This window comes from Chelonoidis abingdonii, chromosome 15, assembly GCF_003597395.2.
Source record: "Chelonoidis abingdonii isolate Lonesome George chromosome 15, CheloAbing_2.0, whole genome shotgun sequence".
NCBI lineage: Eukaryota > Metazoa > Chordata > Testudines > Testudinidae > Chelonoidis > Chelonoidis abingdonii.
The window spans coordinates 12,061,812-12,267,739 of record NC_133783.1 but is presented as its reverse complement, the minus strand read 5'-3'; the positions used below and the strand labels follow the sequence as shown (position 1 = coordinate 12,267,739).

The 205,928-nt window shown below is 41.1% G+C and overlaps 3 protein-coding genes across 4 annotated transcripts in view; 1 reads left to right on the top strand and 2 right to left on the bottom strand.

Moving 5' to 3' along the window:
• Positions 1-28,349: 28,349 nt before the first annotated feature.
• OGDHL (oxoglutarate dehydrogenase L) lies at positions 28,350-143,894 on the top strand. Of its 2 annotated transcripts, none has more exons than XM_032804728.2 (23): positions 28,350-28,400; positions 45,508-45,742; positions 56,654-56,845; positions 67,797-67,899; positions 77,030-77,145; positions 79,114-79,268; positions 85,626-85,772; positions 87,190-87,280; positions 87,807-87,986; positions 88,439-88,567; positions 88,937-89,116; positions 89,839-89,991; positions 91,684-91,786; positions 92,480-92,608; positions 96,298-96,448; positions 107,810-107,937; positions 124,382-124,560; positions 128,010-128,081; positions 133,917-134,042; positions 135,346-135,418; positions 138,681-138,844; positions 139,622-139,776; positions 140,824-143,894. In XM_032804728.2, exons 2-23 carry the CDS (start codon positions 45,536-45,538, stop codon positions 140,945-140,947), a joined length of 3,057 nt encoding a protein of 1,018 aa, XP_032660619.1. In that variant the 5' UTR covers positions 28,350-28,400; positions 45,508-45,535; the 3' UTR covers positions 140,948-143,894. The 2 variants fall into 2 exon arrangements, with proteins under 2 accessions (XP_032660619.1, XP_032660626.1); XM_032804735.2 differs by lacking the exon at positions 28,350-28,400 and adding an exon at positions 28,501-28,671.
• A 22,062-nt stretch (positions 143,895-165,956) lies between these two features.
• On the bottom strand, positions 165,957-172,330 carry C15H10orf53 (chromosome 15 C10orf53 homolog). The gene is made up of 3 exons (XM_032804750.2): positions 172,177-172,330; positions 167,824-167,943; positions 165,957-166,289 (listed from the first exon to the last, which is right to left on the bottom strand). The coding sequence occupies exons 1-3, from the start codon at positions 172,268-172,270 to the stop codon at positions 166,225-166,227; spliced, it is 279 nt and encodes a 92-aa protein (XP_032660641.1). The 5' UTR covers positions 172,271-172,330; the 3' UTR covers positions 165,957-166,224.
• A 7,397-nt stretch (positions 172,331-179,727) lies between these two features.
• CHAT (choline O-acetyltransferase) overlaps positions 179,728-205,928 on the bottom strand; it is a 48,164-nt gene continuing 21,963 nt past the window's right edge. Inside the window, exons 6-14 of the mRNA XM_032804811.1 lie at positions 205,370-205,547; positions 196,073-196,242; positions 195,200-195,300; positions 194,374-194,502; positions 192,833-192,955; positions 190,381-190,522; positions 186,604-186,666; positions 182,061-182,198; positions 179,728-179,997 (exon numbers count right to left, since the gene is read on the bottom strand). Of these exons, the coding sequence (XP_032660702.1) occupies positions 179,728-179,997; positions 182,061-182,198; positions 186,604-186,666; positions 190,381-190,522; positions 192,833-192,955; positions 194,374-194,502; positions 195,200-195,300; positions 196,073-196,242; positions 205,370-205,547 (1,314 nt within the window). The remainder of the gene's footprint in view (positions 179,998-182,060; positions 182,199-186,603; positions 186,667-190,380; positions 190,523-192,832; positions 192,956-194,373; positions 194,503-195,199; positions 195,301-196,072; positions 196,243-205,369; positions 205,548-205,928) is intronic.

Here is a 205,928-nt window from a genome sequence, read left to right as displayed (position 1 = left end):
TGGAAGCTGGAGGCATGAAGGTAGGCATAGCGGTCGGTAGGTTTTCGATATAGGGTGGTGTTAATGTGACCATCACTTATTTGCACCATGGTGTCTAGAAAGTGGAGCTCCCCTGTAGATTGGTCCAGGCTGAGGTTGATGGTGGAGTGGAAGCTGTTGAAATCCTGGTGGAATTTTTCCAGAGTCTCCTTTCCATGGGTCCAGAAGATGAAGATGTCATCAATGTAGCGTAGGTAGAGAAGGGGCGTGAGTGGACGATATCTGAGGAAGCGTTGTTCCAGGTCAGCCATAAAAATATTGGCATATTGTGGGGCCACGCGGGTGCACATTTCCCAAGAGTCAGCACACAGCAGCATCTGAGATACTGCCATTTTTCACTGTATTTAAAATAGACAAACGGAGGGTGGGAATCATTAGCTCGGCACTGCCGTTTTAAAGACTTTTTAGTAGGTAGGGTGTTATAACTAATTACTTTTTCTTAATATTTCCTTAAAGTGTTACCTTTTTTATGTCTTGCCTGAATGTAGCAGGGAAAATTTTGTCTAAGGGTATGTCTACACAACAGCTGGGGGGTGTAATTCCCAGCTTGGGTAGACATATATGCAGTAGCTCTTCTGGAGCTAGCATGCTAAAAAGAGCAGTGTGCTCACAGCAGCACAGACAGTGGCTCAGGCTAAGTGCTTAAGTAAATACCCAAAGAGCTGGGCAGGATTGTACTCAGGGTGCTAGCTGACCTGCCTGAGTACAGCTGTGTTGCTGTGGCCGGATTGCCTGTTTTAGCACAGTGGCTTGAGCAGAGTTAATGTGTGTATGTCTACTGGAGCTGGGAATTACACTTCCAAGCGAAGGTGTGGACATACCATAAAAGTCCGATACCTGCTATCCATTAACCTTTAAGGCCACCAGGAATTCTAATTCACACAAGGAACAACTGTTTTACATCAGAATTAGAGGTGAGAAATTGAAACCACCTCCAACTCAAGGATGTGTCCTTGTATAAGAGAAGGAGCATCTGGCCATCCAGCCACAGTTGTCCACCCAGAATCGTTATCTCCAAGACAGGGCCATACCAAGGAAGTGGAAAAGGGAAAGCTTGAATCTTCTCCACAGGTTCCACATACATCCTCACCTTTCTTTTCCTCTCCTTTCCTGGGCCTGGAACATTTAGATTTCTTGTCTTTTTTTAAAAAAGTTTGTCAATTATTAGTAATACAATAAAATGGTTTTCATGTGTTGCTGTAATGAAGTGAGTATAGAGTTAGGAACCAGAGTGACACCATCAATATGTCTAGATTTTAGCATGGGAATATACTGTAGCTGTATTCTCTGTGTGAGTGTGTTTAGATTTCTCTCATCTGTCTTCCATTTTTTGGTTTATTTCCAGAGCACCCTCTCCTTTATTATCTAACATTCAGATCTTTCAGAATTAAGTTGATGTGTGGCTGGTCTGTCTCCACTCCAGGAAGGATTAAATGCAAAGCCCAAAATCTATTCAGACCTTTCTTTCAAGGCACAGTTTATTCTTCAAACACAAAACTCAAAAAGTAACACAAACAAAGGTATTTCCCTGACTAAAATCAGCAGCAGGGGCTTAAAGGCCTTTCCTCCTACATCTCGCCCCACTGCTCCACAGTCTGCCTATCACAGGATGCTTCCCACAGCTCCCCCTTTAACTGAGTTCTTTCAGCTCTTTATAGAAATCACCCAATCCCTTCCCGGATGGGTTTTATAATCCCCTCTAGCAAGCCCAAATACCTGTTCTTAAAGGGAGTCTGTCTCTGAATGGGAGGATTGGGCTTCTGGCCCTTAAAGGGGCAGACCACCCTGTTAGTGGGGATACACTTTAGACAAGCTTTTTTTGCATTGTTGCCCATTTGCTAAGCTATCCCTTCTCCACAAGGTGGTCTTAAATGTTAAAGAACAATACAGAAAAGTTTATATCCAACATATAGTGGCCTCCTTTGTAGGCCTCTTGAAGTGTTTGTATGAGCACTCTTGAGATTAACAGGCATATTTCTACTCTACCGTGGCATTATCAGTTCTTGAATCAAAATGGCTCAGTTTACAGTTAAAAAATATGGCCTTTTTTTCATTGTTAGGTCTACAAACACAAACCTGAGTTCTGGCCTGGAGATGCTCATTTTAGGACCCATGGGGCAAAGGTAGTTGCAAGCCATCTTAATGCTTCCTTACTCCCGAAACTACTGAGGGAGGGTTTGGCCCCCACCACAAGTGAGAGGCGTCTCTGCCAACTATGTCTACTTTAATCCACACTAGGATTCCTCCATGGTGTCCTTATTAGGGCTGCTTTGTTTGCTTGGCCTTACTTAAGAGGCACAGGCTGTTACTGAAACAGAGTTCTTTTACCTTGAATGTTTTCACCTGTAATAAACATTCCTCAGACTGAATTAGGCCCTTAGTGACATCTGTCTCGCTCTCACTGTCTGTAATAGCTTTGCAGAGGCGTAAGAAAACAATTCTACTGATATACTAACTAGATGAGAAATCAGATCGTTCCCTCTTACCTGTATTGGCTCTGTATGGCTAATAAGAGTAAAAAGCAGCATAAACTTCTTTTTCCCTCTGGAGTCAGCTGGCCAGATTCTAATCTGTTGAGTAAAATTGTGTTGTTTTCACATAGTTTCTTTTCAGGTTAAAACTGCACTTGAACCAGAAATACAATAAATTTATTTGAATCATCAGGACATCCTGGCACACCAGATACAAGTACAAGTTTACTATAAATCCCAGTTTGACCAATTCTAATTCTGCTAATACTCAAGTATCAGAGGGGTAGCCGTGTTAGTCTGGATCTGTAGAAGCAGCAAAGAGTCCTGTGGCACCTTATAGACTAACAGATGTATTGGAGCATGAGCTTTCGTGGGTGAATACCCACCTCGTCGGATGCAAGCTTTTGTGGGTGAATACCCACTTCGTCGGATGCATGCATCTGACGAAGTGGGTATTCACCCACAAAAGCTCATGCTACAATGTGTCTGTTAGTCTATAAGGTGTCACAGGACTTTTTACTGCTTCTGCTAATACTGTTCAGGGAAAAATTTGAGACTTACATTTCCAAAATTAAATGGTGAGAAAACTGCTTTGGAAGGCTGCATTCTGTAATTAAATGACACAATTTTCCTTATTGTACTAGAAATTGATTGAGTTTAAACCAAAATGTCATTGAAATAAATTAGGGTAATTGTGTATGTTTCACATTTTTTCTAAAAAAAAAAAAGACAAGGCCCTGAACAAATTGTATTTTCAAATCCTGTGCTAACTCTATCTTAGAAATGCCTACATTGTAAGTAATTATCCTGTTAAAGTTTTAAGTCATTATTTCCACAGTTGCCTGAGGAACTTTACAAAGGAACAGTATTAATAAGATGCCAGGAGTAAGAGTTTCTTAACTTCATCTCTGTCATGAAACAGAAGTTGTATGAAAATGCCATTTTGTTTATTCGTAATTACTTGACCTTCTGCAGATCCGGGTCAAGAATGAGAGAGAGTTTGATTTTATGTTCAACTTAAATGGAAAACTTTAAATTCAAGGTGGAAAGGCAAAAATCCAACATCCACTGTGAATCGAGCATTCCAAACTCTGTAATAAAAAAGGGCATCTACTTATAGTTTTCCCACTGAGCAGGTCTCAGCAGAGAAGTCTTCAAAGCTTACAATGGAAATTTCTCATGAAAATGTCAGATTGCAACTTATTTTAATGAGAGGGAAGGAAGTGTGGTCCAGAGGTTAGAGACGGGGACGAGGAATAAATATTTTGCATTCTTTTCCTGTACATTTCTGCTTCTAACTTACAATGCTACTTTGGGCATTTTGTATTTAATCTTTCTGTATCTGTTTCTCTATGTATAAAATTGGGTTAATCACACTTATCTGCCCCCAATAAAGTGTTTAGAGCTGAGGCTTTATTCATGAATGTTTACATACTTTGCAGTTTTAAAGAAAAGCATTACTATTATTTATTAGTAAATGGAGTGAATCCTCATGCTTGGGTGAGAAGAGTGCTACAACCACTCATTTTCCCTCCTCGCTACCTTCTTAGCTGGAATGTCCAATGTAGAGCAGCAGTATTTTTTGCATCTCTTTCTCCCCCTCAGTTGTGTTGGAAGTGGGTTTCTCTAACAAGGAAATTGGAAAGACTCTCAACTCTGCTAGTTCAGAAGAACAAACAGACTGCGCTGGTCTCTTCCATGTAGCTGGCAAGTTGTGAAACAAAACTGAAGTGCAAGGAGGTGCTGTGAATTTGGCGGTTCTCTCTCTATTCTTTGCAATATCCTACTGGGAGTTTGAAAAAAAATTCTCTAATGAAGGGTTCTTTTGAGATTTTGTATACACTGTATTTTGCTGTGTTTCTATTGTAGTCAACCTTACAGGCTTATGTTTGTCCTCCAATTTCACAAGGTTACTACTTTGTCCATGTGACAGTCTGTACCCTCATGTTCATCCTTTTTAACAAAAGGTATGATAAATCTTGTACAAAGTATGCCTTGTGAGGTATCATGTGAAAACTCATAATTTTCTGATCATTATTGTCATTGCAAAATATGTGTACCAGCGTATGTAAAGTTATGAAATTCTACTGTATAAGGCATGTTCCACATCTGGGGAAACGGTTTCAGACCAGTTCCCCAGAGACAAAAGGCTAGCTAATACCTCAGCCAGGTGTCAACATCACAAAATAAATTATCAGCTAGTTAAGCGGTGATTCTTTGGCAGGAAGAAAGATATGAGCAAAAAAAATTTACATCTTGACAAAGGAACAGACTTGATGTTGCTGAACCCCAGCTTGAGATGGTTCTCAAAGATGAGGAAAAGATATAAAAATAAGGAACAGAGGCCCCCTAGCACTTCTCTTCCCTCATCTCTACTCACAGCATCAACAATGTTGGAAAGACAAAGGAAGCATCACTGAACAGGAGTTGTCCTGACTGAAGGAATCCTGCCAAACTGCTGTGAACATACAGTGAGAGAAATCCTTTTGGTTTAAGTTCACATAGCCCTGGTCTACACTACGAGTTTAGATCAAATTTAGCAGCGTTAGATCGATTTAACCCTGCACCCGTCCACATAACAAAGCCATTTTTGTCAACTTAAAGGGCTCTTAAAATCGATTTCTGTACTCCTCCCAGACAAGGGGATTAGCGATGAAATCGACCTTGCTAGGTCAAATTTTGGGGTAGTGTGGATGCAATTCGATGGTATTGGCCTCCGGGAGCTATCCCAGAGTGCTCCATTGTGACTGCTCTGGACATCATTCACAACTCAGATGCACTGGCCAGGTAGACAGGAAAAGCCCCGCAAACTCTTTAATTTCATTTCCCGTTTGGTCAGCGTGGTGCGCTGATCAGCACAGGTGACTATGCAGAGCTCATCAGCACAGGTAACCAGCCAGAATCGCAAAAGAGTTCCAGCATGGACCGAAGAGGACGTACTGGATCTGATCGCTGTATAGGGAGAGGAATCCATGCTAGCTGAACTCCATTCCAAAAGACGAAATGCCAAAACTTTTGAAAAAGTCTCCAAGGGCATGATGGAGAGAGGCCACAATAGGGACTCACCACAGTGCCATGTGAAAGTTAAGGAGCTCAGACAAGCCTACCAAAGAAGCAAACTGAGGGCCCGGGGCAGGGCCGCAGACATGCCACTTCTACACTGAACTGCATGCAATTCTAGGGGGTGCCCCTACAACTACCCCACCCCTGTGCGTGGACTCCGTCAATGGATTCTCATGCAATAGGGATGTAGATTTTGGGGACAAGGAAGCTAGTGCAGAGCAAGCAAGCGGAGAAACTGTTTTCCCCGACAGCCAGGAACTGTTTATCACCCTGAAGCCAGTACCCTCCCAACTCACCCACGGCATGCTCCCGGACCTTGAAGGTGGAGAAGGTGTTTAATGATTAATTTGGCCTGAAGACTTGGGATGCATTCATGGCCAGTACAGCTGCTGGAAAAGTCCATTAACGTGTATGGGGATGGAGCAGAAATTCTCTAGGGACATCTTAATGAAGCTCTCCTGTACTCCCAAAGCCTTTGTAAAAGGTTTCCGGGGAAGGCAGCCTTATTCCGTTCTCCATGATAGGACACTTTACCACGCCAGGCCAGTAGCACGTAGTCTGGAATCACTGCATAACAAATCATGGCAGCGTATGGTCCTGGTGTTTGCTGGCATTCAAGCAACATCCGTTCTTTATCTCTCAATCCCTCAGGAGATTGATATAATTCATGATCACCTAGTTGAAATAGGGGAATTTCATTAAGGGGACATTCAGAGGTGGGTGTTCCTGCTGGGCTATTTGCCTGTGGCTGAACAGAAATCATCCCCGCTGTTAGCCATGCAGTGGGGAGATGGAGGGAAGTGATCATCCCAGAGAATTGGGTGTGTGTGAAGGTGCTTTAGTTGGGTTTGTGCTGCATGTTAACCCGAAAACTGCAGCCCCTCCTTTTAAATGGCCAACCCAACGGGTACTTGATATTCCCATGTTATGAAGGTTAAAGAAGCCAAAAGATTGTCGTTTACCATGTCTGCCTGCAAGCCGAATTCTGTTGCCCGCTGGCCCTGCGTGTGTAATCTTGCACACCAAACTGGCAGGCCCTCAATGTAAGAGGCAAAATGCGACACATGCTATGTAATGTTAACAGCTTGGTTCACCATGAAAGAGTCTACCCATTGTTCTCTAAAATGTGTTTTTTAAATACTAGTTGCCCTTTTTCCCTCCTACAGCTGCAAATATTTCAATGTTCCCTGTACCATGTCCATCCCAGAGGCTAGCAAAGATTAGAAGGCAAAAACACCGCACTCTCAATTAAATGTTCTGAGCTCATGCTGTCCTCCCACACTGAAAGAGCCCAGCAGAATGCATGGAGGCAAACACTGTCAGAGTGCAGGAAAGTACAAAATGAACGCGAGGACAGGTGGCGGGATCAAGATGATAGGTGGCATCAGCATGATGAGAGGAGGCAGGAAGCAATGCTCAGGCTACTGGAGGATCAAACTGATATTCTCCGGCATATTGTTGAGATGCAGGAAAGGCAGCAGGAGCACAGACCGCCCTCTTCCCCAAGTTCCATATCCTCCTCACCCAGACACCCATGAATGCGGTGGGGGGGCCTCTGGGCACCCAACCACTCCACCCCAGAGGACTGCCCAAGCAACAGAAAGCTGGCATTCAATAAGTTTTGAAGAGCAGTGTGACCTTGTCCTTCCCTCCTTCCCTCCTCCACCACCCCTCCCGGGCTACCTTTGCAGTTATCCCCCCCATTTGTGTGACGAATTAATAAAGAATCCATGAATTTGAAACAACACTGACTTTATTGCCTCTGCAAGTGGTGATCAACAGTGGGAAAGGAGGGCGGTTGGATTACAGGGAAGTAGAGTGAACCAAGGAGGTGGGTTTTCATCAAGGAGAAACAAACAGAACTTTCACACTCTAGCCTGGCCAGTCATGAAACTGGTTTTCAAAGCTTCTCTGATGCACAGCACGGCCCTGCTGTGCTCTTCTAACCGCTCTGGTGTCTGGCTGCATGTAATCAGTGGCCAGGCGTTTTGCATCAACCTCCCACCCCGTCATAAGCATATCCCCCTTACTCTCACAGATATTGTGGAGTACATAGCAAGCAGTAATAACAATGGGAATATTGGTTTTGCCCATAGGCAGCACGTGAGCTAATTTTCAGTGGCACTCACACTGCCCAGGTCCTGGCCACCCGTCCGGGGGCTATGCATTTTAATTTAATTTTAAAGGAAGCTTCTTAAATATTTTAAAATCCATATTTTATTTATTATAGACTTATAGAAAGAGACCATCTAGAAACATTAAAATGTATTACTGGCACACGAAACCTTAAATTAGCGTGAATAAATGAAGACTTAGCACACCACTTTTGAAAGGCTGCCAACTCCTGGTCTCTTTGCCGCTTTTTCAGATTCAGACTAACATGGCTACCCCTCTGATATAAGGGCATATTAGTAATTAATAATTATGATATTACGCTGTGAGCTTTTTTAAACCAGTCTGAATCCAGAAATATCTATTTCTGAGTTACCTCTAATGTATATCAGTGTACATGACCCTATAGGTGAGGACGAGAGCACTACTTCTGACTAACACTTCCCATTATTAAGACCATGTTTTCATTTGCTTATAACTTTACTAAATTTTTAAATGCCAGATGTCTAGCCTCAAGCTGTATTTTTTTTAATTTTCAGCCAAAATGATTTATGCATTTCCAGTAAAACGAGGGTAGAGAGAGGCACATCGCTTTGCCCATGTTAAAAAAAATCTGGTAACCTTTTTGTTGAGTTGGTGCCCACAGGCTGTGGCTCAAGAATTTGAAATGTGTCAGGGCTTTGATTCAGGAATGTGCCTTTTATATTCCTTATGAAAATCTGCCCAAATTTGGCCGAGTTATAAGCCTTTGACAAATTGCAGTTTACAGACATGCTTAGTAGAAACCTGCTAGAGTTCCACAACAAAAATTTCACAAAGTGTCCTTTGGAAAAATGGTGAGTGATCAGGAAATTAAGTCCCCGTATCATGATGCATACAAACAGAGGGCTGAATCTTAGTTGGAAAGCTACCTTGATTTAGCAAACTCAGTTATATTCTTGTAATAATAGTGTTTTGTGCCTGTGTGTGTATATATAATTACATGCTTGCGTTTCTTGTTTCCTTGTTTAAATTTCTGATTACACACATCCCATGGCAAATACAGAATTCATCCTTCTGGAATCTGGGGATCTGGATTTCCAGAAACTGCAGTTTCCTCTCTTCCTGCTCTTTGTAGTGATCTACACTTTGCCCATGGCTGGGAACCTTCACACCCCCATGTACTTCTTCCTGGGGAACTTGTCCTGCTTTTGGAGACCTGCTACAGTTCCACCATCCTGTCCAGGATGCCAGTGAGTCTCTGGCCTGAGGACAGAACTGTTTCCATTAGCAGCTGCATCTTGCTGTTTCACTTCTTTGGTTGCCTTGGCAGCTGGTACCAAGTGTTTCTTTTGATTCATGGTGTCTTATGACTGGAATTTACACCAGGTCTTTTATTTAAATGGCCGCAGGGTGCTGGATAAGCAGCTTTGCCATCAACAGTATCGTCTATTTGATTTTCCAGTTAATGTTCTGTGGTCCTAAGGAAATTGACAATTTCTTCTGTGATTTCACCCCATCAGGACCGGCTCTAGGCACCAGCAAAGCGGCACATTTCGAGGGGCTTCATTCTGGCCATCCTTTTTTTTTTTCAGAAAAATCCACCAATGTATGAAAAAAATAATACATGAAGATCAAAAAAATCTCCAGTCGTGTGATAGGAGCATGATGTGAAAAATATTGTGTCACGTTGTGACACGGTCACTCATAATGTGAATGTGCGTAAATGTGTAAATGGTGTAATGGTTATTGATTACTTAAATCAGGAATCATGATTACTTGTGTGTACTGTGCCGCCCTATCGGTGCCATTCATACCAATTTCCGTGTCGCGTCAGTGCCAGTGGTTATAGGGCTAATATGCTGGGACAAAAACAAATATGACTTTCCGGTGCTGCCTACCATTAACAAAGAGAGAAACGGCAAAAAGGATTAGAAAAAATGTATCTCGTACTTCAAGTAAGTATTTTTAAAAATCGACAATCAAGGAAAAAGCTCTAAGCAATGCACTGAAAGTGATTATTCATCAACTGATGAAGACCAGTCGAGCCAAAGATTACCTTTATCAACTAATAAAGATGAACAACAATCCAACCAAAGATTATCTTCGCTAACTGATAAAGATGAACAATCACAATCTATCCAAAGATTTACTTCTTCAGCTGAAGAATCCAGAAATGAAGAATTGTTATCCAAATCTAAAACTGAAGAACAACTATTGGAAGGTGGAGAGATTGACATAGGATCAGATCCAAGTACATGGCCAACAATAATTACTGATGCAATGCTAATTATTATTATGAAAAAAAATCCTTCAAAACTAGATTCTACATTTGAATATCCATTTAATGAGTCGAATCATCGATTTATGCCATCCAGTATGAAGAAAAAAATGGAAAATGTGGATGTAGCAGGGTGGTTACCCGCTCCAGCCCTGGACAGGGTTAAAATCAGCCCTGAGAGGGGGCTGGAGGACTGGGAGAACAGCTGAGTGGGAAGCAGGCTCAGCTGGGGGCACGCCCCAGTTAGGGCCTGGCTGACCCTATAAAGGCTTGAGCCAGGAGCTCAAGCAAACAGTAACTCTGGCTGTAGAGGGAGATGGGCCTGGCTTCAGGGAGCTAGAGAGAGGGTACCTGAGTGGAGCAGGTCTGGGGAAAGGCAGAGGAGCTGGGGAGCTCCAGCCTGGAAAGCCCCAGGCTGCGGCCTAGCATTGGGCTAATAGGTACTAGGGGTTACAGAGGGCAGCCCAGGGACAGGCAAAGGCAGCAGGTCCAAACCCAACCTTGCCAGTGACGAATAGACTGATACTGTAGCTTGCCCCAGGATGTGGGGACTGGACAATGACTGGCAGAAGCCTTATACTGAGGTGAGGTGGGTATAGTGTGTGTGTGTGGGGGGTTCCCCCAGGGTGCGGAGACCCTAAGACTGAGGGGTTACTGCCAGGGGGCAGTGCCCCAGATAACAGGGCACCAGGTCTCTGAGGGAACCGGGGGCCAAGCTGTAGCAGATCACCAGCCTGCAGGGGGCGCTCCAGGATACTGGAAGAGCTAATTCCCCAAGACCACCAGCAGTAGGCGCCGCAGGGGTGAGTCCGCACGCTTATAGGGGACCATAAAATTAAATGAGTACACTAATAGGAAATTGTTTTATTTCACTAACTACAAATTCTGTTTTCATTTTTTAAATTTTAAACAGTGAAAAAGAAAAAAAAATGTAAAGTGCAAATGCATTTGGGGTGGCAAAAAACCTAGAGCTGGCCCTGGTTCACACAGACCAGAGTTCCTAAAGATGTGAGTGTCATGTACCTTTCCCAGCCATCCCACACTGATGTTGGTGAAACGTCCCTTGTGATCCACCAGTGCTTGCAGCACCATTGAAAAGTACCCCTTGCAGTTTATCTAATGGCTGCCTTGGTGCTTCGGTCCCAAGATAGGGATATGCGTTCCATCTATTGCTCCACCACAATTAGGGAATCTCATTGCAGCAAAGCCATCCACTATGACCTGCTAAGTTCCCAGAGTCACTATCCTTGATAGCAGCAGCTCAGTGATCACGTTGGCTACTTGGATCACAGCAAACCCCACAGTAGATTTGCCCACTTCAGATTGATTCCCGATTGACCGGTATGTCTGGTGTTGCAAGCTTCCAGAGGGCTACTGCCACTCACTTGTGAACTGAGAGGGCTGCTCTCATCTTGGTATTCTTGTGCTTCAGGGGAGGGGAAAGCAAGTCACAAAGTTCCATAGAAGTGCCCTTATGCATGTAAAAGTTTTGCAGCCACTGGGAATTATCCCAGACATTCAACACTATGCAGTCCCACCAGTCTGTGCTTGTTTCCCGGCCCAGAATCAGTGTTCCATCACATGAACCTGCCCCATTACCACAATGATGTCCAAATTGCTAGGCCCCATGCTTTGAGAGAAGTCTGTGTCCATGTCCTCATCACTCTTGTTACTGCGCTACCGTTGCCTCCTTGCCTGCTGTTGAAGTTTCTGTGTTGCATATACTGCAGGATAACGCGCATGGTGTTTTACAGTGCTCATAACTGCCATGGTGATCTGAATGGGCTCCATGCTTCCTGTTGCAAGGTGTCTGCGCGGAAAAGGCACGAAATTATTGTCTGCTGTTGCTCTCATGGAGGGAGGGGCGACTGACAATATGGCTTACAAGGAATTAAAATCAACATGGGTTTTCATCAAGGAGAAACACACACAACTGTCACACCGAACCCTGGCCAGTCATGAAACTGGTTTTCAAAGCCTCTGTGATGCTCAGCGCACCTTGCTGTGCTCTTCTAATCGCTAACAGCCTAGTCAGCAAACAGCGGCAGAGGGATTTTAAATGTTCACCATTCTGCACTTGCTCAACCTATAGTTGAACTGCTCCTTACTACTATCCAGGCTTCATGAGCCATGGGAACAAGGGGTAGGCTGGGGTAGGAGTGATCGCGTGGTGCTGCCGGCTGGGAAAGCAGCCTGAGGCAAAAGCCTCCAGCTGGCATGATATTCCAGGTAGGACTGAATCTCCATTAGATGAAACTTAAAGAAGAGAATGACCTGGAATGACTCACATTTATGTCCAGGCACCCCCAACCGACCTCACTGAGATCAGCCAGGAGGCCCATGTCTGCCCAAATGCCCTTGAATGACCTCACCGAGGTCAGCCAGAAGCACTCATGAGACGATGACAACATCTGCTGCCGGCAAGACGGTGTACTGCACCGTCTGCTGCCGGCAAGGCAAGGAGATGCTGCTGTGTAGCAATGCAGTACCGCGTCTGCCAGCAGCATCCAGGAGACATACAATGACAGTGAACTGAGCAGGCTCCATGCTTGCTGTGGTATCCTGTCTGCACAGGTAACCCAGGAAAAAAGGCGAGAAACGATTGTTTGACATTGCTTTCACGGAGGGAGGGAGGGAGGGAGAGAGAGAGGGGGGACCAGATGACATATACCCAGAACCCACCCAGAACCCACCCGCAACAATGTTTTTACCCCATCAGGCATTGGGAGCTCAACTCAGAATTCCAATGGGCGGTGGAGACGGTGGGAACTGTGGGATAGCTACCCACAGTGCAATGCTTCTAAAGTCAACGCTAGCCTCGGTACTGTGGACGCACTCCACTGACTCAATGCGCTTAGTGGGGACACACACAATTGACTGTGTCAAATCAATTTCTAAAAAATTGACTTCTATTAAATCAACCTAATTTTGTAGTATAGACATAACCATAGTTTGTTAAGTTAGATATTAGTTTGCATTTTACCTTTTATTTCTTTGTAACCAATTCTGACTTTTATCTGTCATTACACGTAATCATTAAAAATTTATCTGTCTGTAGTTAATGAACTTGTTTTATTGTTTCATCTAAGCCAGTGTGTTTTGGAATGAAGTGTTTGGGAACCTCCACTTAAGATAACAGGGTTTCTGCATATCATTTTCTATTAATAAAGTGATAGACTTTCTATCAGCTTGAATTGTCCAGAAGGAAAGAAGTAGGCAGTACAAGACTCACATTTCTGGAGACAAGTCTGGGACTGGGAATTTGCTGGTGTCACTCTTAGGAGTGGCTGGCTAGAAGCACTCATGTAATTCAGCTAAGAGTATGTTGCATGCTACAGGCTGTGTGTGAACAGACCAGGAGTGGTTTCTCTCACAGCAAAGCAGTGTAAAAGGCACGCCAGTTGGAGAGGTTAGGGGACACAGCTATTCAATCATCTAGATTGTAACCCGGGGAATGTCACTGTCCACTTCCCTCCTCTTTTGCTCATTTTCTCCATGTGTTGTCCAACTACATGCAGGATGTTTGGGGCATGGATATTTTTTTTGTTTACGTGGGTATGTTGCGCTACAGCAATCCTAGTAATAATAATTGATGGTCCCATTTCACTTGCTTCAGTGCACCTGTCATTCGTCAGTACTGCCAGCCCAAAAATTATGAGTCAGGTCCTAAAATAGCTTTAGTTTGGATTAAAAATCATGGGATTTAAAAATATAATACATTTGGAGTACTTTTTATAGGCTCATGATCTTTGAACCTGTAGGATTCACATTCTCAAGTCTTTTCCTGCAATCATCATGGCTAATTCTTGGGTGATCAGCTGACTTCAGAATCTGGAGCTTTAAAATCCCCCTCCAAAAAGCATGAGATGTGATAAAATCAAGAGAGTTGTCAACACTGAAACTCCCCTCTCTCAGCCCCCTCACATGTGAGCTTTAGAAACAATCAGATGATCTAGCACAATAGATGTCTGTTCTTGGAACTCTTCCATTATAATAGACAGCAGGATCCTCCAGTGGCTGCTAATGTGATGCAGGCTTTTGTCATTCCCATTCCATACTGCTCAAATTCTGTTTCCTTTATTGACAGCCCCCATCTTTGTTTCCGCAAAGCTTAATAAGTCTGGGGAATTACATATACCTATTAGCTTTAGACTGCTTCAAATCATTAAGTAATGAATTGAGTCTTAATTGGCCTCTGTGGTACTGTAGCAAAAGCCTTTGACAGGTCAATATAAAATTGGACCAATGAAAAGCCCATAGTCCGTGGACCAAAGCTAAATACTTATGTGCCAAGGAAACTGATGCCAGAGTGCTCTGCTTTTCTGAAAATGCAGAAGGCAGTGGGGTTACTTAACTATGATTTTTAACATAATCTTAAATTTGGATCTGAGTTTTGAGCTCTAATAATGTTGACTGAATTCTTGATTGGATGTTTTGTGGATGATGTGGAAATGAATCTCTAAACATACTTCACATGTTTTCAAACACCTTACCTTAGCATCTCCCTAGGGTTCAGAGAGACACTAGCAGGCAAAGAATACAATGGTTCTCATGTTATAAGAATTTATGAATATTAAAAAACACTGTGAGGTGGCATTATTTGATTAGTACAGATAGAGATACTGAGACATCCACAGGTTAAGTGACTGAGTCAGTGTCCGCTGGGAATAGAACCACAAGCAGTCTGGCTCCCAGTGCCCTGCCTGACCACTTAGCCACATTCGATAAAATATCTTGCTTCTGAAAACCCCCATGCAGTGACATTTTCTTCAAAAGATGAAACTCCTGCAACCACAAAACTGAAACCTTCCCATAAAATCTAGGTTTATGTTTTGTCTTGTGCTCATGAAAGCGTTAATGTTGCTTTAAAAATATTTTTATATGCTCTCTTTTTATATCTCTGCACTCTGATATAAGGCCTCATCACTGCTCAGGCTCTTCAGCTCTGTCTAGTCAGTGATCTCAGCTCTGTCCTGAAAGGCTCACTCTGTCTGGAAGGAAAGTCATAATTCAGTCTCCCTATTAGTTCAGGTCTAAGCCTCTAAAGCATGGAGGCTGCCAGGAGTGATAAACTGTGCCAGTTATGCTTGGTGGCTTTATAATATTGAATGAAATGTCAGCTTCAAACTTATTTTATTTAGTATGTAGGCTGATCATGATCCATTCTCCCAAAACCGCATATGGAATGCTTTCTGCTCTGATCCAGATCTCCTCTTACTACAGCATCCAACATAGTGCAATGGGAGTATAGCAGGTAAGGGGAACCGGAGGGACTGCCAAAGTGTGGGGCCCAGCACAAGCCCACAATGCCACTCACTCAAACTTCCCATAGCTGCCCTCCTGTCATGCTGCAGGGAAGATGCTCTGCCATTACTCCACACAGCTCTGGTTGGGGGCCAAATGGGGGGCCTGGGACCCCTGCTCCATCACTGCACCCCTGCCAAGTTCACGTTCTCAAAGTGGGGGTCATGTGCCCCTCTGTTTAAAAAAAGTGTGTGTGAGGAGGAAACCAAGCAATTACGTTTCCTCTCCTGGCTATGGCACGTCTGAGCAGGATTTGCTAGGAGTAAATTTCCCAAACTTTCTCATAAAGCCTCAGACATATTTTTTTTCAACAGCCAGCAATGGTAATATGATAAACACCCTGCAAATCCATGAGCTCTAAGACACATGCAGAAAATCTCTCATTATACTAAGTAGGATATGTAATTACCTTAGGAACTGCTCTAGGACTGCTGCAGTCAGAACTCAGGTTCCCTCTGACCATCTCCACCTGTCTTCCTCAGTTGCACAGTTGTATATTAAAGGGATATTTAATAATACTGCTTATTACTTATGGAGCTCTTCATGCAATGATCTCAAAGCGCTTTACAGGAAGGGTTATGTAGCATTATCATCATTTTACAGATGGCAAAACACAGGACACAGAGCATCACTGGGACAGAAAAGAACCTAGATCTTCTGACACCTATCCAAATGTTGGGATCCACCGCACCACACCATCTCATTTAAATAATACAATCAGCAAAGCATGAATGGGAGGGAGAGTTGGGGAAATGGGGGGGCTTCTATAATGAGCACAGGCCTGAGCTGGGAAGCATAGCACAATGTGGATGACAATGGCTAAGTGAACACAAGAGCAGACAGCTGCTCAGAGCCTCAGATCAATCGTTCACCTTCTTTCCAAATCCCCAATATTAATTTCCTTGAAAACTATCTAATGGAATTTTGGCTGCCAGTGGATCAATGGTTAATGTGAACAATAAATGGGAAACCAGTCTTGTTCCCCTTGATAATGTAAACTCTCATAATTAAACCCATGAACCCTTATAGTTCCTCAAAATGGTAGGAAATAGAAAAATCCAGGCAATGAATGTTTAAGGGAAGTTCAGAGCCACCTATACTGTGAACGAGAATCACCTGCCAAGACTATCACACACTTCTTCAGCATTGTGGATGCAATGTTTCCAAATGGCCACTACCAAGAAAAGAATTGATTGTTACTCAGTTTGTTACTAGAAATGACCCCTATATCCAGTCAATCTGTCATCTTAATGGATTCAATACCTAAGCACCATGTGGTTTTCAAAGCTGTTTTAAGATGCTGGATATTTTACATTAATGCTTTTGCTAAAGGTGTGTTTAGTGGGGGGCTGAGGAGGAGAAAGGGGTAAACGTGGGAGGAATGTGTTTAAAAATTATAAATCTTCTGCTGTACAACAAGTTTGGAGAATGACTTCAAAGGATTCCATTAAAAAGTAGATATGGGGCCAGAACAAAAGTAAATAGAAGAAGCTGTTTAGTTATTGCAGAATAACCCAGTAGGAGCAATGCATCTAAGAGAACTTTAACTTTGAGGCACAACATGGTGTTGATTAGTGCAAATAAAGCTCTAAGAGAAGCACCTTTCAGCAATTACAATCAGACATTGCCACTGGGGCTTCAAAAGCTTCATTAGCAAACCCTCTCCCAAAGCGAGCTAAAAAATCTCAAAATTCAATTGTTCAAGAACTTTTGTGCATACTATTATTTGTGCATGGTTATTTTCTTTTAAATTAAAATTTAGTAATATAATTACACACATTCATGAAGAATAAAAAATCATAATGGCCATCCCCGAATCCTGAAAATAAATGAAGCATGTGATATAGAATAAATGGGTAAAATTTTCTTTCTGAACGTATGGAGTTGCATTGATGTTTTACAATCATTTAAAAGAAACTGTAAAATCTGAAAAATGAAAGTTCATTTAGACATTGTTTAGGGGAATACTAGAGAAACATTCAGTAAAGAACATAATTCCATGTTTTTGTTAGGGCTGTCTGATTAATGGCAACTTCATCTTTCTTAGGTCCTGATCTTACAACACTTAAGGATGTGTGTGCATAACTTTACTTTTGTGTAGGCCCACTGAACTCTATGTGACTATTCATATGAGTAAAAGTGCACACTTACTAAAGGCTTGCATCCTGAAATTTCACAAGGAATAGGGAACTGTTGTGAATGGCACCAGTATCAGACCTGTTTGCACCCCAAGCAGAAGCACCCAGTAACTCCACCAAAACCATTTAGGCCAAAAACCTTTCTCCACTCCTGCTGTCACAGAGGTTGTTCAACTACTAGAATTTCTAGTTAAAAGAAGTGCTCACGTATTTCCAGTTTTTTACAATCAATTGTTCATGACACGCTATCAAATTTTTAAAACATTTATTTCCATACCAATTTGTAAAAAAGTTTTTGCTGTTTATTATGGAGCAACAACCAGCATGACTCTACCAATCACATCACTGAAGGGGTCTTCAATTATGTCAGCATATTTCTGGGAAGACAGTTTGCTAACTTATGCTGCTTCTGTTGGCTGACTTTGTGTAAACTGTTGGTTACTGTTTTTGATTTAACTTCTCAGTTATAAACCTGAGAGTTTTAAGATAAATAGTTACTTGGAAGGTGGAGGACATTCCCATCAGACTGTAGTTATTTTAGAAGTCAAATTTTGAACTTAAGTTACTTAACAAGATAAAGGTTGCCAAAATCAAAATGTAAGTGTGTGCCTTTAATCTCAGTAGCATGCACATCACAAAAAGCTGCAGTCTACACTTGTGCTTTTGGAGCTTAATCCTTAATGACAAATAGTGACCAAAACTTGACAGAAGGACCAGCAAAGAGTTGCATGAACTTTGGTTTCTTTTTTTAAATGTATGGTACATCTAAAAAATATTGTCTTCTTTCATGACATTGCCTTCACAGAACCATGTTGTAAGAGAGGCATGCCTGGCCACAGAATTATTTAGAGCAGTAAGACCATCAGGAGTAGAAGTGGGGATGTGAGTGTGTGTGTGTGTACTTTGCACCTCACATTTCATGCACCAAAGGTGTGTGTATGTCCTTCTCTTCTTCTGAGTAATTCTGCATTTACATTTTAAAAATAGTTAGATTCTCTAGTCAGTTGTAGTGTAGCTGGTTTTAGCAGTTATTCAGGTTAAAATCACTATTGTTCTCGCAGTGCTGCTGGGATAGGCCAGTGTTTCTCAACGGCCAGCCTGTGGACCGGTGTAGGTCCCTGAGATCTCCCTGACACAGTTTAGGAAGGCAGCAAGCTGGTTCCTGGTATCAAAAAGGTTGAGAAACACTGGGCAAGGCTACTGCAGCAGACGAGTAACCAGATGGAATGTCCCATTTTAGGGATATACATGTCTAGACTTTTCTACTCTAAATGGATTAATGATTAGAGTCATGACTGCTACAGTGTGGCTCTGCATAGGAAACATATTTTCAGAACAACAGTTGCTCGATAAGTAACCTAATTTTTATAGTAATCCACTTAAGGGAGAAGGAATTTTTCAGATTTGTTATCTTCATTTTCCACTGCAAACATAATGTACTTTTAATAACGGTGTTTTCAACTGGAATGGTACAGTCCGCAAATTCTGGATGGAGAACAGTTCAGTAGCTTTCTTTTTCGTGACTAGATAAAGATACTATGAACAAACACCACATTTAAATCTAGTCACAGATATGAGTCCAGCTACTGGCTGAAAAATGACTATGCATTTGAGCAGCAAGTAGCTCACACTCCACCATCGTTGTTAAATTTGCATGAGAGTCACATTGTAAGTAGTAAAGTGCCTGGACAGATTTTTGTTGGGGATCTTCAGATAACCAGGAACTCCAGATCTCCTATAGAAATTAGCCTTTAGAAAAGAAGGTAAATTCTAGGAAGTCAGATATTTTATTACCTGTATGACAGACAAAGTCAGGACTGAAGGATCCAATGTAATCAAACATATGGATAATAAAAGTAACTAATTTATGAAACTCACTGTATTTCCTTAATTAACTCAAATACTAGAGATAATTGAAGGAATATTGGCCCAGATCCTCAAAAGTATTTAGGCTCCTTACTTGATTTCATTGAAATCAATGAAAATTAGGAATTTAAATATCTGAGTCATTATGCCTTTATACTGGATGGCAAAACTTGATAATCTATAAAACTAGTAACCCAAAGCAAACAAAAGACATTGGGGTGAACTCCTGAGCTCACTAAATCAACAGGAGTTTGTCCTTTGACTTTACTGTGGTAAGGAATGCCTACTGAACTTGGCTGTAATTTCAAAATTGCTTAGATCCTAAAGTGACTCCACTCTAGAGACACTCAAATTTACTAAACATAAGAAGGGAATGTGTTGGCTATGCAGTGGAGACAATGAATATATAATTATGTCTGTTAGACTAAAAATTAAAGTTGTAGTGAAAAAGCACGGAGTTAGGATTGGGTATTTGTCATAGAAATTGCTTGCTTTCACTAAGAACCTGTCAGTTGCTGCTCAGTGTAATTTGGTTCTTTCTAAAATGATGGTATGAACCGCAGGGTGATAAGTATGTGTACAATCAATATATTCTCACCCTAATGTATATAAAACTCCAGGCAAGGCGGGTGCAAGGGTGTTTTGCACCCTAGGTGAAACTTCCACCTTGCACTTCCCACAAGCCCTGTGGCAGCTCTCCACACCCCCCCCCCGCCCTAAGGCGCTCCCCCCGTGGCAGCTCTCCACCTCCCCCTGCCCTGAGACACCCCCCTGCAGCAGCTCCCCTGCTCCACTCTAAGGCACCCCCCCTGCAGCAGCTCCCCACCCTACCACCCTGAGGCGCCCCTCCTGTGGCAGCTCCACCCAGCCCAGGGAGTCGTGCGGCAGCTCCCCGCCCCAGCTCACCTCTGCTCCGCCTCCTTCCCGACAGCACGCTGTCACCGCTCCACTTCTCCCGCCTCCCAGGCTTACAGCATCAATCAGCTGTTTGGCGCCGCAAGCCTGGGAGCAAGAGAAGCAGAGCGGGGCAGCGCGCTCAGGGGAGGAAGCAGAGCAGAGGTGAGCTGGGGTGGGGAGTTCCCCTGCGTGCCGTTCCCCCCCTTACTTGCTGCAGGCGGCCTTCCCTGCGTCCCCTTGCCCCAGCTCCTTCCACCTAAATGCCGACAATGACCAGGGTGGCCAAACATCCGGCCACTGCGGTCGCTGCCGAAGGACTGAAATGCCGCCCCACCAAATACTAGTGCCCTAGGTGGCCACCTGGGTCTCCTAATGGATTGCACCAGCCTTGACTCCAGGGTCCTTAGTACAAGGAGAATGTTGGCTGTTGTAGCAACACAGTTTAGAATGTAATGACAGCAGAATGTGTGACATTAGGGTGGCAGGTGACAAAGGAAAGATTTCTGCTGTGATATATTTGGGTTTTGCTGAGGGATGGCAGTCAACTTTCTGAATGAGCTGGTCGAGAAACTTAAGAGTGTGTGAGGATTTGAGACTGCATCTGGTGTGTATGAATGCCTAAACTATAGTGTTCCACCTGTATTAAGGCCTGTGAGGGATTTGCCCTTCAGTTTCTGATTGCATTATGTTCCAGCTGGGTTGTCTGAGGGGAGAAATATTGGCGAAGACAATTAGTACAAATTCAAGCTCTTAAGAAAAGTGCCATGGATTCTTTAATATTCATACAGACAAGACAGGTCTTTGGTTTTTATTCTAAAGATCTATACAGAGTAAACAGTATGGAATTCATATGAACTACCTATGAAGAATTAAGGACTTGATATCATTTGAACCTGTTCTTCAACCTGTAGTTTAATCTCTAAACCAGTCACTCCAGGGCTATTTGGGGTATTTATGAACTTAGTATTAGGCTTACTGCTGTAGTGTGTTTGCAGTTCCCATCTGGAGATGTGCCTTGCTTTAAATGAGAAAGAATATTTAACTTACTTTAGATTGTATTCATAATGTAATTACATGTAACAAACAAATTGAGAAATAAATATTTTTATTTATTTTTATATTTTAATTGAAAATGGAATTTCTATGCTGGAGTTCAGGAAACTATCAATCATTGTAGTAGAAACAGAAATATAAGAACAATAAAGGTCTTAGAAAATAAATACCTATCTTTCAGGAGGGGAAGTTATTAATGAGATTGTCCTTCTCAGAGTAGTCTGAATCCAGACCACCTCTAATGAGAATATTCTTTGAAGAAAGAAGCATATGGAGAAGTCATGGTGTGTTAAAAAAAGGGTTGTGTGAGGCAATTAGCTACTGGAACTGCAATGGTGACCACAAGTACTTGTCAATCTGGCAGGTAGAACTGATGTACAAGAAAGCAAGGAACAAGAAAGGAGGAATTATAGTAGCTTATATTCTATGATGGATATTCATTTTGAGTCTGCTTTTATAATCAAAGGAGGTGCCATCAAAGACTACTGAACTGCTCTGTTATTGGAATAATGCCAGCTACCAAGTGGCACTTCTTCCCATAGTCAATGAATAGTACACAGTGAAACAAAGAGCCGAATTATGCCTTCCCTTACACAAACACAGCTCCCAGTGAAGTCGATGGGTGCTATGGTGCATATCCAAAGACAGAATTTGAACCTAGTTTGGTCAACCAATGGAACTGAATTGGGGACATACAGGAAAAATAAACAGATAACTGTTCATTAGAAAGCACATCTGGAAGTTACAGCTAGAAACCGCTTCTCCCTCCCCCTCCCTGGGATAACTGGTCTTAAGAAAAATAAATCTTTCGGGCTGAATATCTTCCACTTCTAGCCCACACAGCATGCAATTACAAATGTTAGACTGTTATCTCTAACAATAACTATTTGGCATGGCTGTCATAGAACCATAGGATTGAAAGGGACCTTGAGAGGTCTTCTTGTCTAGTCCCCTGCATTTAAGGTAGGACTAAGTATTATCCAGCATAGATGGTCCCTGACAGTTTGTCTAATCTGCTCTTAAAAATCTCCAGTGAGGAGATTCCACAACCTACCTAGGCAATTTATTCCAGTGCTTAACCACCCTGACAGTTAAGAAGATTTTCCTAATGTCCAATCCAAACTGCCCTTGCTGCAATCTAAGTCCATTGCTTCTTGGCCTATCCTCAAGATTGAGCTGCTGATTTTTTTAATATCCATGGGCAAAACTCATCCTCACTGTAACCTCATTTACTGCAGTATGGAGTTGAAACTGGGTGACTTCAAAGGACTTACACCACTTGTGAACTGGCTCCATAGCTTCTGACACTTGGGATTTTGTGTGCTATTGTTCTGCACATGGAACCTCCATTCAAGTCAGCTAGAGCTTTATGTAGAAATCATAGCAAGATAAGTATGTATCCTATTCAGCAGGCAAGTAGGATGTATGACGAAATAGGTCAATGGTTACACAGATTTTGAGTCAGAATAAAATAGTCCAGAGGACTTCACAGGAGTTCATTAGAAAGCATGGGATCAGTAACATTACAGGCACACAGAGGATCAGATTGGTGGACTTGAAATACAGGAAAAGAAGTGGAAGCATTGCAAGCAGTTCCCCAAAACTTCATGACAATGTCTGTGGGGGGCAGAGGTAGGCAATGAAAGAAATAGGTGCCTAAAAGGAGAGATCTATAAAGAAGCAAAGGGGGGAAGCAAATAGCTACAATAGATATAAACAGGTTGTTGTGTTCCCCAAGATAAACTGAAACAATTAAATGTAGAAGCCTGGTCTTACAACACAGGGCCAGATCATCTTTCTACATAAAAACCCATGAAAAAGGAAATTTGCTGCAAAAATTATGCGGAGTTCAGAATAAGCACTTCGACTCAGATCCACAAAGATATTTAGGCTCCAAACTTCCATGGAAATCAATGGAAGTTTGGAGCCTAAATAACTTTGTAGACATGGGTCTTAGATGATGAAGATGGTATGTTTCTTTAAGCATATATACCATTGTGACGAGGGAAGCTGGGGCTCAACCCTCCCTGTGGAGGAGGGGAGCCACACCGACCTCGTCCTGTCCTCGCTGGGTCCTGTCCCTCGGGTCCGCGGTCTACTGTCCGGGCGTTCGGTCCCTGTGGAGCGGACTGGGACACAGCACAGTCAGTAGGGCCCCCGCTTTGCATACAGGCGGGCACCACCCGAACGGTCTGCTATACTCTGGCCCCTTTGGGGCAGGCAGAGCAGCAGTAATGTCAATAGTGGCCTCGCCCTTGGGTCGGGCGGGGCACCAAACACAGTACAATCGGCTCCGGCCCTTTGGGGCAGGGCAGAGCAGTAACAGAGTCAATGGGGGCCCAGCCCTTGGTTCGGGCGGGGCACCAAACACAGTACAACAGGCTCCGGCCCTTTGGGGCAGGGCAGAGCAGTAACAGAGTCAATGGGGGCCCAGCCGTGTCCTCGGCACCAAACAAGTAACAAACAGACTCCGCCCTAGAGGGAGGCAAGCACGACAATAACTGGGGGTAACACTTGCCACAAGCCAGCTTACACAGGGGATCTCGCCACGGTTACGGGTGGCAGGGGAGATGCAGGTCCACCCACCTTCTTCGTCCTACGCCCGGCCCTAGTACGACTGTCGACCTAGCGATGGCATCAGTGGGGATGCCGGATCCGAAACACTGACAGTGATCCGTGGCTACACCGAAACACACTGGACAGCGCGATCAGTGGGAATCCTGACCGACACACACGGTCATCGCTCGGGGCATCTGCGGCTTGATGTAGCAGCCGCCCTCTGCTACTTCCATTCCCCTTCGCTTCCTACTTCCGCCGCGGTTCGCTACATACGGCCCCTCCCAGTCCGGGCTAGGTAGATCCGGGTGCACCTCTGGGTAGCTGGGCCAGGTCCAGTCCGAAGGTTCCTCCAGGCCGTAGTTGGGGCTGGGCAGCTTTGGTAGTTCCCGCAGCTCAGGGTCGTGGTTGCTGCGGGTCGGTTCCAGCAAGGCCCGATCCCTGTCCCGAAGCTCGGCAGCCTCCCAGCGACGAGGGTCAGCCGGCACGTCTGCTCTGGCCGGCAGCTGGGCCCCAACTGAAGGCCAGCGCCCGGCTTTTATACTTCCGGGTCGCAGCCTGACCCTTTGAGGGGTGGGGCTTCCGCCCGGAAGTTCCGCCCTGGGGGAAGATGGACGGGGCTCAACCCTCCCTATGGAGGAGGGGAGCCACACTGCCTCGCTATAACCATGCTCAGCACTCTAGTATCTAAATGTTTATTAGGCATACCTGCTTTCACGTGAAGTTAATGGGAGTTCTGTAAGGCTTTGACAACACTACATCTTTTAATCGAGTTTATAATCAGTGTAACATGATTGCCTCTAAACAAGGCTTGTGCCTGCTTGCAATAAGATTAAAACTTGGTTAGTAACTATGGCAGCTAACAGTGTTTCATTCATTGCCAGCAGAGTAGACTATCATATGGCTGTTTTCATGTAACTGGTCAGCAAATTTTTTGTTTTGCAAAGACAACAGGATCCACTAACCAGTTTGGCTGGTTCACCGCCCTCCCAGATCTGTGTGGCAGAACATCACTGAGTGCATCACTTCATGAGCTGCTCCATGTGCTTAACCCCTGAGAACTCTACCCCAGCTCTAAAGGTCATTTCACAAGAGCATTTTAACTTACATTAACAATACTAATAATTATTCAAAATATGACAATTGCTTGAAAATATTCATAGCTGGTAGAACTAGTAGGATAGTAATGAAGATTTCTAATTTATCTAATTTAACTGTGAGGACCAAGACATTTTTTATCTCAAGGAAAAAATATGTTCCTGTTTTCTAATCAGCAAAATTAGAGTGAACTATCAATTGCTGTAATAACCAAGGGGCCTAATCTGATTCTGGGGTCATTTAAAATACATTACAATAGAGAGACTCATGTAAAACCTGCCAGTGCTCCTTCCTGTCTGAGATTTTGCTTATTAGTGCAGTCAAGTTGACCCTGATTAAATCATTTTTTGTAACACACCCTTTGCATAGAATAACTTATGATTCCTTTGCTATCCCCCTTCCCTTCTTATCCACGTACAATTTTTTCCATTATTCCATCCTACCTCAATTTGCCCAGAAAATTATGAAGCATGTGGATATTTATGCCATGGTGTCAATTGTAAGCTGAGGTAACAATTTTAGCTGGCTCTATTGATGATTGACCTTGGTTGCATGTTATTTTGTAGTTTTATCAAGGACAGCTGAAATAACAAATATACAACTTTACATATAATCAAGGAAAGTACATAAATATTTGTAGCTTGAAGAAATCCAGTAGAGAAGAAGCCTGGAACATTTTCTTCAAAAAATGATGACAGCAGGAGGAAAAATCAAAATCTTTTTGCTATACTGTCCTGTACTGTATTTTCAGGCACATAAAACAGGGCTAATCATATAATTATAAGGACTTAGACAGGTTTCCAATCATTTTGTCAAGGTCTAGAACTGTCTCATTTCAGTCCATTTCCCATACTAATACTTGGATAGAAAAGCATAAATGTCCTCAAAACATTTTATATCTCTTTTATGTAGCTTTTGGTAATTCATTCCCACTATTCCAGTAAAGACCTTGTGTTTTAAATCTTCCTGCTTTCCTCCCATTTTCCAGGCTTATTTCTTATCTACTCATTAGTTGCACATACACTTGTATTCTATCTTTAATGAAATATTGCTGGGTAAGGATCAAATGACCCTTCTATGCCATCTGTTAGTTTAACAGTGTTCTGTGTTTTGAGTGAGGACTAAGACCAAATTAAACATTTGGCTCTTGCCATGAGTTTTGAAGCTAACTGGTGTTGTTAAGAAGGCATATAGTGGCAACTTTATGGTTATAACAGTCCTTGTATTCTTAGGATTTTGCTGCCTCAAGAAGTACTTTATGACCTTGTTATTCTATGCAGATGCAAATAGGGCCATCTCTAGTAATCCCATCTTCCTTGCTAACCACCTGAAAACCTCCAGGTTGAAACTACTTTCTCTCTAATTTATGTCTTGCCTAGTCGACTCTTCTATTAGAGACCCTTTAATCTGAGCTGCATGTATTGTTTTGTTCTATCCAACTGAGCAGCTGGGGATCCTTCATGAGGACTGTGCTCCTGGTTTTCCTAGCGTGTTCACATATAATACTATCATGTTGTCCTTTACATGACTGTAACGGGTAGTGACAGCAGAGTGTGATACATAAGCAACACTGCCTTATAAAGTTTTCAACTAGATACATTAAATATAGGAATACAGGACTGGTGGTTAGACATCTGAATTCTGCTCCCAGCTCTGAAATTGATTTGCTATTGGACCTTGGGCAATTAACCTTACTGGAATAGATGCTGCTCTTGATCGCCCCATTCTAAATCTTGATTAGCTCTACTGAAGTCTGTGGGCCTGGTCCTGATCTTTCTTATACTGTTCTTTGCAGTCACATAATTCCATTAATTTAAGGGAGATAGTCTTGATTTACAATTGGATGAGATTAGAATCAATCATATTGAGACAACTTCTCTGGCCTGCTCCTGCCTCTTTGTTGGGGAGTAAAGGGGCCAAAGAAACTGCTGGATGTTCATAGCTAAGGACTTTTCCACTGTAAGGGACTTCCCAGCCAATGTAGAGTTTGCTCTTATATCACCTCACATACAATCCCCAGCATAGGTGCAAGACAGGAGGGAAGAGGGGATGTGGCTAAAGCAAGCAATATTCTGGTAATCCTGAACTAGTGGATGGCACTTTGAGGGCTGTCAATAGCTGGCATAGCCTCATGTCTGCTATAAACTGTGCTAGTGTAGAGCTAGCTTGAAAATCAAAGTGCATAACTGCCTCCCTTGCTGTGTCACCTTGCTCTGAAGTGCGCATCAGAGAACCTGGGCCACTGACTTCAGTAAAATTACACTGCTGTGATCAGAACTACTCACTGACACAACCAAGCCTTTTGTGCCTCAGGTCAGTTATCTCATTAGCAGTAGTAAATACATATATTGCTGTAGTGCCCCATTAGGACCCCATTGTGCTGAGTGCTGTACAAACACAGAAAAGAGACAGTCCCTGCCTTGAACGTCTTACAATCTAAAGCCACAGATGGACAAAGGATAGGGGATGAAACATACAAGCAAATGATGAAGAACTGGAATGGTTGATTATCAATGATGTGGTACTTATGTCTTTTCAAGGAGGCCTGGTAAGGCTTAAACCTTTGTGGGATCCTTTGATGAGAGGGGCTTGACAAGGCACTGTAATATTATTACTAGTTTTATGGATGCTAGCAAACAACACCCTAATGTTTAAGAAATCTCTCCCATCCCACAGGTTATGGAGCAGAGTTTTGCCAAAGCTGTTTTGGTGAAGAGGAGATGACAAACCCTGAAACCCCTCAGCTAGAGAACAGTAAGTAAGTGTGAGAGCCCATCCCAAGAAAAATAGGGTTTTCCACAAGTGCTGAGACTGATGTGGAGTTACAGCAGCATCTAGGCCAGTGGGCCATTTATAGGGGACCTTGTGGAGAAGGAGGTGAAGACATTGCCATACGGTGGAGGAGGTAGAGACAGGGCCAGTAGCTTGAGGACAGTGAGGTAGGCCATGGAGGGGGGAGAGGGAGGGAGCTGGGAGGAAGACACTAGAGAGGGAACAGCTGAGAGAAGAGGGCTAACGGAGAGAAGCAGAGGAGGGAAAGGGGGGGGGTCCTCTGGGCCAGAGGGGGGCGTGAGTTGGGGAGGGTCCCACAAGGCTGAGGAGGAGTTGGTTGGGTTGCCACCTCTGAGATGCAAAAAAACGGGACACCCGAGATGATCCTGAGTGCCTGGAGCAGATGCAGTTTGCGGGGGGAGGGTCCCATGCGGGGAATGGGGAGGTGGTTGGCGGGGGAGGGTCCCGTGCGGTGGAGGGGGAGGTGGTTGGCGGGGGAGGGTCCCGTGCGGTGGAGGGGGAGGCGGTTGGCGGGGGAGGACTCCCGTGAGGTGGAGAGGGAGGCGGTTGGCGGGCGAGGGTCCCGTGCGGCGGCGGACAGGTGGGCGCTCCCAGCTCTCCCGCCTTTTTTTCTCTCTTCAGCACCGCCCTGCGGACAGCGCCAGGCGCTCGATCGCTCCCCAGGCGGCCCCTCCCACCCATCGTATGATGACCTCACCGCGCCGCGTATAGATTCCAAGCGCGCGGCCATCCTTCTCCCACGTGACACAGGTAATTGTCCTCTACTCGCCCGTCCCACGGATGGGAGACTCCCCGCTCCCGTCCCGCCCTGCTCCCCCCCCGCCCCCGCTTTGGCGCTAAGACCGTCAGGGCCGTTCTTCTTCAGTAGCGACCCGGCAAGTGGGGGCCGCGCCGCCCCTGGGACCTGCCGGACCCTCCCCGCCCCTCGCACAGGTCTGTCACCCACCCTCCTGCCGGAGCGGCCTGGGGGAGACCGTGGGGCCCTGTGCCAAAGGGGCGCTTGTCAAGGCTGTGCATTCAGGTGGGGCAGGCGGCCTGGAGAGGGGAGAGGGGGGCAGGGGCTTCGTGGATCAGCTGGGCATTGCGCGTTAGAGAAGAGGCAGGTAACTCCACCTGGCTGGAGGAGAAGGATGTGCGATATCTTTGTAAAGCAGGGTATTGATTTTAATGGGCAAGGCCTGGGCATCACGGGTATGGGTCACTCTGGGCACAGGTGGGGCCTCACGGTTTGCCCTTTGGGTGGGAAAAGGCTGGATGAGGAATAAAAATCCTCTTCAGAATTCCTTGGCCAGCGAACGCTCTTTAGAGTGTGGGGAGGCATTTTAGGGATAAGTGCCTGTTTGTTAGTGCTGCTGTGCTGGTGTAGTACCAAGCACAGCAGACTTCCTACAGTAGGCTGCTTCTGGACCATGGTGGCTAAGGTGGGTATTTATGATGATGGACTTGAGTTGTTGTGGTCTAGCCAGACACGTAATCCAAATTAATAGGGTCACCTCTGCTTTAGACAGTACATATGTTTTGGACTAATGTAATTTGGCTACTACTGTGTAGTCAAGTAATTCTTGACTACTCCGTGTTGCATTGTGTGACCTCCCTATGGGTTGCAGCAGCACAAACATGAAAAAGAGTATGTAAATTGAAAAAGACAATCTAATAGTGTTGATGGAAAATCACTTTAGTATGCAAAGAGATGGAGACTTAAAAGGACATTCAAGTTTTTCTCTAAAGTTTTTTAAAAAAGTGTTATTTTACTTTCATGATTAGAATACTGTATGCAGTTACGTAATACCATCTACTTCTATGGAAGGTAGTATGGCCTAGTGGATAGAGTACAGATTTGGGATTCAGAAGACCTGGCTTCTATTCTCAGTGTGACCTGCTGGCTGACCTTTGGCAAGTGACTTCACCTTCTTGTGCTTGCTTTGTCATCTGCAAAATGGGAATAAAGATGCTTACCTCTTTTGTAAAGTCCTTTGAGATATACTGATGAAAAGCTCTATATAAGAGCTAGGTATTTACGATCTGACACTTGGATTGGAAATACATTTTTAATTGTGCCTTTAGGATTGATTTAATCCTGAATCTGTAAAGGAAGGTCTTCAGTGTATAGTTTTCCTCTTCTCTTATTCATCCAGGAGTTGTACTGAAAAGCAAAAGAGAATGTTAATGCTAATCATAACTTGATTACTAGCTTTTCAAAGTGAGGGCCTTTGAGTGAGAGGCCTGCAGGGCTGAAACAATTAGAGCAGTCTGTTTAGCCTTCATTATTATGCAAAATTTTGATACATCGCTATGAATGTTTTGACAATCTGATTAGCTATGATTATACCATCTTGGGCAAGGTGAATAACAGACTGATAACGTTGTATTCAGTGGTCATGGTAGGTTGATGCATTTACATTTCACAAAGAAGACTAAGGGCTTGTCTTCACTACTGCATTACATTGAAGCAGCTGTGCTGGTGTAGCATGTCTGGTGAAGACGTGCTTATGTTGGCTGGAGAGTGCTCTCCGGTCAACATAATTACTCCACCTCAACGAGAGGTAGAAGCTATGTTGGTTGGAGAGCATCTTCCGCTGATACAGGGTTTGGCTACGCTTGCAGGTGTGCAACGCTGGGTCTTAAAGCTGTCTTCGTACAGCTGTGTAGGGAAAGCATTGCAGTGTGGCCACACTGACAGCTACCAGCGCTGCAGTGTCGCCACATTTGCAGCGGTGTTGAGAGTGGTGGATTATGGGCAGCTATCCCACAGAGTACCTCTTCCCATTCTGGCACCGTGGGTTGTGGGAAGGGGGTGGAGAGTGCAGGTCATCACACCCCATGATGCATCGCTTCACATCCTAGCAATCTCTGTTTTTCCATCCATGTTTGGCTCCATCTTGCCTCTTTCAATGGTTTCTGTGCAACGCGATTTCTGTGGGAAATGGAGCCCAAACTGCTGAGGAGTATGCTCATGAGTCTCGCCAGCACATCACGTTTGGCAGTTGAGCTATTCCTTAAGATCCAAAGTGACAGTGAGGAGTCCGATGATGATAGCGAGTCGTGTAATGCATACAACACGAAATTGCTTGTGGCATTCACAGACATGCTCAGCACCGTGGAACGCCGCTTTTGGGCTTGGGAAACAAGCACTGAGTGGTGGGATCACATCATCATGGAAGTCTGGGATGACAAGCAGTGACTGCAGAACTTTCGGATGAGAAAAGCCATTTTCATGGGACTGTGTGCTGAGCTCGCCCCCACCCAGCGGCGTAAGGACACAAGATTGAGAGCTGCCTTGCTGGTGGAGAAGCGGGTGGCTATTGCAATCTGGAAGCTGGCAACTCCAGACAGCTACCAGTCGTTCGGGAACCAGTTTGGAGTGGGAAAGTCGACCATTGGAATCGTGTTGATGCAAGTTTGCTGGGCCATTAATTGCATCCTGCTAAGAAAAACCGTGACTCAAGGGAACATGCAGGATATTGTGGATGGCTTTGCCCAAATGGGTTTCCCTAACTGTGGAGGGGCGATAGATGGGATGCATATTCCTATTCTGGCACCACCCCACCTAGCATCCGAGCACGTTAATAGTAAGGGGTATTTCTCCATGGTTCTCCAGCCACTTGTGGATCACCGTGGGTGTTTCATTGACATTAACACAGGCTGGCCCGGAAAGTGCATGATGCACGCATCTTTCGGAACACTGGCCTGTTCAAGAAGATGCTGGCCGGGACTCTTTTCTCAGACCGGAATATCACAGTAGGGGACGTCGAAATGCCCATTGTGATCCTTGGAGACCCCACTTACCCATTAATGCCATGGCTCATGAAACCGTACACAAGGAGCCTTGATAACAGCAAGGAACAGCGCAACAGCACAACAGCAAGGGACCGTACACAAGGAGCCTTGATAACAGCAAGTTCAACTACAGGCTGAGCCGGTGCCGAATGACTGTGGAGTGTGCTTTTGGCCGTTGAAAGGAACGCTGGCAATCTCTGTATGGGAAGCTGGACTTGGGGGGAAAGCAGCATCCCCGCTGTTATATCCGCGTGCTGTACCTTCCATAATATTTGTGAAGGGAAGGGTGAAACATTCAGTCAGGCATGGACCTCCGAGGTTCAACGCCCGGATGCTGAATTTGCACAGCCAGAGAGCAGGGCTACTAGAGAGGCCCAACACAGGGCTGCAAGCATTAGGGATGCCATGAGGGAGGAATTTGAGGCTGAAAACCAACAGTAATGTATGGTGCCTTGCATAGGAATGAAGTACAGTAGTTACAATGTTAGTAAGAATCTGTGTTTGCTAAGCTGATTTGCAGTGCCTCTTTCTTTCCTGGGCTAAGGTATCTTTGACTTTCTGCAATAATAAAGACTCTTTTCAAAGCCTAGAATTCATTTATTGAAAAGAAAATAACTTTATTGACAGACACACAAGTTTTTGGGAACCTAAAAGGACAGAGGGGTGGGGTGGGGAACTGTAGTCACAGGTCTGAATATGTGCTGTCTGGAGTGCTGTGTAATGACTGCTGCACTTCAGGATGGCTATACTGCATGGTGGGGGAGGTTGAGTGCAGAGGGTAAGGGTCATAGTTCTCAGGGCTGGTTGGTGAACATACAGGTGTTGAGGCAGCTGGTGGTAGTGATAAGAACTTGAATGCTGGAGAAGGGGTTTTTGAGCTGACTTGGGGACACAAGGGAAAGAGCTTTGGGACAAGGGGGGCTGGGCGTGGTAGTGCTCCGCCTGCATGGCTATGAGCACCTAGATAGAGTCTGCTTGGCGTTCCAGGATGCTTATCAGCTGCTTTGTGCTTTTCTTCCTGTCTGCTGCATTTCTCTGGCAGATCCTGCTTTCCCTTTCCCTCCAGTCCTGCACTTTTTGATTCTCTGTGACAGAGTGCTGCATAACTGCTTGCAGTATGTCGTCTTTGCTTTTTTGCGGCTTCTTCCGGAGGTTTTGTAGTCTCTTAGCTGTTGATAACACAGGCAGCCGAGATCTCAAGGTTGCATCTGTAAAGGCAAAAATGCAACACTTAACAGAGGCAGCATTGTTTATACCATATAGTTATTCCCCGCAGTTAGGGAGGGTAACAGTCTTCGCAATAGCATAATTTTCCCATCTCAAAGAGAGGGCACATAACCCACGGGAACCCCGAAATGGTGAGTAAGGGGGACTGATTATTTCAGGGCTGTACTGTCCTTTAGGTTTCTATGCATTGGGGAAAGCAAACAGCTGCAGGGGTCACCTACACTGAACGCTATCCCAACATTTTCCACAAGAGTTTATCTTGGAAGATATCTCGCTGCTGCGGGTCACCTGGGAAGCACGGGAGGGTCTTCTACTGCAATGCGGATTCCACCCTAGCCCCTATGCAGCTTGCCTGTGTCTTGCAGTGGTCCCCCCCCACCCCTCGCAGCATAGTGGCGCGGACGCGTTACTCTGACTGGGACAAGGACCACTGTGGCTCTCCCAAGAAACCTGCGCAAGCACATTGCCCACACTCTGGCTGAAACTTTTGAAGAGATTACCGAAGCCGATTACCACAACGTGATAGACCACATCAATGCGCGGATCCACATCTAGGCGTGCATGCATGCAGCCCTAACCCTCCCTCCCTCCCTCTCCCAAAAAATTTCAATCCTGAAAATAAAAGCCGCTTACTGGGAACCCGCTCCTCTGTTTGTCCTCCACCAAGTACCGGCAGCTGCGACTGGCTACCTTCCTCCTGGCTTGAGAAGAGCTCCTGGCTGCATGCCTCCTGGGACTCCGGGGTGTCTCCTCCGACCCCAGTACCCTCACTCTCGCTTTCCTCCTCCTCCCCGCTCTGAAGTGTCCATCATGGTCCTCAGAGTGGAGGTGGGGTCACCCCCAAGTATTGCGTCCAGCTCTCTGTAAAAACGGCAGGTTGTGGGGGCAGCGCCAGAGCTGCGGTTTCCCTCATAGGCTTTGCAGTAGGCACTCAGTAGCTCCTTCACTTTAACCCTGCTCTGCAGCGTGTCCTGGTCATGGCCTGTTTCCAGCATGACCCTTGATATCTGCCCAGAGGTATCATAAATCTTATGGGTGGAGCGCAGCTGAGACTGCACCGCTTCCTCCCCCAAAACACTGATGAGGTCCAGCAACTTGCCATTGCTCCATGCTGGGGCTCGTTTGCCACGTGGAGCCATGGTCACCTGGAAAGATTCATTGATTGCACTCTACACCTGTCTGAGCAAAACAGGAAGGGGATTTTAAAAATTCTCGGGGCATTTGAAGGGTCACCTGAGGCCAGGGCAGTAGAGTTCGAACTGATGAGCAGAGTGGCTGAACAGTCATTCTGGGATACATCTGAATACCTCTGGAGGCCAATAACAGCGCTTTTGGTGGCCACACTGGCAAAGCAGCGCTGCATCAGCAGCACTATAGTCGTTATTCCCCAGGTCGAGGTGGAGTACAACCAGTGCTGTAGCCAGGGAGATACAGCGCTGTATGTGCCTTGCAAGTGTGGATGGTGAGTGAGTTGCAGCGCTGTAAAGCTACCACCAGCGCTGGAACTCTCCAGTGTAGCCAAGCCCATAGTAGACAGCACTTTAAGTCGATGCAACTTATGTCATTCAGGTGTGTGAAAAAGCCACCCCCTTGAGTAACATAAGTTACATCAACTTCGGATAGTAGTGTAGACAAGCCTTGAAGAACAAAAGTGACTTTCTTTCTCTTTTCTTTCAACTAGTTGTTTTAACTACTCCAGGAAACTGAACGTGATGGTAGTAATTATTGCGATGCTACCAACTTTATTTTCCTCTAAAGCATACTGACTTGGCTTTGTGTTTGTTTGTAAAAGATAGTGTTGTATTTTTCATTTCCTGACTTATTTTTTCACTATATGTTGTTTGGGTTTTGCTTGCATGTAGAGGATTTCAAGTATTTATTGTGTGTGAATAAATGGTTTGGCTACCCAAAAACTAAACAAAACAAAACCCACCAAAACAAAAAAATGCAACCCAAAACAAAACCATTAAGGGGAATGGATATTTCTACATTTAGTTTGTAGTGATGTCTGAGCAATCCTCCTTCCCTTCCCCCTTCTCCTGTCTGCTTCTGTGAACCAAGGCTACTTATTCATACCTCACTTATTCAGTTCAAATGTCCATAAAGCACCAGCTTCTATGAGTTTTTCTACCTTTATCCATTCTTCTGCACCAACCATATGTTGTAGAGAATTATGCTGTTGAGGAAACTCTTAAGAGGGAATTGTATGGAATGCATTTTGTAAATTAGCCATGCTAAGGGACAGACTGTTAATGTTCTTCATGGAGACTTTATACCACAAAAATCTAAAAGACCCACTATATACACCTGGTGTTCTAGGAGGAGAATGAAGTCAGTACAGTCTCCATGCCATACTTAAGTCTAATGAGCAATTAAAAGAATCAGCTACAGTATATCAAAAGATTACCATTGATACTGGACCTGCTGTGCCACAATCTTTCCCTTCCACCTACCCTTCCTCTAAAAGGAAGATTAGACACAGGGCTGTAGTAATTGACAATCTTGTCAATGTCAAAAGATAGTTTCTTAAGCTGTACTACAGTACAGACATATAGGCTTTCAAACTTAAATCCCCTAATGCTGTCTGTTTTCCTCCACTATTTTAATGCTGGAGTGGTTTATTTTGTTTAATAAATATCAAGTTTGCTTTTCCTTCCAGTTCAGTACTCCCTTCTCATTTTTCAATCCCTGGTAGAGATTTAATTAATATTTTCCTTCTGGTTGCTCCTAACTCAGCATACTCCCTTGCCAGTCACTGTTTTCATTTCAAGGTTGATTTAGGAGGCATTGTGAAATGGAATAATCCTAACTGCTTCTTGATTCTGTGTGTTGCCCTTTGTGCTGGTTTTTGAATGATGGGCTCAGGGCTGAGTAGGCCAGAATGCTCTGTGATCATACTTGTGGTCTCTGATTTGCTAAGTGTTGATACTGACAGCTGATGTCTGTGCGGGAGAGCAGCAAGCACAAGGGAGGAACCAGGAGGAAGTTAGATTTATTGAGGAAAATTAATCCTTAAGGTAAACCTGTTGTTTTTTGGAGTTACATCAGAGATAGCTGTGTCCACTTCTATTTTGTGTCTGTGTAAAATAAGGTATCACTTTTTTGTTAGTCAGGGATAATATGTCTGGTAACATTTTGTTAATGTTTTTTGTCTTAATCATTTTGCCTTAATCTTTGTTCCATCATAGAAAACAACTAATCTGTCTTTGAGTTTGTGGATTATATATTTAATAATTCAGTTATCTCTTAAAATGGGACACTGACCCTCTTTTGAATTTTATGTAGAACAAGTGGATGGTGGCTGTTTTTTTTTTTTTTTTTTTTTCCTTCTACTAGAATATTTAAGGGATCTAGTCCATGTTTTTAAAAATGAGGTAAAAGTAGCTTTTGGTGTTACATCTGCCCTGAATACCCCGGTCAAGTTTTGTGCTTTTACCATCATTTTAAAATGTTTCTCTTCTGCAGTTGCAGTTGTTCTCAACTCTTCGCTATAACAACATTACCAATACTTGTAACATAGGTAGTTGAAACATCATCCAATATATAAGATTGGTTTTTAAATTGACAGTGACTCTTCACGGACTAATTCAGTGTTCATGCTTTGTATCCCTGTATTTTTCATGCCTTTATTTATTTATGCATGCCTGCCAGTGAGCAAAGTGATGTCATATAAGCAAAGAGTTATACCCACTTACCTCTTGGCTCTCTTGTTCCTGCTGTGAAGTCATATATTTCATTGTGACGTCTCAGTTATTTCCTTGATAACACATTGACATGAGAAATAGAGGACTTTTACATTATGCTGTGGCAGATGATTTGATATGCACATAATTGCTTTTAATGCCATTATATTAAATAAACTATATACTAGAAAATACCCCTTAGAGGTCTAAAATATATATTCTTAACTCTGCCAATATGATCCCAAATGGCATTGGATTTTTGTGTGACTATCATCTGTTTCACAAATATTTATTATTTATTGGTATTACCATAGCAGCTGGGTGCTCAAGTCATGACCAGGACTCTGTTTTGCTAGGCACTGTACAAAGACAAAACAAAAAGACAGTTCTTGCCCCAAAGAGCTTACAATCAAAGTATATAACAACAAATGGAAACAGATAGACAGATGGGAGTACAAGGAAACAATGAGGCTGCGTTAGTCAGGTTGATAGCTAGTCATCTCAGCATACCAGGGCCATAACTGTTTGTTGTTTTGTAGACTTCATGGAAAAGGAATTTTAAGGAAGGATATGAAGGAGGGTAATACTAGCTTGGCAGATATTTTTGGGGAGCCCTTCCAAAGTGTGAGGGGCAGCATAGGAAAAGGTATGAAGATGTTTGTTTGACAATGTAACAAGCTGGTGATGGAGGTTTATGGGCATATCAGTTAACGTCTCAATAGTGAATTTGAGAGGATTAGTAGTGTGGGGGTAGACTGTGAAGGGCCTTACGGGAATGTCTACACTGCATCTGGGAGGTGTGATTCCCAGGATGGATAGACAGACACACTAGCTCAGCTTGAGTTAGCATGCTAAAGTAGCAGTGTGGATGTTGCAACACTGGCAGTGGCTCAGACTAGCCTCTTGAACTTGGACCCAGGGGGCCAGGTGGGCTTGGACTTTGGCAGTTAAACTGAGCTATGTTGAGCAGAGCTACCATGCTGGGAATCACAGTTACCAGCTGCAGTGTGAGCATACCATGAGAGTGAAGACAAGCAGATTGTTTGCTGCAACAGAGATGGGGAGAGCCAATGGAGGAATGCAGAGAGAGGGGTGACATAGTCAAAGTGGTGGGCTAGGACAACAATTTTAGCAAGAGCATTCTGAATGGGTATGAGTGGACCAAGATTGTATTTGTCAAGGCCAGAGAGAAGGATGTTGCAGTAACTGAGATGAGAGCCTGAATGAGAGTTTTTTAGCTTTGTGGAGGAATAGGAAAGACTGTATCTAGCAATGTTATGAAAGAATTGACATTACTTTCAGATGCACTGGGAATATGCAACCCTCATTGACTTCAATGAATGCTGAGGGCTTTAGGCATAGATATCATAGCACATGCACTACATATTGTAGGACTAGTATCTCATCTCATAACTAGTTTAACAGTTCCTTTTAATATGATCATATTAGCTTAGTGGTCACTGAACAGTGGCAAAGTACATTGGGATAAGGATTGTATTTTCAAGATGGCTGTAATTTCACAAAGTCAAGTTGCTGTTTTTATATTAATCTTTCATATAGAGAACCTGTCTGATTTCAGAGTCTTTGCATAGTGACTCAGCATCCTGCATGTAATCTTTCCTGATCCATTATTATTAGAATAGTTTTACTTTCCTTGAGATTGAGACTGGCAGAGCATGTTTGTGTCTCATGACGGAGGAGGCAGTACACAGTAGGCCTTTTAGTGATGATGCTACTCTTTTAGATGCACTTGTAGTAATAATAATTAAAGGTAGGCTTAAATAGGAAACTAGTTTCAGCATTCATTTTGGAGGGAGTGTTGTCCCTTGCTAGTAATAAGATTTTTGTATTGACTTGCATCTGAAAGCACGGTTCAAACACTAACTCATCTTTGCCATAATTGCTACTTTCCATTTCCTCCCCTTTAAAATAGATAACAGGTTAAATGATTTGTGCAAGGCCAGCCAAAAGCAGAATCAAGGTTAAAACTCAGAAGTTCCTGGCTTCCAGACCCATGCTTAGTCCCCTAGACAGTATTGCCAATAACTTGCATTCGTTATTGGCATATTGATCTTACTGAGGAGACTCTGTTCATTTCATCTTGTATTTCTGTAAGCGTGTCCTCCTTTTCTCCTTATTGATCTTCCATGTGGGTAGATTGGTTCATGCTTTGCATTATATTCTTCCTAGTTGAAACCAGTAGTACAGGTGAGTATTTGGCAACCGCATATCTTATTTGTTTCCAGAATGGCACAGGGATATGCTTCGGTATGCCCATATCAGCTGAAACACATACTACTTTTACTTCAGGGGGAATTCCACACCAATGTACGTGCACAAAATTCATGTCCCCCACAGATTTTTTTTTTTTTTTTCTCAGCAGAAAATATATATATTTTTTTTCTCTGCTGGAGAGGCACTGCAATTATACCTTGTGCTCACCAGTGGCTGCTGTGGTGCCAGAACACAGGGCAGCCAGCTCACTGGTCATAGCAACTGATAGGGAGGTGCAGAGGCTGCGTTCTCCGCAGCGCCCTGCTGCGGAGCTAGGTGAGGAGTCATGGGATATGGTGAAGACAGTCGGCAATGGGTTGCTGGGGGGGAGATCACATAGACTGGGGTTCAGAAGGGCTAGTGGGAGAGACAGACTGGAGCGGGTGCTGACTGGGAGTGAGAGTGCAGGGCCACATGGGGACAGGGGGATGGGGCGCATGAGTGGGGGTGCATAGACACATGGGGTGAGGTGCATGGAAATGGGGAAGAGGGGTTGCAGGGGGGTGGGTCAGATGTGTCTCACTGAATGGGAGAGGCTAGGGGTCAGCCAGGGTCTGCGTGGAGGAGGTGCCACAATTCCCTAATAATTCCCCCCCCCGAAGAACCCCTCGCAACCTTGTTCCATACTTTTCCCACTCATATCCATCAACCCTCCAGGTTCACTCCCAGGCTCCTTCCCAGCAATTACTTCCCTGTCCCTCAGCTCTCATTACCTTTGACTCACCCAAGCCCTTGCACTGCTTCTGAGGGTGCGGGAAATACCTTCTGTATTGTAGTTTAAATGAATTATTACGCAAATTCTGTATTAACATGCTAGTAAGAAATCTAATTGTCAAAAAATATTTCTGAATTTTTTTGTTGTCTGTTTTGTTACAGACATACTTGCTCACAGGTGTTTTGAAATAAATTACCAAAATAATTGTAACTGGGATGTTTATATTGTGGTGTTTTGACAATAAAATATGCAGAATTTTAAAATCATTGTGGTAAACGTCTGTCCAAATCTGGACCTTAGCGTACACAATCTGGGTGCTTCTGTGAACCTCCCAAGCTTATACCAGCTTGGATCTTATTTCGCTGCACAGATAGTATTGAGGCTACTATCAGCCTGGGTTCCCCAAATTCTTGAGGGGACCCCCTCTCTGGCTCCCCAACTTTCCCTGAGGACCCCGACTCAAGTATGAGTCCACCGGCAAAGGAATGATCTCCTCCCTTCTCCCCTCTCTTCCGTTGTTCCGCTCTGAGGGAATGGATGCATCTTTTTACATCACAATACAAGAAACTGGTCTCTGTCTCTCCAAAGAGACAAGCCTTAAGCACCAGGGAATAGAGCTGATTCTCTCTCTCTCTCTTTCCCCGTACTTTTTCCCACCTGGACAATAGGAAAGTAACTCACAGAGCATGGCTTTTCCCTCCCCCCCCTCACCTTGTCACGATGTAACAGAGCTCGGGCACAGAATTTCTCTCCCTTTGCCTCACTAGGAAAGAACTCCCACAAGTTATAAAAAGAAACTTTATATATAAAAAGAAAGAACTTACATATACTACACTCTGCATTAAGAACTTAATACAGGGATAGGCTTTAAGAAAATAGGAATAAACAGTCTGATTTAAAAGAGAGCCAATTAAACCGTCAGCAATCACACCCATGTAAATACAAATCAAAGCCAATTACTTTGGTTCCTTTGTACTCACACTTGATAGTAGAATATTGAAAGAAGATGGAGTTAGAAGAAAGCTTTGTTTACTCACAGCTGAGGAAAACAAACAGACCCAGAACAAAGCCAAAAACCTCCAGAGGTTCCCACCCTTACTTTTGAAAATCCGGTTTCCTGATTAATCCTCTGGTCAGGTGTTTGGTTCCCTTTGTAAACCCTTTACAGTAAAAGAAAATTAACCCTTACCTATCTACTTATGGCAATCATGTAGAGAATTTGTAATTTTTTGGTGCAGAATTCCCCCAGGAGTGTTCTTTGCACTCATGCTTATACTTTAATGTGGAGAAGCTGTGTCTCACAGGTGTAGGTCCAGAGAGCATGTATATTCCTGTTGCCTGCAGCTCTCTGTGTGAGGTGGCAGTATCTCAGAACTGTGATATCTGTTACATAGAAAGGAAAAATGATGGTGTGGAATGCACACCAGACTAAATTGCCCTATGTCTTTCTTTAATATATGTTTGCCTGATAAGGGAATTTTGTAGCCTGTGTCTAACAATGATGCAGAGCTTGCCTTTCTTTTGATAGTTGTCAACAGAAAAATGAGTGATAACTGGGAACTGTTTAAGAATATTTTACTAAATGCTCAAAAATCCATAACAGAGCGAGACTTTACTGGTTTTAAAACAAAAAATCAACCTGCTTTGGGATGAAGTGATGTCAGTGGAATAAAGGCGAAGTTGATAGCGCTGAATATAATTTAGAGACTAGGAATTGTAGAAAACCAATAAAGCAAGCAAAAGGACACAAGGAGAAATCAATGGCTAGCAGAGTTAAGGACAATAAGGAGGAATGTAAGTACATTAGGAATAAAAGGAATCCTAACAATGGTATTGCTTCATTACTAGATAGAAATGGAATTTTCAGTAATACTGTAGAAATCAAAAGTGTTTAATGTATATTTATGTTCTGTATTTGGAGAAAAAGCAGGATGATGTTTTAGATGATTAAAAACTGGCTGATAGCTCTTAAAATGTAAGTGTAGGCAGGGAATCTTCATAATCAAAGCTGATGTGTTTCTAGTGGTGTCCCTCAGGGGTCAGTTCTTGGCCCTATGCTGTTTATTATTTTTGTTAACGACCTGAAAGAACACACAAAATAATGACTGATAGAGTTTGCAGATGAGACAAAGATTGGGGGAGTCGTAAGTAATGAAGAGGACAGGTCACTGATACAGAACCATCAGGATCACTTGATAAGCTGGGTGCAAGCAAACAATATGTGTTTGAGTATGGTGAAAGGTGAAGTCATACATCTAGGAATAAAGAATGCAGGCCATATGTACTCTGACCTGGGAAGCAGTGACTCTGAAAAAGACGGGGGGGGGGGGGTTATGGTAGCTAATCAGCTGAATGTGAGTTCCCAGTATGAGGCTGTGGCCAAAGAGGCTAATGTGATATATAAACAGGGGAGTATTGAGTAGGAATAGGGAGGTTGCATTACTTCAGCATTTGGCACTGGTGCAACTGCTGCTGGAATATTGTGTCCTGTTCTCATGCCCCCAGTTCAAGAAGGATGTTGACGAATTGGAGAGGGTTCAGAGAAGAGCCATGAGAATGATTAAAAGATTGGAAAAACGTGCCTTATAGTGATATACCCAAGGAGCGCCCTCTGTTTTAGTTAATGAAAGAGAAGGTGAAGAGGTGATTTGATCCATGTAGAAGTACCTGGGTGGAGAATAGAAATTCGGTAATAGAGGACTCTTCAGTCTTGCATGGAAAGGTTTAACAAGATCCAATAGTTGGAAGTTAAAACTAGATGAAGTCAGACTGCAAAAAAAACATTTTTAACTGTGAGGGTAATTATCCATTGGAACAGTTTACCAAGGGGTGTGGTGAATTCTCCATCACAAGAAACCTTTAAGTCAAGACTGGATATTTTTTAAAAGAGATGCTCTAATTCAAACAAATTAATACAATGAAGTCCTATAGCTTGTGTTATGCAGAACGTCAGACTAGAGGATCACAATGGTTCCTTGTGATAGGGTGGACTACGCCCAGAGGCCCCCATCACGCCCGTCGCAGGACAGGAGCAATGAAGCAAAGTCCTCCAACTGGCCTAGAAAGACTATGCGAGAGGCTGGAAGGAACTAGCTAATCAGAGGGTTGCAGGCTAGCATGAAAGTTGCTGCAGTGCAGACCAGAGTCAGCTCCTTGCTGGAGCCAGAGGAGTGCAAATGGTGTTCCTAGCTGGTGAAAGGGAACTGGAGTACCATGCACAGCTCAGTGTTGGGAGGGAGTGGGGGAGGTAGGAAGAAGTGCTCCTGGTTTGCTGCAGGAGCTGAAAGGCTGGACAGAGCAGCTGCTCTGGCAGGAACCGGGGAAGCAAGTAAGGGCCTCCTAGCTGGCTGCAAGTGCTAAGGCAGATAGTTGCTGGCAGGGACCAGGGGGACAAGGAAGGTGTTCCTGGCTGTCTGCTGACCCTTCACAAAGCAAAGGGCCACAGAGAAGCGTCACAGGGAAATGTAGTTAGTTAAAGGGATGTGGCACATGGCTGCTACTTAAAGGGTCCCTGGGTTGGGGGCTGGAATAGTGGGAGGGCCTGCTCCTCCCGCCCCCCAAGAGCTACTGGGAAGGTAGTTATGCCGTGAGAGAAGGGCTCAGGGAGGGCAAAAACGTTGCCTCCAGGGAGGAAGCCCTGGGGGTATGGCCTCAGACCAGGGCCAGGACTGTTTAAAGATTTCAGACATGCCTGACCAGAAGGGCTGCTTGTGAGGGGTACCCCATTACATTACTTCAGGCTTTATAATCTTTGAATCTAAGCTGGAAGAAGTTGACCTGTGGCTATCTGTGTGAGTACTTTCTACAGTGGATTGCATATATGTTTGAAGAAAATTTTATTGACATTTGACCAAGGCCATCCGAGCCTGGTGTTTTGTACATCATAAGGGATTTCACAGCAGTTACAAGCCTCTCCTTTTTAGTGGTCCTGGAAATGCTGCTGCCTGAACTTCAGTGAGATTAGTTGGTGTAGCTTTTGCTAAACCACCTTGCATGCTGGTGATTCTGTCAGGGGATTTTTCCTGCACAAAATTACTTCCACTGCTTTGCTAGTCAACATATTTTGTACTGGCTCAGTACTTCTGTACTCTTTCTGGTCTGAGGTGAAGGCATTAATTTTGCCCCAAAGGTTTTCACGCAGTGTTACTTGTGTTAGCTCTTAATTATTACCAAAATGCAAAAGATTTTTAAATATTTAATAGCAATTGTGCTAAAAGCATGCATCTCCTAAGAGTAAATTACTTGACCCCATGACTTAGGATAACATCATGGGGCTGCTTGCAGCAGAGGGAGAGACATCTGGAATCAGGAGAGGATCTGAGAGAAAGGAGGGGAGGATTTTCATGGCTAGCATTTTCATCACATCTCTTTTGGCATGAGGAGATGATCTACTGATTGAGCAGGAACAAAGCAGGCATTTGTGTATGTTCTCCAGATGTGCATAAGAGTAGTTCTTTCATTAACTCACACATCTGTCAACACTTGCCTTCTGAGTGCACAGGGCTGAATCTGTCTATGGTAAGAAGTAGGAGCACATTTAAAATGCCCTTTTCAAATGAGTTTAGTGCTCACAGTTTGGGCAGTGGTTGGATAGAAGCTTCTTACATGAGTCCTAAACAGTACCTTCTATGTATTTTCTAATAGTATGTTTAGAAATAAAAAACGTTGCCTGTGAGAATGGGAGGGAATATTTTTCTTTTCTCCAGGTGGTGGTGATTGTGATGTTTTCAGAAATATTTTCATGCCAATTCTTCAAATGCACAAAGTGAAAAATATTTTCCTTCTAATCTATGTCAGTTGTAGTAAATATAGATGTAAATAACTATAGTAGATAATAAAATAAAAATCAGGTGATTTTTAAGTTGGTGTCTTTTAGAGTCTTTTAAGTGTATTTAAAACTTGAATATGCTTCCTTTAAAAACTTTGTTTTAGTGATTTGTTTAGTTAGTGACCCAAGTAAAGAAATTCACAGCTAAAACTGACAGTATAACTAGATAATCCATACGAAGACCTGTCTCAGTAGATCAGTGTAGCTGATTACTGTGCTTTGATCATCATGTTTGCAATACTTATGCACAATAGCACATGTCAGGGATGACAAGTCGGGGTTAACTTTTTGAATATTTTTGCTTTATATAATATTGTTATGTTCTTTTAGTTTTTCAGGTGTTTGTTTTAAAGTGGAAACAAAATTACCATCTTCCCCTAACATTAATATTGGTCTTCCTGCATTTTGATTAGTCTAATAGTGTGGTTGGATTCTTGTCTAGGTTTCAAACTGTAGTTTACATTTAGGAACTCTAATTCTGAGTGAGAGCTGTGTATCCTCAACTGGCATCACTGGAAGTTTCTAATGCTCAGAATTTCTCAGATGAAGATGAAAATCTTTGCGTGTGATTTTTTTTTTTCTCCCCCTTCCCCCAAATGCTAGGAAATTCACTTGTCCAGTTCAAGCAAGCAAAGAAACTAAGTGGTCGTTGGGCATAACAGTGTATCTTCTTCACTTTTCAGGAGTGCTCATTTACACAAATTATAAATTGTTTCAAAAGCATAATCTAGGTGATCATGGACAAGCCACCCCTTACAGTAATGTTGTCTTATTTAAACCTAAAGCCAACATGAACACTTATTCCTGTCCCTCTTAATGTTCCATGCACTCCCTCCATAACACATGGAGCTATGAATTTGTGACCAGCAGCTCCATCTTCTCCTCTCAGGCGCAAGATGTGAGAGGAAGCCCTCTAAGATATCTCTAAGGGGTTTGGTCTTTAAAAATACCACTACAGCTGCCAATATCACCAAGGGGTGTGAGTGAATGAGTGAGTCTGCTTTCTTCATGCATCCAGGACATTGGGGTACATAGCTCAAGCAATTCCCTCTTTATAGTCATAGAAGCCCTCAGAGTCATCAGTTCCAGATTCTGCCAGCTGTTTGGGAGATGGGCTGTTGGGTATGGGAATGGGCAGCTCCTTAGCAGCATCTTCACAACTGTAGACAGCAGGGATATCAGAGCATAGGCTTCATAACTGATAAGTGGACTTTCTACTGTCTTGAAGATATTTTGTATTTAAGCTTGAACTTTGTTAAAGAGGAAATGTATGGCATAAGGCTAGATTTCATAGTAAGATATTGTAGTGTGTTGGACATTCTTCCGATTATGTTTATTTTGTCTTTTTAATAGACTTGGATCTTCTACCTAATGAACAAATATGAGTCATTTGAGGTTTCTTGTAGTTACCTTGAAACCTCATGGCATTCAATTTTTGGTAAAGCAAGATGTAGTCAGAAGGGTATTTCTGCAGAGCCAACGATATGTTTCATCAGGAGCCACGGAACCATTCCTGAGTGGAAGTAATTCAAATTATGTAGAGGAAATGTACTACACGTGGCTTGAAAACCCTAAAAGTGTGCATAAGGTAAGTCTAAATCTTAACTGAAAATTCTGCTGTTAAGATAAAAAGTATAAATCTTGATTACACACTTGTTGACTATTTTGTAAAAGGTCTTTTATTAAATGAAAAATATGAAACTAATTATATGTATTGATCATTGCCAGATATGAAATTGCAGCAAAATAAAAATATAAGGAAGCCCGAAATATGGTGAACTGGTTTGAAGAATATGGGATGTCTTGTGTTATGAAAATATTAGCAGAAGCAGACATCTGATTTTCAGAATTTTTTGTTGCAATATGATTATTTAATCAGTTTATTGAAGAAAATTAGTTATGATTTACAGAAATTTCAAGCTTCTAATATTTGTAATAGGGTCACAACATGTCCTCTGCTATACTTAAGTCATATGTATCCAGAGTGGTATTTTACAGCTGCCTAAAGGAGTTGAGTGCTCAGTTCTCCTTGCTGGCTTTAAAAATTCCAGCCTTAAATGTTTTTTGTAAAACTACCTTTTTTAAATTTCTGCCTATAGTTTGGAAAATATTTCACTCTATACATATCTCTAAATTCCAGACACCTGCTAGATATTTCTTAATTGTTACCTTTATACTTTGTATTTTTGTCAATGAAAAATATTGTTTAAGGCTGTCGAGTAATCGCTGTTAACTCACATGATTAATTCAAAAAATTTAATCATGATTAATCTCAGTTTTAATCGCACTGTTAAACAATAGAATACCAATTGAAATTTATTAAATATTTTGGATGCTTTTCTATATCGTCTTCAAATATATTGATTTCAGTTACAACACAGAATACAAAGTGTACAGTGCTCACTTTGTTACTTTTATTTACAAATATTTGCACTGTAAAAATGACAAAAGAAATAGTATTTTTCAGTTCACCTCATGCAAGTAATGTAGTGCAATCTCTTTATTGTAAAAGTGCAACTTACAAATGTAGATATATTTTTTTTTTTTGGTTTACATAACTGCACTGAAAAACAAAACAATGTAAAACTTTAGAGCCGACAAGTCCACTCAGTCCTACTTCTTGTTCAGCCAGTTGCTAGGACAAACAAGTTAGTTTACGTTTACGGGAGATAATGCTGCCCGCTTCTTATTTACAATGTCACCTGAAAGTGAGAACAGGCATTCGCATGTCACTTTTGTAACCAGCATTGCAAGTTATTTACATGTCAGATATGTTAAACATTAGTATGCCCCTTCATGCTTTGGTCACCATTCCAGACGATATGCTTCCATGCTGATGATGCTTGTTAAAAAAATGTGTTTAATTACATCTGTGACTGAACTCCTTGGGAGAGAATTGTATGTCTCCTGCTCTGTGTTTTACCTGTATTGTCATATATTTCATGTTATAGCAGTATCAAATGATGACCCATCACATGTTGTTGTTCATTTTAAGACCACTTTCACTGCAGATTTGACAAAACGGAAGGAAGGTACCAATGTGATATTTGTAAAGATACTACAGCACTCAACCCATGATTTAAGAATCTGAAGTGCCTTCCAAAATCTGAGAGGGACGAGGTATGGGGCATGCTTTCAGAAGTCTTAAAAGAGCAAAACTCTGATGCAGAAACTACAGAATCCTAACCACCAAAACAGAAAATCACCTTTTTTATGGTGGCATCTGACTCAGATGATGAAAATGAACATTCATAGGTTTGCACTGCTTTGGATTGTTATTGAGCAAAACCTGTTGTCAGCATGGATGCATGTTCTCTGGAATGATGGTTGAAGCATGAAGGGACATATGAATCTTTAGCACATCCGCATGTAATATCTTGCGACGACAGCTAAAACAGTGCAATGCGAACGCCTGTTCTCACTTTCAGGTGACGTAAATAAGAAGTGGGCAGCTGGAGTGATACCACATACATCAGAGTAGAAGAGTAGTAGACATGTATTTTTTGTTCACAATTCTACGTTTGTTAAGTTCAACTTTCATGATAGAGATTGTACTATAGTATATGTATTAGATGAACTGAAAAATTTATTTTTTTACAGTGCAAATATTTGTAAAAAAAAATATAAAGTGAGCACTTTACACTTTGTATTCAGTTGTATTTGAAATCAATATATTTGAAAATGTAGAAAACATAAAAAATTTAAATAAATGGTATTCTATTATTTAACAGCATGTTTGATTGTGATTAATTTTAATTGCTTGGTAGCCCTACATTTTTTTCTTACTCTGACATTTTCTCTCAATTATCAAGTCTCTTTTTGTTTGTATGAGCATGCTAATTTGCTTTAATTATTTGCCTTTATGAATTATGTTTTTTGCATGGATTGGAATCTTAACAATTTATTTAGTTACGGAAAATTACTCTCCTGTCTTTCTCTGTAAGAAATAGTATAAACTGCTTATAAAGTGTTTAATGGAACACTGCTATTGTGTTTTGTGCTTAACACACGTTTATAAATGTCTTATTTAGAACTTGGTTCCACTCTGATAAATCATCTATAAATGAGTAAAATGAGGCATACAAATAATTAAAAGGGAGGCCAAAATTAACAATTATGATTTTTCTTTTGCTTTGTCCATGTGTGAATTTAGTTCTGGTGAAAGGTGACAGCACTAGTGACACAGAACAAGTACAGCACAGACTGTGCAAACGTCCCTGTTTTACCTTACCTCTGAGCTGGAGGGCCTGTCTTCAGAGCTGAGAGAGGTAGTTCAGTTTCTGGCCTTGGTTCTTATGAAGAAACTGTCAGCAAAGTTACCCCAACAAGTGTTATATGGGATGGTGCGGTTTATGAATTCAGTGGCCTTGGTTCTTATGAAGAAACTGTCAGCAAAGTTACCCCAACAAGTGTTATATGGGATGGTGCGGTTTATGAATTCAGTGGATATAGTCCTGAGACCGCCTCCTTTTATTCACATATGTAATTCAGCATTTCTGAGGTGGTGACAATTTTGGTTATTAATGACATGGACAGTTTTAAAAATATTAAAAGGGCATTCATTTTTGCTCCTCTAAATTTCTGGGGCATATGGTTGTTTAAGAAAAAAGGGAATTGTTTACTCTTTTTATGCCTGACTGCTCCATGGACCTTACTCATCTCTTCTTGTTTTAATTAGGCTGAAAAAAAAATGTAATTTGTCAAATGGTTTTCTGTGTGTTGGTGTTCAACAAATCAAAAGGTATATGTACAACATCATTCAACACAGTAAATTGATGATGTGGCCTTTCACTTTTTTTTTGCTAGCAGTAATTTGGAAGCCATTTTTCTGATTATATGTTAAGGAGTTAAGATAACAGTGGATGGAGTGTAGATTTCTTGTTGTAAATTGTGTGGCAACTTGTCTTTGTCTTTTCTATCTTAAAATCTGATCCTGTAACCCATGTGAGGATGACTCACATAAGAAAAGGGCTGAAGACTGTTCTCTCAAAGATTAGCAGGATAAGGTCTTTAGACTTTAAGATCATCAGGATAGAGGATATGCCTTACTTTGTTGACAAAATGATGTGAAATCATACATTTTTTTTCCAAGTATGTCCTATTGACTTTGATGGGATTAGCATGGCTGGAAATCTGGGAGGTGGTAAGATTTTTAAGCTGATTCCACTCACTCCTTCCTGGAAACTTCTATAAATCTCCATGAATCTCTGCTCCCTACGTTATTTCTCTCAGAAGGGCACTAGAAGGGGGGTGTGTGTGTATGTGTATATATAATCTGAAACTGACACTCTCATTCTTGGCACTTCTAGATCTCACTCTGATATGCAGATTGTTAGGAACTTTTTGGAAGATTGAAGAGAGAATAAGGATAATTATTCCAGGGGAGTTTGAAGGGGAAAGTGGGATGGGATTTCTCTTGGAAACTATTTTACACCCCCACGCCCCTCCTCCCTGGTTGATCCTTTTCTGAGTTGCTTTAGTTCATCTTCCTCCTCCTGAAAGTAGTATCTAAAAAAACAGCTATGGTAATAAAATGAGATGAGTTCTGAACAAGGTGTCATTTCTGCTCACAAAGTGGTGTCAAGGACATGGATCATAGGGAGGAGGCTTGTCAAGGCTCAGTTATTACTATTATAAGATTAATTACAGGACTGCATGGTTTGATATTGAATACATAATGTTTATCATGTTTTCCTGTATGCAGCTAGTCTACTGTGTGTGTGTAAGTGCTTCCTTATGTTGTATGCTTGGAAATCAGTCTCTATAAAAGAGAGACTGTGCTGTATGAATGTGATACTAAAAAAATACGTTCAAGGAATCATGTTCTAAGGCTTTATTGTGCCTTCATTTCATGATAAGACAAAGTACATTTTAGTAGAACATGGAAATAGGCTTTTTAGAATAAAACTACTTCAGATTTTTCTGGAGTGATGCTAGAATATAAAATAGCAAGTAGCCTACCTTTTATGTATGTTTATATCTACTGCTTTACAGTAAGTAGTAACAAAACACTGTCATTGAATCATTTGAATTGTGTTAATATTTGTTTGAGAGTAAAAGCACATTTATTTAATAGATTTGCAGCTTTGGAAAGAAATATTGAAAATACAGGGCACAACAAAACTTATTAAAGGTTTAATTCCTTTTTATATAGCTGCATTTAATGTCATAATTCCATTGATAGTCTCTTCTTCCTATTACTATAACTTAAATAACCAGATCTGTGGTGATATTTTTTTATCTTAAAGAATTTTGCTCTTTCAATTTGGAATGGTTATGGAACTAGGTGGATCTCAATCCATTCAGGTGCATGGTAAGCTTTATTGGCAGAGGCAGACTCTAATAGACAAGAGCTCCAGAAGACTGCATTCTGATGTCTTTCAAGATTGATACCATACAAGTTTCTGAAGGTCTTGATGGATGCGTGTCTAGGAAAAACTAATTTTCTATAGCTAAATGGTGCAGACCTCCTGTCTGATGAAATGTCAAACCTGCTCAGCAAATCGATACAGTCAAGAACGTCAATAGCAAAAGCGAACTATGCTCCCATGTATCAGAGAGGTAGCCGTGTTAGTCTGGATCTGTAAAGGCAGCAAAGAATCCTGTGGCACCTTATAGACTAACAGACGTTTTGGAGCATGCATCTGACGAAGTGGGTATTCACCCATGAAAGCTCATGCTCCAAAACGTCTGTTAGTCTATAAGGTGCTACAGGATTCTTTGCTGCCTATAACCCCATGTGCCTCATCTGCCTGTATCTTCAGATGTAACCATTCTGAAGCTATTCCTGAAGTCTTTTGTTGTATTGAATTTGCATAGCAGAACAGGGACTGTGGTGTTTAAACGTTAAAAACAGTTGTTAATAATTTCTGAATAGACTTGCGCACCAACAGCCTCAAAGGCCATTTGTCTAGAGCCATCTTATTCCATTCCTCGTAGGTCTGCCCTGTAATATACTGTTTTTATATCTAAATGTAAAATCTTGTGAGAGATGTGACAGTAAAAGTTACATTTGTCCCCTCCATGACTGTAACTTTGAATTTATGAATATCGAATGTCAAATATGCTGTGAAAATTAGAAACATGAACTAATAAGCTGTTTGAAACTTCTTAATTTTAATCAGGTAGCTTAATATAGCATTTCTCACTACCTGAAACATGAAGAGTAACTTTCAGTGTACTCTAATGTGTGAATCTTTAATGTTGCTTTCTGAGTAACTATATGGAAGTACTCTTTCAGGAACCCTTTCTTAATACAAGTATGATTACAGAGTACTTTGAGCAGTCCAGTGTACCAGCTGAACTCCAATCATCTAGAATCTACTAACTATGTACTCTGAAGATCTAGTTTTGGTATCCTGCTGAAACTTTCTTGGATAAAGAGATTGTCATCACAAACTCAAATTGGTTGTGTTGTATCTGATTAGAAGCAATGAATTACGTGGTAATGCTTCGCTTATGTTGCTAACTTTGTTTTAAAAAAAAGTTCAAATAACCCAAATACCTGTCTGGATTTTGTTGTTTAAATTGTTTGGGTAGGGTTTAGTTAGAAGGGAATTAATCAAATGGTATTGGATGCTAATTAATCAATGGGATTTAGTGAAGTTAAGCATGTACATAAGTGTTTGCAAGATCAGGGCCTAGGTCTTTAAGATTGACATGGAATCATTTATAGGGAATTTGAATTTCAAATGGGTAGTATCCCATGAATTATAGAAATAACCTTCTACTCTGATGTATGTGGTATCATTCCAGAGACATGCACTTCTAAGACCCAAGGCAGTATGCCTTCTCAGATTTCCTACACTGGAGTCAGAATAACTTTCTTAAGATATTAGTAAAATGTGGACTCGGTACTACATTGGAATAGTCATACAGTTTTGGTCTGTCTAGTACCTGTCCTAGGATACAGTGAAGGCCCAGTATTCAGGCATTAAATGCAGATGTTTAACCTATCTACTTGTACCCATACCTAATTGATGGGGAAATACAGGACCTCTTTTTCAGTGACTTCAGAATAGTTTTTATGAGAATTGAAAGGATTTCCATTTCTTGGGTTCAAATATTCCCTTATGCAGGAAAAATGTGGGGTAGGGGAGGAGGGGAGATGACAAGCAACTGAAGCCCCACTAAAATATTTCTTTTCCCTTCAAAATGAGGTGTGTATCAAGCTGTTGGGCATTAAGTGGGAGGCTGTGTTGTAGAGAAGGAGCTTCTACCTAACCAGCAGCATCAAGGAGCATCAGATGGGAAAACTCCTAATGGACTAAATATAAATCCTGAATAAATAGATGGTGACAGTCTGTGTGGCACCATTTTTGATGGTACAGGTGTTTGACAATATGCCCCTAGGTACAAGTACCCTGCTGGGCAGAACTCTATGGTTAGTGACATCTGGTTGAAAGACTAGCTCATTTTCTCTTGTTTCTCTGAATCCTGTGCATTTCAGAAAGGAAACTTTTTTCATAATGAATTAAAACCCCAAAACTACCGAGTTAGTTGACAAAATGTGACTCTGTAAGAAGTCTGAATTTCCCTAGATAGATGGGATGGCTAAGAGGGGGAGAAGAGTGAAGGGAAGTTGCAGCTCATCAATAGTACAATTGACTGTGTGCTCAAGAAGAGTTAATGCTGAGATTACAAACCAAATTCCTCTTGTGAATGAATAAGCTTCTAAAAGTAATGGGTTATTGCTACTAGCTTAAAATTAGCATGAATGCCAAATAACTTCAAGAAAAAATCATAGGAGGAGGTGGAAGGTATCCGTCCTGCTTTTGCTTAGCCAAAGTGGTGCATTTAAAACATATCTGGTGGCTGGAGATGAAACAAAGCATTCTAAGGAATTAGAGAAGTGGTGTTTTGCTTCAAGTTTAATGGGTGTGGATGGGGGATGGAGGGAATAGAGGAGCCCAATCTATTTTGTTAACAAGTTGCTCTGATTTATGCCAGTTCAGGGCCATGTGTATACAGTGCAGAACTCTCAGTCACTCGGGCTCCCTGGAACAATACAGCAAAGCAACTGCATAGTAAATTGTTTGCAAATAGCTTTAAAATTAATGTAAATAAGAATAAAGAACATCAGAGACTCTAGAGCTGAGAGACTCTGAAAACACCCGATCTAAACCACAAATAACATTTTGTCAGCTCTAGCCACTGAAATAATACCTGGTCCTGGAATTTCAGTGTTTCACAAATATTGAATATCACTAAACCCCAGTGAGGTGGGAAACAGTATTGCCATTTTACAGATGGGAATGCTTAGGTACAGAGGGATTGTGTGGGTTACCCAATTTGTCAGACCCAAGAATGGAACCCTTCTGACACATGGGCCTGGGATGCCATATATAGGGAGGGAACTTGGTTACTATCGTGTGTGTACTTGCACCAGTGGAGGCCCCCTTCGTCTCTAAGAGTACCATGAAAAGAGAAAAGCTGTACCTTGCATTTGGAGCCTCTTGGAGCATTATGGGTTGAGGCTAGCTTGGAACATGCTCATTCAGTGCATCCTCGGTGCCCTGTCCTGTCCTCTTTCCTGTCAGTATAACCCATTTTTGGGACTATACTGGCTGGGCATCACTGGGCAGACTTTCTACTTCTGGTTACTGCACCCTTGGTTACAAAGGACAGTCAAATCCATTAGCTTTAAAAGAGTTTAGAAAACATGTCTCCAACCTAGTCAATATTGTTCTGACTTTCTGTAGATCATGTGTTTGAGCTCTGGTTCCACTAGGGAAAAATGAAGTATTTCTAACTTTTCAGGGTTTTTCTTTAAATAAAGATTAACAGTTGGCCTAGTGAGACTGCATTGCAATTAAATTCCACATCATGGCATTTACCTTCTACTGTATCTGAAAATACCATCTCTTTGAAAGCAATCACAATTGTCCTTTTTGGTTTCCAGTAACGTTGTTACATCATCATCCTATTTCAACAATGAGGACAAGTTGTGTGGTAGTTCTATATCTGACAAAGCGTTTAAAATGTGATGGCTAATGTCATATTTTGCTGTAAGGGTTCAGTGCAGAAGGGTTTTTCTGATGGTGTTTTCTTTTTTTTTTAAGCAGTCAGGTTCTAATTAGGCATTTGTTTAATTAAATCCATTTTTGTTTTAAAATTTTAGAACAAAAGTCTTGCCATAGAATCTTCCCCAGTTTGACTAGCTCGGGGGCGGGGTGGGGGGGGAAGGGAAATATTAACAATTTTTTCCAATCCAGTGATGGAAATCAGAGGTGGAACAGATTTACTAGGCAACCCCTGATGATGCAGGATTGTTCGTGTTTTGTTTTTTGTTTTCTATTTTTATTTTGTCCTGTTGTTCTGCAGTCCACTTCTGTCATCATCAAAGCATTTAATGATGTGCGGCAACATATATGTTTAGATTAGAAGAGCAACACTCTCCTCTGAAACGATACAGCTTGGGAACCCAGGTGGTGGTGAAAAAAGAAGGGAATTGTTGTCTTGGTTTTTTTCCTTATTAATTATATTACATTTAAGCCAGCATTTGTGTTGTACCTCAAGGAATTTGTATGTGTTCCCTGAGAAATAAATATAACACCAGAGAACGGATTAGATCCAGGCTTGTTAATTGTAGGGGGAACTGGATATTATGATTTAATTCAAATGGTTGTGATTAATCTGGAGACATTTGAATAGGATTAGCTGATGCAAATAGGTAGATCTTTCTGTTTGTGACATTTTGACTTTTAAAATGAGTATCCTTGTAAATTTTATGCGTCACAGCCACTTACATAACTTTGAAATCACAGCCCTGAAGTCTGGTTGACCATGTAATAGCTTGAGATGCTGAAGAAAAGAGCCTAATCCTGAACTCATTGAGACAAAACTCTAAATGTAGTCGATAAGACATCTGCTTGAGTGAACAGCTCAAGGATTGGGCCTGAAGAGAAGACTACTGGAGTATCCAAAAACCCTTATAATATAATTAAAGAAACCTGCCTGTTTTATTAATCAAGGCTTTCAGATTTAAATCTTACAGATGCAATAATAGAACTCTCCTAGTTATGTATCTAATGTTTGCCTGCAATAACATCATAGGTAAATGGACTGGATGTACAATGTTATGCTTTTAGCAATGTTGCACTTTAGATTTCTCTAAAATAGCCAACCAACCCATCTTCCCCCTGCAAAAAAATCTTATTCTACTTGACTTTTTGAAATGCCCGTCTGACAGGTCATTATCTGTACAGTTAGCAAGCTGGAATTTATTTTTCATTCTCCAGTGGCATAATGGACAGCTCTGTAGCACGGCAGAATTAAAATCCCTAGAAATGAAACAGCAATAATAGTTTTACATTTAGCTGGTACCATGGAGTTGCCACAGAACATGAGGGTGGGAGGGGATACATGGCAATGTATATGTAATCTAGTCTGAAATTGTGGCACAAAATGCATGTGGCGGCCAAAGATCTGTCAAAGAGATCTCACAAAACTGAGTGACTGGAGCAACAAAATGGCAGATGAACTTCAGTGTTTGATAAATGCAAAGTAATATATATTGCAAAACATAATGCCAGCTCTACATTCAAAATTATGGGGACTAAATTAGCAGTCACCACTCAAGAAAGAGATTTTGGAGTCATTGTGGATAGTTCTCTGAAAAACTTGCGCTCAATATGCAGCGGCAGTCAAAAAAGCTAATAATGTTAGGCCCTGTTAGGAAAGGGATAGCTAATGAGACTGTAAATATCATAATCCCACTGTATAAATCCCTGGTACACCCAAATGAATTCTGTGTGCAGTTCTTGTCACCTCATTTCAAAAAAGCTATAATAGACATGGGAAAAGTACAGAGAGGGACAACAAAAATTATTAGTATGGAACAGCTTCCGTATGAGGAGAGATTAAAAAGTCCGTGACTTTTCAGTTTCGAAAAGAGACAACTGAGAGGCGATATGATAGAGGTCTGTAAAATCATGAATGGTATGGAGAAAGTGAATAAGGAAGTGTTATTTACCCCTTTGCCTAACACAAGAGCCCTAGGGGGTTACCCAATGACATTAATAGCAGATTTAAAACAAACTTCTTTACACAATGCACAACCTGTAGAACTCAATGCTTGGGGATGTTGTGAAGGCCAAAAGTATAATTGGGTTAAAAAAAGAATTAGAAAAGTTCATGGAGGATAGGTCCATCAATGGCTATTAGCCGAGATGGTCAGGGATGCAACCCCATGCTCTGGGTGTCCCCAAACCTTTGACTGCCAGATGCTGGGACTGGACAACGGGACATGGGTCACTTCACAGTTGCCCTGTTCTGTTTATTTCCTCTGAAGCATCTGGCTTTGGCCACTGTCAGGAAACAGGATACTGGGCTAGATGGACCATTGGTCTGACCTAGTGTGGCCATTCTTATGTTGCCACATTCACTATCACGTAGAAAGTTACTGCTTTGAATCATGGGTTTTATTTGATCTAATAAAGCAATTTTCTTCCTTCCTTTCCCTTTTCTGTTCATCCCTCTTCTCTGCAACCTTGTCCAGTCTTGGGATTTGTTTTTCCGAAATGCTAACGCTGGGGCTCCTCCTGGTCAAGCTTACCAGACACACTTACCAGATCTTTCGAAAAGCAGAGCGTTGTTGTTTCAGAGTCATGGATTGGCAAAGACAGCAGGTAAAGCTGAAAAACTGGTTGAGGACCACCTGGCTGTGCAGTCATTGATCAGAGCATATCAAGTAAGTGTGCTATTGCTACTTCAGTATTATATGGGGGAGGGAGTTTCCTTTTAAAAGCACTTTGCAAATATTAACTGATTGCTTTCTTGTGTTTCCCTTGTCTGTTTTTTCCATCTGTTTTATGCCTAAATTGTAAACTCTTTGGTGCAGGTACTGTCTTTTTATACTGTGTATACAGTGTGTAGCTCAGGGACCCCATTATAGGCCTGATCCTCACTAAGTGGTACTGCAATACATATTGGTCCTCATAACATTTTTAAGAGACTTATAACCTCTGTGTGTTCCAGTCTGGACAACTGGGATAAAGTTAAGTGACAGTACCGCAAAGGGTGTCCATATCAGAGCAGGTACAGTTGAATTCATCTTGGTTCTTTTATTTCACGCATCACTGTGGAACTGGAGCACCTCTAGGGTTTTTCCTCTTCACCAAAACAGCTGATCCTCCGCTCCACCTGCTCATCTAACTCCATCCAGATGGAGAACTGAGTCAGAATAAAGAAATGTTCTGAAATCCAGCTTTTTTGCTTGAGCAGATTTTTCCTGTGTAATAAGTGATAATACAATCCGTTGCATATTGTGCAGTAGCTTAAACAGTAGCTGAATTAATGTCTAATTTTTTTCATTAAGGTATGTGCAGTGAAGTGAAACTCTTCATTGTTCTCCACAGTATGCTTTGCTTTATCTGAATCTGTTCCCAGACAAGGGAAAGCCACTGTGATCTATATCAGTTTTACCTTCTGAGTTCTCTTTCCCTGGAAAAAAGGAAGCCGTATACTTTGAATGAGTGAGCAAATTCGGCAAAATGTGAATCCCGATCACTGTGAATATGAAAGTCGACGAAAATAGTTTTGTGACTTGTTTAGGTTATTTCCCTTTCAGTTCATTCTATGGTGTCATTTGGTTGAGAAGTAGCATCCTTGTTCCAAAGTGTTAATTAATGCATACTACAGTATGATAAATAGGTGCAAAGACCTATGTAAATAGTCATGTCATAAAGTCACTTAAATAAAAGTAGTCTATGCAGAAAACACGGTCAGTTTCGTACCAGCCTGTTGTTCCTTCACTTATGTAAAATCTATAGCAAAATTTTGTTGAAGTAGCAGCAAGAATTATGGAATGTTTGGTTGCTTTGATGCTAAAAAAAAGCAATTGGAAACAAAATACCCAGAGAACACAACTTTTCCTTTATTTGGGACTATATATTTCTTGACTTAATTGTTGCAATAGAAGTGTCTTTGTATATTTTAGGGATCTCCATGACAAAAAATGAAAGGATTATTTAAAAGCATTTTGGTGATTATAGATGTATCTAATCCTCTTTATAAACTGTGTTGAAGAGATGCTATCAATTGTAAATGCTTCTCTGTCAGATAATTAAATATAATGGAGAAAGATCTAAAACTTTGATTTCTTGGACTTGCTAGTTTTGTGCTTTTTGTAGTAGACTGCTTTGTGGCCCTTCTATTGGGAAATTCAATAAATGTACTGCTTTTTTCTAATACTGGATTCTAGAATCTGTGAAGGAGGACTTAATACAAAATCCGATTTGTAATTTGTTAATCCTTTTCCTCCCCCTCCCTGCAAAAAAAAATACTAAAATATTTCCAAGTAAATTTCCTGATTTCTCTCATAAGATCAACTATAAGATTTCTTATCTCTCCACAAGGCATAATAAATCTAAAGCACATGCTTCTGATAATCTGTGCTTAAATTTATGCAAAAACTGTATGTGAATATTGATGCAAATTTCCCTTCTGTTACTATACGTAGATGTTGACAGGGATGATATCTGTATTGATATATTTTTCTTATTTTGCTGCTGCCACACTCTGAAACCAATGTGGGGAGAGGGAGAAAGTCTTGAATCTTTGTTGTGATCACCTCAAACTTCATCCTCCTTTTTCAGAGTCATATGTCGTTCTGTTCTTGATTGGGATTATGTTTACATTTGAAGCCAGATCGGAGCTAGGGTTTATGTTCTGTAATTACACCCAAATCTTATTCATTGTTTGCCTGAAATTTAAGACACAAATAGTGGAAATCTCTCAAGAACAGTTAAGTAGATTTTTTCCACCTTTGGCTGAAATCTTGCAAGAAACATTTCAAGAATTTCAGCCATATATGAACTGAAAAATAAGACTGTTCAAATTTTGGATCCAGTGCAAAATTATTTGACCCTGAGTTTTGAATAGCAGCATTCCTGCCCCAGGCAATTTGAAGAGGCTCATATGAGGCTTTTGTACTGTGTATACATTGTGTAGCTCGGGGACCCCATTATAGGCCAGACCCTCACTAAGTGGGGGGTCTGTATTCTGTATTAGTGTTGGGTATTAGTTCTCTACAGGTGACAAACAATTCCATTAAAATGATTGATTAAAATGCCTTACATTGTGATTTAATTATAGAACCTTACTTAATATTTACTAAATTACAATGCTGTCTTAACCATTAATTTTAATGTAGTTCATGGAAATGCCTCATCACTTTTTCTTTCTTTCCCTGTAAATATAAATGGGTCTCTAAAATATGCTTTTGTACAGACTGTTCCTAGCATGACTTCCGTGAAACAATGTAGAGTTAGGGGACTTGCTGTATCTTGGACATTCCCATCAGTTGCTTTCTGCTGCATCTCTTTACCGCTCCCACTCCCCATCACCTATGAGGTATAAATTAGTCATTTTGCCAAATTGAGGCACGTAAAACCACTGTATCATTTATGCCTGATGTGTAAATTATATTACCACTCACGTCACTGCACAATTTACCCCAGAGACTACCACTGGAACCTGCATCTGGTTACCCCAGGTTTAGTGTTTTGTTCTCACTGACACAGCAGATTCTAAACACAGGCTGAACTTTGGTGTGATCTCAAGAAATCAGCTGGGTTCTTTACTTTTTAAAAAAAAAGTATAAGCACAATAATAAAATAAAATGTGCAAACAAACTGCTTCCATATCATATTCTGTTATATCTTATTAGTTCAAACAAAGATTTTCAAGCTACGTTGGGTGGATTGTTTGAAGTAGCCTGTCCTAGTGGTCTGTAGAATGAAATGTTTTCTTATGAAATGGTCTGCAAAACAAAACAGTTGGGGAAACCCCCTGATTTTGAAGGCATAGAGTCAATTAAGCTTAAATTGGTTTATTGGAATTGTTGGAATTTTCCTTAATAGATTGAGGAGGAAACCAATATTTGACAACATTAAAACACCTTTGAAAAGAATTCCCTTCTGTGCATTCACCCTTGCACTAGTATGTAAAGTATTAACTCATTTCACAACACATTGTAAATTTGTATGCATTATTCTTCACATAGCATTCTCACAATCTTTTTTCCTACTTCAATAATTTCGCTTATTTTTAGTATTAATATTAAAAACCAGGAACACTGTCAGACTTGTGTTTTACATGCATCCCTAAAAATGTGTCTCGAAATTGTTTTGCCAAGAGTGGCAAATATTATTCAAATGATAAATCTAAGTGTGGTGCAGAAGTACTTCTTTTGACGTTTACTGTCACTGAATGTAATAATTAAATATTTTTTAGCCAGATGGCTTTTTGTGAGACTTTTTACTGTTATACCTCACATGATTTATGTTATGTTATCTTGGAATAGTTATCTGTTACAGAGATTAATTAACAGAAGATATTGAAAGTGTTAATATCCATAGAAAATTGTTTCCCTTTGCTTTTTATTATTCCCTCTTTTCTGAGTTTGTGCAGTTGATCAGGATAAAACCTGGAAATGACAGAAAATAAAAATAATACCCAATGGAAATATATTGAGAGGCTCAATCTTGCAAGCTCTACCTACAGGGAATATTGCTTACTACCATGAGTTCAAATGAGATTACTTGCAGTAACAAGTATTAGGTTTCAGTCAGAAGTGTTTGCTGGATTGGACCCTGAAGTTGAAATCCTGGTCTTAATCAGTGAATTTTGTCACTTACTTTAGTGAGATCAGGATATTAGAGTATTACCCTACCACGTGAGAGACCAGCATGACTTTGTAGATGTCATCCTAGCCCAGAGGAGGATGGATATGCTCCATGGTGAAGGAGGGGAGGGAACACTGTTGAGCTAGGAAATTGCTGTGTTCATCTAACTGATTCAGCTGAAAGCACTGGCATCTCCTTGCTTTCAGGAAGTCAGAATCAAAGGGCAGGAAGAGGGATAGCAGAAAATGAAATTTTCAGTTTGTGTCCAAACACTATCTCATGAAAACTGGGCACAAAAGGGCACATTTTTTTTTTTGCACCATTTTAGCTGATTACAAGAGGATTTCTCTTAATTTACTTTTAAATGGCTCTGGTGAGAACTAAAAATGTTTCAAAACATCATGTACATCTAAAAATGTACGTTTTCCCCCTATTTTATTAGTGGGAGTGCTAGTCAGTTGTGTTCCTGTTTAGAAAGGGTATAATGGACTTTTACCTTCTTGTTCAATTTTCAACAAAGCCTTTAAAAGTGGCAGTCTTGCTGCACTTCATGCATTCCTTGCTTTGAAAGCCTTCTTTCACTTTTTAACTTAATGTAAAATACTACCAGAATAATAGCAATTTAGTGTAAGGTCATCCTGCTGGATCATCAATAGCGGAAATTGAACCTGGGACCTCTGTTCATAAAAGCATGAATCTTTACTGCCTGAGCTAAAAGACTTAGCTCTGTTAGCTCAAAGGCAGTAGCATATTCAAGAACTTCCCATGTGGTCCAATGACTAGAGAGGGACTGCGTAAGCATAATTTACATTTAACTTTTAATACATGTATTGACTCCTGCATCACTGTCCTAGTGACAACTTCCCAGCACCATTACCTCTTGTCCAAAGCCTGGAGGTGGGTTAGTCAGTAGCCAGTTGTTAATGGCTCTCATTTCAGACTGTATCTGCTGAATTTCCACACCATTCTTTTGGGCTACTTTTTTTTTTCCTGAGAAACTCTATTGCATGCCATTGCCATAATTTTATGTGCATAGGGTAGAGTTTAGGAACTTTAATATCCCACTTATTTTGTAGCGAGGGCATTTATATATATGTATTAAACATGGATATAAATAGTATTAATGTAAATGTTGATGTAGGAGAACTCTGTGCTATTCCATGGAACTAGCCCTGGAGAGTGGGACTTCTCTTGAACGATGAGGGGAAAATGTAGTCTGTAAACTTGATTCCTGGGTGACAGGTTTAATCAGCTCTACAATATACCGAATTTCTGCTGAACCCATGAGCAAGAATCCCAGGTTTGCTTGCAAATTATGACTCTTTCACATGGCAGTTTCCAGACACTTGTGACTTGTCATATTTAATTTTAAAAATTAAACACAGCCTTGAAGCTCTCAGCCCTGATTAGTCCAACTGGTGATATAAGGATCAATTTGTCTTCCTTTTAGCTTCATTTATCATGGGCAATAATTAGAATTCTGGAATCAGAACATATTTTTTCTATTATTTGGCTCTTTCTTGGGAAAGATGCATGAATAGGGACAAAGACTTTAAAAAAAAAAATATTTTCTCCCACACTGCTACAACACTGAACCTGAATTCCGCCCCCCATTTGTATCTTGTAAACTAAATCAATGTGAAGTAGCAATTGAAAAAAGAAAACGTGTATGCTATATCTAGCATTTTATATTGTAATAGACAATGTTACTCTTTTGTGCTTTCAATGAACCATGTGATCATCAAATAGACTTGTGAATACTGAGCATTTTGTGTATGCATATATAGCTGCTGCAGAAATGAAATGCTAAATTTTCCTTTCTGGAGCATGGAGTTACCTCCACACTTCACATTTTTGAAAATGTGGCTGTATGCTAAAAAGATGTACATAAAATGGCACCACTTTAATTGTCAGAGTCTGCTTTTTCTTCAGAATTATAGCTGTTAGTGCTAGTGCCCCAAATGAGTTACTTTTACTTCTTCTGTTAATGCTGCAGAACAAACACAGCTAAACACCGATGGAGCTGAAGATTCTGTTCCATCTTGAGCATCAACAGAATTGTTTGCTCAGTTCTAATCAAACACACCTGTGTAACCATTGTGAACAATGAGGTTGCACTGGTGTCAAGAGCATAATGTTGTCTGTTACAGCTATCCCCCATTCCATTTTGTTTCTTACAGCTGTCCCCATACTCCATTTTGTTTTTGTTCTCCTGTGGCCTCCCCTCCCTGGCTGTTAAGTTGTTTAGCAGAGCCACTGCCCTTTTCAAAGGGAGGGCCCCTTAAAGTTGTTTACCAAGAGCCATTGCCCTTCTCAAAGGGATGGCCACTTGTGCTAAGTGGGACCACTGCCCTGTTCAAAGGGTTAGTCCTGTTATCACCTTGTTAAACCTGGGCTCGGTGTAGGGTAGACAATGTCCAGCTGCAAGGCCTATTCTCTTTCCCCTGCTCTGAGCCAATTTCAGAAGTACTGGTGGGAAGACTGCCTAAGTTTGTCCTTAAAACCAGACATTTTGATCGCCTCAGAAAGGTTCCTCATTGCGCCTGTGTGGATCAGCAGGGGTTCTGGGGTCCTTTCTCGCTTTTGTTTTATTTGAGCGTACCCCCGTTTTTTGAACCCCCCCGCCGAAAGATCGAATTTGCTGCCTGAGAGATCTCCTGATATGGAGCCATTACCTAGCCTTCTGATGATCTTGCTGCTTACCTCTGCTGCTTCTTGGGCTAGTAAGAATCCCTCTGTGAACTCTCTATAATTTATTATTAATTTTAGCTTGCTAAGCTCTGCTCCTGTGGCTTTGGCCCGGGGCTCTCTGCTTTCCAAGCTGTATCCACTGCTGCCCAGCCACCATTCCTTGCTTCCTTGGAAGTGGATTCCTGGGCATTATACCACTCTTGCCGCTCTGTAACTCCCATAAACATAAGGAGGCACCTATAGGAATTAGGTTCTTAGTTCTAGATAAGTTGTATTTCTTTTGCATAGCTGTGAGTTAAGTTAGGTTTTAGAGAATTGTTTGTATTGTGCTCTGTAAGTTAGGTTTAAAAACTCTGTTCATTGTGTTCTGTTACTTGCTGATGTGAGTCCTTTGGTTAAGTTAGATTCAAAGATTTTGCTGTGTTCTGTATAGTTTGGTTAAGTCTGTCTCCTGCTGCCCCCCCTCCCGAGCTACTCCAGTACCCCATACCCTCAGTCTCTCTGCTGTTTAAACCTGCAGCCTGCCTCCCTCTCTGTCTCCTGAAGTTTGAATCTCGCCTCTGCTCACCTGCTCCTCTTCCCATTCCCCAACCTCTTCCTCTACCCCTCCTTTCTCTTCTCTCTCTCTCTTTTACCCCTTCCTCCTTTGACCCCCAAAACTCAATTGTATTACTGAAGTTCTTTAGCATAAACCCCATTGTTACCTTTTTCCTCTCTAACACACCTCAACATTTTACATTTTATACCACTGTGACCACCATTTTACCTAGAGTGGTTATTTACCACATTTTTCCCATAACTGATTAGTTGGCTATATGCTGCCTGTGACACCACCCTTTACATAAAATTGTTAGCTACCTGTTACATTTATACTTCCAGTGTTACATTGTTACCCAACTGTATTGACCCCACTTGTATTTACCCCACTATTGAAGACCCCCTATACTATTTGCTAAAAGAAACCCCTTCCCAGTTGTCTACCTTAACAAACCCCATACCCCTCACTATTGAATTTTCCCTGTTTTGGCATTTTCTTAATAAAGTTTATTTTGCACCCCACCTGTGTGGTAATTGCTCCCCAAGATCCCATATACCTGCTGGCAGGGACATAAAGTTTATTTTGCACCCCACCTGTGTGGTAATTGCTCCCCAAGATCCCATATACCTGCTGGCAGGGACAAATGTGACCTGTGGAACTTTTAATACTGGTGATAATGCACGACAACTCTGGCTTGATCAATGCTAAATTTACAAGACTGGCAATTGTAGAATGATGTTTTGTTTCTTTCCTTTGTAAACGGAGCACGTCATATGGAAAGTGATGCAAATACAAAACTCCATGATGGCATTTTAACAGAGTCACTTTTAAGAGTACAACTGCATTTTAAGAAATGTCCACAATTGCTACCTCTTATACTAAAATTCTAGTTCAGCCCTTGTTGTTATAGTTTATTTTCACTGAGGTTTAGGACACTAGTGTATTGAATTAAATTGTAGTCAAGTGACTCATAATTTATCCATTAATTTTAAAAAATAAGCTGTGTGTGGAAGTTTTATATTAGTACCTGAAAAGGGAAATGAAGAGTGACAAATTACTATTATAAAATATATATATAGTTCCTTAAATTTGCCCAGAGCTTTACAGAACATAAATAAATTGTAATCTCTATCAGAAATTGCTGCTTATGTACAATTCAAAAATTAAACTGAAAGGTAGCAAGATAGAGAGAACATAATTTCTTTTGTCCCCAGTGTTGAGGTCAGTGTTCATAACAGAGATTATTGGGGCATATATCCAGTGATAGCACTCCTTATTTTCCGTTCATAGGGCACTACATTGGGAAATTTAACGTTAATGGGGTATGCGTCTCCAACTAAATATATACCCCAAATAAAAACTACAAAATAGAAGACCAAAACAAAAGCCACCATAACTAAAGAATCCAGGGGAAAATGGTGGTTAAAGGCATATTTTAAAAATTAATAGTTTGGTCTTACTGAGGGCAATAAAAAGGAGCATAAACTCTGGCAAGTCAAGCGTAGAAGTACAATAAGGCAGGCTAAAAAAGAATCAGAAAAGCAACTAGCTAAGAATGCAAAAAACTAACAGCAAATTTTTTTTACATCAGAAGCAGAAAGCCTGGGAGTCAGTGCGTCCACTGGACAATTGAGGTGCTGAAGGAGCACACAAGGAAGACAAGTCCATTGCAGAGAATCTAAATGAATTCTTTGCTTCACTGTAGAGGAGCTGGGTGAGATTCTCACACCCAAGCTATTCTTTTTAGGTGACAGATATGAGGAACTGCACTAGATTGAGATATCAGTAGAGGAGGTTTTGGAATAACTTGATAAAATAAACAATAAGAAGTCACCAGGACTAGATGGTATTCACCTAAGAGTTCTGAAGGAACTCAAATATGAAATAGGTTACATACAAAAGTTAGTAGTTCTGCTACCATTTAAATCAGCCTGAGTAACAGATGACTGGAGAGTAGCTAATATAACACATGTTTTTAAAAACAGCTGTAGAGGCGATCCTGGCAATTACAGGCCAGTAGGCCTAACATCAGTCCTAGGCAGACTGATACTTTTATTCTTTACTATAGTTTCAACCAGACACATAGGTGAACATGATATGGTGGGGAAGAATCAACATGGTTTTGGTAAATGGAAATTATGCCTCACCAATCTATTAGAATTTTTGAGGGTGTCAACAGCCGTATGGACAAAGGTAATCCAGTTGATACAGTGTACTTGGACTTTTAGAAAGCCTTCAACAAGTCCCTTGCCAAAAGCTCTTAAGCACAGTAAGCAGACCTGAGATAAGAGGAAAGGTCCTCTCATGGATCAGTAACTGGTTAAAAGATAGGAAATAAAGGGTAGGAATAATTGCTCGGTTTTCCCAGTGGAGAGACATAAGCAGCAGGGTCCCCAAAGGAATTGTACTGGAACCTGTGCTGTTCAACATATTCATAAATGTTCTGGAAAAAGGGGTGAACAGCAAAGTGGCAAAATTTGCAGACAACGCAAAATTTGCAGACAACACAAAATTACTCGAGACAGTTAAGTAAAAAACCGACTGCAAAAAGTTACAAAGGGGATCTCACTAGACTAAGTGACTATGCAACAAACTAGCAGATGAATTCAATGTTAAGTATTGCGCCTTCGAAAAATAATCCCAATTATACATAAAAAATGATGGAATCCAAATTAGTTGTTATCACTCACAAAAGAAATACTGGAGTTGTGGTGGATAGTTCCCTGAAAACATCCACTCAGTGTGCAGCAGCAATCAAAAAAGCTAACCGAATGTAAGGAGCCCATTAGGAAAGAGAGAGAGAGGACAGAAAATATCGTAATTCTGCTATATAAATCCATGGTATGCCTGCTCCTTGAATACTGTATGCAGTTCTGGTCACACCATCAAAAAAAAATTATTAAATTGGAAAAGGTTCAGAGGAGGGCAACCAAATGCTTAGGAACATGGATCAGCTTCATACAAGGGGAAGAAAAAATACTGGGATTGTTCAGCTTAGAAAAAAAGATGACTAAGGAGGGATATGTTAGAGGTCTGTAAAATCTGAATGGTATGAAGAAAGTGAATAGGGAAGTGGTGTTTGCCCCTTCAGAATAACACAAGAAGTAGGGATCACTTGATGAAAATAATGGGCAGCAGGATCTAAAACAAATATAAGGAAGTACTTCCCACAATGCACAATCAACCTGTGGAACTCATTGCCATGGAATGTTATGAAGGCCAAAAGTATAAATGGGTTCAAAAAAGAATTAGATAAGTTCATGGAGGATAGATCTATCAGTGGTTGTTAGCCAAGATGGTCAGGAACACAACCCCGTGCACTGGATGTCCCTAAACCTCCAATTGCCAGAAACATCTGGCACTGGCCACTGACAACAGGAAACAGAGCAATGGGAAAGGAGGACAGAATGCATGGCAGGCTAACTCTACAATTCAGATCTGCCCTTCCATAGGGAAATGCCTGCCTCAACTGTGGCGAACTGTGGATCAGGGATTGGTCTAATTAGTCACCTACAGATCCACCTGTGATAACTGGCTATCATTTTGTGGGTGATAATCATCCTCGAACTCTGAGGGATTATTGACTACTATTGGGCTAGATGGACCATTGGTCTGGCCCGGTATGACTGTTCGTATGGTTTTTGTGTGTGTGATTCCATGAGTTATCTATGTGTTGGGAGCACAAACATTGGCGAGTTCTCCCTTTTTACTAACTTGATTTATCATGATTTTTTTTTGTCTTGGTGTGTCTCTTCCCTCTTCCCTACCTAATGGCACCCATTTAGATCCGTGGACATCATGTGGCTCAGTTGGATCCCCTAGGAATCTTGGACGCAGACTTGGATTCATTTGTTCCATCTGATTTAATCACTACTATTGATAAACTGGGTGAGAACCTCAAACTACTTTATATAAATCAATATGTTTGGCCAAAGGCATGTCTCGTGGTACAATGTATCCTCTGGAGAGAGTCACTAGGCAAGATAATTACAAAAACTGAGTATTTTTTTTTCTTGGTAGGACAACTATTAATTAGTGAAATGTTCCCCTAAGCTTGTGTATTATTTTATGATAAATCACTGTGACTTTGCTTTGATTGCGATACGTTTTATGTGAATCTAACCATTGACCACTCCTTTAGGAAATTTGAAAATAGAGCATTCCTTCATTCTTGCGCTACCTATTTGTGGAAGCAGCTGTAGCTTATTGTTCCAAGCTTGGGGAGATCAAGCATGCTTTTAGAACATTAGGGAATAGGGTGTGGATTGGCTGATGAGATGGTAATATATAATGTGAATTTGGCAATTTGAACAGATATATTGCAAGAGGATGGCTAAATCATTCCAGTGAAGCTTCTCCCTTCGCAGCTGGTTGCCACTGCATGCTATTTAGTTGGAACTTTTATGGTGGAGGGATATGGGGGACAAAAGAATTAAGAACAAGTGCGTAGTAAATGAACAGTTACACAATGCCCATGGTATCTTCCTGCTGTATTAAAAGGATTGGAAACAATCATACACAGTGCATGGTTCTGGTTCACATCTAAAGCGACTAATAGATATAGACATTTCTATAATTGCACATCACTCTGGTTTGAGTGCTATGTGGCTGAGATCTTAATTGTCAACTGAATCAAAGTCAAAATGCATCCTATTCGTTGTCACATAAGGGCTAGTTTCTAATAATTATTATCTTTAGTCTTATGGTCTTATTATTATGACTTAGATATTTCCAAAAAACATATTGGCCTGAAGAGTGGTATTATAAAGATACTAAAATCTTAATACAATAGTTCAGTGGTTGATAATTTTTCCTGTTCCTTAATTACTTCTGTGGAATAGCAGACTGCATTTTCATGAATGAACCTTTTTGTGAATGATACAGGCGCTACATATTTTTAAAAATAGTTTTGATATAAGTTCTCTGAATAAATGAAGAGATGCCCAAACTAATGTCTTACCCTCTCAATATGTATCCCATCTTCTTTTCTTAATTAGAAGAATCTGTCCAAGCTATATGTTAGAAGAAAAATAGGGATTGTAAAATTTTGAACACTGATTGTAAATCTCAGTCTTGTAGTCATCACTTAAGTGTCTTAAAACAGTGGTTCTCAAACTTTTTAGCAACTCAAGGACCCCCATTTTGATTTACAATTTTTCACAGACCCCCCCCCCCCGCCCAAAGCCGCTGCTCAGCCCCCGGCCGTGTCCCTCCTCTTCCCTGCCTCTTTCTGCCCCCTCCCCCCGTGAGTGTGCCCCATCCCTGCTCTTCCCCCTCCCTCCCAGTGCCTCCTGCACACCACTGAATAGCTGTTCAGGGATGTGCAGGAGGCACTGGGAGGGAGGGGGAGGAGTTGGTCAGTGGGGCCGGCGGCCCTGGACTTGACTCCCTGACTTGGACTCCAACTTGAGAAATCCTGTCTTAGAGGAATAGTGCAGTGTGTCCTTGTTCTCCAGGAATTGCTTTAGCTTTCTTAGATGGCATTTGTTTCAGAGATGAAGCAACATAATCAATATAGTAGCCAATGTTTTGAAAAGATAAGCTAAAGAAATGTTAGAATAAAGAGCACCTGCTAAAAAAGATCTACTAACATTGGAGCCTAAAATCTATCTCCTTAGTTGTCTTAAAGGTAGATACGTAAGTTGAATTTAATATCTGATCTTTCTTTTTTTGTATGGGAAAATTTGGACAGGAGATCAAATATGGTGCAAAGAGTGGATAAGCAGCATTCTAACAGATCTCTACTTTATTTTACATCTGTAATCCTCTTGGCCCTACTGCCTGTCCCAGATCTGGTGATCATTGTAGATGAGGCTCTCGGCTTCCTTCTATGATATAAAATCGATGTAGCTCTCCAGCCTATAAAGTAAAGAGATGTTTACACAGAGCATTGATTCTTTCTCCCTCTCCCTTTGGATCCTTAATTTGAATGAAATGACAATGGACACTTACTGATTTTTGATTTGCTTTTAATAATTTTATTTTCAAATACTAACATCCTGCAAATAGGGTTGATGAATTAAATCCTTGTGAGTTAAACAAGGTAGAAATAATATGTCAAGCAGCCTGAAGACAGATGAAACTTGAAATTGCATGTTTTAACCCCCCCTGCCACCTACCCTCAGTACTGTGGTGGTTTCTCTACTGTCATCAATACTGTCTGTAGTAAAAGTCCTTACTAGTTTCTTATATTGTCTCAGAAAAACAACCAACAAGCGTAACTCAAGGCCTTGGTGGAGAATATTCAGTGCCTCAACATTGTTCTTTCCCAAATGGGACCTGCTGTTTCGGAAAGGGGGACTCTCCCGCAAATGGGGACATACTTGTGTGCATGAGTTGGGAAGTACCTTCATTTCCTCTAGTTGGGAAAGGGAGCTGATCTTTGTGAAGAGTGTAGGCCAATAGCAGACTTTCCTCTTCTAGCCCATCATGTCTTTGGAGGAGAGCAGGGTTTCCTGGTGCTGCTCTCTTCAAGTGTTGGGGGGGAGAGCTGGCTATCATTGGCCTGCCCACAAAACTTCTAAAGGAGAGCCATGCAGTGCACGTTCCCAACTCCATGTATCTTCTTTCTTACACTTTATATCTCTCCCCCGTCTCTCTCTCTTTTTTTTTTTTTTTTTTTTTTTTTTTTTTAAAGTGACCCATGTAGCTTAGGGAGAGGATGAGAAGCAGATGGCATTAAATTGGTTAGAGTGGTGTGCAGGAGGAATGCTGCTAGCCAGCGATATCCCTTAGCTCTGCACTCCAAAGGCCAGTTAGATAAAACCCGATAGTATTCTAGGGTAATGAGAGCAAACAGATAGTTCAGATTTTTTTTATTGGATCTAAAGAATAGTACCCAGTTCTAGCTTTCTTAGTCATGCATGAAACAGTGTTATTAATGATTCATTCTGGGGTAGCCAAACCTTTTGTCACGTGTCCAGTCATTACAGTCAAGCTATGAGCCTAAACTGTCAAAGGATTTCTATTCTCTCTGGTTGATGCATTTTCCCTGACTTTACCTTTTGCTTCCCTCTTTGAAGTTTGTGTGTGCATGTCTGTCTGTGTGTTGCTGAAGTTTTTTTCTCTCTTATAGTCCCTTCTGCTACCTGGGATGGCAGCAAGAGACTTAAGGGCACTTCATAAAGTCCTGCACCTGCCCAGCACAGAGCTTTGCTGTGCAGTGACAAGTGCAGCACTATTATGAAAGCTTTGTTAGGAAGCAGAACTGGATTGTGTTTAAAGCCCAAAATGTCAAGTAATATGTAAAGTTATCTGAGATGAGTCCCCAAAACAGAGACACTCCCAGTTTTCTGGGTGATGTGATCATCTTGTGAGGATGAGAGCCTTTCCTTCCAGCCCCCTTTCAGAACAGGGAAAGAGACAGGTACTGATCTATTTAAAATGGGTCTGTCTTTAATGATGAAAAATTAAAAAGGAGAGCAGGAAGGCAAAAAATCATATCTGTCTTGCTGAAATCCATCAAGAAACCTGGTGCAATGCTGGTGCAATACTGGTGCAATGCATCCATCATGTGGGAGTTAGTGTTGCAGAAAACTCAAATTCCATTTCCTCCACCAAAGCAATGATTAACGCTAGTGGTGTAAGTGACCATCTGGAGAAAGAAATGGACATGACTTTAACCTCAGTGGAAAAAATATTTGCAGTACGTTTTCTTTCTTCATTCTTGTGCCACTATATAAATGAAAAATAAATCCTACAGTGACAGGTCTGTGTGGAAGTTACATTGTGTAGAAAGCCCTTTTTTCTACTTCATTCAGTCTAACTATCTCTAGCCCTCATGGATCATGAGATTATTGGACTTGAAACCAATTATTTGTCCAGGGTTGAATATTGTCCATCCTGGGCCTTAGGTGCATGTAATTTCTGTGTATAAATTTAATATGCTGGATCAAGGCAGGAAATAGTTCATGCACTCTTTGAAAAACATGGTAGCTGTTTGATTTTGCTTGGATGTTTGGAGTGTTAAAACAAGTCTTAAGGGGATGGATTAATGGGCAGAGTGCGGATGACGGGGTCAAAGCTACATGTTAAATGCAGGTTATTACATGGCTCTCGCTGCCTCTCATAGCAGGTGTGTCGGAATAATCTCTGATGTAGCTCCATAATTCCAGTGAGTTTGGCTCATTTTGTTTTTCCTCATTTGATCATCATCTTTAAGGAAATTCAATTGGTCTGGATCAGTTTTTCAGATTTGCTTGGCCAAAGGTTGTGTGTATATGTGCTTTTTAACTTGGACTCATTTATGCCCCTTATGTGCCTTTTATTAGAGGATTTTGGAAGTTAGCTGTATAATAACTTTCTTAAAAAGGGTTAGTCAGAACTCATGGGGTGACCCAAGCATGGAGGATGCCAAAATACCTGCAGCCCTGCAAAGGTATTTTTGTTAAGCTTCTCCAGGGGAGCATGATTTCTTCTAGAGCAGAAAAAGGTGAAGAAACTCTATTCTTAGTCCTTGGGGAGGCTCTCTTATCTGAGTCTGCTCTCTTGTACAAGCAAAATAATTATGATATGCTAGGAGCTGAGGAGTAATAATATCTGTTTTATTCAATTAATATAAAATTAACAAAATATAGGTAATTTTAAATTTAAAATACTTGCATCACTGTATGCTATGTGCAGTCTGCTACTCCTGATTATGGTACCTGTTACAAATGCGAGACGCAAAAAGCAGCTGTCACTGGGGAGGGGCTGTTGTCACAGGGATTTTGGGAAAAGAGGAGGGTTTCAACCTAAAACAGAGGTGGCAGAAATACTTAGTGTCAGCTATTAATGCTTGGGATATGGAGCGTTGACCTACCAGGGGGTGGTCTATATCTTTTGTGATGTTAATTACAGACTAGATGACTGTAGAGGTGACTTGACTGATCAGTCTCTGGTGGCTTTATATGAGAGCTCAATACTCGGGCAAGGTGAAGAAGGTGCATTACATGCATTGTCAGTGGCACAGATTAGTGGCTTCACGGGTGTCATGCTAGTAGCTAGCCTTATGCGGGTCAAGGAGCCATTCTGTGATTCCTTCTTGGTAAAATGACACACATGTTGCCTTGAGGGGAGTGCAGGGTTTTTCCCCCTCTTGAGATGATTTCATTTCTCCTCTTTGTTGTTTACATTTTCTATAAAAGGAAAGGCACTCAGGATTCCAGCTGTATTATCTTCATTGTGAAAAATAGTCTGCACTTTAATCAAAAGTGAGAGGTCTTTATTTTCTCCAATATGAGGCACTATCAGAACCCTGATTAATTTGGCTCACAGACACATGCATTGCATGGGAGAGATTAGTTTATGTTCTCATTCTCATTCGCAGCCTACTGGGAAGAGAGATGGCAGGGAAAGCACACAAGTCCTTCAGGGCAGTGGTTCTGAACCAGGGGTCTGGCACCCCCTGGGGGGCCACAAGCAGGTGTCAGGGGGTCTGCCAAGCAGGGCCAGCTTTAGACTCTGGGGCCCAGGGCAGAAAGCCAAAGCCTCGCTGCATGGGGCTGAAGCCCGAGGCTCTGAGTCCCACCACCTAGGGCTAAAGCCTGAGCAATGTAGCTTCGCAGGGGCTCCTGTGGATGTGGCCCTGGGCAATTGCCCTTTTTGCTACCCTCAAACACAGGTCCTAGCTTTTATATGCAGAAAAACAGTTGTGACATAGGTGGGGAGTGGAGTTTTTATAGCATGTTGGGGCTGGGGGAGGGCTTCAGAGAGAGAGGTTAAGAACCACTGGTTCAGGGAATCCAGCGCATACATGAACCTTTAGCATGACTTTGAGCACAAGTTCAATGCAGACCTTTGGCATGGCTTCTCTGAACCTCAGAAATAATGCTACACGAAATCCTGGGCATCATCTTGAAAAATTATCAGGAGTGTGACATCACGTGAAAAAGAAGCTAGATGCTTGCACTGTGAAACAGGAAAGGATGGCATGTTTATAAGTGATGGTGGCATGTAAGCGTGTGTCTGGTGGGATGTATGATATGAATGTTAGCAGAAAAAGGAAGTTGGAGTGTGGATGATGGGATTCCCTGGCTCACTGCTAAGTATTCCCCAGTAGCTCGTGATAGACAAATAGGGAAACTTACGAAGAGCCTCTAATGACCACACAAGATACTTGAATATCGTGGCCAGTAATACATATGTCCTGTATGTAGCGTCCCATGCATCAGTTCCCTTTAGGAGTTATATTTACAATACAGCTAGTTGCAAGAACACATTTTGCAAAATACTAATGCCTAAAAATAACTTCAGTGAGGCTTAAGCTCAAAGGTCCCTATCCCTTTAAACCTGAAGTGATGCTGTAGTAAATATGCAGTGCTGAGGTAAAAGACACAACTGTGCTGTTTGTGCACACATAGTGTCTATAAGCTAAAAAAGTCTGTAATATTCCATCTTGATTTTACAGAGATTTCTTACTTTTTTTATTTCTTTTATTAAAAGCTTTTCTTTTTAAAAGACCTAATTAATTTTTTCCTCTTGTTAAGGCTCAAAGGAACTGAGTCTGTACTCACCAGGGAATTGGTGGGAGAAGGGAAGGAGGCGTGGGGGAGGAAAGGTGAAATTCCCTTGTGTTTTAGATTCACGGAGCTTGAATCTGTCTATCTCTCCAGGATAGCCCAGGGAGGGAAAGCCTGGGAGGGGGAGAAAAAACCTGACTTCTCTGTGTTGTGATTCAAGAAGTTTGAATCACGGTAATCTCCTAGTGTACCCAAGGCGGGAAAGATCTGGGAGGAAGAAAAGAGCGGGAAGGGAAATGGTTTATTTCCCTTTGTTGTGAAACTCAAGGAATTTGGGTCTTGGGGTCTCCAAGGAAGGTTTTTGGGGGGACCAGAGTGCTCCAAAACACTATATTTTTGGGTGGTGGCAGCCTATCAAATCTAAGCTGGTAATTAAGCTTAGAGGAATTCATGCTGGTACCCCGTCTCTTGGACTCTAAGGTTCAGACTGGGAAATTATGCCATAACAGAGGCTTAAGCTCAAAGGTCCCTATCCTTTTAAACCTGAAGTGATGCTGTAGTAAATATGCAGTGCTGAGGTAAAAGACACAGCTGTGCTATTTGTGCACACATCACTTCTATTACATGTTCCACTGTTTGCATGACAGCGCATGAAAACCCTACTAAGTTGGAGAGTGAGTCAGCAAGGAAACAAATAAAAGTAAAGTTGGTGGCACTGCGTTCTCTGCTTTAGTGTCACAGACTCAGAACTAAATCTCCTAAATACTAGTAAATTGAACTGATTCAATTCTGTGTGTCTGTATATGTGCCTTTTTCAAATTTAAAGTGAAAAATGAAGTGCTATTTATCTACAATTACCATTTTTACTTATTTTAAATGAAAAGATTACATATTGGTAATACCATGCAAAAGTGTCAGTTCACTGATATTGTTAAGTAGTACACTGAGTTCCATAGTGGTTTGGCCTTTAAATTACTTAATTCTCTTCCCCCTTCTAGAATTTAAACATTGATCCCTTTTTTCTTTCCTTGTTAACTCTTAGATCTCTGGGTATTATTCAGGCTGTCAGTCAATGAATGCTAAAGTACTTGCTTACAGTATGTGTTCAGTCTGTAATGGGTTAAGACTGTTTCCTCGTGCAGAACCTTCACCATGTACTTTGAGCCATGCTGTGATGCTTGTTGGTCTTGTACATACCTCATTTCTTGGAACTGCAAAAGATAGGTTAAAGATTGGCAGAAACTGATTTCTTGGCCTCGGCAGATTCAAAGATCCCTAAATCAAGGATGGAGATGATGCATTCTTTTCACAGTACCTGGCCTTCAGAGAAACTGATTTATGTACCATCTGGTTCAAATCTGAAGTTATTGGTAGGACTTCTGTTACTAATAGCAAAGTCAGGGTCAGTTTCACCTCCTAACATTAAAATGAGACCCTAAGATTTTTTGCCCCTGTGGTCTTCCAGGTCAAATGTAACATAGATAAGCTGTTTGATGGCAGGTGTAAAATAAATTGAAAATCTCAGTGAATATCCCCATCTTGTAAACTAATTGGCATTCTAGTTGGCAGTCTCAAAAGCCAAGGACTGAACGTGTGTTTAATGCAATTATAGCTCAGCTTCTGTTCCATCTCTGTATAATTACTTCTGATTTTTGCTGCTGCTGCTGCTGCTATTATTAGGCAATGGGGACAGTAATTTATTGTATTGCCCAGTGGTTGTATAAAAGTATTCTATTGGCCAAAAGGCTGCTAATTATTTTATTTGTTATGATCTTACTTATAAACTTTCTAATTTTTACACTTTTAGGTTGTAGGAAGAGTTTCACGGAATACAACTTCATGCACCTATCATTGTTTTCAAAAGAGTATAAAGAGAGATTTTGAGAGGAGAGTTGCCAGAAGTACCTGGAATGAACTCAAATATAATATGTATATTTTTTGTTCCCAAAAATGCATTGGGCACAAAAAAAAGTAGTAGTAAGGGAATTGTCCGGTCCCTCCCTGAAAAGCTTGCAGTTTAAATTTAAAAATTACACCAGTGAGAATCATAAAGTAAAAATTTGTGAAGGTAGGACAAGGGTTATGGTGTGATGGTTAACCTATGTATGCATCTTGAATCTGTTGAAAACTCTCATTTTTCGTGTATTGCCACATTTCATGGCAGAAGTGAGTTAATATGAAATTAAAAAAAAAAACAACCCTAAAGTAATAGGAACTTGGAACACAGTGAAAGTGCCATATTATTCCCCATGTTGAAGGTTTTCTGGCACGTGCAGCCTTCCATTGGAATATTGTACCACTTGCTTGCATAGCAGGTACCAATCAATAGATGGAATTTGCATCTTCATCTAATAAATATCTTGAAAACTCTGCCAATGTGCTTGTTAAATATGGAAATCTCCAAATGTGTGGTGTGCATTACAATCTGGCAATTGGAAATATTTTCACTTTTCCCCAAGGGTAAGGTGTGTTACAATCTGCTTAAACTTTCACTGTGTATTGTCTTGACCAGGACATTCTGCCGCTTTAGCTTGTGCTTTTTGTCTCCCCGCCCCCTCTCACCAATTGACACGCTGTAGGGCTTTATGGTTTGCACGAATCTGACTTGGACAAGGTTTTTCGATTGCCTACGATCACCTTCATAGGAGGAGATGAGACTGCTCTTTCTTTACGAGAGATCATCAAGCGGCTGGAGGTCAGTGTGGCGATTTATCTTATGTAACTGCGTTCATCCAGGTGGAAGCGAGCTGCTGTTGTCAGTTTGTATATTATGAAATTGGTCCATTCCACTTCAGTTGATAAGACACATAAGAGAACTTCAGATGGCATTAAAGGTGACCCTAGAGCAGTGGGTCTCAACCTGCAGGCCAATCAGCACAGAGTTGCAGCCCATGTGTCATCTCAAGGCCATACAGATAGTATTGGATGCAGCCCACATAATACATTGTGGGGTACAAAGGCGGCCCTCAGTGGTGAATAGGTTAAGAACCACTGCCCTAGAGTTTCTATAAATGGTAGAAGCCATCGGGTCATCTTTCAAATGCCCCAAATAATCAGAGTAATGGAGGAGATGCTGGTGGGCCGTGCAGCACAATACTAACATAGGCCCTATTCCTGCAAGGGGATCATGCTAGCCGATCGCTTTGCAGGATAAGGGCCTTTAAAACATTCCTGTGTGTTTTCTTTGGGTCTGTCAGAGACAAACTCCTTGTAGGCCACTAGCTTCCGTTCCGTGCATTTCCCCAGGATGCATTATGAGCTTGATCCTGCAGCCTTGACATCAGTGTGACTCTTTCCTGTGTAATGACTTTGGGATTGGGCCCTAAACTCACCTCAGTATAGATTGGAAACGGCTTGTATGATAGTAGCTTTCCCCCCAACTCTTGCATAGTTATATTTTTTTCCCAATAGCTGATGTAATTATGCCATATGAATTCAGTGAAACTCGAAATGGTTAACAAAATAATGCAGGAAGAACCCAAAATGAGAGAGAACATTAGAAATGAATCAGTACAGTGTCTGATCTTGCTGGATGCTCCTATGAAGTGCTGAATGCTCTCACCACTGGCTCTTCAGCACTTTGCAGGATCGGACTCATAGCACATACAGGGGCACTGTAGGGGATCCATGGTCATTTTCTACATTGCAGACTTAGCATGTATCTTTTCAGTTTGCTTTGTGCCTGACTGTCTTATCTCCCAGCTATTTATGTGGCAATTTTAAAAGTGCCAGGCTTTTTTTAATCTATTTGTACATCACGTACTCATAAAACAAAACATGCTATCAAGTAAAAAAAATCATTTAATTGCAGAAATTTGGATTGGCTTTGTCAACATTATCACAGTCAGACCCTCTTGTATATTTGGATTTGGTGCTTTTTTTCCTGTAGAAATCTCTGTATTTGGTGCTCCTATTAACTTCTTTTATGTATAATATATATGTCCAGTGAACATTTCCTCTAAAATAAATAATAAAAAACTTAGAAATATACACAATGACGAACTAAGGAGTTACTTCCAAAATATGTTGATTTTTTCCCATTATTAAAGACAAAATTAGATTACTTCCCTTACCCTCTCAGTGTAGTTGGAAATCTGAAACTGATTCCTAGCCTTTTAAGAATTGACAGCTATCAAACAATTTGCTTGGGGTTTCATAAATATCTTTCACTGTCTTTACTACTTGATTTCAGGTGATTTTTTTTTTTTTAAAACCCTTTGGATACATTTTGATAACCAATTTGAATTTTTTCCTGGAACATCCAAAGCAATGACTATGATCTGTCTATAATTTTTTTTTTTGTCAGTTAGGTGAACTTCATTGATTAGTTTAGAGCATATATATATTGACCTACTTTTAATGGTTATTACCAGGTGAGAAAAATCTTCCAGATTCCAAGTGACTGAAATATTAGTTTCTCTGGTGAAAGTTTGTGGGGCTTGGGAACAGGCAAATTCAGGATTTAGTAAAAGAACTAAATTGCTTACAGCCTCTAGAAAGAATTAATACAAAAGGGAAGGAAATCACAGTTTAATACAGGGAGGTGATGGGAATGATCATGTAAATAAACTATTTGCTTTAATTTTAAAATACCTGTCCTACTTCTCCCAATCCATGAACTCTCAAAGTTGTAAGTTTCTGGACTTCATGTTTCTTCTCCTAGAATACATACTGTCAGCACATTGGACTGGAATTCATGTTCATCAATGACGTGGAGCAATGCCAGTGGATCCGACAGAAGTTTGAAACTCCTGGTGTCATGAAGTTTACAAATGAGGAAAAACGGACATTGTTAGCTAGGCTGGTGCGCTCCACGAGGTATGTTGGGGTTTGTCCGGCAACATTTTGTTTTTTATTTCTTTTGAGGGGAGGAAGGGATAGATCACATTCTTGGGTATTTCCATGGCTTTTGTGACACAGTTAGCAGCAAATTCACTGGTTTGTGTTGGAGGTTTGAGCAAATGTTTTAACAAACCATTCCATATAAGTAGTTTAGAGTTCTTTTCAGACAAACTATGAAGAGTGGCTTTGAATGCGGTTGCTGAGGTTTCCCAGCCAGTCTTACCTTCTAAAGTATCTGATTGTCCACGATACTCTGTGTACTTTTCCCCACTCTGGTGCCCCAAAACTGAAAAACCATTGTAACTGGCCCTCTCAGAATTTCCCTGGTGTGAGGAGAATCCCCAGGTGGTGTGTTGAGTAGACATTTTCATCCTGTATTGGACATAGATGGCATGGCCAGGTTATCCCTGCAACCAACTGATGCTCTACTGCCAGAATGGCCTCTTGGGGTCAGGCCAACCAGACATAACTTAGCACAGTGTTTTTCAAACTGGGGGTAGCAACCCAGTACTGGATCACGGCATGTAAGGCACTGGGTCACCTTGCTCTGGTCAGCACTACTGACTGGGATGTTAAAAGTATCGTTGGCAGTGCTGCTCAGTTCAGGCAGGCTAGTGCCTACCTTTTCCAACACCGTGCTGTGCCCTGGAAGCAGTTAGCAGCAGGTCTGGCTTCTAGGCAGGGGGGCCATGGGGCTTCATGTGCTGCCTCTGCCCTGAGCACCAGCTAATGGGAGCTAGGGAGGCGGTGCCTGTTGGCGATAGTCGTACAGAGCCACTTGTGCACCTCTGCCTAGGAGACAGACCTGCTGCTGGCCGCTTCTGGGATGCAGTGTAGTCCATGGTGCCAGGACAGGTGGGAAGCCTGCCTCTGCACCCCAGCTGCACTGCTGACCGGGAGCAACCAAAGGTAAGTCTGTGCCCCAACCCTGCGCCCCAATCTCCTGCCCCAGCCCTGAGCCCCCCCTCAAACCTGAACACTTTCCTGCACCCCAAACCCTCCATCCCCAGCCCCACCCGAGAGCCTGAACTCCAGCACAGAGCCCTGACCCCCTCCTGCGCCCTGCCCCAGCCCCGAGCCCCCCCAAACCCAGAACCCTCCAAACCCCCCAGCCCCACCCCAGAGCCTGCACCCCCAGACCAGAGCCCTGACCTCATCCTGCACGCCAAACCCCTTATCCCCGGCCCCACCCCAGAGCCTGCGCCCAGAGCTGTGACCCCCTCCTGCACCCCAACCCTCTGTCCCAGCCCAGAGTCCCCTCCCAAAACGTGAACCCCTCCTGCAGCCCAACCCTTTGCCCCAGCCCTGAGCTCCTCCCATACCCCAAATCCCTCATCCTCAGCTCCGTTGTGTCACGGGTCCCCAGAAAAAAAGTTTGAAAACTAGCTTAGCGCATTCCCCAGGTTTCAGAAAGCTGTACCAGGAGAGAACAGGATTTGGAAGCATAGAGGTAACTTAAAGGCATGTCTGTTTCGCCTCTTCTGAGCTATGCCTAATTCAGCTCTACCATGGCACTCTGTCTGAACCCACAGACTTTTTTCATCTCCTGTCTGTTTAGTGATCTGAATTTTAAACAAGTTGAAGGAGGCATCTAGTTCCCAGTACACTGAAATCCACATCTCAACAATCACTCCCCCGCTTGGCACCCATATTGACTGTCTCTGTGGCGCGGTCATAGAGTATGAGGGCCTCCCTACCTTCTTGCACGGGGAGCTAAGCTTGCTGCCTGTTCTGTACATAGTTATCCACAGGACTGGACTTCATTTCTCATTGCTGGCCATCTGGCATCTTTGACAAACACTGCAGTCAGCACAAGATAGTGACACTGATTTAGAGAGTGATTAATGGGAATATATTTCTTTACTAGATTCTTTTCCCCCTCCCCCCAAAAAAGAGAGGGAGAGGCAGTAGAAAACTGTTACAAATGAAGTTCCAGCAGAAGGTACTGAAGTTTTTGTCACTCTCTGCGGTGTTTGGCAATATTTTTAGTTGGGGAGACAGCAGTGCATCATTCTTGTCCAATTTTAAATGTTAATGAAACAGAAAGGAATTTTAGTCAGACACTTAATAATCAGGTGAACATGGCATTTAAGTGACAGGTTGTTAAACAGCTTGTCTGTATGACGTTTCCTCATTTATCTTCCTGATGCAGAAATTTGCATTACCTCTGCCTGTGTAAGCTGTGGAGGGACCTGATTTTGACCAACAGGAAGGAGCCAAACACTTCACCAAATTTTGTTTTGTCTATGGAAAATCCAGAAAAGTATTTTAGATGAATTACTGTCCCAGCCAGCTGTGGACGCAATTTCTACTGAAAAAGGTTGAAAGTGCTAAATCCATTGCTGTGCAAAATCTGCTTCATACTCTTCGAGTTTGCAGTCTTGTAGCTTATCATGCTAAGAATCATTTTTTTAAAAATGTTTATTCCTTCGCAAGTTGCTAATATCACCTTAGATTTTAAAATTCAGTTTTAATAATCCAACATCTTCTTCTCATTTGTTTACTGGTAGATGTAGAAATGGCATCTAACTCAATTTTTTATTTTAGAAAATATGTCCATTGTATATCTCTGGAGACTCACACAAATGATAAACACAGGCAATATTAGGCCCTGATTGTCCAGTCTGATTCATGTGGCCAGACTCTAATGGCTGCACACCAGCTGGTGGGATCAAGGCCTTTCTAGGCATGTCTGTCTCTCTCCCTCCCTCCTTCTCATGTACAAGTCCCCATGGTGTTTAGTTTCACAGTCTGGCAGGGAGGAAGTGTAAATTTAATGAAAGCTGTTACTTTAAAAAACAAACAAATCACTCTGTGTGTAAAATATATTTGTGAAAGTTCAACCTGAATTTCAGCTAATTCAGAGAAAAAATTAGGTTATTAAAGTTTGTTTTGCATATATCTATATAATTATCGACAGATTTTTTTTTTCTTTGGTGAAATTTCAACTTTAACAACCTTGGCCTGAATTAACTGCCATTGTCCCTTGAAAGGTGTGATGAGACTACCAAATTGATTGTTTGGGAAGTTTCTGACTTGGCTGGTTCAAATATCCTGTGGACCTGGAGGTTACATCTAAGATGTCAGGCCCTAGGCAGCATGTCCTTTTTCTCTTCTTCAGAATATAGACTAGTCAGAATCTGATCAAAATACTAATAAAGCCGTAGAACACCCTTCTAGTGGTAGTAACCAAGTCTTATGTTTCTTTAGATGTTACAAGCAGTCCTTCAGGTAAGGTGCACTGATATCTCCTTACTATCCACATACAAGCATATTGCCCTCTTGAACCGCCACAATGGATTTGTTTTTCCAAATGATATTTTAGAACCCAAATGTTACCAGGGGAAGGGGAAGAGAGACCTTTTGTTCTTATTTGAGTGATTGCTCATGACCATTCCACATTAGACGTGCATGCACTGTGTGTACTGTGCTCAGAATTTTTTCCGGAAGTGGTATCCGTTGGGCTGTGTCTAGCTCCTTCTGGTGCCGCATGCTTATGCACCAGTATAAGGGGTACTGTCAGCCCCACACCCTCTCAGTTCCTTCTTACTGGCCTTGACAACTGCTGGAACAACTCCTTGTGCTTTGGCAAGTCATTATTTTGTGGTTTCTCTTCAGCATAGTTAATTAGTCTTCTCATATGAGATGTCCATTTGCTTCCTTAAAGGATTAGAAAGACTTTACCCTCAGATTCACAAACCAGTTCTGCCTTGGGACCTAAACCTGGTCCTGTCAAGACTCATGGGCCTTCCCTTTGAACCACTAGCATCGTGCTCTCTGCTGTATCTCTCCTGGAAGGTTGCTTTCCTGGTGGCGTTACCTCAGCCAGAAGGGTCTCCGAAATCAGGACCATTACATCAGAACCACTGTATATGGTATTCTTCCAGGACATGGTTCAACAGTACTCCCACTTGGTATTTCTTTCAAAGGTAATCTTGTGGTTCCATAGTAACCAGGCTATTTTCCTGCCAGTTTTCTTCCCAAAACCATGCAGGAATTCAGAGGAGAAGCATCTCCACTCGTTGGATGTTGCATGCCCTAGCCTTCTACACTGAGATGACCAAGCTGTTCTGTAAATCCACTCAGCTCTTCATGGTAATAGCAGATAGGATGAAAGGCTTACCTGTTTCAGCCCAGAGAATCTCATCCTGGATAATTTCCCGTATTCATACATGCTACAAGCAGGCAGGCATCCCAACTCCTGCCATCTTGACTGCCTACTCGATGAGAACTCAGGCCTCATCAGTGTTTCTGGTTGTCAGAGCAGTGATCTGGTTGTCAGTGCGTGCCTTCTCCTCCCACTATGCCATCACCCAACAGGTTCGAGATGACACCTGGGAGAGCACTATTGCAATCCTCATGTCCAGGAACTGCAAGCCCCGCTCCTTGGGTACTGCGTGTGAGTCACTTAACGTGAAATGGAAATGAGCAATCACCCGAAGAAAAAAACGGTTACTAACCTTTCCGTAAGTGTTGTTCTTCAAGATGTGTTGCTCATATCCATTCCACAACCCACCTCCTGCCTCTCTGTCTGAGTTATCCGGCAAGAAGGAACCGAGAGGGTGAAGGGCCAGCAGTGCCCCTTATACCGGCACATAATCATGTGGCACCAGAGGATGCTAAAGCCAGCCCAACATATACCACTGAGGGAAATTTCTGGTGACAGTGCGTGCAGCGCATGCACACCTAACATGGAATGGACATGAGTAATGCATCTTGAAGAACAACAGTTATGGAAAGGTTAGTAACTTTTTTTTTTCCCATATTCCCATGTGTGGATGAAGGGAGACAGGAAGGAAGAGACCCTTTTAATGTTATCTATTTGTGACTGTTCTATCGTATGCAAGGCTTTAACACATGGTGAACACAACTTATCAGCCTTGTCCACCTACTGCCTGCCCTCTCGTGAACGTTTCCGACTTGCGTTTGGTAAGGACACTAGGATAACGAGCTATTTCTAAACATATATAACCAGAATCCCCCTGACCCTGACGCAAGATGTCCCAAGTGCAAGGTGTCACTTTGAAATGTTGAAAATGCTTCCAAAGTCAGTGGCAATGTGCTCTGGTAAATACACTTGCTGACTGGAAGGGGAGGGGGAAGTTACCCTGTGCACTACTGGGTTAACATCAAGCCCCAAAAGGATGGAAAATCGCAGATACAGGTGCCATTTTAATTCACCCCATCGTTTAGAGGGCTTTTGCTCTCAAGGAGCCAGACCCTCTAATTTTTGTAAATCAATGTGGTTCCATTAATTTTAATGGTGCTATCAAATTAACATCAGTTCAGGATCTGTCCATTATTCTTAAGGTTCTACACTGCCTTAGATCTAAACTGTTGGGTGAGCTTAGGAGAGTTTTCTGGCAACATTCCATTTCACTGCTGTTATGGCTTTTATGTTTTAGATCAGAAAGAAGGTAGTCTTCAGCATTATACTTGGAGATGTGTATTAATGGACATTGTGACATTATCAGGCCTTGCATTACACTGATGATGTAACCACTAACGTTATTTCATGGAGATTTATTTTTCTTTGTGTTCAATATCTTTAGGCTTTATAAATGATCCTTTCAGCGTTTGTTAAAAGCCACTTTAACTGTGTGCAGTGCCTCTGGCCCTAACCCATTAAAAGATGGAACAACATAGAACTGTCAGTAAAGGACAGATTTTTATGTCTGTAGTTACTGATTCCTGAGGCATAGATTCCAGTGTAGCGGCTCTTGGCAAATTACCAACTGTTACATTACTTAGTCTCAGGAGCTGTGCCACTGAATGGGATTTCCAAGATTTCCTCTGGAATTACATGTTTTCTGCTGCAAGTTTTTATGCTGCCGTTTTCCTTAATTATTTACTCATTGTTACATCCAGACGATATGAGACTTTCTTTTGTCTCCTCTTGGATCTGCAGGGTGGTGTACTCTTCTGATGTTCTGCCTGCTTGTGAGGCTTTCCCCTTTGTAGTCAGTGGGAACTTCATGCATGTAGGGAGTGCAAACTAGAAAAATCAAAATCTGACCTGAGATTTTTGCCGTAGTTTCTATGGTTTAATTTTGTTCATCATAATATTTTCCAAGTGTCAGGATCAATTCACAATGTGCTGGTGAGAACTTTTAAAGGTGGGTGGGAGAGAGAGATCCTTCCTCTTTTATAGACTTATTTTCCCCCAATAAAATTCATGCTCTGAGAAATATGAGTATGTATTGAGAATTCTTCTCTAAAATTACAGTAGGCATCTTATGTTACTTCTCCAAATGCCCTTCAGTTGATTTTAAAAAAAATCACCATCTGTTGCATTTTCTTAACTTGTTGCTTTTTTCTCCCTCTTTTGGCAAGATTTGAAGACTTCCTTGCCCGCAAGTGGTCCTCAGAGAAGCGCTTTGGTTTGGAAGGGTGTGAAGTAATGATTCCTGCTCTTAAAACCATCATTGACAAATCCAGCGAAATGGGGGTTGAATATGTAATAATGGGGATGCCTCACAGGTAACTCTTCATTTAAAATAAAAAAGGCAAATAATGGACTCAGTTGCACAGTGTGGTATATGCTGCTTTAGGTTTCTGGCCAGTTTTAGAGACTGGGAATGTGATGTTATTAAGGAGGTTGGTAAAACAGGTTAGTTATCCCAGCTAAAAGATATATTGAGTATCAGTATCACAGAATCCTAAGGGAGCTATCTCTCAGTGAGGGGCTAAAGCTTTTATCATGGGAGACTAGTCAAGTACCTGCTTTGAAATAGAAGTGAGTCTGACAGGCATTATACTTCATTCCCCAGTGTGGAGAGCTTGGAATTGAGATGTGGGAAATTGGTACATTCTATCTATACTCTGGAAGGCGTTACCAGGAATGGGGACACTATTGACGAATAAGATCTTAGGCGGGGGCAGAGCCATTTAAAAAGGGGAAATAAACATCCTTTTATTTCAAAAATGAGATGCACATTTGCTTGTGGAATTTCTTTGATTCCCAGGTTTCAATCTGCTACAGGTGGCAATAGAATCAACTTTGAAAACACTTTGGTATTTGGAGCATAGCTTCTGAGCCGCTGATTTTTGTTGATAGGGTAGTCAGTTTTCTCATAGGTGGGAGAAAGGGTCCTTATAATTCAGGGAACCTTAAGAGCAGAGGCAGGAAAAATTAGCAAACGATATATTATATTCATCATAGTAGGAGAAAGGGTTCATAACTATTCCATGCTATTGTGTCATAACCTTGTACTAAGAGCTACTTTTCATACTCACAGAATGTTATATTAATTTCACAAAACTGTGAGGATTTTTTTTTAGCTAAAGTACAAAAATCAAGAAATGTAAAATGAAGGAGCTGTTCTGTGGTAGCAATAAGCCACTCCAGGGTCCGTTAGTTGGCTACTGGTGCATTTTTTGGCCTTCTGCCTCACAGCATGACTGAAGCAAGCAACAACAGCCAATTAATGTACAGCCCTCTGTAGCTTATTGCTATAACCATTAATTAAAATATATTTTCAAAGGGTCATATCCTGCCTGCACTTGGGTGTGCATGAGAGTAGCTCTGCATGTGTATCCGAAGGCAAAATATGGTGCCTCCTCCCCTCCCCCCAAACAGCCAAAATAAGTAAAACTCCCCCAGTCTCTCATCTGTGATAATTGTCAAGTAACTGGTCTAGATAATAGCACTCTACTGATGGCACATTATGGTTGTGCTAGAAACCCACAGAAGAGAAATCTCTAGCTTGCCATTAAATACCTAAGCATTATGGAGTGCCAATGGAGATGCAGTAGGGACACTGGTGTGTGGGAGAGGTGGGGGAATGGTTAGAGGATTAAGGGGCAGTATTTTAGATGTTTAAAATACACTTTTTTTTTTTTAATTTCCAAAATTGTATGGTAAGATTTCATCAAAGATCCTTCTATTGTGGTTTAGAGGTAGGTTGAATGTACTGGCCAATGTCATCCGAAAGGAGTTGGAGCAGATCTTCTGTCAATTTGATCCAAAACTTGAAGCAGCTGATGAGGTAACATGCAACTTTATTATTGATAGAGAATAAGTACTGAATTGTTCTGGATGTTCTTGTCCATGTAAATATGCAGGACCAGGAACTATTAAAGTGCATCATTTTGTTTTGTAAAGTGATCAGAATCAATGGGCTTTACTGGTAACTTCTTATTGTTTACAAAATGCTATAGCACATATTTCAAATGCAGAAAGACTCCTAGTCATTAACTCTAAACAGTGAATTCGAGTTGCAGGGTATCTCTCTAACATAATTTATTTTAGCTCCGACCATCTTCCTCTATTTTGCAGAGACAAGCATGTTGTCAGTGCTTAGTTAATATTAAGTGTTCTGTTCTGACCCTGAGGTATTAAAACAGAAACAAATGTTCAAAATTTTAAATTATTCTCAGGAAAAATAACATGCAGTGTGACACGTAACAGCTAGCCAGATTCATTTTTCAATATGAAGTGGAAATTTTAAGTGTTGAATTGGAAGTAGATTATATGGCTGGTGTACATGAACGTTGACTGTCTCTGTATGTTAGGGGTCTGGGGATGTAAAATATCATTTGGGAATGTACCATGAGAGGATCAACCGAGCAACAAATAAGAAGATCACTCTGTCGCTTGTGGCTAACCCATCTCATTTGGAAGCAGTAAACCCTGTTGTTCAGGGGAAGACCAAAGCTGAGCAGTTTTACAGAGGGGATACAGAAGGGAAAAAGGTAAAATTACAAGCATGCTAGGATAACTTTTTGCTGGTGAGCTGCAGAAGTGAGAGGTACTTCAAGACACTGAAACTTTTCTTTGTGTAATTGGATATGTTGGCCTTTGAACTAAACTAATAATTTTAAATTAGCACAGGGTAAAACTTCCTAATTCTCTGACTGGTTACCAGGTTGATTAACTTAGTTCCTGAACCTGGAAACCTCAGATTGTAACTTTCACTCAATTGGTAATCAAACAAAGCAGTTTGAATGCAGCCAACCATGCATGTTCTGATTTCTTTCATTTTTTTAAATTTGAATTGTGGTCCTTCCTAGGAATCCCAGTCATAGACTAGGGTCTATGGTGCTGGGCATTGTAATAATACATAACAAAAAGTTAATGCTCTGAGGATCTGACAGTTACACTTCCTGTTACCTAATGCTTTTTTTCCATTCCTCCCTTATCTCAGGTCATGTCCATACTACTACATGGAGATGCTGCCTTTGCTGGACAGGGAGTGGTTTATGAAACCTTTCATCTCAGTGACCTCCCATCATACACCACAAATGGCACTATTCATGTTGTGGTCAATAACCAGGTGAAAAACAGAATTTCTTAAGCAATTTGGGTCTAATGATTTCCCATATATTCCTTTGTTTTATTCTTGTCATGATAGATTGTATATACCAGCCCTCTTTCATTGACTAGAATGATTATACCCTGAAAATGGTCAGCACATCTGGCTGTGCTCAGCATAGGCGACACAGATTTTGTGGAACCCAAATGAGTATGTAAAAATGATACATTGTGTTAGATGAATTAAAGAAGAAATTACCTTCCAAAGTGAAAAGCCTATAATTACAGTCATGTAAATAACTATGTATTAAACTAAGACTTCAGGCATTCATAACAAAAGCAAAAAAAACCCCTTTCTCCCACATATTAACAGATGCTTGTTTTTTCTTAGATTGGTTTCACCACAGATCCCCGAATGGCCCGGTCATCTCCATACCCTACAGATGTTGCCCGTGTGGTCAATGCACCCATATTCCATGTGAATGCTGATGACCCTGAAGCAGTGATGTATGTGTGCAATGTAGCTGTAGAATGGAGAAACGCATTCCATAAAGATGTGGTTGTAGATTTAGTAAGTATTGGGTTAATCTTAACTCTTCACTTTGCATATTTTGTGCTAGTCTTTTAAAGTAAGTCAGTAATGTCAAATATGTTACTAAGTGTTTATAAACATTGCTGCATTCATTGCATTTATTGGCTTGAATGCGACTGTTAAGCAGTTCTCCCTACCTTACATTATTACTTGTATTATAATACTGCCTAGAGCAGCGGTTCTCAACCTTTTTCTTTCTGAACCCCACCCCCCACAACATGCTATAAAAACTCCATGGCCTACATGTGCCACAACTGTTTTTCTGCATATAAAAGCCAGGCCCAACATTAGGGGGTAGCAAGCAGGACAGTTGCCTGGGGTCCCATCCCAGAGGGGCCCCTGCGAAGCTCAGTGGCTCAGGCTTCAGTCTCAGGCGGCGCAGCTCAGGGCTTGAGGTGGTGAGGCTCCGTGGCTTCATCCTGCTTGGTGGACTGCCTGAAACCTGTTTGCGGTACCCCAGGGTCTGTGGACCCTCAGCTGAGAACCTCTGGCCTAGAGGACCCAACTAGAACCCTGTTGTGCTAGATGCTGTACCCAAAATAAGAGGGAGCCCTTACCCCAAAGAGACTTATGTTGATTTTAATGTCTCTTTGAGCAGCAACTTTAATGCCTTAAGCCCATAAATCTCTAGAAAGCAGGAAATGTTCAGAGATTAGTTTCATGTCTCTCGTTATTGACAAATATAAATCTTCCCTGTGTAGGTTTGTTACCGAAGGCGAGGCCACAATGAAATGGATGAACCTTTGTTCACCCAGCCCCTGATGTACAAGCAGATTCACAAGCAGGTGCCAGTGCTGAAGAAGTATGCTGACAAACTGATTGCAGATGGAACTGTAACACTGCAGGAGTTTGAGGTACAGTATGTCAGCAGAGCTGAAAGGCTGTTTGTGATGCTGTTCACAGAAGGAAGTGACTGAATACTGTTTCCTTAACTACTGTTTGCTTCACTACTTTGTTGCCTTCATTCTATGCCTTTTTTTCTGACTGTCTTGTTTTGTTTTACATAAAATAGAAAATAGTACTGTGTGGCAGGAGGTGAGCTTAATTTTCATTGATTACATGACATAAGACTTAAAGATGGAGAAAATGGATGATTGTCTCTAAGTGGTGAAGCTGAGTCACTTGTATTGATCTGCTATGTATGTATCTACTGTCAACCTAGGAGGACTGGAAATGCTGTGTAGTAATTAAAATAATACATGGTACCCAGAAAAACAGGTTATCCTCAATTCTTATACTGATACAGTGATAAGGTAGGGCTGTTAAGGCTGTTTAATATTAGCTGTGTTAGTGCTTCAGAGCCTTTGAAAATTGCAAATTAGTATGATTTAAAGAGCTTGAGTGGAGGGAGATACAGGGAATCAGAATTCACCTCCCTGCCTTGGATCTGTGGCAACACCAATTCAGAGGTGTCTGAAATATTCATGATTATATCTACAGCATCTCTAATCATGGGAGCTTCTTGTTGGAGCATCTTATGTCATTGACAATTGTAGGCAATATGCTGATGTTTACTCAGAATAGGATAACAAACTCATTAGTTTTGTGCCTCAGTTGTATTGAATCTGTTGCACTCAGACTTCGAAGAGATAAGTCTGAACTACCATATAAAAATTAAATCTGCATTTTTTTACTATATAGTTATTCATATTAAACTAGCTAACTCTTTATATTGTACTTTTATGCTTGTGGAAGTGGACGCAGTAGTAGTAGCACTGTAAAGCAAGGCATTTCATGGGGAGACTGTGGATCTGGGCCATCTCGTTAACTATTAGGCACAGTTCTTGCCTGAGGCAGGATACCAGACTCCGTGATCTTTGGTTCAATATAGAATCCTACGTTCCTAAAAAGTTGGAACGCAAAGGTGTGTAGGTTCTTTACTTCCACTGAAATTAATGGAGGTTGGGAGCCTAAATACTTTTGTGGCTCTGAGCCAGTCTGCCCACAGTACCCAAATAATGCACCGAGACAGTTATACAACTAAGCTACGTAGGTGCATGGAGAATTCCTTCCTGATCCCTGTAGTGACACTAAAGCCAGTTGGATAACCTTAATCTTCATACACATGACAAATTACGTGTGCTGTTCTGATGCTGACATGGAATTTCACCTGCTGTTCTAGTGTTGGATCTCTCATCAGCAGAATTTGCCCAAAAAACCAAATAGCAGGGTGGTTTTGTTTTAAGAAATGGATAAATGTGTTTTAAGAGTTTTTGAGCTGAGTGAAACTCCAGTAACTTCACTGAAATAAGTGGAGTTACTCTGGGTTTACACTGGCGTAACTGAGATCAAAAACTGGAATTTTGTGTGCTGTAATGTGGATGTTTCATCACTTTGGAATGGTATGCACTTTCTGTAAGCAAGTATCTGTGTTAGTCTGGATCTGTAAAAAGTAACAAAGCAACAAAGAGTCCTGTGGCACCTTAAAGACTAACAGATGTATTGGAGCATAAGCTTTCGTGGGTGAATACCCACTTCGTCAGATGCATGTGTGTCATTTTTGTTTTTTATCTCTAACTCCTTTTATATGGAAACTTGTTCTATAGGAAGAAATTGCAAAGTATGATAAAATCTGTGAAGAAGCTTATACTAGGTCTAAGGATAAGAAAATTCTACACATTAAACACTGGCTTGATTCACCTTGGCCTGGTAAGTGTCCTTCAAATACCCTAATGCCAGTGAGACTGGTTGGTGCCATTTGTGCTTTCCTTTAGAACCAAAATCCTGCCACCTTTATTGAGCCCTTCGCCAGGGACTACATCCTTTTGAAGTGAAGGATTTGGTTCTTGGTTTGCATATGCTAGCAAATGAAAGGATGCCAAAACAGTTTGGCAGAGGTGCAGTTGTCAGTACATCGTCAGAAATGGATGTGGCAAAAGCAACACTTTATCACTTCGAAAAGAGCTTTTTTCAGTCTACTATTAACAGAGAAGTTATTTATCCGTAATGTTACCTGCCTTTATTCCTTCAGAGAGAAATTCCACCTCTATGGACCTCTATTTTCAGGCCTTAAGTAGGTCTGAAATGGTGCATGTGCCTCGTGCCTCTCTGCACATGGTTGAATTTCACTCTCAATGAGTGAAAGTAAAACAGCAAATGAAAGAGCCATATTGTGTGTGTGTGAGATCAAGAATTGTTCTGTATAGGACCTGGAAATAATCCGTTCCCTAATTTAAAAGGTGTGGAAATGGCTCTTGGCTGTTGAAAACATTAGGATATTTTAAGAGTATTTTTTTAACAGTAAAATTCTTGTGTTATTTTTATTACAGATAGTATAGCAGTTCTCTTAATAATTAGAAGCCTCTATTCATCCAGAATGCCTTATAACATTTCTCCTTCCAGGGTTCTTTAATTTGAATGGAGAACCAAAGAGCATGACTTGTCCTCCAACAGGCATCCCAGAAGACATGCTGAACCACATTGGCAATGGAGCTAGCTCTGTGCCCCTCGAGGGTTTCAAAATACATGGAGGTCAGCTGGATTCTCTGCTATTTCTGAAATGTCAGACATTGCTTTCTTTGTCCTTGCTTTGTCTCTGCACATCAGTTACAGGGGGTAGTCGCTCTTCTGAGGTACGTTGGTAAAGGGGAGGAAGGAGCTGGTGACTTGCCTTCACAATTCATAAATGCCACCTTACTGACAGGTGGGAAGGTGGCAGTGAACATCCTACTGAGCTATTCTCCATCAAGAATTTAATACTCCTTTGTTATCATAGCACCTCTTTCCTAACCTCAGTAAAGTAAATTCCTTTTCTTTGTGGTCTTATAATGTGGCGGGAAGTGGAAACGTCTTTATAACATGCAGCTGGCTATATCTTTCTTAGTGAAGAGGGTAAGACTGTAACTACCCAGACTAATCAAGACATCTGTTTTTTTCTGGATGTGCAATGCATGTATGTCTTCACTTGTTCAGATGGACATGTGCTTGTATTCTTTAATGCATAGTATGAAAAGATGTCTGTACTACAAGGACAAATCTAACTTGCTTCCTGAAATGGAAGTTCTAAATCTGAGTATGTTTGTTTTTAAAATACTAAGGCACAGTTATGATTGTGGAGTCCACTCCTTATGATGCTTTCCTCGTAGGTAAATAATTTCCTCTTCCTACAAGGATGCAGCTTAGTCCAGTCAGATAATACTGCTTGTTTCAAGGAATCATTTTCTAGTACAACCACATGGCATATCATTGTACTGTGCTTAGTGTGAGGAAGTTTGGTTAAACTTTCTTTCAGTTTGTGGGCAGACCTGATACATGTAGTCCAGTGACTACATTAAGTCCTGCTACTGAGAGTCAAGTGCTTTCTGAAAAAAAATCTTAACCCTTAGCATCAAGGGGCTTAATTCTGAACTAGTAACTCTAATGATGAAAAGTTAAACATATGACTAGCTCAATGGGTAGTGGTCTGCACTAGCATGCCACGGTCTGAGCATAATTTCTTTCTCCCTGGGCTGGTGGAATCTGGAGGCACTAGAGGGGCAGTATGCTCAGCCTGTGAGGAAGAATGGAACTGCCTGACACAGTAACTCCCACTCACCTTGTCCATATCAGGTGAAGGAAGTTCACCTGGGTGTGAGGGCTGTTCTTCAGCGTAGGATCCTCTCCAGAGAATCTCATTCCCCTCTATAAGCATTCTTCAAAAAAGAAATGTCAGTATACATCTGGAAGTCTCTCAACGTCAGCAGTTGCAATAGGACCTTCTGTGCATACATTTTCCTTCAGGAATATTAAATGTAACAAGCAGTGGTAAGGGGATCCCTAATTATGTTAGCATGTTTATTGAAGCAATTACTTTATTAACTTTAAAAATGTGCATTTGTGCAAGAGGCACTGGATTGCTGTGACACTTTGATTAGTTTTAAATTAATATTACTGGAAGAATAATTTTAGATGTGGATTGTACACCTTCTAATTAAACATAGCTTTCTATTTCTCTGTGGAGTGGCATTCCTCTAAGACTATCTGTATACTATAAGTGTGATTCCCCTGCACGTATACACACAGCTTTTAGTCTGGGTGTAGCCTTAGGCACTAGTGCTCAAACTGTGGTCCACAGAACTCTTTCAGGTGGTTCAAAAGGCCAACAGAATAGATGGAGAAGGAAAGGAGTTGGGAGTTTGAATGGGAGGTGCTCCATGAAGATGTCTGCGTGCTTTTTGTCCAAACTAAAAGCCACTACTCAGATTGTCTGGCAGTAGCTGTAGCTGTAGTAAGTGGCCAGTCTGTGGTTCTGCCTTGCACAGCTGATAGAACTTTACTGTGCAAATCTCTGACTGGGGATCCAGGTTGAGGAATGAACCTCCCCAAGTGCCCCATTATAGTGCACTAATCGTAAACCACCAGATGATGCTGTTTAAGATTTGAAGTAATTTTTGGTGACTGAATCTTGAGTTTATTGGTTGGGAATGTTTTATGTGATTAAAATTCCTAAAACGACATTACAGCAATGCTTTCAATTAAACATCTTCATTGTTTGTGTTCAAGTGGCATTTAATTAACATAAATAATTTGTCTAAGTCTAATTATGATTACCAATCAGGAGGGAGATTCTGATTGTACACAGTGTAGCAGTCAGTCCTCAAATACATTTCCAATAATCCCTTGCTATGTTTAACGTACGGATTTCTTCTAAAATCCACATCGGTACAGTTTGGGTCACTTGGTGAGAAGGCACGTTATGTTTATTTGTACAGCATCAATATCGTGCTTCACAGAGAGGTCTGAAGATAAGAATCCTCTGCAGAGAGATGACTGTAAAAAAACCAGTCAGTGTACTAATTAGAGACATGGGTTGGAAAGTTAGAAAAAGGTATATATATAAGTGGTGAAATAGAGCACCTGGTTATTTGGAGAAGGGAACATTGTTTGTTAGGGAGGATATTGGCCTTTTGGAAAAGGTATGATTTGAAGGAAGAGAGAGTTGCAAACTGGTTGACTGAGTCAGTAAAGGGGGTTTCACATGAATGGGGCTTTGTGGAGGACAACTTGGAGAGGAGGATGCGGTGAAGGAAGTAGTTAGGTAATCTGGCAGGAACATGGGTCAGATGAAGAGACACTAGAGTGGAAGTGGAAGCAGAACCTAAATATACAGAACTTAGAAGATGAGGATGATTGTTGGGAAACTAGTGAAAGAATGTGAAGTGGGGCTGGAAAAGGTTGGGTAAATGGAAAGTGTAAATGAATGTTTTGGATAGATTCAATGCGGGCTAAAAAGGAAAGACTCAAAGGGCTGGAGATGAGAAGGTTGTGATGATTGAAATGAGATGGATCAAGGGCAAGGTTTTTTTATGGTAGGAATGGGGAGAAGCAGGGAGAAAGATTTTGGAGATGTTGCAAGGGGGGTGAATTGCAGGGTTTAGTAACAGTATCAATATGGAGACAGAAATAGAGAACAGAGTAAAATATGACACCCAGTTTGTGAGGCTTGTAGTCTCACAATTTGATTTACACTGACATAAGGAGTTTTCAGTTTTGTTCTCTGTGAAAGTCAGTGAGGGTACGCCTTGTGCTTTTTTTTTTTTTTTAATTTAAAATTTCCGTGCAATTGTATGGAATGAGGAAATTACAAGATCTTTCCTGTGGAAAACAGCTGGCGCATAAACCATATGCTAACTGAAAATCCATATTCATTTCAAATTAAACAAAAGTCCATGTTGAGACAAGTCTAGTAGTGTAAAATACAAAAACCGAACCAACCCCAGTCTCCTAATTTCAATCTTCTACAAAATAGAGCCAAATCTATTTTAAAAAAATCCTTTTGTATTGCTGCACAGTGATCTTCCTGGCAAACTCTGTATCTCACCTTATTCCATCTCACTAAACCATTGTATAAATAACCGTGTAGTTTAATATTATCAAGTGTTGGTTCTGTCAGCCATTGGCTAGGAAGCTAGCTATTTCTAGCCCCTTCTTCTTGATCTGTATTTTAAGCATGATTGTGTGTTCTTGGATATACTAGGATCTGTGTGGGTGTTTTTTTAACTTGTGCTGCTGCTGGTTTGGATTTGCGAAGTACAGCGGGTCAGCATCTAACTAGGAGTAACCATTCAAACTTGACACATTTCCCTGGCTCAGCCTCTGCATTCTGAGAGATGTGGATATAATATACATATGGAACATTTGTGAACTAGCCTCATTAATTCCCAACTGTTACCCCCATGTAGGGCTTTCTCGGATCTTGAAAGGCCGATTGGAAATGACCAAGAACAGAGTGGTTGACTGGGCCTTGGGAGAATACATGGCTTTTGGATCTTTGCTGAAAGAAGGAATCCATGTCCGACTGAGTGGGCAGGATGTGGAAAGGGGAACTTTTAGGTGAGTACCAAGTTGGCTGCTGCCAAATACTAGTGGATGAAAAACTTCATGGAAATGCAATTTGGGGTTCTCCTGTGGATTAGGATACTCTGGAAGGAATTATAGACTTACAAAACATATATGTAATCATTTACTGTATGCTGTGTGTATCGGTCAATCAGGTCTCTGTATGATTTTTATTTATATACTTCCATAGGATGGAAGGATATACAATTAGCAGCAAATGAATGCTTGTTTTTATTAATATTTAATAATAGTAATTATTGCTTAACATTTGTATTGCAGTAGTGCCCAGAGGACTTGTTTAGATCTGGGGCTACATTGTGCTAGGTGCTGTTAAACTTGTATGAGGGGACAGTCCTTTCCCTGAAGAGCTTAAATCAAAGATGAGTTACATACCAAGGGGGATGGGAGGGGAATGGGTACAACCTAGTGTATACAACTTTTAAATACATTTATATTTTTTCTAACTAAAGGCATGTCAGCTATCCTCGCATGCCCCCACCCCCAAATTAACAATCGGTAACCGACTAATTTCTTATAGCTGTTACAGCAGAGGTAAGTAGTAAAGTGGGGTTTGATTGTGGAGAAGGTGGTGGCTGTGGTGGTGGACGGTGTCTGTGCATTTAGGACATTGTGGAAGAAGGCACTGATAATTATGGGGAAAACTGACAGAGGAGGCTGTGCAATAAGAAACAAATGGAAAATCAGGGAGGGGCAGTTACAAATGGCCTTTTGCCTGAGGACAAGTAACTTGAGCATGACGTAGTTAGAGCAGTGGGTGAAGAAAGTTTTGGACATAGCCTGGATGGTGTAGGATTAGAGGGCTGAGTGGAGTTGAAATTGATGACAAGACATCTAGGTAGGAATGTTGGAGAGCCAGGCTGAGATTTGGGATTTGGTGAAGGAAATGAGGCCAGGAGAATGGCAATGTCAAGGACTCCCCAATCTACATGATTGTAGTTGTTCTCTCCAAGGACATAAAAGGCAGAGCAGGCTGAGTCATCTTTCAATTCCTTCTTATTGCCTGTGGCAGTATGAACAGAACCTCTGTGGTGTCCACTCTTCCTCTGCATACTGTGCTAGTGTGAGTCAGAACTATAGTTATGTACTTAGGCAAGTACGTCGTGTGTGTGTGTATATATATATATATATAGTTAGTCACTCATTAGCAAAAATATATATAAAATAGGCTGTCAAGCAATTAAAAAAATTAATCATGATTAATCACATTGTTAAACAATAGTAGAATACCATTTATTTAAATATTTTTGGATTTTTTTTTACATTTTAAAATATATTGATTTCAATTACAATACAGAACACAGAGTACAGTGCTCACTTTTTATATTTTATTATTACAAATATTTGCTATAAAAACAAAAGAAATAGTTTTCAATTCACCTCATACAAGAACAGTAATACAATCTCTTTATCATAAAAGTTGAACTTACAAATGTAGAATTATGTACAAAAATAACTGTTCTCTAAAACAAAACGGTGTAAAACTTTAGCACCTACAGGTCCACTCAGTCCTACTTCTTGTTCAGTCAGTCATTCAGACAAACAAGTTTGTTTACATTTGCAGGAGATAATGCTGCCTGCTTCTTGTTTACAATGTCACCTGAAAGAGAGAACAGATGTTCTCATGGCACTGTTGTAGCTGATGTCACACAATATTTATGTGCCTGTTGCATTACAGATTCATATGTCCCTTCATGCTTCAACCACCATTCCAAAGGACAGGTGTCCATGCTAATAAGGGGTCCTGCTCTTTAATGATCCAAAGCAATGCGGACCAACGCATGCTCATTTTCATCATCTGAGTCAGATGCCACCAGCAGAAGATTGAATTTCTTTTTTGGTGGTTCGGGTTCTGTAGTTTCCATATCAGAGCGTTGCTCTTTTAAGACTTCTGAAAGCATGTGCCACACCTCGTCCCTCTCAGATTTTGGAAGGCACTTCAAATTCTTAAACCCTGGGTCAAGTGCTGTAGCTATCTTCAGAAATCTCACACTGGTACCTTTGTGTTTTGTCAAATCTGCAGTGAAAGTGTTCTTAAAACAAACAACATGTGCTGGGTCATCATCTGAGATTGCTATAACAGGAAATATATGTCAGAATGCAGGTAAAACAGAGCAGGAGACATACTATTCTCCCCCCGCAAGGAGTTCAATCACAAATGTAATTAATACATTATTTTTTTAACAAGCATCATCAGCATGGAAGCATGTCCTCTAGAATGATGGCTAAAGCATGAAGGGGCATACGAATGTTTAGCATAACTGGCACGTAAATACCTTGCAACATTGGCTACAACAGTCTGTTCTCACTTTCAGTTGACATTGTAATTAAGAAGAGGGCAGCATTATCTCCCATAAATGTAAATAAACTTTTTTTATCTGAGTGATTGGCTGAACAAGAAGTAGGACTGAGTGGACTTGTAGGCTCTAAAGTTTTACATTGTTTTGTTTTAGAGAGCAGTTAGTAAAAAAAAAAAAAAAAATTGTTGGTTGCACTTTCACGATCAAGAGATTCCATTATGGTATTGTATTGTATGAGGTCTATTTCTTTTGGTTATCATTTTTACAGTACAAATATTTGTAATAAAAATAATATAAAGTGAGCACTGTACACTTTGTATTCTGTGTTATTGAAATCAATATATTTGATAATTTAGAAAAACGCACAAATATTTAATAAATTTCACTTGGTATTCTATTTAACAGTGTGATTAAAACTGATTAATTGTGATTCATTTTTTTTGAGTTAATTGCATGATTTAACTGTGATTAAGCGACAGCTCTAATATAAAATTTAGAATTTTTCCTTAGATAAGCTTCAGTTGGGCTAGATCCTCTTCCCTCATACGGGGATACTAGCAAAGTGACAGAGGCTAAATCTCCAGGATTTGAGACCTGTCCCTCACAGGATGCTTATATGCCTATTAACAATAGGCATTCCTGATGCTTCCACTGCATGGGAAAAGGACACATCCTGGAGTTGTGTTCAGGATGTCACTTTTTTTTTCTTCAGACATAGTGGCTGCTGCTCACAAGGGCTCAAGGCAGCAGGGACCTTCAAAGTCCATACTAAGAGAGAAGGACCCAGCAAAATTAGATGTCTCAGGTCACAAGGTGTATTCATCTGCTAGCCTCCATATGAAGGTGGTTTAATATTCTCTCCAAATATACTGGGTTAAGTTGCTCCCCGAAGGAGTACCAAGATTAAATCTATCACGGTAGAGGAACAGTTGACTGTCCAAATGTCATTACAGGCTGCGCTGAACATGTCTGACACTGGTGTGCACAATGGCCACTGGATTAGCCATGAGGAAGTCAACATGGCTTCAGTCCTCAAGGATGCCCAGGGAAGTCCAACCCACTATCAAGGACCTCCAATTTGAGGGCAATGAACTATTTAACACTGAACAGATGATGCCCTCCATTCCTTCAGAGATTCAAGGGCTTCAAAGAGCTCTTTGGGTCTGTAATGAAATGGAGAAACTGCCCACTAGCACGGCAGGGGTTAAAGAGAGCCGTTGGGCCCAGCTAGCCCTGCACCATTATACCTGTAGCCAATGGGAGGCCTCGAGGGGAGAGAATAAGAGAGAACCTGGCTCAGTTTGAATCTGACTGGTGAAGAGGCATGAACTAGCTACCAACCTAGTTGAGAGGGAGGGACACTAGCCTGCCAGCCACAGCTGCCACCAGGAAGTAAGCACTGTCTTCCCAGCCAAGGGAGACTGTGGAGGAGTCTCAGGAGCCTCCAGCAACTGAGTTAGTTGGATGATTGAAGCACAGAGACATTGTGGAGTTTGGCCTCACCAAACTTATGGCTGCCTCACCCAAAGGAGCCTGGGACCACAGCAGGGCATTGCCTAGGGTGGCCAGACAGCAAGTGTGAAAAATCAGGACGGGGTGGAGGGTAATGGGAGCCTATATACGAAAAGATCCCAAAATTGGAACTGTCCCTATAAAATTGGGACATCTGGTCACTCCAGCATTGCCCAAGGTCCATGAGGGGGCGCTACTGGAGGCAAGTCACTCCAGTGACTTGGACTATAGGGGCCACACCCCAAACTGAAGGGACAGTGGTGAGAAGTAGCCCAGCACAATGGATTTAGACTCCCCTCTGAGAGGTTTCCCTGTTCAGTGGCTGACTCAAATGGGACCCAGTGGGGAGTGAGGACCTGGATCTCCCTACCCCCACATAAAAGACTTTGGCACCTCGCCCAGAGGTCAGGTGCACCAACTACTAGGCTGCTTGGCCCTCTAAGCACCCTGTTACAGGCCTCTGTGTACCAACCACAAGGAGAACATGATCACCCCAGCAGCAGACTTTTAGACAGTGCTCCTATATCTAATATTACCATCAGCATAGAGGACCTCAGAGCCAGTGAGGGTGAGACAGATATTTCATCATGAACAACCCTCTGCTGTTTTTCTGCTCCCCCACAGTCTAGGGCTTGCCCCTGGCCGCAGGTTTGATGCCATCATTAAGAACCTGATAGAACTACGAGAGAATTTTTTGCATTCTTGCATCTCTTCCACCACCTCTGGACACCTGTCTCTTTTATTTTCAGAAAGGTCTTTTTAGTTTGGGCTAGGATTACCTCAGACCACTGGGTCCTGGAGATCATAAGCAAGAAGTAGCCTATTCAGTTCCAGTTCCTTCCCATCTCTCCCTAGTTTCTGCATCTCTTTTTGGGTACCCTTCTTCTGACTGTTAAAACAAGTGGACCCCTTCTACACATTGGAACAATGGAACCTTGGAGTTCAGGAGCAGAGATTTTTTTTTTTCCTATTTTTTTTTTCTTATTCAAAAAGAGAGAGGGGATTTGCAGCCCATCTAGGACCTTTGATATCTCAATCTTCATTTGACATTTCAATTTCAAGATGGTGACTTTTGCCTCCATAATGCCCGTATTGGATCTTCAGGGCTGGTTTGCTGCTCTCATGATTCAAGATGCCTATTTCCATGTATCAATCCATCTGGCCCATAGCAGAAACCTCAGATTCCTGGTAGGCACATCTCTCTACCAGAGCAGGTTCTACTCTTTGGTCTTTTCAACGGTGTCAGGAGTATTCAGCAGTCCTGGCAGCTCATCTAAAGAGACAAGGGATCCAAGTCTACCATTAAGTCAAGAGAGAGAAATCCACACTGACTCAGACTCAGAGCGTAGCTCATAGGAGTGGTGTTAAATTCCAGGACAACAAGGCCTACTTCTCACAGCAGAGAATTTCATACCATAGTAGGTCTCATCAACCAGCTCCAAGCCCACCCAAGAACATCAGTGAAACGTGGCTCATATTTCTGTGACCTCATGCACTTGTTATACAGCATGCCAGACTTCACCTGTGCTCTATGCAAGAGTGGTTGAAATCTGTATCTACCTAAGAAACACCACATGCATGTGGTGATCATGGTCCCCCAAGAAATCCTTTCCTTCTTTAAACTGGGGAAGGATCCCCTCAGGATGCACAATACTGTATTCTTGTAAGGACTTCGACAGATGTTTCCATGCAGGAGTGGGGCAATTTACCTAGATCAGCTTCAAATTCAGGCTTGTGGTCCTGTCAGGAAATTCTCCTTCATACAAATGTTTTAAAGCTCAGAGCCAGCTACCTGTCATGCAAAGCATTCCTGCCTCCTCTTCAGGGATCCACAATACAAATGCAGACAGACAATACTGTAGCTCTTCACTATGTCATTAGACAAGATGGAGCAATATTATCCCCATGCTTCAAGCGATCTCTCTCCTAGGCCTGCTGGGAGCTAGTGTGGGGCTCTTAATTACTGAATGTTTTCAGTGCCACTCCGCTCACCCCACCAGCCAACCAAACAGGCAGGAAGCAGCTGAGCCAGATGGATGGTGGCATGTAGCGATACCCCCACTCCCCATCCCCTCCACAAGCAGTTGAATTAGCTCAATACTATGATTCCCGCCACGCCCCCCCCCCCAACAATGAGGAGGCAGAATCATGGTTTACACAGGCCCTTAGACATGAATGAATACAGAATTTGATCGCTTGACAAAATATAAGTGGTGCCCCTGTCCCGATCTGACTCTCAGTGGAGTAAAATCTTAATGATGTATTTAATTGAATTCTTTGATGCAAAGCTCATTGCTGGTAGTGAATAAAGTAGTAGCTGCCCTATGCTTGACTGTGATTGCCTACAGTAGCTCATGATGAACCAATTTGGCCTGTTTTCTTCTGGTGTGCAGCTCCACATGTCTCTGAGGTTTTCTTCTCCCCCTTGATCTTTACTTTTTTAACGGAATCATTGGGGCAAACATATTTTAAGAAGAGATGCCTTCAATGGATTTATCTTCCTAGCTTCAGTGTTAGGGTCTGTTTTCGTAAGGTGCTCAGCACATCCAGGGAGATGCTCATCTCCCCCAGCTCTCCTTAAATTCAGGTAGGAGTTAAGGATGCTCAGTTCTTTGTAGACTCACGGCATTAGTCAGCTCTCTTAAAGTGATTAATGTAGTGGCATTCTTCCACAGACCTGCAACAAGGCAACATCCTGATTCTATAATATAGCTTGTGGGAGAAATTTCTTTTTAGAACTAACAGCCTGATTTCAATGTATGTGTAAGGAAGTAAAAAACATAGTGGCTGCATATCCATAGTATGTCTAAACTGCAACTGTCGAGTTGTGATTTCCAGTGCGGGTTCACAGACTCAGGTACTACCCTAAAATTAGCAGTTTTGACATTGTGGCACAGGTAGCAGGTTAGACAAGCCACCTGACTCCAAACTCACTTGACCCTCTGGGTCCCAGCATGGATGCCAGCCTGAGCTGCAATGTCCATGCTATTTTTAGTGCGTTAGTTTGAGCATAGCTAGTGCAAGTCTGTGTACCCACACTGGAAATAGCACCTGACAGCTGCAGTGTAGACCTACCTATAAGGTATGCATAAGACCACATGCCATTTAAGAGAAGTCATTCAAACTAGCTAAGTTAGCAAGAGGCTCCTACATTATCTGATTATAGCTCTGGAATTTATTAATCAGCCTTTTGGAAAATCAGAAAAAATTACGGCTGTTGCATACTTTAAAAAAAAAAATAGCTGCACCTAAAAAAAAAATAGAATACCATTTATTTAAATATTTTTGGATGTTTTCTACATTTTTAAATACATTGATTTCAATTACAACACAGAATACAAAGTGTACAGTGCTCATTTTATATTTATTTTTATTACAAATATTTTCACTGTAAAAGTGACAAACGAAATAATATTTTTAAATTCACCTCATACAGGTACTGTAGTGCAATCTCTATCGTGAAAGTGCAACTTACAGTTGTAGATTTATTTTTTTGTTACATAACTGCACTCCATAACAAAACAATGTAAAACTTTAGAGCCTTCAAGTCTACTCAGTCCTACTTCTTTTCAGTCAATCACTCAAACAATTTTTTTGACATTTGCAGGAGATAATGCTGCCCGCTTCTTGTTTACAATATCACCTTAAAGTGAGAACAGCGTTGCAACATATTTACATGCCAGATGCGCTAAAGATTCCTGTTTCCATTCATGCTTCAACCACCATTCCAGAGGACATGTGTCCATGCTGATGATGGATTCTGCTTGATAATGATCCAATGCAGTGCAGACCAAAGCATGTTCATTTTCATCATCTGAGTCAGAGGCCACCAACAGAAGACTGATTTTCTTTTTTGGTAGTTCAGGTGCTGTAGTTTCCATGTCAGAGTGTTGCTCTTTTCAGACTTTTGAAAGCATTCTCCACACCTCATCTCTCTGATTTTGGATGGCACTTCAGATTCTTGAACCTTGGGTTGAGTGCTGTAGCTATCTTTAGAAATCTGATATTTGAACCATCTTTGTGTTTTGTCAAATCTGCAGTGAAAGTATTCTTAAATCAAACAAGATATGCTGGGTCGTCATCTGAGACAACCATAACACAAAATACATGGCAGAATGTGGGCAAAAGCATGGAGCAGGAGAGACACAAATTTAATTAATGCATTTTTTTTAAACAAGCATCATCACCATTGAAGCATGTTCTCTGGAATTGTGGTCAAAGCATGAAGAGGCGCATAAATGTTTAGCCCATCTGTGATGCCATGCGAATATCTGTTCTCACTTTCAGGTGACGTAAATACAAAGCAGACAGCATTATCACTTGTAAATGTAAACAAACTTGTTTCTCTTAGTGATTGGCTGAACAACAGGTAGGACTGAGTGGACTTGTAGGCTCTAAAGTTTTGCATTGTTTTGTTTTTTGGAGTGCCTTGATGTAACAAAAAATAAATAGATCTACATTTGTAAGTTGCAATTTCATTATAGAGATTGCATTGTAGTACTTCTATGAGGTGCATTGAAAAATACTGTTTCTTTTGTTACTTTTATAGTGCAAATATTTGTAATCAAATGTAAATAAAGTGAGCACTGTACACTTTGTATTTTGTGTTGTTACTGAAATCAATATTTGAAAATGTAGAAAAACATCCACAATATTTAATAAATTTTCAGTTGGTATTCTATTGTTTAACAGTGTGATTTAAAATTGCAATTAATCATGATTAATATTTTTAATTGCAATTTTTTTTGAGTTAATCGTGTGAGTTAAATGCGATTGACAGCCCTAGTAAAAATGAAATAACATAAATGCTTGTGGACTTGAACACTGAAGTCTTCCATGATCATAACTGTTTGATTTATGGTCGCCTGCTCATGTTTGCCTGCAGCAGAGTAAAAGATCTGCCAAGTGCTCTTTCTAGAGTGGAATGACTGTATATCTTAATTGCAATTGGTTAGGAACAACTGGACAACATGGAATAAGATTAGAAATTACTCCCAAAAATCAGGCTAGGTCCTAGTATATCAAATGATGGTATTTAAAAAGAAGTGAGGGGGAAAAAATCCCTGTAGAAATTTGTAAGGCTTAACATGTAATATTCAGACTGATTTCAGCAGGGGAATGAGGCAGAAACATTTGCTCAGCATGGAGGCACAACTAAGAGACTGTAGCTTTAAATAAATCTTGTTTGCTGTTCACAGATTATGTGACCTGATGTGTTATAATAAATGCGTGTCACTCCCATAATCAGTAACAGGAGTTTCTCAAAATTCCCATGCACTGATATTAGAACAAGTCCTTCTATAAGAGACTGAGGAATGAACATTATATCCAGACATGCCAAACCCATGGAAAAAAAATGCAGAAATTGGGCTTGGTTTTGGCTTAATTAGTGTGTGAGTTGCTTGTTGGCTAGTTTTTGGCTTGTTTGTTGCTTCTTTTTTTGGATCGACTCCCAGCAAAGGGGGAAGGGCAAGCAGGGATAAAGTGGGGAGAGAGTTAGGGGTGCACAGCAGGCCCCCCACGGTCCCTGACTGCACGCTGGGGGACTCTAGTAACAGTGTTGGGATTCTTGGGGATTGGCTTGTTTTGGCCTTGTTGTGAAATGGGATTAGCTTGATTTTTGTCTTATTGTGAAAGTTGGGGTGCTTATTTACCATGTGACAGTTGACAACTGTGATTTATATCCACTGTACCCTTGCTTCAACCTGTGATTACTGTAAAAATCAAATGAAATAACATTTGAGAGATAAGCAGTTAGTATTTTAGAAGTGCTGGAAGTACTGTACTGTCGTCATGAAAACATCAGGGCAGTTATTCATTATTGTTTTTGCTATCTTGTAGCTTCCTAAGGTGTTAGCAGTCGTGTAGTTAGCAGTAGTTTCCATGACTGTTTGGTTCACACCAGGACTCAGCCATATCTTTGTGGGGCACTGGGCAACAGAGGCTAGTCAGGGATCTGGAGCAAGATACAGGAGGCTGTCCTGTATCCAGCAGCCTCCACGCAGGATCCCCATTATGTTAATTTTCAGTCATTTCTTTTCTCAGGGGACACTACCCCATTAGCTCTCACTAGTAAATACAAAGATCAGCTAAAAGTGTAGAATTTATAATGAGCGTTTTACTTCCCACCTCAGCACTCCATATTGTTTATAATTAGCAGTAGAAAGGGGGCTGGATATTGCTGCAGATAAAAGTACAATCCCTTTTTCCTCCAGCACCTAGGAATGAGGGAGGATGGGGTGGTGGCAGGGAACCTGAATCTGCATCAACATGAAGAGTTGCAGAGAGATTGCCAGGGATCAGTGCAACATCAAGATGTGCTTTTTGTGTCTCTGTATCATTCTGATGAAGAGGTTCTCCAGCTATGCTTACTCTAGTCAACATCTACTAGGGAACTTGTCTTCCCAAAAAGCATGTCACATTTTAGTTTTATTTTCCCCTTGTATGTTTGAGGGATAGGGAAAGGGAGGTAGTATCAAGAAGGCATTCCTGTCTCAGAGCTTCCCTTTATTTCCTGTTTTTAGTGTTGCTCTTCAATAATCCCGCCTGTCCGTGATTTTATGCTATTAATTAATTTCTATATAGATTTGAGAGCTGTTTTGCTAAGATGCATTAGAACAGAGGAGACTACAGAAAGAGTCTGTCTCTAATTTGTTCAGCATCGGCAGCTACACGGCACATAATAGCTATTATCAGTGTAATAGCCCTCCTTACCTTAGTGGTTGTAGAGCTGAACATATTGGTGTGATTCACTCAGTTAGTCTTGCTCAGGGAGTTAATGGATTACAGTAATTGCTTCAGTCATCTCTGTTTTGATGATGTTCCTTGGTGCACCATTCTAATGCTGATTAACGAAGTTCTGGAGAGCTGTGAAAGGTGGAAGTGGCAGTGCAAAGTGAAGAAGAGGATGCAACTGTTCTAAGTCTTGGTCCTTAAAAATACTCAATAGGTGAGATTTTGCTGTAAAAAGACAAACTACAGTCATTTTAGAAAGAGAACTAATAGAATTTCACAGCTCATTGTAATTTGTGAAATGGCTACCTTTTGTGCAATGGTCTCCATCTTTCATGTTGTGTGGAGTGCAGAAATATGTCAGTCTAACTTCTGTACCTATTACCTAGCAACAAAACTACAGTATTCTATCTGATAGAGAAGGCATAATGCTATTTTAATAACCGAGTATTAACTGTAAAAGATCTTCTAAATTTTTATTATTTTTACGAATATTTTTAGCAAAAACTGCAGTGATGCTGATGCATTTTCATGACTCTTTAATCCCTCTGGTGTCGAAAAGCCAACTATGAATAGCCAGTGAAGGAACGTTCATTTTCATGTGAATACTCTATCCTTATGTACAATGGTACTTCTGTGATTCAGACAGGAGCTACAGTGGTGTATAGATGGAGTAGTTCCATTGAAGTCACAGTTGCCAGGAAATAGTTTCTAAGATTTAAGGTAAATTAATCCTTGGGAACATATGAAAAACTATAGCCAAATAATCATTTGTGTCTACATCTATTTGTAGCCATCGCCACCATGTACTCCATGATCAAGAAGTTGACAAGAGAACATGTGTTCCCATGAATCACCTCTGGGAACAGCAAGCCCCCTACACTGTGTGCAATAGCTCCCTTTCGGAGTATGGAGTTTTAGGTAAGTGTCAGAAAATGCCTGGGAAGTTTTCTTGTGCAGTAGATGTCTCAAATGAGATTTGGGAATTGATGACTGCTAATTAGGAGCAATTTTGTTTAAATTGTAAATTAAAGGTGGATGAACCTGCACATATTGAAAGGTTCTGTTCCGCTAATATTTCAGACATTAGGATTCTTATCTGAGCCTCTTAGCTCTTCCCTTAGATTTCTGGTGCTTCCTGTGGGTGGTCAGGCTGGAAATGCAACAAAAACAGCTTTTTGTTATATCTTAGCGCTTCTGTTCTAGTAGGAACGTGCAGGGCAAGGGCGTGAATATGAAATAGTATAACTGCTAATCAGTTTTTTCTTTTTATTGAACTACCTGAAAAATATTGTTTTGTCAAGTTTACTCTAGTAATTTTATTTATTGTTTGTCCTTCCTTGATTAAGGTGGGGTTATAAAAATTATTATTACAACTAGTAGCTGAGAGCTCTTGTATTGCACTGGTGTGGCATAATTCACCTTCTGTGCTTTCTCTCTCTTTCTCAGAACTAGTACAATCGTTACATGCAAATTAGTTGCAGAATAAGGGTGGTGATTGGTTGAGTTACTTCTGATATCACTGGGGTCTAGGTCTCTTGGTATGGCATAGATACATTCCTTGATGTGGCTATACACCTCATGGGTGTAGTTGGTAAAGTCAGAATGGCTGAGAATTTATAAACTGGTTGATAAAGACTATGAAATCCAGTGATTTATTGAACTGGGTGATATTCTAAACAAAAAGAGCTCTCAACTATGCTTGTAGCTATTTCCATCACCAAAGACGTTCTAGGCTTCAGAGAGACAAAGATAGTGACAGTCCTGGATTCTTATTGTATAGACCAGTGGTAGGCCAACTATGGCCGAGGGCCAGGTCCGGCCCTCCAGACGTTTTAATCCGCCCTGGATCTCCTGCCAGGGAGCAGGGTTGGGGGCTTGCCCTGCTCTGCGTGGCTCCTGGAAGCAGCAGCATTTCCCCCTTCCAGCTCCTCCACGTAGGGGCAGCCAGGGGACTTCGCATGCTGCCCCTGCCCCAAGTGTGGCCCCCGCAGCTCCCACTGGCCAGCAACTGCAGCCAATGGAAGCTGCAGGGGCGGAGCCTGCGGACAGGGCAGCGTGCAAAGCTGTATGACTGGGCCTCTGCATAGGAGCTGGAGGGGGGACATGCCGCTGCTTTTGGGAACTGCTTGAGGTAAGCGCTGCCCAGAGCCTGCACCCCTGACCGCCTCCCGTGCCCCTATCCCCTGACCCACCCTGATCCCCCTCCCGCCCTCCAAACCCCTCGGTCCAATGCTGGAGCATCTTCCTGTACCCTCAACCCCTCATCCCCAGCCCCAGCCCAGAGCCCACACCCCTAGCCGGAGTCCTCACCTGCTCCCGCACCTCAGATGTAGCCCTCGGGCCAAAAAGTTTGCCCGCCCCTGATATAGACCCTAATCCAAATTCTGCCCTTCTATAATGGACCATTGACACGTTGCACTCTATATAATTTTATGAAAATACATTAATGTAACTGGAATATGCCTCATGCAAAAGGTCTCTTGTAAGGTATCATTACAAAGCTTATAATCTACTGAGTGTGATCATCCTATTTGTATAAATGTACCACTCATGTATCTGAAACTAGAAATATAAAATATAACTCTCTGAAGGCCTATTGTAATTATGCAAAGTGTGGGCCATTAATGGTGGTTTGGAATCTTGATGACTCCCATTAACCAGGACAATTGACGGATGGCTCTGTTTTCCCTGTAAGTCTTTCTGTATACCTGTGTGCTGGCAAGTGGGTAATGAAGTTTTACGGTGACATTATCCAGTCATCTGAACTGGAATCCATCTTTAACCTGGTGTCTTTCCATTGAGAAGGAGGATGTGGGAACCCAGAGAGAGACAAAGGATTCCCACCTTGTGCAAAAGATATATAAATGGGTGGAACGGAACAAAGTGGGGAGCCATCGTGAGGGATCCCCTAGCTACCACCTGAGTTGGAAGAAGGGCTGTACCAGGGGGAAGGACTGTGCCCAGACTAGAAAGGCATCCAGTCTGTGAAAGAAATGTATTGAAACATCATACTCAATTGTATTACTGCGTTAGGCTTAGATTTGCGTGTTTTATATTATTTTGCTTGGTAACTCACTTTGTTCTGGCCGTTACTACTTGGAACCACTTAAATCCTACTTTCTGTATTTAATACAATCACTTCTTTACTTAACCCTGAGTATGTGTTAATACCTTGCGGGGGAGGGGGAGAACAGCTGTGCATAGCTCTCTCTATCAGTGTTATAGAGGGCAAACAATTTATGAGTTTACCCTGTATAAACTTTATACAGGATAAAATGGATTTATTTGGGTTTAGACCCCATTGGGAGTTGGGCATCTGAGTGTTAAAGACAAGAACACTTCTGTTAGCTGCTTTCAGTTAAGTCCGTAGCTTTGAGGCAAGTAATTCAGACCCTGGGTCTGTGTTGGAGCAGACGGGCATGTCTGGCTCAGCAAGCCAGGGTGCTGGGGTCCCAAGCTGGCAGGGAAAGCAGGGCCAGAAGTAGTCTTGACACATCAGGTAGCAGCTCCCAAGGGGGTTCTGCGATCCAGCCTGTCACAGCATGATTGAGTCCATTGTGTCTTTTTAAAAAAATGACACTAAATATGTAAAATGGACTAGAAAAGTGGTGGTTGTTTTTTAATGTTGAGAGTATGATGACCATACCTACAATATCATGCATGCAGGTCTGCTCAAACTGTAGTATCATTACACACATGCTATAAAAATGCTTCCTTTCCCCTCCCTCTCCACCACTGTTCCTGTCAGCTGCTTAAAATCTAATTGTGCATGGTGTGAGGGGAGGAAAAAAGGGGGTGCAAATTCAGAACTCCTACCGGAGAATAGTTGACATTGATCACTAAAGGAGCATAGAGCTGAAACACATCAGGCATCCATCTTATACAATTTTCTGTTAAAATACTAATGGTAATGGTGAGGTCATACTTAAAATCTATTTTAGGAGAAGGATGTTGGGCAACATATGCAGAAATTCAGCAGCAAAGATTATGGGGGAAAGAAGTATGAAGCAGTCAAGAGTCCAAACTGAAATTAAAATGGTTCAGAATGTTTCATCTTCTCATGTATTGGCACTTTGAAAATACACCATCTCTACATCATAGAGCTGCGGGGTTCTTTTGAGGGTATACAGTTGCTAAAGAGGGATTTTAGCTATATAATGTGGCTTTGCAAATTTATTAACAACTTGATGAGAGGCGGAGCTGTGAGTAAAATGAAGGATGCCTGGGAATATAGATATGAAAACCTATTCCAACCTTGTTTATTGAGTGCTATTCCAAATGTACTACATAAATTGAGATCACAAATCTTTGTTAGAAATTGCATTAATCGTGTGAATCAAATTATACTTTGGCAGTGACCAGACATTTCACCTTCAGCTGGGGGTGAATGAATTACCTCTCTGACAAGCTGTAGGTGGCAGGAAGATGATATGTGAAGCACAGAATAAAACTGACACATTTAATAATATATCAATAAGTTTTATTGACTCTGTGGATAAATAATGAAGAACTATTACATATTTATTTCACAACTCAAATGAAAGCAAAAGGGAAAAAATAAAAAGTTAATAGATAACAGTGGCTTATAATAGATTAGTATCTGTTATGTGGATATTTGGCTGTATAAACATCTTGAGGATTGTATTTTAATGTGTGTAAGTCAGTTAGGTCTACAGTGTTAAAATTCAGACAGAGCAAGGCAGTGTGGTTAGAGCACAGGCCTAGGAGCTGGAGGTTCCTGGGCTCTTCTGTGTTGTTCCCCTGACTTGATGTGTGAGCAGTGATGGGACACTTCAGTGTTCTGTGCCTCAGTTTGCCCCTCTGTAAAATGGGTATATTGATACTTCTTGAGGTGGACAAGAGGGCAGAATCTCATATGGGATAAGATTTTTTTTGTAATCCCCGTCTATATTTTTGCTCTGTTTTTTTTAATCCTGTTCATTTTTAAATGGGTGCACTAATTCAAATTCTGCAACTAGGTTGGTGGTGGTGGTGGTGGTGTTAATGTATTTAAAACAACAAATATTTAGCCAAATGTCTGCTTTTGAAAAAAGTGAACACTGAAGCAATATTTTTTTTTTTTTTTTAATTAGCATGGCTTCTTGTCTCATCTAGGTTGAGACACTCCATCTGATCAGGGTACAGCCTTGTATAATGTGGCCAGTCAAATCTGATGTTTCCAGGGTGTGAAAGCATCAAGGAAACAATAATGGGACTCTCTTTATACATTTTAAAAGGGCAGTAAAAAAAATTGTTTTGCAGTTCTTCTTAAATATGTGTGGATGAAGGGTACTACATGAGCACAAATTAATATTACTAATATTGATATTTTAAAATAACATAATTTTAAAATCCATAGCTATGGCATTCTCCAACAATGAAGGAAACAAAATGGACAGAGCAATTTATAGTGCATGAGTGTGACAAGCTAGATTTTTTAATTAGAAATATTTTATTAGAAATACCATCTGGTATGTGAATGGGTTAAAATTTTAATATAATTAAGTCCTCTCCTCCTTTCTTTAGCTGTAATGACTTTAATTACTTTTGTTAACATTTACCATACATCATGGTGCTTTGAAATGTTTACCTTTGCAAATTTGTATTAATGAAGAGAGATCGTTTTCAGATGAGAGCTCTCCAAATGGATGTTTACCTCTTTTATTAAGAACTTTGATCAAACATAACTTATTTATCATTCTAATCCATTTTGCCAGTAACATATTTTTAAGGAAAGGTTTTTTTGAATGGAAAGTTTATTAATGTAATGTCATAGCTTCTAAATGGTCAGAAAGTTTTGTGCACAAGGAATAGATTCTTCCTCAGGAGAGAAATCAACACCTTGTTCTAGTTCATATCTACATAGTTGTATAGGGCTAGAAATAGGAACTGTTCAGTGTTATCTTATCTGTTTTAAAGGTTAATATTCAAACAAAACTATTTTGTACAAGAGGGTAACACAATCACTCCTGTAAAAACAAAACAAAAAAACCATTAATAACCAAAGACATTATATGGGACAGAAACCCAACAACAACCGTTGCACAGACACAGGATTAATTATTCTAGTCCATATACAATACCTAGACTTATTTACTCACTTCACAAGTTGCAGTAGGACTGCAGATATTAAAGCAGATATATTGTATCTTGCTTATCATGGTATTTGTGCCCCTAAATCAAGGCCTTGTCTACGTGGGATAGTTGCCTCAATTTAACTTAAATCTCTGTGTTAAACTGATACAAATCTCTATGTGGAAACTCTCTTATTTTGGCTTAATTTACACAGGATGCTGTTTGGGTGTCAGTTGTTTCTGCAGTATGTTCGATTATTAGAGAGTGGTAGGAAAGAGGGCTTTCTATGCAGAGTAGTTAGTGACTTCTCCTTTCTGGGCTGTCCTCTTTTGAATATAAAGAGGGAGGGGAAATGCAAATTTTCCCAATCTGAGGATTTGCTGCTTCAAGAGAAGATGGAAAGAGGAGCAGAGTTTATTTTGTTCTAGGGTGACCATATTTCCCAAAGGGAAAATGGGACACTGTGTGGGGCTAGCCTGAGGGCCCTCCCTCTCCCTGAGCGGGGGACTGACCCTAGTCCCGTCCCCCCACGAGACTGGGAGTTGCTGCTTGCCTGAGCCCTGCCTGCCCCAGCCTTCTCCATGCAAGACTGGCATCACCACTCGTCCCCCGCCCCCATCCCACCCACGCCCACGTTCCTCCATACCCAACTTTTTGGACCAGTTGGCTAGAGCAAATGGGACAAATGCTAACATTTGCCAAAAAGGTCGAGACAGCCAGGACAGGACAGGGCTTAGAAAAGAGACTGTCCCAGCCAAAATGGGATGTGTGGTCACCCTATTTTGTTCTCCCGTTACTGCTACTGCATGCACAACCACTGTTCAACAAGAAGCTTTGGAATGGTTGTCCTGGAAGTCTCTAATATTGCGGTGTGGCTGTGAAGGAAAAAGGAGTTAAGATTGTGGATTTAATTTGTGTCTGTATAAACATGCAAGAACTCAGAATCTTTTGGGAATTCCCTAAATTTCTGTGGATTAGAGCTCATTAAGTAAGAATGGATTGAATAGCCCTGCATGACAATACCACAAATTGTTTCCCTGGCAAGTGAAGAAGGAGAGTGCTGGCACCTGTTCAGAGCTGTGAGCTCTGCACCAAGTTATTGCTTTCTCTGTTAGGAGTATCTGGGGTATAATAGCTCCACTAAAATGATATTCTGACAAGACTGATTTGCCTCAGTGATAAAACCAGAACAGGCTAGTTACTTTGCATTGTAAAAAACTATTTGTTTTCGGATGCAAGGTGAGAGGGATGTGTAGATTTAAGGATTGTATTCGAAATCTGTTTTAGATTTTGTTTGTTACAGTACAGCCTAGTGGATAGGGTATTAGACGGGGATTTGGCAGGTGTGGGTTCCATTCCTGGCTCTCACAAGTCTACTTCTTGAGCTTAAGCAAATAACTTCTCTCCCTGTGCCTCGTGTCCCCATCTGTAAAATTGAGATGATAATAATACTAACCTTTTTAAAGTACGTTGAGATCTAAAGATGAAAAACACATATAAGAGCTAGGCATTACCATTCTGTTAACCTGAGTGTATTGTTTTAGTTGCAGCTGGATTATTGCAATTCAGTTAAAGTCTCATAAAGATAGTATTTAGCTGCAGGTTATTCAGTTTCAGCAATCGAGAAGTCCAGAAGCATAATTGAGTTGCTTATTAAGCAAGGGTTGCCAACTTTCTAATCCCACAAAACCGAGCACCCCGCCCACCCCTTCCCTGAGGCCCCGCCCCTGCCCACTCTGTCTCCCCTCCCTCTGTCACTCACTCTCCTCCATCCTCACTCACTTTCACCGGGCTGGGGTGGAGGGTGAAGGCTCTGGCTGGGGGTGTAGTCTCTGGGGTCAAGTTGGGGATGAAGGGATTGGGGTGCAGGAGAGGGCTCTGGGCTGAGACAGGGGGTTAGGGTATGGGGGTGGGCTCTGGAGTGGGGCTGGGGATGAGAGGTTTGGGGTACAGGAGGTGGCTGCAGGCTGAGGCCAAGGGGTTTGGAGTATGGGAGGGGGTGTGGGCTCTGGGATGGGGGTGGGGTTGAGGAGTTTGGGATGCAGGAGGGGGCTCCAGTCTGGGGCAAGAGGTTGGGGTGAGGGCTCTGGCTAGGGGTTTTGGCTCTGCGGTGGGACTGGGGATGAGGCAGAGAGCTGGGCATTCTGATTGAAACAAGATGCCTGGCAACCCTATATTGAGCAGAAGGCCAGAATATAGTTTCACCAGTTTGTCTGGACATCTTAATAAAGGAAGAGAGCAGACATAATTTACAGGCCCCTTATACACACTCGGCCTACTAATACATATTCATTTGTTACTTTAAATGTGCTTTTTTGTATACTCCTATCTTTCTTCATTCTCTTGCACCTCCAACAGGGCTCTTATTGATGATATTCTCCTTATGGGAGTATGATTCTTTCTGTTGAGCTCTGGCTGGATACTTGCTTCTTGAGTTCTAAGACTTTCCCAAGTTCTCAGGTGCCTCAGAGCCATAGAATCATAGACATCTAGGGCTGAAAGAGACCTTCAGATGTGACATAGTCCATCCTCCATCACTGAGGCAGGACCAAGCATACTTAGACCATCCCTGAGAGGTATTTGTCTAACCTGTTCTTTAAAACTTCCAATGACGAAGATTCCACAACCTCCCTTCGAAGCCTGTTTCATTGCTTAGCTATCCTTATAGTTTGAAAGTTTTTTTTCCTAATATCTAACCTAAATCTCTCTTGCTTCAGATTAAGCCAGTTACTTCTTGTCTTACCTTCAGTAGACATGGAGAGCAATCACTCACTGTCTTCTTTTTATAACAGCCCTTAACATATTTGAAGACTTATCATATTCCTTCTCATTCTTCTTTTCTGAAGACTAAACATGCCCAATGTTTTTAACCTTTCCTCATAGGTCTGGTTTTCTAAACCTTTTTGTTGCTCTCCTCTGGACTCTTTCTGATTTGTCCACATCTTTCCTAAAGTGTGGTGACCAGAATTGGACACACTACTCCCGTTGAGGCTTCATCAGAGCTGAATAGATTGTATTGCTTCATTCTGTGAAAAGAGGAAATTCCCAGATACATGATGTTTGAAGACAACAGATGGCTCAGCAGAGACTCCTGGACCTTCTTAGGGCTGGAGATGGAATTCAGTATGATTTTATGGTTGACTGGGAAAGATGAGGAAGAAAGGAAGAATATTAATCTATTGATGTAAACTTTTTTGGAAGTCTTAAAGGTTTGAATTCATCTTGTCATTTGGAATAAGGCTGGCGCTTAGGCTTTCTGAACCATTTTCTTCCTAGTGAACAATTAAAGAATCATTTACAGCAATAATATTCTAAAAGTCCACAGTACCTTTCATTGTGAATGTTCCCTATGTTTCTATAGAGATAATGATCTCACCACTGATATGCAGCTATCTCTGTGTTGGAATATAACAGTGATGTTACTAGGGCAGCACTACACCATTTGTTATAGATGGAGAGAGAGCCAATATCTTTATCCAACTAAAACTGCAGCAGGAAATTAGGTAGACAGTGCAAAAACTGAGATCCAGGTTCTTATAGGGCCATATAGTGGGACTGTTGGAGGGCATAAGGGGGCTTCCCCTACCTTTTGAGCATCCGTGTTTCCATGGCTCAGAAACCATATAGATGTTAATGATTTCACTGGCTCTCCTGGGCTGTATTCAAATTAGTGATTTAAAAGAGAGCTTGTGTATCACAATACCCGTCCCCAGTGTTTCATTTCTTTAAATATAGCAGCAAGTCTTTCCTTACGGTTTTCCTCTTACTGACATCAGACTAAGAAGTGATGTGTGGCCATCTCAAAAACACTTGCTAGATTATTTTAATTTTCATGCCTTAGGAAACTTGAAAATCATATGAATTAAGTTGCAGCCTTACTTTTGTTTCTTGAAAGATGTAAATTTTTGTGACAGTCATGCAAACCGCTGTGGGGGAAAACACAGAATGGGTTGTGCAAGTTGACACTTTGCTTAACACCACCTTTCTCCCTGTGGGGTACCCTCAAGCCCTTTCATTCCCCCTCCCCCCGGAAGAGCTGAGAAAGAAAATAAAGGAAATTAGCTGTGCTACCAGCTAATCAAACAACATGCACAAACCTCTTAGGACACCAAAAATCCAATCCTGTTCTTAAAAAAGATAAATTTTATTAAAAAAAAAAAAAGAGAGAAAAAATACATCTGGAACTTAGGCTTTTGCTAGATTTTAAAAGAGCAATTCCAAAAATTAAGCACCCAAACTAGCTTTCTTGGGGGCTCAGCTTAAGGGTTACAAGCAAACAAAAGCATCAAGGGTTAGCACAGAGGAGATCCACATGCCAAAATAAGAAACAAACCTGATTGTGTCTAACAACATTCCCCCATCCAAATAATTTCTTCTAGATATGGAAGATACCTTTTCATATCTGGTTCAGACCTTACACAGCATTCCTGCTATCGCATTGCTGCTTGTGTCCCTGCAGCTCAAAGAACAGCAGACCAAGTAAAAGTTTCTTTTCCGATTTTAAACAGTTTTAGCCGTTGGCTCTTTTCGTCAGGTGCCCACTTTATTTTTCTTTACCTGGGGGACTTTTTAACCCTCTACAGGTAAAGCAAGTAAAGAACAGCTACCAAGAGGGATTTTACAGCTTATCCTCACCCCCTTGATTTGTCTCAATAGCTACATTAAATAACAGTTTAGGACAGGAAGTAAAGAAGGGTACTTTCATATTCACTTGAAATTTCAAGATAATATTGGTATACAGAACTTAACTACCTGGGTCAAAATTTTGGTCAGGAAACAGGGTTAAGCTCCCCATACTTATTAAAAGTTGATGACCACAAGTGGTCAGGACTTTAGTTTTATGTTTCATCTGAAAGTTAGACTACCCCTGTCCTAATAGAGCACAGCATATGTGCAAATAAGCCTTGAACAAATTAGCCATATTGCATATGTTCTCAACCATGTCACCCAATCAGCAGAAATAGTCTCTTAATGTTTGTTTAAAATTAGAATGGGATTCAAGCCTATCTGGGGAAATCTATTTTGTAAATACCCTTTGGGAACTTGCAGTGAAGAAGGTATACAGGCTTTACGCTCTTTGAATGTTCTTAGAGACAGCAAGACCACACAGAAAAGGAGGGCTGAGGTTTAGAATATCTTTTGGCAGATAACATTGTTGGGGGTAAGGATGGGCAGCTAGGACCATCCAAGGACATTAAGTTGAAGGGAAAAGGCCAGTCTTTCTGAGGCTTTAGCCTTCTTGTGGCAAGAAGAGAACAAAGAGCATCTGTTGGAGTCATGGATGGGCCGTTCACAGAGTTCAGCATCACAGAGACATAGTGGTTCATCAACTTTCTTTCATCAAGATGGGTCCAAAAGTCTGGAATAGAATTTCAATAGGAACTGTGCATAAAAAGTCACTTTCCAAAAGTGGATACAAACAATATATATTCATGTATAAAAGGATTCATTTCCCCCCAGCCCCATAATTGACATATTCAAGTTGTTCTACACATTCCTCAGCATTCCAGGAGAGTATATACTGGTCCTCCCAGGTGGAAGGACAGACTTTCAGATTGCAGCAGTGGCCGCTAAAAGTTTCGACATAAATATCTGTGGTTTATGTATTTCTAACTGTAACTTTCAAAAAATCAGGTGAAATATGGCAAGAGGATGTTCTGGTGGTTAAAGCACTGCACTGGGACTCAGGCAATCTAGGTTCAAAACCCAACTCAGCATAAATGTCCTGGCTGACCTTGGGCAAGTCTCATCCTCTTTCACCTGTGTGATCTCAGTTCTCAATCTGTAAAGTGGAGATTCCCCCACTCCCATCCTTTGTCTGTTTTGTCAATTTAGATTTTAAACTCTTTCACAAAGAAAATGTTTTTTGGTAGTGTATGTCTAGCACCTAGCACAATGGGAAGTCAAACTTGGTTTGGGCCTCTAGGTGCTTCTGTAATATCATTAATGTATCTTGCAGTCCCTTGATTTCTCTAGGACTTTATGGTCTAAAAAGAGATAAGTAGGAAATTGACGCAGAGCAATGTAAATGGGAATATAAAAAAACAGAATCAAAGCTAAACAAAAGGGAAAGGTTTTGTTTCAGTGCAGGTTAATCCTGTATTGGTCCTACAGGGCCAAGTTCATAGCCATGTGCTGATGACTTTAAAAATTAAGTAGTCCTATACCGTAAGTGCAACATACTGCTCTCATCTGGCTCTTAATTGTAGTGTGTTAGGTTACCTTTTATTTTAAATCCTAATCTAGTTCTAGACACAGATGGGTATCAGACACTCAACTTCTTAGTGTGGCGATGTGACAAAGTGGGACTGTTCTTTATGTCTCCTCTGAATATGGTAGGGGTGCCTCAGTTTCCCCTGTGCATTTCGTAAGTCTCTAGGGGGTGAGATTGTTGCAGAGCAAAGGGCCAGTGTGTGTAAATGGCCGGCACTCTGTCTCCTGGCAACTAATGGCCAGGGCTCTTCCCCCCTGCAAGGAGATAGCTAAAGGTATGGGAGAACAAAGAGATCAGGTGACCTCCTGGCCTGGGAAAGGAACAAAGCCCAGAGAGGAGGGGCTGGAGGGTAAGGCTGTTTGGAGCTGGCTGGGGGTGAGGAGTGAGTGCAGATGTGGGTGTCTGGTTCGCTTCCCCCGCCCCCAATTTACCCAGCTGAGGAGTCCTGTTCTCTGTATCTACAAGCTCTGGTTTAGACCGTGTTCCTGTAATCTAATAAACCTCTATTTTACTGGCTGGCTAAGAGTCATGTCTGAACGCAAAGGGGGGGTGCAGGACCCTGTGGCTTCCCCAGGACCCTGCCTGGGCGGACTCGCTGTGGGAAGTGCACAGACCAGCAGAGGATGCTGAATGCTCCAAGGGCAGACCCAAGAAAGTGGAAGATGTGTGAGCTTGCCCTGAAGACAGTCTGCTCACAGAGAGGAAACTTCACCAGAGTCCTGACTGGCTTTGTACGGAGCAGTTCCAGAGCATCGCCCGGGAACTCCGTGACAGGCTAAAACCCCCTTTCCTCCCCCAGTGGTGTAGGTATGCTTTGCCTGATTTCTATATCACAGCACTCTGTGAAGCAATCTGCATATCCAATAAATTCCTATAGGAGAGATGCTCCTGGAGGGCCTCCAGTTACCATGGTGTAAATCACAAATGACAAGTACATGAAGCCTGTCACTGAGCACTTGCTGATGAGTTTGAAGCAGTAGCCTACTGTCTGCAGAGAATGTCAAGATGCCAAGTTGGTCTCCATCAGTCAGTGTGAGCTGCAGAGTTCCTAAAACTTTTCTAATTAAAGGTATAAGAAATTTGATCATAGCCAGAAATCGTGATTGCAAAGGTTTCTTTGTATGTTTATTTCATGTCTTCCCTATAGGTCTTGCACTTGCTTAACTAATAATATTGCTTGTTAAAGAAAAGTTGCTCCTGGATTTTACCCATGTGCAGTGTTTTTAGGGCAAGAATTTTCAGAGGCCAAAGGGCAGTTAGGCAGCCAGTGCTCATTGACTGTTAACAGGAGTTAGGCACCTAACTGCCTTTTTGTTCCTTTGAAAATCTAACCCATAAATTTTAAGTTATACCAGTTCAGTCACTTACTCTTGTCCAATATTTTAGATCAACTATAGAGTATAGAGGAGCCAATCTAACACACCAGATTTAGACACACATACAGCCTCCGAATGTGAGTTGATTTGGCTCTGCATCTTTGTTTTTTTTTCAAATGGGATTGTGCACTAGTAACGTGGCAGAAGTGGATGGTAGTGGGAAAGATCCAGATTTGGGAATGACTTTAGGTTTTCTGTAACTTGAGTTGGTGTGCTTGCTTTCTGCTGGGCGCATGCAGACTACATTGTAGAATGACCTTTGTGTTGGTCTCTGTGCAACATGCAGCAAACTTCGGAAAAAACAAAAAGGGGCAAAATGAAGCAAAAAGGGGTGGGGTGGGGATTTTTTATTGATAAACTAACAAGAAAGTGGGGATCAATATAGACAGACCCCAGGAAAAAGACGCATACTCACTTTTCAAATCTCACTATGTAATTAGGTATGCAGTGGAATTGTGTAGCTGTGTTGGTCCCAGGATATTAGAGAGACAATGTGGATGAGGTCATATCTTTTATTGGACTAATGTCTGTTGGTGAAAGAGACAAGCTTTTGAGCTACACAGAATTTTTCCTTAGGTCAGAGACCTGAACTCTGAGTGGCTTGAAAGCTTCTCTCTCTCCCAACAGAAGTTGGTCCAATAAAAAAGATTATCTCACCCACCTTGTCTCTTAGGGTAATTAGGTTACAGAGAGAGTGTCTGTACAAGGAACAAAATTCACACCAAACTGTCATGCTTTCAGTTGAGTTCTTCTCAGGTCTTTGTTTCTGAGGAATGGTACATGTGCATGTCCAAAGAGTTTTCTAATAAAACCTTTGGACAGCAGAGACTGATTATACCAATCTGCTGTTCTATTTGTATATGTTGGATGGGATGGCTCTCTCATATTACACTACCATTATTTGAAGATAAATGCTTAGACTCTGTTTTTAAAAAAAAAAAAAAATTAAGCAAACAACTCTTACAGATGTCCTCTCTAAAGATGGCGAACCATATTCTCCGTCAGTCATAGCCCTATAAATCTATAATAGCCCCACTGGAGTGGCCCAGCTTTGCAGTGGTAAAACAGAGGGTAGAATTTAACTTTTTGGTTTTCAATTAACACTGTAGGTGTTCAGTATTTTAAGATGCAGTTGGTTTTCATGGTTGGCTGCCAGTGGGCAAGTGCATGGGATCTGCATGGGACCCAGACATTAATCTAGTGCTTGCACTCCTGAGGCTAGCACTGCCTGGGATACTAGTCTGCCTAAAGATAACAGGGATACAGAGTTGCTATTGGCTTCTTACCCCTTTACACATGGAGTAGAGCTGGATCTATCCGGAGTAGAGCACATACTGCCCCCATCAAAGTATGCAGCAAAAGAGTCTCAGGCCCACACTTTCTGGGGCCTCTGAAGAAGCTGTGGTACACGCCTCCAGTAGCTCCTTCTGGGGTATTGCAGCTTCACACCCTCCATACTGTGGAACTGTGCTTTAAATGGTCAATTTTACCCTTTGACTAAGCAGAGTGGTCTGTCTGTCATAACCACTGTCTTCACCTTGTATTGCAATTTAGCCCCATGTGGCATCATTCTCCAGTGCTGTAGGAATATTTGTGCTCTCACTAGTCTTATGACCTGTGTAAGTGGGAGCACTGGGATTGGGGGGGATGGGGGGATTTTCACAAATAAGCCATTAACTGTGGGACATAAGTAGGGGAAAATATCTTGAAGTTAAGATAGGTCATTTAAAAGGAGATTATTATTACATGCCTTGTATTTAACTGTATTTTCATGAACTCTGACTCTGCTTGAAATCTTGTGTTTTTAAGCTGCACAACAAAGCTCTGTAGCAGATGTAAATACTCTTAACATTTGCAGTTAATGTGTCTTAGCACAGCTGCTGAGCGTGAATTACAGTAGCTAGTTTGTATTCTAATAACTTTTTGTTTGTTTTTTGTCTTTGCCAGTCATTATCACCCCAGTCCCTGCAGTAGAACTGGGGATTTACAGTACTGCCACAGATCTCTTCCAACAACAGCAGGCATTTGTTCCGCATCTAAATGATGCCCACATAGCCTGTTGTGGGGATACTGTTGGGTTTGGAGCATGACCGGTTTTAGGAACAGGCAACAAGCAGTCTGGCCTGTTACATTCCAAAGTGTGCAAAAAGTAATTTATACTGAAAATCAGATGGCTGTCAGTTTGTGTGCTTCCCACACACATTTAACCATTTAACCATGATCTTTCTGAATACCTGGGTAAAACTCAGCCCTTGAGTGTGGAATTCAGAATCCATGTGTACATTTGTTTGAGTTTAGAGAGACAGTGTTGTCTAGTGGGTATAGCATGAAACTAGAGAAACCTTGGCTCTAGTCCCAGCCCTGTTACTGACTTGCTGACCTGATGGCAAAGTCATGTGGCCTTTGTGCCACTCAGTGTTCCCTGCCTACCTTGGACTTTAGTACAGCGGAGGGAACAGTGGTTGGAAGTGCCCCAGATCAGGTGCATCTTGGCTGAGATGTCCAAGAAGAAGGAAAGTAGAGACTTTGCAGCATGCTCCCTCCTTGTCTTATCCCAGTCCCATGGACCCTGTGGAGTTCTGGCTCTGCTGGTTGGGAGGAGCTAGGGAGAGATCTGTTCTCTCCTGCTTATCCTCCTGGAAACCTGCAGTGATTCTCCTGTTTGCATTAGCTTAAGCAGAGATACCTGCAGCAGTAGAAGTGCTCCCCATGCCTGCTTCCCTCACCACAGTATTGGGACAGATGTCAGTGAAGAACACAGAGGGGCATGACTCTTCAGGGAGATGTAGTCTCTTATCTCTGAGGAGGGAACACTTTTGCTGCATTGTCTCCAGTAACTTGTCTGAAACTTTTTATTTTCTTTGCTCAGTTTTGCACACCTGAGGAATGATACACGGATTTGCAGATCCTGTTGACTTTGTAATAATAGTCTCATCTTTAGAATCTCTCAAAATGTTCTGAAAATTTAGGCAATAGCTTAAAGTTACACAGGACAAGACCATCTTGGCGTCTGTAACTAAGGAAAGGAAATGGGGAATGACTGATAACAGCCATATGCTTACTCAATAAATAAGCATTTCCAAAGTGCCATTCACCACATTATCCAGTCACCATTTGGTAAATAAAATGTACATTAAAAGATCCTAGAAAGATCCAGTTTACACGTGTAGAAGACCAGCCAGAGCAAATGATTCCAACCAGCACCTGTATAAATGTACAGGCACATTTGTAGCATTGTGCAGGCTTGCGTAATGCAGAAGGTGGACAAATAGTTTGTTGAACTGAACCCTAAATATTAACTATAAATATATTTATAGTTACTTTTATTAAAAGGGTGGCATCTGTCTAGATTTGTGTATAAAAATGTTTACTACCAGGAGAAAAAAGTAGTGTTAATACCTTAGCTTTTTCATGGAAATTGAAGTTTCCACATGATGTCATTGACTGGGACTACTAACGTAAGGAAGAGTTTGCAGGATTGGATCCTATATGTATAAACAAATGTCTGCTAATCCTTCTAGCAGAAGTGGTAGTATTGAAAATACTGTTGCACTTCATGAGGAAACATTCTTGGTACATATTCTGCTCTCCTTTGTTTAATTAATTTCAATAGAAAGGTGGTGTCTTAGATTATGGAAAACAGAATATAATTCTAATCAAGGTCTTTCCCTTTTTCTTTCTACCTGTTTGTTTTTAGGTTTTGAACTTGGCTTTGCCATGGCAAGTCCCAATGCTCTGGTGTGCTGGGAAGCGCAGTTTGGCGACTTCCACAACACTGCGCAGTGCATAATAGACCAGTTTATCAGCTCAGGACAGGCTAAGTGGTTTCGACACAATGGGATTGTGCTGCTTTTGCCACATGGAATGGAAGGAATGGTAAGGCTTTCGCTGACTGGAACAATAAATGTGCTTTGGCATAAAGTAGTAGAATAGAAACTGTAGAACCTTTTATTGTTCCTTTTTTGCAGCATACGAATGCAGTTTCAGGATCTTATAACATTTATGAAAAAAAGAAGAGAGTATTGCTGACATACTTTAGACTGTTCCTCTATCTCAAAAATAAATGTGCTTGCAGTGACCAGTCTTGACAATTGGCCGGGAACAAGAACAAAAAGGAAAATAGCATTAATATATTTCTGAACATTCAGTCTCCCTCTCCTTGTGCCCTTCTCCAAATGGGTTAATTTGCAGTAGTGTCTGGCATTGTTCCCCTACTATTTAAAAGACTTGGTCAATACAACGCGTGTCAATGGAAAAAATATATTTTTTCTTTGTTAGAGCTTTGTGGTTATGAAAAATTATAACTTTAAATGAAAAGTTCCTAGAGAGAGCAACGTATAAAGGAGGTGGCCTGGGATTCTCAGGTACAATTAAAATTTCAATAGATTTTTACAATACTTGTTTCACTTTATTTTACAATGACATGAAACAAACCTCAGCTTCTCAGATGCATGTGTTTTACCTGTATAAACTTTACTTTTAATTTAGAACATTGTTCCAAGGGGTTTTTATGCAACTTGCAAACAAATATGTTCTCTTAAAAATGTTGATGATTTGGGTGACTTGGAGGAAATAAGAAATCTGCTCTTTTAGGGAGAGAACCCCTTTGAATGGCTGCCTGCTCCTCTCCTCAGTAACTCCTAGTGAGTTAGCCACAAAAGGTCTGGAACCAGATCTATATAAAATCTGCATGTAAATTTCCTCTGTTCTGAAGTTGGAGTTAGCAAAGTTGGGGTTAGCAGTAGGATCACTTTTAGGCATCTTTTCAATTTTTTTAAAAGTGACATAAGCATTCTGCCCTGTGCTATTTGAAATAGTAATTTTCTTTTAGAATGCACTGAGACTCAGTGTATTATTTAATGTATGTTTACAGTATTTCTATTAACGAATACATGCTACCATGATACTGATGTGCTTTCCATAGCTGTAAATGTTCTTTCATTAACTTTAAGTATACATAAAAGCATTTCTTCTTGTCCTTATTCTGTTTCTGTACATTTAATTCCATGCAATTACACCTCTACCTCAGTATAATGCGACCTGATATAATGCAGTAAAGCAGTGCTCTGCGGGGATGGGGCTGCGCACTCTGGTGGATCAAAGCAAGTTTGATATAACGCGGTAAGATTTTTTGGCTCCCGTGGACAGTGTTATATTGAGGTAGAGCTGTATAACCTTTTCTGGCACACTGCCGTTGATTCTGTATGGATTTTCTGTTTATACAAGAGCACAGTCTTGTTGACAAATATCCTGGTGAATTCAGCTTTGTTTGAGTAAGGACTGTAAGATTATGCCCAAGATGGATCCTAAGGACTCTTCAAAAACAAAGAACAAAGACTCCAGCATGAAATCTGTTAGGGACAGGATGGCTTGGCGAGGTATTGGTAATGGGAGGAGAATCCTTTCACCTCTAGGTCGTACAGCCTGGCTGGTTGTGATTGAAGGACTTTGCGGACTGATAGCTCCTTGGTGGCTCATGTACAACTAGATAATGGATTCTGGACAGGGGGTCTGAAACCTTCCCCCTACCCCACCCCCCCTCCAGTAACTGGCACTCTTGTTAGCAGTTTCAGCAAAGAAATTAACAGACAATGAGCTGAGTCTGGTTTGAGGATTATCACTGAAGCGCTGGGGGAGGGGGGGGAATCTTGCATTTTTGCTGTCTCCTCTGTAGATACACTTCTGTTTCCAGTGCAGTGAATTCAGCACGTTTATTAAATACTACATTCATTTGTAAACCATTTAAAATGTTTTTCAAATAGGAGGAGGTTGCACAGGGTGTGTGTGTGTGTGGGAGAGAGAGAGAGAGAGAGAGAATTATGATTTGCAGCACATGAATAGATGGCAGCAGGAGTGATACTAACAATATTAGACTCACAATGTGCCAGAACTGTGTGGCTTTGTGGTTCTCATCCACTAATGAGAAGACAAGTTTGCATCACGAAACTGAGGCCAGCTTGCAAGAGAAGTTATACAGGACACAGATATGCTAGCTGCTACATCTGAGTGTTCCTTTTGTGCCTAGGGAAGATACTGAGTGTTTTGTTAGGGGCTCACTGTGCTGGTACAATAGGGAGGAGTCGAGCAGCACTCATCACTTTCCCCTGTCCCTTTAGCAACAGTTTCTAAGGCTATGTCTACACTACGCACCTTTTAGAGAGACAGTTGTGCTGTTACAGGTGTGTGTTTGTTGGAAGGAGAGAGTTTTCCTACTGACAAGAAACTTCCACCCCAATGTGCGGTGGTAACCTTGTTGTCAGGAAAGCTCTCGTGCTGACAAAGCGCTGTTCACACTGGCGCTTTTTGTCAGGAAAACTTTTGTCGTTCAGGGGCGTTTTTTTCATATCCCTGAATGAGAAAAGTTTTTTGTCGTTCAGGTTCCAGTGTAGACAAAGACAAAGCTAAAACTATTAGACTTTTTTCTTTTACCTGATGTGACATCAGTGCAGTAACAAACAGAAGGTGGTGTGTAAGTGGAATTAACTAACATATGAGTTGAAAGGTTAAATGCAGTGAAAAGCACTGTCTGAGTGATAGGTATTTTAACTATAGCATAATAAAAATTCCTATAAAAAGGTTTTATGGAGTAACTGGCATAGCTAAGCCAATTAAAACTTAACTCAACCTAACATGGGTTACCAATGATTCTGCAGGGAATTGGCCAAAGTACATATACCCACCTGGAGCATCCTGTCTTGTGTCAAACTGGTGTGCTAGTGGGAGAAGAAAGAAGTTTCCTTCTCCTCCATACACACTCATGCTGCCATAGGGTAGGACTGTAACCTAGTGCTCAAGACATAAATAATTGGAGGATCCAGCTTCTGCCTTAGCAGGTGATCTATGGTCTCAAGCGTGCAAGACCTACTGGCTTGTGAATGTATGCTGCTCATTTTTAAAGGATCACAGATTTGCACCACACTACCTAACCTCATCTTGCACCATTCTGTCCTTTATTGGCAGGATGATTAAGTGCCCCAAGCAGTCGGTCTCTTGCACCACCTTGCACAACCACATTGAGTATTTAACCTTTAATTAGTGGTAGTGACATTGGAGTTCTGTGTAACCCATCTCCATCTGATTGGATGGATACTCAAGATCACAGCTCCTTTATTCAGAGGCACCACCATGTTACCCTCTTCAAAGCTCTCCCTCTTCTCCGATTGTCATTGTTCCAGCATTTCTCCTCTGGCAGGGAGGGTGGGTTGAGCAGCCTATATTGAGGCTGCTCCATGATGATTAGGCTGACAGGAAGCACTTGTGCAGAGAGTGATCTAGAAAGACATCTAAACTGTTGTTGGTTTTGTTTTAAATGATGTGATTACTAGGGCCCAGAGCATTCTTCAGCCAGGCCGGAGAGGTTTCTGCAGATGAGCAATGATGATTCCGATGCTTATCCAGTAAGTAAATTTGTCAACAGCAGTGTCCTTTTTTCTGCTCTTAGCTTTTCAGAGACTTATTTTAAACCAGGTTTTGTTGGGTTTATTACTTGAGAAATCAATTTATTGCTACCAACTAGCACTTGTCTTCCCTCAACAGTTTGAATATTTTCCTGCAGGACTGGAAGTCACCTTTTAAGACTGCTAGTTGGTGTATTTTAATGTTTAGCTCAAATATTTGCTGTAACTTCAGCTAATTTGATAAAAATAATAAAGATGACTAGTCTAGTCTGCATTTCATTTGAAAGCTGAAGTCAGATATAATTTGTCTCTGGTACTATTATTTCTTTATGGGTGTTCCTAGGGGACAGTAACTCTTCAGTTTATATAGCTGGATGTACCACAAGTCAGTGTCTGTAACACATTTCTAAGGAAGATCAGATAGCACTAAAACCCAGTGTTCTTGTAACAGAGCAAACCGTCCAGCTGGGAACTTCAAAATGCAGATGCAGTGTAAAAATATCTGCACCAAGTGTGTGTGATGTTATGTTTAGGTGATTAGTTCTCAGTGTTTCTTAATCCTATAAATGTATTTTATTACTATATTTGAATAATCTAAGTGCTTTAAAGGTTGATCAAGATATTTTTTTCAGCTAAACTGTAATTCTAAAGATAAACTAGATAATTCCGTTCTCCAAGGTCAACTATTAAACATTGACTTAGAATTCAGCCAGTTAAAAAAAAAAAAAAAAAACGGCTAAAGTGGTCTTGGGTGCCCAGCTGCTCTGCAGCTGTATTCCAGTTTTTATGGTTTTACAGCCCGATTGTCTTCATTTTTTTTAATGGTTATTTTCTCTGCTTTGTGTGTGAAAGACCCACCCAAACAGGGGGAATTGACTGATTATATATTCAGCACTGCCAAATGTATGTAGTAAGCAAACTGAAAATTATTATTTGCAATCCTGTAGTGCCCAGGAGCCACAGTTATAGACCAGGACGTGCTTACAAACAGAGTAAATGACCAGCTCCCACCCCAAAGAGCTTACTGTCTAAATCAAAGCATAACAGGTGGATGACAAAAAATATAGGCAGGGAGTGTTAGGATGAGTTAACAATAATTACTCCCAAAAAACATATGTTAAAAGAACATATTAACTTTGCAGAGTCAGGCACTCAGAAGTTAGGAAATTCCAGAATGTGCATTATGATAGTCTTTCCAGTTCCCCATCCGAAGTCAGGGTCATCCCCACTACTCCTTTGTTTTCCTCACCAGCTCTCAATTAGTCACCTTGCCTAAGCTGTTGCAGCCTGTCCATCTGGCTCCCAGCCCAGTCTCCTGGCCCGAGCAGGTCCTTGCTTCCCATCTGTTCTAATTCTCAGTCCCAGGATCCTCCCCAGCCAGTCCCAATCTCCTTGCTCAGTTAATCCCAGCCTCCCCTCCTGTTCCAACTCCCAGTCCCAGTCTTTTTTACCAATCAGTTTCAGTGTCTGCTCCCCGCATCCCCAGAATCCTTGTCTGTCAAGTCTTTTCCATCCCTCACAGTATGGCTCTTATCCCTCTCTGCATTGAAGTCCGTTTCCTCCATGCTACTTCAGCTGAACTGTGAGAGGTTGGGGGTATGTGCACAGTTGTCAGAGATTTCCCCCTCAGCAGTACCCAGTGGGGCAGCATGAACTCCTCCTGGTGCCTCATGTACATGGGTTTGGAGATGGGGTACCAGTGAGATCACTGGTTCCTCTCTGGATAGAACCATACAGAAAAGGTGCCACAACTGTAGAAGACATAAACCGTGGTCTGGGGCTGGAACCAGGACTGTGGGAGTGAGCACTTTCAATCTTGCTATTTGGGAGACTCCTGAACGGCATGATCTCCTTGGTACCGATGGGGTCAGCTCCCCATGGTCTGAGGAAGAGGATTCTGAGATGGGATCATTTGTGACTCAACCTCAACCAGTGGGGTGCCTGCCCACCATGGTATGGGCCAATTGCCTTCACATAGCTGGGTCCCACCCTCATATCAGTGGCCCTTTTGGATCCCTCGGGGTTTCCCTCCACATTGGAGAGCCTCTTCTCTATCTTCCTGCCCTTTCTGCATTGGCTAGGTGCTGGAAGCATCTGCAGCAAGGTCATCATTTTCCCTCCTCCGGTACCGATACCGTGCAGGGGGAAAGTGCTCTCAGGATTCTCCTGTGGAGGAATTGGAGGAGGGATCTCCGCAACAACTCTTAGCTGCTGCTTGTCACCTGATGAGGCGGTAGTGACTGAGACTGTCTCCCCCTCTTCCCTCCCCCCCAATGATTTCAGAGTCATTAAGACTTGTTGAGGAGGGTTGCTGCAGCTCTGGATATCCAGCCAGAAGAGGTGCTGGAAAGATCTTGCAGGTTCATGGATATTTTAGCCTCTGCAGGACCCACTGCAGTAGTTCTCCCTATTAATGAGGCTATCCTGGAACCAGTCACAATTTTATGGCAGAAGATGCCCTCTTCTCTGCCTTCCACTGCTAAAAGGGTGGAGGAAAGGTATGTCCCTATAACCACCCTCCTCAACGCTCCCTCATAGTGTGGCTAATGAAAAAGCAAGACAGGGACCCCAAGCCTCTGCTCTGAAAGGGAAAGAAGCAAAACAGCTAGATCCGTTCAGCAGGGAACCTTACTCCACAGAATTTGTACAGCTTAGTGTTGCAAACCAGCAGACTCTACTGGGTTGCTACAATTTCACCTGGTGGGATAATGTCTTAAAGTTCAAAGACAAGCTTCCTGATGAAGCAAAGCAGGAGTTCACTGTTATATTGGAGGAGGACAAATTAGTTGCCAGAACAGCATTGCAAGGAAGCCTGGATGTGGCAAACCTCCATGGTTTCCTCCATTGTTATGCAGTGTGCATCTTAGCTGCAGTATTCAGGTCTTCCCTTGGAGATGCAACAAACTATTCAAGACTTCCCATATGAAGGCCCCTCGCTGTTTTCTGATAAGACAGATGAGAGGCTTTGTAGCCTTAAGGACTCAAGGGTGACCCTTAAGTCTCTGAAGCTCTATACACCAGTGGCAAAAAGAAAGCTGTTACACCCACAGCAGTTTCAGAGGTTTCAGCCCTTCCTGCCATGTGCCCAGGACAGGTCCAAAAAGCAGAACAGAAGTTACCATGTGTCGTCGTCCTCCTACCTCTTCTGTAGCTGACAGTTGTAGGCAAACTATGTCCTCTAAGCATTCTTTTTGACCTCTTGGTCAAGAGCAGTCTACCACTTACCAGAGTGCCATCTTTCCCCACCCCAATTTTTGCCAACCACCTATCTCTTTGTGAGCTTTGGTATCAGAGCTTCCCTATGCAATTTTCTTTAGGGACAAGGTTTTCCTCTGACCTCACCTAAATTCCTATGTAAAGTGGCTTCTGATTTTCAAATTAACTAAACAGTTTATTTACACACTTCCTTTCGAAAGCCCTATTCAAGTAAAGGGGAAGAAAACTCCATACTCTAGATATTAGAAGAGCTTTGGTTTTTTACCTAGATCGGACTAGACCATTCACGTCTTCGTCGCGATTTCAGATGAGCAAAGGACCACCCACTATCCACCCAGAGGATCTCTGCCTGGATTTCCGGCTGTATTCGTTTATTCTATTGACTGGTGGATATTGAACCTGCATGTAAAGTGGAGGCTCACTCCATCAGGTTGCAGGCGACTTCTGTAGCCTTTCTGGCTTGTGTACTCATACTGGACATTTGTAGGGCAGCAACTTGGTCACTGCTCCATACGTTTGCCTCTCACTATGCCATCTCTCATCAATCTAGAGATGATGCCCGATTTGGACAGATGGTCCTACAATCCTTGTTCAAGTAGACTCCAAGCCCACCTAGAGTTCAGACGGCTTGAGAGTCACCTACAGTGGAATGGACCTGTGCTATCACATGAAGAAGAAAAAACTATTACCAGCCTTTCTGTAACTATTGTTCTTTGAGATGTTTTGCACATGGGCAAGCCATGACCTACCCTCCTTTCCCCCCGCACTCCCGAGCATTTCTGGTGGGAAGGAAGTGAGAAGGGTCGGGGCAGTGCAGTCCTTGATACCTGCAGTGGCACAAGGCACCAGAGGGTGTTGATGTTGCTCCAGTAGGTACTGTTGAGGGGAAAATCTCCAACAACTGTGCATGAGGCGTACACGTATCTACAGTGGAATAGGCATGTGCAACGCACTTTGAAGAACAGCAGTTATGGAAAGGTAGGTAACTTTTTTTCCAGTGCTGAGCCCCACTCATGCTGGGAGCAGCAGTTATAGGGAAAGTCTGCCTTTGCCCTTGTGGCCCTGGGGTAGAGCATGCTCAGTCACTATGTGGGGATGGTGCGGAATCCTCTGACATTTTAGCTGCCAAATTGCTAATTTTGGCAGCTAAATGCAAAAGACAAGCATGTGTAAATCGGTTTTTTTTTTTCTTTTTAAAAGCGTGTATCTTGGCAAATTTGGCAGATTTTTACAGAACTAGCATCCCTTAAACAAAGGCTACCCTCCTACTAAATATGAAGTCCTCGCTCCACAGCAGACCGGCACTAGAGCTGTTCAAAAGAAAGGTTGCCAGCATTTTTTAACATGGGGAAAACATTTCCCCCTTGTTTCTTTCTTAGGAATGGCTCAACTGTTTTGGCTGAAATTAAAATAAATAAAATAACTCAATCAGCCTGAGGCAGATGCCCAGCATGGAAATATTTAGCACAAACTGTTAAAGTTTGGCAAAATTTTAAACAACTGAAAATAGGGTCTTATAAAAAGTTATGGGAAACCTTAATAATAGATGGCACTTTCAGCTGCACGGATAATAATAGGATGTTTTAGTGTGGGTTAGCTGTGTGCACAGTGGGTAGATGTAATAAGCTGACTAGTAGCAATCACCATGATCACAGTTCATCACCTGCCTTCATGCTGTTAGTGGATATTTGTAGGCATCATGGTAGAGGTAGGTTTTTATACACTCTCTAGTCTTTCTGTTAGAATAATCATATGCATGATTTGTAACAATAATAGGTACAACATTTTCAGATCCAAGTGTGATTTTGTTTTCCTACTTGACTGTCCCTTTAAAGTAGTGGTTCTTAACCTTTACTGCAACCTGCACCCCTTTGGTTCTCAAAATATGTTCTCACTCCCCTATCAAAAATCATTGAAGTAGGTCAGTTCTTTAAACCTAGATATATCATAACCATAGAATGAAGGAGAGAGAATTATATATATTTTAATTTCGCAGTAAAATTAAGAATACAGTAATAGTTAACATTATACATTTTTTTAATAACTACATAGATTTGATTAAACAAAGTAGTTGTACTTAGGTGCATGTCTCTCACCCTCAGAAAGGGCATCTCGCACTCCCGGGGGGGTGTGCACCCCAGGTTAAGAACCACTGCTTTAAAGATACATTTTGAGCTGAAGTAAATCTTGGGAGAAAGTTTGACTTGAGAAAGAATGAGATTGAGTTGCTGGGGCACTTATCTATACAACAAAACATTAAAAAAAGAGACCTACTGATGAGGCTTTCAGGAGAGGGGACTATAGGGAGTAGGAAATGGAAGCATGATGGGAGCATGCTGGTTTTCTTGCCTTTTGGATTATGTGTACATAGTGATTGTGATCCAAAACCTGCCGAGCTCTTGATCAGGTAAGCGTGGGAGACAAATCTTGAAGTTCAAGAATGGAGAGTCATCTGCAGTTTTACTCACTGGTAGTGGTAAGTGCGTCCAAGGTCACTATAGTTCTTTCCTTGTGCACCAAAATGCATAACATATTGGAGCCTAAAAAAGTGAATTGGGGGCAGAGTTTGGAAGAAGAGAAAGGAGGCAGCTTTTCTGATGCCTTTAATGTCTTTATTAGGAGTTCAGTGCAGAGTTTGACGTTTCCCAGCTCTATGAATGCAACTGGATTGTGGTGAATTGTTCAACTCCAGCCAATTATTTTCATGTCCTCAGAAGACAGATCTTGCTGCCATTCAGAAAACCAGTACGTAGCTTAATTGATACTGCTGTCTAATTATAATACTAAACCACTTGCATGCAGGGTTTTGTTTGTATGTAACATTCAACTGAATGGAAGATGTGTGCATTTTAGTATTTCTCAATGAAACTCAAGTTAGAGACTGAGGATGTGATTAATGAAATCTCAGCGTTGCTTTCTAGAATTGTAAGGCCTGGTTTTCAGCCTAGCTTCCTTTTGTCCACCTATGTGCTCTTTTTTTTTTTGGAGCAATAATGGCTGGGTGTTGCTCAAATGGCTTTTGTAAATTGTATCACCTGCAGACATAGGTACTAGTGCTTGAAAAGTGTGTGTGTTTGTGCACAAAAGGAGGCCACCTTCTGCAAAACAGGCTCTTATTAGCCTTATCTGCAATGATTTTTGTCACTCTTGCAGACACTTAGAGCTAACTTGCTGCTCTGATGTAAATCATGACTTGCTCTGGTGCAGATTAGTCCACATTTCAACTGGGGTAAACTGTATAGTATGTCACAATTCATATCTTTGCATTGCATCTGCATTAGGGATTTTCTTTGGTATAGCTATACTGGTTGCTAAAACTACAATGTAGATAAGGCATTAAAGATGAAGTTGAACCTGGTGTCTCTCTAAGTAAGTTTTGGTGCCCTTGTGGTTCAGTTGAGAAAGGGCTTGTCTAAGCACTCACTCAGTTTGAGATTCTCATCCTCTCAGGTTTAAGTTTAAGGCCAAGTTAGCACACCTCTAATTACTTCTCCACTCTGGGAAGATTTGTGCTAAGAATGAGACCCTTTCCAAGGGCAATTGCCTTGAGTTACACCAGATCCTAATGTGACTTAAGCTTTGTTTGATGTCATCCCATTAGCAGTGAATAGCACAAGTATTTTTAAGGAATCTCGGTGCAAGTTTCTGAAGCAATTTGGATTCTGTACAATTTGAAGCCTAAAATACACTAGTTGGATGTTTATCATTAAACAAAAGTGCAAGAGGTTTTCTGATGGTTCTCTGCCGTAGTCCAGCTCAAAAATTTATAATTCACACTATTTTTTTGTGTCCTCAGAGGTCAATAGCTATGTAGGCTGGGACTTTCAAAGGACCCTAAGGGGTTAGGGAATTCAGTAGTTGTTGGGTGCCTAGTTGCTCTGGCGCTTTTTGAAAATTCCAGCCATAGAGATTCCTTGGGACTAATACATGCAGTATCCATTTGTGTGTCAAGAATAATATTATGTATGTACAGCAGGCAAGGATATTGTGTATGTACAGCAGGATCAAGCAGCAGCTTCTGAGAGTTGTAACAATCTGTATTTTACAGCTTATTATCTTTACACCGAAGTCGCTGCTGAGACATCCTGAAGCTAAATCCAGTTTTGACGAAATGGTATCTGGTAGGTCAAGCTACAAATGTTGTGAACTCACAATCATCTGTATGCAGTCAGCGTGCCAAACTATGTATTCAGAATGCTGAGTATCCAGTCCAGAGAGAGAGCTAACTTCACCTCAAGGAGCTCGCATGCACCTCTCATTGACTGACTTCCGTAGGAGTTGCTGTGTGCAAGGGTGGGAGAGATCTGGCCTGGATTTAGAAATATAATTCCTGTGCCAAAATAATCTGCATCCAAATAATGAGAGTTCTTAGACTTCAGTTTCAATATATAGTGGCGCATCTCATGGCCAATTGTTCTCTTAACCGGAGGGTGGGGTGGCGGATGGCGTTCATCTTTCTGCAGGGATCTTCCCATCCTCATAAGGTTGTAGGGATCCATTTTCAACACTTTTCTTCATTTAAAAAGTTGAAATGTTCTTTGTACTGCTTTTGACAACTCCATGATTTTAAATCATTTCCCCCTTGCTTCCCTTCGCAGGAATGGTTCTGGTTCCATTAACTTGTCACTTCCTTCCACTCTCAGTTCTGGGCCTGCCTTATCCCACTGCTAACCTAAAGGAAGATCCTAGCCAGTAAAAGTGAGGCGTTAAGTCAGCGCTTGGCAGTCTGAACCTTTGCTCTTTGTGCTGGACAGCACCAGGAGGCAGTGGTGGCAAGCCCACCGTCTCCATGCAGCCAGGAAAAAAGGAACGAGGGTGTGAATTTGCCACCCAAGAAGAGATGCAGAATAGCTGAGTGATCAGGAAGTGTAAACAAAAGAGCAGGGCCCTCTGCCTAAGGCTGAGTCCTTGGACACACTGGTATTCTAGCATTGTTTAAAGGAAGAATTATTGGTCAGATTTTCATCTCCTTAGAGTTTAGGTTTGTAACCTATGTGTCATTTGCACCACCCTCCATGGTAATTAATGAAGCATTTGTTGCCATTTAGTATTTGCTTCATTTCAACTTCTTGAGGAGATTGTCACCAGGAAAAGACAGTGTGTGCTTTGTGTGAATGCAGTGCTGATCATCAAAGGGATTTTCCTAGATTTGACTGTGTTGTAGCCCTTAGAATTAGTCAGTCTGGAAACTTCACACTAATGAAGTTCAGGATTCATTAATAATTGTGGTCTGGTTTCCTTATATGCTGTCCACTCTTAGTTTATTTGCTGGGTTTCCCGTCTATTTTCCATTAGCCCACAATAGCGGCCAAAGCTCCTAGTTAATTGCTAATTCAGATGTACTTGTGTTACTGCTGTAGATGGACTACTTTTATATCTGTGAAGGCTGAGGAGTCTAACTCTAGCTGACCCGATAAAGCACTGATTCTGAGTCGTCTTTAACGATGAACTCTAGTTCTTCATCAGACTGGATAATTCAGACATAAATCAGTTTTTCTTTCATGCATTTATGCCTGTTTTACTCCTTAAGATGAATGACACATTTATTCTCCTGATAAGTGGGTGTGTTGTGTTGGTTCAGACTTGGAGGTCATGCTGCTATTTGCAACCTCACAGTTGGCTGATTAAAACTATATTTCTATATCAGTCATAGAAGCGAGCGATGGATGAGACCTATTAGACCATCTAGAATTACTTCCTATTGTACATTCTAGCTTTGTGTCCCAAGCAAAAGGGCTTCTACCTATTCTCTTGGGAGATTGTTCCACAGGGAAAATACATCCCACTGTCAGGAAGTCCTTCGTGTTAAGCAGTCTAAATTTTATCTCGGTACTCAAAGCTATATAACCACGTGCGGTATTAATTCTTCATTTGGGATAATTCTGTTTTAATGTCTCAAACAGAAGATCTTGATCACACAGTACAACAAAGATGCTACTTATGTACTTGCTTACATAACAGAAGCTCCATTATAACCATCCATTCTGGCTACTTGAAGGTTTTTGCTGGTGTAATAAATATACAAACACGTCTTTTTAAAAACCTATTTTACTGGAATGAAAAGTACATTTACGGCATATACCAAGCATTCTTGCAGGCTTTCCAGAAGGTATTTACTTAATTCTGTAGCTAAGATTATTTTGGAAATAAGATTTTTTTTTTTTAGGTGGCATGTTTAGTTGTTAAAAATATACCAAGGTCAGCTATGCGGCGCTATTAAACCAGCTCCTCAACACCAAAAACACAGGTTATAAATAGGTGTTGTATGTGACAAACTAACAATATCCGGTAATATGCTGGACAAACCTTACTGAATTGGATTAAACCTTATTCAATTGAGTTTTTAATATCTTCGGAGTGCATTGTATTACAAATGCAATCATCTGTGTGTTACTGAGGAACTGTGGATACTTCCACTGGAAGAGTAAATAGAAGAACAGCAGGAGGTGATTAGGTAAATTCACTCCTGTTGCAACATCCTCAGAAAAATTCCATCCCCTGGAGAGGTCTAATTCAAACTGGATTCTCCAGGGACCAACAGACAAAGAAAGTATTTTTGATAAATAGCCTTGTTTTAAACTGGTTCAGGGCCACCTTTCTAGTCCAACAAATGGACAGAACCCTGGTCCAAGGTGAGCCTCAATTCTTAGGGAAGGGTTGGAAGGACTTGTCACCAACCAGAGCCCTTATCAGAGTGAGAGGTGATCTCAGGTAAGCTTATTAGCATGTGTGTAGGTTCTGCTGTTTTTCTGAAGTGCTTTTACCTCAAGAATAAAATAGGCTTGCATCGAAAGAGCTGTGTGGTATCTGTGACTGTGGTTAGTTACTCTGTTAACTGTCTCTGAAGAAAAAGCAAGCAGAGGTGCTTGAGTAGCCTGTCTTTCCTGGGAATAACACAGTGAAGGCAGGGAACTATGCAGCCTGGAAATATTCTCATCAGAAGGGGGTAAGGGTCTCCACCCAAGGAAGGCAATGGCTGGGGAGCTAGAAGCATGAGAATAGGTGCCCTTGCTGGACCACTGAGGGGAAATACAGATGCAGTTTCCCTGAACTTTGATAATGTGAGCCTAGTACCTGGGCATGACAAGAAAGATACCAGTCTTGAAGTCCTCTTTCCCATTAAGTTGTGAAGAGCTGTTTATCAGAAACCCTTTAATGGACTCCCTCTTTAAACTGGATTGTATTTAAATAACCTCTGTCAAAACCTGGAGTCTGAAAAGATCTAGGAATACAGAGGATGGGATGATAGTCTCTTGGGTACAGAGCACTGTCACAATTACTCTGTAAATCACTCAAGATTGGGCTGGCCTCAGTAGAATTTCTTGACTGAATGTGACCATCACTAGAGGAATGCATTTTTATTTTAATTTTTGGTATGACTAGGTACCAGTTTCAGGCGTGTGATTCCTGAGGATGGGGCTGCAGCACATACACCAAATGAGGTTAAGCGGGTGATTTTCTGCACAGGGAAGGTGTACTATGATCTCATTAAAGAGAGAAAGAATCAAGATTTGGAGAAACATGTGGCTATAACTAGGCTGGAGCAGGTGAGTGCCCTGAACCTCATTGAAAACTCAGACTTTGGGAAGAGTCTCTGCCAAGGACTGTGATTGAGCCAACTTCTAAATCATTAGCAGTTGCAAGACATGATGATAATGATCATGCTTAACATTTGTATAGCATTTTATATCTTCCAAGACATCAAGTATTCCTCACAAGCCCTTGTAAGCTAGGGAAGGACTAGTTTTCCTATCTTTATTGTAGTGATAATGAGACCCAGAGAGGTTAAATGCCTTGGCTGTATAGCGAATCAGTGGTGGCAGAGCCAGGATTAGAATTTGGTAGCTTCTGGCTCCTAGCCTCATGCTCAATCTGCTAGATCAAAGTACTTCTTGAAAACAGTCATGTATGCCAAGAATGACCAAATAGTACAGCCCTCTAGTTTTCCCAAAGCATCTTTAGCAAAGGATTCAGTGCTACAGAAGACATTTTCCCTGAAGCCCTGTGCATAACAACTATATTACAGAGTAGCAGAAAAGTGTGCTATTATACTTGTTGTTCCCAATGGTACTGAGTACCATGACATTGCAGAATGTAGTTATTTGTCTTTTAATTTAGAGTGGAGGTTACATTGTAGTTAGTTATATTTACTCTGTTAGAATGAAGTGCAATAATTTACAATAACATACAGGTACTAGGTAGCTTAGTAGTAAATGGATAATAATAATTGCAGTGCCCAGTATTTGCCAGGGACAACCTTGCTTTACGTGATATCTGTCCACATAAAAGAAAGCACTTTGTTTTCAGTGTATTTATCTCTTTAGATCTCTCCATTCCCTTTTGATCTGGTAAAGGAAGAGCTTGAGAAATATCCTGGAGCCGACTTGGTGTGGTGTCAGGAAGAGCACAAGAACATTGGCTACTATGACTACGTCAAACCTCGTTTCCGCACCATTGTTAATCACACTCGCCCCATATGGTATGAAACTTACTTCCGTGTTTTCTTTGCATCACCAGGCTTCATACTGGTTTGTTACTTTGAGATGAGGTGATGCATGTATGGAAAAGTCAAACTCTACAGACCTTGAAAGATCTGATTTTTGGGGGTTTCCATCGCTCTCTTCCTTCTGTTTCAACCTGGTCTTTGTATTCCCAATGTGTGGTCCACACCGAACTCCCGAGCTCTGGTTGGTCTGCACCTGCATTGCTCACCTACTATGGTGGGTCAGTACATAAACAGTACAGCAGTACATTCTAACCATGCCTGCTATCGTAAATAGAGAGAGCCTGGTGATCATCCCGAACCAGAGTCTCTAACAGGTGACTTCATTTTTAGTTAACTAAAAATCCAAAGCAATTTATCAAGCCAACACCCTCTTCACCACTGTCTATATTGTTTGACCCTATCACACTTTCATGCCTTACGTTTATCTTTTGTACTTTTGAATGGGCTGCTTTTCCCTTCTAAAAATCCCGTTCGAAATTGTGCTTCTCTGGAGGAAACAACCATTGAATGGAACAATATCTGAGCCACTAAGCTTCCTTCACAATTATTTTTCCAGCCTGTTTGCTTCTATATCACTGTAGGGAGATTGGTACAAGAATGATCCAGATTCTGGTCCCTTCCTCACCAGTAGCAGCCTATCTAATTAGTGAAAGCCACCCTTTCCTCCACTCACATAGACTGAGACATCAAATAGATCTGTTAAGCCAGGTCCTCAGCTGGTAAAACTGTGTTGCTTTGTTGAAGCCAGTGAGCTGTGCTGATCTACACCAGCTGATGGTCTGCTCTGTAATCAGAAACTTGCAATATCACTTCGAATTTCCAGTGGACCTAGAACTGGAGGCATGAGAGCAAGTCTCATGGGCAAAAGACAGGAGAGTTTTCCTGTTTACACTTGCGTGTTGTCTAAAGCTGTTGTTTAGCAGTATATTGTCTACATCGCATGTTCTCATCCTTGTTAGTTTTAGTGTTCTGTCTCTTCTCTCCTCACTGTTGTCTACCCAATTGTCTCGTGTTACAAAGGTATGTTGGCCGAGAACCAGCTGCTGCTCCTGCTACAGGTAACAAGAATGCTCACCTGGTGTCGCTTCGGAGATTCCTGGACACAGTTTTCAACCTGGAGGCCTTTGAAGGAAAGATGTTCTGACTCTGAGACACCATCCCCCATCTCCATGCAGCATTGTTATAAAACCCCACTTCCAAACGAGTAAATAAAAGCACATGGGAACACTATTGAGGATTTTGGTTTTCTAAGATAAAAGGTTGTGAGTAGATCTTTTCCTCTAAAGCATTGTAGGCAAACTGGGGAATGAATGAAGGAGTAAAGCCTTTACAAATGTCTGTAAAAGGTAATTACAAGTATAGGGCTGCTCTGAGGGTAATAAGGCCAAAACAATGGAAAAAATTAAAGTGGTGAGGAGTTAGGGGAAAGTATATTAGTCTTTTGGAGTCACAGGGCACGCAATTCCCACCTTAAGTTGCATTGAAGAAATTCCTTTTCTAGGCAACATAGTTATTTGACCAACTCTACATAGCTATTGTAGGCACTAACCATGTGCTTGGCACTTGGGAGACATGATCCCTGACCTAAAGAGTTTACAGTCTCAGTAGACAGAAGGCCATTCAGACAGGAAATACCCCAGATGGCCAGCAGATTGGTTCCATCATAGATCATGGCAGGTTTGGTACATATAGTGACAGAGGTATGGTAGCATTGCTCTGGTGGGGTAATGTTGGAATGCTCTATGGAAGAAAAGAGTTTCGGAGTTCTGAATGAAGGGGGGAAAATGAGGAATTTTCAGACTCACGGAGCAGCATGAAAAACCAAAGACAAGCCTGGAAGCATAAGGGAATAGTGAGGCAGGAAGGGTAGAGTGAAGAAAATAAGAATAGATGGAGATGAAAGGTGGGCTTGTGGCTAAGCTGCTGGACTGGAGTTTAGAAATATGTGGTTCAGTTCTCTGCTCTGCTACATGCTACTTGTGTGACCATGGGTCAGGCCACTTACTGTTCTGCACCTCAGTTTCCCTTCTGTAAAATGGGAATAATAACTCCCACTTTTTATCTATCTTGTGTACTTAGCCTGTGAGCTCTTTAAGGCAGGAGCTGTCTCTTTCTATGTGTATCTACATGCCTAGCGCAATGGGGCTTAATCTCTTTGGGGGTTGGTAAGCATTGCTGTAGTAGAACATATATAATTAGAGCAGGGATGTGGGCATAGATGGAGTCATGCAGAGTCTTGAAGCTGAGGACAAGAAGCCTGAACATGGTGACAAGAGGAAGCAATTGGAAGGGAATTATATGATCCTAGCAGCACTCAAGAAAGATGATTTTAGCAGCAGCCATTTGGATACATTGGAGGGTGGTGAGGAGGCGCAAAGCCATAGAGGGAATGAGGGAATGATGTAGAGAGAGAACCAACTAGGTTTTGGTGATGGCCTCTGGAGAGAAGAGGTTACATTTGACTCTAAGGCTGAGAGTCTTGGGGGATGGGGGTGCCCTTTACAGCAGTGGAGCAGGGAAAAAGGGGGAGAAGGGTTTAAGCAGAAAGATAGGCTCAATTTTTCTGTTAAATTGGGGCTAGTTAGACTGGATAAAACAGGAGAGGTCATGGACTGGGGGCAGGTAGATTTGGGAGTCTGATATAGAATTGAAGCTTTGGGGTCACATGAGCATGAGGGGTAGATGTGGGACATAACAGGAACAGAACCTTGAAGAATGTTGGCAGTGGGAGAAGAGAGTCAGCACAAAGGGACAATTGACAGAGCAGTTGGAGAGACATGAGAGAGCACAAGGCAGTGAAGCAGAGGATAGTAAGGGACTTTAAAGGAAATCAGCTGGTTATGCATGGATCCATTTCCGCTCCTGTGGCTGCCCACAATTCTAAGCATCATGGCAGAGAAAATAGTAGAGTCTTTCTATGCAGGTTCTCTGCTTATGGACAAGCCCATTCTTCCACTTTACTGCCAGAATGTGGCTTTTCTATCTCCTAGGTGCTTGCATGCCCACTTGGGGTAAGGGGAACAAAGATTTGGCCCTTTAGTCACTTTTGGTGGAAAGTCAGTTTTCTCTATATGGTTCCTTATTCTGTGCAATGCTAAGTCTACAGTCTGCTTCTCTTCACTTTTGCTGAAGTAACTATTGACAGCAGTGGAGTTACTCTTCAATTACACTGATATGAGAAGGGAATTGGACCTCTTGTTTTTTTGAAGTTTGGTGGTTTTGCTGTTGCTCACTGACCTAAGGCTTTTGAGTTTTTATTGACTTGTAATTGTTTCATTTTCTTAACGGCCTCCTCAGATATGACTTCCTTGGAATCTGAAATATGGATGTAAAAACTAGCCATTTCCAACAGCCAGGCTGATCTTCTGGTAAAACAGCTAATATACAGCATGATTTCAGGCTTAGAGGAATAGAATCTGAGACAATGTGATTGAAACATGCTGCCAGGTAGAACCTTGTGTTTTTAATGTGTGTGCTCCTTCTCGGTCTCTGTAGGTACCTGAAATCATTACAAATATCCAAGAGTGAAAACGGGCTGTACAAAATGCTTGTAGTGAAGTTTGAAAACATTGGTGACAGTTTGATTGTGGGTTTTTTAGGAAATGGTCCAATTAGTCAAAACCTTCAAAAATTTTCATTGTTACCTTGAAAACAGGATCCCTGTTTTTCTTGAAGACATTTTTAACTTGATTCAACTTGGAAATACAGTTGCATGCTAATGTTAGCACATTATGCAGTTTCAGCAGACAATGGGCTCATGTTCGTACAAAAAATAGTCCCGTTTCAGATAAATAATCCAGTTTTGAAATTCAAAATAGTATTCAGATGAAGACACACTTCATATCCCAACATGGCGTTGCAAAAAAATTATTTCTCAAAGCCTTGTGGGGAAAAAAACATTTTGAAGGCACAAAATCACATGCAGTGAAATCACAAAAATGTTGACCAGCAGCTTGTCAAAATAATTGCATGTGGCTCTAATTAGATAGTTGCAAAGAATGGTGCCCATCCTAATTTTATGTCCTATGCTTCAGAGTTTCACTTTTGCATTTCAAGCTGGATTGACTCTTTCATGAATGAATGAATGAAAGAAAGAGGGCATTGAAGAGGTGAGGGGAGTGGGGAAATCAGAGCAGGGAGGAGGTTGGGTGGGTGGAAGGGGAAACTATAGGTGTGAGAGAAGATCCTTCTGAACACTTAATTAACCTATTAGGCACTCATTAGTGCAGTATAGATACCTAAATAGCTCAGAAGGAAAAACAATGTCAATTTATTTTAGATATTTGATCCCTGTGTTTTGTCTCGTTCTCCTGGTACTAATAAGCCCCTCCTGCTTCTGCTGTCATACGCACCTCTTGTGGCCAAAGGAAGGAAAACATGCTGTCCTTAGAAGACCTCGTTAGGGCCAGGGGACCAACCAGTTGTTGATAGAGCCAGCCTGGCCGGCTAGAGTCAAACCCTGGGGAGCACCTCTGGAGAAATAGTGACTAGTTTTACCACAAAGACCCTGCATGTTAGACCATCTGTCAAGAGTGCTACCGAAAATACATTTGATCCCTGCTTTGTCATGTCTTGCCCCTTTTCCTGTTCTCTCTTACAGCATAGGATTTAGTGGTATCAGAAGCCTGGCTTCTTCTACCTTATTTCCTGCCCTGGGCCAGCAGCTCTAAGGAGGCCTACAAAGTGGGTTATCTGGAGCAGGCAAACTAACCTAGGTGAGCTAGATTCACATGCAGGATTTTATAATAAAAGCTGCTGATCTCCCTAGGAACACCACAACTCATCCTCTTCTCTGGCAATTATGGTTGGCTTGTCCCTCTGCTGGACACTGGCTGTTATCTTCCAGCCCTAAAGGTCTTGCAGTGGCAGTAAATCTTCCCCTCCTTGGGCCACATGTAGCCCTCTCCTTCTGCAGGTGCAGACAGCTGCAGAATCACCATAGTAAGTATTAGAGGGCTTATTCCTTCACCTTCCCACTTCCCTGGTCCTTCTTGCATGAACAGAGAGCAACAAAACCTCAAGTCCAAAGGTATTGGACAATTCAGTGTTTATTGGGGTGAACTTCCAGCATGCTTAAATCCAAATTCCTTTTTCCTTATTTTCAAATCCCAACTTACTTCCTGTTTGCCCCTAATTTATGTAGTAATATTCTCAGCTATACCTTAACCTAGGGTGACCAGATGTCCTGTTTTTAAAGGGACAGTCCCGTTTTTGGGGACTTTTTCGTATATAGGTGCTTATTGCCCCACCCCCGTCCCATTTTTTTCACAGTTGCTATCTGGTCACCCTACCCTAACCAATCATTTTACTGAAATCTATCTAACCAATTGTAGAGGGGTTCGGTTGCGGGTCGCCCCTCTCCAGGGTGGCTGGGAGCCAGGCTGCCTCACTATTTAGGTCCAGTGCATCGGGGAATTAGCCTAGTGGGGCAGGAAACAGTCAAGGGCTTAGGCCCTCAGGCAGGGGCTGAGCAAATAATTCAAGAACAAAACCCAGGCTTCTGGTCCTGAGCGTCGGGGCAAGGGGGAGACTACCACCCATGAGTGAGATGGCAGGGGAGACGCGGGCCCGCCTATTCCGCTGCGTCCCAGCCTGCTGCTGTGTCAGTGGGGATCCTGGCTGCAACACACTGACATCGGCTCTGGGTGTGTCGCAGCCAGACTAGGGTTGGCTGCCCCCAGGCTACTTCCCACCTCCCTCTCTAGTAGTACCTGCATCTGGTCGGCGTCTTTCACGGCATCAAGCACCATGGGCTCCTCAGGTTACTCAGCGAGTGGTAGGCTTGGCAACTCCTCTGGGTCACTTCTCATAGGTAGGCTTACCAGATTCTCTGGCTTCTGGTCGGCATTTGGTCTCAACTGGTATGACCAGTCCTCAGGTCGGTCACAGGCTGCAGGAGTCTCCCAGGCGGGAACTAGAGCACCAGTGTGTGGCCTCTCCGGCGGCCAGCCTGCTTCTGAGCCCTGGGGTTGGGCTTTTGTACCTCCTGTCCTGAGCTTTGACCTCTGGGGGGCGGGCGCAGGCTCCAATGGCTCTGCCCACTTTGGCATCCAGAGGGCCTCGTCCCTCTCCAGGGCGGCTGGGAGCCAGGCCGCCTCACTACACCAGTCCTAACATATTGTAACATAATTCTGTTAAGAATGGCCTCAGACTGTCAAAAGTGAGCGAAGGCCCTTACACAAGCAGACAGTGATTTTGATTCTTTCTTTTATACCTCTATAACTAGCTAAATGATAAACATATACCTAACTTCTTAAAGTATACAGACAGGCCTGAATATCTATATCCTAACAGTAAGTTGTGCAGGGTAGGAGGCCACAGTCTGTATGTGGTACTTCACAGCCACCATATATTGGAGAGGAAGCATGGCCTGTGATTCCGTCACATGACTATGCCTCCCTGTTGCTGCTACAGTCCATGGTCTGCAGTCGTAGCAGCTAAGCAGTTATTCCGTCATATCATGTCAAGCCACTGGGAAGCAAATTGAAAGAATTTTTCCCTCAACCCGTGTTGGATTCCCTGCCCAAAGCATGCTTACTCAGCCTTTGTGTACTGCAGCATTGGGGTGTGCTTGGTCCATGGGCAATAAGGTCCTCCCCTGTGTTGCTGGTGCCGTTTGGCCTGTGATGTCACTAGAATTGATAGCCCACACTTTATTCTACTGTTTTCTGTAACTGTCCTTCAGATCTCAAAGTCCATCTCCTCAAAGTGAGCAATAGCCCTGTTAAAACTTAATTTTGCAGCTGTGAGTTTCAGCCAAGAACACGCCAGGACACTAGCTTTCTTCAGCATCACAAATGGGTGTACACCTCCTTCTATCTGTCCCCTCTCCTTGCGAGATAGCAGGTTAGTGGAATGATCCATCTGCCAGAGCAGATGGACAGTGTGATGAAGTGCTCACCTATCTCTGGCATCCAAAAGCAAGCTTAGTACATTTAAGAGCCTTAACAGCGTCCCTTTTAAATTGGGCTGCATGTTCTCTCACCTCTGAAATGTTATAGTTGATTCAGTCTTTGAAGTTTAACAATCTTTATAGGTGCTGGGAAATTACTGCAAGTTTAGACCAGTCAAATTTGTCTCTTGTTCATTCCTATAGCTGAGAACATGATTAGTCTTGCATTGGATTGTGGCCACTGACTGTTATTTCAATGCTGTTATAAATGCATATTTCAGTGGCAAGAACTGGGTGCAGCTAAATAATGGTGGGACTATTTATTGTACTCTGTGTGCCATTTCAGTACAACATGAAATATTTCAGTCTTCATTTCTGTGATAGATGCATGCATGGCTCTGTATTCACAAAAGTAGAAAACAAAATTAACATAGAAATAAAAGTAGTGAATGACAGGTTTCCATTTTCATTGTGTTTCAGATTGTGACATTATGGTTTAAAAAAAGAATCCATCCAAAAATGTAAAAAAATATATAAATTCTCCTATGGCTGTTTTTTTTGACAGTTTCTCCTTTGGGGATTGGTATTAGCATCCCATTCATAAAAGTGCTGGCATCTCTCATTTTTTCTCTTTTCTCTGTCTGTTTTCTACCTCAGTGGAGGTCATTTCACTTCAGTAAAAGGGAAGGAATTGGGCTATCTGATAGGGTAGAAAAAAGTTAAAGCAGTAGATGCTTTTGAACAATCTGATTAAAAATGATTGCATGACACTGAGGTTAAAATAAATAAAATATTTACCTAATAAAAAAGTTAGAGTGGTTAAAGGAGTACATTACTCTGTACCAATTCAAAACAGATTTATAAACTATCAGAGCCTTCTTTTAAACAGATGTTAGAGGCCTCTTGGGAGTAACATTTTGGTACAAAAAGGTTATTTACCTAGCGAGTCTCTACTGCTTAGGCGTTTGCTGTTGGCTCCACTCACTGGACAGTAAACTTTCAAAACTCTCAGTTGAGATTCACAGTTTGCAATAAGGCATGACAATGAATAGCCAAAATCCTGCCAGTAATGCTCAAGCTCTCTTTTAATTTGTTTAATATATGATCCTGCTGCAGTGCTGGAACATGATTTCTGAATAAAAGAACATTTGTGGACCTTGAATGAAGCCTCCTAAAAATGCGTGCTTGTGCATCAATTCCAAACTTGTTTCCACTGAGAGCCAGAGGGTTGGCATTTCCCACTCTTTTTAAAACAAATGAAATAAGCTAGATGACTCCCTGAAAACTTTGAAACAGAAGGCTGTTAATATGTGCAGTATTTGGGCTAGTATATCTGTTATGTAAAACAGAAGTGGTTAATATTTGTATAGTGCTTGGAAAGAGGTCAAGTATTATAGGCTCCATCCTGCAGATCTTGTGCATTTGAAATCCGAGTCATTATTAAGTGACATATCAAGGTGTTTCTTCACTCAATTAAGAGGAAAAAATGCAAACTAGCACAGCATAAGAACTATCCAGTGTGTCATATTTGCCAGTGAGATCTCTCACTGCGTGTATCCACAGCATATTGCTAGGGTGAACACCTTGTAGTATGGACTTTTTGTTTCCAGTCTGTAACAAAGAAAATTAAGAGTTTGAGTATTTTTAAGTGTTAGCTGAATGAGTCTTTTCTGCTTTGCCTTCTATGTTGTCTGCATCACCAATCTGCCATAACAAAGGAAAATTACTTTCTTAGAAAGATGGGACCTTTCAAACTTTGTTTGCACTCATCCTAAGGCAATGTGAGGCAACATCAATGACCGGAAAAGAAACGGCAGAGCCTGTTGATTGATGATCTGTTTTAAAAACAACAAACTCCCAAAACATTGAAAAATCCTACCCCTCTAAAAAACTTTATTTTAGGGTGTGTGGTTTTTCAAGAACTACCCAGAGAAGAGACTCTAGGCAAACCCCAAAAACTTTTACCTTTCTTTCTTTGAAACTAATGATATCCAAGTGTCATTCAGTAAACTACGAGTCCCTGATTTTTCCAACTTGTTACTGGCACATTTGACTAGAATGTAGTCAAACAGCAAACCTAGTGTGAGACTATATATGCACATGAAATCATGAAGGTATCCTAAATCTTTTATATACACATTAATCCTGAAAAGAGCACACAAACCATTATAGTAGCAGGTCTGTTCAAATAGCTAGAATGTTGTATCTATAGCAGTCCCAGGATATTAGAGAGACAAGGTGGGTGAGGTCATATCTTTTACTGGACCAATTTCTGCTGGTGAGAGACAAACTTTTGAGCTTACACAGAGCTCTTTAAAAGATATTACCTTATCCACCTTGTCTCTGAAATAACTGGAGGAAGGAAAGGCTTCCTTTAGACTTGTGCTGTAAACTTTATTTACTTGAGTGATATTGCAAACAAGGTGATAATCTTCACTAGAACAACACCATGCTTTGGCATTACACACACAGCTGGGTGATGCATTTGGCTCGGGTGAGGGAGAAGCAGAAGTTAACTGAATTTTTGTCAAGTCACTGAATTGTTTCATTTTGGGGAGGACCCAAAAAAGTCAAAAACATTTTGTTTTGGCATTTTTGAAACATTTCAGTGTTTCAGCTCAAAATGACTTCTATGAATCTTACTTCAATTTTATTTTTTAAAGGTACAAATATCCAAAACATTTCATTTGACCTGTAGTTCAAATCACTGCATCTACCTGGAGCTTAATTGATTTAATCACTCAGGTTTTACGTATCGCTTTTTCACCTGCTTGCTGTGTGGCATGCAAAAAACATCTCTGTGTTTGTTTGTTTTTCCCATCTGTAAAATAGTGCTACCTACCTTGTGTGAGTGTGCTGAGGTTCCTTTGTAGAGTGTTTTGAGATTGTTAGATGAAAGAATTTTGCACTTCCATAAAACCTATTAAAACTCCACTATGCTCAGTGGCACCTTTGTTGGAGGAGGCTAAGAATGACCTGGCCCTTGAAGTGGTTCTTAGGGGATATGAGGCATGGCAGCAGGCCAGGCAAGGGAAGATTGCACTGTTCCTTTCTGGGCTGCCTATTTTCTGTAGGCAAAAGGTTTCAGGTCTTGGATTCTTGATCCAGCACTTTTCACAAACACCAATTTCATTCCAAAACCAGAAAAACATGTAGACTAGTATCAGAGGGTAGCCATGTTAGCCTGTATCCACAAAAACAACGAGGAGTCCAGTGGCACCTTAAAGACTAACAGATTTATTTGGGCATAAACTTTCCTGGGTAAAAAACCCCACTTCTTCAGATGCATCATGTAAACTAGTGAAGTCGCTGCAGCTGAGGCTGGTGCCTTGTGTACGTTGTTTCCTGTTCTGCCACTTCTGTAGGTTTAGTGGTAGCAAAGGCCAATTCAGGAGAGAAATTACATGTGTCTTACAGTGCCTTAAATCTCAATGCCTAAAACCCTAGAGATCTCTACCCACTTTAATCAAAGGTCTTAAGTGTTATTTTATCCACCCTCAGTCATTTTATATTTCAGCATGTAGGGTGTTGCATTGCAACAGGAATCTTGATTTGATGGAGCCCATGGATTATATAAGGCTGATTCTCTGGCTAAAAGACAGGGTAACATTAAAGATCAAGGTCACAGACTCGATTAACTTTCCTTAGTCTTCAGAAGAAAATAAGATCGGAAATCCCTTGCAGACTGAAATACAAAACGAACATATTTGTCTGCAATGAGCGAAAAGCAGGTTTTTTTCCACGTACTGACACTTTCCATTAGTTTCCCGTTCCTTATTTTAACCTTTTTGATTTTAAACACTTCCTGACACTTAGTTCAGATGAAGCTTTAAATCTTGTTGTTCCATTATTTTAAAATGTGGTTTATTACCTAAAAGAGAGGATGAAAAAACAGGGGAAGGGGGGAGATTTATACAGGAAAGGAAAATGTGTTTGGGTTTGTTGCTTTGCACTGAAAATGTTTTGCAGAATTTCTCAAAGCTGTTTAATTATTGATAAAGTGCATCAGTCAATTGCTTTCTGAGCTATTTAAAAAGTGATGTAGTCATTAAAGGTAAATTAAGATCTAGTCTCTTTGGTGGCAGGTTGGGGAGACACGACCAGTTTTAATAATCATTGAAGATACCTTCTCAAATAAAACACAAACAGAATTTCTACTGCAGGGATCCTGTTAATTCCGCCTCCTATTAGGTGGCCTATAAATATGTTGATTCCCTTTACTCATGTTCAGGAGTAGGAGAAATGTGTGTTCCACCAACTTTGCTCCTAGCAGAGTAGCATTCTCTTTCTCTACAGAAAAAGAGCACTTTCTAAACTCCCGTGAATGTAGGAATAACTAGCAGAACCTATAGGAATTGCTGTCTTACCTCTCAACCTTTGAACCTGCCCATCTGTGACAGAAGCAATCGAAATCTATTATCAAATGACTGATTTTTGCAACACCTGCCAGATTAAAGAGTTTTAACTTTTGTTTTCTTTACTTTGTGAATTAAGTAAATCAGTTGTTTGAAAGGGAGAAAACCCGAAATCCCATCACATGCAAACATATGCTCGCACCCCAGCAGGTCACCAGTAGTGTTTAGACTCTCATCTCCACAGTGTAAGCCTCTTTCACTAAATCTGCTGGGGTGGGGATCAGTCACTACTGGGGATGTGACACATTTTTTGCCAGTCTGTTATACAACTATTTGTTAAACTGTGATAGACTGAAGAACAGTATTCCTAGGTTCTGTTCCTGGCCCTGGGGGAAGCGTGGGCTAGAGGTTAGAACAATTATAAGTCCATACATTTGGCACACATTGTCTGAGAGGTACTGTGGATGAAACTTGGATGTGCCATAATAGAGACCTGAGTTCTGCCAGAAGTAAGCTTGTGCAGCCTCTTAACTTATTTATAAAATGGGAAGAATGCAGCTTGCCTCCCTCCTAAAGTAGAGATGAGGACATTCTCAGTAGCCTGGCTTGTGAAGTGCATCAAAACTAAACAGTCAGTATGAAAGAGGTGAACTAAAAACCTTTGGGTCCTGGACCAGTGCACCCTCCCCCTGGGCTATAGGATAACTTATAGGGAAGATTTTAAATTTACTTGTGTCCACAGAACATCACCTGACAGTGGTGCTGCACAACAGGGAGAATAATCATCCAAATTCCAACATCTGTGACACCTGAAGGGTAGGTTAACTCCATGAGTAGTGGACAGCAATCTTCTGTCATTGCAGATGGTTGAGTGAGTCTGAAAGCTGAACTCCAAATGGGTATATGCCGTCATGTACTTGCTTCACACGTCTTCTGCTTACGGAGACTGAGTCCTGTAACTTACCTTGGTTGCCCCCCGTGGTGTGGTGCCCTGGGCAGTTGCCTTTCTTGCCTCCCCCTAACACCAGCCTTACACTTGCAACCTCCCACCCCAAACCCATCCCTCAACCCCTAGATTGAGAAACACTGATCTAGAGGAGTTGATGTATCCCTGGAAGTCCTTGTGTACCCCCAGGGGGTACACAGTGTCCTGGCTGAGAACCACTGCTCTAGAATATGAGGCAGAGCAAAATTTTTAGGGTATGTTTTTCTGTTTTAATTGGTAAATGTTAGGTGTAAAACTGCTTAGTCTCTGTAACGGAGTTACCCCTAACTGCTAGCCTACCTCCATGCATCTTGCTCTGGGAGTGTAGCACTTGCTGCATCAGATACCATCTTACCACTCCAGTTACCCCTTTGCTGTTCATTACTTGCTCTGCAGTAGTCTGTCTTATGGTAACGTGGCCTGGTGGTCAGGTCACCATTTAGTCCACCTCTTCCAGGGTTACAAAGTCCAGCAGGACAACTGTCCAAATACTGTTTCCAGACAATGTTTAACCACAGCTTAGTGTTCTATGCCACTCTACCAGTGACTGCCAGTGGAATCTAGGCCCACCTGGCATACTGGGTTCCAGCCCAGGGACCCCATAACTAGAAATCCAGGTCCTCTCTTGTTTCCCTGGGCTCCTTCCTACCAAGCCTCACTATTGTCTCTTGCCTGGTTCTGGGTTTACCATGGGCACCTACTCTACTCCCTGTGGCTACTTCACCCACTTCTAGCTTCTTTTGCCAGACTCCTTATTCTAAGACAGGTTCTCAGGACTTACTCTCCCCCTGGACTTCCCCTTGTTCCTGCCTCCCAGGGAGCAACTACAGACTTTTCCTTGCACCCCAGTTCTGCTCTCAGCTTCCTGTCTTTGCAGTGCTGTTCCAGCCCTTCCCCAGCTGGGCGTCAATCTTAATTAACCCTGGCCTTCCCTCTCTCAGGTGACCTAACTGGCCTAACAGGGTGCTATTTCAGATTTTGGTGGGCGGGAGGGCAACTTTAACCATGATTCCAAGGACTACTTAGGTTCCTGAAAACTCTAGGGTTTTTTTTGTTTGTTTGTTGTTTGTTTTTTGCAGATAACTTAGAAATTAGCTGATAGGAGCACTGTACCTAATTCCTATATTAAAAAAAAAGGATTTAATAAATATTAGACCCACTCAGCTCTTAATACTAACATGTTCTCACATCTTGTGTCAAGTCACTTAAGTAACACTGGCTAGGTTTAAAATGTTAATGTATATTTGTTACTAACTCTTGAATACAACAACTGAAACAACTGTAGAAAAATCTAGCTGACTTTCTATCATTTGTTTGCAGTTCACCAGGCTTGAAAAAGATCATTTAACTTTGGAAACATCCTACTAGGGCAAGGCCCCATGAGTTTATAGTGCACCTGCCTGAGGCTCTAGAGGTGTCACCTCACTACAAATAAGACTAGAAACTGACCTTAAACAGGAGTGAAACTGACACTCTTGAGTCACTTTCACAGTATTGCCAATTCCAAATGTTCAAAAATCATGAATCAGGCTCACCAAAAATCATGATTGGCTTTAAAATAATGAAATTATGTAAAAAATAACCCCAAATCTGTTTTATTTGCCTTCTGCTTTTGAGCCTTTAGGGTGCATGGGGGTCAAATTTTGAAACTTTCTCCGGCGGCCACAAGGACTAGAAACTTCATTTTTCTTTAAGAACAAAGGCTGAAATCATCACATATCCACTTGACTCCAGGAGCTGGGGCTTTAAGGAAAACAATTATCATGAGACTCATGACAAAATCATGAGAGTTGGCAACACTGCTTTTACTTCCCAGAAGGCTCTTAAACACTACAGTGATTGAGTTGCAGTTCTCACAGGAGAATATTTTAAACCAAACACCAAGAAAATTCTATATTTTAAAGTTGAGGAAAAAAAACCCTGAGACTTCTGAGGTATATCAGGGCCACTGCAGGCAGGAAAGGAAAATAAACAGGCACTGGAGCTCTGGGCAGCTCTTCCTTTAGAAAGAAAATTGGAAGGTAAAATCTTCCAGTCCTTAATCAACTAAAACACCTATTGCCACTCATAGATATAAACATCACAGTGAACATGTGATAACGTGTGGTCAATAACTATACACGTCATAGTTAAATATGAGACATCTTATCCAGAGTTACATGTCTTACTATATGCATTGGTTCAGGGACTGGATTTTCTGGCATATTCTGAACAGTGCTTAGCACACGAATGGTGCCCAGTGAATAAGGCAAATCATGACAATAATCGTCAACTTTATGGACTTTGTGGATTCAGTTTCTTTTCTTTGTTCTAGAATTGGCCTGAATACAGCTGAAACCCTAAGAATTTGAGGCATAAACACATCTGATACTTATGACACTTTCTCATTCCTTCCTTTTCTCAAACTCAGAACAAAAAATGACCAAACAAAATAGTTTTCAGTTAAAATGTAAAATTGCACCACAGCCATTGTTCTACCTGCCATCCATTGGGAGTTAAGCGATCTCCTCTCATCTGATGCTCATTCTCCATTGTTCCTACCTCTGTGCTGCTTTTCATGCTGTCAACCATAACATCCATCTTGGGACCATTTTCTGGAGTCTCAGAGAACTGGGTGCCTTAGGTTTGCTCCCATCTATGAGTCCTTTTTTTGCAGCATGCAGCAAAGAGAGAGGCTGGTCTGCTGGATAGGGAACTAGCCCTGAAAGACTTGGGTTCTAGTCCCCCCAGGGACTTCCTGTCTGACCCCAGGCCAGTGCTTAAAGGACAAAATTTCAAAGGCTTTTAGGCACCCAAAGATGTAGCTAGATATCTAGTATGGTTTACAAAGCGCCAAACCTAAGTGCATTTGAAAATTTCACTGGGTGAATACCTTTGAAAATCTGACCTTTTATCTGTGTGTGCCTCAGTGCCCCATCTGTACACTGGGGATAACAGCATTGCTCTATCTCATTGAGGGGCGGGAGGAGAAATCGGTTAGACAGTGTGAGGCGCAGCCTCAGATACTATGGTGAGGGGGCCACATAGGTAGCGTGGGAACTTCTCTGTACACTGCTAGCCCTTCCCTGGGTTTGACCCCTTCTTTTCACCTATGCCCCCAAATGCCCCCCTTTTCTGAATGGTTTCAGAGTAGCAGCCGTGTTAGTCTGTATCCGCAAAAAGAACAGGAGTACTTGTGGCACCTTAGAGACTAACATTTATTTGAGCATAAGCTTTCGTGGGCTATAACCCACTTAGCCCACGAAAGCTTATGCTCAGATAAATTTGTTAGTCTCTAAGGTGCCACAAGTACTCCTGTTCCTTTTCTGAATGTCCTAGGCTCAGTGTTTTGCTGTATTTTTTTCTGAGACCCCTGTGTTCTCTCTAAAACAACCCCTCCTCTCTCTCCCCCCTACAGAGGGATTTCTCTTTTAGAGGCTATATCCTTAATTTAATCACCAGCCCTTTATTTTAATCACCCTTCATCTGTAAACAAAATACTGACTCCCTGCCCCAGGGGCACCTCTCCTCTGAAGAACTTACATTTCATACTAATGCTGTGCTGTAGTTAAGAGCTGCACCTGGAAACTTGCACACCTCCTGTATGAAACTTCTGCCCTGCCCCGTCAATCGGTGCCCTGGCTCTTGGGCCCTCATTAACCTTATCAGGGTTGCGGTGGCATGCACATCCCAGCACAATCTTTTCCAAAATTCACAAGAAGGTGATACATGTGGGCAATGAAAGTTGATTGGGTAGCTGTAAAGTTTTAAGTAAATTTGAAAGTTTCCTAAATTTAATCTTCATTTCACTCCTCCTGAGTACTCTTATTCTTTCAACTGAATTATTGTGTGAGTGAACAGAGAGAGAAAAACATTAATTAAAAGGTCATTAAAGCCCATTTAATATTACGAGTTGCAATATACACACTCCAAATGTTACTGCATACATAGATTTGGAAGTAAGGGCCATGCACCATCCCTGGCTCCATCTTCAGTAATTTACATTATAATTGGACCTGTGAACTATATACAGGAATGAAATATGTATTAACTGGAAAAGCTTCACTTCATAAAACATTAAGGTTGTACAGTCAAAATAAAAAAGAAAGTGTAAATAGTAAAATTCCTACAGCAATTTGTATCCCGGACTGGGATCCTCCTTTGTGGGATTTGAAGGACAAGATTGTTTGAGTCTAGAGTTATAACCTATAAAAATGTATTTATTTTTAAATGTCTCCTCCTGGTTATTGAAACCAAAAATGGCAACATGCTGATAGCAAAGCCTTTCATCCTGCTGTGGAGGCAAGGAAATGTTCTTTATCTTCAACCTCTCTTCATACTGAAGATTTAGTCTCTCTAGGTCTGCTCTTTCCAGAGACCCACACCAAAAGACCAAGCTTTTTTTTTTTAAGGAACTGGCCATTTATCCCAAGTAGTAGGTGTATTTAGGTAGAGTAATACCCCTAGTTCCAGTCCAGACATGCCTCTCTGTAAACAGGAAGTGACAAGACACACGCTTCCAGTGGAAAAGGCAAACTACATCCCAACAAAGGCGTACTTTTCCTCAGGTTCAGCAGAGCAACTGGACTTTGTTTGAGGTAAGCACAGGGCTTTTACGTTCCAAGTTGTCATTAAGTTGGGATATTCCTGATTTAGCACCCATGTCCCCTGTATGTTATCGTATATGACACACAGTTAACTAAACACCAGGAATAGTAGCAATATTAAATGCAATACTATATGTATGCAATGCGGCTACGTTACCATTTCTGTAGGAACCTCAACTGTTTCGTTTTGTAACTCTCTGCATTTTAAGCCTTCATCCTCAACAGTGCAGTAAGTTGTGTGTTGTAGTGCAAGGCAAGGATTTATCATAGATACTATGTGCAATACCCTCACCGTTTACTTCCACATTGCTCATCTCCACAAGCAACTCACAGCAATACAGAGGAGACTGTGGAGATCTGAAATCCACAAAATCCTTATTAAGCTCCCCTTCAACACAACATAAGAAGTTCTTCATCTTGCATACAAGTTGTATTTGTACTTGCATGGGGAAAGAATGGTAGTCTGGAGCCTATTTCTGTTGATTATATAGTGTCGAGATAAATACGGATCACTCATCTATAACTTGAGGATTCTGAATCAATAGTCAGATGCTAACTCTTATACCGTAGGATTTGGAAGATTATATTGTATGGCACTGCAAAGGTAATTTCCACTGTATTTGCAATTATCTCTCTGATACTTTACCTACAGTAAGTCATTTCACTATCTTCCTTCACAGTTAAGTATATGTATCATTTTATTGTAGATCAGCCAGATCTTTACACGGAAACTTGATTAGTAACCCAGTTATTTTTAACATTAATTTCCAGTCTATATTATGCTTATTCCTCAGATGAGTAGCTTCACTTCTGTTGATACTATTATTCAGAAGGATGAAATAAAATAACATGTTTTCTTGAAACAGTATAATGAATACAACTTGATAAAATGGTGGTACATAACCCCCAATGAATGGAAAGAAATGTTTAACAAACTGTTCCCAATAGGCATTTTTGAGATGCAGTATTTATTACTATACGTAAATTAAGGATTTACAGCAGTGCTTGAATAATTTAAAAAAAGGGAGGAGAAAACAAGGCTGATCCCTTTTGGATTTTCGTGCAATTAAAGCTTCCTGTGTTGGAGGTTCTTGGTGTTAAAATAATGTAACTTTCATTCAGTCCTCTTTTAATTAAACAATATTTACAATGTTCAGCCTATGGTGTTGCACTGTGATCAGTTGACAGTTGCTCTTGAGTTTTATGGCACAGATGCTGGCATCAGATCAGCAATTTGGCATCTGGACTGAAGCAGAATAGCTTTTCAAAGCATGAAATATCTTATTAATATGGCTGAGTTGCATATGACTCCTGGGATATTCTCTGATGCTAACAATCAATTGTAAAGCAGTCTTTGTGTGAGTTTGTCTGTTTTTTTTCAGTGCAATATACCTGACAAATACACATATGTGAAATACAAAAATGGTGTAAGGCTATTTTCTTATTTTCCACCTTAAGATACCAAAGGAGTAATAAATATTTTGCAGCTTTACTAATCAAGTAGCCTTTCATAGGAATTTTTGCATGACATATACTGTTAAATTACTCTGAGGAAATGTATTGTATTGTCAAAATCTCAAATTATTGTTGACACAATTCTAATTCTGGTTTGAGATAATTCAGAGCTGAAGCTGTGTGTTGCCTTCTGATGCTTTTAAGTCAGATTCTTTTTTTCTCTGATAATAGTACTGACTAATCAAATAGAGGAAGTGGCATTTTAATGCTGTTTAACACCGTTCCAGTGGTTCCAAACAGTAGCTAGACAGATTCTTATGCAGTGTTTGGGTAACTAACTTCTCTTACAATGTGTATACTGCTATTTGAAAAATAGCTTTGCTCATTTCTGACCATCAGTTCTTATTTAACAATAATCTAGAATCTCTACACTACAATATACTGAGATTTTATAATGGCAAGAGATTTCTTTTGTTATTCATGGGCCAAATTCTGAAGCTCTTGCTCAGGCAAAACTTCCACTGGCTTCAGTGAAAGATCTACTTAAGTATGGATATCAGGATATGGTCCCATATAAATAAAGCTGCTCCTGCAGAGACTGTCATCAGATTCTTTGGATATTTCCCCTTCTCTTGGGTGCCACTATTGTGATCTTCATTTGTATGAGAAGAAAAGAGATGGAAATTCCAGACTGGGGTTGGTTTATTTTTAGGTCTTGTTTCAAAGATCATTCAATTCCCTTATTAGACATACTAATACAATACTATTTGTTTTAGTGAACCCACTACTACAAAGTTCATGAGCTCAATAAATATATTGATGCAGAGAACTGTAGTAATTTTATGGTATCTGTCTTTGTTATGAAACCCAAGAGAGAGCAAACTGAGTTTCTCTGGTATGTTCTGTGCCCTATCATTAATCAGTAAGCACATGACCACCCTTACAAATTCATGATACTTCAAACTGTACTTCACATTTCCTTGCCAGTAACATGCATATGTATATATAACATTGTATATGTTTAGTGCCTCTGCGCATCCATGTATGTATGAATGAGAGATATTTCCTTATCTTTAACACACGGCACAAGGTAACAAAGTTAAACATTTGTTCATTCAGTTGGCAAGTTAGTAATGCAGCTCACGATTTCTTGCATGAGCCTATTTGGAGTAATTAGCTATCTTGAATCATATATTCCTTGCCAGAGCAGAAAAATCTCACTTCTATATTGTGTTAAGTTATTTTCCAGTTTAAAAAAAAAAAAGATATAATTTGGTAGGGAATGCTCTCAAGATTCTAAATATAGCATCTCAGAATAACCCTAAACCATTATCAGCAATTACAGAGATACTTCAAATACATTAGTTAAAGCACAAAAATCTTACATTTGTTCACTGGTTAAAAGCTGTGAAACTAAATTGTACCTTTCCATTTAAACATTTTCCCTGTAGTATTTGCATCCAGATTATTGCAGTACTGTAGTATGTGTTTATACAGCACTTTTGAGCAGAGAATCTCAAAACACTTCACAAACATTAAAGAATTAAGCCTCATAACAGCCCTATGATGTAGGTGAGGATTATCTCCATTTCAGATGGGTCAGGGGGAAAGAAAGAGGTTTAGTGCATGAGAAACGAAAGAATAAAACTGACATTCAGCTTTTTCTAGTTTCACTGCCTGGATAAGTGCAGCACAAAAAATAAATATTCAATCAACATACATGGTGAAAAGTAAATGAGACTTCTTACTATTTTGGATTTTAATAACGTTAGGTGCTGTTAGTAAGAGATAAGACCATTTAAAAATAAAACATCCTGACAGTGTCCCTATAAGAACATGAGAACGGCTATGGTGTATCAGACCAATGGTCCATCTATCCCAGTATCTTGTCTTCCAACAGTGGTCAATGCTTCAGAGGGAATGAACAGAACAGGCAATCATCAAGTGATCCATCCTTTCTTTCACTCCCAGCTTCTGGCAAACAGAGGCAGCATGTTTAAGCATCCCTGCCCATCCTGGCTAATACCCATTGATGGACCTCTTACTGATTAAACACTATTCCCAGATCTGTGCTGGCATCAGCCCTTTTTTTAATTCTTCCAAGTAAATCATTGACTGTGGCACCTCTGGGAAATGAGTAATTATTATGGGGGATACTGTAACTTTAATGTATAAAATAAGCAGAAGAGGCTTGTGAGCAAACAAGATATATTCTGCTTATCCATATGGGGAGATATTTACTGCTTTTCACAAGGCCTAAGTGTCACTTAAATCTCAATGAAATGGTGCACATGCCTTTTGCTAGTTCTCTCCATGTCACTGAATTCCATTAAATTACACTCTTTTACCAGTGGTTATTCTTGCCAAGGCTGTGATAGTTCTGAGAATTCACAGCCTGAAAAAATGAAGTGAAATAACAATAATGATACTTAGCTCTTAGATAACACTTTCCATCAGTAGACCTCAAAGCACTTTACAAAGGACGGCTGTGACATTATCCCTGTTTTACAGACTGTGAACTGAGGCACAGGGAGGTGACAGGACCTGCCCAAAGTCTCACAGCAAGTTAGTTGCAGAGTCAGGAATAGAATCCATGTCTCTTGCATACCAGACCAGTGCGTTATCCATTTGGTTACTCTTCCTGCACAGCGTTGCTCCCTTTTTCATCCTGTCGTATGTGCACTAAAACTGCTCATGGCAGTTCTTAGATCTTGCAAAGAAAATGTTGCATCAAGGCATGGTTCATACAACCACTGGAAATAATGGCCAGGACTTTAACCTAACAGTGTAAATGGTATGTCCCCAGCCTACTATGTGATGCTAGATTACACTTTTTTAAGTAGGAGCTCAGGTGCACATGCTGTGTAATGCTTTATAGATAAAAACATCAGGCACCCATCAGAGACAGAAAAGACTCAGATTATTTGCTCTCCTAGTGTTCATTCTGCAAAAGGAATGGCATGGGTACCACATAACCATAGCCCTATTGTGATCTATGCTTGCTGCAGTTGTTTTGATCCTTTATTTACCAAATGTTAAGAACTTATGAAATGTCTTTAAGTTCTTTCAGAACTACAAATATGTGAAAACTGACAGTTTGGTTGTTCCCTCCTGTCCACTTGTTAAAAACTTACTGGAAAATAGTCAGATTTTTGGAAGCATGCGTAAAGTATAAAGAAAATCATGCAATACAGCATAATCATCTTATACAAGATTATTACTCTAATAGACAAACTATTTTAGTTATATTGTGTTATTCTGCCATTAGTACCACTTGACTGCCAACTGTGTAACACAGGGGCTGCAATCAACAAGGATCTTTGTGTGTTTCCCATTGTAAATAGTATTGAGGATAGAAGGGAGGACGGCACTTCAATGGCACAATTTCTTCAGTGATTAAGAATACTTGAAATCCATTTCAGTGATCAGAAATGTGTCTTAATGAGACAATTAGTCAAGACATAAAGGCTGCATAGCAATTTAGTTTGGGCTCCTACTGGTACAATTTAGTGTTTCTGTGTTCCTCATGATTTGACTTTCACAATGGATGGTATGGAAGTCACTGTAGAGAGAATCTACAAATAAGATTTCCTTGTTCTGTCATTCCCATATGGCTCTAACCATAGTACATGCTAAACATAAAGATTTGGAATTACAGTAGTCACTTTAAAGCTTTTTTAAACCATTTAAATCTCTTTGCTAAAATCCAGTGCAATAGGATATCCAGCCATCTAAAGATACCATGGCAACTAATTGCCACTAACTTTTGGACGGAGCGGTTGAAATCCTCAAATTAGTACTTAAATTTGTATTTTAAACATTATTTTTTCCTTTTGTAACAATTAAACAGTAGAGGAGAGATCACACGTGCTCAGGCAGAATTAAGCAAATCGGGCCTAAGATCTGACTAATAAGTTCTAACAAGGCTGCCTAAGAGTTTGATGGATTTAGTTTTTGTCTTACTTGTTCTGATAGTAGTGAATCTTTTCTTGGTTTGAGGTACTGCAGAGCAGTGATGATATTCTAATCCAGTGGTTCTCAACCTATTTACCATTGTGGGCCACATATACGGCCCGGAATGTGTTCTATGGGCCACCTCCAATACTACCTGTATGGCCCTGAAGATGTCACATGGGCCACAGCTCTGTGGTTGAGAACCAAGGTTGAGAACCATTGCTCTAACCCAAAGGAAGATTTACCTCTATCTGAATTCAAAATTGACTCTTATGCCACATTCCTTCCAGACCCAAAACTCTATCCTGGCAAAAGCAGGCTCAGCTTCCACTAATGTCAATGAGAGCAGTGGCTGCTAATAGCAGAGATGAATTTGGCCACATGGCATCAATGGGAGATTTGGGTGTGCAAAGAATGCAGAATGAGACCCTCAGTAGCTTATTGGTGAGGCCACCCACTATGATTTTTATCTAAAAAATGTAGCTCCTGACCAACTGTTTAATAAACAACTTTGGGGTTCCTATGGATTCTTAACAGTGAGTATCTCCTGAAATCATTCACATCTGCATGTTCCTGAAGGATGACAGTATAGATCAGAGGCACTCTATTTCAACCTTGAATTTAGTACAATATTTTGAATTATTTAATACATTTATTCAAATATGAGTGATTCTTTGTAAGAAATTAAAAAGAGGACATATCCTTCTGTATTGTATAAACCAGGGGTGGGCAAACTTTTTGGCCTAAGAGCCACACCTGCGTGGGGAAATTGCATGCAGCGCCATGAATGTAGGGGTAGGGCAGGGGGTTGTGGTGCGGGAGAGAGTGTGGGGTGTGAGAGGGGGTGCAGTGTGCAGGAAGGAGCTTAGGGCAAGGGGTTGGGGTGGAGGAGGGGGGCAAAGGGTATGAGGGGGCTCGGGAAGGATTGGGGTGCGGGAGGGGTATGGAATGCGGGAAGGGGCTCAGGGAAGGAGGTTGGGGTGCAGGAAGAGTGCAGGGTGTGGCAGGGGTGCAAGATGCAGCAGGGGGCTCAGGGCAGGGGTGCAGCGGTGCAGCTCAGGGCAGGGGGCTGGGGGCTGGAGGGATTCAAAGTATAGGCTCCGGCCTGGTGCTGCCTATCTGAAATGGCTCTGGTGCGGCAATGGCATGCACTGGCCGCCTGCCTGCCTGCCCTGGCCCTGCGCCGCTCCTGGAAGTAGCCGGTACCACGTCCCTGCAGCCCCTGGGGATGGAGGCCAGAGGGCACCACGTACTGCCCTTGCCTGTGGGTACCTCTCCAGAAGCTCCAACTGGCTGCAGTTCCCCATTCCTGGCCAATGGCAGCTGCTGGGGGCGGTGCCTGCAGGTGAGGACAGCATGTGGAGCCCTCTGCCCCCACTTCTCCTCCAAGGGGCTGCAGGGACGTGGTCCCGGCTGCTTCCGGGAGTGACATAGGGCCTGCGGCACCACAGGAATGGCAATCCTGCAGGCTGGAACCAAAGCCCTGATGGACCATAATTTGCGCACCCCTGGTATATAAAAACTTTTAAATTTGTTTAGAAATAGGGCTCACTCCTTCAAGTTCTCTGCATATCTCTTCCATTGACTTCAGTGGGCGTTCCATATACAGAGAATTTAATGGGCCCCTAGTTTTCCATTCCTGGATATAAAATGTTCCCAAAATTAAGATTGATCTAAATTAATTATTTAAGCCAAAATTAATCAATCAAAAAGATGCCACACAGAACTTGCTGCCCAGAGGGAGGGTTCAAGTAGTTTTAAGCCACTACTGAGCTCTCCTGATTCTGGGTTGTTCCAGGGGCTGGAATGGTCTCTGGCATAACTTAATACAGCTCTTGAGGGCTAGCTATGAGCAGCTGTGCTGCCTAGAATCCCTGCAGTGCTATATGCTGCTGCTTCACGCTGACACATCCCTATGCTGGGGTTTGAAAACAGTCCTCTAAAGGCAACCTGTAGCTGTCTTCCTCGGTTCCCTCCTCCTGTGCTGGGGGAATTATCTGGGGTTTTTAGAGCCCTTTATGCAGCTCTTATCCCTTTACCCGGCATATACAGACCAGAGTGGGTGAGAATCTCTGTCCTTGTCTTTTGTATTCAATAGTGACCATTTCTAAGTGCAGAACACACCTTTGTCATTGGTGTAAATGTTAATTTTAATACTCAGATAAAATTATATAGAGAAGCCTATTTCTAATCTCTCTTTTACTCAGAGTAAGTCAGGAAGCATCCCATTTGTTTTGTTTGTCTTCTGAAGGGACAATAAAGTTCCTGCTTCACACAATTTTAGCTACTGGTATGCTTAGTTCTTCTCACTTATTGAAGATGGGTTCTTAAATGCCTCTGGCATTCTTGTCTTATTAGTAAGGGACCATAGCAGGGCATACTGCTGGTATTATTTTGACAATGTTTCATTACTTTACTTCAGATCCATGCTACAGTAAATGCAGTTTGGTCATTCGTAATTGAAAGTATCTCCCTGCAGGTTATGGTTGATAGGCGATGTTCTATGGGGTAGCGTTTGATTCTCTTGCTCTATAATGGTGAGCTTTTGTCTTCCTGTAGACATGTTGTTAGAAATTGTGGTTGTATCACCTAAAACTACTTTAGGGCAACTACCACTGTGCTCCTTTGTTCAAATAGAGTCACTAGGGTGCAAAGATTGACTCAAGGAGTCGTCTTGTTTCACAGGAAGGAAGTGATCAGTTTCCAGTTTATCATTTTTGAAAAATGTATCCAGGACCTGAACTGAATAAGCTATTAAAAACACCATCAAAATGATCATTTTCAAACTACTGCATTAACCTGGACAAAATTGTTAAGATGGACTTAAGGTTGACAGTTGTTTGCAGTATTGTTGTGGCCATGTTGGTCCCAACATATTAGAGAGACAAGGTTGGTGAAGTAATGTCTTTTATTGGACCAAACTCTGATGATGAAATAGACTAATTTTCAAACTACACAGAGCTCTTCTTCACATCTGGGAAAGGTACTCAGAGTGTCAAGCTAAATACAAGATGGAATAGATTTTTGAGCATAAGTAGTCAACACATTTTAAGGCCACTTCATCTTTGGACATAAGTTGGTCCAATAAAAGATATTACTTCACTTACCTTGTCTCCCTTAAGGTTGACAGTATGTATCAATAACTTAAGGATAAAAAAAAAACCCTGGAGTTAGAGCATTAGAGAGCCAGCAAAGAATTAAAGTTTTAAGAAACACAAACATTTTAAAAGTATGCTAATAAGCAGTTAAGGTTACCCAAACGACATTAACCCTGACCTCATGATGATAATATTTTCCCATCTTCCTTCCCTTAGGATGTTTGCTAAATACTCTAGCTTTTGTCTAATTACAGAAAAGGACAACAAAAATGATTGAGTATGGAATAGCTTCCATATGAGGAGAGAGTAAAAAAGACTGGGACTGTTCAGCTTGGAAAAAATACAACTAAGGGAGGGGGATATGATAGAGGTCTATAAAATGGTATGGAGAAAGTGAATAAGGAAGTATTATTTACTCCTTCTCATAACACAAGATCCAGGGATCACCCAAAGAAATTAATGGGCATCAGATTTAAAACACACCAAAGGAAGTACTACTTCACAAAGGAGGCCAGAATCAGCACAACTTCTGTATGAGTGAGTATGGGATCCTAGTTTTGTGGTCACTGATAAAACTAATCATTTAGTAGGGACTCTGATTTCCCTTAGAGCATTATGGCTCAAAGATATCATTTAGGTGTCTTAACCGCATTCCCATACTGTCAAATGTTTTTGTTTCTTTTAAAATGAACCATAACTCTGAACTGATGGTCTTAACTTGAAAAGCTTCTCCCTAGATTTTCTTCATGGCAGAAATAGTTACACAGAGTGACGATGTAATGTGTCGAAAGAAGAGGTGGCTTAATCCTAAACTCTAGAATACCAATGTTGTAATTTAAAAGAATTTATTAAAACCATATAGAAACTACATGAGAATCTGTAATATTTTTAAGATTAAATGAATAGATAGTTGATTCTGTAAGAAGGTAATACATTCTTGTTTATTTGACATGACCATATTTTATTATATTATGCAGAGAAATACTAAGAGATGTGAAAATGTACAGAACGACCTTTATCCTGGCATTTCTGATGCCATTGTAATATAATCTCTTGGCCGACAGTAAACCAGTGTGATAGAACATGTGCCTGCTAATCAGTAGGCATTTAGCACTGCTATTCTGGCTTCTTCACATAGTGGATCCAATTTGCCATCACCTCCTAAAGGAGAAAGATAACACTTAACAAAGGATATGCAGAGTAAATAGATTTTCATCTCATAGTCCTCCTCCTTGTCATAGCATTCATATATTCCTTTAAGTTCTCTCATTCAAGTACTGGAGCCCAACTCAACCCTGCCTCTTGTGTGCTATCTGACAGAATTCCCAAAAAAGTGGTTAAATCTTCAGACCACTGTAAATCCTGATGTCATGGAATTATGGTAGTATCTGGGTTTTCCCAGGATCCTACACAAGTAACAATTAGGACTGATCTTGGTGAGCTGAGTAATTTGATGACACTGGATTCAGTAATTGGAGTGGAGAACTTCAGAGAATACAGATATATTGCAGAGAATGGATGTACACTGCTGGTGATTCAGTAGATGGATAGCACTCCTCTCCATAAGCCAGTATTTAATCAGTGCACCAGCATGGAATTAAGTGTAGTCTGCAGTGACATCTTTCAGACAACAAAACTGAAATCCTTGACACCTGTAATCAATAGTGATTCTATGACATTTTTGAACTGGTAGAGGTTAATTTGAGCTGGCAAATTATGGCAAAAAAAAACCACATGCTTTTGGGGAAAAAAAAAGTCCCAAATTGAGGTGAAAAGTCAGACTGCCAGGAAGGCTCTTGCCAATTTCACTTTCTCCCTGCAGGCAAAAAGTGAAATTGGCAAGAGCCTTCCAGGTCAGCAACCAGGGAGGTGTCATTTTGACAAAACTGGATGGGGGAAATTTCCTAGGGAAAACTTCAATTTTGCAAAAAGGGCAGTTTCTGTTAGAAAATCATGTGCTGAAAACTCTCAACCAGCTCTAATATTAATTAGTGTTCTGGCCAAATTTCAGTATAGATTATTAGATGCAGGTATACTAAATTCCACCTGCAGTTTCAGTTGAGACATGCTTCATCTTTTGTCCTAACCTGCTGTGCCCCACACCAAATGCAGCTTTACTCTGAAATGACCCTGTTATATATAATCTTACCTACCTCACATAACTGTGAGGATAAATTAACTACATATTATACTTATATGGCGCTATTACTGTTGACTCTGAGAGCCTCACAATCTTTAATGCAGAGAGACAAGGTGGGAGAAGTAATATCTTTTATTGGACCAGCTTCTGTTGATGAGAGAAACAAGCCTCGAGCTAACACAGAGCTCTTCTTCAGGTCTTTAATGAGGTTCTTCTTCACAGTACCCTTGTGAGACAGGAAAGTACTATTTCCTAATTTCATAGATGGGGAACTAACATACAGAGAGCTAAGTGACTTACCCAAGGTCAAACAGCTAGCCTGTGATGGAGCAGAGATATTCATCTGGGTCATCCACCTCCAAGCTACTACCCTAGACACTGAGCCATCCTTTTTCTTAATGTGCACTTTAAGATGCCTCATGTATAAGGCACTTTAGAATTTCTAAGTATTAATGTTAAAATTGTCAAATTTGACTATGCCTTAGAAAGTGCTATTATTTCAAAACTAACTAGCATTTAAAGAAGGAGATACAATGAAGAAACTCCTATACTTACCAAAGTCCAGATCATTAATGTTGCACTCGAAAACAGTCTCTCCATTCACTATGAGTTCTACATTATTCCAATCTGGTATCTTTTCCAGAACAAGTTGGTGACCCTCTGCTTGCAACACAGCTACAAAAAGAGCAGAAAAAGAGAATTTGCCTGGTTTTCCATGAACATTTAGTATCTCTAAATTCTGGTATTCATGAGAGCAAGGATCTGATAATAAGGCACAGTGCAGGGAAGCACTGTGCAAGATTACCCGCAAAATTCTACCAATTCTAATTTGTAGCTTCACTATTATTACAGTAATGGGCCTGCTTTGACTGAAAAATTCCACTCTTTCTCAATTATAGTCTTGCATTAAAAGAGAGGCAAGAAGCTCACTCTGCACTTAAATATGCTATTAATTGGCATAACAGCCATGAGGAACACAATTAATTTGCAGATAATTTCAAAAGAAATCTCCAATAAAACGTTAAGACAGTGTTATTGTGCAACTGGAGTAGCAGGCCAATCAACCTTTAACTGTACTGTTGACTGGCACACATAATTCATCTTGTTTCTGAAAGAGTGCTTAGAGAATTATTTCTGAATATAATTTAATATTTTGGAGATTTTCTAAAGTATTTGGAGAATCTGACCAAACATGTCCTCTGTATGTTTTTCCAAAACTCGATTTGAGATCCATTCTGAACAGACTGATACATGTTGGCCACCTGCTTTCACAAACTAGGAGGGAACTAGCTTGTTGCAGCACATTGTACTGTGCTGGCTTAAATTCAGCAAAACTGAGGAAATAGGAGGACTGGTTATTAATACAGTCTAGCAATTCATAATTAATGTATTGTTCTGGTTTGGACTTCATATGCTTTGTAAATGGCATCTTACGCTGTGTGTGCATGTAGGTGTGTGTTTTTAGAAGTCTAAGCAAAATCCTGTAGCAGTGTACCATTAATTACTTATCAGTAGAAAACTAAAAGAGTTTGAGCTAATATTAAGATTAAGCCTAATGCAAAACAGTCCTTTTCAGCTCAGTGTTCTAGTCAATGTTTCTTTTAGAAAAGTAGACTGAAGTATCAATTTTTTGCATCTAATTACTATTACAGTTGTTACGACTTTTAAGTATTGGCATGTGTCCACTTCATTGTTTAATCAGTTTAGCATAACTAGAGTCAACTGTGAAAAATATGATTATAGAATTTTAATGTAACTTCTTGCGAAACTACAGAAAGTGGCTCAGCAAGGAGGCCACTTAATAAGGTAATGCTCCTTGAGTTTCCAGCAGTCTGACAGTTTTTGGGAGAGGCTTCACTAGATACTTTTGAATGCTTTCTGGAGAGTTTTAATGGTCATCTGTGATGATTAGCTCTGTAAAGTTCATATTTACAAAATATAAACTACTTGCAGAAGCTGGTATTCCACTTCTGTACTGTCCACTCCACCATTTATCTAATGTCCTCTGAATTAATTTCTGAAAGGCATAGAGCTCAGTGAGGGACATACTCAAACAATTTCATTAGTTTAGGTTCTGATTCTGCAAAATCCTTACCCATGGGTGTTTCTTACACGTTCCACTGATTTCAGTGGATGTCTTTACATTAGTAAACACAACATACACAAGTAAGAGTTTGCTGAATCAGACCCTTAATGTTCATTATTTCTTTTGTTTTAATAAAGATATTGCATTAGAACAAATAGATATACAATTTATTATATGACAACTCATTTTAGGTGCATTTCCAGGTGTGGCAGGCAGAGGTTTTTTTCGTGTACAAGTGACTGTAAATAGAAATAACAATACTCAATATTCGTGTTTGTCAGAAAAGAATTTTGCAGCTATATTAATAGAAATCTTTTTAATTACAATTCTTGTTTGGGATGCTGAAATGAATATATTTTCCCACAGCTATGCATATCACCATAAAAACTCTTCTAGCCATAGACAGCTGTACTCTACTTTTCTCAGCACTGCACTAAAAGGTTAAAAGCTTCTTTTGCTACCTTTTATACTGTTTTACACCTCAAGCACAATATACTAAGCACCTCCAGCTCAGTTCCCAATTCAGATGTCTCAGCTCCCTTCTTATGACCCTTTGACCGCATTCCTGTCCCTGTTCTTTTATTAGTTGTCCCCCGAAATCAGTTGGGTTCTGAGGTCCTGTAGATCCTCCCCTTAGGCTGGGGCTGGGGGGGGGAATCCTTTAGCAGTGGGCGGGCTTCTCCCTGCCCACTTCCCAGAAACCCAATAGGTACACTGCCTCTTACGTCTTCCTCAGTCATTAAGGTTCTGTAGTCAGAACTTGGCTGACAATTCTATTTGAGTGAGGCAGAACAGATTCCTCCTCAGTCTTCCAAACCTGGACTGGCTCTCCTCTGCTAACAGTTTTGCAGATAAGCAAGCAGTTGTGACTCAAACACACATGGGAAACATGTACACCTCTTTCCTGATATAAAGCGACCCAATATAATACGTATTGAGGGTGAAATCCTGGCTCCACTAAAATCAATGGGAGTTTTGCTATTGTTTTCAGTGGAGACTGAATTTCACCCTTAGCCTCAAGGTATCCTTCTGTCTACTTTCTGTTAGTTGTTGTGAGTTGTCAATGATCTGTTAAAAGGAAGACTACATAAGATTTCTTTGCTGGTTTCCAAGTACTTTATTTTACAGCTATCTCATCATGAATCTATGTAAACTATGAAAATACATAGAATTTAAGTTTATTTCACGCTTAGCAAAGCTTATGCTTTTAATGGATTTTTGTGTAACTGGAAAACTATAAGAATAAAAAACAAGGAAATAAACATAACTTATCAATATCAGCTTACTTTATGAGCTAAAAAGGATTTTAAGTACTTATTCTTACTAAGTCAGACTTAAAGATCTACTCTGTTCTCCAACACAGTGGTTCTCAACCAGGGGTACACAGAGGTCTTCCGGGGCTATATCAATTCATCTAGATAGTTACCTAGTTTTAAAACAGGCTGCATAAAAGGCACTAGCGACGTCAGTACAAACTAAAATTTCATGCAGCCAAAATGAGAAAGTAATCCATTTTTCAGTAATAGGGTGCTGTGACACTTTTGTATTTTTATTTCTGATTTTGTGAGCAAGTAGTTTTTAACTGAGGTGAAACTTAGGCATCTGATTTGTCTTGGGTACCCCAAAAGGGGTACAGTAGTCTGGAAAGGATGAGAACCACTATATAACTTCCATTAATGGAAATTGCATGCCTACTTGCATTGATTTCAACAGTTACATAAGAGTTGAACTGGGTCTAATACGTGCATTAGTTGAATTAAGGTGTTATATTTTTGAGGGCCAGTTTAAATGCCAAATACATGTATTTGGTAGATCAACTGATAAATCACTGTATAAAACAAAGGAGAGAATAATTAGTTATTTTTGACAACCAGTTGTCATTAATTACATAGATGTTATGAAATTTATAAGTCAATTTATTCAAACTTCCCCAAAAAACAAAATCTGATGATTGGAGTGGTAGTTCCTAACCATTTGCACTGTGTAAAGAACTGCAGGAATAAAGCAGAAAGAAATTTTTTTTCCTGGCATATATAGAAACAGACTATCCTCAGCATTTACAAGCCGTGAACTGAAAATGTAAATGCTGCTGCTGTATTTTATTAATAGAGATGAAAGGAATAATCACTCTAAATCTGATTTATAGATGTATACTTGTAATTTACAGGTGTTTGTATTCAAGAGAAAGCAGCAACGAGTCCTGTGGCACCTTATGGCATCTTATAGACTATTAGTCGCCACAGGACTCCATGCTGCTTTTACAGATCCAGACTAACCTAGCTACCCCTCTGATACTTGTATTCAAGTGAGTGACCAAATAACTATAACGGCCATCGCTGCTTTCAAGTTTCGTGGGGATGAGATGTGGAAGGTCTGTATTTAAAACTTGAGGAATAGTTACTGAAGGATGATCAACTTAAAAGTCACATTTCTATGTGAACACTGTGTATCTAGTGTTATGGAGAACACGTACGTTAAATATAACCAAAAACTTGGAGCAGTGCGGCGGGGGCCTGTACACGGGACAGATAAGGGGGAGCAGCTGCAAGGATCGGGATCGAGCACTTCAGGGGTGTGTGGAGAAGTGGCTGACGTGACGGGCAGGCCCTGCAGAGGTTTAAATGGGCGTCCGGGGCTGGTACTGCTCCGCTGGCGGCGGCGATCTCTCGCCCCTTTGTAATCGAGACATACACCTAAAGTAGGCTCCGTGTGAAAGCTGCTGCAGCAGGCGCAGGAGCAAGCGCTGACCACCCCCGTCAGTCCCGCCAAGTGCCTGGGCCGGACTTGAGCCCCTGGCCGCCCGCGGGGCGCCGCCCACGCACCTTGCAGGCCCTGCAGGCGGAAGAGCCTGTGCTCCAACACCCCGCAGCTCCGGTAGGGGCCGAACCGGAGCGTCACCAGCGCGCGCACGGGCATGGCGGGCGCGGAGCCCCGACCCTAGCGACAGCCGTCGCGCCGGGCGGTTGCTAAGGCAAGGAACTGCGGGTCACGTGAGTGGGGCCGCCTTGCTGGGTGGGGCACCCGCGCTCCAGTCCCCAGTGGCGGCGGCGTGTGGAGAACTGTGGGGCAGGTAACCTGCCTCACCGAGGCCCGGCGCTGGCTGCAGCCCAGTTTCTGGCGTAGAGCAAGGGCTGGCTGGGCGTCGGGCTCGGTCTGCAGGTGACAGCGTGGCTGGCACGGTCTGCGCGCGGGTCCCACGCAGACACACAGCCTGGCAGGCTCTGTGCATCGCACAACAAACAGCCTGTGGGTCACTCAAGTGCAATCTGAAACCAGCACAGAGCCTGGCAGTGTTTGTGGAACACCCCCCGCCCCCCCCCCCCCACACAGGTGTCAACTTTCCCTTGGTAAATAAGCACCCTGACTTTCCCAATAAGCCAAAAATCAAGTTCATCCCATTTCAAAACAAACGAATCCCGAAGAACCCAACACGCTATGTGACTAGATCTCTCTCTTTCCCCTCCACCCCTGCTGCAGTTTGAGACTTTGCTGGGCCCACTGTGCACCCCTGACTCTCTCCCACCCTTTCCCCTGGTTAGGGTGACCAGAGAGCAAGTGTGAAAAATCGGGATGGGGGTGGGGGGTAATAGGAGCCTAAATAAGAAAAAGACCCAAAAATCGGGAGTGTCCCTATAAAAAAAGAACATCTGGTCACCCTACCCCTGGTTCCCGCCTATCCTTGCCCCTGCTTGCGGAGAGCTGACAAAAACAAAAAAAACAACAAAAAAACAACAACAAGCTACAAGCCAAACAAGCTAGGAGCCAAAAACTACCAATCAGCAACTCACAAGCCAATTAAGCCAAAAACAAGCTCAACTGCAGTGGGTTTTTGTACAGGTTTGGCATGTCTGACCAGGTTTCACTTTCATTTGAAAAAGGGATTTCCTGGCCTTGTGTATTTTGCAGTCATTTTCCCTTTTATAACAAATAATCATGAATTTTCATATTAATAACCACATGGAAGCATACTTCGAAAATACAGTTACTGAATAAATGAAGCGTGCGCCTGTTTAAAGCACTGCAGTCCTGATGCCATAGGCTATAATGTGATTTCTGAAACACACTTGTATTTATTATGGTAGAGCATAAGGGCTGACCAAAAACGGACCCATTGTCCAATGCTCGGCACTGGACAAACATAGAGCAGTAGGCAGTCCTCATTACTGACTAATGTCATGTTGACTATAAAGGTTATTTTGTTTTGAGACATTATTTAAAGAAAGAAAAGTCTGGGATAGCAGTTGAATTCTCTGCCTAACGTTTCCTAGACAGGAAAATAAGGGCTTCCAATGGAAATACTTTCTCAACTATAACCTAGATATTTTAGGTATTTTTTACTGGTATTGCTGCAATGTAGGAGCAGGATTGAAACCTATAAGGGAAGGAGTACCATGTAGTGGTTAGAATATGCAGGTCCAAGTTTTGTTTTTGACTCTTCTACTTATACGGGGAGGTGAACGTTGGCAAGTCACTTAACCTGACTGACTTAGGTCTCTTCCTTCCATACAGAACATAGGGCCTTCACTGCCTTCTATCTTTGACAGTCTCTTGATGTAATCTCAGCTTCTTCCCATGTCAATTTGATAGCTTTCTGCTTCAGTTGTGCTTTTCCATGTTATCCTTGATCTATCTCGTCACCTCTTGCCCTGGAGATTCCAGTCCAATGCCTGTGCTGTGTTATGCGGGTCTTATCTCCATATATGTCCTAGCTATCTCTATTTTTGTTCTGTAATTTCCTGTCCCATAGTTTGTTCCTCCATAATTCTTCATTTGTGACTTTTTTTGTCTAAGGCAGTTGTTTATGGAAACTTGGAGCTTAGATAATAAGCTTTAATAAGTCTCCAAGTTTCAGTGCTGTACAGTAAGACCAACTCTTGAATGGTATTCAATATTCAAAGTTTCATTTGGAGACTAAGAATCTGTTTCTTCAGATCTACTTTCAAGTTATGAAGGCATGTATGGCTTTTGCTGGTCTGGCTTTAATATTTTTATGTATGTATAGATCAAATAGAAATCCTGTGTTTCATCACAGAACTGTCAGTCGAATAGCAGTCACCACTTTACATTAATTTTATAGATTTCCAAAAGCCTTTGAGACAGTGGAAAGAACAGTTTTATGGAAATTGTTAAGCCACTATGGAATCCATCAGAAATTTGTAAACATCTTTCAGTGCTTCCATGAAAACGTAGCATGCCAAGTAATACATAACTGTTAATTGACTTTTTAAGCCATCTGAGGTTACTACTGTCGTCAGACAAGGATATCTTATTTAACCCATGATCTTTTTACTGGTAGTAAGTAGGTAATGAGAGAGACCATAGAATGGTTTAGGCATAAGAAATCCTGCATATTAGCAGGGGTTTAGACTAGATGATCCTTGCGATCCCTTTTAACCTTATGAGTCTATGAATAACCCAGGGGCATACAATGAACTTTTACACAGAAGTTAGAAGACCTTTGTCACAGACAGGGGTGTGTGTGGCCAGGTCTAGTGGTCGGAATTGGAAGCAGAGGCCAGAAACAGTACCAAGGATCAGAGCTGCAGTCAGGAATCAGGAGTCAGAGCCCAGTGTCAGGAACAGAGCAGAACAGGAGCAAGGCATGTATAGGAGCAATCCAGTGGCAGGCATAAGTGTTGAGCAGCCGCTGGCCTGGTGCTGCTTCTGGGCTTAAGAGCAGGCCTGGTGATGCCTCTGAGCCAATCAGGGAGTGTGGTCAATGAGGGTGTTTAGCTGGTCCCAGGCTTGGCTACAAGCTCTGTTTCCTGACAACCTTGACTTTGCACATTACATCAATTTGCTATCCCATATCCATAGAGACGTGCAACCCAAAACAAATGCTTTCCAGGTCTATGCACAATTAGTAGGGTTGAAAATCAACACCAAGAAAACTAGAACCAGGGAATCAACACACAACAAGAAACACCAACAACACTTTCTGGGACTAACATAGAAGAGGTCTGATATTTCACATACCTTGGCAGCATTGAAAGTATCTCAGATGGAAAAGATGAAGACATCGTAGCATATAGTCTTAACATATTTGTTTAAGTAAGAAAAGAGACTAAAATAACTGCTGTCTGTATGATTTAAATAAACACAATCAGGTCTTTTCTTGCAATACTTTTTATTGGACAGAGATTTTTACTGTTTAAATATTCTGAGTTCATAGTACCAATATACAGTTACTTCAATTATATATATCTTTAGATATAGACATTTGTTTCCTTAAAGCATAAAACTTAGAACAGAAAAAATTAAGATGCTATAAATACACATTTACATTTGCCATAAATCTATACTATGTTATAAAAATAAAAATGTCACTAAAATATTAATTTTGTATTCTTGTAATTCACATACCATAAAAGGTTCAGATACATTGTTATAGCCATTTCCTGCTGAACTTACATGCATAGTGTCACTGAGACTACATACAGGGGTAATGCCAGCAGTATTTTATCCCTTAAAATGCATCACCATTAAGATTTGTCCTACTTCTGTCTGTTCATTGTGGATTTTGATATTCATGAGAATCCTCTTTTTAAGTGAGATATCAGTCCATAAATATCTTTAAGCACAGTGCAGCATTGGCTGAGTGGATGGGTGAATGTGTGTATAGGCTTGGGAGGATTAGATTTTTATCAGTAAACATTGAGTTCACCTTACACACACAAACTGATGAAAAAACATTTCCATTGATGATCAGAATCAAAATTTACATATAGGCAAAGGAAGAAAAATGCTGAGAACTTGTTAGTTTGATTTATGATGATTTACTTTGTATATGTTGACATTTGATGTTGACAGTTTGTTTTTTAATGGTTATATAGCTTTAACTTTTTTAATCTTCTACTATCATTAAATAATTGTCTGACTCCCCCCATTTTCCTGCAAGTCTGAAAATTTAAATAGATAAAAATGAAAAATGCTTAAAACCCATAATTTTGTGCAACTGTGAAAATTTAAATTAATAGTGGAAAAATGCTTAAAATAAGCAGATATCAATCAAAATTATTTAAAAAATAATTTTGCCAAGCCTATATACAGTATATGTTTGTATATATTGCATGAAACCTTACCATCCTAAACCATTTTGCAGTTAACAGGTGGATTTCAAGTGTCATCAACATGTTTATAATAAATCATTGCCACTTGCTATATTAATGTAATTATATTGAATTCATCCTGCCAAACAATGTTCTCAAAACACTTGGTATGAGTGATCTATTCACAGCTTTGTAGTTGAATAATATGTAATAGTTTTTGGTTAGCTTTGCATAGATGCATATGCTGAGATTGTGTTTTAAAACTGCAGAACAACATTTTATTCTACTGGTCTAAAACAACTAATTTTAAATACATTAACCAAAACTAACCACCCAAAGCCTTCCTGAAAGCCACACAATATTCCACTGCAACACAGTTTCATAGAACATGGAGATATGTGATTTAGTTAACTGAGAGGCTGGACCATCACTGAGAAATTGAGAACACTTTCTGGCATCAGAGTTGCTATGAAGTTTTATCCAATTTGCATACATTAAGTACAAACTCTGCATTTCTTGTGCACAGAGATCCTGATTCAGTAAGGTACTTCAGTACATGATTAACTTTAAGCATATGAGTAGTTAATATTAAGTATGTGCTTAAATGCTCTGCTACATCATCCATGGTGGCATATAAGGATTTAGTGATGTGAAAAGCAGATGAATAGGAAAAACAGGTCAATATATCTAAGCCCAGAATCATTAATTAATTGGTGGTAATCGACAATCAGTAAGTATTGGTGGCTGTTGATTTCTTATTCGAATGAAAGGATGATGCCAAAACCTTCCATTGCTAATTAGTTTGCAGCGAGGAAAATAAAAACATCCACAGATGACTGATGCATACTTTTGTGGTCATTTTTTTCTGCCTGTCAATTTAGTAAATTAATATGATAAAATACTATGATGGTTTTTATCTAATCTGAATTTCAATGCATAAAGTTGTTTGCTGAGTACCTAATAATTACTCTGATCTGTTTTATGGCATTTGCTTGTGCGAAAAAAGATGTGCAAGTAATACTTTGAAATACACATTGGAAAAATTATTTTATATTTTGACAGATTTCAATCTTAAATATATCTAATCAGAAATAATCAAAACCCCATTTTCTATAAACTAGCAAATTTGGAACTTGGTCATAGTTGATAAAAACTCAGACACAATTTTGTGATTAAAACAAGGTATTTTGGTGTCAAGTTTGTATTAAAAGTGCAGACTGCCTTCATAGTGACATAGAACAAAGCAAGATTATATTGAGACTGTTGCAAGGTAATTCTCATAGCAGCAGTATGAAAACAAAATGTAAAGTCATATTTTAAACAGCAAATTAAAAAAATAAAAAAGGTTAATTGCTAGACAACATACTTGCCAAATAGTTAATGTAATTTTTTGTTATATTAATTTTGGAGCAAAATCATGCCATAGGATTATTTAATACTTTAAAAATAGTCTCCCTTTTTACTATTGACTGAAGGCAGTTCTGTGCTGTAATGAAACTGCTTTTTTTAAGCAGCAAATACGCATTAAAATATGGGATCACATCCTCAGCCAGTGTAAATTAATGTAGCTGATTTACACAAGTTGAGGAATAGAACCACAGTGCTTAAGTGTTATACAGCCCTGTATAGCCCTGATCCAGCAGAGTACCTCAGCATGTACTTAACTGGAAGTACATGAATAATTCCAATAAAGTTAATGAGACTGCTTGTGTTTAAAGCTAAGCATGTGCATATGCACTTTAGTGGGTTGGTTTCTAAACTTAATTAAATAAACTATAATTGTCCTTACAGCTATCCAGTTAGTTTGGTATACAGGTCTGTCTCATCTTACGCTGGGGTTACGTTCCACAGTCAGAGTGTAAAGTGAAAATCGCATATAGTAAAAATTACATTGAGTGTAATGGTGGGTGGAATTGCCCACACTACAGAAACAGTATTTAAATTATGTACTCTTCTTTTTGTTTTTTTCTTGTTTTTGCTGACCGCATAAAGCTGAAATTGTGCATGTTAAATGCGCCTAAGATGCGACAGATCTGTACTGGATTAAATCTGGTCCCATGCTCTTAAGGCTATGAATGATGAGAACGGGCATTCAGTTCAGTGGGAGGAGAAAGCACAGATGTCTACTCCCTCCTGTCCAACTAAACAACCCTGGCTAAACTCCTGAGAGCGACCCTTTTGGCTAACTATGAGTCTCCTCCTGCTCCTAATTCAATTAACAAGAGTCTTTCTATTGATTACCCTGAGAGTTGGGTAGGAATCAGGATTGAAAATCTCTAGACTGAACTATCTGTGTCTTTCAGTCAGAAAGACAGTCACTGAAACAGAGGTGGAAAGTATGGAGGGGGGCACCTCAGGTTCCCCCACTCCCAAAATAAATTGTTCCAAAAATTGTACTACTGCTATATTGTTCTTACCATTTAGTTAACTATATTAAATAACATTGAAGCAAATGGCTTATTTAAAGACACATACTCAATGCAAGACTAAAATGCTCTACAGTATCTACTGTGTATGAATCACTACTATCTGCATCTAAAAACAAAACCAAAACAAACGGGATAATCAGAGATTAGAACGAGTGAAAAGTATTCTTAAAAATGGATCATGTCTGTAACTTCTACAGTGGGGACTTCCGCATTTTGTAGAACACATTTGAGTGCCTGCTTCTCTACTCCAGGTATCATAACTCTTTAATTTCTTATGGTTGCATGCAGCGCTACTGTTAGTCATGTGACTGAAATTCACTCCTCTGCAGAAAGCTGACAAAAGAATTTAGTGGGACAGGCACATACACCTTGTGCTGGGCCTCTATAAAGGGATGTATTTCACCCAGTAAGAGGAGGAAATAAGTCCATGAATTAATTTAGGGAAAAATTCTCTCTGCTTCACTTGATTCTGACATACTGCTATGCACTCAGAACTCCTCTGATGCAAAGACCCCATGTAGATTATTCTTGGCTTTACTAGGAACAGATGTGTGCTTGGGGCTAGTCAAGGTCAGAATAAAGATGGATGTTAAAACTACTTTTGCATATTGATAGGAATGGTGGTACAGTATGGTTCCATATTATTGCCATCTTCAGTTCAACTAAACAAACCAATTGTTTTGCTGACTCTAGAGCAAAACTGAAACTTAAGTGTCACAGTATTCTAGCTTTCATATTGATAAATGATAATCATACCTAAAACAAGCTGCATTTTTGTTCTACAATAAAGTGTTTCTCATTATACCTTGCCTTTGAACAGTTGTATTGTTGTTAGTTCATAGGGAGGATCTGCAGAGTGGGGGAAAGGGTGCAGGAAAATAAGTCACACAGACAGTTAGAGCTTGCGTCCATTTTGAGATTTTTCAGCTGTTTCTTGTTTAGACAGTGGTTTTGTTGTAGTAGAGTTGCATTTGCTGCACAAATCTCTCATTTCCATGAGACTTTCTTCCACAGCTTTAGCAAACATGACTGAGGAGGTCTCTTTACATTCTTTAAAGCTTGAGACGCAGAATAATATATGCTCTGGCTGTGGATTATAACATACACCATAACCACTGGGGACCACAGGCCCATAACAGCAGAACATTTCCATGGTGGTTGGAACCTGATGGTGGGGAAAGGGAAAGAGTGATTTCAAGTTTAAGCAGTGCCACTGAAATCTAGTTCACATTAAATAATTATTTTTTAAAAAGCCCCAAACATTTTAAACATAGAGGATCCCCTTACCAAATATGGTTGCCTTAATATGAAGTCTGGAGCACAGAGATGGACACCAAAATCAGCACTTTGGCGATAAAACAGCTATGTATGGCTCTAAACACTGATCTGAGTGTCCAAATGCAGATTTTGGATATTCTATTCTGTTGACTATATTTGAAAACTGGGCTCATTGTCTGAGACTGAAATGCATATATTTCACATAGTCTATCATTTTAAATAGACCTTTAATGGCTATTAGCTTTGCATACTGATTTCCACAGAATAACTATCAACAGTTATGCTGCCTAAAAATTTTTCTTAGATTTCCTTCAGCTTATCTCAAGGTTAATTTAAACTTGTAATGTGCAGAGTTTAATTACTTTTGCAGCTCTTAACATTTATTATCAGGAGGTCAGGAAAAAAAACCAGTATATTTTAATTCATTCAGCTATTAGTTGAAACAATTTTTCTGTTACAATTCAAATTTAATTGTGATATAATGCTGGATAAAACACTTCCTACTGAAGGAAATTTAAGATTTGTTAGAAATCTCTATGTTTCAGACTTTGTGTACATGAGCCTTCAAAAGTGACATTTGGCTTTTTAATGGCACAGAACAAGCCATTAGTCCTGCTAATAGAGTCATAGAATTGTCAGATAAATTTGCTGTGCAACAGCCGAAGGCCATAAAGCTATTCAGAAGCACTTTTTTGCTCATGGATGGTTTCTTGGAGAATTTATGTAGTGGTATTCTGGCTACATTCACTCATGTCTGAAAGCCCACAAATATTATGACAAGATCAAATTACTTATTAAGGTTTTTATGCTTCAGCACAATATTATCAGTCCTTTTTATTGCACACTCCCAGTCCTATATAGTTGAGGTAGAGTGTCAGTAAATGAATTACTTTGTAGATTTCTTTTTTCACTAAACCTGCTATCGTACATAGAGAAACATTTAATTTGTAAGTTTTGATGACCCCAGTATTATAGTTCAAAATGTTGAATCTAGGAAATATTGGTGTGGCTAATCATCTCGTTACCAGCATATACCATCTGTAAATGTAAAAGCTCATTTGCACATCAGGAATTGCAATTGACAGTTTTTGTGAACATCTGAAGGATGATAAGGCTATAGTTAGGATATTTACACTCTACATTCCCTAATCTGTTCCTGTTGTTACTGCCTGTACATGTTGATCAGGCAGAGCCAGTGATGGTCTTAGCCTGCGCCAACTATAACTTGCCTTTGGGCTCCGCACACATATCCGAACCAGCAGTCACAGGATCTGAATAGCACACCCTCATTTCTAGTTGTTGTCTTGACAAATTTTCATGTCACCTTCTGATTAAAGCTCTTGAATGTGTTTCTCTGCTGCTGCCTTCCTCCTAATTTACTGTTCAGTAGAATTTCCCATCTAGTCTATTCCAGAGACTGTAGACTAAAGTCTTGCAACCAGGTATATGGGAAGTGTGCCACAGTCATGTAACAGCCAGTCAGTATTGTTTTAAGTGTGAAGAGGTGGGGGTATTCACAGGTGAGGAAAGGCTGTGCAAGGCCTTGTACCTCTTAGTAGCATGCATAGGTCCTTGCAAAACCTAAGCTAGCACTAGCCTGAAATTTCAAACACAGCTGCTTTTAAAAAGAAATATTTGTTCATGCTTCTTGGCCTCTGTCTCCACAATGGAAGCATGTCTGGCTTGGTGGCTGTGCTGTCTCTGGAAAACCGAATTACTACAGGAGTTAGTGCCTTCAGAAGGGCATGACCTAAAGTGGAAGGGAAGGAAGCACAAGGCTCTCATACAAGTTTTGTTGTTGGTTTTTTGTGTTCATGACTAGGCTTCACAAAGTTTGTCTGTCAGTTGGGGTACAGCTTTGGGATAGAGAAGGGAAGTTATGGCTTCAACCAATTTTTATGTGTATTTTGACAATAGAAAAATACTGACCCATGAATTTGAAACACTCACCTGACTAGTTGAGAGGATAAATTGACTGCTTGTCAAATATGTTTCATCTGTAAATATCTCTGGTAGTTCCTTGAAGTGCTCCCGTGCTGTCTCTCTGAGCCCTAGCAAGTGATTGTCTATTGCCATTCCAGTAATGGCCTAGCAAAATATAATAGAAAGCACACAGTTTTACTGATGGTATGCAGAACTACAGAACTCCCAACTGATGCTGTCATTTCCCTTGGTTAGACTTGGGGGATTTTGTGTGGAATAATGCCCTAAATGAATTTTAAAATTACTCAGTGTATATACATTGTGGATAATCAATAATAAAAATTCATAAGGTACTTTTAAGTGCTATGTAAGAGCCTGATCCTGAGAAGTGTTGAGCACCCACAACTCCTTCCGGGGTTATGGGTGCTCATTATCTCTGAAAATCAGGTCCTGTAAGTATTATGGGCAGGTTTTCTAAAAGAGACTAAGTAAGTTAGACATCTAATTTCCAATGAAACTCCGTTAGGCACTTGTGAAAATATTACTTCACAGTACTTTTACTGGTTTCAATGAAATTTTCAAGGAAGCTCCAAAACCTCTCCAAATGGTAGCAGATTATTCTCAAAAATTTTACTGCTTGTGGATCTGGATCGAGGCTGATAAGGGGCTTAGGGTTCCACAGAATTTATATCCACAAAGGTATCTAGTATTCCCAGTCACTTGAGAAGAATGGGGCCAGGTGGTGGGGATTCCCTCTGCTCCTTAGTGTTTGAAGCTACCACTGACTTAACTTCCAAAGTCCTATCCTGCCATGCATTGGCCTGTGCTGAATTCTCTTAAGGCCAGCTCTCCTCTGATTGCTCCAAAGTCCTTATCAGGAATGTGGAAGAGATAACCCTAAGAACGACAACCATTTACCTGTTCCAACCTTCCTATGCTTTAGGAGACTAGAATTGAATTAAAAATTATTTTAAAAAACTTGGCCATAGCAGTCTAGGTTTTGGCTGTTCTGAAGTGGGTGGTTTCAGAGTAGCAGCCGTGTTAGTCTGTATCCACAAAAAGAACAGGAGTACTTGTGGCAAATAAATTGGTTAGTCTCTAAGGTGCCACAAGTACTCCTGTTCTTTTTGCTGAAGTGGGTGGAAGGTCACTCCAGATGAAAAGACACATTTAAATCTAACTTTTTCCTTCCATTTATTCACCACAACTGCCAGCCACAGATGCTGTCAAAAACCCTTTTGGTACATCTTCAAGTTCCTGGTGAATCAAATGGTGAATATGTAGACTTTATCTGGGACAGAAAGCTAGAGTTCATCACTGATTAAATCATTTGGGAAGGGCAGATCATTTAGATGTAGAACAAGAAATTAAAATAGAACCGATAGCTAAAGGGCACAGAAAGCCTCAAGGATAGGGAAGACAAGATGCTCTAAAAGGAAAGGAGAAGAGTAAGAAGGCAGCAATTTGTTTTTTCTTTCAAGGAAAGAATTGTCCCAATATCTAAGATGAATGATGCAAGGGTCAGGGAGTAAATAACCTTGTCTGGCTCATGAAGGAGAACGCACCCTTTGGTCAATGGTCTGTACGCCCATCAGCACACATGGTTCAGAAACACTAGAGAAAGGATTTGCAACATAACAGTGATTACCTTGGTTTTTCCTATCAAGGGAAATTGACTTGATGATCAAAGGACATATTTTGCTATCACACAAGATTTATAAGGCTCTTAGCAATGACATTTTTGCAACATAGATCAATGCCATGTCTGAAGACAGACCAAGACAGGCTAACGAAATAAACTATGAGTCAACACATAGGAAAAAAATGTGCTAAATTGAATTTTAGGGCTCCAAGTTTAAGATAGCAATGTTGCTGGTAAGCCCTAACAAGGGAAAATAAAATCACACTAAAGTGCTGTTTGTGTTATGAGGTGGATGTTTTATTTTCTTCAGGGCTGGTATGTTTCAGTCTGTACCATATACAGTTAAGTCAGATTGTGTAAATCTTCACTTGCATTTTCCCATAGTTTAAGGCACATCAGTTACATTATGTTTTTATGAGAATGAGGGAATGCCCAATGATCAAAACTAGGTGGAGTACTTTTACATCTAAAATTGAATTTCATTGTCTCTTCAAGCGCATGCTAATATTAAGCTGTCCTCAAAAAAAGCAGGGGGAGGGGGAAGCTAATGAAATATTAAAGTTGAGATTTTAAATTTCTTGAAAGCTAGGAAAGCCAGAATTAAAGTTCCCAAAACAATTTTAGCTCTGCCCCATGAGTTACATAAAGGTCTAATGTTTGTAACGTTTCATTAGACTGAAGATGAACTGCATATTTTTGGTAATTTTAGGGAAAGGTGCACCCAGAGATCTCACTGAGATTGGGGCCCTTTTGTGCTAGGGACTGTACATACTCAGTGAGAAACAGTCCCTGTCCTTAGAGCTTAAAATCTACATAAACAAAGACAGACTCAGAATGTGAGAAAAGAAGTGTTAATATCCCCTTTTTAGAGATGGAGAACTAAGGATCAGATAAAAAAATCTGTGGCAGAACCAGGATCTGATCCTCCAATGTTCCCAGTGCAGTGCCTTCACTACAAATGGTCATTCCTCATCCCTTTCTTCATTCCACAGTCCGAAGAATACTTCCTTTTACATGTCTTCCCCCTCACACTCTGCACATGTTTTCGGATAAGTACTAGTGGAGAATGCTTTCTTGTCTATTACTACTATTTAAGCAGTAATCAGCAATTATTATGCCCAGCAGTGAATTTGTTAGGCATTGGACTGAGGCAAAACTAAAGGTGGTAAATTCTCCAACAAAACTAGTTATTAACAATTATTAACATCATGAGTGACTTGAGTAAGTTATTAGTATTGTAAGTCAGCACTTTGTCTTGACGCAGCAGGTTGTGAAGTGTTACCAAGACTGAGCGGCTTCACATTTAATCAACAGAAAATGGGTTGTTTTACTAGTAAAGTGATTTTTTCACTGGGGGATCCCCTTGTTTTACTGTTGAGCACGTTCAATAGCCTTTTTAAGGGAGTATCATACAATCATTCATTTGCTGTTAATAACCGTGCAAGTTCTAGGTCAATGTTTGGAACACATTTCACTTTAAGGACCAGATTCTTAGCTGGAGTATATGAATGCAGCTCCATTGATGTCAATAAAACGGTGCTCGCTTATCGCAGTGTAGGACTGGGCTCTAAAGTCATAGCTGCTTCCCCCGAAGGGTAATATAAAAATATATCAGTAGCCAGCTTTAGAAAAGTAACCCCTGGTATAGTAGAGACCTTCTCGAACAAAAGCCTTGGATCTAAATCCCTGTAAACTCTGGGAGAAATGTGAATTTTGCGGTTCCCGTTCCGTGTGTGTGGGTGTAGGTGTAGAGGGGAGGGCTAGAGAAAGGCTTTGCTGATTGCTTTTATGCATGCTTGCTTCTGTTCCCTGTGAAACCCTTTAACATTCACTCACCACATTATCTTAGGAACTGGCTGCGGATGTGATTCCCAGCTCGCGTAGACAGACTTGCTCTAGGTCTCCTCAAGCTAGCACACTAAAAGTAGTAGGGTAACTCTGGTAGCACAAGCAGCAGCGTGGGTTATCCATCTTGAGTACAACCCCTCACTGGACCCTGTGGGTACATACCTGGGGTGACGAACCCATGTTGCCACTGCCCGGCTAAGTGCAGCTTCACTACTATTTCTAGCTCAAAGAGAGCTACTGCGAGAATGTCTGTGTGACCTGGGAATCACACCTCTAGCTCACATATAGATGTAGCCTTAGTGTGCCCCATTTCCTCACCCCACCGCCCCTCACCTTTCCCCAGTTGTCAGCATAGTTAATGTTTATTGATGATCAAAAAGAGAAGTTACAAAAGCACATTACGTATTGCTATCACTTGGTTTCCAATGGTCTAAAGTTTTAAAAGTAAACAGACCTTTTCATGGAGTTTTGGACACTAGAATAAATACTGTGTTGAATAAAGGAAATATAGATGGGTGTCTCATTGTACTCCTGCATCTGCCTGCCTGTCCGTGTCTATCTATTAGGTCTTGTATATACTTATATTGTAAGTTCTTTGGGGGCACGGAATGTCTTTTTGTACTGTGTGCGTACACTGCCTAGCACAATAGGTTCCAGGATTGGAGCTCCTAGATGCTACCGCAATACAAATAATTAATAATAATGTTAATGAGTGTCACACAAATGCCCAGTGTCTATATGCAGAGGTCATCTACACAAGGCCATCTTCTGTGATAACACTATATAAGAACTATCATATTTAGACAGGTTATGTCCAAAGATTATTATGTAAGCTAACGAGCACTGTCTTATGCAGACATTTAACATTGCAATGTTAGCTTCTGGAAGATGTTTCTTGAAGTGAGATCACAGAAGATGGATGGTAGGTCAGGTAGTCAACAAAATAGTGTGAGGCACCGGGGTCCTCCATATTCAGAGGCATCTAAAGTTTTTGAAGTTCATGTACTTAGTGATTATGCCTTCATGTTTTTGGTATAAAACTGACTGGTTTTCATTCAGGCAGAACAACATTTTACTCACCAAAATAGTATAATTAGTCTGTGCCGCGACTGCATCTTTAAATCGTTGCATCTTCTCAGATTCCTGTTGGTGGAATAGAAACATAACTATTACTGAAAATCTCTGCAGAAAATAACTTTTACTGGCAACGAGCCAACAACCAATAATCAGTACACCCAAATGCTCCCAGTTACCCCAAAACTCCTACTTTGTTGTGGGCACTCTGAATGAATAGAAGGCCACTATGGTTCAAAGTTATGCTCACTGGTATTGCCTTATTTTTTTAGGGTCAAATAGGTCATAGGACCTAATCTAAAGCCAATGGAAATCCTAGAGAGACTTTCAATTAACTTAATAGAGTTTGTATCCGGTCCATAGCCAACATAATGCCTAATCTATTTTTTAATCATATTCTTATCTGATTGGCAGCAGGTATCACTTAATAAATTAGAAGCAGAATGAACTGTAAAATTACATGTATTATATTAGTGAACAGAACCAGTTTACTGAAACTAAAATCTGATCAGTAGAGATGAGATGAACGGGTGAAGAAAATTCTCAGTAACTGTACACAGAGTCAGTCAATGTAGGTCCCAGTGGGCAGTCAGTAAAGTTTGCAACAGATGAAGGTATGAGTAATTGAATTTTAAAATTTAAAAGGTACAATAATTGCATAGTTTAATCCATCCTTGCAAAACCATCATGGAAATTTACCAAACCAGGCACTAAATCTGTTGAGTGTCCTTTATCATGATGACAATAACAGTGATGTTAATGAAAAAAAGTATTGATATTTTACCAGCTGGTCAAGAAAATCATTCCCCTGAGTGAATGAGCAACTAGAATTTTCCAGGGCTGCATTAACCTTTGCAGTTACAGTTACTTCACATCTCTGGTTACAGAACTATAAATTTTGGCTCCTGCCAAACAACAGACTTTAGGTCATGGGATCAATCTTAGGCAGTGTTGCTACTGCATATCAAGCGAGATTTTTCCGATTAGGGAGATATTGAAATAGCCAAAAGTTACTGGCTTCTTTTGTGTAGTTCTAAATGAACAGGGAAGCTTCAGCTTGAATGGACAATAAATGATCTTTTGACTAAAGAATTCATTTTAGAAGTAATCCAAGGGCATCATCAGAGACCTTCACAGCACAGAATCTGATATTTCTTCATGAGACTAGAGCCAGGCCCCAGGTCCTTCATGTAGATTACATTACAAAATGCAGTCTTTAAATCTGATTTACAGTTTCTTAAGCACTCTCTGCAATGTCAGAGGTTCTTTCTTGTGAAGATGGTGTCTAGTGTATGATATATATCTCCTGTGTTAGATAATCAATCTGACCCAGACTCAATCTTTGGTGACTGTTCAAACTATCATTTGAAAATCACTTTCTTTGGTATCAGAAGCAAAATATTTTCTGATTTGATTTGGACTAATGGCTACTCACAAAAAATACTTCAGAAAGTTCAAGGCTACTTAAATCAGAAGACATATGTCTTTTAGTCCAACAAAAAACCACACCCCTTTTTCCTTCCATTGATGGAGTGTAGGTCAGCTAAGGGAATCCTGTTTCTAATTCATTTTGTAACTATAGTATATATGGGTCTAGACTGGAAAAGAATGGTCATATCTGAACAAATGTTTGTGTTCCATAAATGATGCATGAAGTATCCACAGAGTAATTCAGATGTCTGCACCTTTCCAAATCGATATTCTAACAGTATATGCATACTTTATAATCTCCAGGAAAACCATAATTCCATTGGGCAGAACTGCATAATGTTTACAGGATTCTTTAGATGGAACAATGACATTATTATCCTCCATATTTATTATTGCAGAGGGGTGAGATAAAGATTTGGAAGGTTGGAGCACACAGAATGAGGCACAGGCTGACAGAGGTGATTGTAGAGAAATGAGGACTGTGTGGTCACGTGACATTCCCTTGCTCACTCACATGATGCAACACAGTTAGGATATCACTGGTGGGTACACTGTCTCAGAGCTGAGGCAGTTAAAGTACTGGGAGATGATGAAGCTTTGCAAGTGCTGGAGAAGCCAGATAGTTGAATCTGAGTGAACGACGGTAGGGATAAGTGTCACCAGCAATGGTTCAAAGGGGCAAGAGAAATCAGATAAAAAATTTGGCAAGAGAACTTGGGGGTGGGAACTGATTAGGGCATCTGTTTTCTACTAGAAGTTCTGAAAGAATGAGAGCATGCACTGGTGTGGCGTTATCCAGGGGCAGGGACTGATGCATGGAGAAAGGACTGTTCTGGGGAAGTACCTCCAGGCTTGCCCACTCTGGACAGTAGCACTGTATCACCAGAGAGGTTACCGGCAGGCAGAGGCCATTTTCAGCATGATAGTGAGTCCTGTGTAGGATGGGTTGGCCAGATTGGAGGAGAGCTCAGGCCAAAGTATAGTGATTACTATTAAAAAGTTGTCATTTTCCTAGAGTTATCGCGCAGTTATGTCTTGTTCAGGAACCACCTCAGCCTTCATGATGTCAGTGGATTTTTAACATGGAGTTTCTGAGAGCCTAGTTCAGCACAAGATGGGTTTTGAACTCGACAGCTTACAGAGGTGGAAGACGTGGTGGGGGAATGGAAACTGTCCCTGATGTAGCCTCTGGAGTTTTGTACATAGGTCTGTTCTACACTAAGATTTCTTAAATCACCATGCCTCATTGTATTGCAGTTGTTTCTGTTAAAGTTTTGATAGATACTTAGAAGCAGCTAACCTCACTATCCCATGCTAGAAGAAGCTCTGTACAAACATGTCGAAATTCTGGCAGTGACACACATATAGGGACCCACCAGAAAATCTGTGCACAGCAGAGGTGGAAGACTCCCCTACAAAACGTGCTGAGAGATATACAGAGGGGCTTTCCTGCAGACTGCAAAGGGGAGCGCCTGGGACAAAAATTAGGGTAAGCCTGTTTGTGCATGTACACTCCCTGACCTGGCAATTGCATCCCGCCCCACACCCACCTGCCAGTGCAAATTATTCACATTCCTGGTAGGTGGATGGAGTGTGTGCAGGAGGAATCACGAGGTAGCTGAACAGTGCAGTTCCAGAAAGTGGCTCTCAGTGCATTATGGAAAGCTGTTTCCTAAGCATGACCAAGACTTAAACATCTAATCTCAGAAGTTTTAGCCTGACTGGGCATATTAGATAAACACTATATATGTTTGGCAGAAGCATGGCTATAGAAACAAACAAACCAACTAACATTCAGTGTGCAGTATATGACCCTGAACTTTCAAGTTCAGTGTGAAATTCTCCAAAGAGCAGAATTTGGCTCTGCAAGTGTAAATTACAAAAGAATCTGTTAAGTAAGTTTAGACCCAGATTCTGTTTGTCATGGTGTAATTAGAAGGGGTGGGGGGGATAGCTCAGTGCTTTGAGCATTGGCCTGTTAAACCTAGGGTTGTGAGTTCAATCCTTGAGGGGGCTATTTAGGGAACTGGGGTTTGAAAAAACAAATAAAACTCTGTCTCTGGGAATTTGTCCCCCTTTAAGCAGGGGGTTGGACTAGATGATCTCCTGAGGTCCCTTCCAACCCTAATATTCTATGATAAGTAGGAGAAAATTATCTGTATCATGCTTTTGGGTGCTCAAATAATAAAACAAATATTCATATTTAGCATGAAGCTCTGGTTCTCACAGAAATGAGTTCCTACCTGACTATAGTCTACGAGGCCTACATTTTTGTCACCCTTATCTATAGGTAAGAGAAGCATGATTTTTTGTTCTGTTTTAAATAAAAGCAAAAGAGAGATATTAACGTACCGGCAGAGATGACTTGTCATCAGTCATTGCTTTTACAAAAGCTAAAACTTCTGGGGTTGCAGACCTAATATTGTCAACTCTTCCCTCTTCAAATCGGCGTATGGAAGCACTTTCATAGGTAGGAACAAGTCTCTTATGGCATCTGAGAGAATGAAATAGGAAAAGCAGAGAGTAATTGTTTCAGGGAATCATAATGGCAAAAAGAAAAATAGTCTCAGTAGGTTTTATTTTTACAAGATTGATTTTATTTTTGTGTAATATTTCATTTTAATGTTAATAGAAGTATATAAGAAATTGCCAAAAGATGGATACTATGGCCCTTTCAATACAAAAAGCTGTGTACAGTTGAATATATTTTATTTATGGATTGCTAGTAAAAAATTACTTGGTATGTAAAAACAAGGCTAATAAAACTAGAATTTACTGAAAGATCTCAAGGAGTGTTTTATTAGTGCCACATGGTAAAATAATTGTGTGATTAATCATTTACGTACAAGATTGGAACATGTTTTATTTAAAATAAGAAAAAAATGCATTGCATATTTTCTGTGTGTGTGTATGTCACAGAAAATTCAGAGGAAATGAATGCCATTTCAGATGTAGAGCCAAAGGTGAAAACCCAGATTACAAGCAGAACTGTACATGGAAATTAGTACGTTACCATCTGTTTACAGTCCGTTGTCCCCTGCTTTTGCAACCAGTGGACTTACTAGTATCCCCACTGAAAATAACTTACAAATGACTTTGGCTTGTCTACACTACAATTGAATCAGGGGCTATCTTATAGCTCATTGTCCCCCAATCTATGCAGCAGAGTTGAAATCTGTATTATAGTTGGGACTCAGCATGCTCTCATAACCAGGCTATGGACAGTTCTTTGTTGGCATTATTGGATTTCAGCTAACAAAGTGAGTGAAACAAGCTTGGCATCGTGAAAGGCCGTTTCAGGATTTAATTTGATAAGTTTAGGGATTGTTGGTATAATGGGTCTACACTAAGAAACCCCACAAGTGGTCACTACCCTGGGACATTAATTGTCCTGACAGTCCATAAGAGAGCCTGTGGCAATGGAACTGCCATGGAGATTAGTAGAGTAAAAAGAGCAACCAAGGTCAACTCTTAGTGTCAAACCCTGGGATGCCCATTTTGCCTGGGGGAAGCCCAACAACAGCTGTCCAGGGGGAAATAAACAGTAACTACTACCTTGCAGTGGAGCTCCAACCCTATGTGCTGCTGATCTCTCTTCAGAAGGTCTCTGTTGTTCCCTGTGGATGGGGAGCTGAGGGCATTATGGCAGGTTTGCAGTGAGCTTCAAGCTGCACCCCCTGTTGGCAGATTCCATGCACAGATGGTGCTTACTGCACCTATCTGTTGCTTTCCAACAGAGGGCTAGGGCTTCACTTTTCCTGGGCCACTTCTGGTGGGGTGGGCAGCTCCTGCCACATTCCATGCCCATCCTTCCGGCTGCCCCCCGACACAGTAAAAATGGAGGGGAGATTGTATGGGACAGGTAGAGGAAGGGGTAGGAGAGAGAGCAGACAAAGTGAAACAGAGTGAGAAAGAGAGTGAAAGGGGGACTGTGAGTGGTGGAGAGGAGGTGATAATGAATGTGGGGTATGGGATGAACAAGCAGAGAAGAAGTGGTAAAATAAGATGGAGAGGCGAGGGATGGGAGCGGAATAGCTTCTGTTCATGTGTTTTAACTATGGCTCCGTCAGTCTTTGATTCCTTGCACAGAAAAATATATTAGAAGTGATGTTGGTGTGCACTGCACAGAACCTCTGGGCTCAAACCCCATATAGGAAGGGGAGTGGCACCTGGGTCTACTATTCCTGCCAGGGTCTGTATCATTTGTTTATGTATTAGCAGCTGCAGCCTGCCTATGCCTATTGAGATACGTTATACTCTTTCCCCAGGACTTCCTTTATGCTAAAGAGTCTATTCAGTCATGTGCTTACTCATTTTAAGCTTTTGGGTGACGTGATTGTGTCCCGTAATTACACACCATTATTAGAGAAGCCCAGAACTGGGTTTGTTTTCATTACATTTTATGTGCTGAATCTGAGCTACAACTTGGATTATAATAGACAGGCAAGGCTGTAACCATTCTCTGATTTATCTGCAAATGAAAATTTGCTTCCCTTCAGCTTTTTAAACTATAGGCCCTGTAACTTTGCAGTAACTGTGGATGTTTTGCTTACTTTTCTAGCTGATTTAAATAGTTCCATTATAATTGTAAAACAAACATATAGCATATGAGAGGGTGCTATATGTCAGAACAAAGTGACTACTATTATGGGTTTCCATCCTGTTTTTTAAGGACCCCATCCAGCAGGTCTAACCTTTTATGCCAATGGGAGTTTGTCTGGGTGCAGGACTTAGCTCTTTGTTTTACTAATTAATTGTAAATCTGTGCTCACAATATATTATTCCCATGATTTGATAAACATACCTGTAAAATGCCAGCTGAAGTGCTACTTGAATGTAGGCATCTGGGCTAGTCTTCTGTTTCTTGATAAACTCTTTTCCATAGCTTTCAAATGTATAAACAATAAAATCTAAATTGTTTACTATCCTAGAAAACAAGCAAGGACATTTGTTGTAGAGGAAAATGCAAGATTCCCATATCATGTGGTTTGCAAACAATATTTAGAAAACATTTTTCCCATATACTGTTCACCACATAGCTCAACTAGCACCTATTGGGTAGACATTTTCAGTCTAATGTCTGGCACTTGGCAACCAGTAAATTGTTCTCAACTAACAATCTCTAATCATGCACTATTCAACGTGCAACTTTAATCTTCTGTGCTGTTTATGAGCTGTGACGCTCATGTAGTTGTGCTCATTTGGGTAAAACACTTTTTCTCCCCAGCAATTCTGCTCCTGAAGGTTAAACATGCTCTTCTTTGTTCTAGATTACATATCAGTGAAGCACCTGTATTTAAATAATGGATAGATTAAAAGTCTAATGCAGGCCCTGATTTTATTATGAACTCCCATTTCAAAGAAATGTTGCCTTTTGTTTATTTAGAAACAAAACAATCTTTTTTTGGTATCTGGACTGATCTAATGTCTCTCATATTATATCTTAGATTTTAAACACTTTGTTACCAGTGCTGCCTTACCTAATGGGATCACAATAAGCAAGGATTTAAAATTGGTCATGTGTACATTATGTTAATTTCCTCATGAAAATTGGACAATAAGCTTAAATCTCTCTCAAAAAAGTTTTGTCATTCAAAGTCACTGTGAAAAATTCCATGCATATCCATTGTGATCTAGAAAATTCAGCTCCAAAGAACTGGCCTTTGTAGTAACACTGTAGATACAAGCAGATTAAATGCTTGAATTCAAATTGTCTATTCAAACCAGTTGTTTACAACTCCCCTAAATACATTTCCTCCACAGGCGTGGCTATGTCTGGGTCAGATCAAACCATATACCTGTACAAATAGAGGCCATTGTTCATATTTTATGTAAATAATGCAGTGGTTCTTAAACTTTTGTACTGGTGACCCCTTTCACATAGCAAGCCTCTGAGGGCAACCCTCCCTTATAAATTAAGAACACTTTTGAATATATATAATACCATTATAAATGCTGGCTGCAAAGCGGGGTTTGGGGTGGAGGCTGATAGCTCGCGAACCCCCATGTAATAACCTTGTGACCCCCTGAGGGGTCTCAACCCCCAGTTTGAGAACCCCTGAAATAATGAATGCTGTACCAAATTTATTTCCAGTGGTATTGGTAGTTATCATTAGCTTCTCCTATATTTACATGAAAGGAATGTAATGATAGTGCAGTTCCTAGTGCGTTGTATTAACTGTACAGCCTTAAAGGCCTGATCCTGTGAGGCACTGAGCACCTTTTGTTTTCATGGGAGTTGAGGATGATCAGCACTGGGTGGGATTGAGCTGTATAATAAATTAGTTGCTTGTTAGATGGCTCACAACTTGAAGCAGTTCAGAAAAGTCCAGGAATCTGCCGTACCTTTGAAGTTTTTCTGCTGATGATGCTAAGTGTCCCTGAATTTCTGGAGAGCATTTCCATCTCAATCTCCTTGGAGTAGGAAGTTCACTCACTGAATCAGCTCTGACTAATTTCTTAGTGCTTTCCTTCCTGTAAACATGTCGGAGAAAATACATAAGGGACATGGTAACAACCTATTTCTTACAAATGGTGTGATAGCCGTTTTCTTGGTAAATCATTAGTTCCTGACACGCTGGAGAAACCAAGTAATCTCTGATATTACAGATGTTCTGTTTTGCTGGGGAGAAAACACAAATTCAATGGACCTAATTTGATGTCCCTTACACCAGTGGAAAGCAAGAGTAACTCCAAAGAGCCGATCAGTTTGAGTTGTCTTTAGACACATGATTTTTACTTGGGTCCGTTTCCGCTTGTTGGGGCAAAGCCAAGGGTGAAACTCCCATTGATATCAAGGCAACTAGGATTTGGTCCGTTAAACAAAAGCAGAGGAAAATGAAAGTGCTAAACTGTTTCAATGCTTTCTAATGTGCAAACTGCGATTCTAGTTATAAAGAACCACAATTAAGAGTGTGAAGTTGTTCCGGCAGGGCGGGGGCAGGAAACGTGACTTCACTGTGGGTTTCAACATAGAGTTGAAGTGGGGCTAAAGCCATATGGGTGAATTTCACTTTGAAAGAGGACCCCAGTGTGTTTAGAGCAGATACCACATTTTTTGTTTTCAGGCACATTCATTTCTTTTAACACTTAAGAGGACCAGTTAATACATTTGAGTAAAAAAAAACATCTGGATGCTGTCTTGTTATGTTAATAATGAAAGAGGACTCACATGTGCTTGAGCAAATGTTCGGTGCACTGTACCAGGACAATCCCATCGAAAGGGGAGTGTTCACACACAGTGCCACAGACTCCATCTCTTCCCACAACAAACTAGCAAGAGAAATGCCATCGCATAAATAATAAGCATAGGATAATGTACTGAATGCACTGTGCTTTGGACAGGAAAAAGCAAATATGCTGATAGCAGCAACATAGCAGGATGACATTGTTATATCTCTGCTGTGTTATTTGCACACGTCTGGAACCTGTTCCCTCCAGAGTCCACTAGGACCAGAGTTGGGAGAGCTTGAGGTTAAAGTGAAAGACTTGAAAAGGAGAAGAAATCTCAGCTGCTCTCATCCTTTTTCTTGTTCTCCATTTCCTATTTTAACCTTTTTTCTTTCTTTTAGTCTGGGGTAAAGACATTTCTGGAATGTAGATGAGATAGATCTCTTCTCAGCTGCATGGATAAAGGTAGCATTATGAACTCTGCAAGTGATTAAGTGTTAAAAAGGATACACTATACACTGCAACACTTCCTATTCCCCAAGTAGGTCTTGCTTCCCTTGTCTGCTGTCACTCATGGGCAGGAAGCCATTCTGGTCTCAGTGCCAGTGCTTCCCAGCCTCTTGCTTGACATGCTGCCATGACCCCCGCCCCTTCACTCTGCTGATTCCCCATCTGACTATCCTGCCTTTGTTCATGGTCTATGTCTGATAGTCCAAAGGAAATGAAAACCCTCTATGATGTACGTGGTCTACTATGGCATGCAGGTGGGTATCCATCTGGACCCCTGTGGTGATCAGCCCTGACACGAGACTTGAGTATGTCATCGTTAGTGTGTATCAGAGCAATTACATGTCAGAGTACAGTAAGAGTTTACCTGCATAGGTTTGTCATACCAGCGATTGGCACCATTTTTATCATAGCCTCCCCCATGTAGAAGTTGCAAAGCCATATTTGTATCATTGAGTTCCACCCCACTTGGGCCATCCAGACACACCAAGCATATACACCGTTCAATCATATCCAGGGAGTCTCGGTTAGTAGAGTCTGTGGATAAAACATTGACACATTTCCAACTGCATCTTATTATTTGCATTACAGTAGCACCTAGAAGGCCCCACAGAAGGAGGTGGTGTGCAACTATAGACCATAATCTTGCAATGAGCTCCAGGCAGAAGAGCTCCTCTGTCCTGCAGAGCTCTGTTGGCACCAGAACTCACTGAAGGATCAGATGTATAGAGTAGGAGGACAATTGCTACTCCAAATAATTCAGTCTTTTGTGTTAATTTTGAAATACAACTGTCTTTCTTTTACAGTAGTTCAATAGTATCAATCTCCCAAAATGACCCACCTTACCATAACTCATGGGGCAAATGGTTTTCCTGAAGTAACCATTTAGGAACGCAGGTCCACTTCACTTCACTATGGACTTTTTAATCACATCATATTTGGGCAGTAAAATGACATCTGTTAGCTTTATTCCTATCACATTGCTTTTCATAAGAAATAGTTAGTCCCATATGATGAGATTTTCCATTTTGGGCTTCTTCACTCCAAGTCTTGTGTGTAATAAGAGACTGGGCTTTTGCTTGACAAAAGTTCCAGGCGGGACATGTGCAACTAGATTTTATCAAAGCAGATGTGGCCCCTGAGATGTGTCTTGACATACATTCCACAATGAAATAACTGGATCTCTTCAGCATCACCCCCTTTAAGTGGTTTTCACAGTAAAAATCCTTTTGGAACAAAGAAACATTTATTTGTTCTTTCATTTAGCCTGAAAATTGTCAACTTGGGAGCTTTGAAGAAAATCTGCCTAGTCCATAAACTCAAGGTTTCTTGTAAAAAAAACCAAACCAAAACAAAAAGAGTCTCCAACTTTGCCAGCTTCATGTCAATAAAGAAGATAATTCTACAGTTGAGTGCTCAGCCGGTCTCAAATCACTGTCTAGAGGACAGAGCACTGGACTAGCAAATGGGAGACCTGGGTTCTGATCCCAATTCTGGTATGCTGGAGGACCTTAGGTAAGTCACATCACTTCCCTGTGCCTCAGTTTCCCCATCTATAAAATAGGGATAATGATACTTATCCCCTTTTGTAAACCACTTTGAGATCTATTGATAAAAATGACAGATAAGAGCTAGGTATTATTATAATTTGAAAATGGAAAAAATATGAAGTTATGGTTGTGGGGTTTGTTTAATGAACACTTTATTGTGTAATCCATGCTCTGCTTCTCCTCCATCCCTTTCTGTCTCTGACACATTTTGAGCTAAATGCACTTATTTTGGTTTTCAGTCCATGCTTCTCTCCCCATGCTGTCTCTATCTGTCTGTCTGTCTTTCTCTCGCTCAAAGGTGATGTGCATAGGATTTTTTAAGAATTGGGCCTGTGCTCCCTTTTTCTTCTTGATGATGGATAAAGGCGTGAATGGTTTCTTTGTTTATTTTCTGTATGGCTTTTAACTCCAAAACGTTAGGAATGTAAAGTTTAGTCTTCCCTGGGAAGGCCAATCGGAAGTGTCAGAAATGTTTGTTAGCTCTTAATCGAAAAGGTAAAAGTGTGGCATCTTTAACAAAGTCTGTGCTTGTATTCCAAGGTGTATTAGTCAGTGATTGCCATTAAATCTCAAAATCAAACAAAAAACAGTTTCATACACTGCTTTAAAATCCCTCTTAACAGCGTAGCTTCTGCTCTCTTGCTTCATGTGATGTTGTCATTTACACTATCTCTTCAGTCACCGTGCAGTGAAAAGGAGAAAGAAAATGCGCAGAGAAGAAAAGGCTACACAAGAGATCGAAAAGAAAACAAACAGAAAAGTACATGCGAGAAAATGAAAGCGAAGAACTATTCTGGGAGTTTGGGTGAGCAGGGGCACTCCTCCACTAGCTCAATCTAAGGGGCAGCTCCAGCAAGGAATAGTTGGGATCCACTGGTTTAAAGTGAGGAACAGGGCCAGGTTGTGAGCCCCTTGCTTGCTGCAGTGAACAGTTACAGGAGTAGTCTCACTGACCTCAGTTTACCCACAGGAGCAGACCTGTTGTTCACCAGGACAAGTAAAGGGCTCATAGTCTGGTTCATAGAATTCCTGTGTGGTCCTACACTTAGACTTTAACCTTGAAAGCTTGAGGAACTTATTCCTCTTTCTTAGATTACAAGCCATGGCTTCTGTTAAATTTAATTGGTTCCCTTGCAGCATGCATGGTACACCATAAATACAGAGTGCTTTGTTGCTGGGCATTGGCTTTAAAGCTACCACAGCACTTTTTATAAGAGTAGGTCTTGTCCCAGTGTCCTTACCCATACATCTCTTCTTTCCGCAGTGCGTGCCATTCTGAGGGGTCCTGAGATGAACTATACCATTCTTTAAGGTGGAAAATGCTATATAAATGATTCATGTTGTTATTTGTATACAGAATGCTCCTAATACTATGGAAACAAAAACTGGTTGGATAGTGAATTACAAAACTGTTGTCCATGTTTGCTTACTGTTCCTTCAATGTTTTGCTTATGTTACCTCACAGGTGTATACATTTTATTACAGCTGCTGCCTACACACCAGCAACCCTCACTCTGACATATGGATTCAGGGCTGCGATAACCTAGGTTTTTAAAGTGAATAAAATGAGACTCCCATGCCAGAAACAGCAAAGCAATGGGAAAATGTCCTTACAAATGAACCAGAACATGTCCAGAGAACCAATCAGTCAAACACTGACAAGTTTATCATGTAAGCAGAAAATGAACTGAACAAGAACTCATGTACCATGACTTGGGATGGGGAAAAAAATCTAGAAGGAATGAAAACAAGGGGCTAGCAGAGAACAAAAACTGCATGAACAATTTGTTCTTTTTACCTCCTCCTCTAACATACAGAATTGCATTAAATATGGTAAATCAATCTCTCTAGAGGAACTATTTTTTTAATAGGAAAAGAAGGGAAGGGAGTCATGGGCCTAATTTAGACACTGTAGGTGAGACTGCAACTCTAATGATTTTAGTAGATTTGCACTTGCTTACATCAGATCTGAATTTAGACCTCTGTATCTTATTAGTTAAGCAATATGAACTCACAGTTAATGACTGTGTGTATATAACAATGGTGGCTGGTGTTCAAGTATGACACCCTATAGCTCCTTTGCACTCTCACCTCACCTTCTTAAATACCCATTTCCCATTCTCATCAGATCTGAATGCCTCACAGTCTCTCATAGATTTATTCTCACAATACCTCTTTCCAGTGTAGAAAACCCATTCCTGCTGCTTCGCTCCCTTGCTCCCCCTACTGAAGAATTTCCCAAGGCCGCCCAGAGGGGGCCTGGGGCAAAGCAATTTCAGGGGCCCCTTCTGTAAAAAAAAGTTGCAATACTATAGAATATTGTTTTCTCATGGGCCCCCTGTGGAGCCCGGGGCAAATTTGCCCCACTTGCCCCCCTCCAGACCACCCTGGAATTTCCACTAGCTGACTCTGACATCTCCCATTGTAGACCATCATCTGTGCCTAGATGAGTTTGTTGCCAACTATTGTGTTTTTACTGCAAGTTTTGCAATATGGTTAGGGTACGAGGCTAGGACTTGGGAGACCTGGCTTCAGTTCCCTGCTCTGTCACAGCCTTCCTCTGTGGCTTGGGCAAATCATTTAGCCTCTCTGGGCCTCAGTTCTCCATCTTAGCAATGACTTACCATATCAGCAGCCCTTCTCTACTTCACAGTGGTGTTGTGAGGATAAATACATTAATGATTGTCATGTTCTTTGAGATGCAAAGCTCTATCTAAGTGTTAGGTATTATTATACTAGTAAAGCAACAGTTCCTGGAAACAGATGATTAGCTGAAAACTCTCAGCTTCATTAAAAAAGAAAAGTTTCTGCCCTCATGGTTGCAGAGAAAAGCCTGAAAAAGTGGTATGAATGTACCCTACAGGCTTAGCAACCAGAAGGCAAAGATTATTATTACTATTTTTTTAAACCTCATGCTTTTTAAGCCGATGTCATGACTTTTGAGGTCTGGCAGTTTTTTTTTTTTCTTGTTTGGGATTGGCAATACTGTGTTTCTGTTATCTTCCAGAAAATGAGAATAATTACTTTTAAAATAACAAAATCAGGATAAGCTATACTAGCTCTTTCTGTCAGTGTCTGGAGCAACTCTCAGCTGGCTGGTTTCTTACCTCTTTTGCTGAAATTCACTAATTCAGTAGCTATGGGGGTTTTTATATCTAACTATTAATCTTTATGTCCCTTCCGTTCTTTTTCCCCCCATGACATGAGTATAGCTACGGATCTCCATCCACTAGTGGCAATAAAGCTGCTAGGTGTCCAAAGTCAACCCCCCAAGCATATTTTAATGCTATTATATCTCAACATCTGCTTTGACTCACCTGGACGAAGGTGTTTCCTGAAAGTCTAGCCAGACTCCAACAGCATGAGAGTGCCATGGCCATGTTGATATTTTATTTGTTTTTAGAACATTGAGATCTATGAGACTGACAGACTCAGAGAATTGTTATTGGGATAGAAAACTTTTCATGTCAAGGTTACTGGTATGAATGTGGTGTGGGTTGATAGCTTGGGGATTTGAGAAAGTTACTGACACATCTTATGCTGTCTCTGATCTGTTGACTTGAGTTTCCAATGCTGTGAATCTGGTAAACACAAGACATACTTTTTTTTTCTTATTAGAAGCATACTCTGATCAAAGGATAAGCTATTTGCTATGAGGGAAGAGCAATAAGAGGGCATGAAATATGTACACTTATATCCCTTGCATATATGCAGAAGTAAAATTTGTATTTCTTTCTAGCACAGGCTCAAAATATACGGCAAGTAGAAATTCAAGGAGCAGACCATTTGCAAAGCAGAATGAAAAGTGGATTTAAAGGAACTTTGGAAAACAAAAGTAGCAATGTTGTAAAGAAAATGGTCTCTTTCTACAAGTTCATACAAAAATGTGATCACCATTTTATTGTATGCAAACTTGTACCCCCCAAAATGTTGTGATATTTTTATAAAAGCCTGAACAAAAGCTCACTGAAGCCAATGAGAATCTTTCTGTTGATTTCAATGGGCTGTGGATCAGGTCCTTAATTACTATTTTTCCATCTAAAAAGAGCTTAGCATCTTGGTGAACTTTTGTCTCAGCAGAGGGGCTCTTTTAATAATTCATTCTGAAATGCTGCTTGAACTGTGTGTTTTGGTGGCTGATGCAGGTCACAATTAGTGACAAAAAGAACTAACATTTATTTCACCATAGTGTTTACAGAATTTCCTGCAGGTAGAATGGGAAATATCACAAATGGTGTGGTAAACTAGGCAAACCATTTTTCCCCAGTGTAACCCAGGATAGTCTTAATTAAAAATAATTGGCACTAGACTACCAATCCAATAGGGAAAAATAAAGGAGGTAGGTTTGATTTTTGGGACCAAACTGTCATAACCATGACATGCATGAATATCTACATGACATTTACTTGTGCAAAATCTGTTTGTCTTGGGTTTTGCACGTCCTTTCCTGTGCCCCCACATACAGATGCTCCAATCTCTCACTTGAACAAGTAGGTGTCAATACTTGAAAAGTGTTTGCATGCATAAAATTGCACACACAGAAACAGAGTCTGGTTTTGCTCATATATGTTCCAGCACTCAGCTGTGATGAACATTAGCATGAAACCTTTGAGGTTTGAAGCTTTCTTTCAGAATCTGGCCTTTTAAATAACTTTTTCCATCTAGATACCCTATTTATCATCTTAGGTGTCCTCTCTTTCTTTGCTGGTATCTAGACCAGAGAATTCTCTCAGAAATTCATTGGCATTTGCATCCTGACAGGAGGATTATCTGGCTATGTAGACCTGCGTCTGACGAAGTGGGTATTCACCCACGAAAGCTCACGCTCCAAAACGTCTGTTAGTCTATAAGGTGCCACAGGATTCTCTGCTGCTTTTACAGATCCAGACTAACACGGCTACCCCTCTGATACCTGGCTATGTAGACTCTTTCCTCAGGCCCTACACTCCCAGCACTCCCAGCTATCTTTGAGACACCATTGACTTCCTGAGGAAACTACAATCCTTTGGTGATCTTCCAGAAAACACCATCCTGGCCACTATGGATGTAGAAACTCTCTACACCAACATTCCACACAAAGATGGACTACAAGCCATCAGGAATAGCATCCCCGATACCATCACAGCAAACCTAGTGGCTGAACTTTGTGACTTTGTCCTCACCCATAACTATTTCAGATTTGGGGACAATGTATACCTTCAAGTCAGCAGGACTGCTATGGGTACCTGCATTGCCCCTCAGTATGCCAGCATTTTTATGGCTCACTTCAGAACAACACTTTCTCAGCTCTCGTCCCCTTACGTCCCTACTCTACTCGCACTACATTGATGACATCTTCATCATCTGGACTCATGGGAAGGAGGCCCTTGAAGAATTCCACCAAGATTTCAATGATTTCCACCCTACCATCAACCTCAGCCTGGACCAGTCCACACAAGAGGTCCACTTCCTAGACACTACAGTGCTAATAAGCGATGGTGACATAAACACGACCCTATACCGGAAACCTACTGACCGCTATACTTACTGACCGCTATACTTACCTACATTCCTCCAGCTTTCATCCAGACCACATCAGATGATCCATTGTCTACAGCCAAATGCTAAGATACAACTGTATTTGCTCCGATCCCTCAGACAGAGACAAACACCTACAGAATCTCTATCAAGCATTCTTAAAACTGCAATACCCACCTGGTGAAGTGAAGAAACAGACTGATGGATCCAGAAGGGTACCAAGAAGTCACCTACTACAGGACAGGCCCAACAAAGAAAGTAACAGAATGCCACTAGCCGTCACCTACAGCCCTCAGCTAAAACCTCTCCAGCGCATCATCGAGGATCTACAACTTATCCTGAAGGACGATCCCTCACTCTCACAGACCTTGGGAGACAGGCCAATCCTCGCCTACAGACAGCCCCCAAACCTGAAGCAAATACTCACCAGCAACTACACAACACAACAAAAACACCAACCCAGGAACCAAACCCTGCCAACTCTGTCCAGATATGTATTCAAGAGACACCATCATAGGACCTAACCACATCAGCCACACCATCTGGGGCTCATTCACCTGCACATCTACCAATGTGATATATGCCATCATGTACCAGCAATGCCCCTCTGCCATGTACATTGGGCAAATCAGACAGTCTTTATGCAAAAGAATAAATGGACACAAATCTGACATCATTAATCATAATATTCAAAAACCAGTAGGAGAACACTTCAACCTCTCTGATCACTCAATAACAGACCTAACAGGGGCAATTCTTCAACAAAAAAACTTCAAAAACAGACTCCAACATGAAGTTGCAGAACTGGAATTAATTTGCAACTGGATACCATCAGATTAGGCCTGAATAAAGCCTGGGAGTGGTTGGGTCATTACAAAACCTAAATTTAATTTCCTCAATATTAATTTCTCCCTACTGTTACTTACACCTTCTTGTCAACTGCCTGTAATGAGCCACTCTCTTACTACTTCAAAAGTTATATTTCCTCCCTTGGTATCCTGCTGCTAATTGGTTTATCTTATTAGACTGACCTCACACTTGGTAAAGCAAACCCCATCCTTTCATGTATTTATACCTGCTCCTGTATTTTTCGCTTCATGCATTCAATGAAGTGGGTTCTAGCCCACGAAAGCTTATACTCAAATAAATGTTAGTCTCTAAGGTGCCACAAGGACTCTTCGTTGTTTTTGCTGATACAGACTAACATAGCTACCACTCTGAAACCTGTGTGTACATAGTGATTATTTACAAACCACAACAAGAGAAATGTTGCTTGATGCTCAGGAATTTGGAGGAATGAAGCTCAGAGAGTGAAAGGGTACTGCAAACATAAGACTCAACAAAGAAAGCAACTGAATACTTTTGTCAAAAGTATTGAGCGAACTCAAAAGGAAAATCCGAATATCTGAGTATCAAATCAGAGCCAAGAATATTTGCTCTTTGGGTATTCCAACAAGCTGGCACATTGCCAACCCAGTAGAATTTGCAGATGACATTCCTAAACACAAATAATTTTAGTGCAGGACAATGGTATCACATTGGCACTTCCTTGATACAGATATTCTCTATCCACAGAACAGATACCACTGCTGTAACAGAGGGTACACTGCAGGGAGCTGCAGAGTCAGCAGTCTTACAAAAGCAATGTTTCTGGGGATCCTGAGTGGATGAAAACACAATGAGCCAGACCCTTAGCTGTTTAAAATTGGCTTAACTTCCTTTGAAGTCAATGGAGTTACACTGATCACAGCAGTTGATGACCAGGTTGAATATGAAGAAAACACTACAAGAAATGAGCCCAATAATTCTTCAATAAGGTTGATTCTAAGAAAGACAAAGAATTTTCCAATCTATACTTAACACTGTAATTTATAGGTAGAAGGTCTCCAGAAACTCATCAATTTTATACTATGCATTCTTATAGAAAAGTTAATACTTAAATTCCATTTTTCTTGTTTAGTTGTAATGAGGGCTGAGGTGGGTGGATTGTGTGAAAAGCCATTATCAGTAATCTGCAAGGGAAATGGGTATCCTCCTCTGGGGAAATATTTGGAAATGACAAGCTGTTTGGTTATCTCTGGTGCATTTCTAAAGCACAAATACTATTCTTCCTAATATCTCTGAGCCAGAGATAAAGGGATGATTTAGCATTTTTCAGAGAGAAAGATAAATAGGAAAATTTCTCTTACCTTGCTTCAGTCTGAACACGGTGTAAAAGATAAAGTGCTAGACTATCCAACACTTGCTAAAGCCTATGGATGCATTGTACTCATTATCACAGTCTGACCATGAAGAAATAGACAAATCACAAACTCTGATGGCATGTTCAGAATTTATCAGAGGAAAGACAAAGCGTGGGATGAAATCTAGCTACATGGTATTGCCCCTGGAGTTTCACAACTGGCTCAAAATCATACTTGCTGTTTCTCTGTGTGATGATACATCTGAATGCTTACAAGAATTGAACTTCTTCATGCTAGAAGAATTCAGTAGGGCTGAGATTTTAGCCATCTATTTGCCTTAAGAATCACCTCCCATCAAGGACCAGTGATGATGATGAGGATGAAGAAGAGAAGGTTGGGATTGCTGCTGCTAACCTTTCATGAGGATTGTCCTGGCCTCTGCCCACTCAGTTCTTCCATCAGATGTCAGTAAACCAATTGGAGGCAGCCTCTCTTCTTCGTTCTCTGCCATTTTGGCTATCTTTCTTAACTGAGTGAACAGATCCCCTTCGCTGAGACGGCGGAAATTAATTACAACATCCAAAACAAAGAACTGCAGGGAAACGATAAAAGTCAGAAGGATCACAGACAGATTATATTGAGCTCTGTAAGAAAACATCTTGCTCAATGTGGGATGGCCTGGAGGTGCTGCAGCTCTGCACAGTGAGAATACATGGCTGAGGGAAGTGGTGTGCTAACTTGCTGGGGCCTGATATTTGCTCTCACCTGTGTTTGGGTTTGATACCAGTGTAACACCACTGACTTCCGTGAGTGGCTCCTGATTTACACTGGAGTGAGAGCAGAATAAGAACATAAGAATGGCCGTACTGGGTCAGACCAAAGGTCCATCCAGCCTAGTATCCTGTCTACTGACAGTGACCAATGCCAGGTGTCCCAGAGGGAGTGAACCTAACAGGTAATGATCAAGTGATCT

Coding starts and splice junctions, on each gene's coding strand:
- OGDHL (XM_032804728.2), top strand. CDS start 45,536: ATGAGTCATTTGAGGTTTCTTGTAGTTACCTTGAAACCTCATGGCATT. Junction 56,846..67,796: donor CATTGATCAGAGCATATCAA/GTAAGTGTGCTA, acceptor GCACCCATTTAG/ATCCGTGGACATCATGTGGC. Junction 139,777..140,823: donor AATCACACTCGCCCCATATG/GTATGAAACTTA, acceptor CGTGTTACAAAG/GTATGTTGGCCGAGAACCAG.
- C15H10orf53 (XM_032804750.2), bottom strand. CDS start 172,270: ATGCCCGTGCGCGCGCTGGTGACGCTCCGGTTCGGCCCCTACCGGAGC. Junction 167,944..172,176: donor CCGCCTGCAGGGCCTGCAAG/GTGCGTGGGCGG, acceptor CTCTTTTTGTAG/CTGTGTTGCAAGCAGAGGGT. Junction 166,290..167,823: donor CATTAATGATCTGGACTTTG/GTAAGTATAGGA, acceptor TTTCTCCTTTAG/GAGGTGATGGCAAATTGGAT.